The 243,793-nt window shown below is 38.8% G+C and overlaps 1 protein-coding gene and 1 long non-coding RNA gene across 5 annotated transcripts; one reads left to right on the top strand and one right to left on the bottom strand.

The window, feature by feature from the left end:
* Positions 1 to 3,595: 3,595 nt before the first annotated feature.
* Positions 3,596 to 174,878, top strand: LOC136871849 (uncharacterized). 3 transcript variants are annotated; one of them, XM_067145478.2, is made up of 4 exons: positions 3,596 to 3,863; positions 48,179 to 48,313; positions 129,283 to 130,078; positions 170,101 to 174,876. In XM_067145478.2, exons 2-4 carry the CDS (start codon positions 48,199 to 48,201, stop codon positions 170,318 to 170,320), a joined length of 1,131 nt encoding a protein of 376 aa, XP_067001579.1. In that variant the 5' UTR covers positions 3,596 to 3,863; positions 48,179 to 48,198; the 3' UTR covers positions 170,321 to 174,876. The 3 variants fall into 3 exon arrangements, with proteins under 3 accessions (XP_067001579.1, XP_068083327.1, XP_067001580.1); XM_068227226.1 differs by lacking the exon at positions 3,596 to 3,863 and adding an exon at positions 3,936 to 4,077 and having other exon boundaries at positions 170,101 to 174,878; XM_067145479.2 differs by lacking the exon at positions 3,596 to 3,863 and adding an exon at positions 4,049 to 4,117 and having other exon boundaries at positions 170,101 to 174,878.
* Positions 174,879 to 174,898: 20 nt separating this feature from the next.
* On the bottom strand, positions 174,899 to 193,900 carry LOC136871850 (uncharacterized). Of its 2 annotated transcripts, none has more exons than XR_010859836.2 (4): positions 193,492 to 193,900; positions 176,212 to 176,419; positions 175,650 to 176,018; positions 174,899 to 175,495 (listed from the first exon to the last, which is right to left on the bottom strand). It is a non-coding gene; the product is annotated as an uncharacterized lncRNA (long non-coding RNA). The 2 variants fall into 2 exon arrangements; XR_010859837.2 differs by having other exon boundaries at positions 193,496 to 193,900.
* Between the last annotated feature and the right edge of the window lie 49,893 nt (positions 193,901 to 243,793).

Here is a 243,793-nt window from a genome sequence, read left to right as displayed (position 1 = left end):
CGGTGGAAGCTACACTTTACTCTGGCCTGTGCCAAGAGATGGATGCAAAAGTACTGTATCCATCAAGAAATGACAGCAGGCAACATAATAATAATAATAATAATAATAATAATAATAATAATAATAATAATAATAATAATAATAATAATAATAATAATAATAATAATAATAATAATAATAATAGTGGTTAAGAAAATTACAGCCATTGTTAGACACGATTCCTTAAGAAATAGAAATTCAGTCACTATTAAGTTGAGTTAACCTAGGTTAGGCTATTTTAGGGATTACATTAGGATATTATGTTAGGCTACGGTACGTTAAATTACAGTAGTTGGTTAGTGCGAGTGTTGTGATCTTTAAGTATTTGTCCAGCCAGATAAGGTACTCCATAGGGCATTTAAGGTGAATGAAATATAGCTGTAACTAATAACTACAGTACCGTAAAAGACTGTTATTAACAATTATTGTTGTAATGATTACAAGCTGGACACAAATTGTTGGTTTGAAGAGATAGGCCAACGAAATTAACCAATTACGGTTAAAATTCCTGACCTTGCCTGGAATCGAACCCGGAACCGCTATGACCAAAAGGCAAGCACGCTAATCATTTAGCCATGGAGCCGGACGCATGAAAAGGAAATTTTCATAAACAACAATACTACTATTACACATTTCCTGTTACTTTCCTTGCTTGTTTTGAAAGACAGTTCCCTTTCTTTGGGAGGTTTCCTATCATATGTCAAAGACTTGGGTGGATTAGGGACGTTGAAAATTGTTGGGATGGAATTCCACTTGAGTAGTTTCCATCCATCAGCCCTCCTTAGTTCAAATAGCGATTCTTCAAAATTATGCTAGAAGAAAATACATAATAAGACCTATAAATATAAAACATCGTTCATACAAACATATTACTGTATTATTCAGGAATAATACGAGTGTATAAGTTCACAAAACCGCGCACAAAACGGAATTACCTGTAGATTACCATTGCCTACAGTTTTGTACCCACTGAGCTCTCCTTTGCTTAACTTTCGGGAAGCGAAACACTCTAATTCCGTCAGTTGTCTTATTTTGACAATTTGGAGCTGCACAGTATCCCATTTTCTTTCAAAATACAAGTAATAACTCACATCATTACATCGTGCACGCCCACATAACAACGATCTTTGAGACCCAATATGGCCGCCACCGCAAAGGATTGTGGTAGAGTGACCAGACCTCCCTAGACAGACCTTGGGATGAAAAAAATAAGCCGAGCTTCGCGACTGTGTATATTAGACTGTGCTACTACTACACCGCCGTCTCGATCCTCTTATACTGCCTGCTCTATGCCACTAGTTTAACACAGGAAGGCGCGACTACCAATAGTTCTCCAAATCGCCGTAAGAGTGCAGCAGTAGACGCACAATCTTCGCTGTCAGTGTGGGTGTAGCACAGTATTATTGGTGCATGAATGTGTGTGAAAACCTGAGTTATTTTGTACAATGAGTAAACGTGTCTGGTCACTTTCGTTCGTACAAGATATATATTTTGAATAGAACTGTGAAATGAATTAATTATGTTATTTTTATAGATATTTCGAAAGTGATTTTAAGGTGTTGGTACTTGTTTCTTTCCGTTCGTGCAAGGTATATTTTTCGTAGAACTGAAACTTCAGATTCTTTCCCCGAAATATTCAACTGTTGTATACCATGTTGCCAATCTCGGCAAGGTTGTTCGCAGCCAGAATATATACGACTCCATGAAATACCGTCTAGAAGAGAATTGAGAGAAAAGCGGCTGTCGGCTTTATCTAGGCAAGGACCTAATGAAGGAAGTAATTGGATATCCTCAGATTACTCTCGCATCTGTGCCTTTACACCTTATTTCAGAATTTGATGGAGCCTCCGCGGCTCAGGCGGAAGACGCCGGCCTCTCACCGCTGGGTTCTGTGGTTCAAATCCCGGTCACTCCATGTGAGATTTGTGCTGGACGAAGCGGAGGCGGGGACAGGTTTTTCTCCGGATACTCCGATTTTCCCTGTCATATTTAATTCTAGAAACACTCTCGAATATAATTTCATTTCATCTGTCATTCATTAATCATTGCCCCAGAGGGGTGCGACAGGCTTCGCCAGCCGGCACAATTCCTATCCTCCCTGCTAGATGGGGGCTTCATTCATTCCATTCCTGGCCCGGTCGAATGACTGGAAAAAGGCTGCGGATTTTTTCTAGAAGGTGATTAAAGCCGTGGAGGATAGTGGATTCCTTGTGATAAAAATTGTGACGGACAATCACAAAACGCCTTCATGTTTAGACATTTTGGACAACCTCAGACCGGGCGAGTTGGCCGTGCGTGTAGAGGCGCGCGGCTATGAGCTTGCATCCGGGAGATAGTACAGTAGGTTCGAATCCCACTATCGGCAGCCCTGAAAATGGTTTTCCGTGTTTTCCCATTTTCACACCAGGCAAATGCTGGGGCTGTACCTTAATTAAGGCCACGGCCGCTTCCTTCCAAATTCTAGGCCTTTCCTGTCCCATCGTCGCCATAAGACCTATCTGTGTCGGTGTGACGTAAAGCCCCTAGGTAGAAAACCTCAGATATCCAGACGATAATATTCCAATCAAACTAGTAACAGGAAATCAAATCCTAACTTGCGGGTACTAGGTTCGTGTTCTTGAAGAGAGGATGGAGTGTGACATTTGTGTCAGCAACATCTCACTGCCTAGAGCTTCGACACCTCTAAATGGAACTGATTATACATCAGGACAGAGGAGGAGTTCGATACCCAAAACCTAGTTTTGTTGCTCTGGTGAAGCATCTCCAGGAGTTCGTTTAAACTGATGTGCCCTATTGTCGAAGTCCTTCAAGCGTATGAGCGTAATACGAGGACTTGCGACGTGTTCCCTTTCAGAATACCGGACGAGTTGGCCGTGCGGATAGAGGCGCGCGGCTGTGAGCTTGCATCCGGTAGATAGTGGGTTCGAACCCCACGGTCGGCAGCCCTGAAGTTGGTTTTCCGTGGTTTCCCATTTTCACACCAGGCAAATTCTGCGCTGTACCTTAATTAAGGCCACGGCCGCTTCCTTCCCATTCCTAGACCTTTCCTATCCCATCATCGCCATTAGAACCATTTGTATCGGTGCGACTTAAAACAAATATTTAAAAAAAGCTTTCAGAATGTGTTTTGTTACAGTGTGAGGTCAAAGAACATCAGGAAAATGTTAGAGATATTATCCTAGCCAAGTTCGTAGGACCTCTATTATTTCATATTGCGTTGGCAAGAACACAAAAAGTACGGTACCACTCCAAGCCTTCGTCCAGGAAAATCTTTAAATTGTGCATGAAGAGGCCAACTGCGACTTCGTGCAGGTAATATTGCCGATATTTAATATTACTGATGTAATTTACGAGCTTCAGTGAACATATGACCATACTGCATAGTGTTTTGTAGGCTGTCGTCATTAGAATAAGTTTAGACCATTGTGCGTCTATGTCTGCCATCTAGCGGAGAAATTTTGTCGCAGCGTAGTCGCAAAAAGGCTCGCATAGAGCAGGCAGTATAGGAGGATCGAGACGGCGGTGTACTACTATAAATTAACTCTTTGGCCTGAGAACCTGTCAAGGCCATTTGAGTTTCCAGGCCAGGCCTTCCAGGCATTCCAAATGACAAATGAGTACAATTTTTGTTGTGTATGAACAGCGTATAGTTTTTCTTGTAGTTTGCCCATGAATTCATGCTCATACACTGGCGTTTTGAATGTGAATTGGATAACTGATCTTCGATGAACCAGAAGAATACTACCGGGATAGATGTCTTTCGAAGTGCTGGAGAAAGGAGATTTAACAACTTGCTTTGACAACTTGGTCCGCCTCTGGGAATAGTAGGTTTTTCTGTTTTAATCCCTCTTGAATGAGATACACGACTTTTCTTTACTTTAAAATCAATTTATGTATTAAAATTGCCTTGTCTGTTCCTTTAGACGACAATTTATTACATGACATATTTCATGTTCTGGCATTTTCCCAAAAGTTGATTATATGAAGTTTTGCATGGTGCGCAATACCGTTTGGAATGACTATTATTGGATCATTGAAGTTCGTATAGTCTGATCACTAAACATTTAAATCAAGGAACGTGTGTAGTATCAATCATTTTCGTTATGTCGTTTTGTATGTCTTTATGCGTGGATCGTTTCCTTCCAATTTCTTAACATGCATGCAGTGGTGCACTTAATGTCCTAGATTAGTGTAGTACAGTGCCAGTTTGGAAAATTGCCTTAGCTTCTGTAATGTGCTTTCTCTTGACAGAGCCATTTCTTAACATTATTATTGGAAGTGCGCACAAATGTGCATAGTACAACAAAAGAAATAATTTAAATATTATTCATTTCTTGACATTACTGAGTAAATTTTGAATGTTAGTAGAAAAGTAAATACCATGCAGGTGTCTTATTATTGATAATAGTTTTTTTTTTTTTTTGGCCACACCAGGCAAATGCTGGGGCTGTATCTTAATTAAAGCCACGGCCACTTACTTCCCACTCATAGCCCGTTCCTATCCCAAAGTCACCATGTTGGAAGGGAACACCTTTTAACCAACCTGACGTGGGAACATCCAAATCAAGTAAATAAATAGCCTTTGCTCCGTAGTAACGTTACATGCAAATATTCATACCTGCCTTATATCTGAGAAAGCAAGCCTTTGATACGACAGAAAGCATGATCAACAAAATATGGTACTTTAAATAAGTTAATCTGGCAAGGACAAGTGAATTAGAAAGTCATGGAACCAACTTGAAGGAAAGTATGTTGGATGTAAGTGATGATAGTGCTGCTGAATTGAGAACAAGGAACTACATTCTTCACAAACTTGCTGGCTCCTCTTGGGTGCTTCTGCTTCCACACTTAACCCTTCAGCTGTTGAGCTGGTTTATTCAGCAGAGGAATATTGTTCTACAGTATGTATGAACAGCTCATGTGTTTGGAAGATTGATGTTGTCCAGAATCAAACCATCCGGATTATTACTGGCACAGTTAAACCTGCCTCTCTTTTCTTGCTGCCTGTACTCGGTCACATTAAATCTCCTATACTAGGGGAAATGAACAGCTTGGCCTGAGAGTGCTAAAAAATTGAAATGAACCAGTCTCTTTCTATCCATGGTGATACAGTTGGTCGATTTCAACATCTGAAATCTAGATCCCCACCAATTCAAACAGCACGAGGGCTCTTTTCAAGCAACTTCAGTGCTGCAAATGAATGTCACAGCAATTGGTGCATCAAAGTTTCTTATGAGTGGCTGCCTTTATTTAACGTATAGCACACCCCTCCTGGTTTTGATCTGTCGTGGAAAACTTGAATTAGACCTACAGTCAACAGGGTTCAAAGCGGACATGGACGATGTGCTTCATCACTTTACAAGAGGAGTGTGCGATCTTTCCCGAGGTGCGATTGTGGTGAGGTGATGCAGACAATCCATCACATTGTCATTAAGTGTGAAAGAAGGGCATTCTCTGGACCTGTGGAATGCAGTCCATACAGTGGTTGGACAATCTGGGCATTATTTTGTGAAATACTCTTTTGAATTTTTGATTGCCTCAGTGTTTCTTCATTTTCTTGTATCTGTCTTAGGTATTATGATTATGTATAATGTCAATAATAATGAGTAGCTCAGACAGTTGAAGCGCTAGTCTTCTGACTCCAACTTGGCAGTTTCGATCCTGGCTCAGATGCCCAAATACATCAGCCTTGTATCGGTAGATGTACTGATACGTAAAAGAGCTCCTGCAGGACTAAATTCCGGCACCTTGGCATCTCTGAAACCTGTAAAAGTAGTTAATGGGATGTAAAAAAATGTTATTGGGCATACGCAGTGGCCTCCACGGTATGCACTAGCCATGCGTCTTGGTAGGTGTGCTATTTACCAACTGATGAGCCCAACTTAGTACTCTGGGGTGAAACGCTGGCAACCAGGAATGAGTTAGCTGGAAAATTTATATTGTCCAATAACGGACCAACCATGTAGGTATTATAAATGTACTCATTCAGGACAAATATTTCAGGTTCCTTATGGGAATTCACATCTATATCATTTTCTATAGTCCATAACAAGACTATAACTGCCATCCAGTTTATCAGCTAAGAAGGCTGGGGAAGAATAATTTGAATAGTGGAATCTGCAAGCATCTTCTTAATAATTTGGTTTAATTTAACTGCATGCGAGGAGGACTAAGTCGATATGGGGGTGAACGAACAGGAACATGATCACCCAAATCAATGTGTGCCTGATAATAAGTAGCGGTTCCAAGAAGAGGAGGTATTACATCCAAAAATTCCAATAACAGTCCATTCATTTCATCTCTCTGAGATTGAGTTCAAAAGCTGTGATGCATTAAATTGTCATTTCCTTGTAAGTGTTAATCCTGAGAATTTATTAAGGGAATGTGTGTGTGTTCGGTTGGAAATTGAAAGATATAGAATACTTACGAGTGTTCAAGATTAATCCAGTGTGGATAAAAAGATCATATCCCAATATAAGAGGGCCAGATAAATCCTGAACAATGTGAAATTGATAGGCCAGGAAAAATGTTGTATTTTATTATTGAGAGAAACCATTCCCAAGGTTTTTAAGACATTATTTAAAGCTGACGTACAGTGTAAGACAGAAGGAAAAATTTGAAGGTTTGTGTGTATTTGTTTTAATTTAAGAAAAAAGGACTGACTAATTAAAGATGTAGTAGATCCTGAATATAATAAAGCAATAGATGGAAGACCATACAGTGATTATAGTAGAAGACTGTGGAAGTGATGGCAGAGTTTGACCTGTATAACACATGACTGCCGATTAGGCAGCCTGAGTTTGTTTCTCGAAATGGGAGTAGAACAGAGAGATGAAATTAATTTCATCTGAGCAAGGATTGGTTGTCACTTGAAATGAGAATATTTTTGACTACTGGTATATTATTAACCATGAACTTTTATAAATACAGTAATATTTTCACAAAAAACAAACAAACAACTCAGGATTATCCCTTACAAGGGAATGCCAATTTAATGCATCACAGCTTTTGAACTCAATCTCAAGAGATTATATTAATATCATCTGAGCAAGATAAGGTTGTAAGTAGAAATGATAAAATTTTTGACTACTGATACATCATTAACCATGAACTTTTATAAATACAGTAATAATTTCACAAAGACAATAAAAAACGAAAAAAGAAAAACAAACAAATAGAATTTTAAAAATAATAAAAAATTTAAAATTACAGCACTCAACAATGTACAATACATACTAAAATCAACAAAATGGTGCTCCAACGTCGTAATAGAGAGAGGACACAAAATCAGAATATTTCACCACAAATACCAGAAAATAATTTAAATGACGCACAACAGGACAAAATTACATGACCCAACATATTAGATTAATCAGTACTTAATAAGAGCGGTGAGGTATTCCATCGTAACTTACCCATGCAAAACCACGCACTGAGATATCACCATTAAAAAAATAATTTTAAAAACTACATTATTAATGTTAGAGGAATCTTGAAAATAATCCCTTATTCCGATTCCTAAGTCGGTCTCATCCGACACCCACAGAATTTGGTTTCATCTTCACTCCAGGCCACAGAGCCATACCTAGGCGTGTTTATCCTTGCTGAAGGCCAACAATGGGCCGTGTCCGCATCATAGCTAGCAACTACAGAAAGATTGAAGTGGCGAAATACTCGCACTCTGGCGGGAGAGTTCGTACACGAGGCGAGTAAGTTTATTCATTGCCAGAAAGCGTGAGAGTCCACGAGTTGCATGCGACAGATATAAGCCACTATGAATGGATCGTTCACAATAAGTTCATGACCAAGTTATTCCCGACGTGGAGTCATTTTTAATGCGAGCGGAAAGAAAATGGAGTCAATGTCCAACCACTTTTTGAAACACAATCAATGTAGATATGCCGTCCAGGTATACAAATTGAAAATAAGTGTTTATCAGAGGAAAGTTTAACTTCCAATAGTTACGTTTGTATCGTAGTAACGTTGCACTTACATTGTTAACATTGAATTGGAGGTTTCGTAAAACTTGACTGTTTCGAGATTGGGACGAAGTATGCAGGTTTGGAGAAATAGTAGTCATCATCATAGGCATTTATTCGTCAACGAATATGCAGTATATAAATACAATGTCATTTGGACATATTGTGTCGTCTCAGATGGCTGAACAGTCCGATTCTGGATGCGCAGATTTTATTGCAGTGACAGCACACACTAGTAGTTGCAGCAGATAGTTGTGCAAGAATGTCATCCCTCACATTCACTCGTTCTTTCCTGCGGTTCCTCCTCTCAGCTTCTGATCTTCTATCTTTTTCTAGATGTTCAACTCCATTGTATACAATGCTACGCCATTTGGGCCAATCCTCGGCTGTAGTTTCCCAATTAATCGTATCAATATGACATCTTTTAAAATTATACTTTAGAACATCCTTATATCGTTTAAGCTGCCCTCCATGGTTACACTGGCCATTCTTTAGTTGGGAGTACAAGATTTTCTTTGGGAGGCGTGTATCTGGCATGCGGACGATATGACCAGGCCAGCGTAGCTGATGCCTGACTATCTTTGCCTCTATGCTTGTAGTGTTGGCTTCCTCGAGGATGCTAATGTTCGTTCGACGATCTTGCCGTTTAACTTTCAGTATTCTCCGCAAGCATCGTTGATGATATTTTTCCAGGCATTTTAGGTTTCTCCTGTAGGTTGTCCAGGTCTCGCAACCATAGATAAGAGTAGGAATTACAACAGCATTGTAAACGTACAGTTTGGTTCCCACACTGATATCATGATTGCCACTCTTCTTAGGAGACAACCGAAAGCTGCACTAGCGCATCTTAAACGATATTGGATTTCTGCATCAATGTTTGCACATGTCGAGAGATGGCTTCCAAGGTAAGGAAAATTATTTACGTTTTGCAGAGACTGGCCATTGATTGTAATAGTTGGAGTTCTCTTATTGGAATTAGGCGCCGGCTGGTAAAGGATCTAAGTCTTATCGATATTAATTTCCAGTCCGATACTTTCATATGCTTGATTAAAAGCATTGAGGATTGATTGCAGATCTTCCACTGTGTTGGCTAAGATAACATTGTCATCTGCGTACTGAAGCTCTATAACTGACACTGAGGACACCTTGGTCTTAGCTCGCAGTCTGTTAATATTAAACAGATTTCCATCAGTTCTATACAGAAGTTCTACTCCTGATGGCAGTTTATCATCCACAAGGTGTAGTATAGTTCCAACAAATAATGAGAACAATGTTGGAGCAATTACGCAACCTTGCTTGACTCCAGTAGAAATACAGAAAGGGTCTCCTGGTTTTGTATTAGAAAGAACAGTAGCAAACATGCCGTCGTGTAGCAGTCTGAGTATCTGTATGTATTTGTTTGGACATCCGATCAGAGCTAGAATTCTCCACAGAGCTTCTCGATTAACAGAATCAAACGCCTTGACAAGATCGATAAAAGCCATGTACAAGGGTTGGTTTTGCTCTCTAGACTTTTCCTGCACTTGCCTTGCACTGAAAATCGTATCAATTGTACTTCTGTTTGGCCTGAAACCACACTGAGTTTCTGGTAGGCACATTTCAGTCAATGGTAGTAGACGAATAGACAACACTCTAGCAAGAATTTTTCCTGCAACAGAGAGTAATGATATTCCTCTATAATTGTTACACAGAGTCTTATCCCCTTTCTTGAAGATAGTGATGATGGAAGCATCCCGTAGATCAGCAGGGATTGTTCCCATGTTTCATATTTTCACAATCAACATGTGTGTATGCTGAATTAGCAAAGAACCACCCTCCTTGAAGAGCTTGGCTGGAATTCCATCTTGTCCGGGTGCCTTTTTATTCTTCAGCTGATGAATGGCTTTCTCAATTTCTTGAATAGAAGGGACTTCACCTAAAGGCTTAGTTTCTCAGAACCGACGCATGCGAGGTGCGAGGCCCGCCTCGCACAAATCCAGACTACACAAGCTTATGCAAGTGGTTTCTCAAGCTGCGCGGTGCGCAGTGTGCGTCACTGCGCACTGATTCGTCTGGCCAGATTTGTGCGAGGCGACAGCAGTTCGAGGCGACATTGTTTCTGTTCTTGTTTTTACTGTTTTAAGCAACACGATGAGCTTTATGGACAAAGTGGACGAGGAACTGATTGAAGAAGTTCGAATGCACCCAGTGCTGTAAGTTAACACAAGAGCTACAAAAACACCGTTGTGAAAGACAACTTATGGAAAGTTATATCACTGAAGTTGGATAGAACAGCTAATAAATGTTGCTAGTTGTATGTATTATACGATGGTCTTGAGAAGGAAAGAGTTCGTAAAAATAGAAACTCCAAAAACGGAGTTACCAGACGATTAATGTTAATTTACTGTCATTTGGAAACTCCGTTCTTGGGATTCTTTGTTTTTTCATTGATGTGGTAGCTGCCTCTGTGGATCGGTGGTAGGGTGTTTATTATTATTATTATTATTATTATTATTATTATTATTATTATTATTTATGTTACTTATAACAAATATAATGAGTTCAGTTTCAAAGGATTAAATAATTAACAGATTTAGAAATATAAAATCATAAAATAAATCCATTACTTTAATATCAAATATGCTAATATATATAATTTTACAAAATTTGAGTTCAGTATTGTTCATTTAATAAAATCACATGTTTTATTTTAATAATGATGTTCATTCCGTTATTATGCTAATTGGGTCACAGAAAAAGTAAACTATAGGTAAACAAATACATGTTTGTCTGTTAGAAAAAAAACTTTCACTCCACCCTGTTAGCATATTCTCTTTGTCATACCGATTCTCTCTCCCTGCTACAAAAATATTTCTTGAAGCTGTTTCTTATCATGAAAGCATCATGTGTAGAATTACCTCCATTGTCAGCTGCCAGAGGAATCATGTTTTCTTCTGTTAATTCCAAATTGCCACTAAAGTGTTCATTTGGGCAAGGAATTCGCTCATTCCGGAGAAGGTTGTGGACGATACAGGCTGACATCACAAGATCATCAACAGTTTTCATTGATACTTCTATAGGGGTGAATAAAACCCTCCAGTACTGACACATAATCCGCTTCCTCTTCCAACAGTAGCGCACAGGCTGCGAGATCCAATGAACAAGACATGTGCTCGGCAACTGATCCGCTTCACAGCCTGGGAAACCACGAGCCTCGTAGCGTCATTGGGACGAAAGTACGCAGTGTCGGCCTTGCACCTCGCATGCGTCAGTTCTGAGAAACCAAGCCTTAAGTGATCTTGAATTGGCTGTTGTGGAATATCAGCAAACACATCTTCCTCGACATGTGAGTTTCTGTTCAGGAGGTCTTGAAAAAGTTCTTTCCGACGGGAAGCTATCGAGTCAGCGTCTTTAAGAACTTCAGTACCGTCTTTGGATTTTAGACAATTAAGACCTTTGGTAGAGGGACCATAAATTGCTTTGGTAGCGCTGAAGAAGGCACTAGTGTTGTTGGAGGTGATTAAATTCTCCATTTTCTTTGATTTAGCTATTCACCATTCATTCTTGATCATCCTGCATCTCTTCTGCACTTCAGTTTTGAGTTGTTGATATCTATGTTTCTTGGGAAATGAATTTGGATCATTTTGCCACGCGTTGTAGGCTTTCCGCTTTTCATCAATTAGGTCATATATTTCTTTGTCGTTCTCGTAAAACCAATCCTGATGTTTCCTCTTATTAACACCAACTGCTTCTTTGCCAGCTGCTATAATAGCTGATTTTAATAATGACTAGTGCTGCTCAATATCTTCTGGGTATTCATTTGGAAGTTTTATCAGCCAATAGTTCTTGATAGGCAGATTTGATACTGTTGTTCCTAAGTTGTTCAGTATTTAGTTTGTGTTTTATCGCCTTCCTCTGAATCCGCCGTTTTGGAGGAACCTGTATAGCCATCGCAGATCGAACTAAGTGGTGGTCGGTCCAGCAATCAGCAACACTGGTCATAACTTTGGTTATATGAACATCGCGCTTATCTCTGGTGCGGACAATAATGTAGTCGATTAAGTGCCAGTGCTTTGATCTGGGATGTTGCCATGTTGTTTTAAATCTATCCTTCTGGCAGAAGAGTGTGTTTGTAATGACAAGATCATATTCAGAACACTTCGTGAGTAGAAGGGTTCCATTGGCGTTGATTTTGCCTACACCCTCTTTACCAATAGTTCCAGGCCAAAGTGATGATTCTCTGCCAACCCGAGCATTAAAGTCTTCCAGCAGAATAAGCTTCTCTGACTTGGGTACATTCGACAGGAGTTCATCAAGTTGGTTATAGAATGCTTCTTTTTGATCATCTTCTGACTTCAGTGTTGGGGCATATGCACTAATTATTGTAGCTCTTTGGTTGTTCTTGAGTTTCAGATGGAGTGTCATGAGTCTTTCATTAATTCCAGATGGGAACTCTTCAAGATTGTGAATGAGCTCATTCTTTATTGCAAAACCTACTCCATGAATTCTTAATTCGTTTTCATCTTTTCCTTTCCAGAAAAATGTATAGCCACCGCCATGTTCCTTGAGTTGTCCTTTTCCAGCACGCCTAGTTTCACTAAGAGTAGTGATATCAATGTTGTATTTCTTCAACTCACGACTTATTCTTGCTGTATGTTGCTCTGGACGGTTATCTACATCAGTGTCCATCAGAGTACGAATATTCCAGGTAGCTATATTCATGTTGCAAATCTTTCTTTTGTTTCTACCGTGAATTGGTGTACCCACTGAACGCGATAATCCAGTCAGGTGAGAAGTTAGACTGCCTATGTTTAGGGCACCTTTTATAGCCCCCTCCCCATTCAGGGTGAGCAGAGGGGATCCTAAACAGGACTGCTCAGTCACGGGTGTAGCACACGAGTTGCTCTACAGTCTGTCCTTGAGCAAAACGGCGATCACACACTCGCCGCCTACGTGCCGACTCATCACTAGGAGCTCCCAGATTACACTATCCTGCTCCCGTCGCAACTTGCCGATCGCCGCAGGACTTTAATATTGAACAGATGATGTTGCTCTCCAAATGACGCCTGTGCGTGAAATCTTTTTACGTGGGAATGCACATCAACAGCATAGTAAGAAGCATTACTATGCTATACTATGCTATACTAATGTGAAATGGTAGTAGGTGGGACAAAGGGATTAATTAATTGTTTAAAGGTTGGGATGGCAAAACATCACGAAAGGTTATGATTGAATCTAAATAATCTTGAGTAGACTCAGTAGGGTATTGATATTGACAAATTAATTCATTGCTGAGGTTAGCATGTAGGCGTATGTCATAGGATGGAAAATAATTGTGAAGGGCATTGCAAAAATGTTCTCATTCTAAGTATGTGTTAAAGGCAAAATTGACTTTAATGAGTAGAAATTTCAGGAGTAAATTTCAGGATACAGGCGGTTGAGAAGCTGTTGAGAAGGGACTAGTTGTGTCTGGACATATTTCCGAGCGGAAAATAGCCATAATGTGAGACTTCATTGATATGGCCATATGACGAAGTACTGTACTTGATTCAAGGCTTGGTTTATGATATGAAAGTATTGTAGAATTCAAAGAAGAGTTAAGTTGATTCACAGCAGGATCAGCTTGATTGGTAATGAAATCTTGGATTTTGAAACTTTTCAGATAGATTACCAGGATCCAAATATAATCCCTGTGTTTTAAAAGGATGGGATTCGACATCCTTGTTTATATCATGCATGGGAGTAGGTAAGGTACATATGGTGGAAGATCAGCATAACTTGAACGTATGAACAACTTCTGGTAAAGGTGCTGATACAGAATTTAAGTCAGTAAGACTCCACGTTTGGCAGAGATTGAATCTGAGGTGGTGGTATAATAGTACCTGTAATTTGTGGCTGATAAGGCATGAAATTAGCTGTGAAGTGTTCCATGTTACCCTTAAAATAAACTTTGACAAGTGAGGATACATACAAAGAAGTACATGTCTGCGACCATGTAAAATTTCTGGCGGTGCCAAGAAAGGGTTGATGTTGGTCTGCTACTACAATACCATGTGGCAGGTTATTGCAAAAGGTACTCGCTATGATTTTTTGGGGTGAGTAAAGTGTATTTTTAGAAAGGAAGGAAATGAGGATGAACTCTTCACTTACCCATTTACTATGAGAGATGCACATATATTCATATACCAGTTTGTTTCCTTATCTTACCTGACACTATTTAACCCCTGAAAAGGAATCTGGATAGCATGCCAGATTTTCACTCCACAAATAAAAAAATTACTATTAGGTTAACTATATGAATTTATTGCAAAAACAAAACAATAATCATCTGATGATACCAATGTGTTTTGCCTCATAACCTAACTCATGTGTGTCTAAATTTAACAAACAAATTAACCACAATCAGTTATTATAGACATTTATATATTTCCATTACTGCACTGCAACGACCTACCTTACACTTGGATCCCCTTATTTAATAAGGTCATCCCTAACCCTAATCACACAAACACTTCCTCTTCAAACTGATGCCCTGGGTCCTCTCAGCTTTCAATAACCATATACAAAGGTTGGTCTGTCATCCTCATGTGGAGCTGTTGAGGATCCAATCAGCCTTTGGGCTGAGGACTTAGCATACATACATACATACATACATACATACATACATACATACATACATACTATCTGCGCACTTTTTAGCGATAAATTTGTGTAAAGGTTTGAGGAGTAAGGAGGGAGCACTTCCGGTTCCGTTAGTGCTGCCAATTGAATGGAAATGAAATCTGGAATGAATCGATAATATGATCGATCAATATGAATTTTCTAAATCTTTGTTATTTTAAGCCAACAACTGTGTCACACACACATTATATAACATTTTTCGATGCAAATCTTATTCCTAGAGTTAATTCTATAGTTTGGCTTTGCTGTGTGAATAACAACAGTACTAGTACGTAAAGTGTACGCCAGACATCGCACAGCGATGCATAAGCGATTCATAGTTTGTGTTTCAATGATTGCCAGTACGAATCTCGAAGATTGCCGAGGTCGACCGCTTTAGCACTAGGGTGTAAATCTATCGCTAAAAAGTGTGCAGATAGTACATACATACATACATACATACACCAGTGGGAGAGCATTTGCCAAAATCCTCCACAAAGCCACAGGGGCTGTGTTCACAGCTTGAACCTTAAATACCAATGACATACTACGAGACAGTTATACAAGCAGTATAAGCAAATTTAACAGGAGTTTTAAGTTTCAGTTTTTTTTTAAACCTAGGGAGGCTAGGTTGAAACCTAACCCAGAGATGTCAACTATTGAAGGAATAGGAGACCATAAGGCTGTAATAATGGATGTAGGACTCGTACCAAAAAGGCTTAATAAGAGGGTTACACAAGACAAGAAATTGTACAGAAAAACTAAAGTTGATGAATTTGGGACTTGCCTTAAATCACATTTCAGTTGTTGGATAAGTGAAGGGAGTAACGTGGATACACTTTGGTCTAAATTTTAAGGAATCATTTGGGAAGGAGAGAAGAGATTTGTACCTGTTAAGAAGGGTAAAATGACCTCAGACCCTGTTTATTATACAAGGGAAATAAGAAAATTAAAAAGAAAATGTAGAATAGTAAACAGGAAAATCAAAGAGGGTAGGGAGAGTAGAGAAACTAGTAAACAGCTAATAAGGGAACTGAATAGAGTGAAAAAGGAAGCAAGAGAGAATTATATGAGTGGCTTACTTCAAGAGGGTAATGACCACAAAGGGAAATGGAAAAAGCTGTATTCATATATCAGGAATCAAAAAGGAAAAGGAATCCAAATTCCTACATTGGTGGGAGAAGGGGGTGAACACTATTTAACAGATACTGAGAAAGCAAACCTATTTAGTAGGGAATTTAGAGATTCAGTAGATGATTGTCAAGAGTTGGAAACCGAAACAGAAGATAGAGAGGGAGAGAGACAGAGGGAAACAAGAAGCTTCTCATTCACAAACAAAGATATTTTCAGAGAAATCCAACTGCTTCAGCAAGGAAAAGCAACAGGAAGTGATCAAATTACTGGGGAGGTATTAAAGACAATGGGGTGGTACATAGTGCCTTATTTAAAATTTCTCTTTGACTATGTCATAAATAATAGTGTAATACCAAAAGAATGGAAGGAATCTATAATAATACCAATTTATAAAGGAAAGGGTGATAAAAGGAAACCAGAGAACTACAGACCAATCAGCCTGACCAGTATAGTTTGTAAAATACTGGAGAGTTTAATATCGAAGTACATCAGAGGAATATGTGATGATAAAAATTGGTTCATGAGGAGCCAGTATGGATTTAGAAAGAAATTTTCTTGTGAGGCACAACTGGTGGGATTTCAGCAGGACATATCAGATCAGTTGGATTCAGGAGGTCAGTTAGATTGCATAGCCATAGATCTTTCCAAAGCCTTTGATAGAGTGGAACATGGAATATTATTAAAGAAATTGGAGGGAATAGGATTGGACGTAAGGGTTACACGTTGGATAAAAACATTTCTAAATTTAAGGGTTCAGAAAGTCAAAGTAGGAAATAATGTATCTCAGGAAGAGAAAGTTTGGAAGGGAATTGCACAGGGTAGTATAATCGGTCCGTTACTTTCCTTAATATACGCAAATGATTTAGGGAACAATATAACATCAAAAATAAGATTGTATGCAGATGACATAATTGTTTATAAGGAAATAAACAACATTGAGGATTGTTCAGAATTACAAAGGGACCTTGAAAGTATCCAACAATGGGTTGAAGAAAATAATATGAAGGTTAATGGAGGCAAATCAACTGTTACAACATTTACAAACAGGAGTTTTAAAACTGAATTTGAATATACTTTGGATGAGGTAGTTATCCCAAAAGTTGGCAAGTGCAAATACTTAGGTGTGAGATTTGAAAGTAATTTGCACTGGAAGGGTCATATTGATGACATTGTTGGGAAAGCATACAGATCGTTACATGTCATAATGAGGCTACTTAAAGGATGTAACAAAGAATTAAAAGAAAAAAGTTACTTGCGTATGGTTCGTCCATTATTGGAATATGCAAACTGTGTTTGGGATCCTCACCAAGAATACCTAATAAAAGAAATAGATAGTGTGCAGAGGAAAGCAGCAAGATTTGTAACAGGGGATTTCAGGAGAAAGAGTAGTGTATCAGAAATGTTAAAGGAACTTGGGTGGGAAACTTTAAATAAGAGAAGGGAGAAAACTAGACTTACAGGATTATATAGAGCCTATACAGGAGAAGAAGCATGGGGAGATATCCGTGAGAGGCTTCAGTTGAAAAATAATTATATCGGCAGGACTGACAACAAATATAAAATTAGAAGGAATCTTAGCAGAAGCGATTGGGGTAAATTTTCATTCATTGGGAAGGGTGTGAAGGAGTGGAACAGTTTACCAGGGGTAGTGTTTGATCCTTTTCCGAAATCTGTACAGATATTCAAGAAGAGAATAAACAGCAACAGAGAAAATAAATGAAGTGTTAGAGGGCATTCGACCAGTGCAGGTTATTGTAAATAAAAAATGTGTGTGAATAAATTAATTCCATCCCCTGGTCTAAGGAGTTTGGACAGCCAAAGTAGGGGACTGCCTGTAGGGGTGAAGTACAGTGGGGACTTCGAGGGCCCTGGGACCGCTACGGTAGCTGTGAAGGCCCTTCATGAACTCTGAAAAGTGGTGGCAAAAGGGGCTCTGGTTAAGACGCAGCAGGTCGTTATGCTACTTAGGATCCAGAACGGGTAAAAAAAAAAAAGTAAATAAATAAATGCAATGTAAATATTAATCTTATACCAGTTGTATAGTATCATTTGAAATAATTCCACATACTGTATATCAGTTGACTATATTTGTAAGTAGTACAGGAGATATTATAAGTAGAATTTTGTAAACAATATAAATTTATTAAGGATGAGCTGTGTGTTTAATAGAAAACATTGTCAGCGTAAATTGTATAATATTGTATGATAGGAAAATTTTCTTCTCTTGTTAATTTAATATTTAGTGCTTGACAATAATGTATTTTAGTGTACCATTTGCCACAGAGGTAGACACCCCATTTGCAAATAAAGAGATTTTGATTTTGATTATATTACGAATCAATTGCTATAATTACAAATTTTCCATCATAATTATGCCTTTACGAATGACATCACAAATTACGACTTTTTGTTGACTTTTAAATGTAAGTATATGAATTGTTCAAAAGGATACACTACGAATACCATTACAACTTGAATTCTCAGAATACAGTATTTCCTTTCAGATTTCTCAGTAATCATTTATATCCCTGTCCTTTCCTGTCCCTGATTTAAGAATATTTCAAATTTTCATGAACCAAACGCAGTGTGTACTTCCAGTACCGGAAAAATAACCACCTATGAAGTGGTATATCTTGCGGAGTTGTAGTCTTTGTTCGTCACATGCAAATATTTGAGTTCTTTTGTCTTTGTTTTGGTGGCAAAGTGGTGGCAACCTCCGTTTCATTGTGAAGACTGTGTGTGAATTATTTATTGTATTTTTTTGTGGCCAAATTTATATATATTACTCTTCTAGGAGTTGGTAAAGATGTGTTCTGAAATGCAGAAGGTTTGAAATAAACAAAGAAGTGATTTCGTATGTAGATAAATGTGTGTAGTGATGTTACTGTGACTAGTGACGCTAGTAAGAAACCAAAATGTTAAAAAATTTAGGTGAGAGTACTCAAAAGAATGACCCTCTTTACTGCATTCCTCAAAATTTCCTTCGTGTGTGTTTTGTAGTGGGTGTAGCCGTGATTTTTCAGTTGTGCATGGTGGATGAGATGACTGTCGTAAATACGTGGCTAGCACAATGCATGCGGATAGTCATACTGACACAAACAAGAATTTAACCATTTATGCTAGATTCTCGGAATATGAAAGCTCGGTAACATACGTGGAGTTGTTTATGACTTTTCTTGTTGAACAAAACTTTCCTTTATCCTGCAGTGACCATGTGAGACATTTCTCCAAGAAAATGTTTCCTGACTCGAAATACAATATTGATGACAGAATGGTCAACATGACACAGTAAAGTTCAGTTGGCTCATGTTGGGGGGAGAAATGGATGTTGTGATTTGTCACCAATTTATTGTTATGTAAATGAAGTTTAAAACGTGTGGATTATTTGATTCAGTGGTAATGAGGAAGTTTGTTCTTCGATAAAGGGCCTGCATAATGAACCCGTAAAAATTGTTAGACTTGCCTTGGGTAGTTTATTATTTGCAGCGTTGTTGATAGTAACTGGACTCATATACACCAGTGTGTTTTATTTTGTGCAAAAAACGGAATCCCAGATTCATTTAACTGCGTGATAGGAGAATAGGGCTCCATTGATATTGTATTCCATCCGGGGCTAATTCTGGCAAGGATTTTTGGCTGTCAAGGAGGGTTGTTATTTTGCGCGGTCTATGTTGAAAATTTCACTCACATTCGTAGAGGTTGTTTGGATTGATTTATTTTTTAATGGAATATTTGTCCCAATATCAGATAGAATTCAAGTGTAGGACCGGATATTAGCGTTGATGTCACCACAATGACGCACATAAAATGCTGTCAACTTGTGTACACGGATTTATTTTCAATTATTTACAAATTAAATGCACATAACCTTAATCACTGTATCACAAACAAACCACTTCACTCCGAGAACATCAACAAGCTGCCATTTTAACAATTGCCTATCACAGCACCTGGAGGTTGTAACCTAAAAACCACAGTTGAAGCAGTTGACTACAGACTGTCTACATTGGCATGTCAGCCTAACCACAACACGTGTTCACCAGTGAAACTCCTACTAAACAATAACTCGTCTCTACCATCAAGACCACCTCTTTATATAGGTACCTGGCCAGACTTCTAGAAAGATACGTTACAAAAATACCTTCTCGTAAATTCTCGAGTGCCTGACAACATGGTTATAATGTACAGACTATTCTACCATCATCTCGTCTGATCTAGAGCCATTCTGGATGTTACAGTGTTTTTCACATTTCTGTAGCGGATTACACATCATATACAGGTAGTAATAAATTATATAATATTAATTTACAGGTATTTCATTAACTGAACTCATACATGTCTATATACAGTGCATGTTTTATGACATAAACCTACAAACACTGCGATAATTCGACTACGTAAATAATAATAATTATTAAATAATAATAAATTATTATTCGAGCTCGATAATTACATTATTTACCCATGGGTGAGAGAATATTGTTTTCAAGTTATATCAGTTTATCACACTTGCGTCAATATCCCCCTTATAACTTGAAACAATTTCTACAGTCTATCACACTCGTCGACTTTGCCTTGGACATAAATTGTATCTTTCTTCTTCCTCTATGTCGCTGGATGTGCTCTCCTCTTGACCAGCTTGTGCTGTGTCAGGGGTCGGGGTTGCCTCGCCGCCGATGCATTTTCCTCATGACCAGACTGTGCTGTGTCATTAGTAGCCTCTCCTCCAGGCTTACTCTGTATGCGCAGCGGTTGGATGACTCGCCGCAACTCGGATGCGTGGACCTTGACAGGAGGGTTGGTCTTTAGTAAGTAGACACCTTGGCCCAGCTGTTTATCCACCTCGATGGGAGCAACCCACTTAGGTGCGAGACCTGCATGAAATTCTCCAGTCTTATTACTGACTGGGTGGTTATGTCGCGGTACTTGTTGGCCTGGTAGGAAGATGTGGGTCTCTTCGACATCTTGAGCCTTGACCTGGGCAAGGGCTCTCTTCTCGGCCAAAGCTTGCTTCTCCTTGATGTTCTGCTGCTGGTGCTGCTGCTGCTGCTGTCACTCTACCAGGGAATCAGCTGTATCATCTTGACTAGGAGTGGGTGCTGGACGAATCTCCCAATCGCCGGTGCCGTATAGCTGTCGACCAAGGAACAGCTCCGCTAGGGAATAGCCGGTGACACTGTTGATGTGTTGTCGCAGAACAAAGAGTGACTGCTGTATCTGACGGTCCCACAGTTTATGTTCTTTGTCTATTAGGTGGACCCGTAGCATCCTTTTCAGCTCCTGGTTCCATCGTTCCGTTGGATTGGCCCTTGGTTTGTAGATAGGGGTGGTCCATTGCTCCATTGCTCCATACCCTATTCTGTCATCATTTGCTGCCAGTTCCTCGACATAAACTGACTCCCGTTGTCTGAAAAAATGCACCATGGATAACCGTAGCAGCTAAATACCTCGTCTTGTTGCAGGCTGGTGATGCTTCCCGTCATGGCTTCAGCTATCTGAAAGGTCTCAGTCCATCTTGTGAAGAGGTCGGTGATTACTAGGAGTCCTGTTTAATCCTGTGGTGTTCTAGGGTAAAGACCCATCAAGTCCAGGGCTATGACCTCCCACGGGCGTTGTGGCAGTCTGCTGGAATCTGCCTTCCTGTTGCCTTGGTGCAGGCACAGATCTAGCACCTCTTCACGTAGTCCAGGATGTCTTTCCGCATGTTGACCCAGAAGAATCTTCGTCAGATAGACTGATGCGTCTCTTCGCCTCCTGGATGTCCGGCTTCAGTGCTGTCGTGGAACTTCTCTCAAGATGTCAGTCGTGTGCTGTCTGGGGATCACCACTACTGCAGGTGTGTCGGAGAGGTGTGACCTGTACGTCAAGAGTCCTTCGTCAACCCGGAAGTTCTTGTAGCACATCTTGAATTCCCTCTGGACGAGTTGACTATTGGTGTTCTGTCTCCTATCCACTGCGTCATGGTCCCACAGGGCTTGTCTTGTTCCTGCCACTGTTTGATTACTCCCAGATCAAGTTCCTTCTTGATGGTCATACGGACAGGTTCCTTAGGCTCACTATGGTGTTTTCGTAGGAACTCCCTCTCGACAATAGTGCTTCTAGCTTCAGGTTCTATCGCCGGGTGCCTAGATAAGCTGTCTGCTCCTATGTTCGTCAGTCCTGGGACATGACACACATCGAAATCTAATTCTGCCATTAATAGAGCCCATCGCATCAATTTAGATTTTGAGCCAGAGACAGAGTTTAACCATTTGAGAGTGGTGTTATCGGTGTAGAGCTGGAACTTCCTTCCCTCTAAGTAGCCTCTGAATTTGTCCATGGCCCACACCATGGCTAAGCTTCCTTCTCGGCAGTGCAGTAGTGTTGTTCGGTGGGAGATAGCTTCCTGCTGGCACACTTGATGATGTCCCTTCCGCCGTCACTCCTCTCCTGGAATAACACTGCTCCTAAGCCAGTGTTGCTGGCGTCTGTCTGCAGGCACATCTTCTGTTGAGGGTCAGGATGGGCTAGACTGGGAGCGTTGCATATCGCATCCTTAATGCCTTGGAATACTGCCTCTTCCTTTTGGTCCATCGAAATGGGTGGTTTTTATGGAGTAGATCGGTGAGTGGTATTGCCTTCTCTCCAAAGTGTGGCATGAAGCTGCTATACAATCCACACAAGCCAAGGAACTGACGTACTTGTCGCTTGGTCTGCGGGTGTTCAGTTCTTCGATAGCTCGATTCTTCTTCGGTTGCCTTTCTAAGCCTTCAAAAGTTACGACGTGGCCAAGATATTCTACGCGGGACTGGGCGAAGTGGCACCTCTCCAGTTGGCAAGTCAGTCCATGAATATTCAGTCGTTCCAGCACTTTCCTCAGATGTACAAGGTGCTCTTGAAAATTCTTGCTGTGAATTAAAATGTTGTCGAGATACATTTGGCAAAAATCTCCAACATATCCTGATAATACCTTATCCATCAGTCGCATGAAGGTGGTAAGAGCATTCTTCAATCCATAGGGCATTACTGCAAACTAGTACAATTCTTTCGGTGTCATGAAGGGGGTCAGGGGTCTGGAAATTTCCTCGACCTCCACTTGCCAGTATCCAGAGTTGAGATCCAGCATGCTGAAAATCCTAGACCTACTTGTTCCAGCGGTCGGGCATGGGGTAGGCGTCACTAACGGTCTCTTCATTCAACCTGCGGAAGTCCACACACACAGTCGATACTCCCCATTCTTCTTCTTCTTCTTCTTCTTCTTCGGTAGGACGATAGGTGAAGCCCAACAGAATGTAGACGGTTCGATGAGACCTTGCCCTTCCATCTCTTGAATCTTCTGGATGATGAAGTTGCGCTTATCCGGGTTGATTAGATATGGATGTTGCTTGATGGGTGAGGAATCGCTGTGTTCAGTGGTGTGCGTTACCATGGTAGTCTGTCCTATTTTATTGGTGATTATTTCCGGAAAGTCCTTAAAGGTGTGTCTCAGCTCCTCTTCTTCACTTGGTTGAAGACGTGTTAACCGGATATCTCCCAGGTCTACGTTGACTTCCGTATCCTTGCGAGTCCAGAGATTTCCATCGTGCCAGGCAACCCTCAGACGCCTCTTTTTTCCCAAAAGGACCTCATGAGCAGCATAGTCTAGGAGCACCTTGTATTCCACCAGAAAGTCATGACCTAATATGATGTCAGGTATCAGGTTCTGAATCACTGCAATGCCAATTACAATAGGCATACTCATACATTTAGCGGTTAGGTTAATCTGTCCTTGGATGGAATAGGTTACCCCGTCCGCTGCTCCCACTACCCTTCTGAGGTGGTGACACTTCATAGGCAGTAGTAATCTGGCAACAGTCCCGTTGACAAATGAATGGCTTGCTTGGCTGTCAAGTATGGTTGAAAAATTCTCGTTGCCAATCCTTAAGATGGTAGCTGGGCGGGGTTGGCCTGTTCTACTCATCATCGGACCAATCCCTCTCCTACTTGACCAGGGTTGCTTGTCTGTCAGGTCTTGAGACGCATTCCTGTTCCCGGTCCCATCCCCCCTCAATCCAGAATGGGCGGGACCTAGTTTTTTGACGTCAAGGCTGGGCACTTGTTCTTCAGGTGTCCCGCTCTTCCACACTGGTAGCACTTCCTAACTGCGCTGGGCTCTTCCGTAGCTTTCCTCTTGTGTTCCTCCAGCTGGATGATGATTCTGCTTAGATCATCAAAGGATCTCGGTTGTGATACTTTCACCAGGGGTTGAATCTTATCGTAGAGTAGCTCTGTGATTTCTGGTAAGATCTCGTTTTCGCTTCCTTTCGGGTGCAGACGCTGGAAGAGTTGGTACTTCTGTAGGACGAAGCCGCTAGCTCTCATGCCAGTGGGTTGTGTCTCATTCAGTAGCTTCCTTTTCACGGAGCTCTTCACCCCTTCAGAATTAAACGTAGCGAGTAATTCCATCTTGAAGTCCGTCCAGTTTAAATTTAGACCCTTCAAGTTATTCCACCAAGTAGCGGCCTGCTCTTTTAATCGTGGTGTGATGAGTTGCACAAAGATGTCCTTCCTAACAGATTGACCGATCTCTCAATGAAGCGAGTTGGGTTCTCTTCCAGTCGCCCGTGGAATTCTGGAAGGTTCTCTATAATCACCTTCAGGTGTAGGTGTCCTATATTGCTGGTTAGGTTTGAGGGTGTTAGAGAGGTGTGGTGGTACATCCTGTTTGAGTTAATCTATTTTCTACCGCATGAAGGATGCTTTCCCTTATACTTTGCACATCTCCCGTGATGGTCGAAGTCCAGTTTTCTAACCTTCCTTCAACAGCAGAAATACGGCTCCCGAAATTTCCCTCGATGGCAGAGATACGGCTTTCAAAATTTTCCTCAACGGTAGAAATTCTCCCCTCAACCTGTTGCTTTATGCCGGAAACCTAAATTTCCACCTCCTCCTTGAGGTTCAAGATATCCCCTTCCAGCTGGCTTACTCTACTATCGATCTGATCAACCTGTCCCAGTTTTGACCGGATGTCCTATATCTACTGTGTTAATCGATTGGTGACGTCGCTAATTTGTGATGAAATTTTGTCATTTAATTTGAAATTTTCGATTCTAGGCCCTGTTCAACTTTGTAAACCTGCATGTACACTTGTGATATTTGACCGGTTAAAACTGAGTTAGCTTGAGAAATTTTGTCTGAAATTTTGTCATTTACTTTTGAAATTTGATCTGCTATCTATCCTGTTAGGCCGGAATCAACATTTGAAATTTTGTCATTTACTTCTGAAATTTGATCAGCAAGTTTGTCATTCTGTTCCGTTAAGGTGGAATTAACTCGTGAATCAACATCTGAGATTTTATCATTGAGTGCCTGCATTATGGTCATTTAGAACACATTTTGGGAATATTTACCTCATCTTCCAATGTTTCGCCAGAATCTTCGTCGACTTTGATGGAAAACTTCTAATACCAATATAAATGGTCCGTTATTGGACATTATAAATTTTCCAGCTAACTCATTCTTGGTTGCCAGCGTTTTGCCCTCGTGTGCTAGGGTGGGCTCATCAGTTGGTACCTAGCACACCTACCAATACGCCGGCTAGTGCATACCGTGGAGGCCACTGCGTAGGCTAACTGGAGCCACCGGCAATGCCAATGCACTAAGAGACTTTGTCTCATTATCAAAAATTGATGCCTGCTTGGCCATCAGATGACATAGATGTTGATTCCCACAGGGAATCTGAAATATTTGTCCTGAATGAGTAAATTTATAATACCAATATAAATGGTCCGTTATTGGACATTATAAATTTTCCAGCTAACTCATTCTTGGTTGCCAGCGTTTCGCCCTCGTGTGCTAGGGTGGGCGTGTCTCCTCTTTCAACAAGATCTTCCCGTAACCGCGTCTGAAGCGATTTCTTCTTCCCGTTCATCGGAAGATTTATCTTATTGAGTTCGTCTTTAAGCTGTTTCACCGCCATATTCTCTAGTATCACTTTCATTTTGATCATTTCATACGAAGTGTTCTTTCCTCGTCCTAGGGCTGGTGATGTCCTTGAACTCCGGCTGCTCATCCCCTCTCTGCACCATGGAACCACAATTCCTCCCTCGATGGAAATTCTAGATGATCTTGGAGATCTAGAATTTCTAGAAGATCTATTCGATGTCTAGAAGATCTATGCGGTGTAGAAGTAAGGGTGTCGAAACAGGTCACGTAAATGATGAACCTGAACGCTGGACGTGTTAATACGGAAGGCGGGTTCTGCACAGACAAAAAAAGATACAGTAATGGTTTAACAAGGTTTATAACACATAAGAACTTTATAATTGAAGAATTATCACACGGCAGAATGTTACTGAAAACTATCCCGTGTTCTATCATTAGTCACTTGAAATGAATTCTGTACGGGCGAATGTCAATAAAATCGAACACACACATTAATTTTAACATTTGGAAATTAAACAAGCTGAGTTGAATGTTAATGAAATCAAAACTCGTAGCCACTTGAAATTTTGTGTCTTCAAATGTTAATAAAATCGACCTAATGAAAAAACAGCCACTTAAAGTTTGTGATACTTCGCACAATCTGAAGTTATTTCACACAAAATATTTCTAAGTCTTAACATAGTTTAAATATAATCACTTGGATTGGATCGAAGTGAAAATCTTTCACTCATGAAGTCAACCTTGTTCACGCATGTTAATGAAAAATAAAATTAAATAGACTCTATTTATCAACAGTCCTTAGTTTGAATGTTCGCAGAGTTGAAAAAGGCTCAGTTCAAATACACAGTCTATCATCTACAAGAATATTTACACAGTTTCAGACAATCATCTACACACAGAAATTGCAAGTTAGGTGACGTAGTCACGAAGTATAAGTTATTTCTGTACTCAATCCGTTGTTAATGTTTGCCACTTGAGAAATTCCAAGTTTTTTTTTTTTTTTTTGCTAGGGGCTTTACGTCGCACCGACACAGATAGGTCTTATGGCGACGATGGGATAGGAAAGGCCTAGGAGTTGGAAGGAAGCGGCCGTGGCCTTTAAATTAGGAGTTTAATGCACAGTTATGTCAGTGAGAATTCTCGAAATATTTCAGTCACTTGGTAAGGAGCAAATGCTGTTCAAAATCCTGTCACTGTTCACAATGTTAACTTTGAATTATGAGCTCTTGGAAAAAATAATCCCGAGTCTTAGACATTCATTCAGAATAAACAGTCACTTGGAAAATATTAGAGTTTGACGAAGCTCAATTTATATCGCTCTAAGTTGGAGCAGAATTTTATCATTCACAAGTCAAAGAAAATTTTATAAGTCCGCACTCGACACTACGAAGTTAAAGTCCGGAATTTGACGAAGAATTATCACTTAGCATAATATCGCGATCCCCACGAGCCAACAGACCGGGTTCAACCGTGGTACAGAAGACACTGTGTTCTACTTTGAGAAATGGTCCTCCTTATATACTCAAATCTTGAAGATAACAGCAATTACATTACATTGAATATCTCCCTTGGTTTATGTTGGATTCACATCAAACTTGGTAGAATTTGAGATTAAAAAATCGGGCAACACAATGACGTTATTCCCATAATCTAATTATTCTTCTGAGAAAAGTTATTAAGTGTAGAACATTTCGAATGTTCTCTGGCTGATGCAATTCTCTCAGCTACGAGGAGGGGTAGCTGTGACGTCACTCGCTCCACGTCACATATGAACTGCATGCTGTTGCTTGCTATTGAGCCAGCACGCAGCTTGGAATTCAAGTTCGAAGTGCGAGGACTTTAACTCAGACCAGCGTTCCTGGTACAGTACACGGATATATTTACAATTATTTACAAATTAAATGCACATAACCTCAATCACTGTATCACAAACAAAGCACTTTACTCCGAGAACATCAACAAGCCGCCATTTTAACAATTGCCTATCACAGCACCTGGAGGTTGTAACTGAAAAACACAGTTGAAACAGTTGACTTACCGACTACCTACATCGGCATGTCAGCCTAACCACAACACATGTTCACCACTGAAACTCTGACGCAAGTGCGATAACGGGTATAACTTGAAAACAAAAATCTCTCACCCATGGGTAACTAATGCAGATATCGAGCTCGAATAGTTGTTGTTGTTGTTGTTGTTGTTGTTATTATTATTATTATTATTATTATTATTATTATTATTATTATTATTATTACATCATGTGTACATACAGTATGATCGCGTTGTTTTTTGAGGTTGTCATGAAACCGGCACTGTATATAGACACTTATATCAGTTCAGTTAATGCAAATACCTGTAAATTAATATTATAATTTATTCTTACCTGTATATATAAATTGTAGTCCATAATTGTGAAACACACTGTAACTTCCAGAATGATATAGACACTGTAACGTTAGAGAATATCCCGTACATTATAAACTGTGCATTACACGCTCTAGAATTTTGTAATGTAACTTTCTAGAAGTCTGGCCAGGCACATATACAAGGAGACGATCTTGACGGTGGGTCAGTTACTGGAGTTATTGGTTGACGAGTTATGGTGTAGGCAGACGTGCCAACTCTCCCGATATAAGTGGGAGTTTCCCAATTTGTCATTGATCTCACCGATCTCCCGATCGCCAGGACCGCTCTCCCGATTTTCAGAGCAGTTTCAGTAATTTTCATATTATTTTGAACTATAATCATTATAAAATATCAAAGCATCTTATTAACAGTGCTGATGGTAGTACTTATTGTTACCGTGGTTGGTGGATCAGCAGAGGTGAAAGAAGGTGCTGGGGTGAATGGGTTTAACTACTTTGTCAAGAAAGAATTTAAACAGAAATGGAAGGTTATATTCTTTGAACAGCAACAAGTTAACAAATCCTCACTTCGTGAGATAACAATTACAAAGCAAATTAAAAACAAGATTCAGAAAAAAAAAATTCAGATTTTAAATCCTTAATACCTTTCGGCTTCAAGCCCTTAGTTTTACAATTTTTGAGTGGTAGCTCAAAACCCAAATTTCGTTTCAAGAGCAGAAATACCCTTATACGCCGAGCCTTTGCTCCTCATTATAATATCGGGCCTCCCAGAGGCATGTTTACAATACATAAAAGAGCTGACCCGCTCTCAAGTTTTCGAGCCTGTTAAAGGCCATACCAGGCTATACCATTAATTGCTCTCAAGGCACAACTTACAAAATGAAACGGGGGTATTTTGTACAAAACCTACTGGGTCTTAGCAGAAAAAGAACAGGTTAAGTAAATGGCCCGACATACAAAAGGAATTGAGGCGTGAATTTGCACTCCTACATGAAATTTCTTAAAACCTAAAAGGCACTAGGCCAATGAAACAGGGGCTATTCCCAAACTACGGAGGTGACCTGTATAAGAAAGAAATCTGAACATTATGGAAGAAAAGAAATTCAGTTACCAAAACGTAGTCACCTCAAACCAAAATGAAGGGGAGCTCGAGAGGGTAAATCACTCTCTATCCCCGAATTACAGTCACAGATTTACTTAAGTTTTTACATAAGCTGGTAGAAATTTACATATTTATAGAGATGGGTTATATGGTGAAGGTTTCGGACCTTTCCCGTGGGTTAAACTGCTGAGCTAGCAAGAAATAAAGATGTTAAATGGCCATTACCTTATTGAAGACCCGCTCCCAGATGAAAGAGGCGCTTCCCGCCTCCTGCGTCACGTCCACACTTAGTTAGATGTTGATGAAGTCACCGAGAGACAAGAAAATCAGCAGTATATAAACCCTCGGGGAATGTTCGAGACCTTTCATGAATAATCAAGCCACACCCTCTTACTTTATTGGTCAATCTTGAAAGCACACTCAAAATCGAAGAAGAAAGACACGATTGGTCAAAAATTAATTACGGAATTCTGGATTGGCTAAGTTCAAAACCGGTGGAAAGAAAAGATTAATATTGCCAACCCACAAATGAAAGAACGAAATTTAGTAAAAAAAAAAAACAAAAAACTCATGAGTACAAAATTTCTTCAAGAAAGTTCCTTCACTTCGCACCAGGGTGCATGATCATAGTTTTTAGACAGTGATATCTACGAGAGAATGTCCAAACTTCTTGATAAATAGTAAACAAAAACACGTCGAATTTCACACAGTGACATCTTCAGAGGAAAGGTTTAAGTAGGTCCAGTTTTAAGTCCAATGTTTCTCCTGTAGAGGAGTACTTCAAGGCGGAAAATTTAAATGTGCGGCGTAGAGGTGTACCACCCGGTACACTTATTATTATAATTGATCATATACAGTCCTATCAACACACTAAATTTTATTTCAAAATCGGTTTTCAGACTCTAAGGTCCATCATCTGTGTTAAAATTACTTTAAAACATTTGATTTCACATGTGTGTGTTGTCACAATGAGTTAAAATAAGTTTTAAACAGTTAAAATGGAGCCCTGTTGAGATCAGCATAGGAAGGTCTAGCTTATTCTCACGCTCAGGCTGTTGATCTAGTATTAGACAAACATCCAGCTTTAAGTACAGAGCACGCTGGAAGCATATGATAATACGCCACCTCAAGGTTGTGAACAATATGGTGCTTGTGACTGTTTCATTTAAAATATTTTTTGAAATTATGTCTAATAGTTTTATGTTGAAAGATGAGAAGTCACATGTCCCTAAAGTTCAGGTATTCACGTATAAATAATGAAATACATATATATAGGCCAAATAGAGTTTTTAATGTATTGAATTATAATGAATTAGTACATGTTCTACCATGAGTGATGTGTTGTAGTACGTCCCGATTTGCTGCCAGATTTCTCCTGATTATTTTACTTTGGAAAGTTGGCATGTCTGATGGTGATACTTGTAATTGCATGACATGTGCAGTAACCACAGCCTCCATATTGAAGTGACATGCTTGACGCAGTCATCTGTTTTCAACTGTGTTTCAAAGTTGTATCCTCCATATTGAAGTGCTGGCAGTTGTTATTTAAAATGTCGGCTTTGTTGATATTCTCGAAGTGAAGTGTTTTGATACTATGATTAAGGTTATGTGTGTGTTAATTTGTGAATATTTGTAAATAAAATTAATTGTACCAATTAACAGCATCTCGTGTGCTTCTTTGTGGATACATTAACTCCTACTAAACAATAACTCATCTCTACCATCAAGATCACCTCTTTATATAGGTGCCTGGCCAGACTTCTAGAAAGATACGTTACAAAAATACCTTCTCGTAAATTCTCGAGTGCCTAACAACATGGTTATAATGTACAGAATATTCTACCACCATCTCATCTGATCTAGAGCCATTCTGGATGTTACAGTGTGTTTCATAATTCTGTAGCGGATTACACATGATATACAGATATAATAATGATGATGATAATAATAATAATAATAATAATTCAAGCTCGATACTTGCATTAGTTACCCATGAGTGAGAGAATATTGTTTTCAAGTTATCAGTTTATCACACTTGCGTCAGCGTGTCCAATAACGGACCAGCTATAATGGTACTATTTATTTCAGGTAACAACAGTGAAACAATGATTGTTAAGTCTGTTTCCATATTTTAATATGTGAGGATGAAATTTTTGTTGGTGTGCAAGTATTGCATGTTTTGTGGGTTTGGAAAAATTTGACAACATGTGTGCATTTATAATTTTTGTGATATTTCATTCATATGTGTATTATTTGTATCTGGTGTGAATCCATGATGTGTTATATGTTTGTTTATCCCCGCGGGAAGCTGTTCATAGTGTATTCACGAAAGCTAAGAAAGAGACGATAGGTGTCACAAGACGGATGCACAGTAGATCGGCATAGTTGTGACGTCACTGGACTCTCACATTACACTACGCATTGATTTGCGCGTTTATGTCAGTCTGTATACTCTTTGGTATCAGTGTTTTATACTAAGCAGTGAAGTTCGGTACATTGCTGTTCGTCTGCGATCTGCGCATTGTTTCTCTAATTATTTAATTACTTTTGAAGTTTGCGAATGTTTTGAAAGTCGTCAACTCGTGCGTATCGTTTCTGAGTAAAGTGTATTTCAGTGTATATGTTGTGCTTGTGCTGTTAAAATGCCGGCTGTTCGGTCGCAGGCTGTACAAACCATCCTAACAACGCAAAGAAGCAGTAAGTTGTCCTTTATAGTTCCCAGAAGACTCATGCTGCAAAAACAGTTGGTTGATTTTTGTAAAATAAAATATAAAATACGTTTTTAAACTCTAAAATTGCATGTATATGCTCCGAACATTTTCTGCTCTCTGATTTTGAAAAAGATTTACAATATGAACTGTTAGGAACTTGTTGAAAAAAGGAACAGTTCCTTCCCAATACATTCCCACTCAGAGAGAAATAGATGTCCATAGGTGTACCCGATGCATTTACTGGACGTATTACAAAATGGCGCCTACGGAAGATAGAGGCCAGCCAAGGCAAAGAAATGTGTAGTAGGATATCGATACTTATATGTCAGAAGGCCATGACTAACTTAAACCTACCACTATGAAGGCGGTGTACAATGGTGTAGAATCGATAGAATTGTTTTTAAAAAATAAGAAGGGTCAATCGGATTATTATAAAAACTGATTTAAAAAATTGACCTCGTAAGGATAAGACTTCCTGAACATCGCTCTAAAAAAATAAGCAAGATTTGCAGTATCTAACGTCAATTTTAAGCTCAGAGGTCGGTAATATTGAAGAAAACGAAGAGATAAACGTTGAAATACAGTAAAGAAGAAATAAAATCCAGAAATTTCGAAAAGGTCGTCAAAATACTTAGACGCAAAATCGTTCGGAAACAAGAAGTTGATTGAGTCGCGAGAGCTTGAAATTGAGCTATATTAAGTGGAAATAATAGCAACGATAGCCTAAATAAAGAGGCAATCATTATAAAAATATATATATACTTCGCAGAACCATGGTGAATTCACATTTTCCAGTATCGATGGATATTGTCTACTGTGTTCCTGAACAGATAATGGCTTGCTAAATCGGCATAGACCAACCTGGAGGGAGATGTCATCCTGGCAGTTAAAACCACCCGACCCGTGTGGAGGAGGTCACTCTACCCGAGATACCAGTGATGGAGAACCTGCCCAGTTCTCAATCCAAGGCCTGTGACCAGACCGAAGAGCAACTAAGGCCCGAGATATTGAATGGCGAGCTAAGTAATAGTATTAAGTAGTATGATTTCTTATGTAGAGTACTACCAGTATATGCAATAGATCTGAATAGCCTAAACGTGAGATAATTAAGTGTGCAGTGAATACAAGAAAGTGCAGTGTGAAATATTTAAGACGATATCTCGTGACAGATTGGTAACGTATTTACTATATCATCTCATCCAAGGAAGTAAGAATACGATTTAAAAGTGTGACGTAGTGCAACATATGTTTCATAGAATCCCGGTTAGTTAGAAAGATCCATGAATGATGTAATACTAGTCAAACCCAGTTTACGTTACAGAGGGACGCATGTTTGAATTGGTTAAGTTAAATTACCATACTCTTTGCTGTGTTATTATATTGAAAAAAAAAAAAGATACTGAATTTGGGATTATATGTTAAATTGTATGACAAAATGCGTTTTGAGGAACGAATTCTGCGCTATTGGAGTGATACGTATCGTTGTGTTTAATTAATATTGGAGGTTAAACGCGATAATTATAGATGTTAAATGAATTAAATATGGGTTGAAACGAAGGTTAGTAATGAAATAATGAAGTATATATGATACTTTAAATGTATTATTGCGCCTATATATATATAATGTGCGATATATTAGCACAAGTAAAGCGACTACGGAATATAAGTATGCCCCAGGGAGGAACTATAGCAAGGTATGGACAATAAAATTACGCATATTTTAATGAAGTGTGAAAGTGGTTTGACTATTATAACAACCGGTGATGGGTATATGAATGCATGACTGTGTCGTATTCTGAATGAATGTTAATGGCGTGGAAGATCAAACTAGGATGTAACTAGTATGGTAATGTAGTGTTGAAATATCTTAATGTAGGCACTTGCACATCCATATATGAAAAAAATGCTTATTGGCTACGTGCATATTGAACTGGAATACGTTACATAAGAAATTATATAGCTAGAGTAGGGAAATTATTTGAGATTTACGTAGGATATCATCGATGCTTTATTAATCTGAAATATTATTAGAGCGAATATTTAGCTAGGAGCCATACTTAAGTGGCAATTGGACTGAGAAGCTTAGTGCGTCATTCAATATTTCATTTTCTTCACTGTAGTCTGCACCAACGAACTCAGATAATTTTCAATGTAACTTAGGTCACTGATATTAGTATTCAGAACACTATTATTCATATTCAGTTCATTTCCACGATAATTTGAACAATGTAATGATTGTATTTTTGATGAGGGTGTATAATTAACACCATGGGTGATGGAATAATTTTCTGATATACCGAATTTTGACCGTGATCAGAAGACTATGATATACTGTATACTTAAATGACCAGATGTAAATTTTAATAGGAAGATGAAACAAAGCAACAATTCATTTCAGGAATACGCGACCCAGAATGTTAAGATATGAAAACTTAGTTTAGGAATAAGCCAGCGCTGACTTAGAATATTTGATTTAGGAATTAGAATATTTATTTATTAGGTTGACAATTGGAAGATCATGAGCAATATTTGACATTAACCATTTCTTTCGCAAGTCTTGATAATTTAATAAATGTGTTTCTTGATTGATTTTTTATAGAATGGAATGAGTTTTCATTTGTAATGGTAGTCTGTAGTTATACTTAGTGAGTAAGGTTCTCGTTATGCAGATGTGTTTGTCGAAAGGTTGACTGAAGTTTGCGTACGCGAAATCCACTACTGAGCGTTGAATTACGTAATGTTGGACCGCATATGGTGTCATTATTTTCTCTTTGAACGCACGTTAAACCAAAACATAGAAAAATTAACCATTTTTCTGGAGGCATGAATACCCTGATATATGTAACTGACTAGTTGGGAAAAATACTGGGGTCACCCTGACCCGTAGGGTGCATAGGATACGTAATTTAAATTCTTTCAAGTAACTGGGAGCTGTAAATACTAAAATTTCTGGTCTATTGGAACCCTTAATAAAGGTATTTAAACATGTTAGCAAATGGTTTCACTGTTCTTGCTTTCAAAGCAGGTCTGTAATATTTACAAAAGCACCCAAGCAAAATAATAAAACAACTAGTTTTATGCAATATCTTAGTGGTTTTTGTGTGAAAATGTTATATTACAATGTAAACGTATTTGTGATAAGGAAGATAAGCGGGGCGCTCGGCACACTGAATTGCAGTAACTTACAGCACCTGACAGACTGGAGTCCACTGACGTCACATGCTCCTGGCTGGCTGCGCGTGTCATCTACCGTCTCTGTTTTAGTTACCGTGTACTCACTGGTCCATTTAGGTTGTTATGAAAGGTTATTCTTCTCTGTAGGATTTTTCCCCAAGACATTTGGGTAAGTAAGGCTAGGATTACACCATGGTGTCGTACATGGATATGGAATAAAGAGTATTCATTTCAAATCTGAAGTATCTTAAATAGTTCACAGCTGTAATAATGTTTGTGTAATTTAATTCAAACCCAATCATTAAATGTGTGTGTCAGCGCATATCTTTCCTCAAGATGAACTCTATCAAAAAATTGAAATTCAGTGTTATATATTGCGCCATTCCGAGTTCACGTCTCCTAGCGTTCAAGAAAAATCCACGGTTAGGGTCGGTGAGCATCTCAGGGTTTGTAGCAAATCATATGTTACCAAAAAAAAAAAAATTTTTAACTTGAATTCAGAGCGGATTATCCAAAGTAACGCTTCCATTCATGCCAGATAAATTCGATGGACGTTTCTATCAAAAGTCAATTGCAGTTTTGGCAAAAATATATTTGCATTGCCATAATCTTAATTTACGTACTATACTAAAATCTATAAATAATAATCTTACTATCATTTATTCAAAAAGTTAAATTTGATGGATAAATTAAATATTTGCTTGAGGTTCAAAATTGTTCTTGAAATTATAATATTTTTAAAAAGTATTTGTTCAATAACATTTTTTTATCATAGAAATTGTCATAATATTCATTTTAAAAAAATAGTTAACTTGGTTTATCCTCAGTGTATCACTTTAAAATGAAATAATTCACATCATATAAGTCTTCGTAGATTGTAACTTGTTAAACAAAATTAATCTTTCATAACACAGAATTGTCTCTTACATATTCAAGAACTAGCCTCCTGATGTTGAGGTATTAAGTTATTAAGAAATTAAAATATTAAAAAACAAAATATTTTGATATTAAAATTGAAATATCATGACGTTGTGAACAAAATGTTTTGATATTAAGAACGATTGCTTTGATCTGTCTTCATAAATTAGACATACACAGAATAAGATCAGTTTCAATCATATGTAGCATCCACTGGCTACATACCATATAATCTTTTCTAAGTTAATATAATCATCAATATATATACACATTCAATATCTATTCTGGAAATAAATGAGATTGCTCTAAATAGACATGGTAGCTTCATTGTCAGATTGCAATTATAGTTTATCATTTCATAAAATTCAATCATTCTAGTGTAGGTTAATAAGGAATACCATGGATGAAAATTCTAAGTCCTCATTAGTCATAGAATTCTATTAAGAAGACATTACAATTGTATATTCCACTCCAAGAACCTACTATGCTGGCGTAGCAGGGGGAGAGGTGATACTCCCACGTGGCGCGTTCCAGGTGGCGGATAGGGGGGTCCTAACCGGCTTGCTGGCGGACTTGAGGGAAATAAAATACCTCTTGCGGACCGCGGACCAAACACACTACCCCGTGCGGGTAGGGGACGCACATGTAGAATACACCCACGGTATCCCCTGCCTGTCATAAGAGGCAACTAAAAGGGGCGACCAAGGGATGATTGAATTAGAACCATGAAACTACTTTTGATTCGTACCATCATGCGGGGAACACCATGGGTTGCCTGTACTTGCGAGTAGTACCACTAAATTAGGTACGAAATAGGTTTGTGATTCGTAGCAGTAAAGAGGCTGGCCTGGGGGTTTCCAGTACCCGTGCGTCGTACCCATGTGAGCAACACCGCGGGTCTGGGCGTAGCCTGTGTGTTGTACCGCTATATGAGCGACACCGTCGGTCTGCATTGCCTGTGATTGGTGCCTACTATGTGAGGAACACCATGGGAATACCGGCGCCCGTGATTAGTACACCTAGGTGAGGAGCCTCATCGGTTTGCGTTGGCTATGAGTGGCGCCATTGTGTGAGAAATACCATAGGTCTGCGTTCCCTGTACGAAGTACAATACTTGTGAGTAGTACCATCTTGTGTGGAACACCGTGAGTCTTCGCTACTTTTGATTAATACCCCAACATGACAAATACCATGGCTCTACTTTACTCGCGACATGTACCATTCTGTGGGGCCTCAGACGTAGATTTTGCACCCCTTTAGACATCAAGCATCATTGTGCTTTATAAGTGGTCCCTTGGTCAGTAATACTATTATTTACGATCTTTTTTTGAGTCTGATTCACTGTTTTTGTTTGTTTTTTGTTGGGTTCATTCCATCCATTCACTCTTCATGACTTTTTATTTTATTTTGGTCAGTGGATGAATTTGTACTTTTTGTTATTTCATTTTGTACCATTAGGGGCCGATGACCTCGATGTTAGGCCCCTTTAAACAAGCATCATCATCATCATCATCATCATGTATATTCCACTAACAACCTGTTATATTAGCTACAATCAGCTTAAACCACAAAAATATGTATTTATCATTGAAATTGCCATATGATTGATGATCACGGGTTATTGGATTTATTTTTGATAACAAATACCTATCATTAGCTCATAAGTTCAATACCAAGTTGCCATTTGCCATGTGATATGGATTATTTACACTGACTTAGCAAATGTCATGGGATAGTTACCTAATAGCGTGTGGGGGCTCCTCTGGCCCTGCGAACTGCAGTGAGTCCCTGGTAGTCCTCTGGACGCAGCTGACACCAAATCGTCTGCAGAGCGGCCGCCAATGCTGGTCTGTTAGTGGGTGCAGGATCCATGGCATGAAGCCTGTGTTCCAGGACATCCCAGATATGCTCGATAAGGTTCATATCGGGGCTCCTGGGTGGCCATGGCAGTCGTTGGACCTCCGCTGCATGTTTCTGGAACCATTTCTGGGTGATGTGGGAGCGATGTGGTGGCGTGTTATCTTGAAACACCGCAGAACCGTCTGGGCACTGGAAGCCCAAAAATGGGTGGAGATGGTCTCCAAGTAGCTCAACATACCGTGTACCCTTCAAAGTCTCTTCCAGAACAACTAGGGGCCCATTCCATACCAGTAAAATGCACCTTAGACCATAACAGAGACACCAGCACCCTGGACCACACCTTTGAGGCAGGCGGGATACATCGCTTCATGTGGTCTGTGCCATACACGGTGCCTCCCATCGGCACGGTGTTGAAATTGTGATTCGTCCGACCATATCATGTTAACGCCATCGTTCCAGTGTCCATCCCGGGTGACTGGCGACAAATGCACGTTGTTGTGCCCGATGACGTTGGGTGTCTAGCACGGCCTGTGTTGAATTGAGCCGTGATTTGTTGCACGGTTGCCCGTCTGTCACTATTGACAATCAGTCTCGGATGTCGCCAGTCACCGTCATCGAGGGTGGCTGACGGCCGGTCGTTCGTCTGTTGTGGACGTGACACCCGCGTTCAACCATTCACGATACACCCTGGACACGGTTGATCGTGTGAAGCCGAATTCCTGCACCACTTCCGAAATCGCACTTCCCATCCGTCGGGCACCGACCACCATACCCCGTTTAAATGGTGTCAGCTCACGACGACGTTCCATGTTACACCTGTTACATGCACAGCCACTGCTCACAAGGTCTCCTATTCAACTGCCGCTGGCACAGGGGGCGTGTGGTGCGCAAACACCACACCTGCACTTCAGTGCTCCGCTATCCCATGACATTTGCTCAGTTAGGCCCGGTTTCTTCAACTCTATGTTAAATTCTGCTTAACAAATGTTATCTAACAATTGTTATTAATTTAACAGTTCGTTTAAAAGTTCCCTGTTTCACGAACACATTTCCAACATTTGTTACGAAACAATTGTTAAAGACAAATTAACACATTTCTGTAAGATTTCTGAACGCGTTTGGCAGTGAGCGTCTTTTGTTTCTTTACATATAGCGCTCCTAGTGGCGTGTTGAAATAGTATTTTGTCACACAGACACATGGTTGACATTATTATAGGTTATGGTTAGCGGAGACCGCTAAGAAGTAAACATGTCAAGTAAGAGGCAACAACAGCGTTAATATGATGAATGCGAGACAAATATTGTTATAGTTTTAATTTAAAATTATGCGAGTGTGCAAAAAAAAAAAAAAAAAAAAGAAATAACGGACTGTTATATCACAACATTCGATATAGCCTATTCTTCTAGGAGTGCAATTTAAGGTTCCTACATCACCGGGAAAATGTGATAATTGATATGTTTTGAATGATTTTCGGGCATTCTTTTATTGCGGGGAAAATAATGTAGTACCTTGTTAATGCTGCAATGGCAGCAAGAATTCTTTGTAGAATTCTGCACACTCTTTTCTTGCCCTCGTGAACATAGTCGCCTACAATTAGGCCTTTTTTTCTTAAAAAAAATACTATTTGTTCGGGACGTCGACCTACGAAGATCTTATGCCCCTACAATTAGGCCTACATGGAAAGTGTCTCGAGGTCAGATGTCGTTACAAACCTCCGCTTCGGGCGAAGTGGAGGTGATATTAGAGGCGAACAAATTTTACTTAAACACGTCAGGTCCGCAACCTAATAACTTCTGAAAAATTGATGAAACCCCGATTCCAATGCAAGGCGTATATATTTAGGAGTTGTGGCATAGTGGTCATCGTACTTGTCTGCGAGCGTCGTAGACGTGAGTTCGAGTCTCGTTTCAGGGAACGTTATTTAAAAATGGGAACAAAAATATTACGCAAACTGCAGTACATGTACACTTTGTTTTCTACCTGAAATTAATATAGGTCTAAACGTTCTCACAGTTACTGCTGGATCTCTTCTTAATCTGTTTATCCTCCAGGGTCGGTTTTTCCCTCGAACTCAGCGAGGGATCCCACCTCTACCGCCTCAAGGGCAGTGTCCTGCAGCTTCAGACTTTGGGTCGGGGGATACAATTGGGGAGAATGATCAGTACCCCCCCAGGTGGACTCACCTGCTAGGCTGAACAGGGGCCTTGTGGAGGGATGGGAAGATTGGAAGGGATAGACAAGGAAGAGGGAAGGAAGCGGCCGTGGCCTTAAGTTAGGTACCATCCCGGCATTTGCCTGGAGGAGAAGTGGGAACCCACGGAAAACCACTTCGAGGATGGCTGAGGTGGGAATCGAACCCTCCTCTACTCAGTTGACCTCCCGAGGCTGAGTGGACCCCGTTCCAGCCCTCATACCACTTTTCAAATTTCGTGGCAGAGCCAGGAATCGAACCCGGACCTCCGGGGGTACTAACCACTACACCACAGAGACGGACTATATTAATTTGAGGTAGGAAATAAAGTTCCACTGCAATTTGATCATTACTTTTATTCGCATTTTTATCTTCACATTCCCTGAAATAATTAATTAAATTTGTATTTAAAAAAAAAAGTAATCTAACGCGGGACTCAAACTCTCATCGTCGTGGTTCGTAGACAAGTACGATGACCACTCAGCCACTGTTACACTTGACTAGTGTGCAACTTTTCAAGTATATACGCGGTGCTTTACAATCGGAAATTCGTATTTTTTTTCGGAAATTATAACGTTGCGGACCTAACAAGTTCAAGTTAAATGCGTTCGCATTTTAGTGTTCTATCCCCTCCACGTGGTCCGAAGCGGATCCTGCCTCATGACATTTGTCCTCATTTATTTCGAAACCGAAACTGTACGGTATTGACCCAAACCCTTCTACACAAGTTACTGTTGAGTATCCCTCAGCAGGTACATTAAGCTAGTTGAAATCGATTGGACGCAGGGTCTGACCCATCCTTGTAAAATCTATAAGCAACTACTGCACTGGAGAGATTGGTAAGTAGCAATCTGTTGGAAACTCTAACCTATATCGTCTAGTAGGTACCTTGTTCATTATGGCTTCGGTAATTAGAAATCTTTCTTCTGACAACTCTAAAAGGTCGTTATTTCTTAGTATGGGTCGTCCTTTGCCTTCTTCAGTTTATAAATAGTCCTCATACAGCAGTAAAGCTTCAAACTTACGTCTTCTACATGTCTCCATTTTGAAATTTTAGCAACTGTTAAGAGGTTTAACACAGGGGTGCTGCTAGGTTAATTTAACACAAGATTTAACAATTGTTAGAGTTAACAATTCTTGATGAGACGACCATTTTGTTAAATTGTGTGTTAAGTCTCCTTAACAGCAGTGTTAACACTTAACATTCGTTGAAGAAACCGGGCCTTAGTGTATTTTGTAAACATCAATATTACCACTCAATCTACCATTGATCCTCATCTGCGTTACTTAACTACTCTTTATTCATTCATATATGAAAATCCTTCCTCATATCTCTTCGCATTTATCATAATTCATCGATTCTTTCCTTCATATAACATTATTCCATCATTTCACACTTCCACATATTTCTTTTTATATGTTTATACCGCACCATATGTCAGTATTTCTTATTTAATTCAACGTAACGCACAATTCAATTCACTTCTCCAAAACCAAACCCCATGGCACTACAGCCCTTGAAGGGCCTTGGCCTACCAAGTGAACGCTGCTCAGCCCGAAGGCGTGCAGATTGCAAGGTGTCGTGTGGTCAGCACGACAAGTACTCTCGGCTGTTATTGTTGGCTTTCTAGACCGGGGTTGCTATCTCACCGTCAGATAGCTTCGCAATTCTAATCACATAGGCTGAGTGGACCTCGAACCAGCCCTCAGATCCAGGTAAAATTCCCTGACCTGGCCGGGAATCGAACCCGGGGCCTCCGAGTAAGAGGCAGGCACGCTACCCCTACACCACGGGACTGGTAAACGAGAGAGTAGGTCACTTAAATGACACGTATATTTTTCAATATTCAGTAGACAATCTCTAACACCACTTTTTCTTCGTTCATTTTAGACATCCTATATTATCATGCAGCCCAATACCAACAGCTCACAATCAATCCAGTCAAATTACTTGAATTACCGGATGTTCTCTCCTAATCAAAGCCACATAAACAATAGTCCATAAGAGACAATACATCACTAAGACGGCAGACTCAAATTTTATATCAACATACATCTGTTAAGTGGTGCAAGCAAATTTTAGCCCCATTTTACTTAATTGTGATAATATTATTCAATTACCAATTTTAACTATATATTTTTATTACAGACTCTGATCTAAGCATTTGATTGATATGTGCACATTTGACTAGCACAAACAAACAAAAACAAAATAATTATGTAATCTTTCTTACCAAATGGTGACATAAAACACCATTAGCATTAGAGCATAAGACTATGCATATGAACTTCAAGTTAAACAACATCCAGTGCAACATTGTTATTAGAAGGTAAGACTGTGCAAGTGAACCTCAAGCAAAAATTTTAGACATGAAATTCACTATCTTTTATTTTTACATTTTACTATTAGGATTTAGTAGTGCATATAAATCTGAGGTAGAGTAATGTTCAAAATTGATGTATCTGCTATTTTGACAATTGAGGTTACTAATATGTTCAGCAGCTGAAGATAATCCCCAGCGGGATCAAAACTAGCCTTGCAATTGTAATGTATTTTTAAATTTAAATATACACTTATAGCTGTTGAACTATCAATACAGACATGAAACTAGTAACACATAATAATAGTAGTGGAGAGTTGGTGTGGAATGTCATAAGTAGATGAATAAGCTTGAGTGGAGCATTTAAAAGTAGGGAAGATTATAGTATGAAGTTGGAATTCAAGAGGACATATTGGGGCAAATATTAAATCATAGGACGAGGAGTAACGCATCGGAGTAAATTATCAAGGGAAATGTTGGATAAATTTCCAAGTTCGTTGAAAATGTTTAAGAAAAAACTTTGGTAAACAATTGATAGGGAATCTGCCACCTGATTGATTGATTGATTTTTTTCTGAGAACTGTTTGTTATTTGTTTTCAATTATTGCAGTATCATCAGCAAAACCCAGAAATGTCAATGAGGTTAACCCATCGCCCATAGTGTATCCATATTCATTAACTGGCTGATGTACCCGTGCTTCGCTACAGAATTCTACATTGTATACAGAATTCTAGGTTAGGTAGAGTACATGTTGTTTTTTTGCTATTTGCTTTACGTCGCACTGACACAGATAGGTCTTCTGGCGACGATGGGATAGGAAAGGCCTAGGAGTTAGAAGGAAGCGGCCATGGCCTTAATTATGGTACAGCCCCGGCATTTGCCTGGTGTGAAAATGGGAAACCACGGAAAACCATCTTCAAGGCTGCCAACAGTGGGACGGTACATGTTGTGAGCAAGACTGTATTAAATTGCATAGCTCTTAATGTTACCCTGGAAACGCAACGGAGAAATCACTAAACGTCCTTTCTCATATGAAGACTGTGTTAGGGAATTTTCATTGTAATGGTAGGCCCGGTTGCCTACCATTGTCACAATCAGGTTGGGGAATTTCATTATAATGGCAGACACTCACTCTCCGCCTGCCTTTTTAATCCTCAGAAAGACTGTCTTAGTGGTTTTCCCAACTGAAATTAACATAGGTCATTACAATGACGTCAGTAGGAATGGCGCTAGTAAAAGCAATGATTTCACATTAAATATTTGATCAAATGAAAAGCCACACATTTTCTCACTTTTAACTTTTAACGCTGCCGATCTAACAGTCCAAAGTTCCAGAGCTGGAATGACCAAGCCACAGACAGCCGTGATCCGTGAACACTCTTAGCCTTTTTTTGGAAGGGAGGGTCGAATAGTGGAGAGTCCCAGGGCAAAAACTATGCCCTTTTACTAATCTGTTCACTAGGAGTACCCGACGAGTCGGAAAATCTCAATTCACCACACTGGCGGCAGAAAAATCTGTCTGAATTGGAGGCAATTTTTTCCTCCAAGCCAGAGGAGAAACCCACTCTTCACTGCTAATTTTGAATAAAATGAATGTAGAATTTAATAAAAGTGAAGAGGAAGAAGCTCTTTTTAAGAAACGGCTATTTTCAGGGTTGAATTTGGAGTTATTTAGTGAATTGTGGTGCTATAATTTGGAATATGACTAAATTGTAATTATAGACCAGATCATACTACTGCTGCTACTGCTACTGCTGCTGCTGCTGCTGCTACTACTACTAAGTAATCCTCTGCCTTAAGAGTGCACACTGTTCATTCAAAACAGCGAGTCAGAGTAGGGATCATATAGCTGGAATACTATGATGAACCAGTGAGTTACGTACCAGCAGTACGGTATCCGAAAATGCATGAACCAGAGGAATGACATGCTAAAGAGGAAAGTTTTCTAACTCCCCAGCTATTTCCCGCCAATATTCAGTCAGGCTGTTATACTTGGTACACAGCAGTAATCCCATCCATCGGAGTTGAGCGGCAGCATAAGAGACAAAGAACATCACAAACAATGGTCAGTGTTATGCGCTTTCGATATTGTAGGCCTTCACATTTAGTTTTCTTCCGACTCTGAAATACCACTCTTTTCATAGTTGGTACGGCAAAATTGAATAAAACATAAAATGGTCGAAAATTGTATTCTCTATAACTTTTGTAATGTAGGCCTTGTACTTTTTGATAGGACCAGTAACATAGGTATTTAAAAATTCAATTTTAAGCGCCTTCTCCTAAACTACAATTTTATACAGGGCGAATAAAATTGTTTATAACTTAGACTGTAGTTTCTTATTCCCGACTCTATATACCGACTTTCATTAAATTTTGTTAACCCATTTTCTCGTGGCTCGGCGTTGATATGGACTTGGCAACAAAAATACAAATTCAAGAATATCTGTGTTATCAAAGCCGGTACGGTAACAGTGTATGACATAAATTATTGGAAAATTAATTCTGTATAACTTTAGCTATGTAGTATTCATCAATAGGACCACTAATAATATAAATATTTGAGAATTCAATGTTAGGCCTTCCTCTAAACTACCATTTCACTCAGCGTGAGTAAAATGATTTACAGCCTAGATTGTAGTGGCTAATCCCTCGACACCACATACTGATTTTCATTAAATTCTCTTCAGCCGTTTTCTCGTGATGCGTGTACATACATACATACATACATACATACATACATACATACATACATACATACAGACAGACAGAAATTATGGAAAAGTAAAGTGCATTTTCTTGTTACTATGGACATGACCGATACAGAAATACCATTCTTTTCAAATTCTGAACATTGTAAAGACAAAACTCTTATATATATATATATATATAGTTTTCACTCAGTTCTCTAAATACGTGTTCAGTAGTAATATTTGTGAGGTAGGTGACAACGGGGACACTTGCATTACTCCATGACGCAAAATGATAGGTTTAGTCCTTCACATATTGACGTGGAAACAGGTGGGATTATTTTCTTGGAGACTGCAAATTATTCTTAATTCAGCAGGGCATTCGGAAGAACTAAGAGTACGTCTAGTTGTACCAGACGAGTTGGCCGTACGGTTAGGGTTGCGCAGCTGCGAGCTTTCATCCAGGAGATAGTGGGTTCAAATCCCACTGCCGGCAGCCCTGAAGATGGTTTTCCATGGCTTTCCATTTTCACACCAGGCAAATACTGGGGTTGTACCTTAATTAAGGCTATGGCTACTTCCTTCCCAGTCCTAGGCCTTTCCTATCCCATTGTTGCCGTAAGACCTATCTGTGTTGGTGCGGCATAAAGCAAATTGTAAAAAATATATATATATATCTGTCAGATGTAAGTAATCAACATTGTTGTTAAAGGAGGAGGAAAATCAGGGTTACGTTGTGCTTTCAAAGTTTAGCGTGTTGAAGGATGGATCTCAGTAAGGCATTGTTGATAAGACAACCTAATGATGTAGTGAAACCTCTCTGATGCTCACTAAACTAGGCAACAATCCTCAACCGGGCCTCAAAACCTCTCTTAATAATACATTGTAATACGGAACATATAGGTCTCCAATCTGACAGCTCATCTCCTCCTTTGAACAGGAAAACTGTACGAGCCTGATGCAAAAACGTGGGAATGAACCCGGTATTTAACATTTTTGTAGCAAATTTTGCAATTACAATAGATACCAGGTTGCCCTTGCTTGTTTGGGCTGTAACTCTGTGAGTATCGGTTGCTGTGTGAACTGCTATTTCATTTGCCGTATAAGTTCCCCCCTCCTTGCTTATTCTTGTCTCATAAGATTTGTTGGATGCCATCTGCTGCACTTCATTCATGCAGTCTGGATACTCCTGTATGGAATTATTGGAATTGGAAAAGGTAGAAGAGAAATGGTCATGAATATTTTGAACACTTAAATAGCAAGAAGGCATTTGTTGGTTGAGAACTTTCATTATAGCTATTCTCCTTTGATTGTACTAGAGAAACTTCATTTCTTCTGACACAGGTGTAGAATAGATTGGAAGTGGAAAGTGTTTGTAGAAGATTTTATTTGTAAATCTTTATAAGTAGTACTTTCTGTATGATCTGGAGCGTTGTGTTAGAATATTTAATTCGTATTCCATTCAGCTACCTAACCTGTACAGTGTAAAAAATATTTTTCTACATTACATTTCTATATTAACTGGAACAGTCCAGAAAGTTTGTGATGCGAACCTTTTGAACAGGGTGTGTTGGCCTTTGTTAGTTATGCATTGTAGAAATATGTTCTTACTATTCTGGAAATGGAAGATTTGCAATCGTATGTGTTCGAGAAAGTTATTTAAAGATTGCTACCACAGAAAGTTGTGATTGGTCAATCCGAGCAAGCTCCTGTGTTCTGATTGGCTACTCCAAGGCCAGACTTCCCTTTAAAAAGGGGCTAGGCAACATTTTGTGGTCGGTCTTAAGTCTTTGAGCCGTCTTGGTCTTGGCCTGCTGAGCCTGCTGAAGTTTAGACGTCGTCAGCGTATCTTCGCTACCAGAATAGGCTGCTAAGCGCTGTTGTTTTTTTTTCTCCGGTTTTAAGCTCCGTTTAGTTTTCGTTGGTGTATTACACAGGAGGTTGCCCTAATCGCCACTATTATGTTGCTCAGATGTTTGAAAGATTAGTTTAACTTGATTCTAAATTGTAAAGGCATTATGTGTTTCCTCTTACCTTCGAGATTGTATTGCCAACTTGGTTTTATACCGTATTTGCGTGACTCTTTGAACTTATAGGAAGCTCTTGTCAAGGAATATCTAACTTGTGTGTCTAAGAACATGTAATCTGTATTTTACAAACTGTATCGGTATTTGCCGCATTACTGAAAATGTTCGTAATTTATTCTATAAGATATGTTTGGTAAATAATATTTTTGAAAATCCAAGATCATGTTAATTTTCCCGAAAATCGCAACCTAGACATCTCCATGCCTCTGGTAGGTTCCCAGCACCGTCCCACGTTCCTTGTTTGTTATCGTCAAGTTGCCCTCACTGATATTTACTTCTCCTGTTTTTCACCGCAGTTCATTACATGGTCATGGTGTGTATAGTGTTTAGATACCTTGTAATTTGGTTTGCTTTCCTCCCTTTTTACTGTCTTTGTGTAACCCCTGAAGTACTGGTTACATCTTTACTGTATTTATTGAATCTCTTCTCCCTGTCCCTTTTGGTTGCATATTCTGAGTTAGATTGATTTTTATAAGATCTTTGAATTAGATCATCACGTTTAACCTTCCTGGATTCAAAGTATTGTGTGGCAGGGTGTTTTGGACGTAGGAGAAGGCTTTTGATTTGACAAGAATTCAGAAAATCCATTTGCGAGGCCTTCTTTGTACTGGTGCATGGGACAGTGTCCATTCATTAGGTCTACTTCTTGCAGTTCTGTATCTTGTGTCTGGTATCTGGTCACATTCTAGATTTCTGGTGTTTGATTGCAGAGCGTGGTTGCTAGCAGGCTGTCAGGAAGCACAGTCGCTTCCCTCCCTCTCCTAGCTCTTTCATATCCCATCATCACCGTAAGACACACCGTGTCAGTGTGATGTAAAGCAAATTGTAAAAATAATAATAATAATAATAATAATAATAATAATAATAATAATAATAATAATAATAATAATAATAATATTGGTAATGCTTATATTTGCATTTTGGATAGATGCCAATATTAAAAACCCTTTTTTATGATCACTATGTAACTCTGAACATGACCAAAGTTGACAGAAAAATTTATTACTTTCCTTGCCTGAAAATGTTCAATGTGTTCTAGTCTGATTACATTCTTCTACTTTTCAGATTATTTTTCTGCACCGAAAATGTCCATGCAGCTTCAGGGATCAGTTTTACGAGGTGGCAGGCAGTCACTGCTGTGTGTGAGAAGTTCATCTCTGTGTATTATGTTGTATAGCACCATAAAAGGAAAAACTCAAGGTACTAATTGAAAAAAGAATGTAATTTTTATTACTTGTTGAATCATTGTTTACCTTACTGATAATAAAGAGTTTTTAATTGGCCTCCATTGTAGAATTATAGTTGTCCATTATTTTGTATAGGAAATAATATTCACAAGCAAATTAAATAAACGATAGTACTATTAAGTTTTTGAATTACTAGGGTAGTTCAGTAGGTGATGAAAATCATATTTTTTTCTTTTGTATGAAATGTTGGAGTCATAGTAACATAATACAGGGAGTATAATTTAAGACTTCATACCGGAGTACCAAGGCATAGGAGCGCAGAGAAACGGTGACAGCAAGCACAGTGCCCATAATGGCAAGCGGACAGAGTCGTGTCAAAGAAGCGGCATGATTACGCATATAGAAACCAAACAAAACTAAACTCACCAGCGTATTGGGCTCGATAGCTGCAGTCGCTTAAGTGCGGCCAGTATCCAGTATTCGGGAGATAGTAGGTTCGAACCCCACTGTCGGCAGCACTGAAAATGGTTTTCCGTGGTTTCCCATTTTCACACCAGGCAAATGCTGGGGCTGTACCTTAATTAACCCCTCAGCGCCGACCTCTATACGTGGTAGACCCCCTTTTCTTCCGTAGCCGCCGACCTCTATATGTGGTATAGACCCATACATGGTTTCGCACTTACGGCTATAGCGCGAAGAGTTTTGGTGTTATGGATATGCAAATTGTTTTGTTTCCAAGAAGACATTTTCGGGTTTATCAGTGTTCTAAATAAGAATTGAGAATCGTTAAAGTGTAGTTGCTTTTGCAAGGATAAGTATTTGTCAATTATGTCTGAGCACCAATCCCTGCTTTTTTAATAGTCCGTTTGCTTCATTCTTTCCCACAGAATAAAATAAAGAAATGGTGATTTGAGAAGTTTGTCTTTTCGTGTGATGTTCTTTGCTCTAATTTTGTATTAAGTGTAGTTTATTTATTATATTTGTCTTTATTTCTCAGCTTGTAGTCTTTTCGTAACTATCCACGAGTGCTCTGTGTAGGCATCAGTTAGTGCTGCTTTCTGTCATACGACACGAGAAGCAGTTGTGCATGGTATATATCTCGTTTGAAAGACGATGCATCGACCTTTTAATCTGAAATATGTTTCGAGTTGGTTTGATTCGTCATAAATGTTATTCCCCTCATTCAGTTTCGTCCTGCCTCTTTCGGTCCCGCTGCAGCTTCATCAGCTTGTGTGACGCACCGCGCTCAATGGCTAGCTCCTGCTGAGAGTAACGTGCTTGAAATATTGTATAATTCAAATGAAAGTTTAGTCGGAAGTAGTAGTGGCAGTATTACCAGTAGTGATAATGAAATAGATGATGTGGCTGTGGCCGATGCAGTGGTAAATGATGAGAGTGACGATGAGGAGGAACCAGTACTTGGAAATTTCGTGTAGGAGACTATAGATACGCATACAGGTCAAAGGGAAGTTTTCAACAGTGAATTCTGATTCCTGAATTCTCTAATAATATTTAGACAAGTCACAGGGACTAACATTGAGCAGTTATCTTATCAGTTTCAGTTGATGGAAGGTTTGTTTACATAGTACAAAATACGCTTCTCGGGCGGGAAACGAAATATTCAAGGCCGGCGCGCATCAGATAATACAGTTCCAAGGTTACAGGAAATATGCTTTATCCGGAAATTAGCACCCAAGAGTGAGAAATCCAAACCTCAGAGACGTATCGCGTGTTCAAAACACAGTGAAAAGACGACTTCGGTGTACTGCTGCCAGGAGTGTGCCTTGGGTCTCTGTCTCGAAGAGTGCTTCGAACTCTATCACACGGAACTAAATTACAAAGGAAATGTGAAATAATTATGTAATTATCTTCATGTACATAGTTCTACCATAAGGAATTCCAAATTTCGTGAATATCGGGCTACTCTTATACTAGTAGTAACACTTTAAGTGAATCAATGTATTTTAGTCGCGCGTAGTTGAAATCTCATCCGGCCGCGGGGTAGGAAGCTCTTTAAACGGCTGCGACGCTGAGGGGTTAAGGCCATGGCCGCTTCCTTCCCACTCCTAGCCCTTTCCTGTCCCATCGTCGCCGTAAGACCTATCTGTAAATGGAAATTCTAAATTCCCATGGAGGGAATTAGATATTTTTCCACCAATAGAGCATATAAAAAATCAGATGTATGGCTTTTCCGGCGTTTGCTCTATTAACCAGCATTTCGTCTTAGGTCTGACACTAGACTCATCAGAGTGGGACGTGTCAGACCCTACCCTCTGATGCTGGGGTGTATGCAGGTGAACTTATTAGAAGCCTATTTATGAGGCACAGTCTGATAACTGCATACAGGAGATAAAACTCCACAATGGAATTAATGGCCGCCTAGCAATTCCAAATGGAGATTCTAAATTCCCATGGAGAGAATTAGATATTTTTCCACCAATAGACCATATAAAAAATTAGATGTATGGCTTTTCAGGCGTTTGCTCTATTAACCAGCATTTCGTCTTAGGTCTGACACTAGACTCGTCAGAGTGGGATGTGTCAGACCCTACCCTCTGATGCTGGGGTGTATGCAGGTGAACTTATCAGAAGCCTATTTATGAGGCACAGTCTGATAACTGCATACGGGAGATAAAACTCCACAATGGAATTAATGCCCGCCTAGCAATTCCAAATGGAAATTCTAAATTCCCATGGAGGGAATTAGATATTTTTCCACCAATAGAGCATATCAAAAATTAGATGTATGGCTTTTCAGGCGTTTGCTCTATTAACCAGCATTTTGTCTTAGGTCTGACACTGGACTCGTCAGAGTGGGATGTGTCAGACCCTACCCTCTGATGCTGGGGTATATGCAGGTGAACTTACCAGAAGCCTAAATGTTAAGCATATCAAAGCGATCCAGATAGCACATTTTTTAAGTAATGATCTAGTACCTTATTCTTATATAAATGAAACTTTGCGTCATTTTTGAGATTGTATTATTTACTATGGAGATAGGACTTTTTCCCCTGTTGAAGTTTATTTTTTGTAAAATTATTGAAATTAAAAGTTTTGAAATTTTTTTACAGGCAAACCAGAATTTCAATCATACAAGTAATGCACACGTTTATGGATAATGTATTAAGGAACATTCATGTGAATTTTCAAGGTAATAGCATCATATCTGTAATGCGTATGACATTTTATACATCTGAAAATGTGAAACTGAGAAAATAGAATTTTTCTAAAGTCATGCATATTTTTTAATATTTTCAGTTGACTTACTCATTAGAACTGTCCTGCAGCATAAGTCACACTCTCCATCTTCCGTTTTTCAGCCTCTTTCTTCATTTTTGTGACCTTCGCCTTCCGTCGAGTTGATATTTTCTTCTCAGGGGATGATCGCTGTATTCATACTTTCTGCGAGCATCAGCTTAAGGACTGAGTTTTCTGTCACATGAGAGACTGAAGTTCTTTTGATCTGACTTCAAGCCTATTGTTGCACTGCACCCCTTATTGAACTCTGCCACAGCACTGCATACACCAATTTCAAGTCTCTTTCTTGATACAAAATTTCCTTTGGACACTTTCTTCAGATGCTGGAATGTAGTCTTACGTTCTGATTCTGCGTGGCACCACAGACACATTGGGATAGTTCTTCATCAGAGGCCAGCCTCTGATACATAGGCATAATCTTACACACTAATGACTCAGAAAGTTCGACCAACATTTTATCATGACTCTGAGTTACCATACCTTCTGCTATGCTTTTGTTATAGAAGCACCAATCATCTAAGCCTTGGGGGCATTTCTTATGTTGGGGCTTACTGTTGGTGGATATGTAATAGTAGAGTGTGGTAGAGATAGCATTTTTCATGTTTGCAACATTAAGTGTGATTTGTACAATATAATTCATATAATAGCTGGTAAGCTTGGTAATTGTAGCGTTAGTAGTAAGACTACTGGAACGGCCACCTAACTGCACACCCTTCACTTTCCAAGTTTGTAGTATCTGTCTCAAACCTTTTCCCATTCTCTTAGCAATGTAGTTTACACACTCCTCCTTCAGTACTGTGTTGGTGCCATACACCACATTTCAAAATTATGTGATGAAAAACGCATAAATGCGTGTGCAGGGTAATGTTAAGTGAGAATCAAAGAGGAAGGGGCGTTTAAATGGCTGTGCAGCAGGCATTTCAATGTCCCGCTGTGCCTTTAAAAATGGCGGAACGTGGAAAATTATATCGCTAATTTATCTGCAATGGTCAGGGGTAGAGCATTATGTGAAAATCGAAAAATATAAATATTTGATAAAATATGTCTTTTGCTTTATGTCGCACCGACACAGATAGGTCTTATGGCGACGATGGGAGAGGAAAGGCCTAGGAGTTGGAAGGAAGCAGCTGTGGCCTTAAGGTACAGCCCCAGCATTTGCCTGGTGTGAAAATGCGAAACCACGGAAAACCATCTTCAGGGCTGCCGATCATGGGGCTCGAACCCACGATCTCCTGGATGCAAGCTCACAGCCGCGCGCCTCTACGCGCATGGCTAACTCGCCCGGTAAAATGTCTTAAAACTCAGTCCCAGTGTCCTTTAAGTTCAAGGTTAGACCTATGTTTTCGTATGTCTCCACCTTTTCTCGACAAGGTCTGCTGCATTTCTCCATGTTGTTGGCCATAAGGACAGTGTAGCCAGCATATCTGATGTTCTTAATCATCACTTCATTCACTGTAATGCTATGAACTGTATCATACAGAGCCTCTTTGAAGCAGATCTCTGAGTACAGCTTGAACAGTAGGGGGGACAGAATACAATCCTGCCTCACACCTTGTTTGTTTATGAGTCTGTGTCCCTCTCGAATACGGGCCTTCTGTTTCCAATATAGGTTCTTAATTATGCAGCTATCTTTGTCATCTTTACCTGCCTGCTTCAGTATGATCATAATTTTCTCATGCTGAACTTGGGTGAATGCCTTATCGAAATGAATGAAGCACATGAATACCAGACAACTGACCTCTCTGCATCTCTGAACAAGGACCTGAAAAACAAGGCATCTTGAGTTCCAAGGCCTTTACGAAATCCACATTACATGTGACCAGTGTGAGATGAGACATATAAATTTTCCAGTCTGTCAAACACACAAAATTTCAATATAAATTATAACACTATAAACATACCTGTAAAAAATACATACTATTATACAAAGAATGACATGTTTCCTTCTACAAGAACATTCTCAGATTCTATCAAATCACTTAAATCATGCGTATGTATGTACACTGTTGTTTACATTGTGTAAACTTGGCAATGATATAGAGTTAGGTGATAATGAAAAAGTATTAACAAATAATGATGATTTTATAAGTACTCAACTGTCCCTGTATTCTTCTTATTCTTGTTTTATGACTGCATAGGATCACTTTAGTCAGTCCATTGTTCAGGTCTCTTTGAAGGGATTGTTTGGGCTTTGCAGTCCTCCTAGTACTTCTTCAGTTGCTCCGATCTTCGTGCCCTTTCCCCGGTTGAAAATGTGCGTGTTGTGGGTTTGTTTCATGTAAAGGTAAAGTGGAGGTTTGTATTCTTGAGTTTTGTATTCAATTTTATCTTGTGGTGTCTTCTGTTGTAAGGCCTATTTCCTTCAGATCCCTTTGTACTTTTCTGATCCATTTAAATCCTGTTGTATTTTTTGAGATGAGATTGTGTTGTACTAGTTGTTTTAGAAGTCTTGAATCCTGCACCCTCATGATATGTTGAAAGAATCCCAGTCTCCTCTTACGCATAGTATCTGTAATGGGTTCTAGCTCTTTGTACACAACTTTGTTAGGTATTTTTTGCCATTTTCTACCTTTCTGGTACTTTTTGTTGATGCAGGTTCTTCCAATTTTCCTTTCAATTTTCTGAAGTCTGTCAGTATTTGTTTATTCAGGTGAAAAAGTGTTTCTGCTGCATATGTAACTTCTGGTTTTATAACTGTGTTGTAGTGTTTTATTTTTGCATTTATTGATAGACATTTCTTTTTGTACATCCGTGTTAAGCTTTAGCTAATCTATTTTTTTCTTGTTTGGATTGAGATTTTTTTCATTTAAGTTATGTATTATTACTTCTCCAAGATATTTAAATTGAGTTACTGTTTTGATTTTATTTTCCATGTATGGTAACTTCTTTTAATGGTGGTGTTTTTGGGGCATAATTTCTGCTTACTCAAATGATATTTTGAGGCCAATTTTATTTGCAATATTTTGAAGTTGTGATATCTGGGTTTTTGCTTCTTTTATGTCAACTGCTAGTAATGGTAAATCATCGGCGAAAGCCAGGCAATTTGTTTTGATTTTTCAGCCAATCACTGTATTAACATAATGAAAAAAGAATTCTGTACTTTTCACCATTGCCGAAGCTCAGTCCGTTGTCTCCAAACACTATTTCACGACTATGAATAATTGACGGGCCTGTCGCAGCTTCTCCTTGTTCTACGTCTTCCCTGTTACGATTGAATAGTTCTTGTACATACTCCATCTGTAGCTGCTTCTTCACGACTGTGAAATAGTGTTTGGAGACAACAGACTGAGCTTCGGCTATCCAGAAAAATACATTTTTTTTCCATTATGTTAATACGGTGATGGTTGAGTACTTATTATTTGTTAATACTTGTTCATATCATCATCATTAACAAGTTTACGCAACTTAAACAATACTCTTACATATATACGCATGATTTAAGTGATTTGATAAAACCTGAGGATGCTCTTGTAGAATGAAACATGTCAGTCTTTGTATAATTCATATTTTTTTACAGGTATCTTTATAGTGTTATAATTTATATTGAAATTTTGTGTGTTTGACAGACTGAAAAGTTTTTATGTCCTATTTGACTAAGTTGACACTGGAAAGTATGGCTTCCTTCTTAACAAAATGTGACCAGTGTGCTCTTCAATTTTCCTGTAGATACTTTGGTGCATTATCCATAGGAAGATTTGCAGCAAGGTGCTCATCAGTCTGATTATATGATGGTCTTTGCATTCTCCTGCGTTAGGCCTTTTTGGCTCACAAAAGTTGACTGCAACCAATCACTGGGGAGTTCTCCAGTCTCGTAATAAATCTTGTTGAAGATTGTCAGCATTCGTTTTCTCCCTTGTTCACCCAGAATTTTAAACAATTCTGGTGGAAGTTCATATGGCTCTGTAGCTTTTGCAGTTTTCATCCTCTTTAGGACTTGTTCTACCTCAGCCATTATAATCGATGGGCCTGTTGCAGCTTCTCCTTATTGTATATCTTCCCAGTGACCATCGAATAGTTCTTGTATATACTCCATCTGTAGCTGCTTCTTCATTTCTTCATTCAGGATCAGGTAGCTGTTTCTATCTCTTAGGCAGCTCAGTTGACTTGTCTGTCTACGCCCAACCACCTCATAAATTTTCTTGTGTAGATGGAACATATGATGCCTATATAGGTCCTTAGTTTCGGCAAATCAGTCCTCAAGCTCTGCGGCTTTGGCCTTCCTGATGTCTCGTCTGATCCTTATATTGAGTTCTCTGTATCTATTTGGATCTCAATTTTTATATTGATATCTCGTCTGCATGAAGGCCAGAATGGCATTCGTCATCCATGGTTTCTTTTTAAATGACCTTTGATGTTGCAGCGTGATGTATGCAGCGTCCCTAATGCAGTTTTTGGACTGAGTCCCATGTCCTCTACAGAATCGGTGTCTCCCTTGATGTCAAATTGTTGTTCTAGATTTTTTACAACCTCTCGCTTCTTCTCGTCATCTCTACATCCAGTCTGTCAGGTACATATATTCCTTTTCTTTAGTTGTAGGCATAGTGGTACAAAGCAGGTTGTGGTCTGATGGGATTGTGCTCCCGGCATTAATTAAGATTTTCACTGCATTCCAGAACCTTTTCCTGATCGTGAAATAATATATCTGATTTCTAACCACTCTTTGTGGGTTGTCTGCTGGGGATTTCCAAGTGTAAAGGCATCTCTCTAGCAATTTAAAGAAGGTGTTCATTATCGCCAGATCATGTTCGACATAAAATTGGACAAACCTGTCTCCTGTTTGTTCCTATGTCCCTACCCAAAACTTACAACTACTTCACAGTCTTTTCCTTCTCTGAAATTGCAATAAGTTCCCCATTGGTATAACCATGCTGCTGTTCTGGATTGATTTGATTAGTTCTTCTAGGTCATTGTACAAGGATTCAATAAAGTCCTTGTCACTGTCAGCTGTGGTGTGTAGACCTGTACAATAATACACATCCTCTGGCATGGCACTGACTTGGGCAATGATGATCCGGTCATTGTAAAGCACTACTGTTTTGAAGGCCAGATCCTTTTCTTTGGTCATGATGAGCGCAACTCCATTGCGATGCTGTCTGCTGTCCTCTCTACAGTAGTAAATGGGTACTCCTCCATTAGGCACTTTCCTGAACCTGGCCACCTCACTTCACTGATACCAAGTATTTCAATGTCCAGCCTCTTTATCTCTTGGATTGTGCTCTGCAGTTTGCCAGTTTCAAACAAACTACTGACATTCCAAGTTGCCATTTTAATGCAAATATCTTTCCCTAATCTGATATGTGCAGTGCAGGAGATTCTTCACACTGTCCCATTTATGGAGTGCCCATATGTGGGGGGCCTTCGTTTAGGTTTACTGCCATGATGATTATCCTGGGAACTTCATAATGCAGTGGTTTTCTGTGGCTTTCTGCATCACAGTATGTCACCCTTTCCACTGCTCCAGTACTACGTGACACTTCCCGTTCCTGAGCCCTTTCAGCTCACAAAGTCCTCTGGCCCCAGGCCAGTCCTGTTGAACCTGCTACCCTCCAAATAGATGGATTCCAGTGGCATTGTCTCCACTGAGGGACCACCATCCCAACTAAAGGTAATATTATACATTTATTAATTTAATGATTATGACCAGTCAACAACCATGTGTTGTTGGATATGAGGCACTTATTTATAGAACAAATTTATCTCTACTGTCAGCCAATTGCTAACATCCTCCAGTGTTTAAAAGTGGAAAGAGGTCTGATGTCAGAAACTATTCCCCTGATTTCTATATTAGCCACCCTGTCACTCATCTGTGAAAAGATTGTCCATAAGCATCTCCTTTCTTTCACCATTCCTTATACATACCTGCCAAGTTTCCCGATTTAGGCAGGAGACTCCCGATTTTTAACAGTTTTTCATACCTCCCGATTATTCTATTATTCCTCCCGATTTTAGCTTATTTATTGGTGAACTTCAAACATTTGCTTTCACATCCTGCCATTTCAGCTTTGTATGCCAGTGGCTGGGAGTCCTTCAATCATTGGCCGCTTTCAAATAAAATATTGACGTTTATTACGAGAAATGCTCATAAATGTGTGATGCTTATTGAAACCCGTGTATTACGGTGCATATATTGTCAATTTCTCGTTCTCATGTGTTATGTTTGTGTCCGTTCACATCAGTCTAGTCGATTCTAGAGACTAGTCACTAGATTTGGAGTCTTTTTTAGTAATTTAGTGACAGAATTTCAAAGATAGCGACTTGTGACTTTTCTAGAGATTTTAGGAGCCATTTGGAGACAATTCTGGTGAATTTTAATTTATTACTTGATAAAAATAGCATTGCATTTCACATAATCGCGCGGGTGCGTGATGCAATATATTAATCTATGCATTTGCTAAGTAATGGCATCTAAGTGCATGACTGATTCACATGTGTGGTGCACGAGTTCATACTAATTTCGGAAGGCTTATCAGAGACCGATCATCTCACTCACATATTTCCTGTGAGGGAATAGAGATGTGTAATTTTTAGCCTTGTAGCCTCGAATAGCAACAAAAATAAGTGTTATATACCGTAGTGTACTGTATTGCATAAGACATTAGGATAAGCAATTTTGACCAGTTGTATCTCCTGATTTTCATATCAAAATCTCCCGTTTTTTTGTTTCGTAAAGTTGGCAGGTATCATCATCATCATCATAATTTCTTCGCTCCAGCAAGCTGGGTGCGGTTGTGTACGAGCCTCCTCCAGTATGTCCTATCCATCCCCAGATGCTGCTCATATATGCAACACCAGTTCACATCTCTAATTTCAAGTCATTCAATATCTGTTTTTCCCAAACATCACAAGGTCTTCCTTTTGGTATTTTCCCAGGAACATTGTAGTCAAAGTACGTTCGAGGAGTCCTCTGAGGATCCATTATTTTCATGTGACCATACCATTGCAATCTCTTCACTTCTAGAGTCTTCAGCAAGCTTCCTTCCAATCCAAGCTGTTGCTGGATATCCACATTCCTTATTTTATCCATTTTTGTTTTTTGTAGACAAGAACGGAGGAACTTAATTTCTGTTGCCTGAAGACGACTCTTTGTTGGTCCAATAAATGTTGCTGCTTCCAGGCCATACGTCAATATAGGTACTAGATGTATTTTGTACAAGCTGATCTTGGAAACGAACGAAATTGTTTCCTCCCAAAGTATTTGACATACAGAGTGATAGAATTTGGAAGCTTATAGTATATTGTCTCAGCAGCATGGTTTTCTTCCTGGTAGCTCCTACCGAATAATCTGGCCGTTCTTCTCTATCATGCAACGTCTGCTCTTAATGCCTGTTCTCAGCTGGATGTATGCTACATTGATATTGCAAAGGCTTTCAATACCGTAGACCATGCACTTTTTCCTATAAATTTTCAGAACATTTAAACATCCATGGTCGCTTCCTAACTCCCTTACAGAGCTTCCTCAATACCAGAACTCAGCGTGTGGTTCTTGATGAGTTAAGTTTGACTCTGTTATGGTACATTCTGGCATCCCACAGTGCAGTATCCTTGGCCCCCCTTTTTTTGTCCTATTTATTGACAATTTCATTAATATTATATCCTTCTTTTCTTTTGAAATTCTACTGTTTGCAGATGATTGTAAAATATTCAAACAAATTGATTCTTTATAAGGTGTCAACTTCTTAGAGAGGGGGCTTCTCTCTCTGAAGGGTGCTGTACATGGAGTCTTAAGCCTAATCCTGTCAAGTGTTCCTCTGTCCCGATCACCCAACCCTAACAGAACAAAACGACTAGGAGTGTTGTTTGACAGTAAATTATTTGTCCCCCATATACAAAAGATAACCTCACTAGCATTGCCACTTCTTGGTTTGTTGTATAGATTTTCTGACATCACCAAAATCCACGCCCTCGGAGCGTACTAAGTATCTTGATTCCTACCAGTTGTTGTTGTTGTTGTTGTTGTTATTATTATTATTATTATTATTATTATTATTATTATTATTATTATTATTATTATTATTATTATTATTAAATTCACGTCTTCCATTTGGTCTACCTGTTCACCCACTAATATGAATCACATTGACCGCGTGCAGTCATTCTTCTGTGCCATTGTTAGAGCCCGAGTATCTGATTATTGAAACTTGAGCAGCTGTTAGAAACTAGATAAGTTAAACCTTCGCCTGTTTGCTCGCAAGAAAGTAGCCGACCTTATTCCTATATCATGCTGTTAACAGTTTATTTTGTTCTCCCGAACCTGCATCCTTCTTTTCCCTACATGTCCCAACTTACAAAACCAGGATAAATCTACCCCTTTATATTCCATATTCCCGCCTCTCTCTTGTTCAAAGCGCTTTATTTATCTGCATTCCAACCCTCCTTAACTCTTTTATCTTCTGACAGGAACTTGGATGTTTTTTCTTCGTATACCTCCTTTAATCAATTCTTCCTTAACTTGACCTGGCTCATTTCTTTCATATTCCTTTTTTTCTCGTCACTGTCCACTCTTTGTACATAATGTAAGATCTATTTTTTTTTTTTTTTTACTGTGCTGTACCATAACTTATGTTCTGTATCTGTATTTATCTTACTCTACCTAGCTGTAAGTTCTTTTAGTTTTACGTTCAGTCTTTAATTTTCCTCGTTCTTTTAATTTGCCTTTATGTTTTATTGTTAACTAGCTGACCCGCTTTGGCTTTGCACGGGTGGCCTTACACATTCAATATCTTCCGTATATACTACGTTACGTGATTTTCTATCTGGGGCTAACCCAAATATATTTTCCTCGGAAGTAACATGTGACAGGGTCACAGAGTTTACCATGAGAGAAACATTCAATGCTCAGGTCTAGACCTGTAACGTTTAGAGTTTGGCCCTCTGCTTTATTAATGATTATACTTAAACATACTTTTACTGGAAACTGGAGCCTTTTAAACTAAAATGGTAGGTCGGTGTTGATCATTGGTATTTGAGGGATCGAAATAGTTTCACCAGATTTTTTTTTTTTTAACGATTTTAATTAACAATTTTGTACCATTGCATAATTTTGGTGTGTTTAGGTTGCGGAGCAGTAATATAGGGAAACCCACCTTTAAAAACAGTTTGTGGAGATTAATTCTATGAGGAATCAAAGAATTTTAAAATTCAGTTGGATAATGTATGTACTACCTCTTCTATATCCAGGACAGTATCAACTGAACGATTAGAATCTTCAGCAATGAATTATGATTCGACCATGGATTACAGAATTATTAGAATTACATGTTCTAATCACGTTATGATATTAATGTGCATGCTTTGTGTGATCTCTGAGCATGCGCTGTTCTCTTTCAACAGACGTTTCTCTATCTCTTTGGGACCTATATCTTTCACAATCTTGAGGTAATCGTTTCATTCCAGGGAAGTTTTCCTATTTCTCCTCAAAGACTGGTTTGCCCTTGTAGTCTCTGAAGGGTCTTCTCTCTTATTATTACTTTAATTATTGCGTAGTACGGGTAGTCTTTTAGTATTTGCCGTGTTGTATCCTATATTAGCACTATTGCTCAACTCGACTATTCACTGTAAGAGACAAAACTATGCGACTTACTTGACATAAAGCATGATTTTGTCTCTAAACGGTCTTCTTTCCCCATAACGTTCATGCCTATATTATCACAATTAAAGGGAAACAAAACCAATGACTTCATCACAATCTACATTATATTGCTCAGCACGGCCATTCGCTGCAAGATACAAAACTCATATGATGCAATCTCGTCTTATACGCAGTGCCAGCAGTCATATTCTAAAGTACTGTATACGACTTGCTTGCTTGCTTGCTTGCTTGAGATAAATGGTGACTTTGTCTTATAGGCAGCACCAGCGGAAGTATCCTAGGCAATGCCAGACAGGAAAAGCACATTGCCCATCTTAAAGATGGTTGACAGTAAGAGCCTCTGTGACCTAGGCAATACCGTGAACAGAAAGTAGAGTGCACATCATCTTTGTAGTTTCCATGGTAGTGATGGCAAAACAAACTGGGTGACCGTATTATTTAATAAATTAATAAATATATTTCCTTTTCAAGAAATACTAGATTCTTCCTGTACTATACTGACTGAGCAAATGTTATGGGACAGCGGAGCACTGATGTGCAGGTGTGTTGTCTGTGCATCACGCCCCCTGTGCCAGCGGCAGTTGTATAGGAGACCTTGTGAGCAGTGGCTGTGCATGTGACAGGTGTAACATGGAACGTTGTCGTGAGCTGACACCGTTCGAACGGGGTATGGTGGTCGGTGCCCGACGGATGGGTAGTGCGATTTCGGAAGTGGTGCGGGAATTCGGCTTCACACGATCAACTGTGTCCATGGTGTATTGTGAATGGTTGAATGTGGGTGTCACCATCCACAACAGACAAACGACCGGCTGTCCAGCCACCCTTGATGACCGTGACCGGCGACATCTGAGATGGATTGTCAGTAGTGACAGACGGGCAACCGTGCAACAAATCACGGCTCAATTCAACACAGGCCGTGCTAGACACGTCTCCCAGTGGACAATCCGTAGGAACATGGGTTCTATGGGGTATGGGAGCCGGCGCCGCACACAGGTGCCACTGTTAACCCAACGTCATCGGGCACGACGACGTGCATTTGTCGCCAGTCACCCGGGATGGACACTGGAACAATGGCGTAATGTGATATGGTTGGACGAACCACGATTTCAACTGCACCATGCCGATGGGAGGCACCGTGTATGGCACAGACCACATGAAGCGATGGATTCCGCCTGCCTCGAAGGTGTGGTACCATGGATCCTGCACCTATGAACAGACCAGCATTGGCAGCCGCTCTGCAAACGATTTGGTGTCAGCTATGTCCAGAGGACTACCGGGGACTTGTCGACTCACTTCCACGGCGTCTTACTGCAGTTCGCAGGGTCAGAGGAGGCCCCACAAGCTATTAGGTGATTATCCCATGACTTTTGCTAAGTCACTGTATTCGGTGTATTGAGACAATTTGAAGGATTGTTGGTGCAAACTGCCCCTTTTAACTCCCTCTGGTTTAAGAGCTTGAATTTTGTGAAACATACACGTTAGCGTTTTATAAACACTGATCAGCCAAAATACTATGACCCTCTACCTACTATCAGTATAAACCCATCCAGGCGATAGCAGTGTCACCTGACGAGGAATGACTGTTAGTCAGACATGCACGGTGCATGTAGTATCAGTGAGCGTGCTGTCCGTATATAGAATGGCGAAGGTGCGTGATCTACCTGAGTTTGACCAAGGGCAGATTGTGATGGCCCGGTGGCTCAGCATGAGCATTTCAGAAACTGCACGACTTGTCGGGTGTTCAAGGAGTGCCTGTGGTGAGCGTCTTCAACAAGTGGCGAAACCAAAGTGAAACGACGTCCAAACGTCGAGGGGTTGGGTGGCCAGCCCTCATTACAGATGTCGGATGTCATAGGCTGGGCACGTATATAATGATAGGCTGGGCAGACTGGTAAAACAAGACAGGTGGCAAACAACTAACATCAGACTTTAATGCGGGGCAGAGTACAAGTGTGTCTGAACACACAGTGCACCAAATACTCCTAAAGATGAACTTCTGCAGCCGACGGCACATGCTTGTGCCAACGTTAACACCACAACATCGTAAGTGAACCTCAGTGTGTAATTTATTGCATAGATATGTTTTATTTGAAGGTGACCATAAGATGATTATCATGTGTGTAAATTGGAGTCATCTAAGATCATATTTTCACGTCATATGCGTAGCTTTCGTGAGTAGGATGATAGTATTATCGCTTGTTTTTTTTTTTTTTTTGGTTTTTTTTTTTGCTAGTTGCTTTACTTCGCACTGACACAGTTGGGTGTTCTGGCAACGATGGGACAGGAAAGGGCTAGAAGTGGGAAGGAAGCGGCCGTGGCCTTATTAGGGTACAGCCCCAGCATTTGCTGGTGTGAAAATGGGAAACTATGGAAAACCATCTTCAGGGCTGCCGACAATGGGGCTCGAACCCATTATCTCCCGAATACTGTATACTGGCCGCACTTAAGCGACTGCAGCTATCAAGCTTGGTGATGTTGATTTTATGGTTATGTAAGGATGAGGTAGTCTTCGAGAAATAATGTGCTTGAGTATTTGGAAGATGAATTGAGAATTTATTGAGCATGATACGCATGTGAAATGAGAGAGGTTTAGAATAGGATCGTCGAAATAAAGTGAATGATTTACGTGTTGTTTGATGGAGAATAATTCATTGGGGTTATGCATTGAATGATATGATGCAGTCTTCGAAAAGTCCCGGTTATATGTTATTGAGGTAAGGATTGATGTTCGTCATGCGTGTGAATTTAATGGTGGTAATGAGTGAGAGTACTTAGGCAGGGATATAATTTTTATGATGATGTTTTCGAAGAATACTGAAGTTATGTGATAGTTATCAAAGATGCGATAACCTAAGATTTAATGTAAGTGAAGGGATGAAATAGAATCTTCAATGATAAATGACACCATGTACACGTGAACCATGTCGCAGATGAGATGTGTAGATCTTATTTTAAGAAATGTGTAGCTTGATTTCCAGCTAAATTAAATTAAATTTTTCTGGTAGATCACAGAGTTTGTAATTGGCATTGAATGTCGATTTTCAGGATTTTTCATGGAGAATACCAGAGGTTGCAGAGTCATCAGAAGTTTTGAATTATTATTGTTAGTGATGACCTTATTTTCAGGAATTTGTTGTCTAGATGCAGCTGTTGCAGAATTTCAAAAGAGGCTGATTTCCAATTTACTATGCAACCTTAGTAATTAGAGAGGGATCATAACGTAATCCTATTTCTTGATCTATGGTGGTATAAGCGACAACTTTGTGAGCATGTCATTGGAGCACCCAGGTTGTTTTATTAGTGTTTACTAATTTAGGTGATGATTTTAAAAGATAACGGAATACTGAAAGACATGAATTTTTGGGGTCAACGAATACGAGTGCCAAAGAATAAGATTTCTCTAATTTTATTTTATTAACCAGAAAATAAATGATGTGAATAATGGATTTGTAACGAAAATTAAGCCCTCAGCAACTCGTGTGTTGGTTTATTTTATTTGTTGGAATTGAAGATTAGTAACGGAGCCAACATGTTTAATTATACTATGAAAGTTTGCTACTGTGACACATTATAACCAATAAAAGGGTAGGGACTCTGGACATTCACAATTAATTATATTTAATTTCAACTAGACATCCATCTATGTTGCTTTTTCAATTAACATGTAATTATGTTTCATGAGATGATATTCGTTAAAACGGAATATCCTTCCAAAGAAGAGAATTATTCTCCGAATTCTCTTTCATAGGATGTGTTTAGTATCATAGTTTTAAGTAATAGTTGAATATGCGCTCTCATACGTCAGTCAGATCTCGAAAGTCTAAGCGGTGCGACACTGTGACCAGACTCGTCAAACTTGCATGTCCCTTGAATGGAGTTCCTTGCATCTCCTCACAACACCAGCCAAGACATAACATTAACAACTCTAACCCTGAGTAGGAAATACATGTAAGGTCACAATCTATATATATAAAATAAGAGTTTTGTCTGTACATTGCTCAGAATTTGAAAAGAATGGTATTTCTGTATCGGTCATGTCCATAGTAACAAGAAAATGCACTTTTTACTTTTCCATAATTTCTGTCTGTCTGTCTGTCTGTCTGTCTGTCTGTCTGTCTGTCTGTCTGTCTGTCTGTCTGTCTGTCTGTACATGCATCACGAGAAAACGGCTGAAGAGAATTTAATGAAAATCGGTATGTAAAGACGGGGGATGAGCCGCTACAATCTAGGCTATAAATCAGTTTATTCACGCTGAGTGAAATGGTAGTTTAGGGGAAGGCCTTAAATTTAATTATCGAATATTTATATTATTAGCGGTCCTATCGATAAATACTATATAACTAAAGTTATATAGAATTCAATTTCCAGTCATTTATGTCTTATACATTTTTACCGTACCGGCTCTGATAACACAGATATTAATGAATTTGTTTTTTTGTTGCTAAGTCCATATCAACGCCGAGCTACGAGAAAATGGGTCAACAGAATTTAATGAAAACCGCTATATAGTTGGGGATAAGAAACTACAGTCTAGGCAGTAAATAATTTTGTTTTCCCCGAGATGAAATGGTAGTTTAGGGGAAGGTGCCTAAAATTTAATTTTAAATACCGGTACCTATGTTATTGGTGCATAGAAAAGTACGGTACTACATAACAAAAGTTATAGACAATACAATTCCCGATCATTTATGTTTCATTCTGTTTTACTGTACCAACTATGATAAGAGTGGTATTTCAGAAGGCCTACAATATCCAAAGTGCTTAACACTGATCAACAATTACTTTACATTGACCATTGTTTGTTGTGATGTTCTTCGTTTCTTATGGTGCCGCTCAACTCCTATAGATGGGATTACTCCTGCGTTCCGAGTATAACAGCCTGTCTGAACATTGGCGGGAAATAGCTGGGGAGTTGGGAAACTTTCTTCTTTAACATGCCATTCCTCTGGTTCATACATTTTCTGATACTGCAGGTACGTAACACACTGGTTCATCATAGCATTCACCAGTATCCAGTAATCGGGAGATAGTGGGTTCGAGCCCCACTGTCGGCAGCCCTGAAAATGGTTTTCCGTGGTTTCCCATTTTCACACCAGGCAATTGCCGGGACTGTACCTTAATTTGCGACCTGGTTATTCCAGCTCTGGAACTTTGGACTGTTAGATCGGCACCGTAGTACTGTTCATTGAAAGTGAGAAAGTGTGCGGTTTTTCATTTGATCGAGTATTTTATATGATAACATTGCTTTCAATCGCTACATTCCTACTGAAGTTTTTGTAATGACCTGTGTTGAATTCAGTTAGGAAAACCACCAAGTCGGTCTTTCTGAGAATCCCGTAGCGAAGCACGGGTACATCAGCTAGTATATATATATATATATATATATATATAGAGAGAGAGAGAGAGAGAGAGAGAGAGAGAGAGAGAGATTGTGTCCCTACAATTATTTTGATACTTTTTTCTTCTGTTACTTTTGTCATTAGATGATCTTTTTTTTCATGGCCCTTGCATTTATTTTTTAACCCTTCTGTTCTGTTCAGGTCTGTATGACCCAAAATGAATATACACGCCATTTTTCATATTTTAAATACCAATAAATATTTATGAAACTTGGTGACTTTGTCTGGAAATAGAAGACCAGCAGCACATGTCTGAAAAGGTTTTTAAATGGTTTAGGTAGTTCGGGCATAAACTGTAATAGTTACATATATAACGTTTGGGTCATTGTGACCTGACACAAATATGATTACTGTTATTCGGATTTATTTTTAAAGAATGGAAATGTTGAACTTTGTTTTTGTTATATTTTAAGGGAATAGTGATTTTTATCATTCCTACTTACTCTCAACAATCAACCAAGCCTCCATGCATTTACAACAATGGGTTTGTTTCTTGCTCTTCCTAGGAAATCATAATTAGCTGCTCTCAACAATCTGAATGCTTTGTTTCTGCTCAGTTTGAATTGTGACACCATGGCGATTACATCATTGACTGATGAGTTGGTAAGTGCCCAGGCAGATGAAGAATCACTTTCTGAGTTCGAAGATCATGTCAGTAATGCATCTGAAATAGTGTGTTCTGATGACAATTACAACAGTCTACAGCCTGTACAAAATAGTGTAGAGACTTATCTTTCTAAAAATGGGAATAGGAAATGGCAGTTTCATCCACCACCACAACAGCTCCACTTACCAGCTTTGAACATCATCAAGAGTACCCCTTGAGTTAGCAGGTAATCGGACTGGCACCAGAAAGATATCAGAGAATGAGAATAGTATTTGATCTTACTTTCGAGTTACATGGTCAGAATATCATGTGTGACAACTTTTTTATGTCATGCTTCTGAAAAGGAAATTTACTATGCTGGGAACTATACGGAAAAATAAGTTGGAGTTTCCACATAAAATGTCCAACAACAACAACGATGTGCTAGCTCTTTTACTTCACAAATGACACTATTGTGGTCAATTATATTGCTAAGAGAAATAAAAATGTTGTACATGTGAGCAATCTCTACCATGATGAGGAAATCAGTGAGAGGGCTGTTAAGAATCCAAAAAGGATTTTGGACTATAATTCAACCAAAGGGGCTGTAGACATGCTTGATCAGCTGAAAAAAAAAACCTACAACCTGTTTTCCAGTCATTGACCGGGTCAGGAATGTAATGAATGAAGCAGATATAGGCTGTTAGTACGATGGGGTCGCCACTCCCAAAGTGATTTATTAATGAATGATAGATGCTATGAAATGAGAATGGAGTGTGTTGCTGGAATGAAAGATGACAGGGAAAACTGGAATACCCGGAGAAAAACCTGTCCCGCCTCCGCTTTGTCCAGCACAAATCTCACATGGAGTGACCGGGATTTGAACCACGGTATCCAGCGGTGAGAGGCCGACGCGCTGCTATCTGAGCCACGGAGGCTCGCTTGATCAGCTATCAGGCACATATACATGAAAATAAAAAAACTAAAAGGTGGCCAATGATAGTTTTTTACAATATTCTTGATGTTTCTGCTTATAATGCATATCTTGTGGACTTGATTGACCCTAAATGGAATATGAATATATTGACTATAAGGAGAATATTCTTGGGGGAACTTGGATAGTCACTGAAAAGAGAACACATTGCATCAAGGATGCATTTTCGAAGAACAGAAGATTCCTTGAGAATGATCAGAAGCTTCCAAAGCCTAAGGATGTGACTGATGTGCCAGAGTCAGTAACAACAAGAAAATCTATGAAACATGCATGCTGTAAGTTCTGCCCATCTAGCGATGACATGTTGTGTGGAAAATGTAGTAAACATATTTGCAGAACGCATGTCACCTACTTGTGTCCACACTGCAATCAGTAAGAAGAAAGGTAAGGAAAGAACTGTAGTGTTTTCTAAGATAATTGTATTGAAAACTGTCTGCTATTTCAAATTTATGTGAATATTTAAATAGAAAAAATGTTCTTTGATAAAGTTTGTGTATTATTATTATTATTATTATTATTATTATTATTATTATTATTATTATTATTATTATTATTATTATTATTATTATTATTATTATCATCATCAACAAGGTATTCGACTAGAACAACAATGTCGATAGCTAATAACTGTGCAAGATTTCTACAGTATTTTGGTATGTCGGTTCATATTGACCCGAACAGTATATTCATTAGTTAAAAGTGAATAGAACAGCAGGGTTAAGTTTTCATTGTACTACTCCATTGTAAATATATTTTTTTATTGTGGAACTCTGTAATTTGGCATCTCACTGTTCTGATTTCCCAAAGAAATAAATGCTGTTGCATTATTTTAAGGATAAAGTAGTAAAATATTACTTTACAACAAAACTAGCATTCTTGTTGTCTGTAAATATTAATTTCAAGACTGTAGCCAGACGAATTGTAGGAGTGAAATTTTAATCAGCAAGATTACTAGTGGCCATGTTGTTGGCTATAAAGCATTAGTCTATATCAAGGGTCCACATTCTCCCACTTATAGAAAAGAACAAGTTTTATACAGTCAAAACTGATTAGGACGTTTTTGTGGGAACCAAAAAAAAAAAAAGTCCTAAAGAGGGGAAAGTGCTGTTTAATTTAAGGTTAGGTTTGAATGTAAAAATAATTATGATGAAAACAAATAAACAAGTATTTACAATTATAATTAATGAAATAAATAATGAAATAATACATTTTAAGAACACCAACAAAGCAAAACATCAAGGAAAAACATTTTTAGAGACGCAAACTATACACGTCGCTTATAATTTAACGTATCCACAAATACACACATGAGATGCTATCAGTTGGTGCAATTAATTTTATTCACATATATTCACAAATTAAAACACACATAACCTGAATCACAGTATCACCACAAACACTTCACTTCGAGAATATCAACAAAGCCGCTATTATTAAAAACAACTACCAATCGCTGCACATGGAGATTACAACTTTGAAACACAGTTGAAGACAGATGACTGCATCAAGCATGTCGATTCAATATGGAGACTGCGATTACCGCATGTCACGCGATTACAAGTATCACCTTGCCACACCATAACTCGTCCACCAGTAACTACCAACTTTTACCGTCCATGAACCTACTGCGCTGGCATAGCAGGGGGTGAAGTGATACTCCCACGTGGCGCATCTCAGGTGGCGGATAGGGGAGTCCTAACCGGCTTGTCGGCGGACTTAAGGGAAATAAAATACCTCTCGTGGACCAAACGCACAACCCGCTGTGGGTGGGGGACACAGACAAAGAATTCACCCACGGTATCCCCTGCCTATCGTAAGGGGCGACCAAGGGACGATTCAAATTAGAACCATGAAACTACTTGTGATTAGTACCACCACGTGGGGAACACCATGGGTCGCTTTTACTTGCGTGTAGTACTACTAGTACCAAATAGGTTTGTGATTAGTAGCAAGCGAGAGCACGACAGCTTTTACAATACCTGTGATTAGTAGCACTATATGAGCGACAGCATGGGATGATGGAACCCATGGTTCTGGCTTGCCTATGATTAGTACCCACTATATGAGGAACACCATGGGATAGTACGAGTCCCTGTGGTTAGTACCCTTATGTGATGAACACCATAAGTTTACATTGCCTGTAAATGGCGCCGCAATGTGCAAAACAGCGTAGGTCTGTAATACATGTGCAAATTTCATTACCTGTGAGTAGTACCATAATGTGTGGAATACCGCGAGTATACGCTACTCTTGATTAGTACTGCAACATGACAAATACCATGGTTCTACTTTCCTCGCGATAAGTACCATTGTGAGGGGCCGCTGAATTTGATTTTGGACCTCTTTCGACTACAAGTATCATCGATTCAGTATTGTGCTATAGAAGCAGTCTCTTGGTCGGTAATACTATTGTTCTACGCCAGCTTCTGTGCATGTGAGGCGCTGTTGGTCGGTTCCCCTGATCATTTTAAATTCATATCCATCCATTCATTCTTCATCCTCATGTTTTGAATTGTGGTCAGTGGATGTTTTTGGGCTTTTAATTTGTCATTTCATTTCATCTCATTTCGTACCATTAGGGGCCGATGACCTAGATGTTAGGCCCCTTTAAACAACAAGCATCATCATCATCATCATCATCATCATCATCATCAGCTTTTACCGTCAAGATCGTCTCCTTATATATGTGCCTGGCCAGACTTCTAGAAAGTTACAGTACGAAATATATCTTTGTGGAAATTCTAGAGTGTGTAATACAGTTTATAACGTACGGAATATTCTCAATCATTCTAGTGTATATACCATTCTGGAATTTACAGTGTGTTTCACAATTATGGATTACAAATTATGTATACAGGTAAGAATAAATTATAATATTAATTTACAGGTATTTACATTAACTGAACTGATATAAATGTTTATATAAAGTGCCTGTTTCATGACATAGCCTCAAAAACAACGCGATCATATCATATGTACACTTGATGTAGTAATAATAATAATAATAATAATACTAAATGGATGTAACACTTCACAGTTATACATACAATAATAATCGTAAAATAATAATAGTAATTCGAGCTCGATACTTGTATTCCACATTCTCAATAAACTTTCATTTTTCATCATTTGTAAAATGTCCAGCTTTCTTCTCCATAACTGGAGGCTGGTTGGCAGCAGCTCTCCATTCTTCATGTTTCAGTTCGTAATAGGTGTCGCATCTCGTGTCGTCTAATATTTGCGTCATGTACTCTAATCTTGATCGCTGTCTATTATTTTTTCCTTTAAGGAACTGTCTATTATTTTCTTCAATAACGTATCATATCTAAGTATGGGGCCTATTAGATCTCGCCATCTTTTTATTTGTGTCATAAAACACCTCTTCATCCATGACTGATGCTTGCTGCAGCTGTAGGCCGACATGCTAGTGCCGTGAAATTAATTTCTCTACCAAATCCTTACCCAGGCCAGTCGCTGGTGCATCGTGCACGCAACGTGGCCAGGAACACTAATTTACATTGCTTATGATGGGGAAAATTACGAACGTACTAAAGAGCGACTTAAATGTGCTATCCAGGTTTCTTTCACATGTATTTAATAGAACATAAATTAAGCACCAAGTCAGCTGTATACATACGTACATTATGCCTAATTTACATATGTTGTTACACGATGCACTTACGATCCTCGATTTACAGTTAAATAATAAGAAACTTTTACACAAGCCGGCACTAAGTTACATTTTTCGAAACGCAGGTTACATTGAAAAAGTTTCGGACCTTCCCCAAGGGCTAAACTGCTGAGCTAGCACGAAATAAAGATGTTAAAAGGCCATTACGTTGTAGAAGAGCTGCTGGCGGATGAAAGAGGCGCTTCCCGCCTCCTGCTATACTTCCATACTTACCTAGCAATCTTATTGAATTCTCTACGAAACTGATCTTTTTCCTTTAGCCATCGGGATCATGTTGTTTCTGGTTCTCCATCAGCAGCTCTGGTTAGTCTCCATGGTTCGCCAATAGCCATCGAGACGTTGCCGGAAATGTCGCTCTCTGCTGCTGTCATCTTAGCTGGATTGACCCCGGACAGTCGGCCCATCTTCTCCTTAGAGACTCATGGTGGGCTTGTCTTGCACAATTAGAAGAATCAAATACGCAGATGACATCAGCTGAAACATTATATCGTAGTCAAAGCCTTCTAACATTAGTATGTCATTAATAGTCAAATTTAATATAAGCTTTTCTTCTTAAATTAGGCAGACCTCCAAAATGTCTACTTTATCCTTAATTTCTTATATTCACTACAATTGCTAAATGAATTGATCTCTATAACGTTAGATCGAATTTCTCTTCTCTGAGCCAAGGCCTAGTCTTTGCCCTCTTCTTAGCGTTTGGCTTATTCTACTTTTTCTGTATCTTACGTATTTGACGTGAATATTTTATTAATAATGTTGCATTTATACATCGTTTTCTCGTATAAATCTCTCTAAGTTCTTCTTTCCTTACTTCTATGTAATTCTCAATGTTATATGGCATGGCTTGCTTCTTGATTGATTGCGTCTACTTTCTAGAAGTGTCTCTTCATTTGTAAATTTTTATATAGTGTTAGGGTTAACAATTCAAACTCTATTTTGTCATATGCTCTGCCATCATGATCGTGACCGTTTTGTCTTTGCACGATACCATATTTCTTTGACATTTTATAACTTTCTGTTGTATTTAATTTCATTACTGGTAATCACATGCAAATCGACTCTACCAAATTACTCGTAGAACAATGAAATGGCACAATATGTAAACTGGGAGCATTCAGTTGCATGGCCATTATGTTGTCAACTGTTTCTGAAGGTGATGGAATAAATATCACAATATTTAGAACACTGTATCCAGAAAATTGATAAGAATACAATTCCATACAAACAAGAACTTAAAAACATAATTAAGAATAGAAACAGTGCACAATAGTGGTTGACAAGGTGACAGGCACTACTTGGGGAACTCAACCGCAAATCCGTAGAACATCAGCTTAAAATCAGTGTTAGCCCTGTGTTACTCTGCAGGTGAATGTGCCAGTCCAGTGTGGTATCTATCAGCCCATACACAACAGGTTGACACTGTATTCGACGAAAGCTGCAGAATCATTACGCGATGCCTGAAACCTACTCCTGTTGAGAAAATCCACTGCTTAGCTGGTATTGCTCCTGTGGAGATACGCAGAGAGATAGCAGTAAACAAGAGAGATTTAAGGTATTCTCATCACAAATACCCCCATTGTTTGGATATTCCCCCATCCAACCTCGCCTTAAATATACCAAAAGCTACCTTCGGACAACAGTCAGTCTCGACATGAATGAAGGTAATACCATTATAGTTGGTCTGTTATGGGACATTATAAATTTTCCAGCTAACTCATTCCTGGTTGTCAGTGTTTCGTCCCAGTGTGCTAATTTGGGCTCATCAGTTGGTAAATAGCACACCTATCAAGATGCATGGCTAGTGCATACTGTGGAGGCCACTGCATGGGCTACATGGAGCCACCAACAGTGCCAATGCACTATGAGAGACTTTGTCTCATTTTCAAAAATTGATACTGCAAGAACAAGAATGTGAAGGGAACAAACTGGTTATTTCTCCAACTGGATGACCCCAAAAGAAACCCTCCCTCCTGGCCATAAGGAGGACTGTACTACGTGGAAGGCACTCAACAGACTACGAACTGGAGTCGGCAGTATCAAGCTGAACCTGCAGAAATGGGGCTTTTGAGTGACTCTCCCCTTTGTGATTGGGGGGAACTACAGACAATTCAACACCTTTTCCACTGTCCTGCGTGATGGAAGATTTAATATTTGCCAACCCTAATACTATTGACGTCGCGTGGTACTGGACAGAAAACATGTATTAGGATAAGGGCTATCTGGCAATCAGATGTTTTTCAAATGGCTCAATAGACTTGTGTCTCATTGTCATGAATTTTAAATGTTAGATTTAGAATAGTTTGAATACTGTATTTTTATTAATAATTCACTTCTGAAACAACTAGTACAACACAATCTCGTCTCAAAAAATACCACAACAGGATGTAAATGGATCAGAGAAGTAAGAGAGGATCTGAAGGAAATAGGCCTTACAACAGAAGACACCAAAAATAAGATAAAATTGAATACAAAACTCAAGAATACAAACCTCCGCTTTACCCTTACACAAAACAAACCAACAACACGCACATTTTCAACTGAGGAAAGGGCACGAAGATCGGAGCGTCTGAAGAAGTACTGGGAGGACCGCAAAGCCCGAACAATCCCTTCAAAGAGACCTGAACGACGGACTGACTAAAGTGATCCTATGTGGTCATAAAAGAAGAAGAAGAAGAAGAAGAAGAATTCACTGTACTCTACCTGAATTTATCTATTTTACTTCTTACTGTTCATCATCTGTTGTATTAGACTGGTGCTTCTGATATGAAGAAAGAAAGAAAGAAAGAATTAATTAAAAATACACTTGCTGACAAAAAGAGTGAAAAACTACGTATTTTAGACAAAGTTTAATGTTAGTCCATTTGAAACCTTGTGTAAATGAAATGTTACGGCATTACAACAATATGGCAATGTATTGTAAGTTAATTAAAATCAATCAATCAATACTGATCTGCATTTAGGGCAGTCGCCCAGGTGGCAGATTCCCTATCTGTTGCTTTCCTAGCCTTTTCCTAAATGATTTCAAATAAATTGGAAATTTATTGAACGTCTCCCTTGGTAAGTTATTCCAATCCCTAACTCCCCTTCCTATAAATGAATATTTGCCCCAGTTTGTCCTCTTGAATTCCAACTTTATCTTCATATTGTAATCTTTCCTACTTTTATAAACGCCATTCAAACTTATTCATCTACTAATGTCATTCCACGCCATCTCTCCGCTGACAGCTCGGAACATACCACTTATAATACCAATATAATGGTCCGTTATTGGACATTATTAATCTTCCAGCTAACTCATTCTTGGTTGCCTGCGTTTCGCCCTCGTGTGCTAAGTTAGGCTCGTCAGTTGGGACTTAGCACACCACCCAAGACGCAATCAACATCTACATCATCACATACCACTTAGTCGAGCAGCTCTTCTTCTTTCTCTCAATTCTTCCCAACCCAAACTTTGCAACAATTTTGTAATGCTACTCTTTTGTCGGAAATCACCCAGAACAAATCGAGCTGCTTTTCTTTGGATTTTTTCCAGTTCTTGAATCAGGTAATCCTGGTGAGGGTCCCATACACTGGAACCATACTCTAGTTGGGGTCTTACCAGAGACTTATATGCCCTCTCCTTTACATCCTTACTACAACCTCTAAACACCCTTATAACCATGTGCAGAGATCTGTACCCTTTATTTACAATCATATTTATGTGATTACCCCAATGAAGATCTTTCTCAAATGGGCTCTACATTCTGTGGTAGCTGCAATAAATGATGTAAAATTTCCTCCTTCCATGTAGCACAGTCCTCCTTATGGCCAGGAGGGAGGGTTTCTTTTGGGGTCATCCAGTTGGAGAAATAACCAGTTGGAGAAATAACCTTTCACATTCTTGTTCTTGCAGTATTGATAAACATTACTGATCATGACAATCACAACACCAATACTGCCGTTTCCCGCCTTTTGACAAGAATAACCACAAACAGTTGTGCCACTTATTTTTTTGGACATTACAGCTTGTCTACAACAGTTAGTCTCGTTTCTAGGTCAGGTCATAATAGCTCTTTCACCTGAAAATGCAACAAGGGCCATAGCATTAAAGGAGGATGGGCACAGTATATGCTATGTAACAGACGTTACAGGCATGTCTTGTTCCTTCGTGTACAGAAGTGGTACAGAGAGAACAATAACTACACTGGAAGACCCAGTTCTGGTCGTAGGAGTAGCACTACTGAATGCGATGATCGCTTTCTCGTAATGCAGGTTCTTCGTGATCGACACACAATCACTGTGGTGGCCAGAAATTGTTTGCAGCAAATACAGGGCACAAACATCAGTGAAAGGACAGTAAGAAGGAGGTTGTATGGAGCGGATTTAAAGTCCAGGGGCCTATTCCACAAAAGTATGGTCTTAAACATTACAAGTTACTAGTGTGGGTTCTTGTGATATATGGAGTTGTACATTTCTGTTCCACAAAAGATTGAAAGTCTCTTGTATATTACCAGTGAATTGTTACAAGTTTTACAAGTGACGACATATCAATAAACACACTACGTCATAGCATGAATCAGCTGTTTATCTTCGTATTCTATTCGTTGAATTAGGTTATGCTTGCCGCATTTATCATAATATCGTATTTTAAGGTAACTTATGCAGCAAAGATTCAAAGAAATAATATTCCTGTGAATTTCTTAATGCTACGATGTTATTTTTCAGTTTATTTCTTTGATGATAGAAAATTACTCCGTTATTATCACCCATCCTGTTCTTCCGTGATCCTCGCATATGTTCCATGATAGTCTGACATACCTTGATCTGTCATTAGGAATCAGTTGCCTTGCCGCTAATAACTATATTCGGCTGCCAAACTTAATTGTTACAAAATTGCAAACTCTGCATGAATTGTTAAAATGATGTCAAGAAAGATGAAGTTATTCATTTTGAAGGAAATAGAAAAAAGGAAAGATATTCGTTTTGGTGCATTCAGCAAGATTCTGAAAAAAACAAGACAAAATAAATGGTTGGATGGAAATATTTGACTTGGGAAAAGCTCATGGAGCTTTTGAGGGGAAAAGTTGGGCGTATGTAAGAGGTATTTTGCTCATTAATGATTCCAGGAATGTCCTTCTTGGAACATGTTTCAGTATTTTCAGGCCAACGAACAATTTGAGGAAATTTTACATCATTTATTGCAGCTACCACGGAATGTATTGACCTACAGACCGAAGATTTTTTAGTAACTGTTGTTTAGCAGAAAGAGATTTATTTCTGATCATAGGATGTTTTAACCTATCTCTCAAAAGTTCTTCCATTTGTATTGTACTTAACCTAAAACGTTCATTGTATTGAAATACAGTGTTAAACTGTAAGTTTATTCTTTTCCTGTACAGATGGTAATTTTCATTTCCATCACCATTACTATCACTACTGCTAGACCACATATTTATCAAAATGTATCTGAAATAAGCATATTTAAATAGCACTAGTACATTTACGTATTAATGTCCTTTCACTGGTAGAGAATACTTCCCAATTCACTAGTAAGTTACAGGTACTAGTACTTTCGTGGAACACACCCATAAAAATTCACTGGTAATTTGTAAGTATGGAGTAGTAAAGTACAACTGTAGAAAATTCTTTTGTGGAACAGAAAATCTGGTATTCGTACTAGTTACTAGAGAATTTACTTGTAATGTACAAGACCATACTTTTGTGGAACAGGCCCCAGGAGGCCCGCCACAGGATGTGGCCTGCATGTAGTTCCAACCTAGACCCGATGGAGCTTGTCTGGGATATGCTTGGAAGACGTGCTAGGCATCACTCTCCTGACACACTGGCTCACCATTGGGCTCAGTTGTAACTGCAGCTAGAGGTGGTAATACCCATTACTGAAGCAATGGAAATGTGTTGAAAACATGTGGACAAATTGACTGCATACAAAACTGTGCAGAGTTATAGTTTTCGACATTTCCAAATTCGTGTTGGTAGATTGTGATTGTCACGATCAACAATTTTTATCAATTATCGTGCTGAAACTTCTCAAATGGGCTAATTAACTTATGATACATTGCCATATTGTTATGATGTCATAATTATGGCTTGTAAGTTGAAGAACCTATAAATTGCCTAAAAAGGACCTATAAAAAGACCTAAAAAATCCAACAAAAAAGACCTAATTACTGGCAGAAAGGACATAAAAATGTGATCCAAATTAATTCATAATTTTAGTTTTAACCCTCTGTTACACATGCCGCGGAGTGAGAGTCCGCACTTTATTATTCTTTGGTATCATAGGCCGAAAATGCAAGGCAGAACGGGCTGCCTTCTTGTAGCTTCCTTCTGCAACAATACAAAGGGCGTGAGAATGTCTGAGTAATCGCCGAGCTGTTGATTACAGAAGTTTATATTGTCAACTGCAGACTTGCGGAGTCTGAGTCCGCAGGCGTGTATTGGTGAGTTGTTAATCTTACTCACTCTTTTGGTAAGCCATCCATTCTTCCGTTATTATTTATTATAAAATTATATACTTTTATTACCTGCAAATGTAGTAGTGGGCTCATTTTGATATATTTTCTACTTGTGATTATTTACAGTGGGATAAACACAATATTACAAAATGAGCTATGAATAATTATTTTGCGTCCTCTTTCCAAGGAGTTGGTGCGATTTATTCCGAAAGTTATGTGACACAGATGTAGAATAATATATTGGAAGTGGAAAGTGTTTGTAGGAGATTTTATTTGTAAATCTTGTGTTTTAGTAATATCTTCTGTATGATCTGGAGTGTGGTGATAGATTATTTTATTTGTATTCCATGTAACTACCTAACATGTACAGTGTAAATATTTTTGTAACATATTGTATTTGTAACTAGTAGATTACATTTCTATATTAACTGCAACAGTCAAGAAAGTTTGTGACACAAATTTTTGAACAGGGTGCTTTGGCCTTTGTTAGTTATGCGTTCGAGAAATATGTTCTTACTATTCTGGAAATGGAAGGATCGCGATTGTTTGTGTTCGAGAAAATGGTTCAAAGATCGCGACCGCTGAAAGAGTTGTGATTGGTCAATCCGGGCAAGCTCCTTTGTTCTGATTGGCTACTCCAAGGCCAGATTTCCCTTTAAAAGGGGCTAGGCAGCATTTCGTGAGAGGGCTTAAGTCTCTGAGCCGTCTTGGTCTTAGCCTGCCGAGCCTGCCGAAGTTTTTGACGTCATTAACGTCTCCTCGGTACCAGAATGGGCTGGCTTAGGGTAAGTGCTGTTGTTGTCTGTCCGGTTTTAAGTTCCATTTAGTTTTCGTTGGTGTATCACAGGAGTTTGCCCTAATCACCACTCTTTTGATCAGATGTTGTGAAAAGGAAGTTTTGATTTCACTCTAAAATGTAATAGTATTTGTGCTTCCTCTTACCTTCAATATTGTATTTGTGGAATTTGATTTGTTTAACTCTGTGAACTTAAGGCAAGGCTCTTGTCTAGGAACATCTAAACTATATTTGTCAAAGAACATCTAGTCGTGTGTAGTGTGTATCTAGATTTGGTGTACAGCGGAATTTGTTTCGGAAGTTAATTTGTATTGCCGATTTTGTAAATAATATTTTGAAAACAAGAGATCACTGTTGGGTTTTCGGAAAACCGCAAACTTCGCACCTCCATGGCCCTTGGTAAGGTTTCCCAGTCTCCTTTCCACGTTCCTGGTTTATTATCATCAAGTTGCCCTCACTGTTATTTACCAGTGTTGTTTTCGGTGGAGTTCTGGGTAGTTCATCAGATGTTTTATTATGTGTGTAGTGTCTTAGGTACCGTGTAATTACATTTACTTTCTTCCCTTTAACTGTGTTTGGTGTAGCCGCTGAAGTACCGGTTACATTACGGATCAAGTCGAACAGTCGTTGACAACGATGAAGTTGGTGCAAGTGATGGTAGTGATCATAATTCGTAGAGCAAACAGTCCACGGGTGAAGGGGACGTGGCTGAAAGTGAGCAGCATGAAATGTATGTTGGAATGGACAGGACCCAGTGGAATCATTGGCCTGCAATAGAAGGGTCAGGCAACCTGAACATAATATTATAAAACACTTGCCTGGAGTAGTAGGAGTCGCCATGAATACTGAGACACCAGTTGAATCATTCTTTACCGACAAAATGCTACAAGAAATGTAACATGCACAAATCGCTATATATACCCTTGTGTCATACAAGTCAAGAAAAGACAAAGTTGTGTTGGTTCTATCTACTTTCCATGAAGACATTTCTATTGATGACGATTCAGTTGGATCAAAAACCTCAATGACACAAAGTCGGGCGTTGATAATGGGGATGAAATGAAATGCACTTCCTCCCTGGCAAGAACATCATGACGTCGTGACTTCTCCCGTGCGATATTCATCAACTAATAGAATGTAACGATTACAATTTTATTCCAAGAATTAAATTAATAACCAATTATTGCTAATTTACAATTAGTTTTGCCAAGTCCTGTGATTTGCAGTTGATAACTTCTAATTTATCCTAAAGGACTGAAATGTTCTTGTAAATGTAGATTATATATAAATTTATCAACATAAATAAAATCAAAATAAAGTAATTACAATGTAAGACAGATTGACAAAAGAGAGAAATAAGGAATTCTTGGAAAAAGAAAAATGAAAGGAATGGAAGCTTACAAACAATCGCCTCGCGGACTGTCAGTCCGCGCGTGTGTAGTGGTGTTACAACACAGCGCGCGTTTAACGTAGGGTAATTACATATCTAATAGTGCTTAAAAATGCAAAATTCTGGTGTTATGCAACATACAGTGCAAAAGTATACTTCTTCTTTCAGAAAGTATATATTTTTAGATTAATATAATTTTAAAAAGGAATTCTGCTTTGTTAAAAAGGTACGTGCAGCATTTAGAATGCATTTTTTTCCTCCTTGAATGAATGTAGTGAACCCGCAGTGGACATCCTGGAGAAATAAACTGCAATTTGTAGGAACTGAAATCATATTTGGCTTAACCACACTAGGGTTACAGAAACTGGAATTTGGAAAACTTACCTCAGTCGGCTTTGCAGTACATCACAATAGTCTTCTCCAGGTTTTTAGCTGTAAAGGGTCGTTGATTTTCAGACAGTACTTTGCAAAACATTGAGAAACTTCCCTCCACATCAACGGATGTTAACCCTGGACAAGTGGCACTCGTTGGTGCAACGTGAGAGGTGGAGTGGGGTACTTTGTGACCACTATGATTGAATTAGGTTTCATAACAAAATTACTCATTTTTATTCATCGTATATTGATGTATTAGTTGTGTTGAATTAGGTTTCATAACAAAATTACTCTCTTCAAATAACCTCACTCCTTGTGGGTGGGGTTAACTTTCAGTAAGTAACCAGGGGAACCTGACCCTTACAGAGCGCGTCCGTAGGTGGTAGATAGGGGGCCCCTACAGTATGTAGGGCTGGTTTGAAATAACCAATACAACCCGCGGAGCAATAGGTAGCCCAGTTCCTGGGGACTTTAGAATACGGTGATACCCTCTCTCCAGGGTTTATAAATATGGAGGGCCCCTGCCCTGGGTTAAAGGTGAAGACCTCAATGGCATCTATGGCGGAGATGATGGACTTTGGTATGGTGGAGATGGCGGAAGAGGCAACTCATCCTTTTGGGGGTGTACAGATGGATCCTACTGCCTTGTAGGATAAGGAAGGCATCCTCAAAGGCTAAGGGAGTAAACCCTGAAAGAAAATCCTCTTATGCGTTACGCCTAGCAGGTCAGAAGGAGAGTATTGAGTACAGTCTCTTTCAATAAGAAAAAGAGCCTCAGAAAGATTATAGACCGGACTGACACGTCCTCTCAGACAATTGTAAAGTATGATGACCGTAAGGCTGATGATATGGAATGTTCTTAAAGGAAATCCAAAATAAATAAGAGATTCAAATACCGAATTGGAACTATGAACATTCTATCATTAATTTAAAAGATAGAAGAACTCCTAGACATGATGAATAGAAGAAAAATATCAATATTGGGATTAAGTGAGACTAAATGGATGGCGAAAAATGGTGTTGGATTCTTAATTAACAAAGGGACTGATGTTACAGCTGAAGTTATCTGCAAAAGTGACAGAATCATTAAAATGTTCATGAAACTGGAGAACACTAATTACACCGTCATACAATATGCCCCCACAGACAGGCTGCAGTGAGGAAGACAAAAAGAAATTTCGGCAAGACTTGGAAGATACAGTTAATGAGAAAAACATTATTATTGAAGATCTAAACGCGCAAGTTGGGGTAGGCAGACTGGGGTACGAGAACATCATTGGTCCACATGGATTTGGACAGAGGAACCCAGAAGGAGAACAACTATTAGATCTGTGCAGAAGAAATGATCTTATAATCAAAAATACATTCTTAAAAAAAAGAGACAGTCACAGAGTAACAAGGTACAGTTGGGATGGCCAGTATAGAACATTGATTGTCTACGTAATCACGAATAAAGATGGTGATAGATACATCACAGATGTAAAGGTCATCCTAGTGAAAGCATGGACAGTGACCACAGATTGCTGGTAGTAGACTTCAACATAAGACTAATGAAACGCAGAAAATTACTATGAAAAAACCAAGGGTTAAGACTTGGAAGTTGCAAGAAATCCAAATAAAGGAAGAATACAAACTAAGGATTCAACAGAGTTTGCCGAAGGGTGAAATAACCAACGTAAATGAAGAGTGGAAAGCTTTCAAAGACTCCTTTGTGGAAGAAGCCAGAAACCTATGTGGAGTTACAAGTTCCATCAAAAGATAAAAGGAGACACCATGGTGGAATGATAGAGTGAAAACGGCAGTGAAAGAAACCAAATAAAGAAGGCACCGGACAAGGAAAAACAAAAACAGGGATAAGAACGCAATGAAAAAGAAATTCAAAGACTCCCAGGAGTATACAGGAACAAGAAACTTGCTGTAAAGAACATTGTAAGGGAAGAAACAGAGAAGAAATGGAATGAGTTTGCAGACAAACTGAAAGAGGACAGTAGAGGAAATACGAAATTGCTATACAGAGTAGTGAAAAACAAGCGAACGGATCAAGAGACCATAAAAGCAATAGAACGTGATGATGGAACTCTGGCACAAGAAGAGGGAGGAATTAAACAGGAACTCAAGATCTATTTCGAAAAGTTGCTGAATGGAGATACAGGAAACATAACGGGTAGAGGAGAGCCAAGTTGAGGAACCACAACTGAACCACCAATTACATGGCTTGAGGTTGAAAATGTGCTCAAGAGCATGAAGAAAGGAAAGGTAGTGGGCATAGACGAACTTGGTGCAGATATGCTGAAAGCGGCGGGAATTCCAGGAATCCCCTGGCTCTACAGACTGCTCAACAAGATATGGGAGGAAAATACTATTCCTGAGGACTGGAAGATGGGCATCATTGTACCTCTGTTCAAGAAAGGAAACCGACGAAAATGTACTAATTATCTTGGTATTACACTACTGTCTCATGTCCTGAAAATATTGGAAAAAATAATAGAGACCAGAATCAGAGATATTGTTGAACCAATTTTGGAAGAAGAGCAGTGTGGTTTCAGACCAGGAAGGTCAACTACAGATCTTGGAAGAAGAGCAGTATGGTTTCAGACCAGGAAGGTCAACTACAGACCTTATATTTGCAATTAGGATGCTAATGGAAAAATACTGGGAAAAGAACAAGCCTTTATTTCTAATATTTTTGAACATTGAGAAAGCCTACGACAGTGTACCAAGGGAAAGAATTTGGCAATGCATAAAAGAACTTCAAGTGCGAGACAGCCTCATAGACAAAGTGAAAATGTTGTATAGTGGGAATAGAAGTTGTATTCAAGTAGGACATGGTTTGTTGGACTGGTTTGAAACAAAGAGAGGAGTGCAGCAGGGCAGCTCATTGTCACCACTTCTATTTATTATTCTGATGGATGTAGTAATGAAATCTATTAAAAGGAAAGAACATAAGAGATATCAAAGCCTTCACATTTGCAGATGATGTTGCGATCTGGAGTGACTCGGATGAGGAATTGGGAGAGAGAAAGCAAAGCTGGAATGAAGAGTTTAGGTAATATGGTTTAAACATCAGTAAGACCAAGACGGTGGTGATGAAAGTGTATGGGGAAGGAGCAGACCAATAGTCATGTTAAATGAAGCCCAACTGGACAGCATTCCAGTTTTCAAGTACTTGGGTAGGGTTCTATCAAATTACAACCTAGCAAAACACGAGGTGAACAATCAAATCAATGAGGCAAGACAATTTTACCACCAGGTAAGACACCTGCTGTGGAATGAGCAAATGCCTATGAAAACAAAAATGACATTGTACAAGTCCTTTATACACCAATTCTTACATACAGTCTCGAAACCACAACACTGACCAGTAGAGATAACTCCAAACTCCAGGCAGCTGAAATGAAATTCCTACACACTCTGATCCAGAAAACCAGGAAAGACAAGATTAGAAATGAGAAAATTAGAGAAGAAGTAGGAATAGATGATTCCTCGATAAGATTCAGATATCAAGACTGAAGTGGTTTGGTCACATGTAGAGGATGCCAGTTAACAGAACTGCAAGGAAGGAATTTGACAGAAAAGTAGAAGGAAGACGACCCGTGGGAAGGCCACGAATGAAATGGATAGATTTAGTTAAGAACGATGTACTGCTGAGAGGTCATGATTGGGACAAGTTGGTGGAGAAGGAATGGTACAAGGACAGGATGAGATGGAGGAGGCTCATATACCACACTTGGGAAACTGGAGATGGTTTAGGATGATGATGAACAAAATTACTAATTTTTATTCATCATATATTGATGTATTAGATGTATTAACTTAATAGCATAATACATACATACATAATCATTATAGACTGTTATGCCTTTCAGCGTTCAGTCTGCAAGCCTCTGAGAATTTACTAAACATCGCCACAATCCTCGATATGCAACTAGTGTTGTGGCCTCATTTAGTTCTATACCTCTTATCTTTAAATCGTTAGAAACCGAGTCTAACCATCGTCGTCTTGGTCTCCCTCTACTTCTCTTACCCTCCATAACAGAGTCCATTATTCTCCTAGGTAACCTATCCTCCTCCATTCACCTCACATGACCCCACCACCGAAGCCGGTTTATGCGTACAGCTTCATCCATCGAGTTCATTCCTAAATTAGCCTTTATCTCCTCATTCCGAGTACCCTCCTGCCATTGTTCCCACCTGTTTGTACCAGCAATCATTCTTGCTACTTTCGTGTCTGTTACTTCTAAATTATGATTAAGATATCCTGAGTCCACCCAGCTTTCGCTCCCGTAAAGCAAAGTTGGTCTGAAAACAGACCGATGTAAAGATAGTTTCGTCTGGGAGTTGACTTCCTTCTTACAGAATACTGCTGATCGCAACTGCGAGCTCACTGCACTAGCTTTACTAAACCTTGATTCAATCTCGCTTACTATATTACAATCCTGGGAAAAAACACAACCTAGATACTTGAAATTATCGACCTGTTCTAGCTTTGTATCACCAATCTGACATTCAATTCTGTTGAATTTCTTACCTACTGACATCAATTTAGTCTTCGAGAGGCTAATTTTCATACCATACTCATTGCACCTATTTTCAAGTTCTAAGATGTTAGACTGCAGGCTTTCGGCACAGTCTGCCATTAAGACCAAGTCATCAGCATAGGCCAAACTGCTTACTACATTTCCACCTAACTGAATCCCTCCCTGCCATTTTATACCTTTCAGCAGATGATCCATGTAAACTACGAACAGCAAAGGTGAAAGATTACAGCCTTGTCTAACTCCTGTAAGTACCCTGAACCAAGAACTCATTCTACCATCAATTCTCACTGAAGCCCAATTGTCAACATAAATGCCTGTGATTGATTTTAATAATCTACCTTTAATTCCATAGTCCCCCAGTATAGCGAACATCTTTTCCCTCGGTACCCTGTCATATGCTTTCTCTAGATCTAGGAAACATAAACACAATTGCCTATTCCTCTCGCAGCATTTTTCAATTACTTGGCGCATACTGAAAATCTGATCCTGACAGCCTCTCTGTGGTCTGAAACCACACTGGTTTTCATCCAACTTCCTCTCAACGACTGATCGCACCCTCCCTTCCAAGATGCCAGTGAATACTTTGCCTGGTATACTAATCAATGAGATACCTCGATAGTTATTGCAATCCTTCCTGTTCCCTTGCTTATAGATAGGTGCAATTACTGCTTTTGTCCAATCTGAAGGTACCTTACCAACACTCCACGCTAATTTTACTATTCTATGAAGCCATTTCATCCTGCCTTCCCACTATACTTCACCATTTCAGGTCTAATTTAATCTATTCCTGCTGCCTTATGACAATGGAGTTTATTTACTATCCTTTCCACTTCCTCAGGCATAATTTCACCGGCATCATTTTCCTCCTCCCCATGAGCTTGGCTGTTTGCAACACCACCATGATGATTTCCTATTACATTGAAAAGATGTTCAAAATATTCCCTCCACCTCTCCAGTGATTCCCTGGGATCTATTATGAGTTCACCTGAATTACTCAAAACACTGTTCATTTCCTTTTTCCCTCCCTTCCTAAGATTCTTTATTACTGTCCAGAAAGGTTTCCCTGCTGCTTGACCTAGCCTTTCCAGGTTATTACCAAAATCTTCCCATGACTTCTTTTTGGATTCAACAACTATTTGTTTCGCTCTGTTTCTTTCATCTACGTACAAATCCCTGTCTGCCTCGGCCCTTGTTTGGAGCCATTTCTGATAAGCCTTCTTTTTACGTTTACAGGCTTCTCTCACTTCATCATTCCACCAAGATGTTCGCCTTTTCCCATCTTTACACACAGTTGTTCCTAGGCATTCCCTTGCTGTTTCTACTACAGCATCCCTGTATGCCACCCATTCACTTTCTATATCCTGAACCTGCTTACTGTCTACTGTTCGAAACTTCTCACTAATCATATCCATGTACTTCTGTCTAATTTCCTCGTCCTGGAGATTTTCTACCCTTATTCGTTTGCAGACAGATTTCACTTTCTCTACCCTAGGCCTAGAGATACTTAGTTCACTACAGATCAGATAGTGGTCTGTATCATCGAAAAATCCCCGAAAAACTCGTACATTCCTAAAAGATTTCCTGAATTCAAAGTCTGTTAAGATATAGTCTATTATGGATCTGGTACCCCTAGCCTCCCATGTGTAGCGGTGAATAGCCTTATGCTTGAAGAATGTATTCGTGACAGCTAAACCCATACTAGCACAGAAGTCCAGCAAACGCTTCGCATTCCCATTAGCTTCCATATCTTCCCCACATTTACCAATCACCCTTTCGTATCCTTCAGTTCTATTCCCAAAATGTATATATCCAATACTAATTAGCTTCACAGTATATAAAAGTAAAAACTTGTCATGCTTAGCAATAATTTTTATTAAATGCATTATCTTATATAATTCAGCTAACAGGCTTAGATCCTGCTAACTACGTAATGCTATTCCTGCAGTGGTGGGAAAGGTTTCTTTCAAAATAATCACGCTACCGGAAATGATTATCCTCTTCATGACAATCCACATCTTGATAAGCTATTTGTTTGCGAGTATAATTTCCCCTGACTCTTTCAGTTTCCAGGTTCGTACAGTTTACAATGAGTTGAAACATGTTATTATTCATGAAAAAAAATGCTCAAAGCTTCTTCAAGTGATAATGCACATCTTGCTATGAGTTTCACTCATAGTAAATGAGTGACAATGTTGTAGTTTCGAGTACGCGAGTTTTTAGCAGAAGGAACTTTTGTCCAGTTTGTAACAGCGTTTTTTCCTGTTGTGGTCCAAAACCGTTAAGAAAGAGGTAAATCATCATCACTGATATTTAAATTTTCATTAGCGCTCTGTCGCGTATCACCATTAGAGTCTACTACTTCTAATAAATTCATCCTCACTCTCACTAAAACTTCTTCCTCTTCCACAGACTTTAGAAGACATAACACCCTTGCCTCATACTGTTGATAAATCATTTCAGCGATAAGGGATTGACTGATTTAATTCCTAACATTGTTACAAAATAAGTCACTGGGTACACTCAACACTGCTGCTGCTGTACTTCCGATGAACGGGACTGGTCGCACAGGGTCTAACGAGACACTTTATTTCAATGCTAGACAATAATCCTTCTTTCTAACACCCTTCACTACAATGCTGCTGACCTCAGACAAAAGGCAAGGAGTGTGGGGAGAGGTATGTGACAGCCAAGGTCGTTAAGTTTAAAATAAGTACAATTGAACAAAATTAATTTGCGCCAGGTTACAAAATACCCTGACCCACCACTTCCAGGTTAAGGGTTCATACTTGAATCAAGTAAGATCTTACTCTTCAAAAACGCTCACGTCAAAATTTTCTACTTTCAATATTATACTTACCTTGCACATAATTTGATACCCCTAGATTTTTCAAGCTCTAGTTTCATTTTTCATTTCATTCTCTTTTCATATATATTATTAGAGAAAATTGTTGCAGCCGCAAAGATGCACACAAAATGCTGTCAATTGTGTACACTGTTTTATTTACAAGTTATTTACACATTATATCCATACAAACTAATAAACTGCCATCGTGAACAAAACATTACTACGAAGAATAAGACTGCACACTTGCACATCAATTCACTACCAATCACAACATGAATTCACATACTCAATGACTTGCACTCATAACTCTCACTACAGCAACTCTGCTCTACTCCCAAGACTGCCTCTTAATATTGTAATCATACAAAATTTCAGCCCCACGTCAAGTCAGTTCTTGTGTTTATGGCAATATTTACGCCAAGTTATAGGTTAGGTATTTATTATGTATTGTCTATATCATGTACTTCATTGTAGGAATACTGTGTGTGTATTTATTGATGTATAAAAATCATTATTTAGACATTGTAAGAACTCTGTATTTAAACTGGTGGCATTCTGTAGCCGAAAGTGGGAAATCTTGGTTTAGCAAGAAAACTAATTATAGAGAAAGTTGTGCAAGATGTTGGTTTGCCCAAAATGACGTGTCTCTCCCAACAGTCTTCAAGGCATCAGTACGCCAAAGTTGAGCATCACAATTTTCGAAAACGGTGTGCCACATGTGACAGATATGGAAGGTTGTGATTAGCTGTGACAGAGAAAATCATGTGTTTTGAAGAAGTTTATTTTATGGCTGGTTAGTCGGAAGAGGGTTGTTGTTGTTGTTGGTGTTGAATAGTATAAATGTTGTGATCGGCTGGTTGTCCTGCTTGAAGTATGTGACGTTTAGTCCTATTGTATGCTGCTTGTGTCTGTCTCTTGGAGATTTTTCTCGTCAGTGGACGTCCGGTTGGGACACACTACAGGATTAGAGATCATCATATGTTATGTACACTATGAAGTGCTAAGCCAATGCACTTGGCGGAATATAATGTGAGTGTGGTTTCAATATAAAACAACAAACCATGAACTTGTCACCAAAGTTATCGGCGAGTTTGGCGAGGTATGGTGGCATTTAACATCAACTTTCAACTTCAATCAATCAACCACTACAGATCAATTTGAGATGGTATAGCAGGTTATATGGCTTAGGTTCGTAATCCCATTATTCAGACTAGCCAGATTACATATAAATTCAAGTTAAGAAGGTTTTGTGTATATATGTACAGTTGAGTTTAGCGTGGGGCAAAGGGCGGAGAAAATTGGAATACAGTGTTGATAGCAAGGTCGTCGTACCCGCTAATTTATTAAACCTGTCATTATGACATGTAAATTCATTGCGGTTTGTGTATAAGAAGGTATAAACAGTGTATGACTGATGTTGCAATTTGTGTTAAGTGTTATTGAGGTGGTATGCCATACATTGTATTAATCTGGTCAGATTTTTAGTGTTTATTTCTTGCATTTTGTTTTGTTATCTGTTGTGAAGATTATTGAGGTGGTTAAGTTTGGAAGTATATTTATATATTTTAATGGACAGTGTGTCATTTCACAAAAGAATATAACCTAGCCAGTATATCCTAATGCCTTTTTCAGTTCAACAAGTCATCAGGTTAGGTAAGCAAGTCGGGATATCGTCAGCCTATGACCCCACCCTGGATAATAATGTACTCTCATGCTTATTTCATACTAGCTGATGTACCCGTGCTTCGCTACGGGATTCTCAGAAAGACTGACTTTGTGGTTTTCCTAACTGAAATCAACATAGGTCATTACAAAAACGTAAGTATTGAATGTAGCGATTAAAAGCAATGTTATCATACAAAATACTCGATCAAATTGAAAGCCGCACGTTTTATCACTTTTAACGAACAGTGCTGCGGTTATAGTCCAAAGTTCCAGAGCTGGGATGACCAGGCCGCAGATTGCCATGAACACTCATCTGCCATTATTCCGCTAAATATGCATACTGTTCATTCCAATCAATGCCTCAGAGTAGGGATGGAATAGCCCGAATGCTATGATGATCCAGTGTGTTAAGTACCAGTAGTATCAGAAAATTTATAAACCAGGGGAATGGCATGCTAAAGAAGAAAGTTATCTAACTCCCCAGCTACTTCCCATCAATATTCAGACAGGCTGTCACACTCTGTACGACTGGGCGAGTTGACCCTGTGGTTAGCGGTGCGCAGCTGTGAGCTTGCATCCGAGAGATACTGGATTCGAACCCCATTGTCGGCAGCGCTGAAGATGGTATTCCGTGGTTTCCCACTTTCACACCAGTCAAATGCTGGGCCTGTACCTTATTTAAGACCTAAGGCACTCCTAGCCCTTTCCTATCCCATCGTCGCCATAAAACGTATCTATGTCGGTGCGACGTAAATGAAATAAAAAGTACTCTGTACGCAGCAGTAATCCTATCTACTGGAGATGAGGGGCAACAGAAGACACAAAGCACATCACGACAAACAATGGTCGATGTAATGGTATTGTTGATCAATGTTATGAGCTTTCTATATTGTAGGCCTTCACATTTAGTTTTCTTTCAACTCTGTGATTTGTAAAATATTTTATACCGTAAACTGTAGTTTCTTGTTCTCCAACTTTACACACTTATTTTCATTAAATACTGTTTACCCATTTTCCCGTTACTCGGTGCTGATATGGACTTAGTAACAAAAATCCAAATTCATTAATATCTTTGTGATCATAGCCAGTACGGTAACAATGTATAAGACATGAATAATAGGAAATTTAATACTATATAACCTTAGTTATGTAGCATTCATCGATTACACCTCTAATAAGAAATATTTGAGAATTACATCTTAGGCCTTCCCCTAAACTACCATTTCACTCAGCGTGAATAAAATAATTTACAGCCTAGACTATAGCTACTTTTCCTGACTTTACATACCGATTTTCATCAAGATAGGACTACTAATAATATTTGAGAATTAAATTTTAGGCCTTCCCCTAAACTACCATTTTTCTCAGCATGAATACAATTATTGATAGCCTAGATTGTAGCAACTTATTTCCCAACTTTGCATACCCATTTTCTTTAAAATACGACCACTAATAACATAAATAGTTGAGAATTCAATTTTAGGCCTTCCCCTAAACTACCATTTCACTCAGCGTGAGTAAAATGATTTATAGCCTAAATTGTAGAGGCTCATCTCCCGACTTCACATACCGATTTTCATTAGACCACTAATAACATAAATAGTTGAGAATTCAATTTTAGGCCTTCCCCTAAACTGCCATTTCACTCAGCGTGAGTAAAATGATTTATAGCCTAGATTGTAGAGGCTCATCCCCCAACTTCACATACCAATTTTCATTAAATTCTCTTCAACCGTTTTCTCGTGATGCGTGTACATACAGACAGACAGAAATTATGGAAAAGCAATTAGTGCATTTTCTTGTTACTATGGACATGACCGATACAGAAATACCATTATTTTTAAATTCTGAACAATGTACAGACAAAACTCTTATTATATATATATAGATTGTGTATCATCAAGTACACTGGCACCCAATCAGTTTTCCTTTTGTTGACTTAATTCCTGTTGTTCCTTGTGGAACATAGGGCATCAACAAAGCATCTCCATCTGATCCTGTTGCCAGCCAACCTCTTCACCTCTCTCCAGGTCTTGCCTTCTTCCATTGCCTCCATATGTACAGATCTTCGCCACGTTTGTTTGGGCCTTCCTCTCCTCCTTTTACCCTGCGGGTTCCAATCCAGTGCCTCTCTCTCAATGGCTTCATTCTCTTTCCTCAACGTATGCCCAATCCATTTCCATTTCCGCCGCTTTATCTGTACGGCCATCTCGGTTTCACCCGTCCTTCTCCATAGTTCATGATTGGAGATTACTTCCGGCCAATAGATGTTTAGGATCTTCCTTAAACAGCGGTTGACAAAGGTCTGCAACTTGGAGGTAATCTCTTTTGTCACTTTCCAGGTCTCGGACCCATATAGTAGAACAGCCTTTACATTACTTCGGAAAATGCGACGTTTGGTCCTGGTAGATATTTTGTTATTCTTCCGTACTGGATAGAGCCGAACAAAGGCACCATTTGCTTTTTGTATACGTTGAGAAACATCCTGTACTGCTCCTCCATCTTTGGTAACTACACTGCCCAAGTAGGTGAAACTATCCACATCCTCTATAGGTTCATCACTGAAGACAAATGGGTCTAGTCTGTTGGTGTTCATCCTTAGGGCCTTGGTCTTCTTTGAATTGATCGTTAGTCCCACCTTTTTTTCCTTCTTTTACTAAGTCTTCAATCTTTGATTGCATTTCACCATGTGCCTCAGACAGGAGACGCATATCATCAGCGAAGTCTAGGTCTTCTTACCTATTAGCTAATCCCCACTGGATACCACGTTTCACAGTTCGCGTTACATTCCGCATTACTGCATCAGTCACCACCAGGAACATGGTTGGCGAGAGGATACAACCTTGATGTACTCCTGAATGTACAGATATAGGCTCAGATACACGGCCCTCATGTATGACTCTGCATGTATAATCACGGTATGTTTCCTGAATGAGGTTGGTAATTTGTGATGGCACTCCATACCGCTTCACTTCCTTCCACATAGCTTCTCTGTTGATCGAATCAAAAGCTTTTTCAAAATCGATGAACACTGCATAGACCACTCACCACACTGCTCCAGAATTATCCTCAAGGTGTTTATTTGGTCTACACACGAGCGATTCAATCGAAAGCCTGCCTGTTCCCGTCGGAGCCTCAAGTTGATATACTCCTTAATTCTGTTCAACAGAACCCTCGTGAAAACTTTGCTAGGGATTGAAAGAAGCGTAATGCCCCTCCAGTTGTTACAGTTTGACGTATCGCCCTTCTTTGGCAACTTCACCAGCAACCCACATTTCCAGTCTGTCGGCATTTCTCCATTAACCCATATCTTCTCAAATAGCGGCTGCAACATACTGGCAGTGGTATCCATATCAACCTTCATGACTTCTGCTGGAATATTGTCAACACCTGCTGCCTTACCAATATGCAACTCTCTCAGTGCCCGCTTGATTTCCTCCACTGTTGGAATGCAGACTTTAATCCTTGGGTCAGGCTGGGTTTCTTCCTCCTCTTCTTCTTTGCCTTCTTCTGTATCTACTTGCTCCTCCAAGGAGTGGTTTAACACTGCAGAGAAATGTTCCTGCCATCGCTTCAGTTGATCCTCGGAGTTTGTTAGGAGGACGCCATCTTTGTTTCTGACTGGACGGTTTTTCTGCATCTGCTTCCTTGCCAGAACTCTGGTGATGGTATAGAGTTCTCTAAGATTTCCCTTTCTGGCTGCTTTCCTCTGCTTGTTGAGATAGGTCATCTATCCATTTCCTTTGATCTCTCCTCACACTTCTCTTTACTTCCTTATCCTTCGCAGCATATTTGGATTGCAATTCTGCCTTCCTTGCTCGTGTCTTACATGCATTCATTACTTCCTTTATCTCTTTCCTTTGTCTGATAATTTTCCATGTCTGGTCAGTCATCCAGTCTTTTTCCTCCTGTCCTTAAAACCCAGGATATTTTCACTTACTTCAGTAAATACAGATCTAGTCTTCGCCTATTTTTCCTCAATAGTTTCATCCTCCACCTCAGTGAGTGCTTGGAATCGATTCTTTAGTTCTATCCTGAAGGCTTCTTTCACATTTCTGTCATCCCTTAGCTTTCCAACATCATATCACTTCCTTATCTGCTCTATCCTTCTCTTTTGTGCCTGGATCTTCATTCTAAAGGTAGCCACAACAAGATGGTGATCACTACCAATGTCCGCACCTCTCTTGTTCCTCACGTCCAACAATGAACTCCTCCACCTTCGTCCAATAGCCACATGATCTATCTGGTTTTCTGTCCTGTGATCTGGTGATACCTATGTCACCTTATGGCAGTATTTATGTGGAATAACCAAATCGTGGCTCGCACAGAAGTCCACAAACAGCTGTCCATTCTCATTTCATTCCCCTAAACCATGCCTTCCCATAATATGTTCAAGTCCTTCGTTGTCCTGTCCCACTTTTGCATTCAAATCTCCTCCAACTAGGATGATATCCTTCCTTTTCTGTTTCTTAACTGTTCTATTAAGATGTCCATAGAACGCCCGTTTGTCTTCCTCCTCCGGCGACTCTGTAGGTGCATAGCATACTATCAACACAATGTTTCTAATATTGGTCTTAAAACATGCCACTATTATCCTTTCCGTCACTGGGTATCACTCCATAAGGCTCCTTGTGGCCTCCTTATCCATTAATATACCCACACCTCCATAACTTGCTCCGTCGCCTTCGGGTCTTCCAGAGTATACAAATGTAGCTCCATCATGGGTTGCCAATTCCCCAAACTCACTCCATCTTACCTCACTCAAACCTAGGATGTTCAGGCCATAACTCCTCATACATGCCACTGCCTATCGTAGCCTTCCACTTTCCCGCAGAGTCCTCACATTCCATAGCCCAATTTTCGTTAGCCTTTTCAAACCAGTCCGGTTTCTCATTGTAATAAGGTAATTTAAGGTTGTGCGAGTTATTGGCCCACAGCACCCAAGCTTGGTGGTGGGGCTGCCACCTACGCCTCCAAGCCTGCTGTTTTCTGTTGGGGTAGTCTTCCTTAGCCTTTGAGGATCCCTCTTCACCACAAGGCAGTAGTTTTCCTCTTTATTTTACCCCAAGAGAAAGGGTTGCCTCCTCCGCCAACTTTGCCGTACCAAAGGTTTCCTTTTCCGCCTCAGTTGCCGTTAAGGACTTCACCAGAGCCCCATTAGCCGTTACTTTTCAGGGTTCCTGTAAGGCCTTCACAGCTACCGTAGCAGTCCTGGGGCACACAAGGTCCCCGCTGTACCTCACCCTAACAGGCTATCCCCTACATCGTACCGTTGCCCGTCCCCCTCGACATGGACGAGGGGTTGGACTTAAGAGGGACTTTCCTTTTGTTAGTTGTTCCATAACAGTGAATTAAGTGTAAATGTATTGGGGAGTCCAGAAAGCTGTAGATGCCACTTGGGTGCTGCAGCAGTTTAGTTTTATTATTATTATTATTATTATTATTATTATTATTATTATTATTATTATTATTATTATTATTGATGTATGAGAATTACCCTGTGTAGTGTAAGTTAAAAGTGAACATCATCAGTTTGAGTCCCAGTAAGCTTGTGATCACGTTGTGGAGCTTGTGTTTGGTGGGTACCAGTGCAATATACACTGCCTGGCCAGGCTTTTAGACGAATATGACACAATATGTTTTCTCGTAATTTCGAGAGTCTCCAATTAATGTATTTTTCTGGAACACTAGTTCCAAAGATAAGTTGTTCTGGACTATTATTACTGTGTGTTGCACAACATTGCAGTGGAGATATATATACAGGTAATAATAAATTATATACTATTAATTACATGTTCTTACATTAAATAAACTCATATTAATATACATACAGCAGATGTTTCATGACATAACCTCACATATAATACGACCATGATTTATACCAAATAAAGTTCATGCACAACTAGGTAAATAACAATAATACTAATACTAATAGATGTAGACAACTTCATAGCCACACCTCACAAGTAATAATAATAATAATAATAATAATAATAATAATAATAATAATAATAATAATAATAAATTGAGCTCGATATTTCCATTATTTACCTTTGGGTTGGAGAATATTGTTTCCAGGTTATAATAAAAACCCCTATTTTCTGGCCTACAGTGACCCAGAATGACACACACTAAATTACGCGTGTAATGAAGCCTGAGAAGTACGCAGGGCGTGTGCGGTCTTAGATTAGGAGAGTGTACAGAGAGGGAATAAACATTGCCTATACGGGCCACATAAACTTTATTAATGTTAGCAAATATAAATGGGTTCTCTGTGGCTCTATTAAATCATTGTCAGATTGAACTAGCATCAAAATTTTATGTTTAAAAAGCAGATAAAGTTCATTCATGATGTTAAATTTCACTAGTGATAAGCGTTTAAATTGAGTAAAGTTCATTTTTGAAGTTTCAAATGCTCAATTCAAACGAAATAAATAACAAAATAAACTAAGTTTCTTCTTGAAAGAAGTAGTCAGTTTGATTGACTGTAAAAACGAACAGAGTTCATTCTTGGAGTGCCTAATTCAAAATTATTGAAACTAACCAAGGCTCACTCTTGAAACAACTAATTGGTCGATGTATAGTTAAATTAAATACAGTTCTAATTCACTGGAAAGTGGCTAAGTCTCAATTGTGCTATAAATGTTCTTCAAAGTCCCCACTCATTAACAAGTTTGTTGGTATGACTTAATACTACACTGACTTTATAAAATTGTAAGTTATTTGATAAATTGGAAATTACTTATGAGTTTGAAAGTCATATTGCAAGTCATAAGAAAAGGTTGCTTGGTAGATTAAAAGTGACTTGTGGACTGGAAAATTAAATATTCTTTATTCTTTATTATTATTTTTCTCTAGATCACAGTAAACAAATACCCAATCGATCCGTTGAATGAGAAAAATAACAGCGTTCATCTTAAGCCACACAGACAAACTACTACTAACTTTAAAACAAACAGACATAGTTAATATACATAAAAAGAAAGAAAAGAACACCACAGTTTATAAACAAAAACAAAAGGAAAAGAACACCACATAATAACCTACTGTCCGGCCGAGTCATCACCCGTGGTGAGAAGAAGGCCACCCTCCCAATGATGACCCGACCGGCCCTTCCCGTGGAGACCTCCTGAAGGCCCCAAGATCTAACCAGATGACCATGTTTTCCTTCTCACCATTCCACTCCTAATCGTACTCCTTGGACATGCCATGAAGTCCGTCGGATACTCCGGATATGTGACCCCCTCAGATAGGGCCACCCAGTAGCCTTCAGTGTCTTCATGTCATGTCCAGCATCCTCTTTACTTGCCATCTACACCATCATTTCTCCATACTTCTCCCTCACCACCTTTCAACATACATAATAAACAACATATATACTTAAAAATAAACATAAAATACCACCTATGCAACCCCAGAGCAAGACTAAACCTTGCACCCAACTGTCCTTGTCGACACAGCACATTCCATCACCGTCATTGTTTTTCTGCTTGACCTACTCCGGATTGCTGAGTCCAGACAACCTTACCTCACCAGCCGTGTCTGTGTTTACATTATTCCTCTCCTGTTGCAATTTCATCCTTGCTTCATCCTTGCTTAACCATGCTTGATCTAATTCAATACCAAGCCATACTCTACATTAAATTTGCCATCTTGTCCACAAAACCATAATTTGATATATTAACAATTTGTTGGTTATTTTGATCCAACTTTTCATAAGTTGTAATGTTACAACACTGTTACAACATGTTTACCGGGACATGTTTCGCTTGTATTCATAAGCATCATCAGCCTCTACAATTGTCTCAAGGTTTGTCATATTTGGATTGTTGTTACAAATTTCATTACATTGAATGTAAATCTAATTTCAGTGATAACAATATTTAAAACACAAGAATAATATACACATTAAAAATTATGACAATATGATTTGCCATGTTAAAATGGAGTAACTCTTAATTCTAAAACACATTGACGTCCAAAACACCGTTTTTACAATTTGAAAATTTGGCTAAAAATTGTTTGCAATGTTAAAATAAAATTGATTCAACTATAATTTTGGTATTAAAATTTGAGTCATAAATATAAATATTGGATGTTAATATATAGGAGCTATAGTTTCTGAAGTGCGTTGGTTTCTAGAATACAGTAACATTTCAGTATTGAGAATTTTAGTTAAGAATTGTGCTCTCTAAATAATGTTATTTAAAAAGACTGTAATTTTGCATTATGCATGATTAGTTTTGATGATAATGTAGAATTGAAGTCTTGGGTTCGTTGGAAAATGGCTTCTAGATTTGATGAAGCTTGCTGCTGCAGTTTGGCAATTTGATCAGAGGAAATATTGACATATTTAATTCTTGTTTGTAGCGGCCAGACTCTCCGTTGGAAGTTGATTATTTTGATGTAAGTTATGGTTAAAAGGGGCTTCAATCCAAATTTTGAGTATCTGATTATGTTTCTTTCAATTTATAGAATGGAAGAAGCATCTGGAACAAATGGAAATGAACTTAAGTAATATTGTGTTTGTGTTGTGCTTGTAATGTGAGTGTTGATGTTGCATTATCACTTACCCCTTTGTCTGCTGCTACAGAATCTTGTGGACCTTATTGCGTTACTGTGACTATTGTCTGTTGTGGCTCTACTCCTTGTGTTGTACGTATGAGAGAACTGTTGTGAAGGGCGGGTAGGGGGTTGAGGGGAAGAGATGTTGGGCGGGGCGTTTGCTATTGACGTGCTATGTGGTAGGGTATTCTTATCTGTTGCCGAGGTGGGGGTAGAGGACAATCCTGCAGGCGGGGCGTTAAGCTTTGGCGTGTTATGTGGAGGGGAACTGTTTTGCGTTGTCAAAATGGTTTCAGTTGTGAGTGTATTTAGATTGAATATTTTAAAGAATTTGCTTTTATCTGATTTGAGATTTCGTAATAATGTTGGCAACTGTTCTATTAACGGACTTTGAATTACGATCGCGTAATTCAAGTTTTTACCTTTATTGAAGTATTGATCCAAATAAATATATGTTTTCGAATTCTGTCATTAGCTTCCCCTTTTCGATTCTTTTGATTATTGTAAGGTCTTTGTCTATTGAGGTGTAATGATGGCCGGTTTCTTTCATATGATTACTCATTGCGGAGTATTTATTGTGTTTTAAGGCGTTAAAGTGTTCCATGTATCTGGTTAGGAAACTGCGTCCAGTTTGGCCAACATATGAAGATTTACACTGTGCGCATGTTAGTCTGTATATTCCGGAGCCTTGAAATTTGTTATTGTAGGCATTTACTGTGTTATGGTTAAAAAATAAGTTTTTTTTAGTGTTGTATGTTTTAAAGGCTATTTGCATATCCCGTTTTTTGAGTGGGTTTGCTATTTGGTGAATCTTTGAACTGGTGTAAGTGAAGGTTGCGTATTTGGATTTTTTAGTCTTCCGGTGTGAGGTTTGTGGCTATTTTGAGCTTTACTTTGTTGATGATTCGATTTACTATGTCTGCTTTATATCCATTGGCTAGTGCTAGTTCTTTTATAAAATTTATTTCTTTTGTAAAATTCGCGGGTGATAAGGGTATTTTGTAGGCTCTGTAGACCATACTGAAAAAGGTTGCTTGTTTGTGGTATTTGGGGTGGAGTGATTCATTTCGTATTGTTATTGGCGTGTGTGTTGGTTTTCTGTATATCTGATAATCAAATTTGGATTTCAAGCGTGTTACAGTAACATCTAGATAATTCAATGAGTTGTTTTTTTCATCTTCTTTGGTAAATTTTACGTATCTATCGATGTTGTTTAAAAATTCAAGGATTTTTTCGCTGTTGTTTTTTCGGATGTCTATTATTACAAATGTATCGTCAACAAATCTCAGCCAAAGACAGATTCCTTCTATGTTTGGTTTTATTATGCTATGTTCTATGTTATCCATATAAATATCTGCTAATATTCCTGAGCTGGGGTCACCCATGGCTAAACTTAATTGGTGGTAAATTTTATTGTTAAAGGTGAAATAGTTGTTATTTAGTACGAATTTAAGTAGTGTAATAAATTCTTCTACTTCTAGTTTACTTAAGTTGCTATATTTGGAAAGGTTTGAGTTAATAATTTCGATCGTTTCTTTAATGGGGATATTTGAATACATATTGGAAATGTCAAACTAGCTCATTCTATGGTGGGGTTGTAAGTTGAAGTTTTTTAATCTTTCGCAAAATTCAATTGAGTTTTTAATTGAGGAGTTACTCTGGAACTTATAATGCTTTTTGAGGAACTGATGTATAAATTTTGATATTTTATATGTTGGGCTATTTCTGCTGTTTATAATTGGTCGAATGGGTGTATTGTTTTTGTGTACTTTAGGTAGTGCCTTTGCCTTGGGTAATGTTGGGTTCATGTTGACCATTTTTTGTTTTTCTTGCTCGTTAAATAAACAAATTGAATTTTTAAGGATTGTTTTTAGATTCCTTTGAATTCTAGAGACCGGGTCTTTATTTACTATAGTGTAAGAATCATTAGAAAAGAATTCTTCGGTTTTTTTTATGTAGTCACCTTTATTTACTAGGACTATTGTTTCGCCTTTATCTGCCTTAGTCACGATAATGTCGTTATCTTTTATTTTTGTCTTTAAATCTTTTATTTGTTTTAGAAGGGTCTGGTAGGAATTAGTTTTCATTTCTTTTACTAAACTTGAGAGTTTATTTTTTACTTCATATTTAATGTCATTTTGTATTTCTGCCGGCAGTTTCCCTATATTTGCTTCAGATTCTGCTATTGTGATAGTTAATTCTCCCATTTTGTACGGGTTAGGCCAATTGAACTTAGTTCCTTTGTTGAGTATGTTCATTTCATTTTCAGAAAATTTTGTGTCTGATAAATTAATTGTCGCGGGGTTGTTTATCTTCAAAGGAATTGAATCATTTATTAACGGTTAACTTTTTTGGATCTTCTATTAGGTGTTTTAGTTTGTTTTCTAGAGTTTTTTGCTTTCTGTCCAAGATGTTGGAGAGTTTTTCAATAGTATGTCGTTGAATGGAGCTCCAGTCTAAAGGCGATGTAAAATGGGATATACTTAAGTGTGCTTTGTAAAGCTGTAAGTTTAGTAGCGATTTTTTTCTGTACAGTAACTTTAATTCGTTTTTTAGCCATATTTTGTTTACTCTGTTTTGGGTGTCAAGAGATTTTGAACTTGATATGTTCTTTAAACATTCTTTCAAAAACCAGATATCTTTAGCAATCTTACTGACTTTAACCTTGAGGTTAATATACCTGTTTGTCTTAGTTTTTGCCTGGTTGGCTATCACATTACATGTAACTAATCTCATTTTTAGGCCCGTATTGAACTATGCTATGATATATTAACAATTTGTTGGTTATTTTGATCCACCTTTTCAATACAAATTACAGTTTGTGTTGTTAAGTTGTAATGTTACAACACTAATTTACCGGGACATGTTTCGCTTTTATTCATAAGCATCATCAGCCTCTACAATTGTCTCAAGGTTTGTCAAATTTGGATTGTTGTTACAAATTTCATTACATTGAATGTAAATCTAATTTCAGTGATAACAATATTTAAAACACAAGAGCACAATTCTTAACTAAAATTCTCAATACTGAAATGTTACTGTATTCTAGAAACCAACGCACTTCAGAAACTATAGCTCCTATATATTAACATCCAATATTTATATTTATGACTCAAATTTTAATACCAAAATTATAGTTGAATCAATTTTATTTTAACATTGCAAACAATTTTTAGCCAAATTTTCAAATTGTAAAAACGGTGTTTTGGACGTCAATGTGTTTTAGAATTAAGAGTTACTCCATTTTAACATGGCAAATCATATTGTCATAATTTTGAATGTGTATATTATTCTTGTGTTTTAAATATTGTTATCACTGAAATTAGATTTACATTCAATGTAATGAAATTTGTAACAACAATCCAAATTTGACAAACCTTGAGACAATTGTAGAGGCTGATGATGCTTATGAATAAAAGCGAAACATGTCCCAGTAAATTAGTGTTGTAACATTACAACTTAACAACACAAACTGTAATTTGTATTGAAAAGGTGGATCAAAATAACCAACAAATTGTTAATATATCATAGTATAGTTCAATACGGGCCTAAAAATGAGATTAGTTACATGTAAACCATAATTTGCCAACTCTCACAAATATATATAGACCCCTATGTACTACTTCTCTAAAATACAATATAGTTAAAACATATACCTCTACCATCATTTCTCCAACTCCACATTATAGCAATGAATACACCACACACCCCTCCATCTCCACAATTCCGCCACAAATAAATTTACATATTACAACAATACATACACCATCACTTCACCCTACTTCTCTAACACCCCATTTCATCATACCACACACACTTCATATTTTTTACCTCTACCATCACCTCTCAGCCAATACTTTAACCTCACTCTTTAATCATTTATTACAACAATAAATACACCACCACTTTTCTATACTTCTCCAGCACCACATTTCAACCTATCCCAAACCGAAATATACCAAATGACACCACTTCTCAACACTACATTCCGACATAAATAATCCATCTAGATACCAAGCCATTTTCATCTTAAAATACCAAACACTCATATACCATCTCTTCACCAACACCATATTTCAACCTCCACCATCATAACTCTGCTCCCTCTCAACACTCACTTATTTTACCATTAAATAAACATCATACCAAACACAAAAGCTATTACAACTACCATTCAATACCAACACATCGCCTCATATACCACCTCTCAATCTCCAAGATTTAGCAATAAATAATCAGTATCACACTTCTCCAAGCCTTTAAAATAATACAACTATAAATAATACTACTGCAGTAAGTAATATAGTTACAAGACATACCTCTACCATCATTTCTTCAACACCACATTATAGCAATAAATACACCATACACCTCTCCAACTCCACAATTCCACCACAAATATATTTACATATTACAACAATACATACACCACCACTTCACCATACTTCTCTAACACCCCATTCCATCAAACCACACCCGCTTCATTTATACCTATCCCTTTCAATAAATAACCATCCACCGACTCGCATTATACATCCAATTACAACATCACTTCTCCATCACCACATTTCAACCTCCACCCTCATAACTCAGCTCCCTCTCAGCACTCCCATATTTCATCAATAAATCACCATCCCCCAACTACACATTATACATCCAATTACAACTTCCGTCCTCGCTCTTCAATACTCTAATGTTTTTTTTTACTTCGAGTAATCACACCCCCTTCATTTCTACCCGTACCCCACAGTCTGTCAATTTTTTATTCCTTTCTGCTTCTCTATCACCTCTCTTGGCCGTCATTTCATCGCTATCTTCACTCTGTTGACTTCCTTTGCCACCAACAGCAGCTCCTTTCAGGTCCCTTAAGCTTCTACTCCTTCCTCTGCTCCTACTCAGGTCGAGACTCCCCCAGGTTGCCTCTGACCTTGCCTTCTTACCCTGCACTTCCGTTACTTCTTTGCCTTCACTTTCCTGCCTTTCCTCTTCACTGTTTCTGGTCACACTTTCACTTGGACCCTCTACCTGCCTCTGTTCACACAGAACACTGTTACTTTTGGTAATTTGCCTACCTTCCCCACTGCTCTCAGCACTTCTCTCTTTTTCTTCGTCTTGCTTTATTTTCCTTTCTAAATCCATCAATCTATTTACAGACCAGATTCTCTTCAAGTTTCTGCCTGACACCACTAGTTCTTGTCCTTTGATGGTTGCTCTTAGCCCCTGATTTATAGCTCGAATTCTGTGCTTTCTCAGTATTTTTTCATTCCTAATCGCCTCCCTTCCCATGTCTCTCTTGATCCATATTTTCTCCTTCTGCACATTACCCGCATTGCCTATCACAGCATCCGCCATCAGCGTAGAGAACAGTTGAACTTTGATAGGCCTGTTGCCCCTCATTCTTCCCACTCTCTGCACATCGTCTATGTCCACTTCACTAAAATTAACTTTCAACTTCCCCTGTATTAAGTCCACTACTTTATAGGTTGTGAGCACTTTGTCTTCTCTCCATTACTCTGGCACACCATATATAAATAGGCACTTCTTCCTACAATTTAAAGTGTTAGCTTCTACTTCTGCTTTCAGCTGCTGCGTCTCTTCTTCTAATCGTCATGTTCTTTTTCTTAGTGTAGCCACTTCTTCGGCATTACTCCTCACTTGGGATTCTATATCGTCAGTCCTTTCCCATAACCACCATAACCATCCCTTCATTTTCTCAAATTCCCTGGTCTGTTCTTGCAGCATATTTTTAAGCTACTCAAAGGGGCAGGCTTCTTCAACCACTTCTTTTACTAGTCTTCTGAATTCTTCAAATCTGGCCATTCCTCATTTCTACTAGATGTCGGACCTGGGTTCAGCTCGACCCCCCCCCCCCCCCCCCCAATCCATAGCAATATTAAAACCACCGCTGCTGAAAGCAGTAATTCTTCTTTAATCTCCATTTCCATTTTGCACCCACCTGATTTCACTTCTTTCTTCTTTCTCCCCTGCCATCTTCCTATAGATGCTCTATATTGCTCAACACCAATCATTGCCGATACAACTCCACACTGCCTTCCAGCACCCAAGACTCTCACTCCCTACTCCCACTCCCGTGACCCTTCGCACAATACGTCCGTGCTCGACCGTGGCTTAAGCTGAACTGGGAAAATTAAATAAATCTCAGTTCATACTGTTCTTTAATAACACAGATGTATATCACCTTTGAAGTGTTGGCTCTGATTTCCTGTGTCCTCACAGGTCCATAGCACCATATCCACCGGCAATCAGAAACACCACCACCACATATCCCCCGAAGTTACCACGCATCCATCGACGGAAGTTCATACAATGATACGGGTGGTTGAATTATGCATGTGATGTCAAAATTGCACACGCCACTTTGAATGATGTAGCACTGTCTGTTCCTAATCAGCAAGTCTAACATTTGGAGTGATTTTGAACCAAGGTTCCACTTAATGAGGTGATCGAACCTTCACGATACTCTGCATGCACTATATTCCGACTGTAAGTTTTAATGCAGTTCGAAAAGTTTAAGCAGAGTCTATGCATTCTACTTCATACAAGATGATGTAAGATTCAGCCTATGTTCCCTTACATAAATTTAAGAAAACAGTCTACTGTTAATCTAGCACCAAGAAGTGTTAATATTCGATTTCACAGCCTATGTCCCATTGCGTGAACTAATATGCACGTAACTTCAAAAACAAAGTCCTAACTAGTTGGTTACTTGCAGAAATTCCACACGTAAACTTGTCTCATTATTATATAAGTTTTATTGACTGTTCTATAGCACACAGCGTAAATTAATAATGTCCAACATATGACACTTGTATTTATAAGTAAGACACACAAAATGTGTAAGTGTTTGAATGCTCTACGCGAGTCCTTTAGAAAGGACAGGAAACTTTAGAATGTAGAGTTGTACCACTGTCACAGTTAAAGTTCTAGACCGTACCTCACCGGTAGGAGATATAAAAATGCTTCCAAATGATTCTCTCTGACGTGCGGGCCACGTGTTCCATGATGTCGTGGTCGTGCCTTAGCAAGCTGCAGTGAGCTCGCTAGCAGGAAGCGTTGCTTCACAGTCCACAACGCGCACAATTTAAATTGATGAAGCACGCCGTGCAGTCTCCACGTTAAAAATTAAATAATTGAAAAAGAGGTTCAACCTATTCAATACATAAGAGAAAGAAATGTAGTGATTACATTCTTATTTAATAGTAATTAGAGATGGGACCGGCTTCGACCCTAGTCCAGGTCATCGTCAGCTGTTCAAAACATAAAAAACATGAAAAACAATGCATATGAAAAAGAAAAAGATTAAGTGAATTCTGGATCGGTATAAGATGAAATATAAATTGATGATGGGGGTAGAAATTGTGAGTCACTTTAAAGAAAAACAATACGTAATATTATGAAATGTAGTACGCCACACGCAATGATACGTAAAGTCTCACAATGTTTATGAATAGTGGAGAACGGTCAAATGGGTCAGTTTTTACACTCTGTCAGGTACAAAGTCACAACACCATCGAACAACATATGAAGATCCATATAAGTCGCAGACGAATAGATTTATAGAAGCAAACTGCCAGCTCCCGGTGATCAGCGCGGCACTTTCAAGGTCATAAACTGTATATAGGATAATATCTTTTGTTTATTTCCACCTATTCAATACATTACAAGAAGTTGGCATTTACTTTAAAACATTATTCAGATGAGACATGTTTCGCCTCTCACTGTGAGGCATCTTCAGTCATTATCAAAAACCTTATTATTTTACCAGGCATCTGGTTAAAGATATTTAAAAATGTGTTTGATGATTATAAGAGAGGTAAAATTTACGTTAGTTATAAACATGTTCATGAAGTAACTAAAAATCGAATATATTGATAAAAACATATGTAGTTCTTTGTTGAATAGGATTTGTTTGATTGTACTATAGTAAAAGAAGGTGGCTTGAAGCCGTAGTCATTAATAGATGTCTAATACATAGTGGAAGGCATAAGATATCAGTTCTATGAGAATATACATTACATTCAAATGATACTAGAAACTAGTGGATTCAAAGGTAGTAAATATAAAATGTTCAATGAAATAACTATAGATCTAATAAAATGATGAACACATATGTAGTTCTTTGTTAATTAGGACGTCGTAAGATTGTACGGCTTAAAGCCGTAGTCATTAATAGATGTCTAATACATAGTGGAAGGCATATGAAATCAGTTCAATGAGAATATATAATACAAACAATTGATACATAAAAACTGGTTGATTCATAAGAGGTACATTTTAAATGACTACGGCTTTAAGCCGTACAATCTTACGACGTCCTAATTAACAAAGAACTACATATGTGTTTATCATTTTATTAGATCTATAGTTATTTCATTGAACATTTTATATTTACTACCTTTGAATCCACTAGTTTCTAGTATCATTTGAATGTAATGTATATTCTCATAGAACTGATATTTTATGCCTTCCACTATGTATTAGACATCTATTAATGACTACGGCTTCAAGCCACCTTCTTTTACTATAGTACAATCAAACAAATCCTATTCAACAAAGAACTACATATGTTTTTATCAATATATTCGATTTTTAGTTACTTCATGAACATGTTTATAACTAACGTAAATTTTACCTCTCTTATAATCATCAAACACATTTTTGAATATCTTTAACCAGATGCCTGGTAAAATAATAAGGTTTTTGATAATGACTGAAGATGCCTCACAGTGAGAGGCGAAACATGTCTCATCTGAATAATGTTTTAAAGTAAATGCCAACTTCTTGTAATGTATTGAATAGGTGGAAATAAACAAAAGATATCGTCCCTGCTCTGGCAAACTAACGAATCTGAAAATTGTCAAAAGGTTAGGAGAGCTGAAAGAAGTTGTGATTACTCATGTCAAATCAATTTTTATATTTAATTATTGGTTTTATGTGTTAAGCATACATAATGAGCTGCAGATGTGAGACTTTGTCAGAGGGTAGACAATATATAAATAACAAAATCTAGACCAGAACTTCAGAACTACAGATTCCTTAGTTTGTCAGTTTCGCTAGTTTGCCAGAGCAGGGACGATATTATCCTATATACAGTTTATGAAACTTTCAATACGGACGAAAAATGATTTTCATCACTTGTAATAACTTTCAAGGTCATGCGCTGTGGTCTCGAACGCCAAAGTAGAATGGAGAATATCCTGAAGATCTAGTATTTGCCTCGGTTGCGGGAAGTTAAGTACGTTTATATAGAAATATACAACGCAATTCAGTATAATTAAATGAGTAATTGTGCTCCTGCTGAGTTCTTGGAAAACAGTTGACTTGAAAAAACAATTGTTTCAATATATTATGTTAGGGCTCGTCTTCGGACACTCGAGAAAATTTTTTTTTCCTGAACTTCCAAGTTGTAGTCATATTTGATTTTTACCCTGTTTCAATTGGACCAACATTAAATATTTTCTGAAACATAGTGTTCTGGTTTTTTTGCTGGTGAGTGTGTTCGTTTTTGTCTCCTGTATTATCCCTAGAAGTTTGAATACTGATTTTGACACACCCTGTTGCTAATTGAGTTCACGGGTATTTCTTTTGAAGGAGGTTTTTTTTTCTTCTTCTCTGCATGCAACTGTTTTTGAAGAAAATGTGTTATTTACCAGTTCCAGAGTTACTTGAAAACATTTTGCCATTCAAAAATACCCCTTACTTCTAAAAACTGTATGCCATACAGAATAGGATACGTCAAGGTTCCTACATAGTCAAACTTTACGTACATTATTTACATATTTTTGTTGTTTATTATACACAGAATTCTTATTTTCTTACAGTTACTGATTTACAATGCACATAATTCTTACGGTATTTACATACAATTGCTGTGCTGAAATTCATTAAAAGAATATAAAAATGTTTACATTTATTTAACATTCTGGCCCAGCCTGAGCTTCGTATCAAGACACACAATAAAAAACTTCTGTTCTGGTTCATAAAAAGATGGCTTCAAATGTAACTTGTTCTATAGAGGTGAGAGTAAGAATAGCAACTGTTTTTTGTATAGTAGATGTCCTGTAGGCTCTTTTCCTGCAATCGCCATGAAAAGTGGAATTGGACCTCTAAGAAGAGAGCAGTGTCCATGATTTTATTTAGATTATATTTGTCCCAAAAATATGGTATCGTGTGTTCATAGATATCTTTCTTTTCTTTGTTCACTTCCTCAGATTGCTTACTTGAAATTCCAAACCGAACAGTGGGATTGCCAATAACTTCTGGTTATCGAGATAATGCCAGTTCTATGATTACCAACATTTCCAGCACGGCACTGTATCTCTTCATGGACCTCGAGTTCCTTCATTCGAATAGTATTGGTAGTCATCTCCCGAATGGTGTTACGTCATTTAATCCTCAGTAGTTTTCCCACAGGATACTTTTCCAGCACATGAGGAAGAGTTTTGTACTTACCACAGCAGTGTCTGCAGTGGTTTGTACTAGAGTGACTATATTAATACTGTGTGACCAAGTCCGTACGGCTGCCACATTCCTCCCAGTCACTACTCCAGCAGCTGATTGTGTCATGGCAAGGTTAGGGGCTAATAAAGTGAAGGAAGTGTGAATTAATTAAAGAGAAACACACTGAATCTCATAATGATTATTTCTATTACATAGGTATTTATTATTTGACAAAACAGTACTGATCAAAGGGAAGTTGTTGATGTAATATTTGGATTCGAATGGGATCAGTCATTGTCCCCAGAGCACCTTCAGATTTGGAACGAGTACTGCATATCATTGGAAAGACTGAACATCAGAATCGTGAGAATCATAAATCCTGGAAATCGATCTGACTCTTTTGATTCAATTGGATTTAGTGATGCTTCAGAGAAAGCTTTTGGAGCCTGCATTTATGCCGTTTGTCAAACTCAAAGTAGTGCACATTTCCAATTTACTTTGTGCAAAGACGAAAGTAGCTCCTTTAAAAGCCATTTCGTTGCCAAGACTTGAATTGGAGGCAGCCCTTCTTCTCGCACAACTCATTAAAACAACAGTGAGCATTTTGAAAGAAAAAAATTTGTCAGATCAGTTTATGGAGTGACAGTACAATTGTTTCGGGATGGATCAACACTGAGCCATGGTTGGTGAAGACATTTGTGGCAAACAGGATTGCAAAGATTGAAGAAGTCACTAATGCAACCACATGGAAGCATGTTTCTTCGACTGAAAATCCAGCTGATCTTCTCTCAAGAGGAATTACTTCAGCAGAACTTGAAGACAAAACATTTCGGTGGATCGGGCTTTCTTGACTTCACACATGACGTCAACAGCGTAAATAATGCACGGGAAACAAATATTTACGCTATAGAACAATTATCAGACCCACATGGAAAAAGACGGTGAAAAGTAGTTTGACTCTAATGAAGATGAAAGTAAGGCGTACTTTACCCTCTTCATTCTGATGTCCCAGGTTCATAAGCCTCGCATCCAATTATATTGGAGCAGAGAAAATTGTATAACACCCCAATTTTTCGAGATCCAGTGAGTACTGTGGAGTGCCTCTACATATACCCGAATGTTTCGAGATTTACCAAAGAATCTTTGTTCTAACATCGTTGTTGAGTACAATTATTTTGAATGCTTCACTGAAAACTTTGCATGAAAATTCTAGTTGCTTCTCCATTTATAGCATTATTTCAGAGCGGTGCACAGTAGTTCTGACTGGGTGGCATATTTATGTTGAGGACGATTTAAATCTGATTTCTAAGCGAGCATGTGGGACCATTAAACCTGAAGCAATTGGGTTAACAATCAAGACATGAACGAGTTCTCTAAAGTCACTCAGTCCATTTCTGGATAGTGATGGATTGATTAAAGTAGGAGAAAGGTTTCGTTTTTCGGAGCTAACATCAGAACAGCGACATTCTGCACTTCTACACTTCTACCAGGAAATCATCACAGACAACGATATTGGCCTATCAGCAGCAGAAGCGAAGCAAAAATGATTGTCAAGAGGTATCTGAAGTGCTTTTGTTACCATCCTACCATTCCAGAGGTACACATGACGTATTTACCAAAAGAAAGGGTCAGGTTAATTGCTTGATGGCTAGGCTGAGTGGCTCATTTAGTATTAAAAACATTTTTTGTCCGTATTGACTCAAGATTTTACAATGCTTAGTAAAGCTAAAGGTTCCACCTATTCAATACGTTATCGTAATGGTCTATTTAGAACATCACATATTTATTTAACTTATCATAAAATACATCTTTGGGACCGGTTTCGGCAATCCACTATGCCATCATCAGCCATTGAGTTTTTTATAGCAAGGAACATTCAAAAATTTAAAAATATGCAATAGCAAGTCCTATTCTTACATGAAAAACATTAAAAATATAGCTAAATAGCATAGGCCCATTGTACTATACAAATAACATGTCTTTTTTGAAAAATACAATATTATTTAGTGCATCTAAAATTATTTTTTATATATAATTGGCAAAGTCTGATTTGGTATACCTTATGTACAATAGAATCATGTAAAATTGATAAAAGAATCTACTTTTGCCATTTAAACCACAGTTTTTAAAACAACAAGTCCTATTTTACATGGGAAATATTAAAACTTGGCTAGTTAGTATTAACCCTTTTTTTTATTTTTTTTATTTTTTTATGTTATACAAGTAACATGTCTTGTTAAAAAATATAGTATTATTTGGTGCGTCTAGAATTGTTTTTTAGGTGCTTAAAAAGACTATGGTTTGATATAGTTGATACACAGGAAATTTTCTATAAAATTGATGAATGTTTCTATAAAAACCTCTGTCATTTTTTTAAACACAGTTTCTTAGTTCCTCATAATATGCGACTTGTACTGTTTTAGATAATAAATACAGGTTCTTCTTCCAAAAAAGACATGTTATTTGTATAGTACAATGGGCCTATGCTATTTAGCTATATTTTTAATGTTTTTCATGTAAGAATAGGACTTGCTATTGCATATTTTTAAATTTTTGAATGTTCCTTGCTATAAAAAACTCAATGGCTGATGATGGCATAGTGGATTGCCGAAACCAGTCCCAAAGATGTATTTTATGATAAGTTAAATAAATATGTGATGTTCTAAATAGACCATTACGATAACGTATTGAATAGGTGGAACCTTTAGCTTTACTAAGCATTGTAAAAACTGAGTGGCTCAGACGGTTGAGGCACTGGCCTTCTGGCCCCAACGTGGCAGGTTTGATCCTGGCTCAGTCCGGTGGTATTTGAAGGTGCTCAAATACGCCAGCCTCGTGTCGGTAGATTTACTGGCACGTAAAAAACTCCTGCGGAACTAAATTCCGGCACCTCGGCGTCTCCGAAAACCGTAAAAGAGTAGTTGGTGGGATGTAAAGCAAATAGCATTATTATTATTATTATAGTTGTTTGATGCGTTGTTACCACAGGAGTAGACTATGCAGGTCCAATATTTGTAAGAGAAAGCCACAGCAGAGGCCGTATTCATACTTACAAGAGTTATGTAGCTGTATTTGCATGCTTCGGTACTAAGGCAGTGCTTTTGGAGTGAGTGTTGGAGCTAATGACCAAAGCTTTCTTAGCTACACTGCAACACTTTACACTTGTGTGAAAACAGCCTTCCTCTGATATGGGAAGAAGTTCACTGGAGCAGCCAACGCACTACAAGATATCCAGTCCTTTTTGGAAAAGGGGTCAACGAACCTCCTCCCTTGCTCAGCAGCAGATACAGTGGAGTTCAATTCCTCCCCGGTCACTCCACTTTGGGGGGTTATGGGAAGCAGCTGTCAAAATGATGAAAAGGTATTTGCTAACTGAAACACAGGGACTGTGCTAACCTGTGAAGAAACCTACACTATTCTTTGCAATATTGAGGCTGTACTAAATTCACGCCATCTTACTCCCTTGCCAAATGATCCAAATGATTTACAAGTCCTAACTCTTGCACATTTTCTTCTAAGTGACTCGATCATGCAACCTGTGCATAGGGATGTGTCAAGAGAACCTGATAACCACTTGTCATGTTGGCAACATTTGCAGAAAATTTGGCAGCAAGAATACTTGCAGGAATTGTAAAAATACATCAAGTGGCATGATACCAATCGACGTATTGATGTTGATTCTTTGATGCTGTTATTTGAAGATAACATCCACATCTAGAGTAGCCTAGGGGTAGGATAGTTCAGTTTCACTCTGATAGATGGTGAAGTGAGGGCTGTCACTTTTCAGATGGCCAGTGGAACTTTCACCTGAAGCATCAAGATGATCTGCCCTCTTCCCATTGAAAAGAATGACAAGGAGAACTGAATTACAGATTTCTTGTAATTTCTTCAACTTCGTGATATTTGTCATCAAAGATATAATTTCAATATTTTTTTCTTTTAATCCTAAAAATATCAACATACATCGAACCATGTGACCTTGGCGCGGTGGGGAGGCTTGCGCATCCCAATGAAGCAGATAGCCGGCCGCAGGTGCAGCCATATCGGATGGGTATCTGTTGAGAGATCAAATTAACGAATGGTTCATCGAAAGGGGGGTAGCAGCCTTTCGGAAGTTGCAAGGGCGGCAGTCTAGATGATTGACTGATATGGCGTTCTAATAATACAGCTTAGCTGTGTTGATACTGCTACACGGCTGAATGAAACGGGAAACTACAGCCGTAACTAACTCCAAAGGACATGCAGCTCTCTCTGTATGAATGATGTACCGATGATGGCTTTATCACGGGTAAAATATTCCGGAGGTAAACTAGTCCCCCATTCGGATCTCTGGGTGAGGACTACACGAGAGGGGGCGATCATCAGGAAGATGGATACTGACATTCTGTGAGTCAGAGCGTGGAATGTTAGAGGTTTGAATCGTTATGTTAGGTTAGAGAATCTGAAAAGGGAGATGGATAGACTACAGTTATGTAGTTCGTGTAAGTTAAGTATGTTGGTAAGAAGAACAGGATTTTGGTCAGGCGACTACAGAATTATCAACACAAAATCAAACAGGGGAAATGCAGGAATTGGTTTATTAATGAATAATAGGGCAGTGGGTAAGCTACTACGACCAGCATGGTGAAAGAATTATTGCCAAGATAGACACCAAACCAATGCCCACCACAATAGTGCAGATCTATATGCCTACTAGATCAGCGGATGATGATGATGAAATCGAAAGAATATATGAAGAGATAGGAGATTTAATAGAATATGTAAAAGGTGATGAGAATCTAATTGTGATGGGAGACTGGAATGCAGTGGTAGGCCAAGGAAGAGAAGATAATACAGTAGGAGAATTCGGATTGGGACAACGGAACGAAAGAAGAAGTCGGCTGCTTGAATTCTGCACTGATCATAATTTAGTCCTTGCTAATACTTAGTTCAAACACCACAAAGGACAGCTGTATACGTGGGCGAGACCTGGAAACACTGGAAGGTATCAAATAGACTTCATTATGATTAGACAGAGATTCAGAAACCAGGTGTTAGGTTGCAAAACTTTCCCAGGAGCAGACGTGGACTCTGACCACAACTTGCTGGTTAATGAAATGGTATCTGAAGTTGAAGAAATTGAAGAAAGGAAGGAATGCAAGGAGATGGGATCTAGACAAGTTGAGAGAAAAGAGTGTGAGGGACTGTTTCAAGGAACATGTTGCACAAAAACTAAATGAAAAGGCTAAAGAAACACAATAGAAGAAGAAGAGACAGTCATGGAGAATGAGGTCTCTAGGGCTGCTGAAGAAACATCAGGAAGAAAGGAAAGATCAACTAAGAATCGATGGATGTCAGGAGATACCAGAACTGATTGATGAACGACGAACGTTCAAGAATGCAAAAACTGAAGAGGGCAGAAAAGGAATACAGGCGATTAAAGAAAATGGATAGCAAGTGCAGGACAGCTAAGGAAGAATGGCTGAAGGAGAAGTGCAAGGATGCTGAAGATTGTATAGTTCTAGGAAAGGTAGATGCTGCATACAGGAAAATCAGGGAAACCTTTGGAGAAAGGAAAAGTAGGTGTATGAATATTAAGAGCTCAGATGAAAAGCCACTTCTAAGGAAAGAAGACAAGGCAGAAAGATGGCAGGAACATATCTAACAGTTGTATCAAGGTAAAGGCGTAGAATATGGTTTTGGAACAAAAAGAGGCTGTTAATGCTAATGAAATGGGAGAACCAAATTTGAGGTCAGAATTTTTGACAGAGCTTTGAGAGACCTAAATAGGAAAAAGACACCTTGAATTGACGACATTCCCTCTGAATTACTGACTGCTTTAGGAGAAACCAGCGTGGCAAGGTTATTCCATTTAGTGTGTAAGATGGATGAAACAGGAGAAGTGGCATCCTATTTTAAGCAGAATGTTGTTATACCTAATCCCAAGGAAGCTGGTACTGACAAGTGTGAAAACGACCACACCATTAGTTTAGTATCTCATGCCTGCAAAATTTTAACATATTAGTTACAGAAGAATGGAAAGACAAGTTGAAATTGAGTTGGGAGAAGATCAGTTTGGTTTCAGATGAAAGTAGGAACACTTGAAGTAATCCTAACTTTAAGTCTGATCTAGAGGATCGAATTAAGGAGGACAAGCCCACATACATGGTGTTCATAGATCTTGAAAGCATTTGATAATGTTGATTGGACCAAGCTATTTGAGATTCTGAAGGTGATCGGAATCAGGTACTGAGAACAATTATCTACAATCTGTATAAAAATCTGTCTGCAGTGATAAGAATTGAGGGCTGTGGAAAGGAAGCAGCAATCCAGAAAGAAGTGAGGCAAGGCTGCAGTTGGTCCCCATCCTTTTCATTGTTTACATAGAACAGGCAGTAAATGAAATCAAAGAGGAATTTGGGAAGGGAATCGCAATCCAAGGAGAGGAAATCAAAACCTTGAGATTTGCCGATGATATTGTTATTTTATCTGAGACTGCAGAAGTTCCCGAAGTTGCTGAATGGTATGGATGAAGTCTTGGGTAAGGAGTACAAGATGAAAATAAATAAGTCCAAAACAGACATAATGGAGTGCTGTCGAACGAAGGCAGGTGATGCAGGAAATAATAGATTAGGAAATGAAGTCTTAAAGGAAGTAGATGTATACTGTTACTTGCGTAGTAAAATAACTAATGATGGCAGGAGGACATAAAATGCAGACTAGCACAAGCAAGGAAGAACATTCTTAAGGAAATTTGCTCACTTCAAATAGTGATATAGGAATTAGAAAGATGTTTCTGAAGACTTAATGAAGAGGTACTAAATAGAATTGGTGAAAGGAGATCACTTTAGCTGAATTCGACAAGAAGTGATGATAATAATTCGTGGGGCTATTTCTAGCCAGGTGCAGCCGTTGTAAGGCAGACCCTCCGATGAGGGTGGGCGGCATCTGCCATGTTTAGGTAACTGCGTGTTATTGTGGTGGAGGATAGTGTTATGTGTGGTTTGAGAGTTGCAGGGATGTTGGGGACAGCACAAACACCCAGCCCCCGAACCATTGGAATTAGAATTAACCAATGAAGATTAAAATCCCCAACCTGGCCAGGAATCGAACCCGGACCCTCTGAACCGAAGGCCAGTTCGCTGACCATTCAGCCAATGAGTCAGACAGAAGAAGGGATAGAATTATAGGACACATCTTAAGACAGCCAGGACTTGTTCGGTTGGTTTTTGAAGGAAGTGTAGGTGGTAGGAACGGTAGGGTTAGACCAAGGTATGAATATGACAGACAGATTGGTGCAGATGTAGGACGCAGTAGTTACGTAGAAATGAAAAAGTTAGCACAGGATAGGGTGGTATTGAGAGCTGCATAAACCTATGGACTGATGACTCAAAGAACAAAACATTAATGCACAAGATAAGAGTAATCAAGTATTTTTACATTAGGTTTAAGATTACAATATTTAGTTGAAAAATTAGGTGCAAAATGATATTGACGAGACTTTTATTTTTTTATAAATCTATTTCATTACTTGTAGTTGGCAGTTTCTGAGCCAATTTCTGATTGGTCGGGTGATTATGTATTGTTGAAAATTGTTATGCATTTAATGCTCAAGTTTTTCATCAAGTTATGTGATATTGCTTAAGCAATGCACATACAGTACTACTACTAAAGTTTACAACCGTAAGGTTGGTTAGCAGCAGCTCTCCAAAGATTCCAGCTAGTGCCATTCTCTTCAGTTCTTCAGAAAATTGGCATCCCAGCTCTCCACCAGTTGACTAGTATATTCCAGTCTAGGCCTTCCCCTACAATTTCTTCCTTCCACAGAGCCCTCCAGGATGAAGGCTAGTAAACTCTTATGTCTGATTATTATGTCCAATCCTTGTATTTCTTCTTTTATTCATATTCCCAGACAAGCTTTGGGTTTTTCCAACTCTTTCCCTTACTTCCTCATAAGTAGGGACCTGAAAAATTAGCATCTGTTTGTTTCAAAATTAGCATCTGTATTTTCCAAAATTAGCATCTATTTACAAAGTTAAAAAATCGCATGGTATTATTAATGTTAACAATCCCAAGCTTATGAAGTGCAATTATTGTCCTCGGTTCACACACAATACAAATTCATTGTTCAAACGAAAGCATTGTCAGTACTTCGGCATTGCGTTTTTTCAAATTGCACCGTCTGTCTGTAATGAGACAACACGCGCTCGCTATCTGCATTGTTCGTTGGGATCTACATCAACTCAAGACAGTACACTAGGGTCCCGTTAATCCGAAAGTCCGGTTAATCCGAACTGAAATATTCAGTTTTTTAAAAATATTCTTCTTATTGAAATGAAAGAACATATTACAGAATGAAGATTTACTTGCATTTTATTAGTCATATTTTACTACAGTAACTTAACGTAAACATAATTACACATCATAAACCATCAATCGCTGGTCATTTATTTTTACAAAATCTGTTAGTTTCTTTTGCCGTAGTGATTGGAACCTCCTCGTAGATGCAGTGTTAAACCAGCGTCTCATAATCATCACATCAGTGGGCGTAGCAGCGGAGTGTTGTTCGATGTGGCGTACGGCAAGTTCTAAGGCGGCCGCGGCATCTGAATGTGTGTTACTGTACTATAGCAGATTTAGGGGACAAGTTTTAACCTAGTTTTAGTCGCTTTCTCCTCTACGGGTTCTTAAGTACCGTACTGTTATTTTATACAGTATTTTATTAATGTAACTGCTAAAGAATGGACATGGGGAAACTATTTTCCTCAGACGGTTGGGGTGCTGGCCTTCTGACCCCAACTTGGCAAGTTCGATCCTCGTTCAGTCCGGTGGTATTTGAAGGTGCTCAAATACATTAGCCTCGTGTAAGTAGATTTACTGGCACGTAAAAAAACTTCTGCGGGAGAAAATCCTGGCACCTAGGTGCCTCCGGAAACTGTAAAAGTAGTTAGCGGGACGTAAAAACAATAACATTATTATCGAAACCGACTTTCAACCTATTAGGTCGTGTTACATGCATTTAGTACGTGTTAAAGAGATGTTAAGCCCAGAACAAAAATGGCCAACCAGACACCAGTGGGATCCGGACCCTCAACCTCCTGCGTCGGTTGCTCTACCAATTGAGCTATGGTGTCTTCTTCTTTTATGATCACATAGGATCACTTTAGTCAGTCCGTCGTTCAGGTCTCTTTGAAGGGATTGTTCGGGCTTTGCGGTCCTCCCAGTACTTCTTCAGACGCTCCGATCTTCGTGCCCTTTCCTCAGTTGAAAATGTGCGTGTTGTTGGTTTGTTTTGTGTAAGGGTAAAGCGGAGGTTTGTATTCTTGAGTTTTGTATTCAATTTTATCTTATTTTTGGTGTCTTCTGTTGTAAGGCCTATTTCCTTCAGATCCTCTCTTACTTCTCTGATCCATTTACATCCTGTTGTGGTATTTTTTGAGACGAGATTGTGTTGTACTAGTTGTTTCAGAAGTCTTGAGTCCTGCATCCTCATGATATGTCCAAAGAATCCCAGTCTCCTCTTACGCATAGTATCTGTAATGAGTTCTAGCTCTTTGTACACGACTTTGTTAGGTATTAACTGCCACTGTCCATCTTTCTGATATTTTTTGTTGATACAGGTTCTTCCAATCCTCCTTTCAATTTTCTGAAGTCTGTCAGTCTTTGATTGTTTATTCAGGTAAAAGAGTGTTTCTGCTGCATATGTAGCTTCCGGTTTTATAACTGTGTTGTAGTGTTTTTTTTTTTGTATTTATTGATAGACATTTCTTTTTGTAGATATCCCATGTTAATTTTTGTGCTTTAGCTAATCTATTTGTTCTTACTTGGATTGAGATTTTTTCATTTAAGTTATGTGTTATTACTTCTCCAAGATATTTAAACTGAGTTACTATTTTGATTTTATTACCATTTATGGTGACTTCTTTTAGCTGTGTTGGTTTTTGGGGCATAATTTCTGTTTTTTCAAATGATATTTTGAGGCCAATTTTATTTGCAATGTTTTGAAGTTCTGATATCTGGGTTTTTGCTTCTTTTATGTCCACTGCTAGTAATGCTAAATCGTCAGCAAAACCCAGGCAATTTGTTTTGATTTTTCGGCCAATCTTTATTTTGGGGGGAGATTTTCTAAACCATTCCCTCATTACCATTTCTAGAGCACAGTTAAATAATAGTGGTGAGAGCCCATCTCCCTGCCGTAGTCCAGTTTTAATTTCAAATGTCTGATGTTTCCCCCCTAAACTTCACTTTTGACTTGGTATTGGTGAGAGTCAATTTTATCATGTTTATTAATTTGGGGTGTAGTCCAAGGTGTCTTAAAATTTTAAACAGAGATTCTCTATGGATGCAATCATAAGCTTTCTTGAAATCTACAAATGTTATCACCATATCTCTGTTTCTTCTCCTGTTATAGTCCATTATCAACTTAAGACTCATGATCTGATCAGGACAGCTCCTCCAGGGTCTGAAACCTCCTTGATATTCTCCTAGTTCTTTCTCAAGTTGTAAACTTATCCTATTAAGGATGATTATTGAAAATATTTTGTATGTTATGTCTAGGAGAGAGATTCCCCTGTAGTTATTAGGGTCGGTTTTGTCCCCTTTTTTGTGCAGAGGATGAATGAGGGCTGTTGTCCAGTGTTCTGGTAGTTCTTCTTTAATCCAGATAGAGACAAGTTGTTGATAGAGGGCAACTTTTGCTGAGGTTCCTGCATATTTCCAGATTTCCGCAAAGGTCTGATCTTCTCCTGGCGCTTTGTAGTTTTTTAATTTATTCAGAGCTTGGTAGACTTCCTTTATTGTGGGGGGATTGATGTTTTCTGGTGATGTTTTTATCGGGGTGTTGGTGTCCAAATGAAGGAGTTCTGTAGGTTCCTCACAATTTAAAAGCTTGTTGAAATGTTTAGCCAGAATTTCTGCATTGTCTTTATTGTTATGGGCCAGCTTACCATCTTCATCCTTCATCAGTAGGGTCGGGGGTTCATATTTTTGGAGCTGCTTTCTGAAGGTTTTGTAGTAGTCCCTTGATTTAGTTTTACTGAACTGTTCTTCAATTAACTGCAGGGTGTCCTTATGATGTTGTCTTTTTATTCTTCTTAAGACTTGGGTAGTTTCTTTTCTCTGTTTTACTAGCTTTTGATAGGATATTTCTGTCTTTTGGGACTGATGTAATAGCCATGCCTGATGTCTTTTCTCCACTGTTTCATCACATTCACTGTTCCACCATTGGTGTTTTTTACGTGGTTTAATTGGAGCTAGGTCTTCTGCAATTTGTTTAAGGTTGTGTACTAAGTCTTCAAGTTTGTCTGTGATTTTTATTTTTTCAGTTGCTTTCTGGTAATTTTTGTTGTTGATTAGCTGGGTAGGATCTATTTTTCTTTTAGTTTTAAGGGCTTGCTTTTGTTGTCACCTCTGGGGAGTGAGTTTAATTTTAATTTTAACTACGTAGTGATCTGAACCTGTGTCTATTCCTCGGAGGACTTTGACGTTATAGATCTCTTTGTGGTGGTATTTGTCCATGCAGACGTGGTCCAGTTGCCATTCTCCTTTAGTGTAGTCAGGGTGTTTCCATGTTTTGAGTTTTTGAGGTTTCCTCTTAAAACATGTAGATTTTGAGATTAAATTATGGTTTCTACACAGGTCAACTAGTCTCTCTCCATTTTTATTTGTTTTCTTGTGTGCTGGCCATTTTCCGATGATGTCACGGTATTTTCTTTCTCTGCCTAGTTGAGCGTTGAAGTCGCCTATTAATAATTTTATATGGTGTTTGGGGATGTTATCTATGGTCTGGTCCAATAGGTCTTCTTATTGAAATTAAAGAACATATTACAGAATGAAGATTTACTTGCATTTTATTAGTCATATAAGCTTATTTTTAATTTAAGGTTAAGACTATGGCTGATGATGCCTTCAGGGAAGGCGAAACATGTACCACTATTAGTTAACAAATTTATGTAAATCATCCAAGACTAGACTTTGTATTGATTAGGTGGTCTAATAAATAACTTACTGTCATTATTTCAATCAAATATCATCAATATGGACCAAAAATTATATTTATTACATGTAATCCAAGTATTTCGTAATCCGAACAGACTCCGGTCCCAATTAGTTCGGTTTAACGAGACTCTACTGTATTTAGCAAATATACTGAACTCTGTCTGAACTGCAGTTAATGCAAGCATGACGTCACATTTTTAACTTTCTTTCATGTGGGTTTGAATTGCATGTTTCAGAGAACAGTAACCAGACCAGATACCGTTATGTGAGAGATCTGTTACTCCAAACAATTTCTCAAGCTCATCTAATTTATCAGTGTTATTCAAAATTATATTTTTTGGATACAAAGCTTGAGAAATTGACACAAAATGCTTATGGTTGGGGTCTTTAGCTTTCAATGTGGCTAGCTTGCACTGTGAAGAATGAGCAGCTTTGACAAATGTGTCTCTACATGCAGCCTGCGGTAGAGAAGTGAGCTTAATCAAAGCATCATTATTTGCCACAGAAAAAGTCCCTTCACAAATGAAGGTAAAACTGGCATCAAGGTTATGCAGTTTGGGGTAAAAGAGATGAGAGATAGGATACAGATCCTTCAAGTTCAGTTCAGTTCAGTAAGGAGGTCAACCAATCCAGCTGCATGATCTGTAACAAACACCATGTGGGAGTGAAGCCTATTCACTTCTCGGTCACTCAGATCAGTCAGGTACTTAATACCACGGTTGTTGATGTCTTTCGTGTCAGTCATCTTGAAAAATGTAACATCAGTAAAGTAAGCACTCTAATAGAAGACAGCCTGGAACCAGCTATTCCATCGGGTTATGACAGGTGCAAGAAAAAGCTTTGCTTCCTTTGAAGCACCCTACTTTGATGTTAAGAATTGTAAATAATTATATTTTCGCTTTCTTGTGTTCAAAAATGCAGACTTTACCATCGCAGCCACATGATTTAAATCTGTCATCACTGCGACCAAACTATTGCCAACCAAGCTGATCTTATGTGCCCAGCACTGTACATACATTAAATGATCCCCTATGACCACACTTAATGTTTCATAACACCGGGTCATATACGGGGCACTGTCACTAACAAACACTTTAACTGCATCATATGGTGCACCATAACTGTGCAGAGCTTCTAAAATAGCACGAGAGTAGTTTGTAGCATTTCCTGCATCTTGATAGTTCACAGAAACAACGCGCATCTCTCTTTTCGATCCGGCTGGGACTTGGAGATGATAAAAATCCAAGGGCCCATTCTATCTGTAGTTTCATCACAGAGTATGTTGATGTTCTTCCCCACTAGAGCCTCTGCTGTTCTTTTCTGGTGGTCAGATACAACTTCTAGAAAGGAAGAAAGACCTCAATTTATAACAATATAATTTAAAATTACTGGATCAGTTAGGTACGGGTTAGATAGTTTGATATGGAAATCACACTCAAATTCGGTATCCTTCAGTTTTGCATGTGGTTTTGATGTTGTAATACCTAAACCGCACCCGATCAGTGAAAACAAAACTTACCCGGTAAATATACTTCACGTAGAGTTCTCACGAATGGCAATTCTTCATTTGAAAACTCAGTAATCCAGGCTCTTAGCTATTTGCTTTCCAGCTTTTCCAGGGATATATTTGCTTTTGCAAATACTTCAACTGTGCATTTCAAGAAGTTATCTCTGGAAATTTTTCGTCGTTTACAACTATCTGTGTAAGCACAGAAGATTGCTTGCTTTCTTTGAGACGTACTAGCAGCAGGGGTTGAACTTCAGTTATCGTGTCGCTTACCCACGTGTTTTTCAGATTTAACATGTTTCACAATGCTATCTTTTTTTTCCCACCCTACTCGGCAGTTACAATACTTGCAAAACACTGTCGCTGAATCTGTGGTATATAAACCATCCTTTGCGTATTGCTGAGCCCTTTCGTGCACAGTTTTTGCCGTGCGCCCCATAAACTAAACAATCTCTCGACTTTCTTCTCTTCACTAGTTTCAATTTTGAACAACAGGAAAACAACGCTGAGTCTATCTTGTTATTTCCGTGACACTCTATTTACATTTTGATAATAATCGATACAGATCTTATTCCCCTTGCTATTCCCATTGTAAATATCGATTAAAGTTGGCAAGCAGCAATCGATCGCCTTTTTTTTCTTTATCGATCGGAACGGTCGAAAGATTTATGCATCATATTTTGAGTATTTCTGATGATTTTGCCGAAATGTTGTTTTTGCCAGTAAAATAGCACATTTTTGCAGAATTCGCACCAAAATTCCATATTCATACTAATTTCACATTTTGGGTCACAATTCACATTTTGTCGCTCTTCTATTTATGCGTAAAAATTATTTTATTCCATATTAGAATTACCATAGGCTTGGATTCAGTACAAGATTCAAAAATTTGCATTTATCGCAAATGCGATTTTTTTCAGGTCCTTACTCATTAGTAACTCTTATATCGGTCCAAGGTCTCCCACTGTTTTTCCCACACCTGTGGGGTCGCGGGTGCAAACTGTGTCGCACATGGCCCTGTTTTACGGCCGGATGCCCTTCCTGATGCCAATCCTATATGGAGGGATGTAATCACTATTGCGTGTTTCTGTGGTGGTTGGTAGTGTAGTGTGTTGTGTGAATATGAAAAGGAAAGTGTTGGGACAAACACAAACACCCAGTCCCTGAGCCAGAAGAATTAATCAGAGGCGATTAAAATCCCCGACCCGGCCAGGAATCAAACCCGGGACGCTCTGAAACGAAGGACTCAATGCTGACCCTTCAGCCAATTTTCAATATTCGTCTATAGCACCATTGATCAAAGGCTTTTACCCTCTTCCCCTCTGCCACTCCTAGTATCAGGTCTCACTTCCGTACAGAAATACGCTCTATACATGTGTCTTAACATACCGTACAATATCAAATTCAATAACGTATTGAAGACACCAAATTCCTTTAGTTCAAGGTACTGTATTATAATTGACCGCCTGGTACTCTTCAAGAAGAGTCTGGATCAGCTGGCAACTGTTGACTGAGAAGAAAAATTAACATACGAGCCAACAATGAGCTATTTCCAGGAAGCATTTAATGTTACGGAACTGCTTGTGGTGGGGCTGATGATCAGAAGCCACGGAAGCCAAGATATATTGTGAAATGTTTCAGATCCCTTGGGATCCAGCTGCTGCAGGTTTGCCAGCTTGTCACACACTGTGCTTTGAAGGGGTTAATCCAGATACGGAGGAATCACCTGTTCAACCTGAAAAGTTAATGCATAGCATATAAGTCTCCTGTAATTATTCATTTCCCGTTAAACTGTTGCTTCCAGTTTTCTCATCTTGCATAACTACAGTTTCAGTATTTAAATTATAGTATATAGTATATTGGTATACTTTGTCATAGTTGGCAACCTACATTATTTGGGAAGTTATGGTAAGTAAATACATATTTACATCCCACTAATTTTATGATTTTTGGAGATGCCAAGTTGCCAGAATTTTGTCCCACAGGAGTTCTTTTATGTGGCAGTAAATCTACAGACACAAGGCTGTCATATATATGAGCACCTTGAAATACTACTGGACTGAGCCAGGATCAAGCCCTTGGACTTAGGAGGCCTGTGCTGTACCATGTGAGCCACTCAGCCCAGTTCTGGCAAGATAGTCTGTTGTACCCTGACGGCATCGTCTGTCTGTATGATCAAATAACAGTCTTCATTCTTGAGGGCCTGGATTTTAAGCCCCTTTAAAAAACAAGCAAGTAATCTTCTTATGACATTGTATTCCTTGAAATTCCACTACTAGTCATTTTCATTCTCTTGCAATCTTTGTGCAGTGACGTTCATTTGGACCTGCGGACATGGGACACTTATCTAAATCTGATATAACTCAGGTCACCCAGTGATTCTTCTTTGCATTATATCATCAGTATGGGTTCTAAGAGTAATAAAAATTAAGTGCACATCAGATTCATATCAAGATTGTCACAACTGGTCTATTCTGGTCAGATTGTGGTGCACTCTTCCTTATCTATCTCTGAGGTGGTTATGAACAATATATTCCTGCCTATGGTGACTCTGCTTCCCTTCAGACAGTGTTCAGGCAGGTTGGAAACATAATATGGTTACTGTTTAATAGCCTGCTGTAAAAAAAAAAAAAAGTGTAATGGCTTGAAGAGGCCTGGTTGCAGGTCTTTCAAGTTGATATCCATGTGCTACCTGTGCATCTGTTAAGATTTGGTCCTACCTAGGGTGAATTCTAATGTTAAAGACAGTGTGCGTACACATGAATGCACACAGCCCTTCAGCCAGAGGAATTACCCAGTGAAGTTTAAAATCCCTGACCTAATCGGGAGTCACACCTTGGCCAAAGGCCAACATGCTAACCATTTAGCCACGGAGCCAGGCTTAATATTGGTGAAGACGGGCCATTGTTTTGCATACGACTGTTATGCTTAGGTTTTTACACATGAGTGTACTTTCTTACTTTATTAATAACTTCATTGTCACGAGCAAGTTGGCTGTGTGGTTAGGGTTGCAAAGCTGTGAGCTTGCATTTGGGAGATAGTGAGTTCAAATCCCACCATTGGCAGTCCTGGAAATGGTTTTCCATGGTTTCCCATTTTCACAACAAGCAAATGCTGTGCTGTACATTAATTCTGGACATCTGAGGTAAACTATTGTCTTTCAAGTTGACACCTGTGGGCTTCTGACGTCCGGAAGTTGCTAAGGCGCACATTTTGCTACCATTAAGGCAGGTCAGATCGACAGTTCTGACCATGGTAAACTATCATAATAGCCAATACTGTAAGGAGTGCGGCTGTCGGCGTAAGGTTGAACTGTTGTATGATCATTTATCATTTTTATTGCTCAGTTATTCGTGATAAAGATGTTGATTCCCATAACGGACCAACTGTATTGGTATCAGTTATTCATGCACATGCGATAGTATCACATACCCCGTCTTCATTCCTGCGAAACATGCACATACAATAGTGTATCCATTATCTTCATTCCTGCGAAACATGCACATACAGTAGTGTACCCATAAGAAGACACAACCAAAACAAGTCACATGATAAAAACCTCAAAATTGTTGCTTTTATAATTTACATTAGTTTACCTCTGACGTCCAGAATTAAGATCGTGACCATTATCTTCCTTCCCAGTCATAGCCTTTTACCTTCCTTGCTTCGCTGAAAACCTTCAACATGTTATTGTGACGTTAAACCACTAGCAAACAAAGAAACCAACTACTTTATTGTCCATAATATTTTCTTACACAGAGAGTATTTTTCAAATTATCAAAAAACAAATAAGAGTTGTTGTTGCCTACTTTTTGGACTGAGGAATTGCTGGTTATTGCAATTTTTGGAGTATTGTAACATTTCATCATTATTTTTAACACCCATAGGCAATGGGATATGTGGGGATGGAGTCAGTTTCGTGTATGTGAGGCTTGTCCTTTCTCCATCTATCACCCCTGGATAATACATGTACTATTTAAGGAAAATAAATGATAGCAATTTCACACAATGCGTGTTTGGAGCATTTGCATAATTTGTTTACTTTGAAGCCATTGCCACATTTTCACCACCATCTGCGAATGCGTTGTTGGGTAAACAGCTCTCAAACTTGTGGCAACATTCTGTCGCTGCTTCATGGTGCGATGATTTCTTTCTGCCATTTACAACTAATTTTTGTATACCATTGTGAGTCTTGAAACTGGCTAACTATCCATTTCAAAAGGTGCACTCTTCTATTGGTTCCATTTTCTCATACAATTCTTTGGCCTTTGCCTATAACCATGGGTCTAGAGATAGGGACTCCTCCTGAAATTTTAATAATAAACCATTCATATGAAAACAATGTTAGATTGCTTCAGATTCTGAGGACAAGGTGTCCAATGATGGCTTTGGTTGATCAGAGTTTGAATGGAATTGCAAGCAATCAACTTCATGATCCGTATCTATGTCTAAAATATTTGATAAATTAAAATTAATTATTCCACCTTATTGATAGTACATATTTATTGCCTTAAGCAATTTCTTCAGTTAGTAGTACAGTACACGTTTTGTTTATATAGAAATATCATCAGCTACAAATGTCCTTGCTTAGGTGGAAACAGTAAAAATGTACTAAGACATAGCTTTTCTAAAATTGTCTAAAAATATGCATTAAACTTAAAAACTGTTTGGTATTAAGGTAGTGATGTAATGCGCAAGAGGGGTTGAAGGGGGGAAGGGGTTTTAAGGAGTTTGGTTGTGGGAGAATAAATTTCTTTGTATCTTCCGACTTTAAATGCTTTTTTTTTTTTTTCTGTGACAGTTTATCATAATGTTCATCGAAACGTTTTTTGTAAAAACTTATGTTCCGTAATTACAACCGATCAAAGCGTTATATATATTTTCTTGCTGCACTGTGTTGTTGAGAATATCTTGAATAAATCCTTAAAATGAGTGACTTGTGGTGTTTCTTTATGTAAACATAAAATTCAGCTTTTAATGCTATTAACAAGGGACATCCTGTGGTTGAATGATCATTGTAAAGTTGAAAGTTGGCAGCAGTAATCTCGTTAATAAGGAGTCCCAAATTATTGCTGGCGTTGGAGCAGTCTTGCTGCCGTTCATACGGCTTTGCTTAAAGTTTTTTGCATGTTTTTGGACAGTTTTAGAAAATCTATGTCTCAATACATTTTTGTTTTCACCTAAGCAAGGACACTTGTAGCTGATGATGTTAGTATAAAAGCGAAACATGTACTACTTTCTGAAGAAATTGCTTAAGGCAATAAATGTTTAATTTTAATGTATGAAATACCTTGAATAGAATTTCAGTCATTCATCTTTCTACTTGCGTATGTCATAGGTACTAGATATGATACCATAGTCGTTCAATAATTTATAAGGTTTTTGCCACACTCAAATCTATAACAGGTCATTTTTTCTTTTATTGTTAACTAGCATGTACCTGGGGCTTTACCTGTGTTTATTAATTCAACCGTTAGATGTTTTAAAACCATTTATTGAAAATCAAAACATTTATTAACATGCATCGTATTTACATCAATTGCATGGATTACATCATTTTATTTTTAATTATATTGTTACTGTCTGTTTCAGAAACTAGTTGGCAGAGGTTGCAAATAACTTTAAAACAATTCAAAAGACCATGTTTTATTTTAAAACTCATTTGTCCGTACAGAGCTTCCAGATAAACTGTACCGAGTGTCCTTCCATTTGGAACTGAGATATATAGTGTGTTTGCCTTTCCAACTCTTGAACAACCCACATGCAGTTGACGATGGGAGAATCACAGTGTGCTAAGATCGAGTCCTACAACTTCAAGCTATTGTCCTTGTGTGTTGTTGACTCACATAGTGAAACTCAAACAAACGGAGAACGACAGATGTCTAAATTGAAACGGTAAATACGAAGGTATGATTGAATACCAGGGACCACGGTATGTCCAGCCAGGATGGTAGCTTCAATAATATTGGGCATCAGTATGTTCCATTGCTGAGGGAAGGAGGATTTATATTCCTGAGAAGGGTAATCGGTGCCACAATCATCTGCTCCAAGATGTTATAATAAATAAATAAATAAATAAATAAATAAAAGGATTAAAAGTTTAAAGATTCATCTAAGAATACGCCTATGTTAAAAATTTCGGATCTCTGCGCACCGTAGATTTAGCTGGTCGTCGCAAAGATACACATAGAGAAACGCTTCCATATATCACAGACTATTTATGGCTGCTCATGTTGGGGACTAAAGGTGGCTTCCTACTCCATGGACTTAAAATGGCTTTTTGACTTGTTTTACTTATCTTATGTATGTTAGCTAGCGATAGTGAATCTATGCATTTAATCCTGGTGACAGCACGTTGGATTATCATATCCCAACACACGCTTTCTGCCTGTTTTTCTGTCATAACTCGCCAACGAAAGTGAAAGTGAAAAATCCGGCTTCAAGGTGCATTTGGACCCCCTTCCAACTACGTATGTTAAAATTTCAGATCTCTGCTTGCCGTAGATTTGGCTGGGCATTGTATTGTTATGAAGGATTTTCACTCTCTTGCTGCGGTTGAAGGGGTAGTTAACCAGAATGAAGCACTTGATTGGTGTTCTGGTTGATCACTTGTTGGATAAAACAGCTTTTATGGAGAAATAAAATAAATATAACAAGACTGCTCTCTAAAGCTTTGTGATTGCCTCATGTATGAGCAGAATTTTGTGTTGCTCTTCATTGTCTTGCTGGAAAAAGGATTTAGTCATGTCTCTTAAGAATGATACTGTATGGTTGTGACATGTTGCTAGTTTTAATTCGATAAAGATCACATATTGATTAATACAGTAGTCATAACATTTGATCATTACATTATAGTATACTAATATTTATTTATTTTTTTATTTTTTCTTAGGTGCTGGGATCTGCAGTTCAATCAAGACTTCTGGAGGTACAAATTCTAAACTAGTTCATGCTTCAGCTGTGAGGAGCTATCCACTCGCCAAGCCTCTTCCTTTACCTCACAATATTGAAGATATTAATACTACTGAAAAGGCTCGTTTTTCCCCACAACGAAACAGAGATATCTCAGGTCCAGTAATCTTGTCCAAGTTCGAGGGCACTTTCAGCAACGGGTTTGCTAAGAGATATAACCAGTTGTCACAACCAATAGATCCACATGTTGCAAGCTATGATTGTTCTGGTCCTGTTAGCTTACATTCAGCTATGCAAACAAATGTACCTAGCCCTTTCTCATCCACGGGAAAAGCTATTCATCTGAATATGCCTGGGGGTCAGTGGAGTCAAGGCTACAAATATATATCAGAAGATATGCAGAGTACTCATTACAGTAAAATAACTGCTCAAAACAAGGAAGAAATCAACAAAGGCAAACCAGGTACAATGACTGTTACACCATCTTTTGGAAATCAAAGGCGGTTTCATACTTCCTGCTCCTTATGTCATGGAAAGAATTCATCAGTACTATCCCCATTTCTAAGCAATTCAAGTTGGACCTCTGTTTTTCCATGGGCTAAAAGTATTCAGCATCAAGCTCACCTATTTTATAGTACACCAGTGGATAATGGTACTGTACTAAACCGTAAAGAGAAGTTAAAGCGTGCAGTGAAAGAGTATGGTTCCACAGTGATAGTGTTTCATATTGGTATCTCATTAATATCGTTAGGTGGTTTCTACTTGGCAGTGTCCAGGTATGTAAGAGAAAGCAATATCCATGATCCTAGACCAGGGGTTCTCAACTGTTTGGTATCTTCTTGTTGAGCATTTGACTTCTAAATCTTAAAAATGTTATGTGAAACTGCATGTAAAATTGGGCAATTTAAGGTTTCTGGTTTGATTTTAAATTTTAAGCAAAGTAGTAATGTTGCTGTGGATGTAAGGTTTATGTGCTCTTTGCAGCTATAGATTGTGTGTATGTGTATTCTGTCATTTCCAGGAATATCGTAAGTAGAAACTATTGTATTGCATAACCAAACTTTTCACATTCTGTTCTTCATCAGTCACAACTGATATGCATTTAGGGCTGTTGCCAGGTGGCAGATCCTCTGTCAGTTGTTTACCTAATCTTTTCTTAAGTGATTTCAAAGAAGTTGAAAATTTATCAATCATCTCCCTTGGTAAATTATTCCAATCCCTAAACCATCATCCTCCTCTTAACAACTATTTCCACCAATTTGTCCTCTTGAATGCCAACTTTATCTTGATACTAGCATGTGCCCGCGTTTAGTAATTCAACGGTTAGATGCTTCTAAACTCTTTATTTAAAAGCAAATTAGAGCGTTTCTTTAGAACTTCGGAATAAAATATAATAATGTCCTTCCGTTTGGAGGTAAGATGTATACTGTATTTTGTGTTTGCCTTTCGAACACTTGAACAATCCACGTACAGTTGATAATGGTAAAAGCACCGTTTTCGAAGATGGAGTCCTACAACTTTAAGCGATTGTCCTATGTCAAAATTTCAGATCTCTGTGTCTTGTAGATTTGACTGCTCTTCGCATACATACACACAAACACTTCCGAATATTACGGGCTGATGGCTCCTCATGTCGCGGGCCGAAAATGGCTTCCTACTCAATGGACTTAGAGTCCGAGGAATACTACTTCACCCGCGGCATGCTCAGTCATGATGGTGGCTTCAATAATGTTCATCAGTTTCAGAGCCGTGTTCATTGCAGATGGAAGGATTCATATTCCTGAGAAGGATAATCGGTGCCACAGTCATCCACCCAAGATGTTCTAGGGTACTCCAGGTGACTCCAAATTGTTCAAAATCTGTCGTGTAGTTGACAGCCTCATCTGTATGACATGTCGTGTCGATAGACTTTCCAATTTATAGGAAACCGGATAATTCTTGTGAGTGTTGCTTGTTGATGACGTTGACAGCTTCATGTCTTGGTGCAAGAATTGCTCTCAGACACAGCCACGCGTCTTAGGTGAAAACCTGTGCCCACCTATGACAAACATTTTAGATCTTTGTTTGCCGTGGATTTGGCTGGGCATAGCACACATGAACACAGACAGACAGACAGACAGACAGACAGACAGACAGACATCATGGATTGAAGGAAAATGGCTTCCTATTCCACGGACTTACAATGGCATCCTGACTGATATATGTATTATTCATTGTGTATTATCATCATTTACCTTGTGTCATTTATGTTTCCTCTAAATGCAGAGATGCCAACTATTACGATTCAATCGTAATAATTGTGAATTACCCATCATCATTACGTCTTTACGAATCACACACCACAAATTAAGATTTTTTGTTGATTTTTAGATCTAAGTGTATGAAGTGTTCAAAAGGATACACAAGGCGGCTTGAATTCTCAGAATATTATTTTTGGATTTCTCAGTAATAATTTATACCCCTTTCCTGTCCTTGATGGTTATGAATTTCATGTTTTTGGTCCGTATTGAACTGAGAATAATATATAAGTAATAATAATAACAACGTAAACGTTTCCACCTTTTCAATACTACAATATATTCACAAAATTACAAATTACACGGTACTAGTTTCGACCCATCTAGGGGTCATCATCAGCCGTATTGGAGCAAAGATCATTTGTGGCGAAATCCTAAGAAAACGTTATTTTAAAGAATAACAAGTGAAATGAGATGTTATGGTAATAGTTAATAATACAAGGAATATACATACTAAGAGGTTTTTAACAAAGACTAAAGTATAAATGGGGTGTTGTAAAAATTATAATCATGGAAATCAGTAAGTTCTTGTATTGAAATGAAATATGGCTTAGGAAGAGGGCTTAAGGTGGGGCTGAAGGGTGCAGGAGAAAGTGTAACTGTCTTGGAAAAGTACCTTTGATTAAATTTAGGATTGAGTTTAGGTTGGCTGCATTATTGTTTCTAAGGAAAGTGATAAATAGATCGAAGAGTATGTTGGGTTTCTCTGAGATTTCATTGAGATTGTGACTGGCATTAAAGTATTGGTCTAGGTGTATGTAGTAATTTTCCATTATGTTGAGTAAAGGGCCCTTGTTAGCAAACAATGATGTTAGCAAACAAGGGCCCTTTACTCAACATAATGGAAAATTACTACATACACCTAGACCAATACTTTAATGCCAGTCACAATCTCAATGAAATCTCAGAGAAACCCAACATACTCTTCGATCCATTTATCACTTTCCTCAGAAACAATAATGCAGCCAACCTAAACTCAATCCTAAATTTAATCAAAGGTACTTTTCCAAGACAGTTACACTTTCTCCCGCACCCTTCAGCCCCACTTTAAGCCCTCTTCCTAAGCCATATTTCATTTCAATACAAGAACTTACTGATTTCCATGATTATAATTTTTACAACACCCCATTTATACTTTATTCTTTGTTAAAAACCTCTTAGTATGTATATTCCTTGTATTATTAACTATTACCATAACATCTCATTTCACTTGTTATTCTTTAAAATAACATTTTCTTAGGATTTCGCCACAAATGATCTTTGCTCCAATACAGCTGATGATGACCCCTAGATGGGTCGAAACTAGTACCGTGTAATTTGTAATTTTGTGAATATATTGTAGTATTGAAAAGGTGGAAACGTTTACGTTGTTATTATTATTACTTATATATTACCTTTCCTGTCCCTCATTTAAGAATATTTTGAGTTTTCACGCGCCGAACGCAGTGTGTGCTTCCAGTACCGGAAATATAGGCACCTGTGAAGTGGTATACCTTGCGGAGTTGTTGTCTTTGTTCATCCCATGATCAGACTTCCATGCATGTATGTGAGTTCTTTTGTCTTTGTTTTGGCGGTAAAGTGGTGACAAACTCCGTTTAATTGTGAATACTGTGTGCGTGACTGTTGAAGAAATATTTATTGAGATTTTGGTTGCCAAATTTACATATATTATTGCTCTTCTAGGATATATGCTAGTCGTGTGTTACAAAATGCGAAAGGTTTGAAATAATGAAGCAAATTCTTGTGCAGGAAAATGCGTGTGATTACGTTACCGTGACTAGCGATGCTAGTAATAAATATAGTTGAAAAATTTAGGGAGGTATACTTGGAAGAATGGCCCTGTTTAATGCGTTCCTCAAAATCTCATTCACACGTGTTTTGTAGTGTGTGTGTGTGTGTGTGTGTGTGTGTAGCCGCGGTGTTTCGGATGCGCATGATGAAGAAGAACAAGACTGAATTTTGTGCTAATATGAACTCCGAAGGCCTTTGCTGGCAAGATATAGTGTTTACAGTGCACTATGTCTTCTGGTATGGGCTAGAATAAAATTGTTACTTTCATTGACCTGTCTCAGTCTTACACTTGGCTTTGACAATATGAAAGTGCCTGAGGTATGAGTGACGCTAGTAATGCCATTCCTTATGCAGCCAGTCTCTGTTATGAATGGTGTGAAAATGTCGCTCATAGGGTTGGTTGGTGCACGCATTTCAGTGGGCTTGGCAGACTGATGTGCAATAGCAACTTCTGGCTCAGTGAGGAAAGCTGGGAAACTACCTCACTCCTCATTTCCCTAGTACGCCTCTTCAGCGATACCTATGCCATCTATGGCACCTAATGGTGAACCTGTTGAGGATCCAACCAGCCTTCGGGCTGAATACCCAAGATACAACATACACACATGAACTCCGAACTGTTAAGTGCTCTGTTAGTGAAGAGGATGCACATGATATGAAAAGGAAAAGCATGTCACCAGTGTGCGTTTACCAAACACAACTACAAGCTTTAAATGATATTTAAGTTAGTAAGATCACGAAAAAAAATAATTCTACGATCGCCGCCCCCGTGCCCTAACGGCTGCATTACGAATTACCTTTCTTGAAAGTTGGCATCTCTGTAAATGTATAAGTGTCCAACCTTTGTCCCCTTTCTCTACGGGGTTTGGGTATGAAGTGAGATGAATCCTCGTAGCTAATTTGTACGACTGCATAACTTTCGTGCCGTCAGCCTAATCAGATGAGTTAATGCGATGAAATGAATGACATTATATATGATAGTAAGAATGAAGAGGATGAAATCCAGCGCCGGCACATAGCCCATTCCTCTCGAATAGCTCAAGACTTTACGTCCTGATCCGACGGACGAATCACCATCAACAGCGTCATATGCCCTCGCACCATATAAGACCAAAAACGGTTTTCTACGTCCTGGACGTAAAATGGCTCCTTGAATATTGTGTTCTCTACCTATCTTATGTACGTTGCCTAGCGACAGTAACTCTATGCATTTAATCTTGGTGACAGCACGTTGGATTGTTATATCCCAATGTACATTTTCCGATGCTTTTTCATTCATAACTCACCAACGAAAGCGAAAATGAAAATTCCGGCTTCGAGGTTCATTCGGACCCCTTTCCATCTACCTATGTTCAAAATTTCAAATCTCTGCGTGCTGTAGATTTCGCTGGGCATCGCGCACAGACACACAGACAAACACTTTATAGATTATGAACTTTCCTTCTTTAAACCTTCAAAATTCCTATGTTGACATAGTATCAGCTCCTACAATTTTTAATGTATTTCACAATGTTCTCTGCAGTCTGTTGGATTATTTATGAGCAATATGTTGGTTGGATGTGTTCTAAATTATTCTCTATGGATAACAATGGCCTGAATCTCTTTTAAAGCATGCTTTTGTTCCCAATCAGTTTTTTTTATGTCAGTGGAACTCTCCATTTGTACCGACAAACATGTTATTTTTTAGTGTGCATTAAAGTGCAGTGCATTTTTTACATTATACTGTATGAGGGAAGATCAGAAAGTAACGCACAATTTTTTTTTCACTGTATGAGGGAAGATCAGAAAGTAACGCACAATTTTTTTTTTTTTCTCTCCTGGTATTGCAGCTGGAATGTTGAAATTTCATGACTATATAGTTTTATTACGTGCCAGGCTCGTGGTAGCCCCTTTCGGTACTTTCAGAGAGGGGCTGGTGACTCACACGACCTGGGATCTCCCAGTCGGCTTGTAGGGTGGAGCCGGCCTTTCCTTGTACTGTTTTTGTCAGCCAGCTTACCTGTGAGTTTCTTGGAGATTCAACGGGAATGTTCTGCCTCTAGTGACATCGCAAAATTTCTGACTCAAATCACGCAAGCTATAAAAAGGGAGGCTGGCCGCGGACAGTCAGTCAGTGCTGGACTCGGAGTGACAGTTGGCCTGCGAGGTAGAGTCGGTGTGGGACTCGGTGTGTTGGGGTTTGGTGACTGGGCTGAGGGTGACAGAGGTGTTGGGTGTCACTAGTGTCCCTCCAAGGTCTGAACTAGGAGCGGTTGTTGTGGTGTCGAAGAGCCCAGTGAGTGAGGTGGAGACGACAGAATGGAAGACTGTATTGTGTGTTAGTGTATTTCTGTGGACTGATGCTCAGCGAGGGAAGCCGCTATCGCGAGTGTGAAGGTAAATGAACCTGTGTTAATGTTTGTTGTTGTATCGCCCTGCCGTTGAATACTGTTGAGCTGTTCAGTTGTTTGCTGCATGTGACTGTGAATTACTGGACCATCTGTGCAGTCAAACCAGTGAACAGTCATCGGGTGTCGAGTGGCCCATAGCCCTGTGTTCAGATCCAGTGGTCTACACACAGCTGCTGTATGAGATGACTGGACCTGGGGAAAGTTCGCAGATAGACAAACAGGCTGGACCTCCTACTGTGCCGTAAGGAAGAGGGACTTGTGAACAGACTTGTAATTAGTAAGTGTGGCCATTCATAACTGGTTAGAATTGTGTGTGTGTGTGTGTGTGTGTGTGTGTGCGTGTGCGCGTGCATAAGTTTGGAAGTTTGCACTACAGAAGGTATTTTGTTTTCATGTACTGCTCTAGAGAGAGAAGTCTGAACTACGAAACAAACATGGCGCGCATTTTACTGTCATCCACGTGTAAGAGCAGCGAAGTGTAGTTCGACATTTGTGGACCAAATGGCATACACCAAGTGAAATTCACAGGGACATGTGTGGAGACGACTGTCTGAATCGTAACGTCTCCAGGTGGTGTGCATTCTTCCAAGAAGGCCGTGTGAACCTTAGTGATTCGCCACTCTTCGGGCGGCCAGTAACTCCGCAGAATGTCCGCACCATTGAGGCAGCAATTTTGAACGACCAGCGTGCGCACCTGCGAATCTTATCGCAGACGTTCAACATTTCCTATGGTGCGATGTACGACATTGTTCATGACATGTTGAAACTCCATAAAATTAATACTTGCTGGGTGCCTAAGAACCTGACAGACAACCACAAGGGCCAATGAATGATGACAAGCATGGATCACTTAACACGTTAAGCCCCATTCACAATGCAAACGTAACGTAACATAAACTTAAAATTAACGTTAACTTAGAAGTTAGCGGCCATCTTATCTAATGGAACCATTCACAATGCGCCGACGTAAACTTAACTGCGAGTCTGTAAAATTAAGTGATTGCAAACTCCAAGCTCTTGCAGTTAATTTTACGTTAACTTTAAGAACCAGCCAATCAGAGCAGAGGTAAACATTGCATTTTGTGCACGATATGACTTCCTTCAACGAAACGTAATTCTCTTTCAAAATAATCTTTGTGTGTATTATGATAACAGGAAAAAGAATTATAAAGACGCTGTACCGAAAAATAATAGGTGGAAATAAATATCCTGTAGCAATGAAATCTGACGGTAAATAGCGGGAGACAAGTTCGCAGCGCTGGTGAACGGACGAGAGACAATCCCTGTCATAAATAAAACAGTGTCCCTGTACATTTCTTAACATTATTACGTGCTACTAGTTTACAAAAATGATATCATCCACACAAATAGAACCAAACAACTCATCGGGGTGCGATAGATAGGGGCATAGATGTCGGTAAAGCAGACCTTACATTTCTTTTTATTAGAAAAGGGGAAACAAATTGTAAGAAAGACAAACAGTTCAGGTTTCATCCGCATGTCCAAAACAAACTGATGAGGGCCCTTTCTTATAGTAGATTACCGAAATCGCACTGAGATAACCTTCTTTGACTCAAGGGATGAACCCATTTTCTGCACCGTTGTTTAGATCGCCTTTTCAGGTAGGTCTACACAGCTCCCAGGAGCAAAGCAATAGATGTTTGAAGTAATATGAATTCTGCTTCCACGTTGTTTATTCCATCGAGGAATTGAAATATAAAACTGCGAGATAGCCCAAAACCCGACTTCCGTGCTAAATAACATGGCAGTGTTTTGATTGGCTGCTGTGTACTCTTTACGTTAATGTAACGTTCCTCCATTGTGAATACCACAAATTTTATGTTAATTTTACGGTTACATTACATCGTTAAGTTTACGGTTACGTTTGCATTGTGAATGGGGCCTTACACCCCACAAGGGCATGCCTTTCTCAAAGGAATAAGTCACTGGTGATGAATCGTGGGCGAACCACTACACGCCCGAAACCAAGCAGGCCTTTATTGAGTGGAAACATGCTTGTTCCCCAGTACGAAAAAAAGTTAAAGTGACTCAATCTGCTAGGAAAGTGCTTGTGACAGTGTTCTGGGACTTGTTTGGTGTGTTATTGGTGGACTTCACTGAATATGGGACCACTGTGAATGCTTCAGCCTACATTAAAACTGCGGTTAAGTTGTGTCATGCCCTTCATGACAAACACCGCAATATTAATGCTGACAGTGTCAAATTTCTTCATGACAATGCCCGTCCCCATGTTGCTACTCCTGTTCATGAAAAACTCGCCAAATTTGGGTGGGAGGTGCTCCAGCATCCACTATACAGTCCGGACTTGGCACCATCGGACTATCTGTTTGGTCCCATCAAAAAATTCCTGGCTGGCCAATGCTTTGCAACAGATGCGGAAGTGAAATCAGCAGTCCACAGATGGCTATACTCCAACCAAACGGACTTGTACGAACAGGGCATATTGAAACTGATACCACGATGGGAGAAATGTGTTAAGAAACTTAGTGACTATGTAGAAAAGTAGGTCAAATATGTAAGTTCATTTGTGATTTTTTGTAGTTTTGGTACATATTAAAGTTTTTGGGGAAAAAATTATTGTGCGTTACTTTCCAATCTGCCCTCGTATATTCTTGTAGTTATGTTTTAACCTCAATATGTATGGATATGAAACTAAAAGAAATAAGCAAGGTTTTAGATGAGTGGGATTCATCTGATAATAATTTTTTGTATTCCACTGGATGATGAATCAGGCGATTTATGTAGCAACCATGAAGACGACGTGTCCGATAATGAGCAGAAGTTTTCAAGTAGTCCAGAAAACCAGGAGAACACATTGTGTAGCTGACCCATCTATATTACATAACAATGTTTCTGACAGTGAGAATGGTGATGTGCACCCTTATTGTCATGGCAACTCTGTGGTGATGTATTCACTAATGTGTCTTTCTGTGGTGCTTGGCAGTGTGATGTGTTCTGTGTATATGTGTGTATATACTCAGTCTCCCAAATTTTCTAAACGCTATTCTTGTCGGAAATCACCCAGATCAAATCATACTGCTTTCGTTTGGATATATTCCAGTTCTCAAATTGAGGGCATACACCAAGTGAAATTCACAGGGACATGTGTGGCATGTATGGGGACGACTGTCTGGACCGTAACAATGTCAGGGTAACAGGGTTCCATACACTGGAACCATACTCTAATTGAAGTTATACCAGTGAATTATACTCCCTCCTCCTTTAAATCCATAGTACATCCCCTAAAAACCCTCAACGATGTGAAGAGATCTGTAACTTTATGTGATTACCCCAGTGAATCTCTCTCCTTAACACCTAGGTACTTAGAGTGATCCTCATGAAGTACTTCCACTTCATACTTAAAACAGAGAGGACTTTTCCTATCGGAAAAACTTAGTCTGATTATTCACCCCGTTTACCTTCATACTACTGTCTGCTGTCCTCACAACAGTGTCGAGGTCTTTTTGCAGTTTCTTCTAATCCTGTAACATTTATTACTTTATACAGTATAACATCTGAAAAAAAAAAAAAAAAAAAAAAAGCCTTGTTCCAGTTCTTTAATCATATCATTTATACATAGAGTAAGAATAAGGTACGTCCAAACTTTCAAGATACATTCCTCGCATATAGAAGACAATATGTTATATGAACATGGGTCTAAAAATGCTTTATATCAAATACAGTAGAGACAATATGCGACACTCAGCAAGATCAGTTCAACAATGATAAAGGTGTTTTAATTTATTCCACCTGGAATAAATTAAAACACCTTTATCATTGTTGAACTGTTAAATTTTCAATACGGACCTAAAATGAGGTTTATAACATGTAACTCAGCAAGATGTCGAGGGACAGCTATTCGAGCTCTCTCTAGCAGATGAACCTGAGAACTACTGATTCTGTCATAAGAGCACGTGTATTTGTGTGTGAAGTTTTTGGTGTTATTTATGCGCTTTCAGTGAGTTGTCATAATTAAATAGTAGCGTGTGTCATTCTTTGGTATCTCCTCTCAACATGAGGGAAAAGGTATGTGCTGTGTTTGGCTGCAGTAACTATGAAGTACAGAAGAATGCATGGTCTTTCTTTCATTTCTGTCGTGACAAGAAAATGTAAATAATATTGTGTTTGCATATATATTCTTCCAGTGACAAAGAGATTTTTATAGTACTTCATATTTTAACTGGCTTAAAATATAATACGCATATTTTATTGTATAGTGCAGCAGTTAACCTTCAATACCGATGTGTTGTTGTAGGTGTGATCTGTGCTTATATAAGAATTATAAGATCTGTTCAGATCATTTCCAGGCCAGCGACTTTAACAATCCTGAACAAAATATTGGTGACTTACGAAATGTACACATTTTGTTGAAGCAGTATGATGATGCAAATTTGCTTTACCCTAATGTAATAGCAAGTATTGCTTATAGGGAAGTTTTGAATGTTTTTGAGGCTAATTTTATAGATTTTCTTTCTGTTAGTAGGCTTCGTGTTAAGAGGAAAATGATCCAGCTTTTAAATGTTAATTCATTGCATCATGTGTGTAAGGACTGTGCCGATATTTTTATTGACAAATGTCTTAATGTGATGATAAAATGTTTTTTAAATGAGAAAAAAGACAAATCTAACCGTAAAAGTTCAGGCAGGAATGACAAAGCAAAAAAAAGTAATGTATAAATGAAAGATCAAGCCATTTCACAGCAGTCCATTTCACATCTTGTTTATATGTCTAATTTCAGTCTTTGAATAATAACCTTTTAAATAATTCTTCATTCATTTATCCAGAATTGCCTTAGCAACTTCGAAGTTAATATCTCAATAACACTTTCTTTCTAGATGTAATTTATTTATCCATTTTCGTATATGCATTTCCTTTGATATTTGAATTTAGCGCTACTTTTCAGGTCAAGTCACTAGGAGCGCCACCGTCAAATTGTCTCCCATTTTAACAAGGCTAAATCTGTGTCACGTATTGTCTACTGTATTTGTTTATATTCATGTTAGAACTCGTTTTCTACAACTCTACATAACACATTAATCCCGTAACTGGGTTTGATGCCTAAAGGTGCTAATAGCTGTCGCACGAATATTGGGTTCGACGCCTTCAGACGTTCTGATAATTCTAAATGTATTCTTACGTTGGGTTAGCCGCCTATGTGCATCTGGCTATTCTTAATCACTTCTGCCATCTACTAGCATACTTTAAAACTAACATCCTTCATACTAGATATGGTTATTGTTGTCCTATTCATTTATATTCTGTCTCACACCAGCAGGGTAGTTTGTACCTAGGCAGCAGCCAGACAGCTGTCTCGTATTGCCTCATGCGGTCCACGCCAAATTCTTCGTAAAGTATGTATTTGTAAATATGTACATTGAAATGAGTAAAAGTTGCGAGTGGCTGTTGTTGTTACGGTACAATTCTGCGAACTGCATTGTCTGTGTTCTGATAAAGTTTTGTACATTGGTTTGTGTATGTTGATCAACTGTTTCATGTGACGTGAACATGGCTTGGTTAGGAAAGATATTTAATTATATCAGTGACAATGAAATAGTGGAACATTTATTACAAGATACTGACACTGACGGTGACACATCCACTGATGGGAAAAGTGACACAGAAAACGACAATCCTGAAGAAGAAGAAGAAGAAGAAGAAGAAGAAGAAGAAGAAGAAGAAGAAGAAGAAGAAGAAGAGACGCTGTGTGGACTGACATTCCAAGTAAGCCTAGGTCTAGATTTCCTTTCATGGGAGACGCAGGTATACACGTAGTACTGGAATGCGATTGCTAAGCAATTTTTGTATTCTTTTTTTATTGACGAACTATGTACTCTAATTGCTGATCAAACCAATTTATATGCCACACAGTCAATTGAAAGAAAAACTCGAGGTGGGAAAATGAAGAATAGGAGCAGTGACAAAAGTGAGAACCTACTAATAGCTCAGAAATAAAGCTGTTGTTAGGCCTATTTTTATTACAAGGCATAGTTCAGAAACCAACAATGGGGATGTTTTTCAGTAAAAACAGACTGATTTATACTTCATTCTTTACAGATATCATGACTGAATCACAATTTCATTTGTTAATGAAATTCCTGCACTTCAGCAACAATGCAAGTTTTGATCTAAAAGTGCCCCTAATCTAAAGCTTTACAAAATTTGGTCTGTGTTGAAATATATTGTTGAGCAATTTCAAGCAGCCTACACCCCTGGATATGATATTGCCATTGATGAGAGTCTGTTGTTGCAAAGTCACTTTGGCTGGAAAGTGTTTATTCCAAAAAAAAAGAGCACGAGTTGGGATGGTGTCCTTCAACTTGTGCAAATCTGATTCTGGGTTCGTTTGGAACATTCTAGTATATAAAATACTGGAAAATCTGTACAGGTTCAAGCTGAAGTTGACGGTATTGAACTAAAGACTCTTGATAAGCCTTCCCAGGTCATGCTGTCACTAATGGCGACCTACTAGGCAAAGGGTATATGTTATACATGGACATTTACTATTTATCTCCAAGATTGTTTGAATTGCTGGTGGAAAAGAAAACTGACGCTGCAAGCACTTTACGTGTAAACAGGAAGGATGTACCCAAAGTTCAGAAGAATCTAAAGTTACGAAAGGGAGACTTTACAATCTGGTACAAGAACAAACTGATGATAATAAGGTGGGCAGATAAGAAAGATGTTAATATGATTAGTACAGTCCATGACAACAGTGTTCAACTTTTACAGGATAAGAGAGGAAATGAGTATTGAGTACAGCAAAGGAATGGGAGGAGCTGATTTGTCTGACCAATGCGTTGGCACTTACTGAACATTGTTTGTTTTTTCACTTCATTCGTTCTCTTCCAAAAGACAGGTGGGATGGATTCTCAACTGAGTTTTTTACTCAATCTGGTATCAAAACTGACAGAGAAGTACTGTATTGCGATTCGACAGTGAAACCAAAACGTCCAGGGAGAACTTCTGGAGATCCAGTTCGACTAACCACACGTCACTTCATAACTGAAAACCTGCCGACCGGAATAGGAATCGCTCAGGAAACCGTTGTGTTGTGTGCCTGTCAAACCAGAGGTGGCGGGAAAGTGTTGTAAGGAATATGGCACTTTGTGCTTGCCCATGCTTCCCTATTTCCCACACTGTGAGCAATTTCTGAACGGCCTATGAACCAGAAAGTATTTTTAACCTGTTGATGCATATCTGAAAATTTGAAAAATGTCATCATAAGAATGCAAGGAACACTTTTTATATTCACTTTTGTATGACCACACTGTGTATATATTTATGGGTTTACAAGAAGAGCTGTAATAATATAATGCTATTGAATTCCTACTATGTCAGTTATAATTTAAATAAGTAAAATGTACATTTTTTGTCGAGTATTTACTCGTGCCGCACGCTACTGTAACCATTCCAAAAGTGCACATTGTGCTGAATAATTACCCACTGGCTGGTTGATGTTATGATACTCTTCCCTAGTTAAGGGGGATAAACATGCGAAATACAGGAACATAACGTACCAGCATACCACATGAAACTCTTTCTTACATGAAATGTTCAAAATACCCTCTGCTAACATTGATACATGCATACACAACACTCCAGGATACATCATTGCATCCAGGATTAAATGCGATGACAGGTGGATGCTTGAAGATGATTCAAACACACTTTTATTGACTAAATTGCACATTCCTTTCAACATATTAAGAGTATTTTTTTTTAATTGCTTGGGACAAATCCAATGTGTTAAAAATTAGGTAATTTTTTGATAGGTGAGTAAACTTGTGTCCTTGTCTTGAGGTGGTATAGCTCTTTTCAGGCACATCCCCAATGGCAGTGAGCTGCACATACCATTTTAACCACATTCAAGCCCTTTTGCCATTGTTAAATCTCTGGCAGTATCCCAGCCCGAAGTTTGCAAAATTTTTGTAACTACTTTTATTGGATATCGCTCAAGATCAAATCATGCTGCTTTTGTTTGGATCTTTTCCAGGTCTTGAATTAAGTAATGCTGGTGAGGGTCCCATATACCGGAACCATACTCTAATTTGAGTTATACTGGTTGATTATAGACCTTCATCCTGTACATTCTTCGTACAACCTTTAAATACCCTCATAACCATATGAAGAGATCTGTAACCTTTATTTACTATCTTGTTATATGATTACCCCAATGAATTTCCTTCCTTAACACCTAGGTACTTCCACTCCAACATTGTTAGGCCCCATTCACAATGCAAATATAACCGTAAACTTAACGATGTAACGGAGCCGTAAAATTAACGTAAAATTTGTGGTGTTCATAATGGAGGAACGTAACATGGATGTAAAGAGTACACAGCAGCCAATCAAAACACTGCCATGTTATTTAGCACGGATGTCGGGTTTTAAGCTATCTCGCAGTTTTTTCTCAATGGAATCAAACAACGTGGTAGCGGAATTCATATTACTTCAGACATCTCTTGCTTTACTCCTAGGAGCTACTGTATGTACATGAAAAGGCGAACTAAACAACGGTGCAGAAAATGGGTTCATCCCTTGAATCAAAGAAGGTTATTTCAGGGCAATTTCGGTAATCTAGCGTAAGAAATGACCCTCATCAGTTCGTTTTGTACATATGGATGAAACCTGAACTGTTTCACTCTGTCTTACGATTTGATTCCCCTTTTCTAATAAAAAGAAGTGTACGGTCTCCTTTACCAACATCTGTGCACCTAGTTATCACACTCCGATGAGATGTCTGGATGATATCATTTTCGTAAACTAGTAGTCTGTGGTAATTTTAAGAAATATATATACAGGGATACTGTCCTATCTATGACAGGAATTGTCTCTCGTCCGGTCGCCAACGCTGCGAGCTTGTCTCCTGCCATTTACCGTCAGATTTCATTGCTACAGCATATTTATTTCCACGTATTCTTTTTCAGTACAGCCTCTTTGTAACTCCTTTTACTTTTGTCATACATACACATAAAGATTATTTTGAAAGAGAATTACAAGTATTTCGTCGAAAGAAGTCATTACACCGCGCACAAAATACAATGTTTACGTCTGCTCTGATTGACTGGTTCTTAAACCTAACGTAAAATTACCCGAAAGAGCTTGGAGTTTGCAATCTCTTAATTTTACAGACTCGCAGTTAAGTTTACATCGGCGCATTGTGAATGGTTCTATTAGATAACATGGCCGCTAACTTCTAAGTTAACGTTAATTTTAAGTTTACGTTACGTTACATTTGCATTGTGAATGGGGCTTTATTGAAACAGGGAAGACTTTTCTTTTTGGCAATGGATTATCCCATTGTTGTTGTTGATCACCTGTCGGTTTGTCAAGATAATCATCTTACAGTTCTTTGCTGCAATAAGGAATTCGTCAGCTGTAGGATGCCAGAGTATTCCCAAAGTCTTCACACCAAATTTCTAATCCAGCAAAACTGTAACTGAATTCCCCTGCAGCTTCATGGCACAGCTTCTATGAGAACAAAATGATTTGAGGAGAATTTTCTTAAAGGAAATCCAGCACTCAAAAGAACCTGAACAAAGGTTTGCTGTAATTGTAGTGCCTCGTTAACATTTCTCACTCCTGCCAGTACATTGTCTGTGTAAAAACATCTTCCTTCAATATTTGCGATACAGTTAGGTTTATTATTATTATTATTATTATTATTATTATTATTCTTTTTCTTCATATGATAGCTTAGCTGTAGAGGACATCTTGTTTCCATGAAGGAGCTTGGTACCATTCCATACGTCAGTGTCCTCAGCTGGTATATGTGAATAGGCTCCTTAGGATTTGGTCCCCACAAGATATGTTGAAAGCATCTGTGTTCCAGGCGTGCTAATATTCCTGTATATCTTCTCTACATTGGCCATAAAGACAACTGGATGAATCCTAAATCTTACTATTAGGACTATGGAGTACAAATCTTGTTGAAGTGTAGGACCTATTAGTAACAAATCATTCAGAGAACAGCCGCTAGCAGTTTTTCTTGAGCAATCAAAGACTACTCTTAAATTAGTTGTTGTGCTTGAGTCCTTAAATATGGCATGGTGATTAATGTAATAATGGTTCGCAAATCTCCTATTTGAGCCTCCCTTCTTTCCTCCATGTGATTTAGCTTTTCATACTCGGTCATTGGTTCTGTATATGCTTCAGTAAGAACTGATTGCCTTGCAAAGTGCAACCTGGAAGGACTTTCCAAGGTTACTCAGATCCTGCTTAAAGGGAAGACTGACAACAAATCGCCCATGTCCATCTGCATTATGAGATGTATTGGGAAATGCCTGCCACAATGTCATCCTCAGATCTCTTAAAATCATTGGGGGTATCCTCCTACTCCCAGAATCTTGTTAACTGACAGTCAAGTTCAGCTTCATTGCAAAGAACAAAGCCATATTCAGGAGTATTATTTATTTTTTGTGGGGGTGGGGCTCCAGAAACGAAAGCTATAGGAGCAATAAATACCCTTTGGATGGGGATGATAGAACGCATGTATGGTATCCTCCACCTGTTGTAAGAGGTGACTAAAAGGGAAACCTGGGGAGCTCAGTTTGGGAGTGTGGATTGGCAACCAAGATTCCTGTAGCTGAGTCTGGCATTTCTTCCTCTTAATGTGTCAAGTTCTTCACTTTCATCTTTCCTATCCGGCCACCCTTGATCAACACTTGTTCTCTTTTGACCCCGACGTTATTAGGCTTGCAAGGCCTAGGAAGTCTTTTTTTCACTCCCTTCGTCGACCTTCCCTTTCTTTTGACGATGCCTTCATTCTTTGAATGTCAAGCATCTTCTACATTCCTTCTGATTAGTGTTAATAGGGGCTAGTTGCATAATAATAATAATAATAATAATAATAATAATAATAATAATGGCCTCCAGAGAGTAGCGGTGTGCAGGTTTTTCAAGATAATGTCCTATAGGCGACCTGCGTACCTGTGCGGATGGGTCCTACGTAAGATGAATTCTGATGGCACAAACTCCCAACCCCCGAACCAGAAGAATTAACCAATATACCGAGCTCGATAGCTGCAGTCGCTTAAGTGCGGCCAGTATCCAGTAATCGGGAGATAGTGGGTTCTAGCCCCACTGTCGGCAGCCCTGAAGATGGTTTTCCGTGGTTTCCCATTTTCACACCAGGCAAATGCCGGGGCGGTACCTTAATTAAGGCCACGGCCGCTTCCTTCCACTTCCTAGGCCTTTCCTATTCCATCGTCGCCATAAGACATGTGTCGGTGCGACGTAAAGCAAATAGCAAAAAAGAATTAACCAATGAAGGTTAAAATCCCCGACCTGGCCAGGAATTGAACTCTGGGCTCCTTGGATCAAAGGCCAGCATGCTAACCATTTAGCCATGAAATTGGACAAAACTCCTCTCCTTATCCCTAGGCAGCAGAGTTCTTTTCAGACATAACCCCAATGGAGGTGAGCTACAGGTGTCATTCTAACCTCATACCAGCCCTCCTACCATCATTAAATCTCTGGCAGTACCATACAGTACATAAAATATACACTAGAGGTAGCATGCGAATTTGAGCGACCGTGCTGTTTGGCTAAAGCTGGCTTGTTTGGTGCTTTCACTACTGGACCTTCCCGATAAATTGAAGTACGGTATGTACCTCTCTGATGGAAATTGCCAGTCTCTGTGCTTGCACAGAGAGGTCCATAAAAGGCAGTGGCATATAATTTCACGCATATGTTCCTTTGAAATTAATTTTCGTGTGCATAAAATATTTCGCTTACTTGTGCTGACTTCACGTTTTTCCCTCCTTCCCTATCGGCATGAGTAATATTTCTGGGCCTTACCTTGAGGACTAAAATCAGTATTTTAGTAAATATAAGGGATGGCATTTTTTCTTTCACTGAATGGCCAAGTTGATTATGAAAGTGTATATGAATATACGTATTGGCAGGTCATACGTGCATCATCCCAATGTTAGAAGTAGACTAACAAAGATCATTTTGTTTCATAACCAATAGGTTGATACACTGTTATTCCTCTTTATAATCAGAACCCAATATTAATTTCTCAACATATTTCTTACTGTACTGATAATATTGACAGTATAGTGTAATTGGTTGCTCATGGTCATAAATATTCATTTTTTAGAGATTAACCTGATGGATTAAGTTACATATATTTGTTTTCTTTGTAATGCCACTGATGTGCATGATAGAATGGAATAGCTCCCTCTGTGGGTCAATGTTAGTGTCGGCCTTCAGATCCCAAAATAGCGGGTTTAAACCTGGCAGAGGTAGTCTGATTGTTGAAGGGCGGGAAAAAGTCAATTCGACACTATGTCGTATGATTTCGGCATGTAAAGGATCTCTGGTGCATAGATATTCAGTTCACTTTGGGATCGGAATGGACGATCAAGCAGCCAGATGGTGTCTAATAAGCTTGCACATGGTACTTGAAGCCATACAATGATAATTATTATGATTTCATAGCCTGGAATTGTATATAGTTCTACCTATGTTTCTCTTTTTTTTTTTTTTTCTGCATATTTTTAGTAGTAAAAGCCATTGAATATATTTTATGTAAATAAACAGTTTGTTACTTTCCCTTCATACAACATGTGTAGAAGCCCCCATTCATACCTTACCAGATATTATAATTTATAGAGTAGATGTGGAACATCATGTGAACATTCAAGTCCTTTATTATACTAGGGCGTCCCCTCAAAGCGACGCGCGCCACTTACGCCCGAGTGACGTGATAAATGAGCAAGGGTTACCTACTCATGGACGGGGTAGGCTAAAGAAGCTAGTTCAACCCAAACAACTACTGAGATTTGCTACTCTCAATATTGGTACGTTGACAGGCCGACATCGTGAACTAGCAGAAATGCTTAAAAACAGACGTGTCAACATTGCCTGCATCCAGGAAACCAAGTGGAAATGTTCAAAGGCAAAAGAAATCGGAGATGGCTACAAACTCATCTATCATGGTACCAGTACACAAAATGGTGTGGCAATAGTCGTCGACCAGAACTACCGCAACAATGTCACCAGTGTCAACAGGGAGTCAGATAGGCTTATGTCTATCAAGATTGACTCAACTTCCATCACTGCCCACATTGTATCTTTCTATGCACCTCAAACTGGATGCACTGAGGATGAGAAGGATGAATTTTGGAACAGTCTGGATGCCCTCCTTCGAGCAATTCCCCAGGATGAGTCCATTGATGGATGTCGGATACTCGATTGCGCAGAGGCTCATGATCTGATTGTTACCAACACATATTTTAAAAAGAGGCCAACACATCTGGCTACTTATACAAGCGGTGGTCATGCTACTCAGATTGATTATTGGCTAATCCGTCAACAAGATTTTAAGCTGGTAACGGACACTAAAGTAATTCCGTATGACAGCATTGCCCCTCAACACCGATTGCTTGTCCTCGATATTCGTAGCAATGTTACACAACCCAAACCTAAACCTAAGACTGGGCAGATGAATGCCCAACAAAACGAGTTGATGACAGCCTTAGCAAACTTCTCCGTGAAGTCCGATCAATCGGTTCAAGACGTGTGGAAAGATGCTGTGGAACAGATACATCAGGCGGCGACAAAAACGTTGCAGCAAAGGACCATTATTACCAGTCACTATACGACCAGCTCGACACACCATCAGGAGAAAACAATATATATCGTCTTGCTAAGTCCCGTCACCGTTCAACTCAGGACATTGGACACGTCATGCACATCAAGGGAGCCGACGCCAAACTGCTACGAGATCAACAATCCATTCTCCAGCGTTGGGCAGATTACTTTAATAACATCACCAACAAAGAATTTACGCATCCACCAATTTCTAGTCCTGATCCTATCGTAGGCCCTGTTCCCTCAATTACATCCGAGGAAGTAATGCTTGCCATTAGCAAAATGAAAAATGGAAAAGCAACTGGTCCAGATGACTTACCAGCGGAAATCTGGAAAATGCTCGGAAAGCCTGCTTCAGAGTTCCTTGTCTCACTCTTCAACCAAATCATCGCCGAGAAACAGCTTCCACACTCATGGACAACTATAGAGCATCCAGAGTTAAGAAAAGACTACAGGCCTTATGGGCCTGCTGCCTTCCACTGTTGCCATACTCGCTCACTCAGCGCGGCTCGGACACTGCTTGCGAAATACAGTCATGACATAAAATTATACAACGCTTGGTACAGCTGTTGCAAGACTAATAATAATATAAATGCCAGATTATCTCCAGTCATTAATGAAATTTCGTTTTGCCATAACGTTTCTAAGGATAATAGCCCACTGACTGTATCATTCGAAATAGAGGAAGAGTTTGAACATGCAGGGATGCGAACTAAATAATAATAATAATAATAATAATAATAATAATATGCATATCCAGAAACCGAAATGATTGTCTTGTTTCTTATATCTGAGAAAGTTTCATGATCGTTGTTGCTTTAAGGGAGCGCAGTGCTGAGTCTATTAGCCCCCAGAAACATTTCATTATTAAGGCATATACTATGTGGTTACAACACAGGAAGCTGACGGCGAGATATCTCTGTCTCGGTGATGTATCCTTCAGCTCATTTCAGATAAATTTACTCGTAAGTGACAACAGATGCAAGGGCTTCATGTTTATCACAAAATACGATAACTTAAATATTCTTCCGCAACATAAAATACGGAATGCTGAATGACCTATTCGTATGATTTCTTAAAATCAGGTAGTTCGGAGTTGCTGTTTTTCGGAAGTGAGGATTGTGTTCAGAGTTGGCGGTTCATCTCTAAAATAGAATTCGTGAACAGTGCGCCGTATTCCACTTCTGACAAAATCATGGTATTTAATGAGTCTGGAATTACTGCGAATTAACTGTTTCCTTTGCCGCTTCTTGCTGGGACTCTGGAGTGCCCTTCGCTGGCTTCCTTCCTTATTTTGAAGACGGAAGTCTTCGAAATTCCTAAAAACTTTGCGGCTTTATCTACTACCCAGTTTACACTTCGTCCTGGATGCTTTGTTTTCAAATATGAAAATGAATTAAGCACCATTTGCCGTTCCTTTCTCCTGACAACTTCACTACTTATCCTTTTCACATGTTCAGCTATAATTTAAATGTATTACTCGCTGACTGATTATATAAAAAATGCTAAACAGACAAAAACTATACACGATACACACAACCAAAAGCAATGCAATACACGAAAAATGAAACACAATATACTGTATTTATAACAAAACACTATGCGCCCCAGGAAGACGATCACTTCGCTCTGCCGAATATCTCCCAATCATTGTAATGAGTGACACACACAAAAAGGGAAACATGCCGCACTGACCTCACCAATGATGATTCGCAGTGGTTAAGCTGAGTTACTACACGTGTTGACTACTGTACACACTTCCGCACTACACGCTGAAATGTGGCGCGCAATGCGACAAGCATGGCCGGCTGTTCCATGTACTGAACCGCATATACGATATTTAAAAGGATAAACTCAAAGATATCAAAATGATTTTACGTCTTATTTAGTATTGTATGGCACAACCAATCCTTGTTTCATAAGAAAAAGTATACATTTTGATAGGAATTCATTATAATGTTTATATACATGTAGAACTAAAGTGGGTAACACCAACAGAAGTAAAAGCCCATAAGGCCTGTAGTCTTTTCTTAACGCTGGATGCTCTATAGCACAACAGTTCCAATCTGGAAGGGAAAAGGAGATGTGAGTGATTGCTCGACCTATCGCCCTATACGACTCCTCTGTCATACTTTCAAGATCTTTGAACGTGTACTTGACAGCAGACTCAGATTTATTGTCTCTGTAACACCAAACCAGTGTGGATTTGTTAAGGGATGCAGTACCATCGATGCTATCCATGCCACACGCCTCTTGATGGAAAAGCACAGAGAGAGACAAAAGAGTGTACACATGGCATTTCTAGACCTAGAAAAGGCTTTTGACCGTATCCCACACGAACTTATTTGGCGAGCTCTTCGCTGTCATGGCGTCCCTGAAGAGTATGTAAGCTGGGTGCAACTTCCGTATCGCAATTCCACTAGTGTCGTCCGGAGTCCTGCTGGAATCTCTCCGCCTTTCGATATCACTGTGGGTGTTCATCAAGGTTCTGCCCTTTCACCATTGCTATTCATCCTCTGCATGGATACGGCAACAGCTGACATACAGACTTCACATCCCTGGGCGCTTCTTTATGCCGATGTTGTGGTACTTGCACAAGAAACCCGTCCTGAACTCCAGCATCAGGTTCAAACGTGGAAGGACAGACTGCACCTCAATATCCAGAAGACAGAATACCTGGAATGTGGCCCCCAAACCAGAGGTACCATAAGTATCAGTGAAGAAGACCTGCAGAAGACCATGCAATTTAAGTACTTGGGATCCGTCATCACCTCAAACTGTGACACCACTCCTGATACTCGGATGAGGGTAAATGCAGCTTGGCTCAAGTGGAGACAGGTCACTGGAGTCCTCTTTGATAAAAAGATGCATCAATATCTAAAGGCAAAAGTTTATAAGAGTGTGGTACGGCCAGCAGCGTTCTATGGGACTGAATGTCGCCCCATGATGAAAGAACAGGAGCAAATGTTGACAACCATGGAGATGAAGATGCTTCGATGGTCCATGGGGCTGACCCGATGTGACCACATAAGGAACACGGATGTCCGGCAAAGGTTTGGTGTCGCGCCCATCATAGACAAAGTGAGGGAAGCCCGTCTCCGCTGGTACGGCCACGTCATGAGAAAACAGGACGACTCAGTTGCCAAAACAGCGCTCCACATCAACCCAGAGGGAACAAGACCACGAGGAAGACCGGCAAAGAGATGGACTGACAACATCAGGGCAGACATGCACAGTGTTGGCTTAACACCAGAAGATGTCAACGACAGACAGAAATGGAGGAGATGTAGCAAAGCAGCAGACCCTGCAAGTCGGGATTAATGCTAAGAAAGAGAGAGATTCCTTTAAATGTCGTATGGGATTATATACAAGCATAATACATTATTGTATATCATTTTTCATTTCTCTTCAATCATATAATTGACCACTCTCCTAAGCAAATCAAACATTTCAAGAAAAGCTAAATAAAATACTTCATAATAGACTGAAATCACAACCGGGTGTCATATTTCCACTTATAATCACATTTAAAAAACAGTGATGATGATAATATTTTGTCTAGCTTGTCCCAAAATCGTGCCAACGCTTTTAGGCCTAAAATCTTGCTTGTTTGCTTCGTACAAGAGAGAGTGTTCATCACCATAAGACCTATCTGTGTCAGTGTGACGTAAAGCAGATTGTAAGAAAAAAAAAAGAAATAAGTTAATCACGCATTTCTCCTGTATTTATGGTTTTTAGGCTTTTTTTGTACTGGACAGAAACATCACAACTATTCAGTGAAGCCCCTCTAAGTTGGACACCTACGGTTCGTTAAAAATATTATTACAATTTACGAACTTCATCATATAGATCCGTATTGATACAGTTTAAATTAAGAACTAATGTTAGGTTTAATGATTGGGTAGTCCATTAAACCTAACACTAGTTCGTTAACAATATGTCCAATGTAATAGGGTGTCCAATCTACAGGGTGGGTGTACACTACAGTATTTCAAAAGTACACTAACAGTGCAGGAAAGGAAAAACTCTTGAGTTAGTGTGTACTGTATATTGTAGTAGCTGATATACCCATGCTTCATTACGGAATTCTGCACTGTATACAGAATTCTAGGTTAAGTAGTTACACGTTGTAAGATTGCATAGCTCTTAACGTTACCTCAAAAATGCACCGAAGAAGTAACCATACGTCTTTTCTCAAGTGAAGACTGGGTTAGGGAATTTTCAATGTAATGGCAGGCCCTCTTGCCTACTATCGGCCACTGTCAAGTTGGGGAGTTTTCTTTATAATGGTAGGCCTACTTGCCTACTGCCAGTCAGAATTAAGTTCAGCAGTTTTCATCATAATGACAGACACTCACCCTCCACCTGCCTTTTACATCCTCAGAAAGATTGTATTTGTGGTTTTTCCAACTGAAGTTAATTTAGGTCATTACAATGATGTCAGTAGGAATGTCACATTTAAAAGCAGTGCTGTCGTATGAAATACTCGATCAAATGAAGAACCGCACATTTTCTCATTTAACAAACAGTACTACGCTGCCAGTTACTGAGCTGGAATGACCAGGCCGTAGACAGTCGTGAACACTCCTGTGCCAATATTTCTGTAAGTGTGCACACTTTCATTCCAATCAGTGCCTCAGAGTACTATGATGAACCAGTGTGTTACGTACCTGAAAATGTATGAACCAGAGGAATGGCAAGCTAAATAAGAGAGTTATCTAACTCCCCAGCTACTTCCCACCAATATCCAGGATGTTATACTCGGTACCCAGCAGTAATGCCATCTATTGGAGATGAGTGGCAGCAGAAGACATTAAGCACATCACAACAAACAATGGTCAATGTAAATGTTATTGGTGATCAATTTTATCTTTCGATATTGTAAGCCTTCACATTTAGTTTTTCTCCGACTGTATGATAGTAGGGCATCTAATGTAAAGTTAGTCATCCTTCCTTTTGTGACTCCCTCTTCTCTTATTATTCAAGCAATCGTTCCTTTATGTTTTTTCTTATTTTTATAATCTTCACAATTTTCGTTGTTGATATGGACCAATGACCATGCGTTTTTACACCTTGAGACAATCATGACAAAATCCATCTCCAGCTAACATGATTGAGCAATATTTCTATGTCAGCAATGTTCGGCGTTGAGATGGACTAAGCAACAAAAGTCTAAATTCATCTAACTTAAATAATTCACTTAAAGTAGTCTCCCTGTGGGTGGGGGCGGTTCAATAACACCCACGGTATCCCCTGCCTGTTGTAAGAGGCGACAAATGTCGCCGCAGGGGCTTTGAACTTGGGAGGCTCGGTGGGTTGGTGACCACGGGGGCCCTTAGCTGAGTCCTGGCATTGTTTCCACTGACTTGTGCTAGGGTCCTCACTTTCATCTACACCAGGCGAGTTGGCCGTATGGTTAGGAGCGCACGCCTTCAGCTTGCATCCGGGAGATAGTGGGTTTGAATCCCACTGTCGGCAGCCCTGAAGATTGTTTTCCGTGGTTCCCCATTTTCACAACAAGCAAATGCTGGGGCTGTACCTTAATTAAGGCTACGGCCGCTTCCTTCCAACTCCTAGGCCTTTCCTATCCATCATCGCCATAAGACCTATCTGTGTCGGTGCGACGTAAAGCCACTTGCAAAATAAAAACTTCTCTCTATGCTATTCGACCTCCCTTGGTCAACTTTCTTCCTTTTCTGATGCGACAGTATTACATATGGAGGCTGAGAGAGTCTTTCTTTTCACGCCCTTTGTATTCCTTGTCTTTCTTAGGCCGATACCTTCATTCTTCGAAGTGTCGGACCCCTTCCATTTTTTCTCTCTGATTAGTGTTATATGGAGGATGGTCACCTAGTAGTAATTCCTCTTAAAACAATAATTGCCGCCACCAATCTTATCATAGTCAGTACGGTAAAACTGAATAAGACATAAATGATCTGAAATTGTATTTTGTATAACTTTTGTTTAGTATTTTTCAATAGGACCAATAATATAGGTAATTAAAAATTAAATTTTAGGCGCCTTCTTCTAAACTGCGGTTTCAACCAGGGTAAATAAAATTACTTACAGTGTAAAGTGTAGTTCCTTATTCCCCAACTTTACATATACCGATTTTCATTAAATTTTGTGTACCCATTTTCTTGTGGCTCAGCGTTGATATGGACTTAGCAACAAAAATTGAAATTCATGAATATCTCTATCATCATAGCTGGTACATTAAAAATATAAAGACATTAATGATCATAAATTAAATTTTATGTATATTTAGATATGTAGTATTTATCGATAGAACCGCTAATAACATAAATATTTGAGAATTAACAGTGTGAATAAAATTATTTATGGCCTATATTGTATTGACTTATTCCCCGACTTTACATACCGATTTTCATTCAATTCTCTTCAGCCATGCCCTGTCAGCATTCGCCGTCCATGTATTTCTTGTGTAAAACGCGCTAACACGCATCTGTGAAGATTTGAAATGAGCGCCGAGCGGGCAGGCATCATGTGTGACAGCGCAGACAGGTGATCGCTCGCTGCAGGGTACCAGTCAAGGCCGAGTGATGTCATGATCGAATGTGCCATTCCTTCAATGTCACTATAGCCAGAACGGGATGTCTGATCGCAATTTGAAGCATGTCATCTTGTAGACGTAATAGATGTAATAATAAATATAACTGTACATAATTCAAGCAAATCGGTGGAAGGATGACCGAGTTATGAAAAATTAAGGAACCTCATATTTTCAGTCTGGCCAGCCAACCTGTGGGGAGGAGCTCCCTAGCCCCGTAGAAGGCAGTGTGTGTTTCGTCGTGTCCCAGCTGCCACACCGTACGGGCCAGCTGCGAGAGTATAGTCTGTTATTCTGTCCGGCTGAGGGCCGATGGTAGATGATATGCGATGCGGTTCAAGTGTCTTAAGTGTCGAACATATACTCGTAGGACTTTAACTTCATGTATACTCGTAGGACTTTAACTTCGTGTGAAGGAAACAAGTTGCCTCAGAAGACTTGTTCAATAGTAATGCAAGCGATAGAATCAGTTCAGCTGATTAACATTCTTTTGACTTGTGAATTTCATCTTGCAGAGACTGCACATTAATTCCTGTCACGTAAACATTGCTTTTAAAAAGAGTGTAATTAACTTGGTGCATAAAGATTGTGCCTGGGTGAAAATCAATTTATTTCGAGAGACTGTGTTAATTCACTTCGTAAAAGACTGTGCCTACATTTCTTTCGAGAGACTGTGTTAAGTTACTTCGTAAAGACTATGTCTTACTGGAACTTTTTTTTTCACAAGACTACGTGTTACAATTCATAAACTGTTCCTTTACCAAAACTTGGTTTCAAGTCACGATACTGCACTGTGATCAGTTAAAACTGCCTTCATAGAAACTTTAATGTATTTCAAAGTTTGTGTGTGCTAGATCATTGCATTCACTTCACTGTATTCACTACGAACAGTATGAAAGACTGTGTCCGAGGCACTCAATTTATTTTTTCCTTTGAACTGAGATTAAGTGAAGTTGCATACGGTTGAACCTCAGAAGGTTTCAGATTTTGTGTTACCTATCATTTCAAGTTCGTCAGTGACTAATTCGTTCACTGAACAGTGTTAACTTTCATTATCATTACGGAACTATGAGTTTGAATTTATTTCTTTGAAGTAGTTTGCGTCCAACAGTATTGATAGTGGAACTTGTGCGGTGTCGTGCCACAACCTTTAGTGCAATGCGGCAGAGGAGTTTGACATTCTCTGCGAAGCCCATACATTTCCTTACTCCCTTCATGGGACTTAAGTGGAATCCAGAGCTAATCAACTGTTCCATGCTGCACTATCACCAGACGTTAGACTTCAGGTTCGAGTCTCTTTCAAACATCAAGGTTTGACAACCACCGTGGGATGACGTGGTGGCCTGGTGAGGGGAAGGAGTTCAGCGACGTGGGACGACGCCTTCTCTACATCTTTCTGGACACTCAAACTCCAACCGTTCGTCTGTAAAGGTGATATGATTTATCTGTTTTTCTTGAATAAACTGCAAGTTTCACTTAAAAAGAACTTACTGCACTACCCTTCTCTCTCCAACTCTCTGAGCATGGACCGTACACGCCCTGGCGTCAATCCATGTTCTCCACTAAGCTAAAGTACGGGCGTTCCTGTTACAATATATAAACATCAACAAACTAACCTCAGTGTATCCCCAAGTAATGATAAATAAATCATCAATCAAGATTATAATTAAGTCAGTTTTTAAGCATAATGAGGAATTAAGGAAACACACGCTCTCTCTCTCTCCCCCCCTCACTTGATTTAATGTTACATATTTCTGCCTTTATTTTGATATATGCATTACTATAACCATATTCTTCGGTGTTTGCCTTGTGTAAATAATTAAGCTCACAAGCAAATATATTACATGTACATATGCCGTAAGTCAATAAGAATACACAAGGCCTAAGTCTGACAAGTCTTGACAAGACACAAGGTTATGTTTGGTTAGGTTGGTAATGAAATTTCCTTCCATTTCAACTGAACTGATATTTTTAGAGGAGGTAATCTTGCTTTCCTGTTCAGAGTAGTTCTTACAGATTTTTTTTGCTTTCTTAGACATCCTAATGGAATTCTATATGCAAGTATTTGACGAAATAAGACCATAATTAATAAAATGCTGCGTTCGCCATTTTACACCAACTACATCATTAAACGCAAGCCACAACTCTACTTACCTGGTATTAACCAGACAGATTTACAATCCCACAGGGAAAAAAAAATGCTTTAATTATACCCGCAAATGTAACACTAGTGATTTTAACAATGTCAGTGGCAGTACGTAATTCTCGCAAATCACGAAATAAACCATGACTACAGTGCCAACGTGCTAGATTAACAGTAACTGTAAGACTCATATCAGCAAGTTGGGTTCCTAAACTGTATGGTTAGCGACACTGAATCGAACCCAACAGTTAGAAATAACTAAAAATCTCTACCTTCAGTATTACCGGGGGAGAAACAGTAAGGTTATACCCATAATATATAGGCTAATGTTCCAGGGAGTATAATAAAAGCAGTGGTTTTTTGAATTTATATACAGTACAGTACACTGAATTTCATGCCTACTAATACTGTAAAAAATGTGCTACAGTATTGCTCTATGTTTTATTTTGCATATTGTATGAAGGTGGATCAAATATAAATGGGAATTTGACTGTACTGCTGCTGTTAGTAATAATTCTTTGGCAGCGCTTTTGCAGGATATTGTTGGGGTGTCTGGAGAAGGGGTTTGCACGTGAACGATGGTGAAGAGCTGGACTGCTTCAGAACGCCATGAGTGAGCAAGAGGTGAACACGTCTGGTGCGCAACACATGATTAGCAAATTTCTTGCAAAAGAGGGCACCAAACCTTCTGAAATTTTCAGATGGTTCCGTGCACAGTTTGGAGAAGAAACACTTTTGCAGACTTGAGTGTATGAGTGGGCTAAAAATTTGTGGCAGGAAGAGAAGCTGTGGAAAATGAACCTTATGAAAGGAGATCACGGACAAGCATCACTGAAGACAACATTGTTGCCATTCATGACATTATTGGTGAAGATCGGTGAAAAAAATTCTGCAGATTGTTTTAGCCGTAGGAATAAGTTACGGAAGAGTTCAAACCATCATCCGAGATGAACTCCATTACAGAAAATTATCTGCCAGATGGGTTCCTCATCTCCTCAACCAAGAACAAAAAACTTTACGCCAGGAAGTTTGTCAGAGACTTCTGCTTCGCTACGAGGAGGAAGGAGAGTATTTCTTGCGTCGTGTTGTGACTTGTGATGAAACTTTGATACATCATTACACCCCAGACTCAAAGAAAGCAAGCAAGCAAGCATAGAGTGACGACAAAGAGACGAAGCAGGTCCGGTCAAGACCAAAACATGCCCATCTGTTGGAAAGGTGCTTGCAACCATTTTCTGGGGCGGGCGTTTTGATGGTGGATTTCCTTCATGAACAAAGGACAATTAATGCAGCCTATTACAGTCGCCTTTTGGATGAAGCAAAAGCTGCATATCTCAACAAGCAATGCTGGCAACTGATCTGAAACATCATTCTTCTCCATGACAATGCAAGGCTACATACTGCCACTTTAATGCAGGAAAAACTGGAGGAAATTCACTCAACACCTCTGGAACATCCTCCATACAGTCCATATTTATTGCCCTGCAATTACCATTTGTTTGAACCACTCAAACAAGACCTAGGAGGACAGAGGTTCGATGATGATGCAGGTGTAGAAGAGTTCATGCACAACTGGCTTCGCACACTTACCTCTTCTTTTTATCTGGACGGCATCAGAAACTTACCAATCCGATGGAGAAAATATGTATCGAAGGCAGGACACTATATAGAAAAGTGATCTCTATATGTGGATTTTTAAAATTGGTTGATGAAAGAAATTCTTTTTAAATTCCTGCTTAGAATTTACAACAAGTAATGCTTTCCCAGCTTTTATCATACAAGATACAGCATCGCCAATAAAAAGCAAATCACTATCATACTTAACGCTGTATGTCCACAGAATACCCACAGCTTCATTGAACAGTATTACTATAGTGCGTTTTTGAGAACATCACAGTGTAAAATGTTGCCAAGAAGCCTGCCTTCTTTGCCTGTGATCTTGTCATTGAAAACCCAAATTTGACTGTCCTTTAATTTCCTGTCTTAACTTTTGAACAGTTTCATCATATGTGGCTGAACAATAGGTTGTTCTGAATGTTGACTCATTTTGGATAGTTTGTTTAGTATATTTCGTGAGAAATTCCCTGAAGCACTGATTATTTAATTTGAAGAGAGGGATGTCAGTAGAGATGAGAGCCTGGCAGAGATCGGTGTTGAACTTGGATATTACACTCAGTTTGGTTGTGTCTGAAACGACTATCTCAGCTTATAATTTTGTTATTTGTTACCCTGGTGTTTACTGGTTGAAATGTGTTGTTGTTGCACCAGGAGCCTTAAATATATGTTACTGTACATTGACACAAGTTACATATAATATGTTACTGTCAGTTGATAACAATCATTTTTAAGTTGTGATACGTAACTTTTTAAACTAGTTGACTGTGCTACTTTAGACATATTGTAATAATGTTAATGCCTTCAGTACAACTGAACACACTGTATTTGTAGACATAGTGGTACGTACAAGAATATATGATCTGTCTCGCTGCTAATTCAAACTGTGAATGACTGGTAGTGAACTACATGAAGGTATGAAGCCATGAAAGGGAATACCCAAATTGCAAAATAACTGGGAAGCCCCTCGTACAGTGTGGATGAATGGGATTTCCCGAGTTACGATATTGTGGGACAGAGTTAATCAATCTTATTATGTAGCATACATAGCAGCTGCTTATGATCAGCGTACTCATTGACTCTTTCTCCGTCTTTCTCCACACTGCTTATCAGTTTATCTTATCTGCTCATACAGGGGCAGACAAGATTGTTAAGCTGCACACCAGTTAAAATATTAAATGTTTAAATATAAATACTTACTTTGTTTTTCCATTATTTAGAGGACTGTTAATTTAATAGAATTTAATATTTGTTTTGCCAAAATATGGACTAACGTGGAGTGGGGTAAGTGTAGCCCAAAATTCTATTACATGGACTTCATTATGGAGTTACATGTAGACATATGAAGCAATCTGGTACAATTTAACATACATTTTCAACATGTATGTTCTCAATATTCTACTTGAATTTCAATACAACAAAGCAATTCAGACAATAACACGGATATGTTATTTGTTAACATGTACTTGGTACACACTTACCCGTGACTTTGGGGCAAGTGTGTATGTGGCCCATACACTGCTTCTTGTTCTGTGTATTAGGATGGAGTGGGGCAGGTGTATCCATATAAGGATTTCTGAATTAACCAGTTTTTGAGAGGGAAAAATAACTATTTTTTCCAGAGTTATGAAAATTTTAGATCAAGTGTGTTTCTCTTCGTGAAATGATGCTGTTGTACACTTGTTACAATGTTACATATAAAATGATACAAGTTGAGTTATTTTCATTCAATTTCATTGTAAGTAATCACACTGCATTAACATAAGACATGAATAAAGTAAAAAATACGTAGAATTTGAGCAGTACCAAAGATGAAAATGAAACGGGAAAGAAAAATTTCCCTCGTTTCCTGACTGTAGGTTTTGGGAGTACCAATTCAATATTTGCCTCATTCACCATATAGATATCATCAACCTGAGACCACACAAATGCTTGCATTTTAGAAGACATATTGGTCCTCTTTCTTGCAAAATTTACTCCTCCTTCCCTTCCCCTCACAGCAGCTAGTATGAGCCCAAGAAGAACACGAAGTAGTACACGACAAGCTCGCACGTCAAATGCAACTCGGCTACACCAACAATAATAAACATAACACCATTGCACAGCTACAAATGGGAAAGGAGCCATTACTTTGAACCGAATTTTACGGACACCACAGGACAACAAGATTTGATTCTAACATAAGGCAACATACATAGCAGAGCTGAACATATTTTAGCCGAATTTTATCCATACATCTGGCAACTTTTTTTAAATTGGAAAGTGTTTTATCCCACATGAAGACTAAATCTTTTACTCATGCAATTTTAAAACCATATCTTTTAAACTCCAAGAACAGCAGCTGAGTGTACAACTGCAAATAGGACTTAAATACGAGAGTTGATGAATTGACCAACAAGCAAGACACGAATGTTCATGTGCACGAAATGTTTTTTATATATTGTATTTTATCCTGTACATATATATATAAGTTAGTTGAAGTGAAGATATGTTTTATACACTAATTTTAGGACCTCAACATAATATTTTAGACATACAGTTGCAATATTGTACATACTGACATATATGCCAATTCACGTTAAGACATGCCCCATTTGTATATGACTAAATGCACATCATCATATGACATTCCTTTGACAATGCAATTTAATCAAAGCTTCATCATATAAATATGTATTCATGGTTCAGCTGAAGATGACCTTGTATATGGGGTCGAAACCGGTCCTGTGGCTTAATATAAGCAATAAACAAGTATTGATTGGTGGAAATTCTTTCCTATTTTTAATTGTGTAATTCGTCAATACGGAAATGAAGATTATAGATTACGATTAACCATCTTCAGCGAACTTAATATTATCTCCAACTCCTATCTAAGTTCCTTTGAATAAAATGAACTTAAAATTTATATTCCTTTCAAAATATTAAGAGATATCTTTTCACACTAGAAATTATTGTTCAACGATGCACTGAGATTTTCGCATGGCAACATGTTACTGTTAATTTTATCACTTGTCGATTCAAAAATGATTTAAGTCTGATTTATTTCTAAAGCATATTTCACAATTTTTTAGATGACATTAACTTCGTAAAACATTCTAATTATTCCATGAAACTGACTGATTAGTGATCAGAAATAAGAAAAGGATCACTTTAAAGACATTGAAATTAATTGTTTATGGGCTTCAACCATGTGGTACATTTCGAAGATTCCTAGCGTATCCAATTACTCACATAAATACGTAATATTGCAACATTTGCATCAATTTTGCAAGGGATTATTATTTTAGACTGAGTGTAAAAGCATTGGTTTCTTCCACACAACATACATGTGCTCAATAAATTCATCACAGTAAGTCTACAGTATGACGCAAATATTGTAATAATCACCACCATTGGTGAGCATTCTATCCTCACTCTATCTAGCATTAGATTCATTACTCTTGATCACATTTCACTTCCTAAGAAAAATCTAATTCTCTAATAGTGAAATTAAAACACTCGATCACTTTTATCAATATTTTAACCAGTACGAATCTTATTTTAAAGCTAGCAGTGGTTGCGCACATGGTGCATCTATATATGTTTCTTCAGAATTTGAATTTTTTTTAAAACTCTTATTTGTACATCAATTGATACTATTATCTTGGGCATAAAAACAACTGTATATTTATGTTCTTACTATACAACCACAGATTATTTTTTTAAAATTTAATGCTAAACTTTCACTTAAAAGTCCCATCAATAAACAAAGGGTTAAGTCCCACCTTTTAAAAATCACTGCAGGATCTGCACATTACCCGGAAACCCGACGTAACTTCTCAGTCGTCTTTAGAAATAGTTTTGGAATGTAGTAAGAAATGGCAGCATCGAATACACACAATATACAGCAGCTATCTGGCTGAAATGTGTGGTGCTACGCAGTAGTGGTGAAGCCATTTTGGTGAATGCTGGAGTGCAAAGAACATTCAATCTTTAATAGCATTTTCTACTGCTCAAATGGTAAGCTAACCAGTTTTCCCCATGAAATGAATACCGGTACCTAAAATTGCAAATTATTCTCTATGAATTTATTCTTCATGTAGCATTGTGCAATTCTGGTGTTATAAAATACTGGAGACTTCAAAGTCCTGTCAGGTTCCAAAGACAACAAGTAGTGGTTAAGGTTATGTTTGCAAGTTCTTCATCTCAACCTTTTCCCACATCACGTAGGGTCAGCGTTGCTTTGATGGATTCTTTTCCTCCATAAATGTCTATACAATGCTGCTTTCCTCTTCCAACTTTTTTAACTTAGATCCCCTTCTGCCTTGTCTTTCCATCTCATTTTTGGTCTTCCTCTCTTCCATGACCCTTCAATTTCTGGGTTTCCATTTCTTTTCCCCACATAGTCCTCCCCTCTTCTCTGCACATATCTACAGCATCTTAGCCTACTTTCTTGAACCTTGTTTGCTATGGGTCCCACTTTCACTGATCCTCTGATGTAATCATTCCTTACTCTGTCCCTTCTTGTAACTCCTCTCATCCATCTTAACATTCTCATTTCTGCCACTTCCATCTTTCTCTCTTGGGCTTTTGTCGTTAGTATCCATGGGTTATTGAGCTGCCTATTCATGGTGAATAGCATTAGTGCCAACGGCAAATTATTGTTTTGCTTTATTTCAGCATTGAGAGAGAGAGAGAGAGAGCGTGCGTGCGTGCGTGTGTGTGTGTGTGTGTGTGTGTGTGTGTGTGTGTGTGTGTGTGTGTGTGTGTGTGTGTGTGTAGAGATTACCACTCCAACAAAGTCTGCAGTAAAAATCCTTTCTTACTTTCCAGCTCTCTGCAGAAAATACCTCAAAGTAACTGATATAGCATATGTGTTGGAAAATATACCTAAGGTTTGGATACTTCTAGTTAATTTAGTAATGATAGTGCGATTTTTTTCTGTAAAGATCCATAATGCTGAAAATTAAGAAACAAATTTTACTGCAAACTTCGTAAGAATGGCAATATATATCTAATCACTCAGCTGCTGGAATAAGATTAAATAATTACTACTACAGCTACTAGTAATATTACTAGCACTGTTACTTCTACGTTTACCATTGCTGTTAATACCAGTCAAATGATGATGATAATAATAATAATAATAATAATAATAATAATAATAATAATGATGATGGCGCATGGCTTTAGGTGAAGCCTGGTGCAAGTCTTTCGAGTAACGCCCTATAGGCGACCTGCACATCTGCGAGGGTTGGGCCCTGCCTAAGATAAATTCTAATGATGAAGACGGCACAGATACCCAGCCCCCAAGCCAGAGGAGTGGAAGTTAAAATATCCAACCCGGCCGGAAACTGAACCTGGAACACCTTGGGCCAACAGCTAATATGCTAACCAATTAGCCATTGAGGCGGACCCCATGGTCGGATGAAATTTACTGATTTCTAGGCTTACAATTCCTCTTTATCTACAATCATAGTGAAGTAGGTATATGCACCTTGAAAATATTGTCGCCAATCCTGTCGGGCCTTACAAGTCCCAAGTTACATTTTGGTCTAAATTACTAATATTTCAGATATTTATGACTTCATACATGTTTGTACATCTAAATCTACATATCAATAAAGCATATTAAATTTTTTGTCAAGTTTCATGCAAAAAAAATTAACAAAACATCAAAAGACGCTCAAACTTCCCACAAAATACAAGCTCCACCTACCACAATACTACCCCTACCGCTTTCTTCATTCCGCTCTCTACACTTTCAACTGGCCAGTTGCTTGACACAAATGGTCAAACATCAGCCAACTCCACAACAAGAGCTAACGGGGCCAGCGAAGAGGTCAAGTATATTTCAACATTCCACAACACAATAAGGTTTCTGCACACAAAACAAAACTATTCTCTTTTTCTTTTCTTCTCTTTTTAGACTCCATATTTAATATTATCTCTGCCGGGCTGAGTGGCTCAGACAGTTGAGGTGCTGGCCTTCTGATTCCAACTTGGCAGGTTCGATCCTGGCTCAGTCCGGTGGTATTTGAAGGTGCTCAAATACATTAGCCTCGTGTCCGTAGATTTACTGGCACGTAAAAGAACTCCTGCAGGATTAAATTCCGGCATCTTGGCATCATAAGGTTAGCAAGATGTAAGAACAATATTATTATTATTATTATTATTATTATTATTATTATTATTATTAATTTTTTTGTAATTTCTAACTTGCTTGATTTTGTACGTATACATAGTTGAGTCACATTAATCCAAACTAATTGGAACCAAGGCTTATCCAAATTAGAACATTTTTGAATAACAGAGATCTTTCATATAATGCAAATTAAAAATTAATTGTAAGATATAACAAAGTGCCCTATGCTATATGGAGCAGTGACCCACCGCGACACCAGCTGATACGATGTTCATGAGGCAGTGGCAGTATATTGCATCAGCCAACAGGTTTGCTTCATTGTAACAAAAGAAAATTAATTATTTTATGAACATGCCATATATGTACTGTACAATATATACCCTAGAATATGTATGTATGCATGCATGTCCAACCCTTGTTCCGTTTCTCTACAGGGTCATGTATGAAGCGAGATGAATCTTCGTGGCAGGTTTATATGCCCGGATGTCTTTCCTGAAGTCAACCACATCAGAGGAGTCAATGAGATGAAATGAATGATGTGATATATGATTGGAAGGGAGAGGATGAAACCCGGTGCTAGCACATAGCCTACTCCTGTCGAATAGCACCAAGGGATCTGCTCAAAGCTTTACGTCCCTATCCCATGGATAAATCACCAACAACATCATAAGCCTTCACTCCATATTAACACTGTAGAGAGGTTTGGAATTTAATCCAGGCTTTTGGCACCCAGTCTAGTGATTAGAAATTGTATACCACCACCTCCTCTATTTCTACCAGCCAACATTCTGATGGTGAAAATTTGTCCCACCAACAGGACTCGAACATGGTGTCATACCCTATAGAATTCACGCCTGAATGATCATGGCCACCAGGCAGACTTAATAAATATCCTAGAATATGCTAGGCCTGTTTTCATCATTTTTGAAAGCAAAACAAACTTGAGTTAATTTATGTATTGTTTCTTTTTGCTATTTTGTTCCATTTCCAGGTGTCTACAGGTCATGAAAGTCATCAATTTTGTTTTCTGGTTGTGGAGATAACAAATGAAGAACTTAAGTCTACTAGGCTCTACAGTGAATAACTCAGCATTGCCACGCTGCTTTTCATAAACATTTATTTTTATCATCATCATTTCTCCTTATCCAGCTGGGTCGGGGCATTTATGGTACTTCTCCAACTTTCTCTCTCCTTCCACTATTTTATTTTGTTTAATTTTGTTTCATTAGATATCAGCCCCATGTGGACTTCATCAATGTCTACTGCTTTCCTTGTTTTTATTATTTTAACTCTTGATTCCATCGTTTACATTGTTATGTTGTTTTCTGTGTCTTCATACTGTACCACCATTGTCTCACACACTATTTCTCACATTCAGGAATTTCATATGTTTTCTTTATGTTTTTGGGCTATCTTAGTAACTATCAATCTTCATCTTTCCTCATCTTTGTGCATACTCTTCTCTTGCTTCTTACAAGCCCATATAGCATTGATTTGCTCTCCTCTAGATGCTCTTCTCTCTCTTGTAAATTTCTCTCAGCTTTCTTGAGTTACTAAATTTTTAAAATCTCCTTAATTTCTTGATACTTCCTTTTACATTCTTCCTTTTTATCTCTTTTCCATTCTTGCCTTGCTTTCTTCTTTTCTTTCACAATTTTCTTCACTGTCTCTTTTCACCATGGTGTCTCCTTTTCTTTTATTCTTGTAGATGTTCTAAGACAGGTGTTCTCTGCTGCACAGCTTACAAATTGTCTCCTTAAAGTTGGACCCTTCGACAATTCCAATTTCCATTGTGCTTTGAATTTGTTGTTTCAATATCTCCTGTACATTTTTATCTTTAATTTCCGTACTTTTTATTTTCTTCTCTTGTATTTCCTTTATTCTTTCAATTTTTTTCACTCATTATTGCTACCACTACTGGATGGTGTCTGCCAAAAGATTCTCCCAGTAGAGCCGTCCATCAGCTGCAACTTGCACTTTCCACCACGAAGTAATCAATTACTATCTTTGTCTTTCTGTTACCCCAGCTATATTGAGTACTGGATTTGCCTTCTTCCTAAACCACATATTTTGTCATATGGTTGAAAGTGTAAGGCTTTTGAATAATAATTAACATGTTTTTGAGTGTAGACTTCTGGATACTGTAATTAACATAGTGACACCGCTAATTCAAAATGAATTACTGAATAAATATAAGTAGATAATTTTTTATTGTGTATCATTGGTAGTGCAATTTGTTTGTGTAATTACCCTGCAAAATACACATTTCAAAAAAATTAGGGGAACCTGTTTTGTAACTTCTGGTATTTGAACGTTAATTTGGTAGATGGGGTTCCAATGGTTGTACAACATACCTTGAGACCTTAGCTACTCAGGCTATGTCAAATCGAAGTTATACTTCATCTGTAGGCGTAGCCATGCATTAAACTTTCAGGTGACCCCCTCAAAACAATGTGAATAGCGGTGTATCGTGAGGTACACAGCTACTGCGGTCATTTGAGCACGTAGTACATAAACCAACACATCCCATGAGACATCTTAACGAGGTTCAAGTCGCAAGGGCCATTACTTTGATCCAGGAAGGATGGACTTTTCGTCATGTTGCTGTGGATCTCAATGTCTTTCCGTCAGTTATCAACACTTGTGGAATCGCTACAATGAGACTGGCCAGTTCACAGGGAGGGTTGGACAAGGTCATAGGCACATGTCAACCCCACAGAATGACAGATATTTAATCATCGGTGCGTTGCGGCGTCGTTCAGCGACTGCCAGAGAACTGCAACAAGATCTCGGGAAGGTCACTGGAGTCACGGTGTCTGACCAGACAGTGAGGAACAGGTTAAGAGTAGTGTCCTTACAAGCCAGACATCCTGTTTGAGTGCCCCGTTTAACGCAGCAACATCGCGCAGCTCGCCTTCTGTTTGCCCGTACCCACATCAACTGGCAACTTCGCCAATGGAGACCTGTGTTGTTCACAGACGAGTTCAGATTTCCCCTTGGACGTCAATGTGTATGGAGACGCCATAGTGAGCAGTACATGCCAAATGTTGTCCAGGAAGACGACCAATGCGGACAAGGTTCTGTGATGCTGTGGGTGGCATCAGTATTGATGGCCGTACAGATCTTGTCGTCGTCCGTGGTAATCTTACCGCTGCGGGGTACATTGAACAGATACTGCTACAGCATGTGTTGGTTGCTGCATACGGTGTTAGCCCTGAATTCATACTCGTGCACGACAATGCCAGGACTCGTGTAGTGTGCATCATCAGAGCTGTCTTGCGAGAACTAGACATTCAAGAGATGGAGTGGCCAGCAGTGAGTCCCGACCTTAATCCCATCGAGCATGTGTGGGATGAGCTTGACAGAAGTGTTCATGGGTGTCCTGTCCTACCATAAACACTCCAAGACCGGGAACAGGTTCTCATTGAAGAATGGGACCTAATACCGCAACGTGACCTCTGTCGACTTATACGGAGCATGCCACGTAGGTGCAAAGTTGTGATAAATGCTTGTGGAGGACATACACCGTGCTGAAGCTCTCCAGCTGTGATAAAAATCCACCCTGGAGGACTTCTATCACTTTGTTTTCACCCCTATTTGGATATTTCCATTTGTGTTCTGAAAATGAACGCAAATCCATCAATGTTCTTTTTGTATACTTCAACGGTAAAGAATAAAGGTTTAGTTGTTAATATACCTGGGTGTGAGGTATTGTTTTATGGAGCATGGCATACATTCAAAAACATGTTCCCCTAATTTTTTTGAGCTGTAAATATTACAAAATAAATATAACATAACTAATTAAGAAAGAATGCGAGCAAGGGCACTTGTTGAAAGTACCAAAAGGTCGAGTAGTGGGCTTTCTTTCTTTCTTTCTTTCTTTCTTTCTTTCTTTCTAATTCATTATTATTGCTTGTTTCGATCGTGTCATAAAATATTTTAGGAAATGGTCATAAAAATGGTTTGCTCAAACCTGTAGACACCCTGTATTTCAATAACTTTTGTTTTTAAAAAAAACTGTTCTTCTTCCACTTTCGTTCACATTAACCAGATTTTTGGATTAGCGTAGATTGAATAATTGAGACTCTATTGTATGTATAATGCACTAGTTTAATATTGAAAACCTTACCAGGTTAGGTTATTGTATCTCTTAGGTTGAGAACCTCTGTTCTAGCCCATCAGTTTACAGCATGCTTATGACAAGATGATCAACATTAATTCTGATTGGTTTGCATTGATTTGTTTCAGTGGTTTAGATGTGAGATCTCTGCTTCAGTACTTCAGTGGTGGTGATGGAAGTAGCGAATTAGCAGCGGGTGCAAGTACATTTGTAATGGCTTATGCAATTCACAAGGTGTTTGCTCCAGTAAGAATAAGCATCACTCTAGCTTCTACTCCATTTATTGTACGACACCTTCGAAAAGTGGGGTTTCTCAAAGCACCAAGGCCGACCAGTTCATCATTGTAATAATATGTCCGACATATTGCAAAGTATACAGTATAGCTTACTGCTTTTCCGAAATCTTCATTTCTTCATGGAAGTCAATCAGAACTGAATAACAACTGTTTGATAATGACCAACTCTGAATGGGCAAAAATGAAAATGACATCAGTTATGAATATAACATCTCTTCAGTCCACTTTGTAAGTGCGAATTCTCTGTCATTCGTGTGGTTTGAGCTCCTAATCACTGAATATCAGAAACCTTTATTAGAGCTCTTCATGTTCTGAATTTTAACTTGTAAGTAGTCATCTCTCACCTGTTTTGGAACTGAATGTGTAATGTTAACTTACACTCCATAATGGGACTGTGATTCTGCTCTGTCAGAGATCAAACATTCATATCCTTACTCTCTGGAGTTGTACTCAATGTGTTTTCTTTTAAATATATATTCACGTACATTCCAGGAAAATGCTGTGATACTCCCTTATTTCAAGTCAGAGGACATGCATCCTATTATTTTTTTACCCTCAAATTTAATAATCATCCACATACTACATATTCTTCTTCTCCTCCTTCTTGGCATTTTCCTGATTACTTGAGTTCGACATGATATATGGCATAAGCCCATTTTTATGGCCAAATGCCTTCCCTGACACCAACCGTATGTAGAGGGATACTAACAACTTCGTATTGGCGTTGCGCCTGCAAAAACCACTATGTGATTTTTTTGGGAAGAAATACTGATCCACAGCACATGCCATCAAGAGCGAAAATTCTTTGACGTACCTCAAACAATATTGATTCTTAGATGACAGACCTTACCAGCATTTTTCACAGGTGCAACCACGATATGCTGCAATAATCTAGACATCATCTACTCACCACAAAAGCCTAATATGAAACAACTGTCACCCAGCTTCTCCCATAAAACGTGTCATGAACTCAAGAACAGTATATATTAGCCCTTATGCAGAACATGCACTGAGAAGCATAACCCACTTATTGTTTTGCTGATGACCCACTGTGGCAGCATGGCCCAGATGGGAGAGCACTGGCCTTCTTTGCCTAAGTTGTCAGATTTGATCCTGGCTCAGCGCTCTGGTATTCAAAGGTGCTCATACATACCAGCCTCGCGTGTAGATTTGCCATTACGTCAAAACTCCTGCGGTACAAAATTCTTGCACCTTGACATCTCTAAAAACCTTATAAGTTCTTAGTGGGATATAAAACCATTATTATTTTTCTTTCAATTTTATGACCGCATAGGATCACTTTAGGTTGTTCATTATCCAAGTCTCTTCGAAGAGACTCTTTGGGCTTTGCAGTCCTCCCAGTACTCTTTTGTGTGTTCCGATCTTCATGCCCTATTTGATGTTGAAAATATTTGTATTTTGTTATTATTATTTATTATTATTATTATTATTATTATTATTATTATTATTACTGTGACAGTGTAATTGGCTGGCAAGTTTTAACTGGGCAAGTTGGCCGTGCGGTTAGGAGCGCGCAGCTGTGAGCTCGCATCTGGGAGATAGTGGGTTCGAACCTCACTGTCGGCAGCTGTGAAAATGGTTTTCCATAGTTTCCCATTTTCACACCAGGCAAATGCTGGGGCTGTACCTTAATTAAGGCCACGGCTGCTTCCTTCCCATTCCTAGGCCTTTCCTATCCCATCGTCGCCATAAGACCTGTCTGTGTCGGTGCGACGTAAAGCAACTAGCAAGCAAGAAGAAGGCAAGTTTTAAACAGAATCCTCTATGCTTAAGTTTCTTTTAAAACACATTAAATATATTACAGTATTAAATTCTGAGTTGTTTAAGAGAGACTGCCTTTGCTGACAAAACCTATTGTTTACAGTGCACTGTGTCTTCTGGTATGGTCTAGAGAGCTCAAACAAGTTTATAACTTTCATTAGCTGTCTCAGTCTCGTCCTTGCTTAAACATTAACATGAAAGTGACTGGGTTCTGAGCGATGCTATAATGGCATTCCTTATCCAGCCGGTCTGTATTATGAATGGTGTGAAAATGTTGTTCGAGTCGGTAGCTGCATGTGTTTCAGTGGGTTTGGCAGACTGATATATAATAGTAACTTCTGGCTTGGTGAGGAAAGCAAAACTACCTCACTTGTTTCCCTAGTACGCCTTTTGAGTGACTCCTAGACCATCTATGATGGTTAATGGTGAAGCTGTTGAGGATCCAACCAGTCTTTGGGCTAAGTACTCCACATACATACTTTAGGAAACAACCCATTTTCTTCACTTTTATCATGGTTCCACATATGACGTGGAATTAAGAACAACATCATGAATTATGATCGTGCATAATCAACTAAGAAACTCATAGCAACATACTGTACACCTCCAAAAGATTAATCACAAATAGTAGAAAACACCAGAGGATGCTTTACATAGATCCTACAGGGTATCATTCTCTGAACAACTTTCCTTCACTTTTGTCCAGTGTGTGCATGTCTTAAATGAAAAACAATATTTGTGTGCAAATGGCCTGGCTAAGATCAGATAAATATTTATTTTATTTTATTTTTTCCCTTTCTATGTCATTGAGTGGCTGGCTGTACAGTCTACTTCATCCCATATCACGTAACAGGACCCCGCGTTGGATCTGATCAAACAGTTTCCAGAAAACAGCTGCATTTTCAGCATGTGGCAGCACTAGTGACCCAACTTGAGCAGTTCCAATCTGGCCAGGTACTAGCACAACACAAGTCAGGAGTTGATTAGTCTGCCCTGGTCAGGATCTACTTACAAGCAGACTTGCTTTGCACTGTCTTGTGCCCGCAACTCTCCTCACTGCATCACAATATATGTGATGATAACATTGGTTGAAAAGCTTCCGTTCCTCCCTTTGTAAGGTTACTTTCAATGCTGAGTGTTGGGTAGTGGTAATAACATGACACTCTGAAGGAACCAATGGCATCAGGCGCAGCTCCCCAGTTGAGAAAATGCCACTGAAATCCAGCATGCAGCATCTGTTCTCCAGGTTAGGGGTGTCATCAATGAAATCTAGCAGTTAGCTATAAAATGCCTTTGGGTATGGTGATCCCACTGTATTAATAGCCTATAGTCGAAAGCGGATCAAGACAAGGAGAGGACAAAACGGAGGTCAATGATCCACTGGCCGACCCAAGAGCTCCCTAGACAAGGATGACTGACTAAGAAAAAGACTGTTCAAACTACACAATGGAATTCAATTTTTAATGTGGTGTCACATAAGAATGTACAATTGTCACAAAAATATACATGCGCAGTTATGACTTTACTGCAGATTAAATTTCATTACTAGGATCTATTCAGTACTTTTGTTCATGTACACAAGGCCATCTACCTAATGACGATGAAGGCCTTATCTATCAAAATGTTTCTAGTAATACTTAAGCATCGTTCAGATGACGCACTTGTAGTGAAAATGCATAAAATGCCACATTCCACTCTTGACAAGTTTGGAAGTATGTTTTCTTGATTTTTCCAACAAAACATCAAGAGATCAGAATCGTGTACCATTTCTAGGTAAACGTCAGCTTTGTCTTCAATGTGGGGCTTGTCCTGCCATTCACCACTGCACCTAACAAACATGTCTGTTTTAGCAGTCAGTTCTCCTCCAGAAGATAAAATTTCAAAAGGTCCTTACATAGAATGCAGGTCACCTATAAGTTTGTGTCTGTCTGCACTACTGATCATTTTCATTCCTCTGAACGAGGAGTGAGAAAAGTCGAAGTATTTGCTTGTCAGTCACGTCTATATTTTTATTAAAACATTGTGGTCTTGTTCACTTCCATGCATTTTAATCCTCCGTACTGGACATTTTTCACTAATTTTGGATTTTTAAATTTAATATTATTTTTGAACTTAGTATTTTTTATTTCACTGTGTTTGAGTTAGTATTTTCTACTTCATATTTGTAATAACTGCAATACAGTTGATAGATCCTTAGCATGGAAATAGTGGATTTAAATTAGTAGGTTTTTCATTATTTTTTAAAGTTCAAAGTATACCTTTAACTAATAAAATATAGCTAATATCGAGTTTATTTGGTTTTAGGCTGTTCAGAATTGTTTTACAAGAGATACATTTACATAATAATTACTACCTAAATATTATGTGTGATCTGTTAGGTCTGTTCAGTTGGTATAAATCACTGTTGTTTAGTCTATGTTCGCGAGCTGCCGCCATTGCGTGCACACTGCTGTTGAGTCGACACAGCTCTCATAGAATTTGCTAGGAAGAATGACATGTAGAGCTGTAGTTTGCAGTTTGTTGGGTTTTTTCTTAAGAACTATAATAAGATGTCGATTTAGATTCCCATAGGGAACCAGAAGTATGTCATAATTTGGGCTCGGATCGATGTGCTTGATAAAATCTCAAGATACGCTCAAAAACCATGTGTTATATGCTCGATGGATATACTTGAAGAAATCTATTATATGCTTGAAAACCCCCTTATATGTGGTTAAATATGCAGAATATGCTCAAAAACACTGTTAAAAACTATAGAAAGGAAAGTGAAACGAAAAAAATCAATAATATATCTTTATATACGAGCTTTTTCTAATTGTATGTATGATACACTGCAATATACTCACATTCAAGTTTCAAGTACATATATGAGAAGTTTTCTTATAAAAGTTACAGTTTAAAAGTTCATTCACAAAATGTTCAGAATTAGGCGAGTCAATGAAGTAGATTGCATTGGTCTGTACAAAAAGAAAATTTTCTGTTTTCACTTTTGAATGATTTTCTGAAATCGGTCAATAAAAGTTTCAATGATGAGAACGATCTTTCGACGTCAACTGACATGAGAGGTAAATACTTGAATGATGGTGCTTCTTGTGCAGAGCAGTTCGGAAAATCCTCTGACGGTGCAGACTTGCCACGCAGCATCCTCTCCATGTCCAACGCTGCACTCCCAACAGGGATTTCGAGCCAGCATGAACTCCAACTTTTGTTTCACGGTTTTCCCAGTGTCTCCAGGCCACGAGTCGGCTTCTTGGATGACTCCTTGTATTGTAGCGACCACTTCAAACAACTCCATCCCTCACGATTCCAACTTCAGGGTGGCCTCAGGAATGACGCTCATGTAAGCTTTTATGAAAGTCAATGATGGCATCAAGCCCTTCATTTTAAAAGCAGCCTTAGCTTTCGCGATGTACTTGCTGTCCGCCTCATCAAACGTATTGATCACCTACAAAAAATATAATTGAAAAACATTAGCCGAGGAGAATAACTGAGAAAATTACAAAATTAGGTGCCGTATGATGGAGTAAACATAAAAGGTATGAAAAGAATGATAGAGAAAACCTTGAAAATGAGAAGATTTCAAACATTTCAAATCTTACTTCTTCAATTTCCCTATGATTTTCATCATAATACAAGGCAGCCAAGATCCAAGTTCCCCATCGCGTCAATATGGGCTCGGGAGGTAAAGGGAGCTCTGGATGCATTTTCTTGAAGGCACGGAGGTGAGAAGGAGCCTTGACGAAAATTTTCTTCACTGTTGACACTGTTGATGCTGTTGACGCTGGACGATTTTTCGTGCAGCTCCTCAGCAACTCTGTGCATTGCATGGGCAAGACAAGTAACATGTAACATCTTCGGGTAGAGAAGCTTGAGGCTCTTCCCAGTCTTAATCATGTAGGGAGCAGTGTCAGTCACCAATGCAAGTAATTTGTTTACCTCCCCATCTGAAAAGGTTGGCTACAGCAAGCCTGAAACAGGAATGCATAAAATGAAGGGTGAACCGTTCAGTTAATGGAATTCTGACATGTCGTACAACTGTAACTTTCAGAACTATCAGAGTCTTCACTGAGCATACGTAGAATGCATTGAAATTATAACCAGGCGGTACTTATTCTTCTTTGGCAAAACGCTCAAAAAATAAATTAACAAAAACATACTTACGCAGAGCTTCTTGCACTGTTCACACAGTGGTACCATGGTTTGTCACATCTAGCTCCCTGCATAGAATTAGGTGGCCCTTCCCCGGTTCACTGGGACTGAGTTTTCCAACAATAATGTTGGCCATGTATCTTCTACAACTGTCTGTGGTTTCATTGATAGATAACCAAATTTGGTGGCTCCCGATGTCGTCCCCGATTGCGTGTGGAACCTGGTGAAAAAAGTACCTGAATGAATATTCTTCATGGAATGGAGGTATTATCGAGAGATTACCTTCATTACAACAGAGCCAGATCCATGTTAAAATTCTAAATTGTTTAAACGAGAATACACGATTGCCATGTTGCAGTAGAAATACAAGCACCCTCTCAACGATCCCATAAACAACCACTGAATCCATATGTCAATTTCTGCCTCGGAAATGTAAAATCTGAGGATCTAACGGGCCTACACTCCTAATTCTTAGACTTCTCTCTACTCACCTAGTAGGTAGGCGCCGTATGCTACACATACGGCTTACTTGAAATTTCAACTGTTTGACCAGTAATATCTTTAAGAACGTAGATGTGAAAATGTCAATAAGAACTTGCCTCTTTTTTGCATATTTTGCAGAAAAGAATTTTTCCATCAGTAGAAAACGAGTCAGGGTCTTCCTTTGCACATCGTCAGTGTAAAACACTCAGAGATTCCTTAACTTTAGGCATCACGTACTTAGAAATCACAAGAACTCGATAGGTACATACGGATACGATTACGGACTGAGAACTGAGAGTAGAATGCAGAAACTTCACTTGACCGGGTCGGATCTTCCACCACTTCATGGGAAAAGCCACCTAAACAATACTGGTTCCCAAAATAGGCACACCACTAAAATACCTCACATTTCAAAGTGAAAGGATGCTCGAGTCTTCCAGAGCTTATCTGACAAGTTGCACTAATCCGGCAGAGGCCAATTAGGGTGTGTGAATGACCTCACTAAAGGTTAAAAACCTGCAGTTCTATTATTCGCACCAGATATGCTTTTCAATAATTATTTCTGTTTTCGAACCTTAAGGATGGTCAGGGCCCGAATTCCGGGGGGGGGGGGGGGTTTCGAAGGAAAACAAACTATTTAGATGAAAACCACAAAAATATGCATTTATATACTTCTATTCTGAAAACCGCAGTTTTATGCATTTATATGTTCGATAAATTTAAGTTCTGTTGGTCCCAGAGAGATGAAAATATCACCGAAAGGCTTTCTTTCAGTGTGTACCATTCAGGATAAAAATGTGGTAATATGCTCAAATCCTAGCCCTAGTCATAATTCATAATAAGAATGATTTAGCTGGAAAATTTATTCCATTTATGTAGAATTATAAATTTACTCATTCAGGGCAAATATTTCTGGTTTCCTTTGGAAATCTAAATCTTTTTATAATACAGACCAAGTCTCTCATAGTGCATTGGACCTACTGGTGGCTCCAAGCAGCTTGCGCAGTGGCCTCCACTCTGTGCACTAGCCACGTGTGCTAGTTACCAAAGGATGAGTCCAAATTGGCACGCTGGGCCGATACGCTGGCAACCAAAAATGAGTTAGCTAGAAAATTTATTCCATCTATGTAGGAATTAAGAACTATATGAACCAAATCTTATACTGCAGTGCCATTTAACGCACTAAGTATGTTTGTTTCATAGTAACAATGATGAAAACCGGAGAATGTGCACCTTGTTAGCTTTGTTCTTTGCAATAAATGGCACAGTCAGTACGGCGTACAGTCTTCGACCTCAATCTGTTAAAGAAAAATAAAGCGTGATCAGTGATTTTGGCAATCTCTTCAGAGGTTTCTGCTTTGTCTGTTATGGAGTTGTGTTTCTCCAATTGAGCCTTCATGAAATGAAAATGGTGCTGGTGTCTGTCTATCTGCCTGGAGTGTATCTGTTTGTGATTGGAAGGATTTAAGACAGTGAGATCATGCACTAGATTTTTCTCTTTTTGAAAGTTTTTCAGATTGTCCATTCCTCTTCTGCAAGTTCTTGATAGAAGACCACTTGTTATAAATGGATTCCAGCATGGTCACTTTGTTCCAGTGAGTCTCACATTCTTAATTAAAAGCTTTTAGAAGCATTTGCATTAGACCACTGCACTTCAAGTGTTACCAAAGCCTTACAAGAGCAGTACTTCTTAGTCATTCAGCATGTTCATGTCCTTTTACCAAACAATGGCTTCAAAGATATGACACGGCACAGTTGAAATACAATGAGCTAAGCATTGTCGGCTGTAACTCAATCCGAGTATGTGTAACTTCTTCCTGCATACATTGACCAGTTCAACTCAGATTGTGGATGTGTTTGCGATGATTAAACAGACCCATCCTGGCATGAAACATACGTCCACACAAATCACACTAAATGGATGCAGGTTCAGGACATCCAAAATGTCTCAATACTTTCCACATAACAGATCTTCGTACTGAATCAAAGGCTTTTTCCAGATCATAGAAAACTAAATACAGATTGCTGTTGCTCTCTGCATTTTTCCGGGAGTTGTCTAGCACAGAAGATCCTATCTGTCGTGCCTCTGGAGGTTCAGAAACCATATTGAGACTCAAGAAAAATCCTCTCTGAGATAACTTAGAGCCGGTTTAATAGAATTCTTGTGAGAATTTTACCTGCAATTGACAAATTTAAAGATATGAACTTCATTAATGTTTCCGTATTGAACTGAGATCAACGCAGCCATAAAATGAATCACAATTATACACAGTTACAGATTATGTCCTTGCTTATATATTTGCGATTCATTTTATGGCTGATGATACTATATACAGACGTGCCAAGTCTCCCGATTTTCAGAGCAATATCCGTAATTTTCGTATTTTAAACTCCCGCGGATTTCCTCGTTCTATCGATATATGGCTGAGTATGGCTGGTCAATAGTAGTTCTAATAATGATACCAGATGGCAGTACGGGGCACGGTGGCCAGTCATGTGCTACTCTTTGGTCTATAATACAGTCATTCTCTTTGCAAGCGAGTAACATTCTCTTTGGAGTAACCTAACCTCAGAAGTAGCACACCATAGTTGTTTTACCCGTAGAAGTGCTCGTGTTGTGCCTTAACAATTGTTTTGGCCAAAATGTCAAAAAAAAATATGATGCAGTGTTTAAAAGTGCTTATAGGGAAGAGTTTCCGTGTTTGAGTGAATCCAGAAAGGGACCAGCGTTCACATTCTGTAGTCTATATGTAGGTGTGATTTTTCAGTTTCACATGGCGGGAAATGCGATATACTCAAGCATATGCAAACAAAAAAATGTAAGGAGAGTGTCCAGTGTGTAGAAAGAAACCAGAAACTGAACATTTCATGTAAAAAACAAGATGTAAATCCTGTGACGATTGCCGAGGCATTATTTTCGTCACTTATAGTAGAACATAACCTGCCTGTAAATTGTGCCGATCATGCCGGACTTTTGTTTTGCAAAATGTTTCCTGATTCGGAAATCGCTAAACGATATGGGTGTGCTAGAACGAAAATAGCGGCTATCATTACAGAAATGTGCATGGAAGAAAGGGCGAAAATCACATTTGCAGGTGAATGCATTTTCTGTTGCTACTGATGGTAGCAATAAAAGCGACTTGAAGATATATCCCATTGTTGTAACATTTTTTAGGCCTGAACTCAATGAAATTCAGAGTTTGAGTTGTCTACTCTCTGTGCCTAATTTAGAAGGGGATGCTACTGGAGCTAACATTGCCAATCTTTTGCTCTCAACTTTTTGGGAATTCTGCATTCCATTAAAAAACTGCCTAGCTCTTGGTGTTGATAATGCTCCAGTAATGGTAGAATTAAAGAATGGTGTGGCAGGATGTTTGAAGCGGGAAAATAGTAACATAATCATCATAGGCTGCTCTTGTCACCTAATTAATCTTGCTGCCGAGAAGGGTGCGGCATGTTTGCCCGTAAATGTAGATGAAAGTATAATTGATATATTTTATTATCTGGAAAGGAGTGCAAAGAGGAAAGAAAAGTTCAGAGAATTTCAGACTTTACACAATATAGAGATCAGGAAAATTCTGGAGCATGTGCCTACTCGATGGTTATCACTAAGAAGATGTTTAGATAGGATTTTGCTTCAGTGGAACCCTTTGGTTACATTATTCAGGAGCGAAATTGTGAATAAGGATTCTCAGACGGGAAAATTCCTGAGCACAGTTTAAGTGCAGATGTGTCTTGTTTGTCTGAAAACATTAAGGAATGTCATAACATTTCACCACACTTCTCAGTTAAAAGGAAAACCCAGTCATCAGTTTCACTAAAAAAATGAAACTACTGATCACACTAAGAGCCAATGCATTGTCACGTGAAGAACGACTTTTCATGTTCCTTTCATCAAATTTACATAAATCTTTTTGCCTTTTTCTCTCAAGTTTTATGGATGTTTTGAGAATCCAAACGTAGCTCTTCAGTCAAGTATGCCGCACATCCACTTATTGAGTTCAGTTTTGGAGGAACTATTGAATGTGATGGCAAGGTTTGTGAAACCCGACGTTATTCAAAGATCCTCCTCTCTCCTTGATGTAGATTATCATACCCCAGCAAATCAAAAGGATGATTGTGATTTGATGATAGGGAACTCTGCGTTTGTTTTAGTGAACACCTTGAAGTCTGAGGAAAAGTGCATATTCTTTAAGTCTGTTAGAAAGTGTTTCTCTTCATCGTGTGACTACATGGTACACAAATTTCCATTCAAAGATGAAGTTTTAATTAATGCAGAAGTTGCAGATATTTCTGCTATAAGTAAGGCATCATTTTCTAGCCTTAGATTTTCCATTAACAAGTGTCCGAACATTTTGACTAGTAAAACGGAACATTTGGATAAAGAAACTGATATTCTGCACTCCCAGTTCCGTAACTTTCAGCTCGAAGGAACAGACCTGGCAAAACGAAGAATTGATGTTCAATGGGCATTGGTAGGTCAGATGAAATCAGCTGATGGTGTACTTAAATATGACAGACTCTCTAAAGTGATGCTTGCTATTTTATCAATTCCACATACCAATGCAGAATGTGGAAGGATTTTTAGCAGAGTCACAAAGACAAAACCACAGTTCAGATCCTTGCTCTCTGAACAAACTTTGGAGAAACTTTTAACCTTGAAATCAGTCCAGCAAGGAAAGTGCTTTGAGCAAACATTTAGTTCCGAGTTTCTGAAGAGGGCTAAGTCAGCTACTGGTGTGTTGAACAACAGTTAGTCGTAATGTGATCACCATGTTGAAGGATGAAGTCACATGTTTCTACAGTTCACGTATGTCCAGTATTTAGTATTCACATGTAAATGATGAAAAAAAATGTATATGGGCAAACAGAATTGTTAATGTATTGAATTATAATGAATTATTACATGTTCTGCCATCAGTGATGTGTCATATGTCGCGATTCGCTGCGAAATTTCTCCTGATTTTTCACTTTTGAAAGTTGGCATGTCTGTATATATGTCGAAACCGGTCCCCAAGTTGAATAAAAGGTATTTGTAACATAAACACGAACCTAATTAGTATTGAAAAGGTTGAACCTAATAGATATCTTATCGTTGCAATTGACAAAAGCGATATACCACGGTAGTTCTCACATCATAGGATATAAACTTCCCCATACACTGCGATAGCGATGATGGTAGCATTCTTCAAGTCGACGGGTATTTCTCGAGTTTCCCAAATCAAGAGGATGAATGTTAAAAGTGTAGTCTTCAAGGGTATTCCTCCATTTTATATGAGTTCCAGAGGGATGTTATCAGGACCGGGACACTTTCTTGGTTTTAGTTGATTGAGTGCTTTGGTGAAGTCTCTGTATGTGGCTGGAACTGCCATCCATGGTTATTGGGGCTGCTGAGGGACATTGTGAAGAAAGTCCTCAGCTATGTTGGAGACATGATTTAGAAGTGCAGAGAAATGTTTCTTCCAATGTTCTAAAATGTCTCTATTATTAGTTAAAATGATGGCTTTGTCGGCAGTCTTCAGTGACCCCAATGAAGATCAAATGGGGCCATATATCTTCTTTATGCCAGCATAGAAATTTTGCAGGTCACAGGCATCAGATAGTCTTTGCAGTTCTTCAGCTTTTTGTTGCCACCAGTTATTCTTGATTTCCCTAATTTGTGCCACACATTTTTCTTTTTCCAAGAAATGTTATTCTTCACATTGGAAGACGGATCTTGAAGATAGGATAGATGGGCTTCCTGTTTGGCATTGATCAGGCACATCAGATAGATCTGTCAAACAACTCCAATGCTTTATTAATATTTACACCTTCATCTCTCACAAAAGGAGATTATCCTCTGTGTCCAAGTCCAGACCTTATTTTGTAGCATTGTCATGAACTCCCACCTCCCCCCAATGTGGCTCACATTAAAAAAAAATTGATAGTAAACATATCTTTCTTTGAAATTTTCATTGAAGCATGTAATGTGCAGTTACGGTGATGTAGTAGATACATGTGTATTTGTCTGTACTTGTGACGCCTACTAATCAATGTTCTGTATTAAGGATCTGCCTTGTTAATACAATACAATACAATACCTAGTTCATTATCTAACATATTGATATACAAGTACATGTTTGGAGAATATAAACACATTCTCTTCCTCACCTTCTGGTTAAAATCACGTAAGCACATTAGATCTGTTAAAAATTATACAATCTGACATAAAATTTTCCACAGTCTATTTAAAAATACATAAAAATTCAAACATGAATAGATATTTATGTTGTGTTATGATCCTTATCATATAAATCTTATCTGAAAGTCATATGTATTATGTTGTTCAATTTCAAATGCTGATGTATAACTAGTATGTGAACTTCAATGCCAGAAAGCATGCCCGATACTTAGCCATTTGTGAACAATGTATGACAATAACCACTTCACAAATATTGAACGTGGTATGGTTTTGTTACACCCCTTGCAAAAAGTAGGGCCATCATATATTAGTTCATTACTCTTTTCCTACAGGTAATTAGATTTCACTTTAACTTGGCTGGCTAATCTTTTATTATGGACTTTTTTTTTTTTGTTTCCATTTGGATGCACCTTGGCAATGATTACGTCAAAAAGCAGGGATAAACTGAGTCAACACTACTCGGAAGAATGATAAGAGATTAATGACGGATGTTTGTAGTATGAAGCTCGCATAGTAGTTACACACCATCAGCATTTGAAAATTGAAAGAAGACACGGTACATATGAACTTTCAGATAATATACGATAAGGATCATGACACAACAGGAATGTTTATTCATATTTGAATTTTTGGTGTATTTTTAACTGGAGATTATTTGTGGACAGTTTAATGTCAGATTGTACAATTTTTAACAGATTTAATGCTTTTATATTTTGAAAACATATATTTGTATATCAATATGTGTTAGATAATAAACTAGGTATTGTGTTGACAAGGCGAATACATAACATTCATTGATTAAAGTCAATATGGACCAACTAGGGTCATTATGGTAAAAATTATAGATCACACCTACTAATTGCGCCTCCCGAACCATTGCGGGCAGTGCTCTGGATGCAATAGTTAGATGTGGGGCTAATTCTTCAGCATTCACCCTTCCATGTGTTGCGCCCAAGTCTATTGCAGTTTAAATTAAATTTGCAAGATCCAGTTTACTTAATTCCACAAAAACCTTTAAGACTTCCATGTGTCTATAGGGGCAATCAAAGGAATAAAATGCACCACTCCAAACCCTGAACAGCTATAAAATAACTATAAAATTAATGCGTTATATATTACAATAAATATAACAAGCATATAATAGACACAAATAGTTTAAAAGTTGCTTAACGTCGCACCGACACGTCTTATGACGACGATAGGATAGGAAAGGGCTAGGAGTGGAAAGGAAGCAGCGTGGCTTTAATTATGGTACAGCAGACAAATAGCTACAAGAAATTTAAATCATTCTGCAACTGATGCTATTACTTCTGCAACAATGCTTCACTAAATGTTTGATGCCATTCGGTTTGCAGGAATGTACATATAAATTTCCATACTTTTTTTGCATTTAACATAAGTCGGTGTGCAATCTGGTATACTTGTTTCACGTAAGTTCCATGTACAACCATACTTAGTGCTTCATCCTTTTGCTGGTATTTGCAGTCAGAATGTAAGTACCATCTTCATCTTCTCAGTCACAGTATGCTTGTCCTCTTTTTCTCTCCCCAGGTATCACAAATAGAACAAAAGTGTTAAAAATGAATTTCAGACATGTTCCTTCTGGGACAGTTAGTTACTGCACGGATGGTGTAAGTAGTATTGCTACTTCTGCCTCATTAAGCTATAATCTCGGCTGGCTGAGTAAATACTATGGATACACTGTTCATTTCTGACTAACTCATGCAGACGTGGCTTGTTCTCCTACGAGGATAGCATAGCTCTGCCCCTGACATACTAGCCTATCCTTCCTTGGGACGACTGTGAGTGAGAGATGAGGTGATACATCTATTCTTATTTCTAGCATATGTATGCATGTGAGGCAGCACTAGAGGGTTGACCCATTGCAGGGCCCAGACATGAAGCTTGAACAACCTTAGATGGCAGAATCTTCTAGACCAAGTCCCCAGGGGCTCTTAAATTGGGAGCGTGGCTGATGACAATGGGGCCCTTAGCTCAGTCCTAGCATTGCTTCCACTTACTTGTGCCTGGCTCCTCACTTCCATCTATCCCATCCGACCTCCCTCGGTCAACTTTTGTTCTTTTCCAACCCCGATGGCATTAGAGCATTTGAGACCTAGGGAGTCTTTTCTTTTTCATGCCCTTCCATATTTAATGATTTTTTTTTTTTTTTTTTCAATCTGCTTTACTTCTCACCAACACATACAGGTCTTACGGCAACGATGGGATAGGAAAGTGCTAGGAGTGGGGGAAAAAAGTAGCCGTGGGCTTAATTAATGTGTAGCCTCAACATTCGTTCGGTGTGAAATGGGAAACCGTGGTTGCCGATGGGGGATTTCGAACTCGCTATTTCTCGACTGCAGGTTCACAGCAGCGTGCCCCTCTCTGCACAGTCACGGCTGTTGCCTTTCTTTGGCCGATACCTTCATTTATCGAAGTGTCCGACCCCCTTCTTCTTCTTCCTTCTGATTAGTGTTAATAGAGGATGCTTGCCTAGTTGTATTTTCTCTTAAAACAATAATCAACACCACCACCTCACAGGCCAAGGTATTAAGGTGAAATATTTCACTTCCTTTTTTTTTTTTTTTACATCGCACCGACACAGAAAGGTTTTATGGCGACGATGGGATGGGAAACAATGGAAAACCATCTTCAAGTCTGCTGACAGTGGGGTTCGAACCCACTATCTCCCGGATGCAAGCTCACAGGTAGGCGCTCATAACCGCACGGCCAACTCACCCGGTAATTCACTATCATTGAAAATCATTCTAAATTACACTGTCTTAATATCAATAATTTTGTACCTCACTTTACTATTAATTATAATCCTTTTAACAGTTATCGTAATATTTTTAGGCTGACTTACTTATTTTATGGCTTTTGGTGCCAGGAATGTCTGAGGACTTGTTTGACTCGTCTGGTGCAGGTTTTTCTGTTTGATGCCCATGGGCAACCAGTGCTTCTTGATGTGGTATGGTGGAGGTGGTGGTGGTGGTGGTGGTGGTGGTGATGATGAATGTAGGGATAGAGTAAAACCCAGTGTCGGCATGTGGCCTACTCCTATTGAATAATACTTAGGGGTTTGCTCAGAGCTTTACATCCCCATCTGATGGACAAATCACCATTAACAGTGTCATATGCCCTCACTCCATATGAACAGTGCAGAGAGGTTTGGAATTTAATCCAGGCTTTTGGCACGCGATCTAGTGATTGGAAATTGTGTACCACCACCTCTCCTACCCTGCTGGCCAGCATTCTGTTGGTGAATTCTTTTTTTGACCAACTGGACTCAAACCAGCTTACCTTGGTGTCAGATAATTGCCTTAACGATCATGGCCGCAATGTGGACTTTTTAGGTAAATGAAATGGCATATGGCTTTTAGTGCCGGCAGTGTCCGAGGACAAGTTTAGCTCGCCAGATGCAGGTCATTTTATTTTACGCACATAGGCGACCTGCGCATCGTGATGAGGATGAAATGACGAATATGACACATACACCCAGCCCCCATGCCAGGGGATTTAACGAATTATTAAAATTCGCAACCCTCCCGGGCATCGAACCCGACACCCCTGTGACCAAAGGCCAGCATGCTAACCCTTTAGCTATGGATCTGCACGCTGTTTAGATTAGAAGTATTTATTGTTCAGTTTTATACTAACCCAAAATAGTATGGTCTTGACCTGTGCAATTTGATGTTTCTCAAAGGGATCATGGTTCTTTAAGGTGAATTTTCCTGTTTTCTGCTATCATTGTTTGAATGTGAAAGAAACATCCATAATTAACAATATTTGTGGACTGTTTTTATTAAGAAATACATTAGAAATCAAAAAACCTTAAAATCATAATTTTTGAGGCATTAAAATTTAATTGAACATTGATTTCCTTATAGAACTGCCAGTATGAAAGCTGACTGTGTCATGCAGTCAGATTGGCTGTTGGGCTAAAAAGAGAGTTCAAATTCCAACATTATCAGGTGGCATTCAGAAGTTATTGAAATTTCTGTAAATTTATCCATGGATTTTCTCTGTATAAAGCAGTTTTATAACCTGTGATATTTCATTAATGAGTCATCTTTCCAAGTGTGCTCTGTTATTCGTTTACCTCTCTCACTGATCAGATTGAGAATATATCACATTTATGTTCAACATTTTGGCTAAGTAGCATGTATATTCTTTGTAAATACTCAAATTTTGTATCAAATAATGTAAAAATAAATGTAAAGTTTTGTAACAAATAATTGAATATGTAAATCTCGGAGGGCTGTGTAAACTGTTTGTAATTAATGAGCTGGTTGAAATAAATAAAAAAAATTATTTATAAACGTGTAAGTTTGTTCAGTATTTGCTTATATGGTATTACCACTCAACCAATCAGACTAAGGTCAGAGAAAAGCTTTATTCAGTCAACACAACCACCAACTGTTACACCTGGAATTCATTGATTGGAGCTGTGGAGACTGTAAGTGCCTCATCTACTGTTGAAACCAAGAGAGGAACCTCTGCCAGTTTCCAACTACCATTCATTATTTGGAAATCTCTAAACCAACTGCATACAGGGGTATAGAGATTTAAAATGAACCTTGTTACGTGGCAGTACCTTAAAGAAGACTCACTCTGCTGAAGTGGATTAGAACAAAATGATGAACATCTAGCCTGGGGGAATCTGAGCAGAGAATGATCATCTCCCTTCAGCCAATTACAAAGCTCTATATGTAGCAGAATACTAGGGCATAGTTTAATTGTGATGCTGGATATGGAAATGTAATCAACATTATTCTACAGTTCCAGTTTCCCAGGTACTATTGGCAAGCCTCTTCCTCTCTATATTATTGAGATACATTCTGTTGTTAATGACATCCTCCAGTGTCCTTCTCTGATCTGCAAGGTCCATCTTTACAATGTCCATCCAGTGGGTTCTTGTCTTCCCACCATCAATTTTCCTGCCACATGCCTCTCTAAGTTAACTCCTTGTTGGCTCCATTCTCATTACGTGCCCAAACCATCTTGATATGAATATGCTTACCTGATCTAACAATGCTGTCTCAATCCCAGCTTCCTTTCTAACTGTCATCCCTTAACTTGACCAGTTTTGAATTGTAGACCTCAGAAACTTCATCTCAGATGCCTGTAACCTTGATGAGTCATTGAGGATGCAAATTTCAATACCATAGGTTTAAGATCGGTATGAAGTATTGATTGAACGTCGCCAGCTTTGATTTTGTTGGTAGTTTGGGGTCCCAGAGGAGTGTTCTTACTTGCTGGTAAATGTTAAAGCATTCGTGCACTCTATTCGCCACCTCCTTTGTGACTAGTTTGTCTTCAGGAATTACACTGCCAAGGTATGTTTCCAGTGGATGGTCTCTTAGCATGATGTTCGCTGGTCGTCCCTCTCTGTTTATTGCCATCACTACTGTTTTGGCTTTGCTTATCTTGAGATTGAATTCCTGGAACTTAATCTTCCATTCATTGAGTCTCAACTGTACTTTGTTCCTCAGTTTCTCCCCATATGATGAAGTCATCTGCGAGAGCCAGTGCATTTAGTTTACCAGAGGTTTTCTTGATTTTCTAAATTATACATCCATGATGGCGATAGACAGTAATGGGGATAGTGCACTGCCTTGCTGGACTCCGCTTTTGGTCAAGAACCAGGATGAAAGTTCGTCACCAAATCGCACGCAGCTTGTACAGTGCTCATACAGCAACTGAACTTTCCCCAACAATCCCTCTAATGCATTCCTCTTTTTCAGGCATTACTGTATCTTCCTTCTTCCAATGCTGTCATATGCTTTCTTAGTATCCAGGAAAACCATGAACTGCTCTTTGCTTTCCTTGCAGTATTTCTCCATTATTATATGCCCACTGAAATTAGGTCCATTGTGGACCTATTCTGACTGTGGCTCTAAGATTACTCACAATCTCCTCTCTAAGATCTTCTCAAGAATCTGAAGCCCATGAGAAAGAAGCATCATTCCCCGGTTGTTGCGGCATTTTTTAAGATTTCCTTTCTTACATGGGGATAATGACACCCTTGCTCCAATCAGCATGTATCTCATGTTAACATTGATGCTTTCACGGCCCGTACTTGTACATATGATATGGGCTTTTGGGCTTATGCCGCGTCAAGAAAGCAAGGTGAAACTTTTTACATTTCACAGAGAACTTTGCTCCGCGTCTTCAGAAGGAAATACAAATGGTCCGTTATTGGACATTATAAATTTTCCAGCTAACTCATTCCTGGTTGCCAGCATTTCGCCCCCGTGTGCTAAGTTGGGCTCATCAGTTGGTACTCAGCACACCCACCAAGACATACCATGGAGGCCACTACGTAGGCTACTTGGAGCCACCGGCAGTGCCAACGCACTGTGAGGGACTTTCTCATTACCAAAAATTGATACCTGCTTGGCCATTAGATGAATAGAAGTTAGTTCCCATAGGGAACCTGATTCGGAACAAATATATTAGGTTCCCTATGGGAATCAACAGCTATATCTTCAGAAGAAAATCTCATCCTTGTTTTCTTGACACTGTGCAAGCCCAAAGCCGACATCATGTCTACTAGCAGGTATCTTGTCATCCTTCCACACAGCATTGAGCACCCTATATACTCAGTGACTCCTGCTGCTTTAATCATGTTCGTGTTGACTTTATCAATTCATGGGGATTTCCTTTGCAGCATCTTCTTAAAAGGCTGCTTCTGTTTCTGCACATATAATGGAAGGTTCCTTTGTGTACGTTGAGGTTACACAATGCTGCTGCTTTTGTTCTCTGATCTGCTTCTGTCATGTTCAGTAAGTGATCAAAATGATTCGTCAGTACCTCTCTGATGTCCTCTCCCTTCCTGGCCAGGAAAACAAGTACGTAACTATCAGTAGGGCCAACTAGTGAACGACAAAACGGGAAGATGGAAGGGCTGGGAACCTACCAAAGGCATGGACATGGCTTAGATAGCGGATTCCGAAATGAATCACCGTGATCCTTAGTTTTTAAAATATTATTTACAAGATAATTGTACATATACATTCCAAGTTATGAGCTATAAGTTCAGTGATATACATAGGTTATTCGTAGCACTGTAAATTCAAATTACAAATGAACTGTACATCTAGTTACCAATGCAGTAGTACAATGCAATTTACAGGTTATCCAAAATCTAGCGTACCTAAAGTGATACAGAACTATCAGAGGCAAACCCCAAGGGAAATACTATTAAACTACAATATACATATTTTAGTGAAACAAAACGGGAATGCCTCGGAAACGAACAGGTAAGTCTAGCTGAAAAACTAAGGTGTCATAAGTAGCTAATTTGGTGAATCTAGGCGAGGTTAGGGCAGACTCCTGTATGAAAAGCAAATCGGAACATTACGGAAATTTTAGCAGGAACGGAATTCAAGAGTGCTCACCCGAGGAGAGTGCCATCCCGAAAACCGGGGGACGTCAACCAGATAGGCTGCTCACAGACGGGTAGACCAAGACCGACAGATATCAGGATAATACCAATATAAATGGTCCGTTATTGGACATTATAAATTTTCCAGCTAGCTCATTCTTGGTTGCCAGCGTCTCGCCCTCATGTGCCAGGGCGGGCTCATCAGTTGGCACCCAGCACACCCACCAATGCGCTGGCTAGTGCACACCGTGGAGGCCACTGCGTAGGCCAACTGGAGCCATAGGCAGTGCCAATGCACTAAGAGACTTTGTCTCATCACTAAAAATTGATGCCTTCTTGGCCATCAGATGATATAGATGTTGATTCCCATAGGGAATCTGAAATATTTGTCCTGAATGAGCAAATTTATAATACTGCACCATACGGGGTACATTATTCGTATTGTGCCTTTTCCCTCACTGCCTCAAATACTCCGGCTAATAATCTGATATAAAATGTTGGATGGACAAATAAATATAATCATCTCCTAAAAATTCAGGACGACACGCAGGTAAGAATAAAATAATTACATCAACTTAGGTCTGCGACCAAATCATATTACAATCATCTGTATCTGCAAAAAAAAAAATCATTTGTATATTCCATCCCATCCAACGTGCATTCATTTATCTACACCGATATTGGCTTATTTCGGTGAATAACACATGAGAACCCTATTTTGTTCTCAAATCATATATTCGTTTGCTGCACAATACCTTTCAGGGATACTCATTTCAATTAACCTTATTTTATCGTGGACTCAACTGAGAAATGCACAGCCTTTTCCCCAAATCCGTCCGCAAAACCAATTCCAATTAATTGTAGCCAACAATAAAATACATCTTTGACTTTATCTATTGATTATTTATAAGTACTCCATCTAATATCTCTTCCGATATTGAACTGAATAAATAACAAGAATTCCGGTTGAAATCCTTATCTCCTATTTTATTGAAAGTTCGTTGTACTTGGAATGAAGTATAATTACAATTACATATTCATTTACACTCTTAGAAATTCCAATTCCAAATTGAAATACAATTCAATATTTTCTTATCATATAAAGAAAAATCGTCGACATTAATATTACAATCTCGTTTCAATATTTTTGAAATATTAATAATTCGTCGAAATATTATTGAAACCTTATAAAATATCCCCTAAACATTGTCGAGATGTCGTTGGAGTGGTTGAAATACCTTGGAATATCGGTGAAATAATATTTAGATATTCCTTAAAAATTATTGAGAAGTCATCGAAATGACTGAAGCACCTTGGAATATCGGCGAAATAATGTTTAGATATTCCTTAAAAAATTATTGAAAAGTCATTGACATGACTGAAGCACCTTGGAATATCGGCGAAATAATGTTTAAATATTCCTTAAAAATTGATGAAAAGTCATTGACATGACTGAAGCACCTTGGAATATCGGCGAAATAATGTTTAAATATTCCTAAAAAATTGTTGAAAAGTCATCGAAATGACTGAAGCACCTTGGAATATCGGCGAAATAATGTTTAAATATTCCTTAAAAAATTATTGAAAAGTCATTGACATGACTGAAGCACCTTGGAATATCGGCGAAATAATGTTTAAATATTCCTTAAAAATTGATGAAAAGTCACTGACATGACTGAAGCACCTTGGAATATCGGCGAAATAATGTTTAAATATTGCTTAAAAATTATTGAAAAGTCATCGAAATGACTGAAGCACCTTGGAATATCGGCGAAATAATGTTTAGATATTCCTTAAAATTTGTTGAAAAGTCATTGACATGACTGAAGCACCTTGGAATATCAGCGAAATAATGTTTAGATATTCCTTAAAATTTGTTGAAAAGTCATCGAAATGACTGAAGCACCTTGGAATATCGGCGAAATAATGCTTAGATATTCCTTAAAAATTGTTGAAAAGTCATCGAAATGACTGAAGCACCTTGGAATATCGGCGAAATAATGCTTAGATATTCCTTAAAAATTGTTGAAAAGTCATCGAAATGACTGAAGCACCTTGGAATATCGGCGAAATAATGCTTAGATATTCCTTAAAAATTATTGAAAAGTCATCGAAATGACAAGCACCTTGGAATATCGGCGAAATAATGCTTAGATATTCCTTAAAAATTATTGAAAAGTCATCGAAATGACTGAAGTACCTTGAAATATAGGTGACATAATGTCGAAATATCAAGAATATTAACTAAGTACCACTCAAATATCAACTAGACATCATTAAAATATAATTTGAATTTCATTGAATATCCCTAAAAATTTCATATGTATGATCTTTGCTTTCTTTGTTTTCTCAAGTCTTCATTGTGTAATAACGAAAACAACATAAGTAAGTTCCATAAATATGGTTCAAAAATTACCATACAGCTATATATCGACTCAAATAAAACCGAAAATAAAATATTCTTTTTACTAGGTAAACTAACTTGGTCATAAAACCATCTGAAAATAAATAGGAGTAGCCTATCATAACATACATGTGCAAACAAGCTAATCAAACATCTAGGAATGCAATACTTCCATTCGTAAATAAACATCTTTCCGCGAAATTAAAACAGAAAATGGTATCGGAAATTTACCTGTCCACAAGCAGTAGTCATTTTAGTCATGAAGACGTTTCCTCCCTCCAAACATGCGTTTGACAGAAATTCAACTTAGCTTATTATGTGAGATTCTTCACAAAACAAAAATGTTAACTTTCAATCGCGAATGCCTTATTTTAGGATATAATTTTTGATGACCGTATACCATAAGTAGCCTGTAAGTTCATTAACCTCTTACCATCGTATGCATGTACCACATAACCCGACTTCGTATACTGCTACGTAATTCACATGACGAAAACATCAACTATAACGTAATATTAGCGTTATGTTGCTTAAATATTACCAACTGCACAAATCTAGTCGTATTTCACTGAATACGCATTCTGTCAATAACAATTCCTCATTACTTACACTTCCCTATCTCCATTATTTTAGCCTATAATCTCTTAAGATTATCGATCATAACAACGGTTCCACCTAACAAAATCATTCGTTGCTTTAACTATAGTGCAGTATACGTATAATCCATTCACATAATCTCATCACCTATCATGGGTTTACGGTATTCCGTAACACAAGCAATCACATATTCTCAGCAAAAATAACGCGAGTGTTAATATTTCAGGTTCTACTTACTTACTTTTGGTGTCAAGTTATCGTCAAATTAAGTTCTATTAATCTAGAAGACGGTCTAATACCATTCTGCATTGCACTGGAGTTGAATTACCCAATGAAAGGCATGAATCTTGAGAATCACATTGATAATGTCGGTTTTCCAAAGCTTCACACAAAATAAACAAGCACTCCTACTCATTGATTATAGATTTGAAACGTCAAAGACTACCTAAGTCCATATCTTAAATAAGCTATAAGGATTCCCTTTTTTATGACCCTACACATAGAACTTTTATCTTGAAGAATTAAACATTGACCATACTACCATCATATATTAAATTAAATATTTACTATCGTTCATCCAAATATAAGTAATTTTAACTACGAAAATTTAAATATAAGGAACTTGACTTATCTTGCTTTCGTTATTCGACTGGGATGGTCTTCATTCTGGATCTCCCTTGGCTCCCGACTCGAGTTGCGGTTTACGTCATCGTTGGTTACTGGTGACTGGCCTCGGGTGTGGGTGATGACGGCTGGCAAGGGCTCCCACCGGATTGTGATCCCATTTTTCTGGTTTACTCAGCCATCGTATCTCCGTCGATTCCGTGCGGTTGAAACATAACGAAGGCTAGCATTAGGTGCATTCTCCAAACAGGGAATAAATAATTTTGAATATATATTTTAGCTATCTAGTAAGTTATTCGTTAAGATGCAATATTTAGCGCAATACTTTAGGTATTTCTTGTTTGTCGCTAGCTTAAAGAATAAGCTGCCGATCTCTAAATCTTCTTTAAGATTTCGGCTATGCGTTTGTATTGGCAAATATTATGGGCGATATCTTCTTTTTTCTTTCACTGCTTTCACGCCCGATGCTTTTAATTTGTATTTATAGTTTATATACCGCCTTAATTATAGTATTAGCAGTTTTCTTCTCTGAATTCAACCTCTTCTTTTCTTGAATACCAATTCTTGCTCACAATTTCGTTCCGATGATCAATACGATATTTTTTTAAAGTGTCGTCTTTTTTTTTACTCGGGACAACAATCTGATTCTTTTATCACGGCGATTTGGATTGCTAAGGTCCGATCGCCGCAATATCAACTCACGACCTACTTCACTGGTTATATCTGCATTTTCTCTCTAGAATATACTCTTTCATTATGTAACCTCCGTCATTTTTATCGCGATTCATGGCAAGTATTAGGGATGTAACTCCCGATCATGACGCAAATCGGGCAATGAAATGGTACAATACCAATATAAATGGTCCGTTATTGGACATTATAAATTTTCCAACTAGCTCATTCTTGGTTGCCAGCGTATCGCCCTCGTGTGCCAGGGCGGGCTCATCAGTTGGCACCCAGCACACCCACCAATACGCTGGCTAGTGCACACCGTGGAGGCCACTGCGTAGGCCAACTGGAGCCACCGGCAGTGCCAATGCACTAGGAGACTTTGTTTCATCACTAAAAATTGATGCCTGCTTGGCCATCAGATGATATAGATGTTGATTCCCATAGGGAATCTGAAATATTTGTCCTGAATGAACAAATTTATAATACCAATATAAATGGTGCGTTATTGGACATTATAAATTTTCCAGCTAGCTCATTCTTGGTTGCCAGCGTCTCGCCCCTCGAAGAATGAGCTAGCTGGAAAATTTATAATGTCCAATAACGCACCATTTATATTGGTATTATAAATTTGCTCACTCAGGACAAATATTTCAGATTCCCTATGGGAATCAACATCTATATCATCTGATGGCCAAGCAGGCATCAATTTTTAGTGATGAGACAAAGTCTCTTAGTGCATTGGCACTGCCGGTGGCTCCAGTTGGCCTACGCAGTGGCCTCCACGGTGTGCACTAGGCAGCGTATTGGTGGGTGTGCTGGGTGCCAACTGATGAGCCCGCCCTGGCACACGAGGGCGAGACGCTGGCAACCAAGAATGAGCTAGCTGGAAAATTTATAATGTCCAATAACGGACCATTTATATTGGTATTATAAATTTGCTCATTCAGGACAAGTATTTCAGATTCCCTATGGGAATCAACATCTATATCATCTGATGGCCAAGCAGGCATCAATTTTTAGTGATGAGACAAAGTCTCTTAGTGCATTGGCACTGCCGGTGGCTCCAGTTGGCCTACGCAGTGGCCTCCACGGTGTGCACTAGCCAGCGTATTGGTGGGTGTGCTGGGTGCCAACTGATGAGCCCGCCCTGGCACACGAGGGCGAGACGCTGGCAACCAAGAATGAGCTAGCTGGAAAATTTATAATGTCCAATAACGGACCATTTATATTGGTATTATAAATTTGCTCATTCAGGACAAATATTTCAGATTCCCTATGGGAATCAACATCTATATCATAGATATCAGGATACCGAATTCATTCGAACACTGCCTCGCTCACTATATATAGGAATTACTGGCCTTGGAGGCAACCAATCAGCGTGCACGTGTTCCCTATCGCCACCTAGACTCACCAATCGCAACCTTACTTTCGATCGAGAACTTTGACTAACATTCTAGAATACGCATGATCGCGAAAGTCGTATTTTTCCAGAATAGACAGAACACGCTTTCTAGAACACATACCAACAAAGTAACACACCCTGTACAAAAGTTATGTAACTCTCTAGATCTTTCCAGGAACTATAGACAGAATTCTACTATTTACAAATGCCTATGTTACATTATACAGTACAGGTTAGGTCAATAAAAATGAAACATCATATTGCATTTTACAAACAAAGACTTAAAAAAAAATACATTCCGCTCGCATTACATATTTCACTTGTAACATCTTCCTCCCCCCGAAAGTCGAGCCCTGCTCGACCAATAATATAACATCACTGGGGAGCAAGCGATAGAACGTTTTCACACAGTACCAATAGTAAAGGTACATTACTTTAACACACACGATTTCTTGAAGTAACCTTTGCGATAACCAACCAACACAAACTGTCATATAATTTTCAAAAATAATATAGATCCACCTCTTGAATAAATATCACAAAATCCACATGGATTGTCACATTGCACTTCAAAATGCCTTCTTTCGCAGATGATTAGACAATTTGTAGTCTGTCCACCAAATCATGTACACCATACTTTCTTCCAAATTCTAGAAATACAAAAACTCCTCACTTGTTGCTAACACTTTTGCACTACTTTCCCACAACGGTCACAGCACAGCTAGGCCACAGGTTCTTGCTGATGATGCGGCTGCCGACACGGTCGTTTGCCGCCAGCCTTCATTCAATGTCAGTCCAAACCCGACACCTAGACGAGATGCAGTTCAGTGGTCTCTTGCACCAAATAAGCCGGGGTGAGACACCGTCCAGTCTGCCTGCCACCAATAGGACGTTCCCCGCAGGATATTGGTGCCGGATGGTGACGCCCAAGGCACACAGTGTGCCTCCCAATTTGGCACTTCAGGTTGCTGCCTGAAGAATCTGGTCACTGCAGCCGCTGTAACACACACAAACCGCAGCAGACAGGGGAATACTTGGGGTAAAAGTTTGCTGCTAGGCTCAATATCTCGTGGTCACCCCATGGGTGGCTTAATGAATATGCAGGAGGGATTCTCCCTTGCACACAGGGATATTAAGGCACTAGCCCCGGGGCAAGCACTGCTATCTACAATTCACATGACAAGATTATGGTGGGGGTGAAAAGAAACTACAGGAGGGTGCCCTAAACCTGACCGTAAAAAGAAAAAAATTCCAAGTAGTGACCCTAAACTAAAACTTATCTAACTTATAATACTAAATCGATTACACTAGAGGATACCTAAAGTATTCACTTACACAATTACTTACAACTAACTTACAATGAAACTTATTATCTTACAACTAAAACCTTATAAATAACCTCACCATAAAATTATATTATAAGTAAATTCTTACAAATAACTTACAACTAAATCTACAAGGTCACCAACAATGGTATTTGCCCTTCCCTACCAGACTTAAGGTACCTTGATCTGGGAGAGATGTACTCTGCTGATCCTTTTCCTTTCGGGATCGCTCACCAATAATGTCACCGGGGTGAGGAACTTTAAGATGGTGCAGGGACCTCGAAATCTGGGGGCCAACTTACTGATAACATGGTCCGCAGCACTACTGACGGGATGTGTTTTAATAAACACCTGGTCACCCACCGAGAGATCGTGCGGTCTTCGCCCGTGGTTGTAATTACGCTGGACCTTAGCGTAATAAACCTTCAAGTTCTTTCGTGCACGGTGCCAATTAGCTCGGATCTTTTCTGGGCTGGCATCGTCGGGCAGAAGATCATTAATTGACCATAGGTTAGATAGAGGAGAATTTGGAGTAAAAGCCAACATCAACGAAGCAGGGGTTTGCTTGTGGCTTTCATGGACAGCAGTGTTAAATGCAAATGACAACCAATTCAATGAAGAACCCCACTTGGAGTGATCTGAGGAGTGATAAGCGATTAGGGCAGATCGCAGGTTACGATTCACTCTCTCAGCATAATTGGGCTTCGGGTAATACGGGGTAGTGGTTACATGAGCAATGGATAGATCAAAACAGAAATTCCGGAACTGGGCCGAAGTAAAGGCTCTTGCGTTATCACTTACCAAGAATTGACAGGGTCCAAACGAGGCGAATATCTGTTTCAAGCACGAGATGGTAGTGTTGGCGTTAGCCATCCGAGTGGGGAACAGCCACGTGAAACGCGAAAAGGCGTCAACACACACGAGTATGAAACGATGACCATTCCGAGATCTCGGGAAAGGCCCAATATAGTCTATGAACAGTCTTTCCATGGGGCGAGAAGCTTGCTCAGAAGACAAGAGACCTAGACGAGTATTCGGGGCAGGTTTACTGATGTTGCAAATCTTACAGGACTTGACAAGGGTACGGATCTCACTATCCATGGATTTCCAAATAAAGTGGTTACGGATTTTTTCTCTTGTTTTGAAAACGCCCAGATGACCGCCCACTGGGGATTCATGAAAGTATTTGCAGAGAGCCGGGACCAGGTTAGTTGGGACTACAATTTTGGGGTCTCTCCGACCACGAGCAGGACAATACAAGACACCATTCTTAAGAATATAGGGCTTAACATGCTCACCGGATTTAATCCTGTCGACAATGGCTTTTAACTTAGGATCATCCTCTTGATGTTTGGCAATATCCTTGAAAAGGAAGGGAGAGTCAGCGAGAACTACATTGACAAAAGCTGATACTTGTTCGGGAGATGAGTCAACTGGCTCGGATTGAGGGTCAGAGCTGTCTGGATGGAACATCCTGCTGAGGCCATCAGCCACAACGTTTTCTGTGCCACGAATGTGGCGGGCTTGAAATTGGAAGGCTGAGATGCGCACTGCCCATCGTGCTAGACGACCGGTCTTTCGCGGCTTGGCCAGTACCCAACTCAACGCCTGATTGTCAGTTTCCAGATCGAAAGGGAGATGTTCCAGGTACATTCTGAAGCGTTCTAAGGAGAAGACAACAGCCAGGGCTTCCAGCTCATAAATGGAATAATTGCGCTCAGCAGGATTCAGGGCACGGGAAGCATAAGAAATAGGACGACGCCCTTCTTGAAATTCCTGTAGAAGAACTCCGGATATGCCTGAGGAAGAGGCGTCAGTCTGAAGGATGAAGCGTTTAGAAAAGTCTGGCATAGCCAGTACAGGGGCATTACATAAGGCAGATTTCAAGTCCATGAAGGCTTCACGTTGGGCATCACCCCACACAAATTTGGCGTCCTTTCTTCTCAAATCGTTCAATGGAGCTGCACGTTCAGCAAAATTAGGAATAAACTTGCGAAAGAAATTCACCATGCCAATGAATCTGGCTACAGCCTTGACGTCCTTTGGAGGGGGGAAATTCTGGATGGCAGCAGTACGAGACTGATCGATTGAGACACCCCTCCCCGACACGATATGTCCTAAGAAGGACATCTGGGGTTGTGCGAAGGAAACCTTGGATGCCTTGAGGGTTAGACCTGCTTTACGCAGTCTTTCAAGCACTTCCTTGGGATGGAGTAGGTGTTCCTCGAAGGTTTCACTAAAAATTACGAGATCGTCAAGGTAATTATAAACAAACTTGAACTTAATGTCCGATAAGACATAATCTAGTAACCGTGTAAGGACAGCCGCTCCAGTTGCTAGGCCAAAAGGGACGCGTTCGAATTCATATAGGTTCCAATCGGTTGCAAATGCAGTGAGATGCTTGGATTCTTTGGCAAGGGGTATCTGGTAATAAGCCTGATTTAAATCGAAAGTGGTGAAAATTTTTGCATTGGCAAACCAAGAAAAACAAGAGTGCAAATCAGGAAGTGGGACAGATTGGAGGACTACCTTACAGTTCAACATCTGATAGTCCACTACAGGCCGATAACCACCTTGTGGTTTAGGGACCAGAAACATGGGAGAAGAATAGGCTGACTTGGACGGGCGTATCACTCCGTCAGGGATCATTTGATCAATAATAGCCTTCAGGGCTTTCATTTTGGGAGGTGACAACCGGTACGGAGGAGAGCGAACAGGTATGTTATCTGTAATCTCAATTTTGTATTCTAATACATTGGTGACGCCTAACCTGTCGATGAAGACATCAGGGAACTTATCGCAGAGTTTCCTAAGTTGGTTGGCCTGCTCTTCAGGTAAGTGATTAAAATCAAAAGCCTTGGGTTCATCAGAATCTTCGGGAACAGCGTTAACATGGCAAGGCAGAATAGGGGAGCGATCACACAGCTCAAACGTTCTTGCACAAAATTTGAAATGGAATCTGTTGAACTGGAGGTCCAAAATCATGCCTGTTTTTGCAATAAAATTTGCACCCAATATGAATTGGCAGGACAAATATTTTGCCACTAGCACTGGCATTTTCCAGGTGAAATCACGGACTCTAATCTTGACCTCTAGGGACCCTACAATATTCAATGAATTGTAATTAGCAGTATGGCAGGTTAAGGACACGGGTTGTAATGTAGGTAGCTTGCAAACAGTTTTCATAGAATCATACCAGGTCTCACTCATCAAGGTGACACTACTCCCAGAGTCTAGCAACGCACAGACAGGTTCATTATTTACCTCTGTGCATAAATATGGTAGTTTACAAGAAGGTATGGCAGAAATCCCACAAGATTGTAAGAAATGAAGACCAGAGTCAGACTGGGAGCAATCATTAGCCTCAGAATAAAGTAAATCAACCAAGGTACAGTCATGATTGACAAGACAAGAAGCCATGCTTTGGGATTTGTCATCAGAACAGGCGGTTAGTCATCTAGCACTACTACGGCCTGGGGGTCCAGAGCCAGAAGTGTTACGTGGGCACTGCCTAGAGAAATGCCTAGTTGATCCACAGTTACGGCAAGAAGTATTGGTAGAAGAGCCTCCACCCATCGCAGGTTTCCTATTGCCTAATGTCCCGGCCTTGGGACAATCCCGCCTGAGATGAGCCGTGGAGCCACAATTGAAACGTGAACGGGGATTACACACGTTGGAAACAGATGACGGGGTGGTTTTAGAATCCTGAGTAGGGGGTACGGTTATAGGAGGTGGGGCTAATGCCAGGCGTAGCTGGTCAGCATATCGAATGCCTTCGGCGGATACTGTAATTGCTTCCAACTGGGCGAATGTTGCAGGTCGGGGTGAAAGAGCCAGATATGATCTATAGTTCGGGGCAAGACCTTCAACTATGTTGGCAACCATCTGAGCCTCTGAATAGTGGAGCCGGAAAATTTTAGCTTGGAGCTTAATGTCTTGAACATACTCAGATAGTGACTCATTAAAATGTTGTACTCTAAAATAGTGCTTCTGCACTAATGCAGACAAGGCACGAGCAGAAATGAAATATTCAAGAACATGGGCATGAAATTGATCTACTGACCATCTTTCAGTAATGGCCCTGACAATGTGCTCAGAAAGAGCTCCAGAGACATGTGGGTATAGAATTTGAAATACGTTGTCGTTACTGAGATTATGCACTATTGCCTGATCCTTGAATTCGGTTAGAAAGCGAAGGAAGGAAATAACTTCATCAATGGAGTTAACTGAAAATTTCGAGATACCTTTAAACACAGTGGTCAACGGGTGAGGCAGACTGGAGAAAATCTGGGGGAAGACAGGTGTAGGGGGTGCTTGGGAAGGCTTAGAATAGTCCAGAGGGTTTAGCAAGGCCTCGTGCCTTTGATTCGGGTGCCCTTGTGAAAAGGACAGAGTACAGGATAGGTTAGGATTAACGTTATCCTGCAATGTTACGGGCGCAGACAACCTAATTTGAGAAAGTTTCTCACTAATCTGAGAGACCATTTGGGCATTAACTGGTTGTGTAGAGGTTATGCAACTCGATACGGGTGGCGCTAGGACAGATGGGTGGTTATGCACCATTGAATCAGACCCGGGTTGATTAGGAATAGAAGGCAAACACTGAGCTTCAACAGAATTAGCAGGAATCATAGGAAAACTAGTACGGTTACCAACATGCAAAAGAGATGTATCATTAGAATGACTTACAGGTGTCCTAGGTCCAGACAATGAAACAGAAGATCCCAGGGCAGCATTAGTCACCTCAGACTCCTGAATATGCCTAACACCAGCACTAGGTGTCAACTGTATTGGGTAATCTTGTGATTAACACTTTTTTGAATCAGTTGGGTTTGTTTACTACCAATGGTTTTCCGTGGTTTCCCATTTTCACACCAGGCGAATGCTGGGGCTGTACCTAATTAAGGCCACGGCCGCTTCCTTCCCACTCCTAGCTCCTTCCGGTCCCATCGTCGCCATAAGACCTATCTGTGTTGGTGCGACGTAAAGCAAGTTGCAAAACCAAAAAAAAAAAGGAGTTTACTACCAAACAGTTTCTTATGCAGAAGTCTCGGAGATATTCCCCTTCTGAACTTCTCCTCCCATGGCCGTGTGGTCCTATGACCTTCCCATAGCCATTTCTGTCTGTTCCAAGCTGTGCATTGCAGTCCCTGATGATGATGATGATGATGATGATGATTGCCTTTTCATCATTGATGGTCTCTTCTATGTCTTCCAGAGACTTGTTCTTTTCATCTAGATGGCAACCTGTCCAGGAGGCAAACACTTGCACTAGTATCAGCTCCCTTTCCCTAGGTGAAATGTTATGTTTATAATCCTCTCATTGATGTGCTGGATCTCTATAATAACATCTAAGTCTTTTCCCAATATCAATCCTATTCCATTTCTCATCTCACTTGTTACCATTCCAGTAGAAGGTATAGTTCTTCCTCAACTCCTTCCCTTTATCTTTCCATTTAGTCTAACACTGCCTTGAATCAAGATCAGATGTAGGTGTGCTGATAAATATATAAATTTATTAAGATCTACTGCCTCAGTTGTGGTTCTAGGAGCTATTTGTGATCTATCTATATGTGCTGTCCATGTGTTAGTGTTTTCTTGTGGCTACGATCTGTTACAAGTGTTATTAAGATCATATTTTTTCTATATTTGTGTGCCCTAAGTGTCAGACATATTGAATTTCTACAATCAATCCATAGTAAACATCAGTTAGATGGGCAATTTATTACTTTCCCTCGTCAATCATTCTGCCCTAATTGTCGACCATTTTACATAACCTTGGAAGAAACGAAACAGATGGTGACTCTACCCTCCATTTACGCTTTGCCTAGGCCACAGAGTTTTAAATTATTTATCTACACCTTCTGCCCTAACTTAGTCAGCCATCTTTAGGGCAGGTAAACTGGCCAGAGTCTTGCTCTGCTACAGTATGGAGTAGACCGTACAGCCAGCGACTTCAGGCCGAGTGTTAGGCAGCGAGAAATAACCTGACATCCTCAGGGAGCCAACGGCTTCGAGCGAATGAGCTCCTTGAGGAAGGGTGGTGGTCCCCCAGTGGAGGAAATGCCACTGGAATCCACTGAAAACCTGATGTCGGGCAGCAGCGCTATCAGTATCGACTTGACGCACAGAGCAATTCATGCTTGAGATGGGTCAAGAGCGGGGAGCCTCAAGCGTCACCAGAATGACTGGTTTTTTGGGCGTGGTACTGCGGTTTGGAAGTGAGAGGGACCTCACTACACTATTATTCCCATGAACACTATCATGATATCTGCTTTAAATGGATCTAATTCATCATGCAACCCGGCTGACAACCGGCGCTTTTGCGATTCCAGGCTGCAAAGTGTGAAATGTGCTACTGGGCATGTGCATGTAGGCAACCAGGCTGCATATGCAAAATTTGTGACTGGCAGAACAAAGCAGAGTGTGGCTACTTGGAATGTGAGAGGACTTTTAGCTTCAGGAAAACTTTTCCTGATAATACAAGAGCCGGAAAGGTAGGAGTGGCTGGGCTAAATGAAACTCGCTGGAAAAACAATGGCCATTTTAGAAGTGGTTATCATTGGGTCTACTTTTCTGGAAATTATGAAAAAAGCAGGAACGGGGTTGCAATTGTGATCAGCGACAAACTGAATGGCCTGGTGAAAGGATATAAACCTGTTAATGATCGCATTATAACACTAAGTCTCAAATGCAAGCCACTTTCAATCAACATCATTCAGGTTTATGCCCCAACAGCGGATGCGCCTGATGAAATAATCGACCGCTTCTATCAAGATCTTGATGCTACTGTTTTAGCTATTCCAAGCAGAGAACTAACTATTGTTATGGAAGACTTCAGTGCCAAAATTGGTTCAACACAACATGATGAGCATGTCAGAACATCATAGAAAGATATGAAATTGGAGAAAGAAATGAACAGGGGAACAGGCTTCTTGAGTTTGCAATTCAAAACAGGTTCACTATAACTAACACAGTCTTCAAGCATCACACCTGGCACATGTACACATGAACTTTGCCTGATGATCAATATAAAAATCAGATTGACTACATCCTGATCACCGAGTTCGATAGCTGCAGTCTCTTAAGTGCGGCCAGTATCCAGTAATTGGGAGATAGTGGGTTCAAACCCCACTGTCAGCAGCCCTGAAGATGGTTTTCTGTGGTTCCCCATTTTCACATCAGGCAAATGCTGGGGCTGTACCTTAAGGCCACGGCCACTTCCTTCCCATTCCTAGGCCTTTCCTATCCCATCGTCGCAATAAGAAATATCTGTGTCGGTGCGACGTAAAGCAAAATAGAAAAAAAAAAAAATCCTGATCAGTTCAAGATGGAGGTCTTCTGTAATGGACACCAAAACCTGTCCTGGTGCAGTATGTGGCAGTGATCATCAGCTTCGTAGAACAGAAATAAGAAATAAGAATAAACTTAAACACCAGTTAAAGGATCACACAGGATACCACAAGTAATGTCGTCATTCAAGGAATCATTGGCGCGAAAAGCCTCCATATTACAGGATCCAGGAACAACTGCAGAAGGGCTATGGAATTTGACTAAAAACTGGATAGAGTCCTCTTTGAATGAATCTAGAGTATCAAATACTAGAAGGCAACAGTGGATCTCTGACTTGACCCTCCAGCTTGTAGAAGAAAGGTGCTTTAAAAAATCTGGCATTAACACTAAAGAAAAAAGAGAGCAAATGTTTGATCTTGATCGAAGGATTCAGTCTTCTTGTAGAAGAGATAAGAATAATTTCCTTAGTAACATTTATCACACCAGGCAAATGCTGGGGCTGTACCTTAATTAAGGCCACGGCCACTTCCTTCCCACTCCTAGCCCTTTCCTGTCCCATCGTCGCCATAAGACCTATCTGTGTCGGTGCGACGTAAAGTAACTAGCAAAAAAAAAAAAAAAAAAAGTAACATTTATTCCGAGATTGAAGATCATGCAAATCAAAACCACAGCAATGATCTTTTTGACAAATTTAGAATAATCACTCGAGATTTCAAGCCATATTCCTGGATTGTACAGAACTCACAGGGTGATGATGATGTGGATATAGAGAATGTTCTAGAAACATGGAGATTGTACTGCCAGGATCTGTACAGTGAACAATAATATGTAATGCACAAGACCAAGTGAAGCTAGACAAACAGTCAGATCCTGAACCTAACATCCTCTGAGATGAAGTAGAAATGGCTTTGAAAATGCTGAAAACTGGAAAAGCATGTGGACCTGATGGAATAAGTGCAGAAGTCTTGAAAGCTACAGGCGATGCTGGAATTGAAATGCTGTTGAGAATCTGCCAAGCAATGTGGAATTCTAGGAGCTGGCCCAAGGGATGGGTACCATGAATCTTTGTCCCAATCCACAAGAAAGGATCGAGGAAAAAATGTGGAAATTATCGCTTAATTGCTTTGATTTCACATGCCAGTTAAGTTGTGCTTCATTTACTGCGTAAGATACTCTGGGCATTCCTAGAGTATCAAATTCCTGAAGTCCAGACTGGATTCATGAAAGGAAAAGGCTCTCGCGAACAGATCTTAAGCCTAAGACAAATCATAGAAAAGGCAAGAGAATTCAGTGTTCCAGTATACCTGTGCTTAATTGACTACCAAAAGGCCTTCGATACCATCAAATGGAACCATCTTTGAAAAATCTTGGATGACATGGGTTTACCACTCCATTTGATTGATCTCCTCAAGTCTTTGTATAAGGAAAATACAGCCACTGTGAATATTCAAAACAAACAGTCACAGCAGTTTTGTACGAGGGCTGGAGTCCATCAGGGATGTATCCTGTCACCGTTACTTTTCAGTCTCTATGGTGAATATGCAATGAGAACTGCATTAGATGACTGAGACAAAGGATTTTCCATTGGGGAATGCAAGATCAACAACTTGGGATTTGCTGATGACACCATCTTGATAGCATCATCTGAAGAGGAGTTGACAGAGCTGATCAAGAGAGTAGAGGAAGCAAGCCTAGAAATTGGATTACGCCTAAATCGACAGAGAAAACCAAAGTCATAATCGTTGATCGTAAGAACAACAACAGTCCACATATCCAACAGATTGGAGGTTGTGAAGTTTTACATCAGTATGTATATCTAGGCTTCTTACTATCCAATTCTGGTGGTTCCAAAGATGAAATAAAGCGAAGAATTGAAATAGCAAAGGTAGCAAGGTCTGTGGAAGATCTGGAAAGATAATATCACTATCAATACAAAAAAGAAGCTTGTTGAATCTCTAGTCTTCTCAGTCTTCTTGTATGGCGCAGAGACGTGGACCATCCTCAAACGTGATCGTGAACGGATAGAAAGCTTTGAAATGTGGTGCTGGAGGAGATTGTTGAGGATTCCTTGTACAGCTCATCGCACGAACACATCAATCCTGAACCAACTTCAGATAACAGTTTGTCTATCGTGTAAGGTCTCCCAGCAGATCGTACGCTACTTTAAACATATAATGCGCCGAGACAGTAGTCTTCAAAAGTCGATTGGTTGAGGGTAAAGTCCAGGAAACCATACGAGGATGAGTACCAACACGATGGTTTGACATGGTGAACGGCCCCCTACAGAGTTCTCTCAGGTAACCACATTGAAAGCTTTAGTTAGGGAAGAATGGCGGAGTATGGTTCATCGGCTAAATGGCTGAATATTATGACAGTCACGACGCCTCAGTCATGAGGCAAAGCGAAGAAGAAGAAGAAGAAGGCCTAGAATTGTTATTTTCTTTCTCTCCACAATGTCCAATAACTATTTCCCAGCCGAACAATGATTGTCCGTATTCAAGTGTATTGTTTTCTCCTAGGTTGTTGCACTCTTGCAAGATGTGACCTAACACCAGGCTGTAAGCCATCATACCTAGGCTGGGTGTGTGGGTGCTATTGTCCACTGTGAATTCTCTGTTTGCATCCGGGGCTCATTTTAAGTTTTGAAAGCAATTGTCGTTACTCTCCAACTGACTTGCTGCGCCTAACATTAGAGAATATTTTCTGTCAGGGTTATCTCCCTAAGCATTTAGCAGTCCCATGTTACATCTGTACGACAGCAGCTTCCTGTTGAATTTGTCATTTTTTTTTTTTTTTTTTTCATAAAGGCTTGAACAAGTTCCCTAAGGGTGAACTCTGCTCATAGCCAGTGGTTCTCCCTTAATTTGTTAGGTTTAGTAATGGCCGCTCAACTCTCGGTCATGCAGTCACAGGTAATATCATCTTCAGTCACATACAGTAGCAGGATGTATCTGACTTGACCTCTACACCCAAATTCTCAGCTATACTTGTGAAATGCTGTCTGCAGTGTTGTTGAACATTTGTAACTTCATGAAAATTACTCACTTCATGCTCAGGCGTTAATTGTAACTTAACACAAAACATGTCCCACTGCTGGGCATACTTTGTAACTTCAAAAGAAATTGATAAGCAATAACCCCACATCCTACGTTTTTATGTCTTCGTTATTCGCTTTTTCAGCTTGACTCAAATCAAAATTTCTGTTCTGTTCCATGTCACTCCGTTTTCATAACCAAGTTGCTTGGATAAATCCATGCTGACAGCTCTCCATTTTGGGGTCTTCACACTTTTCTAACCGCTTTACACCTCGGTATACCTGAACTTGAATGTATTTACTCAGATATTCTTGGCCATGGTTTTATCCAAGCTTACAGCCCCTCTTTGTACACAAGTAGGCTGAGTTGAAATGTCCCAGAAAATGGCTGTCCGATTCTTACCACATCTATACATAATTTCAACGTATAAATACACGAAATGCCTTACTTACTATAACCCAGAAGTTTACATTACAGTACTAGAAGTTAATTATGGCATGATGATAACATAATTGCATTACTAAACGTGACAAATTAAGGGAGAACCCTGGCTATAGGCAGAGTTCAGCCTTAGGGGGCTTGTTGAAGCCTATATGAAAAAAATGACAAATTCAACATGAAGCTGCTGTCGTACAGATGTAGCATGGGAATGCTAAATGCTTAGGGAAATAACCCTGACAGAAAATCTCCAATGTTAGGCCTAGCAAAGTCAGTTGGAGAGTAATGGCAATTGCTTTCAAAACTTAATATCCAGGAATTAGGTTAAGGCAGATGTTGAGGAAAGTAGAAGAGAAGGAGGAGGGAAAGGAGAAGGTGGTAGTGTTTTACATTGGTACCAACAACATAAGGCAAACAGGTATAAGTACCAACATAATTGGGGATGTGTGGGATATGGTAAATGCAGCACAGGTGAAGGAAGCGGAGATTGTTGTCGGTGAAATATTGTGTAGGAGGGATACTAACTGGAGGGTGATTGGGGATTTTAATAAGAATATAGAGTGGGTATGTGGAAAACTGGGAGTGAGATTTCTAGATCCTAATGGGTGGACAGGAGATAGGGATCTGCACTCAGATGGCCTTCACTTAAACTCTAGTGTTACATTTAAGTTAGGAAATTTGTTTAGGTTAACCGGGCGAGTTGGCCATGCGGTTAGGGTCGCACAGCTGTGAGTTTGCATCTGAGAGATAGCGGGTCTGAACACCAGGCAAATGCTGGGGCTATACCTTAATTAAGGCCACGGCCGCTTCCTTCCCACTCCTAGGCCGGTCCTCTCCCATCGTCGCCATAAGAGCTATCTGTGTCGATGCGACAAAGCAAATAGCAAAAGAAAAAAATGTTTAGAAGGTTATAGGGAGGTACATTCAGGGAAACAGGGTGGTCTAGGGAGCAATGATAAGGATACAGGGATCTGAAAGTCAAGTAGGGATGACATAAAAATCTTAGTGCTGAACTGTAGAAGTGTTGTAAACAAAGAAATAGAATTAAGTAATTCTTTCTTTCTTTATTCGTGTCAGAAGTATCAACTTTACTTACAGATATTTAACAAAAAACAACAAGATATCTACATTCCTACTATACAAATGTACAAGTCTATTATACAATCACAGATAGAGCAACAATATTCGAGAGCTAGATGATGCTTGCCCAGTATTGGGCGACGTCAATAGCGTTGGGGGAGGCTGCAATCAAGTCTTTCATAGTGCACATTGAAGGACATAAAACACACTGACATAGATGTTGGATTGTCTGCTGCTCTCCGCAATCACAAAGTGATGAATCACTTGAGAAGCCCCACTTCCGCAAATTTACTTTTGTTCTGCCGACTTCTGTACGGAGTCTGTTAAGGGCTTTCCATACTGTCCACTTCTCCTGGTGTCCACATGGAAGACTTTCCTTCAGCTCTATCCAGTTGGATAGGTGGTGGATTCTTTCTTTCCACATTGTGACTCGAGCATTCTCTGCATTCCCCTCAAGGTTAACTGATGTGCGGAGAAAACTTTTTCTAGATTTTAGTCTCTGTGTGGCTGGGTGGTATCCATAGAGAGGATGTGCTTCTGAAGATGATGACTGGAGCCTTTCTTTGTTAGCTGCTACCTCCCTACGACTCTCACCGGGAGCAATACCAGCTAAAAGTTGGACCTTCTCAATGGGTGTAGGTTTCAAACATCCAGTAATGATCCTGCAGCTTTCGTTTAAAGCGATGTCGACCTGCTTCGTATGAGCTGACCTGTACCAAACCGGGGAGGCATATTCTCCTGCAGAATAGCATAGAGCTAGAGCTGATGTTCTAATTGTTTGTGGTTGTGTTCCCCAACTTGTTCCTGATAACTTTCGTAGAATGTTGTTTCTGGCAGCTATCTTTTGTTTCAGGTTTTGGCAATGTTTCTTATATGTTAATGTGCGATCCAGCATAACTCCCAGGTACTTTGGTGTAAAGCAGTCTTCCAGTAAGTTCCCCTTCCATAGTACTTTGAGTTTCTGAGAGGCCTTTGCATGCCGCAGATGGAACGCACAAATTTGAGTCTTAGCTGGATTTGGTTTGAGTTGGTTTTTCTCATAATAGGTACCTAGCTCTTCTAATGCAGCAGTTAGAGATCTCTGCTTCATCAAAGGTATCAGTTTGAGTAGTAAGTGCAAGGTCATCGGCATAGATAAAGCTTTTAGTATTTTCTGGTAATGGCTGGTCATTAGTGTAGATGTTGAAAAGAATAGGAGCCAGTACACTGCCTTGAGGTAGTCCATTCCTTTGATTCCTCCATCTGCTTCGGCGTCCTTGGAATTTGACAAAAAAGCGACGATTTTCCAGGAGAGTACAGTAGCTATCATCTTGCTTACCTTGATGTCTGCAATCATTCTACGAAGTTTGTGTAATAATATCCTGTGATTTACTGTATCATAGGCAGCTGAGAGATCCACAAAAGCCACACCAGTAATCTTCTTCATTTCAAACCCGTCCTCGATGTGCTGGGTTAGATGTAAAATCTGTGCTGTGCAACTCTTTCCTGGACGGAAGCCACATTGCTGAGGGATTAGGACTTGGTCTACTACTCCCATTAAGCGATTGAGCAACATTCTTTCCATTATTTTGTATAGGTGGCAGAGTAAGGAGATTGGTCTGAAATTTTTGGGGTTCGAAGGTTCCTTTCCAGGTTTCAGAAATGCGATCACCTTGGATTTTCTCCATATTTTTTGGAATTTTTAGGGAAGTAAAGCAGTTGTTGAAGAATTTTAAAAGCCATGCCTGTGTGGTTGAACTGAAGTGTTGTATTTGTTCTATTGTGATATCATCTAATCCTGCCGCTTTTCCATTTTTGGTACATTGAATCGCTTTCTGTAATTCCGTTATTTCAAATGGCCGGGATAGGTTACTGGACTTCATTACCTCGCTTTTTAGGATATTATGTTCCATCTTCCTTATTGGGTGATTTGTTTTCCCATTGATGACAAGCTGATTCGCAATTTGGTTTGCCGTAACATTTGCATGGACTGGTCCCTTGGTTGGATCGTTGCTAAGTCGTTTGAGAAGCTTCCAAGCCTTTTGGCTATCCCTTGACATGTCTGTTTCCTCCATAAGTTTGATCCAAGCATCTTTCTTTGCCTCTGCAATTGAGGAAAGCAGTTTCCTTCCAGCTGAGATAGTGTCTTCACTTAGTGGATCTTCCTGAAACAGTGAAATATATGTGTTCGTTTGGGCAGCTGTGTCTAAAGCGTTGCCTATGTTATAATACAAGGCCTGGAAATAGAGCCCGTAAAATGCTATCGAAGTGGTCACACTGCAGTTCATTGCCGGGCCGCTAGGATCGCTTTCTTGCCCCCTGTTTACCAGGTTCGCGCCTTTAAACGTGTGTATTGAGTTGGTTATGAATGTGTGTATTCTTGTGATAATAAGCACTCGCAGTTTCAAATCATGGTTTATTGCTGTGTTCCTTATTGTCATTCACGAGAAATTAAAGGTAGTGGAATTTCATTTCACAAGTTTCCAGTGAATAGTGCTTTAAAAGAACGGTGGCTTGTTGCTATATCTCGCGGAGGAGACAAACCGGGATCTCTCTGGGTTCCTACAGAAAAATTGAGGGTGTGCAGTAAACTCTTCAGAGAAGAAGACTTTAGTATAAGTAGGCCTATATCTAAAAAGACACTCCTGCCTAATAAAGTCCCTTCAGTTTTTACAGAGTTCCCCAAACACAAACAAGTCACTTTAAAATGTAGGAAAGCTCCCAAGAAAAGGCAGCTTGAAAAACTGGACAGTGAAAATGAGTATATAAGAAATAAGAGAAAATGTGTGGAACAATCGGGTTCTCCTGTGCCTGATAATACTGGAGAATCTGACCTGATAAATGTAGGCACCACAACAGTAGGTACACAGTTTTCTGCTGTCCTAAAATCAACAGTACCAAAATACATTACCAGGAAATTAAGGAAGGAGATCAGAAGAAACAGAAAATATGTGACCATTATTAAGAAGTTGCGCGTAAAAATTTGTGACTTGGAAACAGAACTTAGTAAGGTAAAGAAGGTTCCCGGAAATCTTGCAAGTCGAGTTTCTAAAATTCAGAAGGAAGCTGAGGGAGGTAATATGAAAGCAAACTTTTTGTTAGAGCAACTTCAGAGCTTTAGAAAAATGAAATGTAAATACCAGGATACTACAGTTAAAAATTTGTATCCTATTATCTTCAAGGTCGCCAACTGGTTATCGGCTTCTCAGAACACTTGATATTTTGAATCTTCCTCATCCAAGAATGTTGAAATCGTATGTTGGATACTCAAAAGGGGAAACGGGCATAACTTCGCTAACTAAACCCCGATTACTGGCAGGGAAACTGTCGGTAGTGAACGATAATGAAAAGGTTGGTTCCCTTATAATAGATGAAATGTTCATAAAGCCGAGACTTATGTATGACAGGAAATTAGATATGTTTATTGGACTGAATGACATTGACATTGACGCTCTTGGAATCGAAGATAGGTTGGCCAATAAACTACTCTGCATTTTGTTCAAGGGACTCTCTACATATTACAGAATACCGGTGTCTTTCTATTTCACTTGATCCGTTACGGGCTCAAAACTTGCAAAATTAACCTTGGATGTGTTAAATGCTATTGAAGAGTGTGGTTTCAGAGTGATCAGAATTGTGACCGACAATTCCCAGGTAAATGTTTCGATGTTTGAAACATTATGTGGAGGAAGCATTACGCATGAGATATGTCTCTGTTCCTAAGTTTTGATCCCAGTCACGTCATAAAAAACGTGCGATCCTAACATTTGTCACGAGACTTTTTTGTAAACAATGCTATCGTGACCGGCGATCATTTGAGAGGTCTTTTCAAACTTCAGAAATCTTCAATTATGGAGCCGGTGAGGAAACTAACCAGAAAAGTAGTTTACCCTACAAATTTGGAGAAAATGAATGTAGCAAGAGCCAAAATTGTATTGTCCCCTGAAACAATCACTGGTTTGAAGAGTATGGAGGTGGTTTGTCCCGAGAGCATTAAAGACGGAACAGTTTAAAAGAAACAGTTTGTTTTATGGAGCATTTTATGAAGTGGTTTGATGCCCATGATGTCTGCAACACCTCATATGGGACATATTCCAGGAATGAGAACAAACTGGCATTTTTCAGCATTGAAGATGAACGCCTCAGTTGGTAATGATTTCCTGTCATATATCAAGAACATTCAAATGCATCCAGAGAAAGAGAAAAGATTCACGAGGGAAACGTATCAGGCATTGGTCTTGACTACCCAATCCACTGTGGCCTGTGTAAAATACCTCGTAAGTATACATTTTCATTATGTCTTGACGAGGAACCTAACAAGCGATGATATCGAGCTTTTCTTTAGCCACGTACGACGCAAAGCGGGATACAATGACACAATGGACGCAAGGTCATGCCTTAACGCAATCGAAACAACGCTCCATACAGGAATTCTTGCGGCATCAAAACATGGCAATGCTGAGCTAAGGGATGAAGATAAGATCCACAATGTACGAACCAGTTTAATGTGCCAGATGGATGAAAAATATAGAAGGAATGAAAGTCGCGATGATGTGCAAATTCCGCAGCTTCCTGAACACATAATGTCTATCATTACAAAACCCTTGCAAGGCAAATTACATCAGATCTATGTGAATAATACTTTATTATTAAGTGTTCGCTAGTACATAAATATGATTAATTTGTTTCAGATTCAACAGCTACAATACCTGGTATTTCTTTAGCTATGGTAGCAGGATACTTAGTGCATGTGGCAGAAGAACAAACAGACTGTGAAGGCTGTTTAGAACATATCTCTTCTCCAGCTTTCAAGATCGAGGAGCCCTCAGATATCCGAAATCATCGTTTGTGGCTCTTCTGCAGTGCATGACGGAATTTGTCACCTCTGCTGTGCAGTATTTACCCCGACGACAGTTACTAAAAATGTGTACGTTTTTTCTGAAAGCCAGGTTCATCAGTGAAATTAAGTGTAGAGAGTGTAAAGATGACAAACTACCTCTTTTTCTACTCCAAAAATTTCTGAGACCTCTATTAGACAGCATTGCTTTGAGCCACTCAAGTAGAAGTGAGAAAGTTTTGAAACTTGATAAGAAGCCCCTGAGTAGGAAAGTAGGAAACTTTAGACACCTACTACATTCAGCTTTCTTTATTTAGGATATAATTTACTTATAGACATACACGGCCATGCGAACACAAGGGGGCAAGAACGCGATCCTAGTGGCTGAATGGTGAACTAAGATGGCACCCGTTCTCATTAGTGCATTTCAAGGCCTTGTATTATAACGTAGGCAACGGTCTGAAGTTAGACCTTGTATATAGTTAACTCTGCATCCTCGTGGTATGGAAGTGCAGGAAGCTTTCTTCACAGCTTCAACAAACTGATCATAAAACTCTGGTGTTGGGTGGATATCTGATATTATTTTATCAAGGGTTGAGCTGAACTTCTCCCAGTCTGCTTTTTTAAAATTATATCTACTTTGAAACAGAACCTTTATTGGTTGAATTGCAGAAAAAAGTGGACACATTATGGGCCGATGTTGGGTATTTGGGGGTGAAGCTGATTCCTGCTCGTGGTGCCCCTGCATAGGTACCTGGATTAAAATTCCAGTACTGAACTGAACACAGCATTCCAGAAGTATCTACCAGTCAATATTAAGTAATTTAATAGATATATACTTACCAGATATTGTAATAGGAGTTGAATCATGGCTGAGAAATGATATAAAGGATGCAGAAATATTCTCACAGAACTGGAATGTGTATCGTAGAGATAGGATAAAAATGGTAGGAGGCGGAGTATTCATTCTGCTGAAAGAAGAATTTGTAAGCTATGTAAGCTGATGCTGATTCAGAATTATTTGATATGATATGATAATCAGCTATGTGGGAAACGATATGGAAAGGAACGTGATTGTAGTGGGTGATCTAAATTTACCAAATTTCAATTGGGAAGGTAATGCGAATGACAGGAAGCATGGCCAACAAATGACAAGTTAATATGGGAAGAGCAGCTGGTTCAGAAAGTGATGGAAGCAACTAGAGGGAAGAAAATTCTGGATGTGGTGCTAGTAAAACCAGATGACCTCTATAGAGAAACCGAAATTATAGATGATATTAGTGATCACAAAGCTGTTTTTGTCATAGTTAAAAATAAATGTGATAGAAAGGAAGGTATTAAAATTAGGACTATTAGGCAATATCATATGGCTGATAAAACAGGTATGTGGAAGTTTTTAAAAAGTAACTATAATCGGTGGAAAACTAAATAAAAATGTAAACAGACTCTGGGATTGGTTTAAAGCAGTTGTTGAGGAATGTGAAAACAGATTTGTACCCTTAGGTGGGAAGGAATTTTTAAAGACACACTATATTATAACAGAGAAATAGAGAGACTAAGAAGGAAGTGCAGGTTGGAAAGAAATAATCAGAAATGGCTGCAGAAGTAAGGAGAAATTGAAAGAACTTACTAGGAAATTGAATCTAGCAAAGAAGTCAGCTAAGGATAACATAATGGCAAGCATAATTGGCAGTCATACAAATTTTAGTGAAAAATGAACGGGTATGTGTAGGCACTTTACAGCAGAAACTGGTTCCAAGAAGGACATTCCAGGAATCATTAATGAACAAGGGAAGTGTGTATGCGAGGATCTACAAAAGGCAGAAATATTCAGTCAGCAGTATGTAAAGATTGCTGGTTACAAGGATAATTTCCAGACAGAAGAGGTGACTAATACTAAAGTATTAAAATTTACCAATGATAATGACATTTACAGTAAGATGCAAAAGTTGAAAACTAGAAAAGCAGCTGGAATTGATAAGGTTTCGGGGGGATATACTAAAGACAATGGGTTGAGATATTGTGCCATATCTGAAGTACTTCATTTGATTATTGTTTACATGAATGGAGAGTTGCTATTTTAGGCCCTGTGTATAAAGGAAAGGGTGATAGACATAAAGCTGAAAATTACAGGTCAGTCAGTTTGACATGCATTGCATGTAAGCTTTGGGTAAGCATTCTTTCTGATTATAGTGGACATGTTTGCAAAATTAAAAACTGGTTCGATAGAAGGCAGTTCGGGTTTAGGAAAGGTTATTCCACTGAAGCTCAACTTGTAGGATTCCAGCAAGATACAGCAGACATCCTGGATTAAGGAGGTTAAATGCACTGTATCACGATTGACCTATCTAAGCATTTGATAGGTTGGATCATGTGAGACTACTGGCAAAAATGAATGCAGTTGGAGTAAACAAAAGAGTGACTGAATGGGCTATATTCTAGAAAATAGAACTCAGAGAATTAGAGTACGCGAATCGTTATCTGACCCTGTAATAATTAAGAGGGGAATTCCTCAAGGCAGTATTTTTGGACTTTTATGTTTTCTTATATGCATATCAATGGTATGAGTAAAGAAGTGGAATCAGAGAAAAGGCTTTTTGTAGATGATGTTATGCTCTACAGAGTAAATAATAAGTTACAAGATCGTGAGCAACTGCAAAATGACCTCGATAATGTTGTGAGATGGACAGGAGGCAATGTTATGACGATAAACAGGGTTAACAGTCAGGTTGTGAGTTTCACAAATAGGAGAATTCCCCTCAGTTTTAATTACTGCGTTGATGGGGTTAAAAGTTCCTTTTGGGGATCATTGTGAGTACCTAGGTGTTAATATAAGGAAAGATCTTCATTGTGGTAATCATATAAATGTTGTTATTGTTGAGTCATCAGTCCATAGACTGGTTTGATGCAGTACTCCATGCCACCCTATTCTGTGCTAACCTTTTCATTTCGACGTAGCTATTGCATACTACATCTGCTCTAATCTGCTTATCATATTCATATCTTGGTCTACCCCTACCATTCTTACCGCCTACACTTCCTTCAAAAACCAACTGAAAAAGTACTTTGTGCCTTAAGATGTGTCCTATCATTCTATCTCTTCTTCTCGTCAAATTTAGCCAAATCAATCTCCTCTCACCGATTCAGTTCAGCATCTCTTCATCCGTGATTTGATCTATCCATCTCACCTTCAGCATTCTTCTGTAACACTACATTTCAAAAGCTTCTATTCTCGTTCTTTCCGAGCTAGTTATCATCCATGTTTCACTTCCATACAATGCCATGCTCCAGATGAAAGTCTTCAGAAACATCTTTCTAATTCCTATATCAATGTTTGAAGTGAGCAAATTTCTTAAGAAAGCTCTTCCTTGCTTGTGCTAGTCTGCATTTTATGTACTCCTTACTTCTGCCACCGTTAGTTATTCCACCTAAGTAATAATATTCATCTACTTCCTTTAAAACTTAATTTCCTAATCTAATATTTCCTGCATCACCTGCCTTCGTTCGACTGCACTCCATTACTTTTGTTTTGGACTTATTTATTTTCACCTTGTACTCCTTACCCCAGACTTCATCCATACCATTCAGCAACTTCTCGAATATCATTGGCAAACCTCAAGGTCTGATTTCCTCTCCTTAGATTGTGATTCCCTTTCCTAATTCCTCTTTGACTTCCTTTACTGCCTATTTTTTTTTTTTTTTGCTAGGGGCTTTACGTCGCACCGACACAGATAGGTCTTACGGCGACGATGGGACAGGAAAGGGCTAGGAGTTGGAAGGAAGCGGCCGTGGCCTTAATTAAGGTACAGTCCCAGCATTTGCCTGGTGTGAAAATGGGAAACCACGGAAAACCATTTTCAGGGCTGCCGATAGTGGGATTCGAACCTACTATCTCCCGGATGCAAGCTCACAGCCGTGTGCCTCTACGCGCACGGCCAACTCGCCCGGTACTGCCTATTCTATGTAAACATTGAAAAGGAGTGGGGACAAACTGCAGCCTTGCCTCACTCCTTTCTGGATTGCTGCTTCTTTTTCAAAGCCCTCGATTCTTATGACTGCAGACTGATTTTTATACAGATTGTAGATAATTCTTCATTCTCGGTATCTGATCCCAATCACCTTCATAATCTTAAATAGCTTGGTCCAATCGACATTATCGAGTGCCTTTTCTAGATTTATGTAAAATCAGGATTGCTTCAGGTGTTCCTGCATTTCTTCTGAAGCCAAATTGATCTTCTCCCAACTCAGCCTCAACTTGTCTTTCCATTCTTCTGTAAATAATATGTGATAAAAATTTGCAGGCATGTGATACTAAACTAATGGTGTGGTAGTTTTCACACTTGTCAGCACTGGCTTTCTTGGGAATTGGTGTAACAACATTCTGCCGAAAATCGGATGGCACTTCTTCTGTCTCATACATCTTTCACACTAAATGAAATAACCTTGCCATGCTGGTTTCTCCTAAGGCTGTCAGAAATTCAGAGGGAATGTCATCAATTCCAGGTGCCTTGTTCCTATTTAGGTCTTTCACAGCTCTTTCAAACTCTGACCTCAAAATTGGGTCTCCCATTTCATCAGCATCAACACTCTCTTCTTGTTCCAGAACCATATCATCTACATCTTTACCTTGATACAATTGGATATGTTTCTGCCGTCTTTCTGCTTTGTTTTTACCTGTAAGTGGCTTTCCATCTGAGCTCATAATATTCATACACCTGGATTTCCTTTCTGCAAAAGTTTCCTTGATTTAACTGTATGCAGCATCTACCTATCCTAGGACCATACAACCTTCGACATCCTTACACTACTCCTTCAGCCATTCTTCCTTAGCTACCTTGCACTTTCTATTTACTTCATTCTTTAATCACTTGTATTCTTTTCTGCCTTCCTCATTTCTAGCATGCTGGGTGAGTTGGTCTTGCATTTAGGCGTGCGTGGCTGTGAGCTTGCATCCGGGCATCTTCTTCTTCTTCTTCTTCTTCTTCTTCTTCTTCTTCTTCTTCTTCTTCTTCTTCTTCTTCTTCTTCTTCTTCTTCTTCTTCTTCTTCTTCTTCTTCTTCTTCTTCTTCTTCTTCTTCTATGGCTCTACAGTTATTTGTGAACCTTGGCCTGTTCAACAATATTCCGCCATTTATCTCGATCCAACGCTAAAACGTTCCAATTCCTATAGCCCATTTCCCACAGATCTTCAGTAACTCCATCCATCCGGTTCTTGGGTGACCTCGTCCTCTCTGTCCCCCTGGATTTCCATTTAATATCTTTTTAGGTACTTCCATATCACTCATCCGTGCTACATGCCCGGCCCACCTCAATCTGGCTGATTTCACTATTCTTCTAATAGGTGGATCTTTATAAATGTTGTACAATTCATGATTGTACCTCCTCCTCCATGTTCCTCTTTCACAGACTGGGCCGATGATTCTTCGAAGTATCTTTCTTTCGAAGGCATCCAACATTCCAGTATCTTTTGCTGTTAATGGCCAAGTTTCCGAGGCATATGTAAGCACAGGTCTTATAAGTGTTTTATAGATGTTTAATTTGGTGGTATGGGTCAAGAGCCTTGAGGAGAGAAGCCTTGTTAGAGCAAAATAGTCTCTGTTGGCTGCTATTTATCTCTGTTTAATTTCATGAGAGGTATCATTTGAGTAGGTGACTGTTGATCCCAGATATTTAAACTGCTCAACTCTCTCAAAGGTGTAATTGCCCACAGTTATTGAAGTTGGCATTTTCTCCTTATGTGTTTTCCCAGCAGCCATATATTTAGTTTTCTGCTGGTTGATGTTCAGTGCCATTTTCCTACTGGCCTGTTCAAGGGCGATGAATGTCTCTTCCATTGCCTTTCGAGTTCTTGCCACTATATCTATATCATCGGCATAAGCAAGTATCTGCACTGATCTATAGAAAATTGTTCCTTTGCTCCTTTGTAATCAATGAAGAGGTGATGCGTGACAATCCCAAATTTGATTGTCTTCTCTAAAATTTGCCTTAAGGTGAAAATCTGATCTATAGTGGACTTCACTGGGATAAATCTACACTGATAAATCCCAGTCTCTCTCTGAACAATTGGGAGAAGACGGTCAAATAGAATGTTGGAGAATACTTATATCCCAAGTTAAGTAGCGTAATTCCTCTATAACTATCACACTCAAGCTGATCGCCTTTCTTATATATAGGATATATAATTCCTTCTTCCCATTGCTGAGGCATTTTCTCCTCATCCCATACTGAAGTAGCTATTTTCAGGAAAGTCCGTTCCAATTCATTGCCACCTTGCTTGAGCAGTTCTGCTGGAATATAATCTGTTCCTGTTGCCTTGTTATTCTTCAATTTCTTAATGGCAGTTATCACCTCTTCTAAAGTTGGTGGACCTGTGTTTTTGTCAGGGTCATTTTCTCCTTGTGCCTCAATTGAGTGTCTTGTTATCATTCTGAAATTCAGGAATCTATCAAAATGTCACCTCCATCTTTCACATATCTCTTTCCCCTCGCTAACAATTTTTCCTGTTTCATCCTTTATCAGGCTAGTTTTGCCACAGAAGGGTTTCCGTGCAGCATTTACCTCTCTGTAAAATTTCCTCACCTCATTTTAATTTCTCGGAAGCTCCATTTCTTCGATATTCGCCTTCTTCCACTCTCTCTTTTTCCTCTGATGGATCTTCCTTTCAATCCTCCATTTTTCTTTATAGACTTCCTTCACTCTTCTTGTACAATTTGATTGTAATGTCCTTCTGTATGCCATGTTCTTCTCTTCTGTTGCTACTTCACACTCAGTGTCAAACCAAGGAGATCTTTTATATCTTATTTCAATTCCCAGTGTTTCATTTGCTGACGTCTCCACTGCATTTTTAATCATTTCCCACTGATACATAATGTCGTTGCATTCTTCAGTATTTTCAAGGATCTGTATTATCTTCTCCTGGTATTGCTTTCTAACTTCAGATGATTTTAGAGCTGTTATATTGTATTTTGGTATGTTGGTTCGGGTTTCTTTGTATGCACAGGGGATCCTAGCCCTAATTCGCGCACCTACCAGGAAGTGGTCTGAGTCTATATTTGGGTATCTGGGACTCCTCACATCCAAGAGATCTGACTTGTGCCTTGCATCTATCAACACATGATCAATCTGGTTAACTATGTATCCATCCAGCGATGTCCACGTTCCTTTATGTATATCTTTGTGTGCGAACAATGAGGAGCCCACAACCATATTTCTAGATGCTGCAAATAATATAAGTCTTGTTCCATTATCATTACTTACAGTATGTTTGCTGTGGGGACCAATTGTTGGCTTATATATCTGTTCCCTTCCCACCTGAGCATTTAGATCACCAGCAACTATTTTAATGTCATGGCCCGGGCAACCATCATATGTTCTTTCCATAAGTTCATAGAACAATTCTTTCTCTTCTTCCTCAGATTCTTCTGTTGGTGCATGGGCGTTAATTAAAGAGTAATTAAAGAATTTACCCTTTATCCTGAGTACTGACATTCTTGGACTAATGGGTGTAAACCCAATTACAACGTGCTTTAGCTGGTGGTGTACCATAAATCCTGTACGAACTCGTGCTCCTCCTCTCTACAGCTATAGAATATGCTAGCTTCTCACTTTTCTAGAATTCCACTTCCAGTCCACCTTACTTCTTGTAGAGCTATGATACTCTGCTTCAGCTTCATTGTTTGGTTCAGCAGCACCTTCAGGGCTCCTGGGCGATACAGAGATCTCACATTCCAGGTTCCAATATATAAATCACGCTTTATATTTCTTTTCTTTCTTTCATGCACTGATGGTTCATTATCATTGTCCTTTTCCACGAAAAGTTTGTCTCCATTGATCAATCCGGATTTCTTTCGTTGAAGTTTCGCAACTTTACCTTTTTTACAGACCGGGGTGTCAGCCCTGCGTCCAACCTCTTCCGGAAGACGGGTAATTTTTAATCAGGGTTTTCTTCCCTTAGCCTTTGGAGAACCAACCCCACATACTACAAGGCAGCAGCATCTTACCATAGCCCCATTAGCCGCCACTTTCAGGGTTCCTGCTGGGCCTTCACAGCTACCGAAGCGGTCACGGGGCACACGCAGTCCCCACTGTACACCACCCCACCAGGCAATCCCTTACTTTATGACGTTGCCCATCTCCCATGATGTAGACGAGGGGTTGGACTTATGGGAGAGTGCATCCGGGCATAGTGGGTTCGAATCCCACTGCCGGCAGCCCTGAAGATGGTTTTGCGTGGTTTCCCATTTTCACACCAGGCAAATGTGGAAATGTAGTAAGCAGTTTGGCCTATGCTGATGACTTGGTCGTAATGGCAGACTGTGCAGAAAGCCTGCAATCAAATATCTTGGAACTTGAAAATAGGTGCAATGAGTATGGTATGAAAATTTTTTTTTTTTTTTTTTGCTAGGGGCTTTACGTCGCACCGACACAGATAGGTCTTATGGCGACGATGGGATAGGAAAGGCCTAGGAGATGGAAGGAAGCGGCCGTGGCCTTAATTAAGGTACAGCCCCAGCATTTGCCTGGTGTGAAAATGGGAAACCACGGAAAACCATCTTCAGGGCTGCCGATAGTGGGATTCGAACCTACTATCTCCCGGATGCAAGCTCACAACCGCGCGCCTCTACGCGCACGGCCATCTCGCCCGGTGGTATGAAAATTAGCCTCTCGAAGACTAAATTGATGTCAGTAGGTAAGAAATTCAACAGAATTGAATGTCAGATTGGTGATACAAAGCTAGAACAGGTCGATAATTTCAAGTATTTAGGTTGTGTGTTCTCCCAGGATGGTAATATAGTAAGTGAGATTGAATCAAGGTGTAGTAAAGTTAGTGCAGTGAGCTCGCAGTTGCGATCAGCAGTATTCTGTAAGAAGGAAGTCAGCTCCCAGACGAAACTATCTTTACAACGGTCTGTTTTCAGACCAACTTTGCTTTACGGGAGCGAAAGCTGGGTGGACTCAGGATATCTTATTCATAAGTTAGAAGTAACAGACATGAAAGTAGCAAGAATGATTGTTGGTACAAACAGGTGGGAACAATGGCAAGAGGGTACTCGGAATGAGGAGATAAAGGCTAATTTAGGAATGAACTCGATGGATGAAGCTGAACGCATAAACCGGCTTCGGTGGTGGGGTCATGTGAGGCGAATGGAGGAGGATAGGTTACCTAGGAGAATAATGGACTCTGTTATGGAGGGTAAGAGAAGTAGAGGGAGACCAAGACGACGATGGTTAGACTCGGTTTCTAACGATTTAAAGATAAGAGATATAGAATTAAATGAAGCCACAACACTAGTTGCAAATCGAGGATTGTGGCGACGTTTAGTAAATTCTCAGAGGCTTGCAGACTGAACGCTGAAAGGCATAACAGTCTATAATGATAATGTATGTATGTATGTTTAAAAATCCAAAGAGACCTTAAGAACCTGTTAAAGAAGTCTTCTTTTCTTTTACAAGAGTACGAACAACAAAGACTTGCCATAATGAACCCTAAATTACCCACAGCCAGAGCTTTACCAAAAATACATAAACAAGAGATTCCAATGCGCCCCATTATAAATTGTAAAAATAGTCCCACATATAACGTTTCAAAATTTTTGCATCGTTTCCTGTATAAGCATTATAAATTCAACAATAAAGCCTACATAAAGAATTTCGTAGATTTCTGTAACAAATTGTCCACATTCAAACTAACAGATAATGACGTTATGGTATCTTATGACATCACTAACATGTATTCGAACATACCCGTATTTGACACAATTAAAATCGTAAAATCTAACCTTATGAAACAAAACAATCTAAGCAGATACGAAATGGACGATTTTATTAATTTATTGAAATTTGTACTTAACAATAATTATTTCACATTTAATAATAAAATATATCATCAAAAAGGATTAGCAATGGGCGACCCAATTTCCGGCATTCTTGCCAATATCTTTATGGACAATATGGAAACCAAATTAATAATTGATAAAATTAACGGCGTAAATCTATGGCTGAGATTTGTGCATGATACATTCGTTATCATAGATAAACAACTGAATAATAGTGACAATGTACTCAGGCTTCTTAACAACCTTAACCCTAGTATTCAGTTTACTAAAGAGGACGAGATCAACAACTCCCTAAACTTTCTAGATTTTACCTTGACTAGAGATAAAGATGAGTTCACTTACCGAATTTACAGGAAACCATCTGCTGCCCCTATAACAATATAAAGCGAATCCTTGCACCCTCACTCCCATAAGCAAGCTACATTTTACAGCTTGATTCACAGGGCCATGAACATTCCCCTTTCTAAAGCTAATCGAGATAAAGAAATACGTTTCATCAAAGAACTAGCCATGACGAATGGTTTTAAACCTGAAATGATCACCAGAATCATAGGTAAAATTAAACTAAAGAATTCAACTACACTAGTTCCCGAAAAAACCAAAAGAACAAATTTCGCTACTTTTACTTTCACCAACCCAGCTATTCATAATGTCACTAAACCATTAAATAAACATAATATTAACATCGCATACCGAACCTATAACACCAACCGTAATATCTTTTTCAGTTCTAATTCCGTCAATACAATTTACGACAAATACTCAAACTCGGGAATATATAGGCTTAAATGCACACAGTGCAATTTTTCTTATATAGGGCAGACTGGCCGCAGTTTTCGAGTAAGATATTTAGAACATTATATTCCCTGAAACACAGAAAGCATTCTGCTATGAGTATTCATATGAGAGACACAGGGCATAACTTCAGTACTATCGATCAAGATTTGCAAATACTCAAATACGTAAATAAAAGCAGTCTAATGACCGTGTATGAAAATGTTTATATTTGATTGGACCAATACTTCAATAAGGATAGTAATTTAAATGAGGTATCGGATATTAACAGCCCCATAATTGAGCAAATCCCCAAATTAATTGCGAAATTAGGAATTAATGCTAATAATTTCCTGAAGATTTTCCATTATAAACATGCTTTTAATCCTCCCGTAGCAACAGCAGCAACAGTAGCCACACCCACAACGCTTCCTACCATTGCATCCTCCCCATTGGCTGATAACTCGCGCAATGCCCCGCCTCCCTTCCCCTCACCGCTACCTTCCCCGTTTCCACGACCGCATTCGTATAACACACGCAGCAGTAAGCCAGTTACCATCAAACCTAAGTAAACAACCAAGGGACCAGTTCACACATGGGTAAGTGTTTTCCGTTATCATCTCCTTAAAGTGCTACTTTCTTTAAAATAATTTTTCCAATAGACGACACTCATATTCCCCCCCCGTTTTTCTTTTTCAGGATACATCCGATCAATTCCATATAATAGATCAGTAATTCTCTGTTAGAAGAACAATTTCAACACATTACTGCACAAAATAACGGCTGAAATTACAACGCAAAGAGTCCCATAAAGGCTAATTTACGCCGATCTAGACAACATTTTATCACCAGTGAACTTCGTTTTTCCACCATCGTGAGCGATTTTAGCGTTTCTCATCATCTTTATTTTTAAAAAACAGCAATATAGTTTATAATAAGAACTCACCCTGATATGAAAAACTGAATTTATCAAACAGTTTAATGTAATCGAGCGTAGATATATTGGACAATGATTTTTAAGAACATCTAATTACCATATACTATTTTTAACTTCTAAGCCATCCGTTCCGTTTACATTTTAAACAATTTTAATGAAAAAATTTTTTTGCTTTAATAGACATAAATAATCTTATTGATTATTTTAAAGTGTTAAATTTATATATTTTTATCAATGTACATTAGACATTCTTTTGTGATATACACCAGGATCAGGGCCCTGACCCACCAATGATTTATGTTAACTATTGCTGATGATGCTCACAAAGTTGAGTGAAACATGTCCAATTAGTGATTAAATGGTTTCATCCTAAATATAAGGATTTTGTGTATTGGAAAGGTGGTTATTTAATTATAATAATTTGATACTCTGAACTCCAATTCGGTTGAAAAGAAAAATGAGATTTATAAATAGTAACAAAACAAGAATTCGGTTGGTTGAATTCTGCACTGATCATAATTTAGTCCTTGCCAATACTTGGTTCAAACACCAAAAACGATGGCTGTATACGTGGACGAGACCTGGAGACACTGGAAGGTATCAAATATACTTCATTATGATTAGGCAGAGATTCAAAAACCAGGTGTTGGATTGCAAAACTTTCCCAGGAGCAGACGTGGACTCTGACCACAACTTGTTGGTCATGAAATGGTATCTGAAGTTGAAGAAATTGAAGAAAGGAAGGAATGCAAGGAGATGGTATCTAGACAAGTTGAAAGAAAAGAGTGTGAGGGATTGTTTCAAAGAACATGTTGCACAAGGACTAAATGAATAGGCTGAAGGAAACACAATAGAAGAAGAGTGGATAGTCATGAAAAATGAAGCCAGTAGGGCTGCTGAAGAAATATTAGGAAGGAAGAAAAGATCAATTAAGAATCAATGGATAATTCAGGAGATACTAGACCTGACTGATGTACGATGAAAATACAAGAATGCTAGAAATGCTAGCGGCTTTACTTCGCACCGACACAGATAGGTGTTATGGCGACGATGGGATAGGAAAGGACTAGGAGTTGGAAAGGAAGCGGCCGCGGCCTTAATTAAGGTACAGCCTTTCAGCGTTCAGTCTGCAAGCCTCTGAGAATTTACTAAACGTCGCCACAATCCTCGATTTGCAACTAGTGTTGTGGCTTCATTTAATTCTATACCTCTTATCTTTAAATCGTTAGAAACCGAGTCTAACCATCGTCGTCTTGGTCTCCCTCTACTTCTCTTACCCTCCATAACAGAGTCCATTATTCTCCTAGGTAACCTATCCTCCTCCATTCGCCTCACATGACCCCACCACCGAAGCCGGTTTATGCGTTCAGCTTCATCCATCGAGTTCATTCCTAAATTAGCCTTTATCTCCTCATTCCGAGTACCCTCTTGCCATTGTTCCCACCTGTTTGTACCAACAATCATTCTTGCTACTTTCATGTCTGTTACTTCTAACTTATGAATAAGATATCCTGAGTCCACCCAGCTTTCGCTCCCGTAAAGCAAAGTTGGTCTGAAAACAGACCGATGTAAAGATAGTTTCGTCTGGGAGCTGACTTCCTTCTTACAGAATACTGCTGATCGCAACTGCGAGCTCACTGCACTAACTTTACTACACCTTGATTCAATCTCACTTACTATATTACCATCCTGGGAGAACACACAACCTAAATACTTGAAATTATCGACCTGTTCTACCTTTGTATCACCAATCTGACATTCAATTCTGTTGAATTTCTTACCTACTGACATCAATTTAGTCTTCGAGAGGCTAATTTTCATACCATACTCATTGCACCTATTTTCAAGTTCCAAGATATTTGATTGCAGGCTTTCTGCACAGTCTGCCATTACGACCAAGTCATCAGCATAGGCCAAACTGCTTACTACATTTCCACCTAACTGAATCCCTCCCTGCAGATGATCCATGTAAACTACGAACACCAAAGGTGAAAGATAACAGCCTTGTCTAACTCCTGTAAGTACCCTGAACCAAGAACTCATTCTACCATCAATTCTCACTGAAGCCCAATTGTCAGCATAAATGCCTTTGATTGATTTTAATAATCTACCTTTAATTCCATAGTCCCCCAGTATGGCGAACATCTTTTCCCTCGGTACCCTGTCATATGCTTTCTCTAGATCTACGAAACATAAACACAACTTCCTATTCCTCTCGTAGCATTTTTCAATTACCGGGCGCATACTGAAAATCTGATCCTGACAGCCTCTCTGTGGTCTGAAACCACACTGGTTTTCATCCAACTTCCTCTCAACGACTGATCGCACCCTCCCTTCCAAGATGCCAGTGAATACTTTGCCTGGTACACTAATCAATGAGATACCTCGATAGTTGTTGCAATCCTTCCTGTTCCCTTGCTTATAGATAGGTGCAATTACTGCTTTTGTCCAATCTGAAGGTACCTTACCAACACCCCACGCTAATTTTACTACTCTATGAAGCCATTTCATCCCTGCCTTCCCACTATACTTAACCATTTCAGGTCTAATTTCATCTATTCCTGCTGCCTTATGACAATGGAATTTATTTACTATCCTTTCCACTTCCTCAAGCATAATTTCACCAACATCATTTTCCTCCTCCCCATGAGCTCTGTTTGCAACACCACCAGGATGATTTCCTTTTACATTGAGAAGATGTTCAAAATATTCCCTCCACCTCTCCAGTGATTCCCTGGGATCTATTATGAGTTCACCTGAATTACTCAAAACACTGTTCATTTCCTTTTTCCCTCCCTTCCTAAGATTCTTTATTACTGTCCAGAAAGGTTTCCCTGCTGCTTGACCTAGCCTTTCCAGGTTATTACTAAAATCTTCCCATGACTTCTTTTTGGATTCAGCAACTATTTGTTTCGCTCTGTTTCTTTCATCTACGTACAACTCCCTGTCTGCCTCGGCCCTTGTTTGGAGCCAGTTCTGATAATCCTTCTTTTTACGTTTACAGGCTGCTCTCACTTCATCATTCCACTAAGATGTTCGCCTTTTCCCATCTTTACACACAGTTGTTCCTAGGCATTCCCTTGCTGTTTCTACTACAGCATCCCTCTATGACACCCATTCACTTTCTATATCCTGAACCTGCTTACTGTCTACTGTTCGAAACTTCTCACTAATCATATCCATGTACTTCTGTCTAATTTTCTCGTCCTGGAGATTTTCTACTCTTATTCATTTGCAGACAGATTTCCCTTTCTCTACCCTAGGCCTAGAGATACTTAGTTCACTACAGATCAGATAGTGGTCTGTGTGTAGCGGTGAATAGCCTTATGCTTGAAGAATGTATTCGTAACAGCTAAACCCATACTAGCACAGAAGTCCAGCAAACGCTTCCCATTCCCATTAGCTTCCATATCTTCCCCACATTTACCAATCACCATTTCGTATCCTTCAGTTCTATTCCCAACTCACGCATTGAAATCGCCCATTAGCACTATTCTATCCTTGCTGTTCACCCTGACCACGATGTCACTCAATGCTTCATAAAACTTGTCAACTTCATCCTCATCTGCACCCTCACATGGTGAATACACGGACACAATTCTTGTCCTAATTCCTCCCACTGACAAATCTACCCACATCATTCGCTCATTTACGTGCCTAACAGAAACTATATTGCGTGCAATGGTATTCCTGATAAAGAGCCCTACCCCAGACTCTGCCCTTCCCTTTCTAACACCCGTCAAGTACACTTTATAATTTCCTATCTCTTCCTCATTATCTCCCCTTACCCAAATATCACTTACTCCTAGCACATCCAGATGCATCCTCTTTGCTGACTCAGCCAGTTCTACCTTCTTTCTTCCATAAGCCCCATTAATATTGATAGCTCCCCATCAAATTCCATTTCCTTCGCCAAGTTGTTTACAAGGAGTCCCTCGCCTATCAAATGGGAGTGGGACTCCATTACTCCCATAGGTCCGAGGCTTGCTTAAAGTGTTCTGAGCTCGGTTAATTCATGAAGCAGGATGCTGCCCTACTTGCACATAGTCCAAGTGAGGATCTCTCCTCTAACGGGTTATGGACCACCGGTGACTTGTATAGTCCTAGCCGCCTGAGCACAAGGAGGGCCACGACTCAGAATATGTCCGAGATGCCCACTCCCATTCCATAGCAACTGGTATCCCGACTCTCGGTTCCACTTACTAGGCCACTCAGCCGTTGCCCATGGTTCACGAACTAGGACATGACTACAGTAACCCACAAACATGAACCAGTGTGGTGGGGTCTTTTTCCACTATATTATAGGTTTCAACGGAAAAGAAGTTTTTGGTTTTGCTAATGTATTCATCTTTATTCATTAGTACCGTTGTGGGACCTGTGTCTGCTTTTGTGACTATAATATTGTTGTTATTGATTTTGCACTTAAGTTCGGTTATCTGTTTGTTAAAGTTTGATATTGACTTAGAATTCAATTCTTTAACTAAAGAGGGGAGATTCTTCTTTACTTTGTATTTCATGTCATTTCGATGTTCGATTGGGAGTTTTAAAATACTAGATTCAGCCTCGGCAATATTGGTAATGAGGTCGTCTGACTTATTGGAGTTGGGCCAGTTGAATTTCATGCCTTTATTCAAGAGGTCCATTTCACTGCTAGAGAGTGTGGTATTAGATAGATTGATCGTGGAGGGAATGTTATTTAACTGGGGTGTATGTGAGTTATTCATTCTGTGAGAGTTGACGGATTTTGTTTGTGAATCCTTGAGGACTTTTAGTTTTTTCTCCAAAACTGATTGCTTATTGCTTATTGCAGCTGATACTTTTTCGTTAACGAATTTAGAATAGGAGTCCCATTCTAATGGAGGTATGCTTGAAGAAATCTCTAAATGCGCATTATAGAGCTGTACATTCAAAAATGCCTTTTTCTTATAGTGTAATTTGATTTCGTTTTTCAACCAAATGTCATTTACTTTCTTTTGAGTATTCAGCAAACTGGAAGAAAAATTATTTTTCCTTTGTGAGCTTCTTAAGAATTTTGGGATTAGATTATTCTTTAAACATTCATTTAGAAATATAATATCCCTAGATATTTTATTGACCTTCACCTTGAGATTAAGAAATCTATTCTTCGAGTTTACCTGGTTGGCTGTAACATTACAATTTATAAATCTCATTTTTCTTTTCAACCGTATTGGAATTCAGAGTATCAAATTATTATAATTAAAGAACCACCTTTCCAATACACAAAATCCTTATATTTAGGATGAAACCATTTAATCACAAATTGGACATGTTTCACTCAACTTTGTGAGCATCATCAGCAATAGTTAACATAAATCATTGGTGGGTCAGGGCCCTGATCCTGGTGTATATCACAAAAGAATGTCTAATATACATTGATAAAAATATATAAATTTAACACTTTAAAATAATCAATAAGATTATTTATGTCTATTAAAACAAAAAAATGTTTCATTAAAATTGCTTAAAATGTAAACGGAATGGATGGCTTAGAAGTTAAAAATAGTACGGTATATGGTAATTAGATGTTCTTAAAAATCATTGTCCAATATATCTACGCTCGATTACATTAAACTGTTTGATAAATTCAGTTTTTCATATCAGGGTGAGTTCTTGTTATAAACTATATTGCTGTTTTTTTAAAATAAAGATGATGAGAAACGCTAAAATCGCCCACGATGGTGGAAAAACGAAGTTCACTGGTGATAAAATGTCGTCTAGATCGGCGTAAATTAGCCTATATGGGACTCCTTGCGTTGTAATTTCAGCCGTTATTTTGTGCAGTAATGTGTTGAAATTGTTCTTCTAACGGAGAATTACTGATCTATTATATGGAATTGATCGGATGTATCCTGAAAAAGAAAAAGGGGGGCCGAAATTACAACGCAAGAAGTCCCATAAAGGCTAATTTACGCCGATCTAGACGACATTTTATCACCAGTGAACTTCGTTTTTCAACCATCGTGGGCGATTTTAGCGTTTCTCATCATCTTTATTAAAAAAAAAAAAACCCAGCAATATAGTTTATAATAAGAACTCACCCTGATATGAAAAACTGAATTTATCAAACAGTTTAATGTAATCGAGCGTAGATATATTGGACAACGATTTTTAAGTACATCTAATTACCATATACTATTTTTAACTTCTAAGCCATCCATTCCGTTTACATTTTAAACAATTTTAATGATTTTTTTTGTTTTAATAGACATACCGGTAAGTAATCTTATTGATTATGTAAAGTGTTAAATTTATATATTTTTATCAATGTATATTAGACATTCTTTTGTGATATACACCAGGATCAGGGCCCTGACCCACCAATGATTTATGTTAACTATTGCTCATGATGCTCACAAAGTTGAGTGAAACATGTCCAATTTGTGATTAAATGGTTTCATCCTAAATATAAGGATTTTGTGTATTGGAAAGGTGGTTCTTTAATTATAATACTTTGATATTCTTGTTTTGTTCCTTTGTTCCAATCCGAATTCTCCTACTGTATTACCTTCTCTTCCTTGGCCTACCACTGCATTCCGGGGTATTAAATCTTCTCTCTCTTTATATATTCTTTCGATTTCCTCATCATCCGTTGAACTAATAGGCATATAGACCTGCACTATTGTGGTTGGCATTGGTTTGCTGTCTATCTTGACGACAATAATTCTTTCATTATGCTGGTCATAGTAGCTTACCTGCTGCCCTATTTTCTTATTCATTATTAAACCAGCTCCTGCATTTCCCCTGTTTGATTTTGTGTTGATAATCCTGTGATCGCCAGACCAAAAATCCTGCTCTTCCTGCCAACGTGCTTCACTTATACCAACTATATCTTACGTTAGTCTATCCATCTCCCTTTTCAGATTCTCTAACCTACCACAACAATTCAAACTTGTAACATTCCACGCTCCAACTCGCAGAATGTCAGTATCCATCTTCCTGATGATCCCCCCTCTCATGTAGTCCCCACCCAGAGGTCTGAATGAGGGACTAGTTTACTTATGGTTGTAGTTTCCCATTGCTTTCAGCCGTGTAGTAGTATCAACACAGCTAAACCGTGTTGAGTATTATTACAAGGCCATATCAGTCAATCATCTAGACTACCGCCCTTGCAACTTCCGAAAGGCTGCTACCCCCCTTTCGATGAGAAATTCGTTAGTCTGGTCTCTCTACAGATACCCTTCCGATATGGTGCACCTGCGGCTCAGCTATCTGCTTCATTGGGACACGGAAGCCTCCTCACCGTGGCAAGGTCACGTGGTTCGCAGGGGAGGATCACATAAATATGATTGTAAATAAAAGGTACAGATCTCTACACATGGTTATGAGGGTAGGCCTATTTATGGGTTGTAGTAAGAATGTAAAGGAGAGTGCATATAAGTCTCTTAAGACCCCAACTAGATTATAGTTCCAGTGTATGGGACCCTCACCAGGATTACTTGATTCCAGAACTGGAAGAAATCCAAAGAAAAGCAGCTCAATTTGTTCTGGGTGATTTTCAACAAAAGAGTAGTGTTACAAAAGTGTTGCAAAGTTTAGGCTAGGAAGACTTGGGAGAAAGAAGACGAGCTGCTCAACTAAGTGGTATGTTCGGAGCTGTCAGTGGAGAGATGGCGTGGAATCACATCTGTAGACAAATAAATTTGAGTGGTGTCCTTAAAAGTAGGAACTATCATAATATGAAGATAAAGCTGGAATTCAATGGGACAAATCTGGGCAAATACTCGTTTATAGGAGTTAGTCAGGGATTGGAATAACTTACATTTCCAATTTCTTTGCAGTCATTTAAGAAAAGTCTAGGAAGATAATGGATAGGGAATCTGCTACATGGGCGACTGCCCTAAATGCAGATCAGTAGTGATTGATTGATTATACATAAGTAATATATTATCTGCGCACTTTTTAGTGATAAATTTTTGTACTCGTTGGAGAAGTAAGAAGGGTTCCGTTAATACTGCCAACTGAATGGAAATGAAATCTGAATTGAATCGATAATATGATCGATCGATATGAATTTTATAAACCTTTATTATTTTAAGCAAACAACTGTGTCACACACACAATATATAATACTATATAACATTTCCCATTGCGAAACGTGTTCCTAGCATGAATTCTATAGTTTGGCTTTGCTGGATAAACAACAACAGTACGAGTACTTAAAGTGTACGCCAGATGTCGCACAGCGATGATAAGCGATTCTTAGTTTGTGTTTCAAAGGTTGCCAATACGAATCTCGAAGATAACCGAAGTCGACCACTTCAGCACTAGGGTGTAAATCTATCACTAAAAAGTGCGCAGATTAATATATACACCTAGATACCTGTGTGTATAATTATAAAGTGTACTTTCTTCATATTTAATGATGGATTCACTGAAGTTTTGCAGGTGAATTAATACATTTTTATATGATGATGCTGAATTTAGAATGTAATATTTCCTTTCCACGAAATTGCTTGTTGTTGTTGATGTATAATTATGTTTTAACTTTACTTTATTATCATCGCCACCATGATATTTCCCAATTGTGATGATTTTTGTAATAATAATAATAATAATAATAATAATAATAATAATAATAATAATAATAATAATAATAATAATAATAATAATAATAATAATAATAATAATAATAATAATAATAATAATAATAATAATAATTTGTTATTTAATTGTTCATTGGAGAAGGTTATGCGTGAATGGAACAAGAAATGCCAACCAACTATCAAGATCGGTAGAAGTATTAAACTCAACTGCCTTGCTTTTGCGGACGATTTAGCATTACTTGCAAATACAATAGAAGAGGCTAAATTTCAAATTGAACAACTAGAAATTATAGCAAAAAAGGGGGATTACAAATTTCATTCGAAAAAACAGAAATGGTGCCATCTTTTAAAGTTGATTTACCAGTTATTCAACTGAACAGTAATAAAGAAATTAAAATTGTTCAGAAATTCAAATATCTTGGAGAAATAATAACATGGAACACAAATGAAAAGGAAGCAATAGAACACAGAACAATTAAATTTAAACAAGCACAAAGACTTACCTGGCTATCCTATAAAGAAAGAAATCTTTTTCGATAAACGCTAAGCTGAAACACTATAATTCCATAGTTAAACCAGAGGCAACGTATGCTAGTGAAACATTATTCAAATTAAATGTAAAATCTACAACAGACAAATTACAGAAAACTGATAGAAGAATTCTTAGAACAATTATTAATTAAAAAACACCAAGTTGATGGACAGTGGAGATTGTCTATCGTGAATGTGAATCAATAATATCTACAATGCATAAAAGAAGAATTTCCTTTTTCTGTCACATATCAAGATTACCAGACACCAGGATATTGAAACAACTATTTGATTACTTTTTGAAAAATAAAATCAATTATAATTGGTTCAAAGAAGTTCAGGTTGATTTGGAAGAACTGGGTATAACCAACACCTCCTAGATAATAAGGCCTAACAACAGCGTAGTGACGTCACGCTACGGAGGCGATTGCAATGCAGAGAAACGCGGAACATAGTTAAACACAGACATGAATTTAATATTTTTTGCCAATGGAATAATTTATTTACTAACAAATAGCGTTTCAGATTTGAAGGATATTGAATTATACTGTCGTTATTACCATTTTAGTGACTCTGCCATTAAAGATAAACAGCAGACAGTTGTAAAACACGACAGCATTTTGCAATGTTAACTCACTTAGGCCGAATTGCTAACATCACAACAGAATGTTACAAACATATTTCAATTTAAATAGGCATTACGTGATCTTAAAAGAAAACTCAAAATGGCGGCAGCGGCTAGTAATGTTTGTGCTCCGTGCGGTAAAAAGGTGAGAAATTGTGAGGAATTCGTTAATTGTGAAGGGGATTGTGGACGTAATTTTCATAAGGAATGCACACGAATGTCAAAGAAGGCTTACGAGGCGGTAAGAAGTGATCCGGAAAAGGTGTGGAAATGTAAACGTGACGATTGTCACCCGCCACCTAACCTAAGCGAATGTGACGTAGTTAAGGAGGTGACCGAGAAGATACAATTATCTGTTACAGAACTGAAAACTTTATTCATGGTTGAACTCAGTGCTATTAAGGAAGCGACAGAATTTATAAATGACCAGTTTGAGAAGTTCAAAACTCTCACTGGTGAGTTGAAGCAAAGAACATCTGAAGTAGAAAAATCTCTGGCGAGTGTTAGCAATAATACCAAACAGGCTTTAGACGGGTCAGAAGACCTTAAACAGTACACCCGCAGGAACAATTTGTTAATCAGTGGAATGCCAGAAATGGCCAAAGAAAACGTGTATGACTTGGTAATACAAACAGCCAGGGCATTGGGGGTTGACTTGGGTATTCAGGAGATTGACGTCGCTCATCGTCTGCAGTCAAGAGGTGGGGACGTTGGAAGAATTGTGGTGAAATTCACTAACAGGTGGAAGAAAGACGAAATAATGAGTGCAAGAATACAGAAAAGAGTGTTGAACACCCAGGATATTGGACTGAACTGCCCATCACGCAAAGTATTTATTAATGACCATCTTTCGCCCAGGAATGAGAACATTGCAAGAAGGTGCAGGCTACTGAAGCAGAATGGTAAAATATTTGCCACATGGACAAGGGACTGCAAGATCTACGTCCGCGAAGCTAGAGATGGACCAAGCATGCTCATCAGCAACGAAGAAAAGATCGCACACCTCGAGAATAAACTCGGACAGTAAACGCTGCAGGTACTATACTCACACGCATTTATACTGATTTTAAATGGTACAGGACATTTATAGCAGTGAGGAAATAATAAGTTCTGTTGAGATCCAGTGTGATACTATAGAAAACTATAAATTACAAACTAAGAATCAAGCTCTAAGTTCTAAATTTAAATGTATCTGTATCAATGCACGAAGTGTTAGGAACAAGTTTGAGGATATTATGCTTATTATTGATGAGGTTACAGAACTTGACATTATAGTTATAACAGAAAATTGGCTATCAGATGAAGAAACATCCTATTATAACATACCTAGCTTTGAATCTTACCATCTAGCTAGAGAGAGTACTGGAGGGGGTCTGTCAGTGTATGTATCAAGAAAATGGACAACTAAAGTCATTAAGATCATTAACAGTTATCACAGTATTCTCCAAATAGAAGTATTTAGCAAAAACCGGAGATATAACGTGATTTCATATTACAACCCAAAGGAGAGTAATATTACTAACTTTATGATAGATCTTGAATTTGTTTTGTGCAATACCCGAAAATCAAACTCATTGCTGATAGGAGATGATAACGTAGATTTTCTAAAAGATAGCAATATTTATAGGAACTATATATCCTTATTGAATTGTTACAATTTTTACCCCTGCAATACAAGGCTTCCAACAAGAATAACACCCACGTCCTCAACTTTAATTGATCATATACACTCAAACTTTGCCACTGCTGATTACTGTGTATATAATGTAATAAGTGACCTTAGTGATCATAATATTCTAATTCTAGAAGTAACAACACAAATTAAAGAGAGCTCTCCATTCAATAGTGAGGCAAATATACAAACACACATGAAAATAAATTACACAAAGCTAAATGATTTTTTCACAAAAAATACATGTACAAATTTATCTGCTGACGTGAATGAAGCCTACGAGCAGCTCTGTGCTTTTATTAGTGAGGGACTTAGAGTAGCTAGTTCAAATATTGGGCAAAAACCACCACGAAAAGATACACATAAGCCATGGGTAACACAAACATTCCTAGAAGTTGTAAAAAGAAAAAATATCCTATATGCAAAAACTAAAGCTAAAAACCCTTCAACTGAAACAATCGAAGAGTACACAGGATGTTGCAAGGATGTAATTAAAATGAAAAGATTGCTAAAAAGGTCATATTATAACCATGTTATTAGAAAAGGGGATACCAATAAAGAAATGTGGAAGGCAGTAAACCAAATACTTGGGAGAACTAATAGTAAACCAAAAGTTACAGAACTTGTGTATGAAAATGTTCACCACACTTCTAGTCAAGATATTTGTAAAGCTTTTAACACATTTTTCGTTAATGTAGTCGAAAACTTGGTTAAAGATCTTGGTGCATGTAACACACCTTTGCTGTCTAATCATACGATCTGCAACTCTGTGTACTTTAGGCCAACAGATGTTAAGGAAGTTACACAAATCATAGAAGCACTAGCCAGCAAGAATAACCACACAGATGACGGAATAAATAACATACTCCTCAAGAGGTGTGTAAATCATCTGGCCCCCTTGCTCACCAAAATAATTAATTTGTCATTGCAAACAGGAGTAATACCAGATAAATGTAAAATTGCAAGAGTGGTACCAGTTTTTAAAAAAGGAACACAATGTGACCCCAGTAATTACAGGCCACTATGTATAGTATCTTCGCTAGCAAAAGTACTTGAAGTAGTAATAAAAAAACAAGTCTTGAATTTCCTAACAAAAACACATTTCTTCTTCAAATTTCAGTATGGCTTCCTACCCAAACATAGTACACTTTCAGTTGCTTTTGACATAGTGTCCCTGATACAGAATGCACTAGATAGTAATAAAATAGCAGCTGGAATTTTCATAGATCTTGCAAAGGCATTTGACACAGTTAACCATATCCTACTACTTAATAAACTAGCAAATGCAGGAATTAGAGGAATAGCCTTTGAGTGGTTTAAAAATTACTTAACTGATAGGAAGCAATATGTTAATATCAATGAAACTAAAGGGCCCATCTACAATGTTAAACATGGTGTCCCACAAGGGTCAGTGCTGGGACCATTAATGTTTTTAATATTTATTAATGATATAGGTTATCTTGAGTTTACTGGTAAGATATTCCTGTTTGCAGATGATATATTTATATTTTATGACAGCAGTTGTGAACAAACGATTATGGAGTATATGCAAAAAGATCTGGACATACTAACATCATGGCTGGACAACAATAACCTAGTTATAAGCACCTCAAAAACAAAATACATGATATTTCATAAACCAACACAAATTATCAATACCTGTAATGTAGTAAAAATTGGCAATGAGCCCATTGAAAGAGTAAAGCAGATTTCATATTTAGGCCTGGCTTTAGACAATAACTTAAGTTGGAATGAGCATATCTTAAAGGTAAGGAAAAAAATTATTAGTGTAATTGGAGTACTAAAAAGATTGAAAGACTATGGAATAAACAACCAACACTTAAGAAACATATATACCTCCCTCATACATTCACACCTTATGTACATGAATATAATATGGGGAAATTGTACACAGGAAGCTATAAAGGGACTAGAAGTACTCCAAAAGAGAGCTTTAAAAATTATGTATGGATATGATTTTCTAAAACCATCTGTGGAAGTTTTTCAGGAAACAAACATATTACCAGTACAATGCCAGATTAAATATTCTCAAGCTTTATTTATGTTCAGGTATAAAAATAATATGATTTCTGTTAATACAGAACTACGATACAGTAAGGACATTCACACCCATAACACAAGATCAGCAAACCAGTTTTACAAAGATTCCACTATCACTACCAAATATGGTGTTAAAAGCATTTCTTATTCAGCAAGCACAGCCTTTAACAATCTACCTCCCAAATTAAAACAAATCAATAAGTTGTACAGATTTAAGAAAGAAGTACGCAGGTACTTCCTTGAACAGTATGTTGGAGAATAAATCGATAACCACTGAGTACCTATTTTTCCACCTAAGTTTAGTTTGTTTTTAATATCTTCTTTTTTCCATGCAAAATAATGATATTATGATGTAAATTATTAATTGTAAATATTCCTTGTTATATATGTAGGCCTATGCCTTATCTGTTAAATGAAACTTAAAGCTGCCAAGCTGTGATTGTAAAGGGCAGTCCCTCCTTGAGCCACTAGCTCACTGGGACATTCTATACCCAATAAATAAATAAATAAAAAAATAAAAAAACTAGCACGTATAATATTAGCATAGGCCTAACATCTAAGCTGATGTAGCATCACTGGCAGTATTTGCACATGAGCCTACAATGTTTCCTCTCTTGAAGTTCATGTATGGTTTAATGAGAATTTCACCTACCATCGATGTTACTAATTTGTAATTCTGTTCGAAACCTTTATGTATTTCAGAAAGTATGTAAGTTTCTAACCTAATATTGGACTACCATTCGGACTGGAGCCTACTCTTTTAAAAGTATTGACATATTGTGGCAACATTAAATTGCTACTGTCTCATAAATTTGTAAAAATCGCACGGCGCAACAGCCCTGAAGGGCTTGGCCTTGATCCTGCTCAGCCCGAAGGCCTGCAGATTACGAGGTGTCTTGGGTTCCGCATGACGAATGCTTTCAGCCGTTATTCTTGGCTTTCTAGACCTGGGCCGCTATCTCACCGTCAGATAGCTCGCAAATGTAAACACGCAGGCTGAGTGGATCTCAAACCAGCCCTCAGATCTAGGTAAAAATCCCTGACTTGGCCTGGAATCGAACCGGGGCCTCCGGGGCATTATATCCTCTCACCACGGGGTCGACCATAAATTTGTAAACATGAGGAGATATCAGACAGAAGGTTGAACAAATAACAAGAAAATCATGCACATACTCCTTTATGAACTAAGAAATGTTTTAACTATGGCTATTAAATTAACTGTGGGGACATCATCCTCGGTGTTCAATTCACCAACTAGCACTAGAATTAACTTATTTATTGAATCTTTCTACACATTGTTACACTCATTCCTTGTGATGCAGCTATGATGTTTTGTAACTAAAGAATATACCGCATTCATATTAGTAATTTTGTCCACATTTACATTAGAAATATTTTTACTTTAATAAAATCCGTTTAGAATAAAGGCCATGTCTTATAAGATGATTACATATGCCATGCAGTATGGTTGCCTTGATGTATCGATGTACAGAAAAATTACTTACGTTCCCTTCATCACAGTACAACAACCATCAGGTAACAACGTGTTTATTGTACTTTTCAGCTGTGTTGAAATTCTGTGTATGAGATATGTACTATCTTCAATGGCTCTGTTTATTGCTCCTTTCTATTCTACATTTTTGCCTGGTTCTTTTAACTACTCCTCTTCCAAGACCATGATTGTCAGAGACAGCAGTGGCTTATACCTTTTCCAACTGCCCATCATATTTATAGTCACATTCTGGCAGGATCAGTACCAGTTACTTCCCATAAAATATCACCGACTTTGAAATGTCTGTGGCATACCTGTAAAATAATGTATCACCGTAAGCGAAATTCGTGCATTTACAGAGTGAATCGGCCTACACCAGCAGCTCCTGTAGGTGGTATGTTTTAATGCGTATAATAATAATAATAATAATAATAATAATAATAATAATAATAATAATAATAATAATAATAATAATAATAATAATAATAATACCGCTGAAATAATGTATCCCATGATTGTGATCTAACATAAACTTATATCATTGAAGAGTAAATATGCCTACATATCACCAGCTGTTGCGTGTAGTTAAATACGTCATAGGCCTATACTCATTATGATTGTGTGAGAATGTAATAATAATAGTTACTCACCATTGAGTTATTAGTAAATCTGTAGTCTTGTCTTGGAATTGCACGTAAACATATCTGCCGCATAACCTCGTCTTTCGTAAACTTAATGCATGCACTTCGTTATCACTGCCGGAATTCTCCTTAAAGTTGAGTACGCAACACATCAGTACCATTACGTACAACGGTATTAACAATTGGCACCATTAAACGAATTAAAACTCTTCTAATTTCAGCGTTACATGGCCAAACTCATTGCTGTGTTATTACTGAAAAGGTTCAAGCTTGCCTCCCGATTTTGACGTCACAGTATATTCCCAGAACAGTTGTGAGGCCTTATATATCTAGGAGGTGTTGGTATAACTCAGCAACAATTCAAAGACAGAAAAGAGAAGAGGATTTTGAAGAACAAAAGCATAAGTCTCAAACTAAAAACAGTTGAACGGAAACAATATACTATATCGGACACACAAAGGGCTTCCAGGTCGGAGAGAATGAGAAAGTTCTGGGAGAAGAAAAAGAAGAAATTAATGCAAATGTATTTATTTAAGTGCTCCAATATGGGCGTAAAAATGTAAATAAATAAATAATAATAACCAAAATCATCTATACAAAGATATTTAACAGTTTGAAATGTTTCTGTAGTACAGTATTTCATTAGGTACTGCAACAATTTTATTGGACACCAATAGTTAACCAACTGGACTATGGTAGTGCAGTATGCGGTTCAACCAAATCATTTACATTTAGAAAGAAACAAATCCCGTGGTGCTGTAGTGCTGATGGGATGTTGCATATCAAGCAACTGCTGCTTAACTACAGATTATGAGGTGACTAATGGTCAACATGATGTATCCTCTTAGCCATTATTCTTGGTTGTCTAGACCGGGTTTGTTCTTGTTTGATAACCTCTGCAATTCTCAGATATTGAATGCTGTAATTTGTTAGCCTAAATAAATTTAGCAAACACTTCTCCCACTTGAGGGTTGCCTAAAAGACAAAGTAATCTGTTTTTGGATTGCAAAATGCCATTTTGATTTTTTCAATACAGAGATAGCTAGTTGTAAGATGATGCATTTTAAATCTTATTTAAACAAATACAGCTATATTTGTTGAGGTCTTCCATATGAGTGTTTACCACTGACTTCAAAATTGTTTATTATACTGATGAGTTTCATGTACAGCATATTCTTCATGCTGTTTACTGGAGGTATTTCCAAAAACATTTTTAGTCAGTGTTACACGAAGCACGTAGGCGAAAGTAGACGCTGTCCATTCTGCGTATTTTCCCTTTGATTTTCAAAGCTTTCAGATAGAGCAACACTAACGCTATCTGTAGGTGCTGACTGTGGAACTATGACTTTCCTATAGCGAGATGTCTCCGCCCGGTAGACACACTTACCAGCCTCTCTTCTTGCTCTCATTGGCTAGTATTTGTATCTCTCATATAAAGGTGCTCTTATTGGCTACCATATTAGACATGCTTTTAATGTTATTAGAACACGTCTAAAAATAAATTAATAATATTTAAATACGAAGTATAGTACATTTACACCTAATAAATGAATGACAGCATCAAAACCCTTCAAGTACGTGCAATTTCTTGCCCGCCAATATTAGTTGCGGTATTATAACCCTAACAACTATTGGCTTCCCGTCTTAATAAGGAACTCCAGAGTATGCATACGGAAAAAATTGTTTAACTTGATGCTGTATATTCCGTTAAAGTCAGTTTCTAGTGAATGCGCTATGAGTGCATTCAAACAAATTAAAACGTACCTATTTAAGGAATTGGATGACCAACCAGAGACTGTCTAATTTGGGAACTCCAGCTATAGAGAAGAAATTTCTGTGGAATCTTAGCAAGGCGCCTGACGTAAGAAGAGAGTAATAGATATATTTGCCGAAATGAAGGACAGGCGGATTAAACTAATTTACAAGAATGTTGTTTAAGGTGACTTGTACGAACAAATATTTATTTCTTATTTCTCTTATTAAATCTACATACAGGTAACAATGAAATATATTGCTATTTTTATTCTAAAAGTATGTTGTTATTTGACAACTCCCGCGTTTATATTTAAAAATGAAGCAGGTGCACGTAGGGCTATAGGTTGTTATAGCGTTTGTCTTATTTTCAGAGTCATTAATATAATACTGAATACAGATGTATGCGTCGAGAACAAAATTCCATATATGATTATTATTATTATTATTATTATTATTATTATTATTATTATTATTATTATTATTATCGTATGGCATTTGCAAGCATAATCTGTAAAAATCATAATATGATTAAAACAGTTTAAATAAAAGAAATCTCTGTGTACCCCCTTACTTAGTTCACGTTTCGCCACTGTGTGTCAGTCTGTGTAATTCTCATAGTCCATCAAAGCATCTGTATCTGCATGATGTGGAGTTGATGCTCTACACTTTACAGCGTGATGGAGTGTACATTAGTGGATCTAAGATGAGTTGGCATGTGGTGGTCATAGAACACACTATACTGATGGTTCTCCACTTTATCCCAGTCATGTTTATCTTCACTTGCACTGCATCATTCAGATTGCTGTTACTGTGCAAACAGGAAGCATTTGGCAGTATTTGAGTTCTAACATAAAAGGAAGGAAAAATATTCTTTCCCATGCTCTAGAAATTCATGGCTGTCAGTAAAAAATAGTAGAATATTGGCAGCTTTCAGTGTACCCGATGAAGAGCGAGTTGGATAAT

This window comes from Anabrus simplex, chromosome 4 (assembly GCF_040414725.1).
Source record: "Anabrus simplex isolate iqAnaSimp1 chromosome 4, ASM4041472v1, whole genome shotgun sequence".
NCBI classification, from domain to species: Eukaryota; Metazoa; Arthropoda; class Insecta; order Orthoptera; family Tettigoniidae; genus Anabrus; species Anabrus simplex.
Note: the sequence above shows the minus strand (reverse complement) of the source record. Positions and strands in the feature narration are given on the sequence as shown.

Coding starts and splice junctions, on each gene's coding strand:
- LOC136871849 (XM_068227226.1), top strand. CDS start 48,199: ATGTCCATGCAGCTTCAGGGATCAGTTTTACGAGGTGGCAGGCAGTCA. Junction 48,314..129,282: donor CATAAAAGGAAAAACTCAAG/GTACTAATTGAA, acceptor ATTTTTTCTTAG/GTGCTGGGATCTGCAGTTCA. Junction 130,079..170,100: donor TTCTACTTGGCAGTGTCCAG/GTATGTAAGAGA, acceptor GATTTGTTTCAG/TGGTTTAGATGTGAGATCTC.